General features: G+C 40.5%; 6 protein-coding genes and 1 long non-coding RNA gene across 14 annotated transcripts; 4 read left to right on the top strand and 3 right to left on the bottom strand.

Moving 5' to 3' along the window:
• Positions 1-15769: 15769 nt before the first annotated feature.
• CKAP4 (cytoskeleton associated protein 4) lies at positions 15770-23715 on the bottom strand. Its single transcript, XM_051784389.1, has 2 exons — positions 23276-23715; positions 15770-18784 (listed from the first exon to the last, which is right to left on the bottom strand). Exons 1-2 carry the CDS (start codon positions 23618-23620, stop codon positions 17453-17455), a joined length of 1677 nt encoding a protein of 558 aa, XP_051640349.1. The 5' UTR covers positions 23621-23715; the 3' UTR covers positions 15770-17452.
• A 7656-nt stretch (positions 23716-31371) lies between these two features.
• Positions 31372-46855, top strand: TCP11L2 (t-complex 11 like 2). Of its 8 annotated transcripts, none has more exons than XM_051784385.1 (12): positions 31536-31619; positions 32323-32551; positions 34287-34403; positions 36373-36542; positions 37811-37946; positions 38162-38282; positions 38972-39192; positions 40050-40186; positions 41184-41371; positions 42754-42935; positions 43639-43811; positions 44249-46855. In XM_051784385.1, the coding sequence occupies exons 4-12, from the start codon at positions 36407-36409 to the stop codon at positions 44491-44493; spliced, it is 1539 nt and encodes a 512-aa protein (XP_051640345.1). In that variant the 5' UTR covers positions 31536-31619; positions 32323-32551; positions 34287-34403; positions 36373-36406; the 3' UTR covers positions 44494-46855. The 8 variants fall into 8 exon arrangements, with proteins under 8 accessions (XP_051640341.1, XP_051640340.1, XP_051640344.1 ...); XM_051784382.1 differs by lacking the exon at positions 32323-32551 and adding an exon at positions 32748-32794 and having other exon boundaries at positions 31547-31619; XM_051784384.1 differs by lacking the exon at positions 32323-32551 and having other exon boundaries at positions 31482-31619; positions 34284-34403.
• A 963-nt stretch (positions 46856-47818) lies between these two features.
• On the top strand, positions 47819-124594 carry POLR3B (RNA polymerase III subunit B). Its single transcript, XM_051784361.1, has 28 exons — positions 47819-48039; positions 49209-49241; positions 49792-49848; positions 49933-49997; positions 50496-50571; positions 53649-53749; positions 56365-56456; positions 57607-57724; positions 58740-58848; positions 66416-66538; positions 68057-68173; positions 68687-68821; positions 73520-73681; positions 76984-77184; positions 78129-78291; positions 80238-80391; positions 82326-82400; positions 83158-83256; positions 86762-86889; positions 93411-93620; positions 95390-95548; positions 96956-97073; positions 98362-98504; positions 109123-109226; positions 110136-110302; positions 112566-112679; positions 118243-118416; positions 123095-124594. The coding sequence occupies exons 1-28, from the start codon at positions 47974-47976 to the stop codon at positions 123222-123224; spliced, it is 3393 nt and encodes a 1130-aa protein (XP_051640321.1). The 5' UTR covers positions 47819-47973; the 3' UTR covers positions 123225-124594.
• Positions 124595-131276: 6682 nt separating this feature from the next.
• LOC127469842 (nuclear receptor subfamily 4 group A member 3-like) lies at positions 131277-132226 on the bottom strand. The gene is made up of 2 exons (XM_051784656.1): positions 131804-132226; positions 131277-131712 (listed from the first exon to the last, which is right to left on the bottom strand). The coding sequence occupies exons 1-2, from the start codon at positions 132224-132226 to the stop codon at positions 131323-131325; spliced, it is 813 nt and encodes a 270-aa protein (XP_051640616.1). The 3' UTR covers positions 131277-131322.
• A 1491-nt stretch (positions 132227-133717) lies between these two features.
• On the top strand, positions 133718-223701 carry RFX4 (regulatory factor X4). Its single transcript, XM_051784372.1, has 18 exons — positions 133718-134046; positions 153520-153606; positions 160273-160333; positions 165484-165607; positions 175962-176023; positions 180717-180930; positions 181770-181847; positions 183648-183811; positions 186172-186272; positions 188070-188128; positions 189704-189848; positions 194085-194179; positions 195826-195943; positions 201862-201981; positions 203246-203407; positions 210482-210644; positions 213042-213180; positions 222239-223701. The coding sequence occupies exons 1-18, from the start codon at positions 134004-134006 to the stop codon at positions 222509-222511; spliced, it is 2208 nt and encodes a 735-aa protein (XP_051640332.1). The 5' UTR covers positions 133718-134003; the 3' UTR covers positions 222512-223701.
• LOC127469733 (uncharacterized) lies at positions 196983-209567 on the bottom strand. The gene is made up of 3 exons (XR_007904045.1): positions 209301-209567; positions 199587-199798; positions 196983-197254 (listed from the first exon to the last, which is right to left on the bottom strand). It is a non-coding gene; the product is annotated as an uncharacterized LOC127469733 (long non-coding RNA).
• A 4550-nt stretch (positions 223702-228251) lies between the features above and the next one.
• On the top strand, positions 228252-262490 carry RIC8B (RIC8 guanine nucleotide exchange factor B). The gene is made up of 10 exons (XM_051784390.1): positions 228252-228399; positions 231686-231733; positions 241082-241690; positions 244282-244376; positions 248895-249048; positions 249363-249458; positions 251885-252029; positions 252176-252320; positions 254112-254231; positions 262081-262490. The coding sequence occupies exons 1-10, from the start codon at positions 228301-228303 to the stop codon at positions 262190-262192; spliced, it is 1623 nt and encodes a 540-aa protein (XP_051640350.1). The 5' UTR covers positions 228252-228300; the 3' UTR covers positions 262193-262490.
• The last annotated feature ends 25868 nt before the right edge of the window (positions 262491-288358 follow it).

The raw sequence follows: 288358 nt of genomic DNA, 5'->3' as shown, positions 1-288358 counted from the left end.
AGATCATGGATGTTGACAGCCCCTCTGACTCCAATGCTGTCCCCATTGCTGGGCCCGCAGAAGGGTGAGTGTCAGGCCTGGGGTGGAGGGCTTTAAGGGTGGGAAAGAGGTGTTCTTGCTGCACTGACAGGTCATTTTCTTTGGAGCTGATGCTAGCTGGTCCACATGATCACCACCCCTAGGCTTCTCCAGCCTGCACTGAAGCCACAGTCAAAGTTTAACAACCCCAAAAAGACAACACAGATCTTAAGATGCAGCCCCAATCCCCCAGGGAGAAGCAAGGCAACACATTAATGCCATCACCTTGCCTCTGTTAATGCAAAGTGCACAACACTTAGGGCAATGATGCCTGTAGGAAAGAGCCACCTTCCCCAGCAAGTCCAGAGAGGCTTGAGGAGATGCCTCCATCTCCTCCATGATCTATGGCCAATCAGAATATCTGGCCCAGGGCCTAAAAACACTTTTAAACTTGTGTCTCCTTATCTCTCCTGAAGAACTAGAGTACTCTTTCCTGCCTCCCAAGAATTATACAAAAATAAATCTTCTTGGATCTGCAGAATGCTTTGCTGACACTAATTGTGTTATAAGAAAGAAACAGATTTATTTTTAATGGAACAGGACACTCATTTCTGAAGAGCATGTTTGAAGGTCTGTTACTAAAGTGAAAAAAGTATTCAAATTTAATAAGAGGAGCAACATGACCTCTGCATACTTCCCATTGCTTTAGCAAGGCCAAATCCTTTTAACTTTACCTCAGCTTGTGCTAATCTCCATGAGGGCTCCATACACAGGAGCCTTTGCCAGCACTGGAGCTTATGAAGATGACACTAGTTAGACTGCCTAGAATCAACCACATGCTGCTGCAAAACAGCTGGAAATTACTATTCTTCTCCCTCCATATTCATGCCCCCTCACCATGATACTGTCTGAAGTCTTCTGCCTCATCCTTCTGCACTTCTGTTCCCTTCCCTCAGTCCTGAAGCCAATCATTTCTTGGGACAGATGCAAGGCTTGCTGGGGGCATTTTCTCCCTTAGGACATAGACAGTTTGCTCCATCAGGGTTTTCATCGCCTTTCTGCCCTGGCTAGATATAAAGGACAGTTTTCACCTTTCATTCCTGTGTGCCAGCTGGCATCTACAGAGTATGCCTGGGTATTTCAAGGAGGTGAAGGGGTGTCAGTGCCTGGATCTCGCTGGTTTTGCACCGAGTGACACACATTGTCTGCTCTGTGAGACATCCTCTACTCTGTGTCACTGCAGTGTGAATTCTTGAACCTGCAATCTGCTTGATTTCTGCCAGTAGTAATGCCAGAGAAAAAGAAAAATTACAGCTGGATCATCAAGAAAAGCAACCGCGGAGTGGGGCATTTTCAGATTGGTGAATTGTACCAGGACACCCCATCTCCTCCAGTTTTCAGCTCCATGGGAAATAGGTAGATCAAATATCCAACAGAGGGAAATTAATTGGCTGAGGTTGTAACTTTACACACACATTTGGTAGAGGAATACAATAGCTAGATTTCTAAGATTTCAGCCCGACCATTGCAATGATGATACTCAAAAGAGAAAAGAGAAAGGAAGAAAGGTGCTGCTTGCCACAGCTTTATATAATACGATCTCTGGTTACTACTGAGGAAAAAGAAACCTGTTTTGCTTTAGGAAGTGAAGCAGACCCTTTCTGCAGCACCACCAAGTGGTCGAGCATCTCTGGAAAAACCTGTCTGCAAAACAAACAGCAGTGCCTCACAGCAACATTTTCTAACTACTTTACAGTCTTTTAAGTGGTAAATATGATTTTTGGCCTGTAAAATGGATGTAAATTTGGATTAATGTCAGTGAAGCTGTGGGTGAAGACAGTATTAGATGTGTTGCACTCAAAGCTGTCAGGAGAAGACTGACAAAACCTTAATACTTATCTGGTTTTGGTGTGGGTCAGCAGATATCTTGATCTGTGAACCAGGACATGGATGTATTAGGAGTGCTATAGGCACAGAGTGAGAGATAGGTCTCTGCTTGACAAATTTTTTCACTGGTAAGTGGTATCAAGAATCAGTGGTAGGCAAGATCTTGAAATGCTTTTTTTTTAGCAGAATTTACTTTTTTCTGGGGAAAAAAAAAAGTGTTAATTTATAAATCAGATTTGAAGTGATTCATGAAAGGGTGATAGAAATTAAGACAGAGGCTGGTTCCTGGCACCATTAAAGGCTGCTGGTGTAAAATTGTCATGTGTCAGTGACATATGACCAGTGAAACTCTTTCGTATGACATGTTACAAGCTGTTGCCGTTCTATCTTCAGGGTTGCTATTCAAGGAGGGTTCCTTTACCTTGAGTCTTGTTACAATGGAGAGGAGCCTCTAACATCTTGGTTGCTCAAGCTCACCCCCACTACAAAGAGACTTCCAGGGAAAGGGATTGCCTGGGATGGCCTTTGTAAAGCTTGGGTCCCAACATGGTCCTCGGGAGCACGGAAGCATCCAGCTTAGGAGCCCAAGCCACTGGCATTGTCCTGTTCACAGCTTATTTGAACCCACAAATCTGACTCATGGAAAGACTAAAGTACTGCTCCTGGAACAGACCATCAGGATACATATGTGTAAAATGGATTTAAGCAGGTTTCAATGCAGGAGCAAAACCCTCGCATCTGGGGTAATTAGCCCTTAGAAAGGCATGTGGTGTAATATGCCTCTCAGCTATCATGTCCTCCTTTAATTGCTGCATTCATCAGCTGTAGGTATCATTAGGTCTCAGCCAATGACCCCTGCTTGTTTTCTGGCCAAAAAGCTGGACACTGAAGCTTGTGTTCATCACTGACCTTTTGCAGTGTCACAGCAGCATTAGCTCTCTTCTTCCTCCAGGAACAGCAGGGACCAAAGGCATCTCTACCCTTCACAGGAGCTGCTCAAGTGAAAAGAGCCCCAGGAGTAATAAAAGGCCATCTTCTTCTGTACCAGCTAATACTTCTGTAATTAAAAAAGCAGGTGTTCAGTGGCCATTCTGTTTGCCTGCCTGCAAACTTGCAACACAGCCAGAGATGCCCGAGGTGCTGCTGTTTGGAAAAGCAGCAGAAGGAGTCAGCATTCCTAATGACAGAGATATGTTTTCAAAAATACATTTCTTAGCATGACAGGCAAAGATGAAAGGGACCTGACATGAAGTCTGAGGTGAAGATTTTCAGATTCCCATTTCAAGAAGAGCAGCTGCCAGTTTTGTTGGTTGTTGGACTCATCCTCCAGTATGATACTGGAGACATATAATGGAAATATTTTTATTTGAAAAGAAGAAAAGCACCAACAGACCAGGACCCATCTTAAACAAGTTTCTGAGAGCTCAGTGTGATTTTCAGAGGAGGTGATTATGCATGGCTGCCACGGCATTGGATCAGAGCATGGCTATTCAGCACTCCTGACGGGAAGGCTAGATTGATCCTATGGGAGAGTAGATAAATTGAGTCAAAACACATGGCAGAATCTAATTTCCAAGGGATTATTATAATCAATAGTAACTCTATGCATTTGTGCATGTGTGTTCATGATATAACAAACAGCAGCATATATATATGAATATATATAAACAATAATATCTACATACATGTATGTATGTACACATGAAAGCTCATATTGCTCATATTGCTTGAACAGCTGTACTAGGGATCTTGTCAACATTAGCTACCAATATTAAAAGTCCTTTTATGTTTATGTCAACAAGGAGTTGAAATATTGTTCATCTGTAGCTTTAAAAATATAATCATAGCGAAGCGCAGCACTACATTCAAGCTGAAGTCAAGCTGACTGTTTTAGTACAAAGCTGGGCACCTCATTGTAGCTCTGGCCATCTGCATGCACACTATACTTAAAATGGAAAAAGGCCTCTGGGGAAAATGAACCAAATTCACCGTGTGTACAAGCAGCCATGGCTCCTTTGGGGTCTGTGGAATGCATTTGTTTACACCAGTAATGGACTTAATCCAGAGACTGTTGTTCTTTATGAGACCTCACTTTTCTTTGTGTTTATGCCAGTGTAATTCCAGTGTAATTCCACTTTGGTAGGAATAATACTAATTCATATAAGTGGTGAAAATTTTTATTTTTGCTTTTCAGCATAGATGCCAGATGACAACTTTCATAGCCTGTTTCCTTTCCTACTTTACTGTAGTTTTTCTGCTGGTGCTGTTCCTCTGATTTTTTACATTTACTTCAGATTTCTGTAGTCTCAAAGAGAAGGCAACCAGGCATTCAGTGCCCATATCCACTACCTACTCCTTAGAGTGGATGTTTTTCCCCATTTTTTTCTGATGCCAAGGATTGCCGTGTTGCCTTCACCAGCATTTCCCTCCTGCCACCGTCACAGCTGCCACCATTCCAACCAGGAAGGGCTGTGCTCTCCAGAAGTTCATTAATGCTACTTGTTAATTGCCCAAAGACTGGAGACAGAGGGGTTCTGTTTCATGTGTATGAGGCATCCCTTATCTTCCTTGTGGGCTGGCTGGGTAACCTGATTTTCCCTGGAGAAATAGCTTGTAGTTAATAACTAAGGTGATATCAATAAAACCAGGTAGAAAATAATAGTGTGGAGGTAGCAGGCAGCATTGTAGAGCATCAGAGCCAAACAAAATGGCTTAATATTTAGCAGCCAGGAGTGTAGACCACAAGGATAATCTCAACTCTCCCTATGATGCAATTATCAAAAGCACACATCTATCTCTGCTCTTTTACTGTCAGACTTTGTGTCTCTGGACTTAACTTTGCACCCAGTGCCACCAAAACAATTACCTTTTTCCCAAAGTTTTGCACTCCCGAAGGTCGGTGGCAAAATAGGTGAACAGATTTGGACTGCTGATTTCATACGGGCTACTTAAAAGAGACCAAGGCAGAAAAGGCTACCTAAGCACCACACCGAGGGTGTGGTAGGAGAGGTTAAAGTACAAGCTGCCTTTCCTGAAAGCCTGTCCTCTCACCAACTGATGTAATTTCCCCTGATAGCTCGAGCATTAGCCCTCTCTTCAGTTTAAAAATGAGTCCCCGAGGAGCCTAAATTAAAGATGCCCATACAAAAGTGCAGGGCCTGACCTCTCACAGCTGCACCGGGGCTAATAGTGATTCATTGTGCTGCTCCGTGTTACAGTCCAAGGGCAGAACAAGGGGGCAGGGGAGGGCTACGGAGGCATTTCAGGTTCCTGGTTAGCTCATTCATAGACATCTGGTGTCCCGCCTCCTCCTCACGCTTCGGTGCATCCCACCCCTATTGTAAAGAAAATCCACTTCTTTAGAGATCTGAGCTGCTTGGGCTGGACAAAGACCAAAATTAAATCCGCAGCTGCCCAGGAAGAGGCTTTCTCTGTCAGGGGCTATTATCGAGGATATCTGATGAGAGAGCGGAGCAGGGAACTCCCCTCACCTCTGTCAGTTCCAGTTACAGGTTTGGATGGATGCGTGCGCACATATTTGTCTTCCTTCACATAAATAACACGGGCCACTCTGCAGCTGATTTGGACTGTTGTGCCTCCACTGACCCAGTTTAGCTCCAGAGCTTTATGAGAGGTATGTGACCCACTGCACTCACCACGTTTGGCTGGACTCTGTTAGCAGCCTGCAGGAAACACTCAGTGTCACAGGGCAGTGAGGCCAAAGTACCCTCATGGCAGCTCCTTCGCCCTCAATGAAGCTGCATCAAGGGTAAATTTGAATTGACAAAGGCCAGGTCCTATTCTCAGTTACCCTAGAGAGAACCTGGAATTGCACCACTAGTTCCCAAGAAGTTATTTTGGATCTACAGGGGCACAAGCATGAGCAGAATCTGGCACTAAGTTTAAAGGAGCAAAACAAAGAGAGGTTTATGCAAAAAGGAACAGCAGCAGGTGGCACATATAGGTTATATAGCCAGGTTTTGAAAGGAAAAGAAACATAAAGTTAATAGAAAACCTTTGTGGCTACTAAATATGTTTTATTCTTGAATCCCCTGTAGAACTGATCAGTCCCACAACTTACAAAAATAGATGCAACAGGTGTTAGTTTGAAGTCTTTTGTGCTTCATATTAAGGGCACTCATGAAAAGTTTATTGTCACTGAAACCTGGAGGAGAAAGCAGGATTACTGTGGAAAAAAATCTGCTACACTAGAGCACATCTGAAGCCATTCAACCAGGGGAATTTTAATCTACATCTCAAAAGCTTTGCATATCTGATCACCATTCCTGCTATCTCTGTCTAAATAGCCTCATGCTAGCAACCTGACCTATTTAGTTGGTGGCTGCTCCTTCTGTTCTCTACATCTCATTTGGAAGAAGATGAGAGTTGTTATCTGATTTTCTCTTGATTTCATTCTTTAATCTGATGTGTTTCTTGTGTTTTCTTGGGCACATCAACTAAACTGCAGCTCTTTAAGGCAGCCAAAGACAAGTTGCCACCTTGGGACTGACTAGCCTGGCTGCAGCATGGGGGTGTGAACATTATGCAAAGAGCAAGATAGGGAGCTGAGAGTGGGATTTCACAGCTGCTGTGGGGAACTGGATGACTGAATCCCATTAGGGTTGCAGCAAGGTTTGGCAACCTTGCTCTTCCTGGCCTCCTTTGAAGAAGGCTCAACACAAAGCTGAAGTTTAAATTTTGCATGAAGCAAGAGGCACTGCTACTCCCACAGGAGTGAGTACTGCTCATTGCTATTGCAGTAGCTGTGGAAGGCTGTGGAAGGATCCCCAGGCACAACTCCCATTACCTTACATAAGGATATAAGGGACTATAAGGAAAAATAAGGAGAATTTCAAGCATTGTCAGAAGATATTATCAGTGTCGAAAATCTGTCCAAATCTGTCCAGGCAAATCAGCTAGAAAGGCAACTGCAATATATACCTGTACTTCGGAAGACTTGTACATGTTTATACTATATTTAAGAAATACTATAAATTATAAATTATACCATATTTATAAAAGTGATCAGTGTTCTTCAGAGATCCACAGGCACTTCAGCAAATGCTGTGTGAATTACTCATGTGATCTCTTCAGTCATCACAGAAAGCTTGGTCAGCAGAAGCTGGCTTCACTATGCATCGCTAGGGCAGCAAATGGGAAATTCTGCCCCAGTTTGAGAATACTATAGGATTTGGGACAGCAGTAGGCAGTTAATCATCATGTTTAGCCCAAAGATGGGCACTTCCAGACCTGTTCTACACAACATCTTCAGTAATAAAAGTTCTTGACCAATTATGGAATTGTTTTACCTTTAAACTACATTTACTTTGCCAGACCGATGAGAAAGGGCTCTGATGTCTCAACAGACCAAGCTGCAGAATTAGGGGCTTCAGCGTTATATCTTGTCCTAAGGGTGCCACAGTTGTGGCACCGTGTCCTAAGGTTGCCATCCGCTGCTGGAGCAGTGCAGGAGGGTGACCAGGCAGCAATGGAGCTCTGCACCCTGCTGAACCCAAGTGCCCTGGGCAGGTCTCCCACACAGCTGCTTACTCACATTTAGACACAGAACATTGTTAGAGCATCTCAACAACATGCTGTTTTCTTGTCATTTGTAAGCATACAAGAGTTTCTTTGATAAGTAAAAAACCTACTTTAAAATGGTTTAATCTTGACTTTGAAGAGAGAAAATTGAGTTGAACTGCCTTGAAATAGAGTGTTTGTTTTTACCAAATACTGCTATTGAAAGGAGCAGAAGAAAGCAGGGCAAGGACAGACCCCACAGATCCCTACTGAGTGTTAATATAAGGCAGAGCAATATTAAGATTCTCCACAAGACCAGGACTCATATTAAAGAAAACAGTTGTTTTAAATAAACTTACTGGTAGAACCTGCATTAGAGAACTGCCAAAACACCCAACCTTTTTTCTCAATAACTGCAAAGAAGACTCAAAAATACAGACAGACAGAGGTTTCATTGTCAGAAATGTGCAAATAAGATAAAAATGTACAAGAAGAATTTCAGCTACACCTAAAATGTTGCTATTTTTGAAAGCAGCTTAATTGGTGGTCTTTCACTGCACTTAAGATCTTTCCCTGGAGGGAATTTTCTTTAACTGCAAGGACTCACTCTGCCACACTGTACTGGAAACAATATGAGAAAAAGATTTCTTCCAGTGGTAAAAGCATTTCAGCAAGCACACTGATGAGGAATGTCTGGGATTTAAATACAGGGAAACCCAGAGCTGACAGCCTGGAACAGAGGGAGATGTAACAAGGCAACTAAAAAAAAAAAAAAAAAAAAAGAAAAAAAAAAAAGAAAAAAAAAAAGAGTTAATTACAAACATGTGTAAAGCATAAGGCAAGAAAAAGAAAACAGGGAAAGAATGGCAAGGATCCCGTGGCAAAGTGACCGGTGGTGAGCTGTCATGCCCGAAGCCACAGGATGAGGCCCGCAGCATTTATTGCTCACTGGAAGTAATTTTTCAAGTCAAGGAGCAATACTTCTTTAAGAAGGGTAACTGAAGGGTAACTGAAGCCCTCTTAAAACAAAAGTATCATTGAAGAGAGACTAATAAATCACCCAGTGACTAGATTTTTTTCATTTGTAGTGAAGAACTCCTGTCTCAAACCAGGTCGCTGTGTCAAGCCCGTCCCTGTGGTATTAACAAAGCACTTCAGGATGTGTTTATCTCTACTAAGTACAAACTGCAGAGGGACCTAAGCACTTCAAACTGGGTGTCAACATTTTGGCTAGGAGTTTTGACTTACTGCTGGGAGAGTTAGCTGCTAGCCTGAGCCTCCAGCCCCCCTTTGTCCATACAAACCCGTAGTAAACCCCTGCTTCTGCTTTCTGGATGCAGACTGGAAGAGAGGGAAAGAAAGAAGCTCCTCTGGGTTCTTCTGCCCAAATGCGTAGTTAACCCCACTCCCAAGCATAGGCTTTTGCCCAAATGCTTTAGGTATGGAGGAAGTTTGGGCTCACACTCAAGATACAGTAGAGCTGCACCCTCCAAAACTCTTCCTTTTTGCAGGCAGCAGTAATGAAGTTGGCAGGATTCATGTGGTGATGTACATTTGCTTGTTGCATTCTTGATTCCTTTTTGCAGGAATCAAGTGCAGATCTCTAGAGTCAGCCACCATCTCAAGACAAATTTACCTCTAGATTTTGTCCAGCAAATGTTGAAATCAAGGCTGCCTCTAAGTAATTCAGGCAAAAATGACAAACACTGAACTGCACTTGCTACAGTACATCTTTTCTCAGTTCTCTTTTGCCAACACAAGAAAGCACACCTAGTCTTGAATGTGGATTGTGCAGTGAAGACTGTAAGCACTTAGATTTATTTCAGTGCTCTTCAGGAGGAGGAGAACTTTTTGTTATGGTGACGTGAGAGAAATTGAAAGGAACAGTAAACAGCACTCCAAAAACTCTTCTTAATAGATGTGTTTCTTTTTATAGTTCAAATACTTTCACGAAGAGGGATTTAGCTCTGTGCAACCATTTGAAACGGAAGCTCTGTTACTGAATTAATTTTATAGGTAAAGTAGTAAATTATACTAGTTCTAATGACTGTGAAATAGTAAACCTAAGGAAACTGAAGAGCTCTGTGAAGGCAAGAGAAAGCAAATCAGGATCTGAACAAAGGACAAAGTAGTAGGACTTAGATTAAGCCTTTACTCTAACTGTTTGAGGTTTGGGGCAGACCTTCACATGTACAAGCGCTGCATCACTGAGCCTCAATAAGTAGAGAGTCAGTATGAGTTCTGCAAAGGGCAGGTCCCTAAGATGTCATATGAGATACACAGTTCTCTGCCGAAAGTATTTGCAGAGCATCCACTACAACAGCAAGATTACGTGTGAGTAGTGATCCCCCAGACCAGATGAACAAATAATGAAACCTGTATGCAACCCCTCACCCTACCCTTGGTTGTTCCTGTAGACTTTGGTGAAAGTACACCACTTCTAGAGAATTCAAACATGTGATTTCTGTTTTGCATTATGGAGCTGCCAGCACTTCTGGAGCACTTAGCTGCAATGCTTGAAGTCCTTGATCTTATTCCTTGACCTGAACCAAAAATTATTTTTAAGGGTTATATTTAACAAATAATACCACTATCTATTGCCAACTGCATTGTAAGTATTCCCTGTCCATACTGAAAGAATGGAGAGAAGAAATAGAAGATTCTTTGCCTTGGGAAGATTTATAAACCAATAAAGTTCCCAAAGCACTGGAAAATGTATCATGGGGCTGGAGGCTGGAAAGAAGTACAAATCTGTTCTAGTTGGTACTTGCAAATTTTGTTTTGTAACTGAATTCTTTACCTTCCCCTATCCCTGCCCCACACACAACCACTCCAATGACTAAGGAAATCAACAGAGAAAGACCAGTGTCCATGGACCTTGGATCTTATTGCATGAAAGATGCGATTCCACAGAAGACAGGGAGGGGAGGATGTAGAAACACCTAAAGTTAACATAAAAATGTAACAGGTGCTGTGGTTGCCACCAGCCACCTTGGACTGGTGGATCTCTCTGCTGTGCCTTACTGCTTTTGCACACCTTGTCTTTCTCCCTCTTCTTTCTTGATCAGCACCTTTGGGCAGGGCGGTTCATGTGTTTGGGCAGGGAGTTTACAGTGGACACAGGGAGCAGTGACACAAAGGACAACTGTAGCCTGCAGCTTCACTTCCTACAGCTCCACAGCTGAATCTTTCCCTGTGTTGTTACCAGATAACTCAAATGTGCATGTGTGATAATACACTCAGAATGGTGTACAATGTCTCGTGGCCTGACTTAATCAAAAGAGGTTCCTCTGAACCCAAAGGAAGCCATGAGGAGTCATCCCACTGTTTCTACAGCTGCTGCAGCTTTAAAACCCCAATGACTTAGGGAGGAGGTACAGGGCTGTTTCCAGTAGTGTCCCCAACCTTTAGTCACTGGGAGGCTGTGACATTCTTCTGGAATGCTGTAATGCAGTTTGATCACTGAACACATTCAACTACAGAGGTACTTTTCATGGCTCTAAGAGGTTATTATCACCTCAGTTAATTATCTGTAAGGATTCAGACTCTGGTAAACTTTAATTATCCTTCCATCAATCTCATGCTCACAAAAGCTTAGTAGGGCTATTTTTAGCAGTACAAATATCTCCTTCCTGAATGGAAAAGCTGCTCTTTTACTTGCATATCTTATTTTTAAATGTTAAACACATTAGACAGAACCAAGAGGGTTTTTTTCCTCTCTTAGAAACCATCCTAAGAATGTGTAATCCTTAATGGATGTGCTCAAAACAATACCATCTCCAGACCTGCATGTATGATGTTAGAAATCTGGTATGGGGACGAGGCAAAAATTATCAGAACGGGGTGCTTGAAGTCCACATTTAATCCTACAAAATATGTGACTGGGACAGTGGTTTGGTGCCCAGAGCATTCCAGTGGACAGGTGCCTAAATAAGTCTTCTCATCCAGCTCCTGTTAGGATAGGGTTTGAACCTCTGAGCACTGGCATTATATGCTTGATGTAGGAATAACAACAGCTTCATTCATTCAGAGCACTATGTTCATCATCCCTTTTGTTTCTAGCTCTGAGGGTTGTGATGGGATCACTCGAGGCATCAGCTGAACATGTACCAGCATAGCTACTCTGCCTGAAACTCCAGGGGGCTGGAAACAACATTATCAAGGAGGCTGTCCCTCAGTGAGGTGTTTACTCTGGAGCTTACTGATGAGCATTGGACTGTCTCAGTTGTTAGTCTTTTGAACAGAAATAGCCAGTAAACGTGCCCTGAGGCCCAGCCTGCCTCCCTGACACCATAAACCACATTTGTTTAAACCATAAACCATATAAGCCAGTACTATCGTCTCTGATAATGTTCTTATGCTTCTGTGTCCAGACCCTGAGAAGGGAACTTGAAACATGAAAGGCTTGCTCAGTACAGGAAGATCTGTTAGCTAGTAGGTATTCTGGTAAGCAATTCTGATGCACTCATAGGAAAGGAGACAATTTTTTGAGCTTGAGGTACTGGAAATCATTGCTGGGTATGTTACACATTTTTCTCTCTGCCTTTGGGTGAATTGCTTTGGCCTTCATTTTGTACCAGGAAAGAAAAGAGGAGTGTAGCTACTGACTTCAGTGGGATGTGGATCAGGACACTTGTCGCTCCGTAATTTTTAAGTTTCCCATCTGTGTGAAAATTTTCTTTTAAAACCTCACTGTTTCAATTTACAGACTTTGAGCACTCCACAGAGGTTGTCCAAGGGAAGCTTCCCAGGCTGCACAGATTGGAAGTATCCTGCTGCCCTTCCCAGGTCTCTGGCTCACAAGCACACCATCTTGCAGGTTTGATCTCACTCCCTTGCAAGAGCATTTTGAGTTTCCAGGGCAGGGAAGTACTCATCAGTAAGGCTTTTTAGCCTAACTGTCACCAAAGTGTGAACTATGCAAACACATTCTGGGAACTGCAACATTTTGGTTTTATGCCACTAACAAGGATGTCCATTATCTATGTTTAGATCATGTTTCTTGCAGTGCTCTCTCTAAACAAGTGGCTCTGCAGTGGCTCTCATCTCATCTGGTTTTGCTTGTGACTTCAAATTATTACTGCAAATCAGTTATAATGTAAGCATAATATTCTGCATCTCCACGCTATGTATATCCTGATGTGAAGTTTAGTGACAAGAGAGAAAAGAGGGGAAAAGAAAACATTATCAAAACTTTGTTTGAAAGTCAGAGCAATAAAAAAAACCCTGAAAGTTTCAAGGTAACCCTGATTCTTTCTCCACTTGTTATGTTTTCCATCCTTACTCATAACTCTAGGATTCCTTCCCAACCCCAACCTAAGCAATATTGACAGGAAGGGATTATCCGCTGGAATTTGACATATTTATATCTAGAGAGTGCCAAAGGAAAGTCTTTCTGAGTGGAACAAAGCCGGCCTTATTTGAACTAGCTTCTTCCTCTAGAATTGTAGATGGACATCAGGGTGAGGTCCAGGAGTTAATTGTGTGATAAGTATTTTCTCAAAACTATTTTTTTCTAAATAGTATACACAGTAAAATGAGAAATTGCTTCTTTGGCTTTTATTCCTCTCACAGTGAAACTGGAATTGCTTGAGAAAAGATTTATCCCCTTGATGCTAAGCACAGCATCAAGATAGCATCACGCTGGAAAATATTTTGAGATGTATTATTTGCATATCCATGGCAGCCAAGGGAACACCTGCTCCATAAGCTCCAATATAAAAAAAAAAAAAAAGCAGAGTTCAGGGGTCTCTTTGTCTGAGGTCTAGCAAGCTACAACTGTGATGCTGTATTAACTCTGAATAGCTCTGGGCTTTAGTATTTGCATTATAAATGCAGGAATTATCGAGCTCTGCTCACATAAAGAGATTTGCAAGTTCTTTCACTTTCTGAGTGCATGAGCAAGCACTGACTCCAGAGAAGTTACATTATATTGCAATAAATTGTATACTAGACACTCTGTAGAGGTTTTGATATGTGAGCAAGCAGAAAATACACTTCTTGCTTTGGTGTCCAAGACAGAATTGCCCTTTGAGCATCCCCAGTCAGTGTTAGACCAAGTGGGTTCTTGGGCTAAGGAATCGCTTTGTTTGCTGTTTGACCATCTCATGCCTGGATTTACAAATCATTGTGCACAAAGTCCTGAGAGTAAATATTCTAACTCTGATCTCTGGCATTGGTGCATTTCTGCTCATGGCTGGCAGATGGTGACAATGATTGAAATGCATGCAGAAAGGCCAGGGCAGCAGCAATGTGCAAGCACTCAGAGGACCAACTGGGATTATTATTATCTCACAGCGCCAAGTATCACATACAGCTGATATTAAACCCAAAACAGCTGCAGCTTCCCCTTACCTAAACATTTATAAACCAAGCAGGTGATGACACAATGGAGTAATAAAGCAGGAGAGCATTAAACACGGCACACGGGCGGGTGCCGCGGAAGGACCTGGGGAGGGAAGTGGAGGGGCACCTGGCGCCTGTCCTTTGCCAGCCGAAGGCGCCAGGCCGGGCATCCCAGAGGAGGAATTCCAGAGGCTCGGCCGGGCGGGAGCACAGCCCGCCCGCCGCCACCGGGGGGCGCCCGCCGCCCTGTGCGGGGCCGGAGGAGTTCGCCCTTCGCTTCATCCCCCTCTCCCTTCAATCCTCCCTCCACTTTTCCAAGGTCTAAATAGGCCCAGTTGTTCAGTCTCTTCTCTTGGAACATCTTACCTTCGATCATCTCCATTTTTCTCTTGGAGGGTCTCTCCAGCCCAACCACCCCTTTCCTGCAGCGCTTCAAACTGGACAGAGACTGCCCTGGGCAGTGCCAAGCCGGGCAGATGTTTTTGGGCTGCTGTGGTGTTTGTACATCTCAGACAGACTTTTTTCCCATGGTCATTAAACTTCTCGGCAGCTTTGTTTACAGTACTAGCTACGTCAAATAAGATGGTAAAAAGACTAAGTCACTAATCCATGTTTTAATGAAACCTCTAACACACACATTTAGGCCACCAGACCACCCTTCTTGGTTATTTCACTTGAGGCAGTGGTTGAAACCCCGCTGGCAGAAGTCTAGGCAGCAGCACAAGATTTATCTCCACCACATTTGCAAACATAGCTATTTGGGCAAGCCCTTTCAAGAGTGGTCAAGTCCACAGTGCCTCAGTGTAATGGTTCCTCCCTTCAGGAGAGATGAAAATGAAGGCAGACGTTAATGAACCGGCTCAATCAATACCTCATCAATCAGGTGGACAGTTTCAGTTGAAATTTGTTACTGAAACAGCACATTACTGATGAACTAATAATATAAAGGAACATTAGCAATGCATTGTCTTGCTTGAGACCTTCTCTACTGCTTTATTACAAAGTGTAAGAACAACAGGAAAGAGCAGCACTAGGACTGCATGTGCTCTGTGAGCATTTAGGAGGGAATTAGAAAATGTTTGTATTGGATGAAAATGTCAAACCAGATATAAAAGCTGAACTTCCAGCCTGCCAAGGGATCCTTGTCTCCGTGCCTGCCTCCAGACATGTCATTATTTATGGAGAATTATTATTAAGTAATTTCAATAGCTTGCCATAAAAATTAAGTTACTGGAAGTGTAAATATTAATTTTTTAATCTTTGAGATCAAATACAGCCCAGCTGCACTGCTGGCTTTACAGCCTAAGTTCCATTTTCATGCAGCTACTACCCTTTAAAGTCACTTTGTGCCCTTCGCCAGCTTGTTGTCAACATATTGTATCAAACACCTTTAGATGCAAGGGCATGGGTGCTCACCTGCCTTGTTGAGCATATGTATTTTAATAACAATTAGCTATTTCTGTGACTTCAGCCTAAGGAATTGCCAGGATATGATGATGCCCATACTCCTGAAAACACCCTTTCCCAAACTTTTGAAAGGCAGACATCCATCATGAACCTGGTATCAGTTTATGGGCCTTACAATCCAGCATTCAAAGCTAAGCAAAAGGAGCAGCTTTGGAAAGACTGCACAGGTTCTTGCTGTACATTGTTTCTGTTCTACATGCTTTGGGCATGGAGAAAGTCTTACCAAGGCCTTGCTGGTGGTGTCTGACATGGCACTCATTCTTTGCCTAGATCATGTATTTCACACCTCACAACCACCATCTTGGGCTTCCAAGCCCAGTAGTCAACATTGCCACGTTGATCTGACTCAAGTCCCGTTTTCAAGCCTAGGCTTGTAACCATAAGAGGTAAGAGCACCTCTACATTCCCCCATGGCAGCTGAGACCAAATATAGGGCTGCAGCACATCTGCTGCTTCCCCAAGCCCTTTCCTGTACCCCACTGGAAGCATCCTGGGAAACACAACAGTAAGTAAGCAGCGATCAAAAAAAAGGTGCAAAGAATATTCCAAATGTTTATTATGTATTAAAAATACTGCAAATAAGCCATACAGTTCATTTCACAGTAACCTAAACAACATTGTTCAAGAACTCGAGAAGTCAACAAAGAACAGTGCAGTTCCAACAGTGACAACAATGGTTACCTTAATGCCATGGGTCCCTCTTCCTTTTCTGTTCGCAGTGGGAACAACACTAGATATGGTTAAGTATCTTATTTACCTAGGAGAACTCCTTTTTACTGGTGCTGTTCCCACGAGCACATTACTTCTGGGAGATGCCATTTCTAGGAATTCTTCATCTAACACAGTCAAGGATCTATCTAGTGCAGGGTGAGGTGGGCACAATGCCCATGACCTATTTCCAAGGTATCCATGTGCACACTCCTTTACCAGTTCTTTGGAAAAGTTCAAAAGTAAACTTGAAATATTAGAAATGCTCTCCAAAAAGACAGAAACCCAAAAAACCTCCATGACAAAGGGGTTTTTAAAAGAGCATCTAGAGAATTATGACACTTTCTCCTCACTCTTGGCCATCTCCTAGAAGGATCCTTTGCTACCAATGCCCCAGCCTGATGACAAAAATGGTGACAAGAATCAGGCACCAAGTCCTGAATACGTAACAAGAGTTCAGGTCACTGTCAGCTGTGTGAAAACTTGGAAACGTATATGCCAGAGAAGCAATTCTGCTGATTTCATGGTGATTTTCCTTCTTGTGTGTTTTGGAGTGTATTATTATTGTTGTTAGCATGCTTGTTATATATGGAACACAACGGGTGGAATTTTGGTCCTTCTCACTCCTCATTCAAATTTGTGATCATTTTTACAGAGAAATTTTTACAGAGAAAGACCAAATTAGGCCTTCCCAGGAAAGACACCGTACCCTCTTGAAATTAATCCCATCCTTCAGATGTCCCTTCCAAGCACTGGTCTTCTGCACCAGCAGCTGAAGATGCTGGCAAAGAAGCCTGTTATCACAAAGAATCAACCTCTCCAGTCATGTGGTGGAACCCATCTCTTAGGCCTTAGCCCCAGGCAATGCCACTTACCTCAGACTTGTGTTAGCTCCTTGGTACAGATTAAGGATTCACAGAAATCTAGTACAGCTCAGCTGACACCTGGTAAACTGGACACATGGCTGAGTCCCCAACTCCAGAAACAGATGAGGTGCTTCAAACGTGCTCCCCACTTAAGTTTACCACAGTAAACAGTTAAAGACAGGGTGTAGTTTTGCTCATTTGTTTCTGAAGCCAAAACATACCAGTAAAATCCTCAGTGTGTACAGCAGTGTGTACAGAGCAGCTGTAGCCCTTCTGTATCTGGTGTCATAGTGTGAAACACCTTCATGCCATTAGATATGTGCCCATGCTAAAGAGGCTGTAAAGCCTTAGTTACACCATTACAGTTACAGCGGTACAACTTTATAGAGAAGACGAGCCCTTAGAAACTCAACCCCCAACTAACTCATGTTTTCTTAAAACAGAATTTAAGGAGCAAACAAACAAACAACAAAAACCCCCAAAACACTACACAGAAGAGATATAAAGGAAATAAGCAGAACTGTCTCTGTTATTATTCTCATTCTCTTTGGAGGTATCAAATTGCTTTTAAAAAGAGTAAAAAATGGGGCATACAAAAGCTATTTTCCTTAATCCATTATGTGCCCAAGAAGCACTGCTGCCTAAACTTTTTCATGTATTTTTTCTACTTTCACAAACAACCTTTCCAGATCATTCCTCAGGTCATCTATTGAGCTTTTCACAGACTCTAAGTTGTTCTCATTACTTTCTATTTTCACTGAGTAGGCAACTAAACTATCCACTGCAGTTCTTATCATTTTCAAATCAGAATCAACCTGGCTAACAGAAGATCTCAGTTCATCTACAGAGCCTTCCACAGAAGAAAACTTTTCAAGGTAGCCTTGAGAATGTGCTTGACCTGCCTGAAGATTTCCTTGATCCAACAAAGTACTAATTTGCTTCTGGACATCCTGGAGAGCACCAGAGGATGGCAGGTCACTGATACTTTTCCTTAAGTTTTCCACATCGTTGTACAGCGAGGTCTGTGCTTCACCGAGACTTTTCAGAACATCTGTGACTGAAGTTACATCCGTACTTGAGAGACCCTGAAGGGTACTAATGCTTTGTTGTAGGGTACTGAGTTTATTCTCATATTCTGCCTCCTTAGAAAAGAAAGATTGCAACTTTTCACTGCTTTGAGCAACAACAGAAGTTAGAGACTCCAGGCTGTCTTCTATATGCCTCAAGCGAGACTCCAGTCCTTCACTGTTCTTCCCAAAAGTTTCTAATGCTCTTCTGAAGAGTTCATTATCTTCCCATTTGTTGAGGTCAGCTTTAACTTGCAGTAAATCTTCATCAAGTCTTTTAATGTCACTAGGGAGCTGCATAATTGAATCCTCAGCTCTCAGAACTTTCTCTTGTAAAGCTTTTAATGAAAGGTGCTCAGTGTCCGCAGCCTCTTTGAACTTCTCATGTTCTTGTTTGAGGTTGACTAGCTCTTTCACTTCAGTATACACATCAGACTCCATGGAGTCTATTGTACTCTTCAAGGTCTCTATGTCCTTTTCTTTGATTTTCATGGATGCTTGCATCTCATCAAAAGCATCTTTTAGCACCTTAATTTCATGTTTATACACATCTGCCTGTTCTAGTGAACCAACCTTTGTTTTCATATTGTTGATTTCATCTTGGCTCCTTTGCTGGACTTCAGTGAATACAGCAATGTTATCATTTATAGACTTTGTTAGCTCTGTTAGTCTCTCTTCCACTGTGTTTTCTAGAGATGTGAAGTCTCGTTCCCTTGCATCCTTCACCATGTGGATGCCATCAGACAAGTCTTTCAAAATTTCATTTTGCAGCTTCTGAAGCACTTCACTGATACGGTTTATTTCACTCTCCCCTTGTTTAACAGCCTTCTCGGTAACCTCCTGCTTCTGCTGCACAATTTTCATCATGGATTCAAATTCTCCAAATGTGGTTTGAAGAGAATGTACCTAAAACACAAATACACCCAGTTAATACCTGTAATTTCATCCTTTCCCTTTTTGTCCAAGATCCTTATAGCCCTTGTTACCAAGTGAAATGATCAACTTGCAATCCTTCATGCTCCCTACCTGAAGTGACCCTATGGCATACAGGTATGGGAGGCATAACAACTACGGCTTCTAGAGCCTTACAGCTCTATCATAGATACATGTCTTCTTTTGAGGATCCCTGGCCTCACTGACCTGTCACAGATGATCCAGCAAATCCACGTCAGTGAAAAAGGAATTCAAGTCTCCAGACTTTGCATACAGACCACAAGTCCATAAGGGAGGAAGGGGGGGGGGGGGGGGGAAGCCAAAAGAACATCTGGCATCAGCTTCTGAATATAGAAAAGCTGGGATTACACTTTATCAGGCAATAATAGCAAAGTCCAATTCCTGATCATGAAAAAGGAGTTTCACAGTAGACAAGAAAGAGACAGGAAAAATTAGGGGGAAAAGGGAGCTGGGATGGACTGCAGAATGAGAGCAGTAATCATGACATTTTACTGCTCCTAGACACCAATGGCGACACAATAGATCTTTCTTGCTAAGTATTTTTTAAGATAAAAAAATTAGAAAGGCTTTAATGTTCTAAATACTTAGTACCTCATTATTCTCACTCCTGCATACACCCACATGCTCTCAGTGAACAGGGCTCATGCATGTACACAGGCAGAGAACAAAGGCGTAGCAGCTGCCAAGGGGCCTGCCTTGCATCTAGCTCAGGTTAACAGAAAGTTGCTACCACCGGATCAGGTAGGCTATTAAACTTCCCAATTACAAAAACTACCTTTACAAGTGGGTTTAGTAGCAGGAAGAGGGAGAACGTCAAGGGGTGAGTGGCCACCACATTCATTTCCTTTCACATTTAAAGGTAAGATCCAGGCCAGAGAAGGACACATTACTTTGTTTTGAGGCCAAGCAGAGTATCAGTCTTAAGACTGATGGGTGTGTGGGTTGTACCTTTTTCAACTTTGTAAAGCAACATAAGAACTCCCACTGGCTGCAACAGGAATCCATCACACAGAAGATACCTCGAGGCTTTGGCAGGATGGCAAGTGCTGAGTAATGCATGTTGCCTTGCCTCACGCTACTCCCTGTGTCTAAGGGGTATATTAATCAGTCATGCCACATGCACTGCCATGTTTACTGATTAGATACACAGCTGGAGGGGTGGTTTTATTTTATAAATAGAAGTAAGTATATTTTATATGGTCCTAGAAAGAAATATACAGAGCTGTCTTTTTTTTCTTTGCAACTGAAGGAAGCTCCAGCACTTCCCAGTCTGACTCTGAACCTAGAAATTATTTTCAAAAGACCTAACAGACTTCCTAACTAGAAATTAAGTTATTTTTATGTGTTTTTGCAAAGCCCTGGCCAAATCCTCTTTAGTTTTCATGGAAGTCTACACTGTGTAAGGATTGTAGAGTTTGCCATGAGATTTGCCCTTGCTTCAACAGATCACTCCAGTTTGAGGAATAGCCATAAAGGTGACTTCTTTTTTCCACACTCTTCTGTAAAAAGGTTTCTAACGATTTTACATTCCCCACACTGGTATTCTCTAGTGCTCCCATACCAAACTAGAAATGAGCTAAGGGGGAGGGGTGGAGAAGGTAGTACTGCTATACACATTGCAGCTGGGCACCAGCCATTAGACTGATTTACCAACCTCATTTTCATTACATCTTAGCTGTCATTCTGATTCTTTCCACAAAGAGGTTTTTCTGTATCACTATAAAGGGACTTTAGAAATCTTACAGGAGGGCACAGGAAAATTCTCCCCCTCGTATGACAGAATTTATTTTCTTTGATGCACTCCAACTAAATCACCAAATTTGTATTTGCAAGTAACTATCTTCAACTGTCAGTCTAAAAAAAGGCATCAGAAATAGCCAGAACACTCCACAGGGCCAGGTCTCTGCTGCTATATGACTGACAGAGACAGATCCCATCGCTCCACAGTGGAAGTACTTTATACCTGCTCCTCCACTGCCTTCAGGCAATGCTCATGGTGTAAAAGTTGAAGCTATTCTCCTACACTTCCAGCTGGACCAGCCATTTGGAGATCAGTGAGCTCTGATATAATTAAATTGGTCTTCAAATTAGACCAGCTTCTAATCTGACCTGTCCTAACCAAGAGCCACCAGGGCCCGAAGCAAACCCCTTGCACAAGAGGGGTAAAACTCACAACTCCAAAGCAGGAGTTCACATTCACTACGCAGTGGTTTGTGTGTGCACCCGCAGGTGAGTTTGCCTTTTTGCCACACCTGGCTGGTAAGGTTTGACGCCATAGCCCTTGAAATATTTAACATCGCAAATAAAACATAAAAATGTACCTACAGCTAATTACTCTGTCTTCTCTAACTGGTCATATTGTCTTGTGTTTAAACACAAAACGACCTTGGCCTCTCTGAGAATGGTGCTATGTTAAAGACTAAACTTCCACATGATTTCCTTTCTCCTCGATGTGTAAAGCAGATGAGTTTACATAATGCTTACTCCTGACAGGAGCTCCCTGCAGTCAAAGACTGAAGGGCAAAGCCACACAGCAGCCTGCACTGACCACATTCTGCAAGTACAACACAGGATTCTACACCTTTGTAAAGCAATGAAATACAGCCTGGTCTCCTCTCCTTCAAGTACATTCTTCTGTAAAGACAACACCAAACCACAGCAAGCAAAACTTTCAAGGTTACATCGAAACTCTTTCGCCCACCTTTAATTCTTGCACTACTGTATGTCTAACATCAGCCATCTGCTGTACATAGACAAGTAAGTTTCAGTTCTCTTTGAAACCAACTATTTATAAACTTCCTAGAATATAGGAAGTTTATAAATATACCTATATTGATAGTATACACTCTCCTAGAATATGTAACACGTACCTATGATTTCCTGCAATGACATGGAGATGGAAGGCAGCAAATTGTACCCATTCCTTTGCTTGGAAGGGCTTATATATTGCACATACATCTGGGTTCTATACTCACATATTATAGTTTTACATCTTGTAATCGCAATTTCTTCCTTCCTACTAACAGTCCATAAAAATGCCTTAAAAACTAGTAAAAAGCAACCTTTGCTAGTTCCAATCATGGCCCCGTCAGCAGCGAGTAAAACCCCCAGGATTTAAAATTAGCTTCAGAAACAGCACTATAGCCCTGAATTTTAAAACCCCTTTCCCCCCTTCACGCAAGTTTTCCTTTTCCTTCTTGTTGCACGGGAGAGGAAACACCAAGACTGACCCTACGGTCTCCACGTGAGCAGGCTGCTGTGCTTGTGGAAGTACTACCGAAGAGGATCTCTGCCAGTGCCTGCCCCCTCTCCCTGTCCCCCCATCACCAGCCCAGGCCCAAGCTCGCAGGGAACACAGGGAATCTGCATGGTTTGCCATGAAGAGAGCAGTCAAGCTGAGACAAGAATTTCCTTTTCTTTGGTCTGACTCAGTCATAACTTTACATACTGCCTTCCAACCAATTTAACTACTCCCTAGACAGGAACTTGGTTGCGTGTTGATGATATGCATTCATAGATGCCATTTTTAAAGGCTTTAGGCACCCTAAGATGTACTCAGATGGACAGTGCTATTTGTGAAACTCCAGCTGAGAGGCTAGTCAGGGCCTGAGTGAAAAAAAATGAGAAGGGAAATGAGCATTTATTTCACTTCACTTGAGCCACACCCTGTGCCAACAACTTCACAGCTCTTCCAGGATCCTGGACTGCCTTGGACTCTGCGTCTCACTCCCTTGGTCGGAGATAGCAGCAGGAACGTGGGAGGCAGGGTACAGCAGAAGCAGCGTTTCTGGCCTAGCCTCCGCTGTTCGGTGAACCTGACATGGGTTTTGTTTTCTAGAGAGTGTGGAGACATCGAGACAGGACCCTGCCACGTCTGACGGCGCTGCCACATCGGCACATACACCTGGCCGCTCGATGCGGCAGCTGGGTTAAATGATTTTCGGGCCTCGGAGATACAGAATTACGGCCCGCAGGCTCTCTCGGAACGGCAGGTCTGCACCGCTGCCAACACGTAAGCGTGCGGGCTGCATTCCATAAAATGGCTTCAGGCCCTGGAAAAGCGAGCTGGGGGTTGCGGCCACTGCCGCGGGGTCCCGTCCCGCCCCGTCCCGCCCAGCTCCGCCGCCTGGCAGGGATTCCTCGCTGCACTGAGGCCACGTTTGCAGGCACGGGGGAAAACGCGGCCCTGACTCCATCTGCCCCTCTGATGCCATGAGAGCATCTTTGAGGGAGCACAGAAGGCGAGAGGAGGGCGGGGGAGGGGGGGGGAAGCGGGACAGATTTGCTTTCCCGCAAGCCGAGCCATCCGACAGAGGCACAGCTCCTTGTAAGGGGCGAACCCCACGTCCTGCCCCCCGCCCCGTTGAGCAGCACCGAGCGCCCAGGCGGTGCCCGGCCTCCCTCCCGCCCGCCCGCCCCCGGCGGTGCCCGGCGCCGCGCTACCTTCTGCACCACGGCGTCCAGAGTGCCGGCCAGCTCCTGCCGCTGCCGGACCGAGGCCTCCATCTCCCGGGCGCTCCGCCCGACCTCTTCCCGCAGCTGCTGCACGTACCAGCCGGCGGGCAGAGCGGCTCCCAGCACCACCGCGGCGCCCAGCAGCAGCGCCCAACCGCGGCGGGGGCCGGCGCCGGAGCGGCCCCCCCCGCCGGCCCTGCCGCCCCGGCCGTGCCCCGCCGCCGCCGGCTTCTTCGCCGCCGGCTCCTCGGCGCCGCCGGGCTGCGCGCCCTTCTCGTTGGCGGCGGCGGGCGGGCTGCCCCCCTTCGCGCCCCGGTGCTTGGCGGCCGACATGGCGGGACGCTCTCCGCCGTCGTGCGGAGAGCGGGAGCAGCGGGAGCGGGCGAGGGAGGGAGGGAGGATGGAGGGAAGGCGGGGGCGCCGGCCCGGGCAGCGCCGCACTCCCCGCCCCGCCCCGGCCCCCGCCCCGGGGAGCCGCCACGCACACGGGGATGGGCTGCGGGCCGGGCTGGGGGGCGGACGTGGCGCACACGGGGCCCGGGGGAGGCAGCGGGACGGCGGAGCGGCGGGTGGATAGAGGGGCGGCCCCCGCCCCAGCCCGCAGTGACAGAGCCTCTGTCGGCCGCGACACCCGGCGCGGGGCTCTGGGAGCGGGGTGCTCCGGGAGCGGGGTGCTCCGGGAGCGGGGTGCTCCGGGAGCGGGGTGCTCCAAGGCCTCCACTCTCGCAGCCTCCGGCCCCCGGGTGTCCCCCAGCCCAGCTTGGTCCCGCTGCTAGTTTTTAGCCCTGCGTGTAGTGTTGGTTGCGTTCCGCCGACGCAACTTGTGTACTGCTGGGTTATGATTTGGGCTGCAATGACTGCAGCAACTCCGGAGTGACTTGAGATCAAGGCTTGGAGAAAAAGTTCTTTTCTCCATCCGCAACCCTTCCATCCCCCATCCTCCTTCTAGTGGCTGTAAAGCAGAGACTTGGCATCGGGCTGGTCCCTGGGGCTCCCAGCAGCTGCCCTGGCTGGCAGGACCGCTCCTGGCCCGACACCAGCGCCCATCGCTCACGGACGGCTTTGTCCGAAGGAGAGAAGAGGCTCAGCACCGCGAGTGCCCGCGGAGCCATTGCGCTCCGAGCGTGCTCCTTTTCCTTCCCACGCCTACAGGAGCCCGCTGCCTTCATCTTCCCGACGGAGCAAGTCCCGGCACAGGACAGGATGGGGAAGGCTGAGCAGGCCTTCTCCCTCAGCCGCTGGCTCCAGCTGGAGCCGCCCCGTGTGCGCAGCACGGGGCCCCGCTTATCTTCTTCGTGCTCTCCGTTTTTCTCCTGCGAATAAAGAGGCAGAGGGAGGTGAAAGCTGAGTGATTTGGACATGCCGGCAAGAAAAGGAGAGTAGGGAAGGAGAGAGTGGGGCAGAGCAGAGGGATAAGGTGTTGGTGCAGGAAACAGTTTATTGTGCGTTATATTAATCAGCAGTCAATCCGGGGGGGATGCATCTCATCATGTTGCTGAGGATCCTTATGCAAGGGAACTGGGTGGGCTTGAACCCCCAATTTTAGGGCACTGGTAACAGAGGTATGGGTATGGGTATTCTGCGTGGTGAAAAGGGGAGGAGAACGTGCACTACACCTCTCTTCAGGTGAAATGGAGATATCATATGGGAATTACTTTGAAACGTCTTTTGAAAATCCCACAGATTTTCCAGCATCACAAAGAGCTGCTTAAACCCTTTTGAGAAACTGAGTAGTTGTGTCTTAAACTGTTATCATAGACTTGCTTGATTGTGGAAACTTGAAAAATACAACCTAAGTCCCCTTCTGCTGTCTGTCTACTGCTTTGGACCAGACTATAAGACAGGTGTTAGCACAGAAAAACTTAACTGTTTCAAAATTACATCTTGAATTCATCAGTGTTGTCCTTTAGCCCAAACTGGCTAATGTAGTGACTATCGTCTAATAGGCATCTAACTGCTCTGCCAGATCACTGATGAGTTTTAGGATGTTTTGGGTCTAGACCCTTAATCACTGATGGCTTACAGGGAAAGATTTTTTTGTGACCTTTTCTGTAAAGTTGTCCACACATGCACAGTGCAGGGCCAAGGTGCGTCACTTCATCTGATTATTGTAACTGGGTTACAATTCTGTACGTGAGTCTTAATTTTTACAAGAAAGGACTGGGACATATTTTCCTTTAACCTTAATAGATAAATTGCAGGCAATAGCAATACAATTTTTTTAATATACTAGCTGATGGAGTAGATTGCACTTGTATTTGCTTGGCCTTCTTCAGTTCTTTAGTCCCTGTGCTGATGTCTCATTCACTGTTCTCTCTGAAACGGGAAACCAGATTTATCCTCCTGTTCAGAAACTCTGTCTCATAAAGTGCCTGAAAATTCAAAGGAAGATGCATATCGGAAGTTGCTATTTTAGAGTTAATAGAAGATGACTTGCAATTATGTGGAGTCTGCATGTTGCTGGAAGCTTCTGTGAAGCACACGAATCCAGGACTCTGGACCTAAAACAGTGCTGTAACAGCATCCAATGTAACAGAGTTTGTACTGGAGAATCCTAAAATTCTAAATCCTAAAAGCCTAAAAACATGCCAAAAATCTTCTCCGCTGATTGGTCCCCACACTTCCCCGTGTTTCAAACAGAAAATAGAGCAGAATAGAATAGAATAATCTGGGTTGGAAGGGACATACAACAATCATATAGTTGAACTGCCTGATCAAGGAGACCACTCAGTTTCTAGCATCTCCTTCCTCCTATCCGATAGACATGCTGAGTAGTAAGGGTGTCAGGATGGACTCTCAAGGACTTTTGAAAACTGGCTTTCATGGCATTACAGGACAATCACTCAACAAAGTATGCTGATCCCATATCATCCCTTTCTTTCATGATTATTAAGACCAGAGAGGCTTCTATAGCAGACTTCTATTACTGCCTCTGCCTCACTTTCTCTCAGGGGTTTCATGACTAGGATCATGCAAATCAATTTAGACCTGGGCTAAAAGCAAACAACTCCTAGACAAATAGTAGTAATGGTGATAGTTTCAAAAGGATTTGTTGTTTTTTTAAGAACAATGCAACAAAAAGGTTTTGGCAGTTGGTTTCTCCCTCAGACATGTTATCCTCTTCTGTATTTTAATATTTGTATCTAAAGCTAGCTTTTAAAAAGTCTGTATTCATGTTTGTATCTGTTAATATTTACCCATATTAAAGATTTGCTTTTGTGTGATACAAAAGCAAATTCTGTTCAAGACACAGGGCTAATGAATGAAAATAATGCTTTAAGGCTCTACTGGGCTTCTGGGCAAAGATCTTAGAAATGTAGCTTCAGTGTGTCTAAGTCATAAAAATCTCAGTAGCAACAAGCTCTTTCCAATCCTACACCTAGGCTGCTGAATTGTTAGTGCAAATTCAATTAATTTCCTTCTCATGCTTTTAACACTGAAATGTTTGGCCAAGAGGCATTCCACAAGTGGAAGTTCATTACATTAATATGTAAGCCATAACTCCTCACAAGATAAAAACTTGAGGCGCTAATGTATCTGTTTCTCTATTTGATTACAGCAAGAAATTAAATCAAGTTTTGTCTTGGAAGACTTTTTCTTGGTCTTTCCTTTAATTACAGTACATTCTTTATATAGAGAGATTGCATATAGATATATATATAAAACTTTAGGCTGAGTATTATTTAGAAACAGGAAGTCTTAAAGCTAGCAGGATGACAGCCCCTGATGGCAGCCTGGCCATGGAAATACAGTTCCATTCAGTACTTCTGCCAAGGCCTAGGGTGAACTGAACTGTTTGGTCTGTACATGGTGTTCTAATCAGTAACTACCAGAATGCGTTATAAGAGGAGAATTTATAGTGAATTGTCTCAGGTATTTTGTCAGCACAACTCTGTCAAATGCACAGACCTGAGACCAAAAGTCAGTAGCTGTAGAGGATGTTGGAGTGACTGCAGGTTATGGCCACTACAACAGAACTGGGTTAACTGATTGCCCTGACCCTTACAAGTAACAGAGAGCTTGCAAGGGGTCAGGAGTTGTCTTAAATACATCCCAGAGGTGGCTGGAGCTGATAAGAGGGGGCTTGCACTAAAATAGATGAGGACCCCTCAGAATACTTGTCTTGCTCAACAGCATGAGAGCAGAAATCTTCAGCAGCAAACAGAGCAGCCTGGGAGGGCTACAATAGCAGTTTCCACAGTAAAGATCTAGCCACAGCCTTAGTTGTTTCACACTTTATGAGAAGCTGGATATTGGATTTCTATTTAGAAAGGGCCTAGAAAGGCCAGGATTTGTAGCAGTACCCTAAGACCCAGGATTTTAGCTCTGAAGCCGTTTATTTCAGAGTTTACTATAAGAACTGAGCCATATGGACTGCATCAGAGACAATAATCAAGAGGATGACCAATGGTAAGTATCAAGGGATGTAAATCTCTTTCAGGTAGTAAGGCAGCGTAAGTAACTCATACCATTTCTCCTTCTCCCACTTGGCAGTGACAAGGAAGATGTTAGTGATGTACTACCCAAGGCTTTTCTCAACATGGAATCAATACAAACTATTTCTGACCAAGAATACCATTCTACAAATAGCTTCTCATTGTATTTGACACAGTTGGTAAAACTCTTTATTTCCTATGTACAGAAAGACCAACAACTAGTGCTGAGGGGAGTGTGCAGTAGGAATTTGCTGAGGTGGTAAAGTTGCTAGACACTGCAGGTTGGTGTGGTTGGGGAATTTACTGATATACCTTTTTCTCTCAAAAGTGCCAATATTCTGTTTTGCCTCTGTGTGAATTTAAAGCTAAATACTTCAGTGGGGAGAAGCAGCAATTCTGTTTACCTACAGTTATTTCTCCTTGGAATACAGGAAACTCCACAGAAGAACAAGCTGATAAAGCATCCTTACACCTGCCTTGTAGTCTTTTTGTCTTGTCCTTGAGCCTATTATCAAATCTGGGCCTGATGATCTCAGCCAACCCAGAGTCTTAACATCCATCTGTTAGCACTAAAGCCAGTCTGCCTGGCTCAGTTTTTAGGATTAGGGCAAAATATCTTGTGACTTCAAGTTATGTTCTCAACTTAGTTGTCATGGGACCTGGCATAAACAATAACATACCTTGCCCTTGCCCTTTCCTCCCACTCTAACCACCAGTTAGCCACATACTGGGACATTTCTGACCTGCAGGGCCAAATGCAGCTGCACATCTTACCCACTCAGTAGCTGCGTTGCTGTTTGCTGGACAAAGTGGTGCATTAATTGTAGGCTTTACTGTCTTTTAGTGGTGACAGTAAGAAAAGGTTATGAACCAACCTGCTGCAAAGCCTGAGCACAAACTAGTCCTTCATTTCAATTAACAGTGCTTCTGTAGTGAAAGGCCAAAATTAAAGTCAACTTGAGACACTAGTCAAAATTCCAAATTTGTACCTTTGTTGTGGTTTAATTCCATCTGGCAACAAAGCACCACACAGGTGCTCACTCTCACCCCCCAGTCCCCATCCAGTGGGATAAGGGAGAGAATCAGAAAGTGAGAAAGCTTGTGGGTTGAGATAAAAGCAGTTTAATAATGGAAATAAATTAAAATAATAATAAATTGTAATGAAAAGGAAAATAACAAAGAGAGAGAAACAAAACCCAAGAAAGGCAATTGATGCAAATGAAAACAGTTTCTCACCACCAACTGACCAGTGGCCAGCCAGTCCCCAAGCTGTGCCCCTCTGCCAGCCTTCCCCCTGGTTTTATTGCTGACCATGATGCCATATGGTACGGAATATCCCTTGGGTCAGTTGGGGTCAGCTGTCCTGGCTTTGTCCTCTCTCAACTTCTTGTGCACCCCCAGCCTCCTCGCTGGTGGGGTGTGGAGAGAGGCAGAAAAGGCCTTGACACTCTGGAAGCACCGCTCAGCAGTAACTAAAACATACCTGTGTTATCAATACTGTTTTCAGCACAAATCCAAAACACAGCCCCATACCAGCTACTGTGAAGAAAATTAACTACCCCAGCCAAATCCAGCACATACATGCATGTGCTATATAAGACACAAGGACATTAATCCTCTTAATTGAGCAGAACAAATTTAAAGGCTGTACAGTTATTTTCCTGCCTGACATTGTGGACACTCAGACAACGAGAAATGAGTGTCATTTCCCGGTGGAGAAAATCTCTACAGTAGATAATCTCCTTCAAGATCCATATACTGGCCTATAGCTTCAGTGCCTCTGGATCAAGAAGGAATTGAAACCAAAAAGGAGGTTAAGTGCTGAGTACTGCACTGTCTAACTTATTCTTGGCCTTTGGACTGGAATCTCAAAGCATGTCCTTGGTGCCTCTGCTATGCATGCAGATGTACCTCTCTGATAGCTAGATGGATAGAGAAAGAGAGAGATAGAGAGACAGAGAGATAGACAGAGCAAGCTATGCACTTAAGAGTGGGCTCCAAAACAGCTGATGTGCTGAGGGAGAAGGACACTGCTACAGTTGGAAAAAAAGAAGTTGTTTTAAAGCCATCTCTTTCTGTAATCCCATCTCTTATTCCATGATTTAGGTGGTATCCCTGATATACTTTTTCTTTAAAGTTACTCTTTCATATAAGAGGCTAGTTTACTTTGTGAGGCTGAGGCACCCCTTTCGTTTCTGTGCAAGCTAGGCCACTGAGCATCAGAGGTTTCCACAATTGCCAGTGCACACAGACAGCACACAAAACGGACCCTGAGTCACTGGCCGTGGTGTTTCTGCAAGTACTCTTTGTGAAGTTTTAATTTATAAATTAATTCATTTATAATTTAAGTTAATTAATAAAGCTGTTTCAGCAGCCATCACAGCAAGGACTTGAGGTTTCCCCATCTTTCAGATTGCATTTAAGCAAAAATGGTTGTAAAAAATAATAATAATATCCTTGGAAGTGATAACAGTCTTGTACAAGTAAGTCTTCATCACAGTCTTCTCCAAAGCCCTTTTGATCTTCTTTCAGGCTGTCGTTGCCATGTGACATCCACAAAGTGGGGCAAAGTGGGGCAAACACAGTTATTTAAAACATCGTCTTCTTTACAGAAGCTATCGGATTAGGCTGTTCGAGTTAATCCCATTTAACGTCTCTGGAGGCCCGGCTCAGAGCAGCAGGGCTGACAGGTGCTCTGCATCACTGGGAGCCAATGCTCCCACTCCAGCAGGGCACTTGGCACTTGCATAGCCAAACTCCATTCCCTGCTTTCAGCCCTTGCTTTTATACCCGAGGCGAATGGGATCTACAGGGGGCTTTGGTGTACAGTGAGTGAATACAACACCTATTCCATATAGGCCACTACGTGTGCTAAAGGTTATTTACAGGAAGGGGAGCTCTGTCTTCAGGATGAGCGAGGCTTGAGTTAGTGAGCTCTTGCCTCAGAGATAACTTCCAGTGTTTTGCCCTCGGTGCTTCCTGGTGGGTGAGGCAGTGGTGGCACGTAGCTCCTGTGACAGGAAGAGATGATGACCCTGACAGGTACTGCTGGCCCGGTGGGTACGTGAAGCTGCCCAGTGCATGAGGTCAGTGCAGCAGTGAGCAAAGTATTTATAATGACCGTGCTGTACTGCCCCAAGCTGCGTTCCTCAGCGGGCGCTCAGCAGGCCTCCAACATCGCAGCCATGAGCCAGGCGGGTGAGTAAACTCCTCCCGAGTGGCTCCTCTGAAACTGAGGGGGCGGGGGTGGCAGTGGGGGGCCAAGATGGCGGGGGGGGGCACCTCACAACGCCCCCATCGAGAGACTACGGAGACCAGGGCAGGAAAGCATACTTAACGCTTCTTCAGCAGTGCAGTGAACAGAGATGGGCACACTCGCCCCGAGGCTGCCCCGTTACCCGCCGAGCACAGGCGCCGTGCCCCCCACCGCCCGACTCCGCGGCTGTCCCCGTCCCTGAGGCGGCGCGGGGGGCGGGGCTGGCGCGGGAAGGGGCGGGGCCCTCCCCAGCCGACGGGGCCCTTCCGTAAACACCACCCAGCTCTTCCCCTGCCTCCCCCCGTGCGCCGGCACGGCCCATTGCCAGCGCGGGGGAGTCCGCGGGAGCGTCTTCTTGTGTCGCCTCATGTTTCTCCATGCTTAGTGCCTGGGCAGAACGAAGAGACGTGGATAGTTTCTGCCGGGATAGGCGGAGGTTGACCTACGTCCCTTAGGCTAGCTCACCGCTGGCAGGCAGGAAGAGGCGGCGCGCCTCCCCCCCGCCGCTGGCAGCGATGGGCGTGCCCGAGGAAGACACTAATAGTCCGGGCTGGGTCTTTAAACCCGGGGGGGCTGTTTGGGGCCCCGGCGAGCGCCGCGCAGGACGGCCAGGAGGGACGGCGGGCAGTGACCGACCGGGGTGAGCAGGGCATGGCAGGGCAGAGCTGCGCCGGCCGTGCCACGCGGTGGGGTGTCCGGGCACGCACGGGCGCTGAGCCGCGGGGTGAGCCCGGGTCAGGGCTGGCCCGGGGGCTGCCGCCCACCTGTGCGGTGCGGGAGACTGGGGGCGGCGGGCTGGCCACTCGCTCTGCTGCCCCTGTAGGGCACCCGCTGCAGCAGGTGGGTCCCGCAGTTCCTGCCCTGGGTCGGTAGTGCTCCTTTTGTCCCGTGTCTCATGGGCTTTCGCCGTCCGCTGGTGCCAGCCGGCACAGGGCACATCCGCGGGGTTCCCCTCGTGCAGCCCCGGTCCAAGGGGCAGGGGCCCCCGGCATCTCCCCGGGACACGGGACACTGAGGGGCGGGCGGCCGGGCTCGCCTTCGATGGGGCTGACGGAGAGTTCTCGCTCTCCGCTTCTGCCCTCCCCCCCACGGCCTGCCCTTGGAAACGTTGTTTGTTTTGGTCGGCGAGTGCCAAACTCCTGCCTCTGGTAACTATTAAAAACATGGGGCCGGGGGAGGAGACAGGCAGTGAAACAGATGGAGGAAGAGGAGGAGCCGCTGGCTCCCCTCGGTTCGCTCCCCCCGTCCCGCGCAGGGAGCGGAGCGGGCAGGGCGGACACGGGCTCCTCTCGGGGCTGCGGGCAGGGCTCGGGGACACGAACTGATCCCGCTCTTACCGACAGTTTGTAAGCCTTCCTGAAGAGAAGTCGCTGTTCAAAGGGAAGACCTGCGGAACTAAAAAACTAGAGGGGAGAAATGCTGGCTGTAAGCTGTGGAAAAACAAGCAAGTAACTCTTAACAAAGGCTCTTTTCTGCTCCTGTGCCGCAAGTGCTGGCAGAGGTGGAGTCAGTGAAAGGGAAACTCGAGCCCAGATGAGATTCAGTCGGTGCCAGGTTGAAGACAGTAAGAATGTAAGCCCAGTAGGATAAACAAAGTTAAGACCTTTATAGTGGTAAAACTAGACTGTGCACTCGTAAGTCCCTGCGTCCATTCACACTTTCTTTGAACAAAGCAGGGCTGTGGAAAACCTTTTCTTGAAGATAGCATCTGAAGGAAAAAACCCAAACTGTTCCAAACAGTCCTTTTTTTTTTTTTTCCTCCCCCTAGGTGCTTCATAAAGTAACTTCCAGTGCAATCCTTCAGGAATAAAAAGTGTATGTCCTCTAAAACTAATCTGATTTTGCAGTCTTGATTGGTTCTAAGTGATCAGTTGGGTGAAGTGGTGACCATATGAGAGCAGGATGCCTTCAAGCATCTACAATTTTGTATTCATTGTATTTTTAGTAAAAGAATAATTCACAACTGTCTAAACAGCAGCAGAAACATGAGAATTTAGTTCTTCATTGTTAACTAGAATCTTGGTGTTGCTACATTTAGAAGATACTTTTAGCTTGGTCTCCCATTTAGAGTTTATTGTTAAAAAACCTGCAATATAGTAATGAAGGCCTCTATGAAGATACCCAACCTAATAAGAGTGTAAACATCAGTAACTTTTAATGCAGAAGAGTAAAACAGGTTGAAAACACAGGCTGATCCTTTTAATAGAATAGGTAGGATATTAAGCTTTGCATTAAAACAACAACCTAATATGTAATACCTAATGAACTACTCAAAAAAAAAAGTATTGTCTATTCAAGATGGTGAGTTACAAAGAGATATTAAAAGGCTAAAGAGCTTTCTGAAGTATTTTACATGGCCATTATACTATTTTAAACTTAAAATTACTTATGAAGTTGGCCATTACTAATTCATGAGAAGCTCTGTGCTGCCTACAAAAGTATAAGGAAAATCAACCCTTCCAGTGTATGCTATAAAGAAAGGACTGACTCAGTTGTCTGTTGCTGTAACTAATTAGAAATGCCTTTTTTGGTTTGTACTTGCCTTTGATATGCTCAACAGCTCTATTTTGCCTAAGTGCTTTAGCTGTTGGGCAGCATATAGAAAAAAACTACAGTTGGCATGTCCAGATTCTGCTTGTATATTCATGTATGTTTAGTTTGGTGTGTTTATCTTTTAAGCTTAGAATTTAGCAATAATGTTCTGAATTTGCAGCATACACCCATTCTTCCTTCCCATTGTGTTTGAGGCATCCTCCTATGAAATGTATTTACTGTGGCAAAAGATTGCAATAATTTTTGTGTGTCATCCCCTATTGCAGTGTTGAAACTTCTTATTTAAGTTAATCCTTCTGAACTCTGTCAGCTCTGCTATCTGCATGTGTGTGTGTATTGTGTATATATATATACATATATACATATATATATATGCATATATTGTATATGCAGACATGGTCCTGTACATCAAGATATGTCTTGGGCCTCTTTGAAATGCAAGTATTTATTGCCAAAAAAAAATCCTTTTCTGGGACTAGTGTGTAAGGGCTTAATGTATGTAGACTTCTAATTTCTACCTTAACCATTTGCCCTTCTTGGGAATCAAGATTTGAGTGGAAGATGGCAATGCTGACTTGCCTTCGTGGCTGGTTTAGTACTTCTCTTAGGAGCACCTTGTAAATCTGAATATTTGTTAGCATTATTCCAGTTTTTAGGAAGTTCTTGGAATGCTAATGTATAAATTGTGTGAGAATTCGGAGGTTTTAATGGTCATTTAACTTCTTCCATGTACTTAGCACCGGGACTGAAGCAGTAGACTCATCTTGAAGTGCTCATACTAGGCGAGTGATTTACAAGACTGTGCTGGTTCACTGCTACCAACGTTAATCAAATCTTTCGATGGACCACATGCAACATTAACCTTTTGGAGGTTAGTTATTTATGTGTAAATAAAGGGGTGTTATACATGATTGAAACCTGGAAATATTGTGTTCTCATACTGATCCAGAAAAAAACAGTGGGAGGGTAGAGTGAACTTTGCAGGCTCTGTGGGGTTACTGAGTGATTCCACATCAAGAACCTGGAGTGTGTTCGACAGATGGGTTACTTGTCACAACTGGTCTCTGGTCAGCACTGGCTTTGAGATCTGTAACACACATTTTAATTGAAGAAATAGTCTCTCTTCTGTAGCATTAACTAGTGATGACTCATTTCTAATTGTACCATAATACAATTCACAAGCCAAAATATCTCAGCCTCCTGGGTTTTTTAGGTTCCCTCATAACTCTGTCTTGTTTGGTCAGTCCTGTTTTAAATATCTCCTTGTTTTCAGTTGCTTGGTAGAAATTACAGAATTGCTGTTCTAATAAGAGTTATGATGTTAAGGATCACAGGTAATGCTTCAAGTCTTGAATGCATGACCTCTGTGTCCTAGGCTGTCCTCTGTATCCTACTGGCTTCTCCAGCAGGATAATAAACTATTAGCTGTATTCTTGCTAACAGGATCAATTCTTTTCACAAGGAAACAGCAAGAAGTATGACATAAATAAGGGGCTCAAGTGCATCCTCTTTCCTCTTGGGAGAGGAGGATGAGTAAACATGCATTTAAGAATTGTTAATCATCTCAATTAACAGGGAAGTGCTCATCAGTGTAATAGCTTGTCAAGTTACAAAGGCCTGTTGAGGATGAGCTGGTACCCAAAAAGTCAAACGCTCTAAGCTGTAACTAGGTGCCAGCATAAAGAGATCTTCATTCTTACTACCTTTTTTCTATCCCAGGACCCCACAATATGTTGACTCACATAAGTACACACAAAGATCATCCTTTTATTGCCAAAAGTGGCTTTTTCCAAGTTCAGCAGATGCAGAGTGCAGTATTCTCTGCTACTGGAGTTGATGCAGTTTAATCATAAGTGAAATTATATTAGTTAAATTTGCTGGTGGAAGCCATTGTTGGCTATGTCTCTTCATAAAGTTTACTACAGAATGCTTCCTGGCCATAATTAGAGATGGACAGCTACTTTTGGTATCTGGGCCAAATTCCTTTGGTAGTAATTACATATGACAACCAACTTCTCATTTTAATAATATAATGAATATATTTTTCACTTCCTGTCATACAACTATTAATCATCTGTATGACACTGTGCAACTGTCCAAATTTTCTGCAATTGCAGATTATATACCTGAAAGGCAGTTTCTTTACATAGACAGAAGCACTATGAAGTGTTACACTTCACTGGTGGTTGTCTATGCTAAATATAACGTTAGAGGCTCAGAGTTGCCATTTGACTGAAAACAGAAAACTTATCCACCCTCACCCCTAGGAGGAGTGCTTTTTGTGTCTGTGCCGTTGTTGATCTTATTCTGAGCACAGACCCACCTAAAGCAGCAGGCCAGACCTTCAGCTACACCCTGTCAGAAATTTAGTATTCTAAATTACTTGAAAATTCTTCCCCTGCAACTTCTGTGTTTGCTTCACAAATGTTACACTCGGTGCTGTCTGTTTGTGGAAGGAAGCTCATTGCTAAACATCACTTGGTGAAGTCAGATGGGGGATGGTAACATCATGAGATGCCTTTATGGACATTGAAAACTTAGAAAATTCTTGCAACAAGCAGTTTCAGGGGTTACTGTGGGTAGTCTTTAATTTTTTTAAATATAACCAATTTACAGACTATCTCTAACATAATCATTAAGGTATGAAACAGCTGAAGGTACAAAACTTTCTTACAGAACAGGTACAGTTTGCTGATAGCTGTAGGACTGTGCATGTCAAGCCAGATCCTTCCTGTAACAGCTGTAACACATTCACAATATAGTGATGAGCCTCTGACTGTTTTGAAAAACAAACAAAAAATTAAGTGCTGGTTTTATGGGAATTGTATTTGTCTTTCCAGGTCTTGTTTACTGTTGCAGCTAAAGGGAATCAGAATGCCTCTCAATGACGACCAGAACAGTGATTCAGACTCTTCACGCCTCTCGGAAAGCACAGCAGCTTCCAGCGACTCGGAATATTCGAGGCAGAGCTTTAACAGTGATTCTTCCAGCAAACCCAGTTCCCCAGCGTGTAAGCCTATTTCAACCTTAGCTGCATTGTGCATAGACCAATAAGGCTAACTTATCTTGTTTCTCTTTGCTGTCGTGGGTAGAACCTGGGATTCTGAATCTGTTTAAGAGTATTAAGAGAAAGGCACGGCTTTCTCTCTGCTGTGAAGCAGTGCATCTCCTTGTGTGTGGAACACCACCAGCAGCAGTATCCATGGGGGTCTCCCTGGGCACTCCTACCCTTCAGAAAGTGTAAGAAAAGTGTGCCACCATGAACATCCTATTCTTGAGCTAACCTTGACTTTGATAGCAGTCTCCCACTCAAACAGATATTGCTTTGTGCAAAGGGTGGGTTTCCTCTGTTTGATCCCTGTGCTTAAAAATTAATTCTGTAACTTACAGATTTGTAATACTATATCAAATTATATGAATTAATCTCTAATTCACATTTTTCTTTCATAAATATTAGAATCAAATGGAAAACGTACATTTGCACAAAGAAGATAATTTGAGTAATGATAAATAAAACCTTGGTTAAGATGTGGTTCATGTTTGTGTCTGTAAGCATTCTCAGACCATGCAAACTTTTTACATCAGTGTAAGTGAATCTTACATTAAAACAAGTCTTGTTAGTGGAGCTGCAATTGGCAGCTGGCTCTTTGTTACCAGTCTTCCAAATACTAAAGTTAAGTGATAGAATTTTGGGGTTTAGAAACTTTGGGAATTTGCCCTTGCTTTCCAATGTAGTGTTTGTTTTGTTGTTACTGCTTGTTTGTAAAAAATGAGTGTAACTTAGGTTCCACAGAAGGTGAAAGATCTGCTGATCATAAGTGAGGGGTTCTAAGTCAGTAACTTCAGAACCTTCTCAACAGGCAATAAAACCTCAATATAGCCATTATGTGCTGAGGATTATAATGGACATCTGATATCTGTTATCGACCATTCTTTTGATCTGGTAGATTTTACACAGCAGTTAATAGGAAATTTGTGGAATGCAAGATCCTGTTTTAAAGGGGAAATAAAGATACCTTAGTTCAAATGTGTAAATACGAAATTGCTTCACAAAATGTTTTGAGGTTTTTGTGGTGTTACCCCTACACACACCCCTGATAAGCTGGGAGTTTCCTGAATTAGTGTTTTAAGAAGATATAAAGACCTGGTAATCTTAGGTTGTTTCTTCTAGAGTCCTAGATTTCAATTAGCAAGCAGTAAAATTTCTGTGTTTCAGTATTTTTCAATTGCACTTATCAACTACAGATACTTGGCTTGAATTGATCCTGTTTATTCCAGCAGCAAGCCCTCCCAAGGTTATTACATTTGATGAACTGATGGCAGCTACAAGAAATTTGTCAAACTGGACTCTAGCTCATGAAATTGCTGTAAATGCAAATTTTTGCATAAAACATGAAGACTTCCCACAAAACAGGTAGGAGCCTGAATTTTGCAAAAAGCAGCATTGGTATTGGGAAGAGAAATGAAGGGAACATGTTCTGGGAGCTGTGATCCACAGCCCAAGGAAGATGTGGTTGCAGGGCATAATATCTGGTGAGGTGTTTCCCAACAAGTGAAGCATCTAAAATAGTTACCAAGGATGAAAGCTAATTGGGAATCTTTTCTGTGTCTAATTGCCTTACCCCACAGCTTTGCAGGCACGGTGAAACAAATTGTACACAAGGCATTTTGGGATCATTTGGAATCAGAACTGAACGAAGATCCTCCAGAATATGAACATGCTATCAAGCTCTTTGAGGAAATTAAGGAGGTAATCCTCCTTCTCCATGTTGTTTTGTCAGCTTAGGTCTGAGATCTCTTAGTTCACTGAAGGGTCTGCTTAACTTAGTCAAGCCAACACCTTCAAGTTCTTCCTTTTAAGATAAGCCATGGCTTGCATTTGATAGTATATTTATATTAACCAGGAATATGTCCACAAACACACAGTGGCATGTTCACTCAGCTTTCACTGCGTGATGAGGAGTTGAAAATGATCTCTTTTCACAAAGCTTCACATCTCTGCTAGCCTATTTCCAGAAACATACTGTGAGCTTAGGGCATGAACAGAAGTATAAACGTGACTGCACCTGCCTACTTAGACTTCATTGTTTGATTATCACACAGGTGAGCATACAAACCTTCAATCCTGGCACAATGCTAAATCTTCCAGAATTTTAAGTTAGTAAATGTTTGTTTTACAGGGCAGCCTCCCAGCTTTTGAAGGAGTCTAGTTGTGCACTTGCTTTCTGTTTTACTGACTGAGCATTTTTGGAGAACTGTACTGTGATCCTTTTAACAGTCCTTTTACCCCTGCTACCTTAGATAATGTTCAGTCTTAAAATGTGGGGTTATAGTCTACATATACTTGACATTAGTATTAAAATCCCACTTTCGTGTGTTTACTAAGTGGTTTGGTTTTTATTAATAAGCTTTTCCTTTTTCTTTCCCCCTCTAATTTAGATTCTTCTCTCCTTCCTGACTCCTGGAGCAAACAGGATTCACAATCAAATTTGTGAAGTTCTAGATACGGATCTTATAAGACAGCAGGCAGAACATAATTCTGTTGATATTCCTGGTCTAGCCAACTATATCATCAACACTATGGGAAAGTTGTGTGCTCCAGTAAGAGACAACGATATAAAACAGTTAAAGGCAACTGACAATATCGTAGAATTACTGAGGTTGGTATTGGGGTGAGGTTTGAGGGCTTTTTAGAGGAAAAACCTCTTCCCTGAAAGAGTTCTGGGCAGTGGAAATGGGGGGTAAAGCCTTAACAAGTGTTAAATTGTGTCAGTTTACATAACACCTGTTCTGACACCATGGCCAGATTGTGTATCTTACTTTGTAATGAAATGGGTAGGATACCTCTATGAAATTAGGCAGCTCTGAATATCTAAGCCAACAACTCTTGCAATAATCTGTGTTTCAGAAACTGTTTTTTTCTGTCTTGTTCATCCTTACAAAATGAAAGCAGCACATTTGTACTGTTCCTTCTTGAAGTGGTTGTTGCATTCTTTCTCTGGCAGGCCAAACTTCAGATTAAAAGCTCTTTAGTTAAGATCTTATTACTTGAATTTGAGTAAAACATTTGCATAGAAGGGCATAAACCACTGTACTGCTCCTTAGGTACACGGAAATATTAAGAGTAAATGCTGGTTGTTCTTCTGTGGATGTATAAGGATCAGGGCAACTGGTTCAGAAGGATTATTTATCTCGGTGCAATCAGGGTGACTAAAAGGTTAAAATCTCTTCGTTTGGACTGAAATTGATGTAGTTCCTGAAAACCTTTCTCTTACAGTTACAGGGTTGTAGCACTTAGAGATGCTACATGTGTCCTGTCTCTGTAACTTAGACCAATCCCTATATACACTGCTCCTTCATGTATTCCAGATGATAGGTAACATCTGTTACTCTGAAATACCAATGAAGGAGTTTACTTCTCTCAGAAGTTAAAGTGCCAATGTACACATACTTCACATGTGCTGGTTAAAATCAATAGACTAAATTAAACTCTGAGATTTTAAATTCTTCCTTTCAGACAAATATTCCATGTTTTGGATCTGATGAAAGTGGATATGGCAAACTACACAATTAAAAGCCTTAGGCCATACCTCTGGCATAATTTGGTGGACTACGAAAGAACAAAATTCCAGGAAATTCTTGAAGAAACACCAAGTATGTATCGTGCTATATTTAATTCAAACTTTTCTCTAAAAAGAGGACCATTTAAAGACATGCTGTGGAAATCTATAAGTTGCAGTTAACTTAGAGGAAAACTTCACTTTCTTGTCTCTAAGTAATGCAAAAATTTTTTGACAAGCAAGCTACCACTAGGTGATTGCTTAACTTGCTATAACGTTTATTTATCTGTAGTCTGAGGCACTTTCAGACAAACTTATATTTGCCAAACTGGTTGATATCTGAAAAACAGTGACTCTTGCTGTCTGGATGCAGAAGCCCTACATAAGGATGAGACCTTTCTCTCTTTCATGCGCAGCAATTTTGTTGTTAGTCTGAAGTAAACATATAAAACCAGTTAGCATGTCTGAAAATTGGATGGGGTAAGATCAAGTTTTTTTAATAAACAAAAGGCAGGCTCTGAATGAAACTTCTTGGATGATGCAAAGTCAACTTGATCCACTATTGTAGGTTTTGTGTCATATGGTTAAATAGTGTTCAGAAATACATTTCCAAGAAGAATAAGTAAGCTTGCTAAAATCTGGAGCAGGGGCTTCTAAAATGCACTGAGCCACTGATGGGGCCTGTAGTGTTTGTATACACAGCCTGAGGAAAAACTCTATTAATAGCAAATTAAATGCTTTAAAGAGTTCTATTTCCCTTCACCTCTACTTTTCTGTCCTATGTCCCAACTTAAGTGGCCTCTGAAAAACAGTGCTTTGGGACCTCAAACTTTGACACTTTTTCTACCTAAAAATCTTGTTTGAAATCTAATATATTATTGCTGGGTTTCTACAAACTAGCTACAGTATTGAGGTGACCAGTGGAACATGATCAGTGGAAAAAAAGTGAGGGAGGGAATTGACTCAGCTGTCGACTATATTTGAGTCTTCAGAAGTTCAATTCTCTTATGTGTACAACTCTCTTTTTTTCTCAAGGTAGTGCTTATTTTGATGAAGGCATGCAGTAAATCTGTGCTATTTGCAATACTTAGGTGCCCTGAATCTCACAACAGAATGGATAAAGGAATCTATAGAAGATGAATTGTCATCTATTTCTGATGAATCTTCATCATCCCCTGGTGCTGACAGTAGTTCAAAACCAATTATTAGTCCTACACTGGTGCTAAACAACGGCTACTTGAAACTGTTACAATGGGATTATTGCAAAACAATTCCAGAGGTAAGTGTATTTTGGTGTCTACAGATTTCCAGCTACATGAAATAATTGGTGTAAATAATAATCCCACTATTAAGTGACAATAAGTGGATGTTCTCTTGCACTCCTTAAATTTCTGCACAGTAAATTTGAAATTTGGAGATTATGTACTAGTCCAGTTTCTGAAATTTGAGACAGGAAGTCAACAACTAGAAAAAAACAAGGTAAAGGTCGTTTTCCCTCTCTCCAATCATAGCTCACCAGCTCCAACCTAAGAGCAGTCTTGGCTGTGGTCAAAGGCCGGGCCTTATAGTCATGGTACTTGGCTCTCCGTATCTTTAAAAGAACTGACTGTAGCATCCTGTTTTCCTAACAGCAGCAGGAATTCGTGGGATTGCTCTTTAGAATAGAATAAGTAAAAAACTTGAAGCCCTCTAAAGCAGATATTTATCCTTTCTCAGTGCATGTTTCAAGAACCAGTGTTCAGTTTTTCCCTCCAAGTCCTGATTACTGACCTCTGCAACTTTCCATAACTTTCCATAAAGCCAATGTGAAATTTGCCATCAGTCAGGGCTAAAATTTGCATTTGCAGGGAGGGCTTTAGCTACACTTAGGATGGCCTGGCAGAGAATTTACTAAATACATGGGGATGCTCTTGATGCTCTCAGTCCATGGATAGAAGGGAAGCCACCTTATTCTTACCTTTCTGTGAACAGTTTTGCATAAGAGATGCACACAGGTGTCCTCTGGTGGATCTAATTTGACAGACTATGAAGTTGCTACCAACTACAGTTGGATGTTAATGTCCTTGCTGCTCAGTGGAGGCATATGATTAGAATGAACTTTTTTTAACCTAAAATAAGTCACTCCAGCCACATCTCGCTGTGGGAATTACTTCTGTTCTTGGTATGATTAACTGGCTTTTTGCCTGTAGCAGGTTATAATATCATTTGCAGAACCTGCTCTGGTGGTTGTCAAGCACAGTTGTTCATCATTATCTGTCTGTTACAAATCCTGGCATTTTTCAAAGGACAGAAATCCAGAAGACTATTCTGTTTGTAACCCTGGTCACTGCAATGTCCTCTGGATCCTCTGAGCAGTCCACATTATGGGCTGAATTGCTGGTTTCAGGCTTATCAGCAGTGGTGAGGAGTGAGATGCAATGGCCTCAGTTTCCTCTGCACTGAAGGCATTACTTTTCTTCCCACCACAGGGTTACTTCTGGTATTGTATATAATGCCACTTCATACTATACTACATATTTAGGGTATCTCACCTGCTGTCTCTTCTGGCTTTGCATATTTGTGATTAAAAAGAGTAATGCTTCATGACTGCATCCTAGATATGTCTTATTCCTGTCTCTCTCCCTCATTGTTCCTAAATGAGTATTATTGTTTCAATTCCAGACTCTAATAACAGATGAAGTTCGTCTTCAGGAGTTGAGAGAAAAGCTCAATCAATTAAAAATCATAGCCTGTATTTCTCTCATAACAAACAATATGGTGGGTGCAGCAATTGTAGATGTGCCTGATTTTGCAGACCAACTGAAAAGGATCTCTGTTCCTCTTCTTGAAGGCATGAACAAGAAGTAAGGCCTTGTTTTTATCACTCTTATTTTTTGAACAGGAAATAGTTGGAAACAATTCTGATGTCATAGCTTGTTATTAGTAGGAAGATACCAAATTTTAATAATTTATGTATTCCCTTTATAAGTCCACTGTATGTTAGACACGTGTTTTCAAAGTTAGATTTTAATAATCTTAATCTTGATGTTGGTGTACAGAATTTGGAGCCTAGTAATAAAGTTCATTCATACACTCCTAATATTGGAGAGACTGTGGCAATACATTCACTAAATTGTCTTGCCAATTGCTTCAAACTTGTAGATAGTTCAAGTTACTTGGTTGCCTATTTCTGCTGCTGCTTGCACTACAAGCAAGTCTGATGTTATAAAATAGTTTTCCACTCTGCTTTTTCTCATGAAATGCTATGCACGTGGCCCAGAAAAACACCCAGGCACAAGGGCAAAGTGAACTGGTGCCACTGCCTGCACATTTGGTATTATTTTTCCCCACCATTTGAATCACAATTGGGTCCTTATTTTATTTTCCACATAGAGATTTTCCTGTATCTGTAGATGTACATAAATCTGCAACAGTAAAAGATAACTTTTCAAAATTCTCTCATTGCAGAGAGCAAGTTGAAAACAAAATGCAAAGGAGACAATTGAGGTCACCTTACAAGCTATGCCACAGAAACTGCAGAAGTTAATGCTTTTCTGTTTCTTCCAGATCTTTTGATTTGAAGGAGGCTCTGAATGCTATTGGTGTCCAGATTTGCAGCAAAGTGAACAAGTCTCTAACTGAAAGAGGTCTTCCCACTCTTAGTGAGGAAATGCAGAGTAATTTAATGGGTCAAATCGCTCATATTGTTGAGAAGAATAATCCTGTCTGTTCCTTGATTGGTTAGTAAGATACTACATAACTGTGTGTTAACTTACTCCCAGCAAGCTTAATCAGCTGTCTAGCTATCTTTTAAAAGCACTTTCTTACTGCAGTAAAATACTGGCTCAACTAAGACTAAGGAAATGTTGTTCACCTATAGATGCTGTTCTTGGTGTGCTGCAGAGCATTTCTAGTCGCAGCTAGAAATAATTCTAAGAGTGCTTGTACAGACAAGCCTAGACAGCCTGGTATTTTGGAGAAGAATTTGGGAAAATGAATGCTATTCAGTATCCTTTCTGTCTGTTCTGGATTTACCTAATATGGAATAGACTCAAAGGAAAAAAAGTTATTGCTTACATAGTTGGATTTTTTTTACTGTGTTGATATGCTTACAAATCAACTCTGGCTTCATCTTGCGTTTACATTTGTTCTGAGCATACTTTCTATTCCATTTCAGACAAACGAATCCAGCTCTTCTTGAGAAGCTTGCTTGCTCTTCCAGGTGTCCAGAAGTGTATGCCTACTATGCCAGGAGGCCTTTCTGTAATTCAGACAGAGATGGAGTTTGTTGGATCTCAGTATGCAAGCATTGTAAACTTCAATAAAAAAGTGTATGGACCATTCTATGCAAACATACTTAGAAAACTACTTTTTCCTGAGGCACCAATAGAGAAAGCAGAAGCAGAAACAGCTGGCAATTAAAAAATGTACCCTTTTTTTATTTTCCAAGACAGTGGGGAAGTCAGATCTCTAAGAACAGCCTACGCCGGTGACTGTTGATGAAAAAGGTCTTGTAAAATGTATACAGATAGTTTCTGAGATTCACTGTAAAAAAATTAATTTCAAGGTCATATATATATATATTTTAAGAGAAAAAAGTTTGTTTAATGGATTGTCACTTGTAATAACCAGCGAATTATTAATTTTCATGGCAAACATTTATTAGGATTTGCAGTGGGAAAAAGCTGGCAAAGTACTTACTGTTTTGCCACCAATAAAACAATGTTATTTTTCAACTCAAATATATTTACATATAGCAGTGCATATTATGCAATGACAAAACAACTGTAGATAAAATGTACTGTGCTTACATTGTATTTTTGTAGAGTAACATCAAAGACAACAATTATGTTTCTGAAAATACTTCAAAGAAGAAAGTATAGCATAACTGCTTCAACCAAACCCAGGTTCATACTAGGGCAAGTTTGGGTACTCCTGCAGTTACTGGAACCAGAACTTTGCCTCTGTTACATTGAGGAATGCCAGTGTTATAAGCTGTTTGCAGTATAGCAGTTACAGAAGCAGCATTCACCACTTCAAGTAGGAATCATTGAGAACTTCTCAACTGTAATTGAGGTTAATGATAAACACATAAGAAACATGATGTTGGGGAGTGGAGTAAATTTCTGTATATAATGTTTATAAGCATTTTGTTTATTCAGTGGAGGTCATACAGATCTTTAATATGTGTATGTACTGACCTTTGATCTTAATGGATGGGTATTAAGTATTTTTAAGTTAGGTCTTTCTGACCTTTATTCCCAGAAGCACTTAAGGCTGACCTTACAATGTACCACAGAGCACCTCCCCCTTTTATGCCCTCATCCAACAGAATATTAGTCTTTCACAACAGATTCTTAGGTCTGAAAGCAAGAACCCAAATAAATAGTCATTCTTGAAAATGTGATTAGATTCACTTTTATGGAGTCTCTGAGAAATGCTGCTGTTTTCTTCAAATTCCTTTGGAATAGGCCCCAAAACTTAGTTCCCATTTAAGGCATTGGGAATCTTGCATACAGAAAATTAATAGGCTTGAATTCGAGAAATGTGGAAGTGAACTTCTCCAAGTTTACACAGGCTTTATTTTGCATATTTCAGATTACTGGGATTAGACACTGCTGGAATACATAATATAGACATGTTCTTGTCTATGAAATTGAATAATTTACTTGAAAATGATATTTTAATATATTACCATATAATAGTCCTTTTAAGATGTCATATATAAAAAACCTCAGTGTGGTACAGGTTATAGCTTGTTTTTAATATTTTATATTACAATCTATTTTTTATGAAGAGACAAAAAAATAACCTGTAAAAGCTTAATGTGTCACACAGATTGTATGTGTACATTACTATGTCTATCATAGAGGTCTAAAAAAAACTGGGCATTATTAGCACTGTGGTTTTGTAGTCTGTTTTTACAGGATTCTGTACCCTTTATAGTAAGGGAAATTAATTCTAGTCAGTTGTTTCTCAGTGTCCAGGGACTTTGGTCACATGTACATGATATGGAAAACTTTCTTCAAAATGCCTTTTTAGAAAAATTTCACTAGTGCACTTCTGTTCTAACCCTTGTAATAACATTGCACAAAATAAAGATGAATACATATTTTAAAGGGAACTGTCTCCTGGAAAACCTGAGAGAAAGGAACTCTTAGAATATAATAATTGTGCCACTAGTTAAGTCAGGCTTGCTCACATGAATATGGAATTTTGATATGCAATTCATGATCACCAAGAGAAAAATGCATTTCAAAAGCAGTTAGGGGGAATTAAATCTTAGCGATTTGCTACATCTTGAGAAATACCTAAATGATTCTGAGCTTAGTCAAAAGAGGGTTTTGTAACATTTGAAGATGATTGCTAATGTGATTATGAACTTTTTATCATAATACTTCATATACATTGTATTGTACAAATTAATATCAAACTATAGATCTTTAAGGAACTGGAAAAGCTGTCGTACTAGTTTTTACCAGTAAATACTCAAAAAGTAGGGTTCATCTGTGGGTTTTGGTGATTAAGATAACTTGCAAAGGGCATTTTTTATAGCATGGCCTATGTTTCAAGTGATTGTTTAATGTTTTTTAATGTTTCAAACATGGACATTGCATCTGTTTAATGTCATATGTTGCATGCTGTTTACGCTGCTGTGGCTGAAATGCACTTGCCTCTGCTCTGAAGTTGTTCTTGTGAAACAAGATGCCATTCTGTAGCAGCTTTCTTTGTTAAAAAAAACAAATATTTGAGGGTTTGGATGCATTAAATTTTGTTTGTGATACCATCAGTGGTGAAAAGTTATTTATATAAACTTTCTTAAATGCTGTGGATTTTTAAATGCCAAAGGTAAATGACTGCACTAATAATATGTTGTGACCCTTTTTCTGTAGCTTCTCAGGAGTGGCTCAGAGGTAGAGGAGTGACTTTAATCCAGCTGCACAAATAACATTCAAAACAGCTGCTTGCTTAAATCTGACTAATTGGAAGAAGAATGTATTTGGTTTGCATGGCAAAGATGGAGGGGTTGGGCTACAGGGGTGGCTTCTGTGAGAAGCTACTAGAAGCTTTGCCTGTGCCTGACAGAAGACTTGCCACGTACTAAACAAATTTTCCAGACTGACTGTGCACTTTAGGCAGGAAACCAAATAGAATTGGTCTGAAATACTGCCTTTATGTTTAACCTGCGCCTTTATGTCCGAGATGCACGGAGTGCAGACCCCACTCCGTAAATGTTACTCACGTGGAAACTGAGCCAGAGCAGACTTGTGTAAGCAATGTTTTCACACTGCTTTTAAAGCATACTTAGCAATTACTATATGTGAACTGGCAAAAACTTACTGCCACGGGAACCTGCAGAAATCACTGATGTTTCTCGTTAATCTTAAACTGGGAAAGATGAGTAGTCCCCTATCTGGGATTTTGGTTTCTCTATAGCACTGGAGAGAGAAAGCAAAAGAGCTTGTAGGTGATCCAGCTACAGCATTCAACATTAAGATCAGAAAAAAGGCAATAACAATGATGATTATAATAATAGTAATAATAATGATGCTAAAAGCTTATGCCTCCTGTTGCTTTACATGATAAAAATTGCAAGAAATGAGTTTGTACCCCAACTGCTCTGTGTTCCCTCCGGCCCTGCCGCCTCCTGGATCCCCGGCTGCGGCGCCGGGGGGGGCGGTGGCTGGCTCAGGGATTCAGGGAGGACCCCTCCCAACACTGCCAGGCACTAAAGCCCCGCGGGAGGAGCCCGGGCACTGGGAAGGGGGGTCTGGAGAGTCCTCACTGCTTTCAGGCATCGCCCTGCCCGGGCTCCGCGGGCCCGGAACCTTCGGGCGCGGCGCCGGTGCGCGGGGGGACGCACTGAGGAGGAGCGCCGCGGTCCGTGGGTGGCGGGCGGCGATGGAGGCGCTGGGTCTGGGGGCGCTCAGCCCGGAGCAGGCGGCGGCCCCGGTCAACACGGTGGAGGTCAGCGCGGGGGGGCGAGGGAAGGGGCGGCGGGCGCTCCCGGAGCGTGGCTGGGCCGGGCCGGGGTGAGGTGGGGTGAGGGGGAAGGAGCCCGCCTGCCCGCGGTGCGGGACCTGCGCTCGGGTGCTGAGGTGCCGCCCCGTCCTCAGCCTCTGCCCGGCCCGTGTCCTGCAAACGCGGGCACGGAGGTTTCAGCCCTTTAAATCCAGCTGATTGCCTCACGTCGGCACGGAGAGGAGATGAGGGTCGAATTTCGAGTCCCTTTGGTTCCACGGGGCTTTTCCTGTAGGAAGAGCACTCCAGGCGTGGAGCCTCCGTGTCCAGGGTGCCTGGCGCTGTGTTTTGCCATGAATTCCTCTACGTGCTCCTGCACCGTGAGCTACAGTGTCACACCACAGCCACGCCGCGTGCTCCCAAATGCTGAGTGTCGGAATTATGAGGTGTTGGTGCTCTGTGGATATTACTCTCTGCAGGAGCGGAGTGATGCGACCTCAGTCTATGCTGTCTGGGTATCTCTCCTCCCAAATCTGGCATGGGCTCCCCATGCCGTGGTGAGAGAAGATGGGGCTGATTTAAAGAGATGTTCCCTGTGATCATTAAAGAATAGAAATAGGGGAAAGTTTGTAGGAACCTTGATATGCTTAGCACTCGTCAGCCTTGCTGAGTCTTTGTAGGAGTCAGGGTTCTGGTGGGTTTTACAGAGACTTGTGTCTACGAGTGCTGCTCCCAGGACTGAGGTTCTTGCTTGTATTTTGTAAAGTAAAAGTCATAGGAAGTCTTCCCTTCCTAGGAATATAATTTACAGTGTTGACAAAAAAAATGCTAGTTGATCTTAAATGAGGACATAGTAGTAAGGAATTTTCTAAGAAATATATATTCTCACAGAAGTTGCCCTTGGAAAAGGCAGTGTGCTGAATAAATATTACTCAGTGCATCCTGAGTAAATATTGCATAGCACATATGGCTTACTAAAATAATCCAGGTCATTTTTATCCATCTATGTTGGCTTTAGAGAGTCTTTTTTTTTTTTCCTCAATAGATCTGATTTGAAATAATGTTAGTGACTAAAACCCAACAATAATAATAAAACAAACAGATAAAAAAGCTCAAGCATCTGAGGTGTTTGGTTACTCTTTGGAAAGATATTTCAAACTGTTTTTTGTTTTCAGGAAAAATGGAGACTTCTTCCAGCATTTCTAAAGGTTAGTGATACACACGTTTTGTGGCATGAGTGCTTCACCTCCATTCTAACTTTACATTTCCCTCTTCTAGCTTTTGCTGTTTTTTGCTATTCCCAGAATATCTGTTCTCACCTTTTTTGTGAATTTCACAATTATTATTTTTTTTTAGTTCTCTGCAGTTATGGATAAACTCATTCCGTAGATCGGTTTCCTTGTTAATTTACTGATTATTTTGTGGATGCATCCTCTTAGAGCTTTGCATATTTATGTGGCTGTTCTCAATGAACAGTGTATATGTGTAATGGTTCCAGATTATTTTACTGTTTTACTGGCACTCAGAGACCCTATTCATGGTCTTTACACAGGACTGTGGTGTCCAGTTCATGGCTGTGTTTGTCATAGGCAGTGTATAGCCACAGATGTGGATTCTGCAAGGCTCGAACATGTTTGTCATCTGAAAGAATTTAGCACAGATCCAAAAGTACCTATAAATGCTTATATCTTAATTTCTGCCCTGTACGATTAACGTTATTGAAGCTAATTTTATTTGCTGCATGCATGTGTTTTTCAGGTGAAAGGTCTGGTAAAACAGCACATAGACTCATTCAACTATTTCATCAACGTAGAGGTATGTGCTTACCTGGTGGGAAGAGAGGAGCTTGCAGTACTCAGAAAAGGCACATGGTTCTATTTTATTTTTTTTCCCCTCCAGATAAAGAAAATCATGAAGGCCAATGAAAAAGTTACAAGTGATGCTGACCCAATGTGGTACCTGAAGTAAGCATGAAATGATTTCCATATGAGTAGCAGCCTGCGTACTATCTCCTGGGTTTGTTGTTGGCTATAAAATGTTTGTAGGCACTTGTGTAGGTATAAATCAGAGAGTATATTCCATGGCTTATCTCTTATTTGATGCAATGAACAATGAGAGACTTAAAGAAGACTCTTGAAACAGACTTAATAACCAGCTGTTAACAATACCTTATGTCACCATTATTCTGTAGTTCAGTAATCTCAGATGACAGATTGGAGTTTCTCTTTGTCTATTTGCAAAGGTAATTTGGGGTTTATTGCATATGCAGGTTAAATTTTAACTAAGTAGACCACAACTCAAATACAGTGAGTTACTTTGGGAAGAATCATTGCTCATGATTAATCAGCCTGTACATCAGAAGTTACATCAAAGTAACTTCATTTTTCAGTATATGTAAAATTTTGCTCCCTTCAGGTTGCCTGAAAAACATTTGGCTCATATTGAAACTGTGTGTATTACAGGTACCTCAATATCTACGTAGGTACTCCAGATGTAGAAGAAAGCTTCAATGTGACACGACCTGTATCACCTCATGAGGTATTAATGTTTACATCTGTCTTGTTTGTTTATTTGATCTTGGGAATGTCTTGGATAGTAGCTGCATATCATTTTATTTTGAGTACATGCATGCTATGTTAGGTGATACAGTGCCTGCCACCATCACTGTAGAAAGAAGCCTCAGCAATTTAAACATCATGTAATAAAGTTTTTTGATTTAATTTTTTAATTGTATTTTTTTATGACAGGTGAATATAGCTGTGTTCTGTAGTTCATAGTAGGTGAATTTGAGTGGGTTTCCATGAAAGTAATGAAAAGTACTTCGCTTGCTTAATCTTGTGGCACTCCTTATGGCAAAGCTTAAGTCCACACGCTACAATGTAGTGTTCTTTGATATATTTATTAACTTCTTTTTAATATTAGCCTTGCTGCTGTCTACACTGTAAGTCACTTCAGTCTCCCTTTCCCTTGTGGTCTTCTTTGGGAACATATATCTGATTTTTTTGCTCATATTTTTTAAGTCTGGGTCAGAAAACAAATGTGGAAACTTTGAGCAGAAACAGATGAAAGTTGATAAAATTATAAGAAGCTGCAGAAAAACATTAGCCTTATGGGGAGTATATTTAATTTCTTTGCACTGCTGTAAGCATGTAGGTTAGCAAATGGAATAAAGATGCATGTTGGAGAACAAATGCTGCTCTGACTGAAATCAGAAAGTCTGTTGGTTTTGACTAGCAGGATATAAGGTAGCTTCTGTATGTGCAAGAAAACCATAAACTAACATAAACTTTGGACCTTTTAGGATTGTTTTCAGGTATCTAGAGCCTTTCAGTTCTCTTGAGAGATTGCTCAGGAACACAGTATTTCTCTCCAGATACTGTGCTTTGAGATTTATACCACTGCAACAGAGGTGGTGACAACCTCTTTTTGGCCTCAAAATGGGAACTGAGCTTGGAACTTGCTCTCATTTACCAGCATACAGCCCATTGTTAACCTCATAAATCAGCTCATGTATCAGATGCTTTTTTCCTTGCTATATCCACTTGATACCTGAAGGTGAATTGTTTGGGGCTTTTTTTAATGTGATCTCAACTACCATGGAATGCATTCTGTACTTTGGAGGAGTTCTGTAAAAACAAGTTGTTTAGTGGCTGCTGCAGGATCTGTCTCCAGTGACCTGACTCAGATCTGGTTGGTTCAATGGGAAGCTTTTAGGGCCAGTAACTCAGCCATTGACAGTGCAGTCAGATGTAACACATGACAGTTCATGCATCTCACAAATGTGTAGCTAATGTTAAATCAGTAGATATGAATGTGCACAAAATGCAGTGGGGAAGATTTGTATGAATGAAATTGCATGCAAAATTTGATTTGTGGCCAACAACTCATATCCAAGAACCCAGGTATTACAATGCTTGGTTACTTTAGAACTAAAGTGACTGTACATGCAGAAGAAGGCAAAATAAATGCTTCATAGATCAGATTGACCTTGAGTTTAGAATAACCTACTCTTGCATCTCAGATACGTCCTCATTGATACCTAATGTAGTGCATCTTTTCTCTTTATTTTTCAGAGTACTATCCACACATGAAGACCATAGTTATTTTCTTAAATAGGATGCTGTTTAGGTCAGGTCAGAGGTACAATTTAAAAAAAAAAGAGCATTGGATACGTATGAGTGCGCCTTTACATTTTTCTTTTGAAGGCTTTTAAAATTCCTTCCCAAAGACACCTAAAATGATCAGATTTTCATAAGGGTCTGAGTCTGTATCAAGTCAGGCCTATCTTTTACCTTGAGGTGTCTGTAGTAAGAAGGAAGGTGATACAAAAATGCAAGTGGTGGAATATTACATTGTAGTTCATAGTTCATATTTTATATCTATGTCTTGTGTTAAAAAAACCCACACAGAATCCCAAGGCCTTTTTTTTTCCCCCTAAGTAGTACTAATGAGGCTGTCTAACTCTCCCTCTCTTGCAGTCCTTATGGGAGTTTCATGAACTATTCATGCAGATGAATTTAAAGTAATTGGAAAATGGAAATATTCTCAGTTACTTTTAAATTTGATGAAGTTGCTGTGAGTGCAGTGGGACTTAGTTTCTTGCAAGTCACAGTTTGAAAACTGCTGGTGTGCTCAGTATTTTATTACTAGAGAAGTGGTTTACTTCTTAATATGGAGAGAAGGAGCATCCAGTTTGCGATGATTCTTGGGGCATATTTTTCCATACAGTTGCATCTTCAATGCACAGCACAGTCTTAGTTGCCTTTTATTACTGCATAATCAACACACTGAAGGACTACAGAACCATAAATGTGCAAGTCTGAACACTGATAAACCTATAATCCTGGAGCTGAAAGGTATAAAATACGCAGTGAGGTCATGAATGACCTGCTGTGAGTGCTCTGTTGTGTTCAGCAAATGCAATAAGGCTGGTCTTGCATGAAAATACACAATACCTTAAGGGCTGAAAACAGAGTCTTAGAGTGAGACTGGGGATCAGAAAGATCAGATTAGAAATGACTGAGCCTTGAGCTATATAATGTCCTAGATATGTATATCCTGCTTCTCTTGCTCTCTGAGGAATTTGCAAACAGATTCTGCCAATCTTTGCAGGAAGTGATTCTCTACTGAGCCTTCTGTAAGTCATCTTTAGAAATGGTACTATATAGTGACATTTGCTCATTCCATGGTGTCTCTCTTACTCTTCCATTCTGTCAAAATTCATATGACAGCACAATTCTTCACCTGTTGAGAGTCTTCACATAGAGATGTCCCTGAGCTGAGCACTGTTCAGACACAGTATGGTTTTTGTGCTGATTAGACCTGTTTGTTTAATTAAGCAGTTTGGAAGTCATGCTCTGCAGTGCTGTCTTCTGCAGACACAGATCTACTGGCTGCTTTTGGAACATCATACTAGTCGTGTTTGGATTTTCTTGGGTTTTGTTTTAAATAAGAGAGTCTGTCAAACACAGTTCAGGTTCATGATCTTGGTCAAGCTTTGCTTTGCTTGATTTCTTTGTGAGGACTTAGAGGACACAGGACAAACACGGGATGTTTTAAAAGAGATTCTTCAGCTTGTAAGTCAACAAATACCAATATGACTGTTCTCCTTTTAGTGCCGCCTGAGAGACATGACCTATTCTGCCCCCATTACCGTGGATATTGAATATACACGAGGTAGCCAGAGGATCATCCGCAATGCGTTACCCATTGGCAGGTAAGATACCATATACTGAGCTTCTGGTATTAGTTTTCCTTTTGTGCCATGCTGGGAAGAGTTTTTACTGCAAAATACATGTAGGCTAACCTTACTTCCTTGTTAAAAGAGTCACTGAGCAGGCAAATCTTGATAAACAGCTGTAGAGGATGTGATTTTTAGGTTCTAAGATTTTGTTTTGCAGAAGTGTCTGATAGTCTGTCTCCTTCCAAAGATGTTGTCTATGATTCTATTGATATAAAACCAAGGAGGGAAGTACCTGAAAGAGTACTGGAGGTGCAAGTTGCATTATTGTAAAATGAAATCAAGCATGTTTGCTTTATAGGCAAATTACTCAGTCTTCCATACTTAATGTGTAGAGTTACATCTGTGGAAGTTGGATGGTAAAATCAGTAAAGCAAGCATTAGCCCTGCTCTACAACGTTAAGCTCTCATTTAAAATTGGTTTAGTTAAAAACTACAGTTATGTCGTCGGAGTGGTTTTAAGGGCATACATGCAAGAAGTCTTTTTGCTGTTAAAAACTGTTAATACCCAGTTATTATTTCCATGGGAAATAATTTTCCTCATCTGTCCCTAGTATTATGCTGGTTTCCTTTTGCCAGGTGAGTATATACAATGCTTGTTTGACATACAGTTCACACTGGGACAGGAAAGCTGTATGTTCTTTACACTCTTCTTTCCATTGTTTGGCAGAGTCACTGATAACCTGTGTGTTTTAGAAACAAAACAAATTTAAAAAAGAAAGCAAAAAAGGCAGTATCTTTGGACCTTTGTGCCTTTAAAAAGGAAAATTTCATTTGAATGCTTAGTAGCATTCCAAATTTTCTGTGCTTTTATGCACAGTAACTCCATAACTTTATTTTCCTTTTTTTAGTTTTCTTCCTGATAACTTCTGGTATTTAAAAAAAATAAAAATATCCCCATAAAGAGAATAAATTGCTATTCTCTGTAATGTAGCAGCAAAATATTTTATTGTGTGCAAGTGAAATAAATAAGATACTTTAAGACATCTGTTTCATTGGAGTTTTCAGTAATGGCATGTAAGTACTCCGTTTTGCAGTACCTTGTACTAACTGGTTCCTGCTTCTGATATAAGTAGCCAATGCACTGTGTGTGACAAAAGATTTTGCTTGTTATATGAAACTTCTTATCTCTAGGAAATACTTTCTCAGTGAAATGATTGGAGCAAGTAGGTTGTCTGCATAGAGCACTGTAGTGACAAGATAGATTTTTATATTCTGCAAAAAATAAAAAAATTGAGTTCATCAATTTTTTTTAATGTATAAGAATATGAATATAGCAAAGAAATTAAAATAATTTATAAGATTTGAGTACAAGAAATGTAGCCTAATCTTTTATTGAAGTAAAATTGAATTAATTATCTCAGAGATTGTAAATAGTAGAGCTCATGAGTAAATTTTGTCAACATATGTCTTAGAAAAAAACACCTGGAACATAGATCTTATAAAGGCTGTCTAAGGAGTGAAATTCTGTAAGGTGGAATGAAAGTCAGCTTTTTTGTAGAAGAGACTAAAGGGCATAGAGGTCTTTTGGTAGACGTAGTGATAAACTGTTTTTATCTTTTACAAAATGCAGCTTTCTCTTTGGAAGTATACTATGATCTCTTTCAAAAGTTTTAATGAAAATCTGAGAGTGGAAAGGTATGTTATGAAGCTGGCTATAAAAGTACACTTTTTAATAATAATGGCAAAATCATTGCTAGTTAGTTGTTGAATAAGCCAAATTGAAAGTGAACATTCCCAATTCCCTGATTTATCTCAGGGTGATAGAATAATTTGGGTTGAAAGAGACCTCTAGTACAGGCTCCTGCTCAGAAGGGGGTCAGCTCTGTGATCAAACTGGGTTGCTCAGTGCTTTATCCTGTCAGGTCTTCATGACCTCCATGAATAGAGACTTCCCAGCTTCCCTGTGCTAGGGAGAAGCTTTTCCACTGCTTGACTGCCCTCATGGTGAAGTTTTGCCTCATATCCAGTCTGTGCATCTTTAGTTTCTCTTCTTTTTTAATTCCCTAAGCATTGAATTAGTTTTTCATTTCTTGGAATATTTTTCCACTATATGTTGCATCACAAAATGCTTGCTGCGGACTTCTGTGCTAAGACACCAGAGAAATCAAAGCTACTACTGGGGAAACTTCATGCTTAGGTTATGTATTAGAGGCACTATCTGTCTGCAGCCAGAAGGTGTCATTCCTATATGGGAAATAAGATATGAACTGGCTTTATCTAATTAAAGCTGGATCTGCAGGGGCACGTTCTTCACTGCAGCCTGTTTTCGGAGACCAGGAGTTTTTGCATGAGTTATAATTGGCCTTGGTGACTCTGCTTGTCACAATGCCTGTAGTAGCTGCATAACCTTTAAGTAGGAAGAAGTCTGTGGTTTCTGTTAGTTGGTGTCCAGTTTCAGGTCTCTTTTCAATTACATGTTCAATGAAATAAGGTGGGTTTAAAGGAAAAACCTGTTGGTTATACCATGCATGTGTTCTAATTACCTTAAACATGTTTTCTCCAGTTTGTTCAGCGTGGTTTTTGTTCTGAATTTGACTCTTCTCTTTTACTCTGAATCTAGAGTAAAATTGTAACTGGTTTTCTTGCAGAATGCCTATAATGCTGCGTAGCTCCAATTGTGTTCTTACTGGGAAAACTCCAGCAGAATTTGCCAAACTTAATGAATGTCCTTTAGATCCAGGTACATTTTCACTCATGTTCTTTTTTTTTTGCTGTCTGTGTTTTTAGTTTTAAATTATTTTCAGCAAACAAATACCTCTTTAGTATATTTCCTACCACCATGAAGTCATTGCAGAAACTTCTCAAGTGTACACTTGTAACGAACAGAAATCATCAGGCTTTTGAAAACAGTAAGACATGGTTGAGAACATGGATAGTTTGTATTTGTAGATCAAGTTTTCAACCACAAAAACAATATACAAAAACTTTTAATATTGTATTTTGAATTTTGTATATAGTATTGTATAGTGATTTGTGATATGGGAACAGAGATGGAGTTCATTCATGAAATCTAAGTGGATCAGGGAAGAGTGGAGTATAATGGTGACCTCCAGAGGGGGAACTCTTCATTTGCTGCCTTTTGTAAATCAAGAATAAAGTGTTACATGGTAATATTTGATATGTACAGAGGAGATGAAGGTTTGATTTTTATCTGCTACTTTTGAAGCATGCACTGGACCTGTGCTGGGTTTGCTTGTGGTGCTAAGGTACAGTGATGTGTGCTTGAGGAGCGTTAATAGATACAGTTTAAGAGAGGAATCTAACATGGCTCATGTGCAGATTCCTTATATTGTCTTAGATACAACAAGGGTATTAAAATACATTTTTAAAAATAATACAAAAGAAGTTTCTCCCTGGAGTGCTGAAGAGAGCAAGTCAATAATTATGGAAGACTTATTCTCCTTATTTGATGTACTTATGATATACTCTTCTGACAGGCAGTATTTTTACCTAATTTATCAAACTAACAATTCTGTTATGTCTTTTAATAATTATGATTACGTTACAGTTTGGAGGTTTTTTACAGCTCTACTGTTTCTGTGCCTGTGGGTTCTTTTTGTCTGAGTACTTCCCAAATGAAGTCTTAGATCTCAAATACTATGTATGAGCCTACCAAAAGTCCTGTTTTGTCTAGTGAAAGGTATTTGTAGTAATCATAAGTTCCACACTAAGCTTGTTCATTACTCTTTTAAAGGAGAATTTACTCTTCTGTTTTGCACTTCGTGTATTTATGGTTTACTTTTTAATAAATTATATCCAAAGACATATTGAAAGAGGCAAGTAAGGCACAATGGTACTGACATGTCAAGTCTTTCTTTTCTGTTGCTTAGGTGGCTATTTCATTGTTAAAGGTGTAGAGAAAGTCATTCTTATTCAAGAACAGTTATCCAAAAACAGGATCATTGTGGAAGCTGATAGAAAGGGCACAGTTGGCGCTTCTGTTACCAGGTATGGTAAATGCCTGCAATTACATAAAGGAGGTAAACTCAAAGCTTTAGAACTTCATTGTTGTAGTTGAAATAGCTGTGTAGGTTTCTTCCATGTATAGTTGAACAGGAAAAAGATGCAGATATTCAATGTCCCCCTTTTGCTACTGTCATTTTGTATGCTAAACATCAATCCCAAAATCACTTAGTGCAGTATTCCCACAAAAATCAGTGAGAGTTGCTTATGTGCTTCAGGATTCACCCCAGATTAGGAAAAGCAAGTTTGAATTTTTAACATAAAGTGCACTTCCTAATTGATGGTGTTTGGTCTCATTTTGCAGCAAGTAACATGAAGTTGCTGCAGTGGAAATTGGATGTAACCTTTTGTCTGCCTCTGCATCAAATTGACATAAAAACTTTTAAAGGCAAAGGCAGTGGATAAGGAAACAAATATTTTTGTACTGCAAAAATTACTGAAAATAGCAAGTTAGTTTAAATTTGGCCTTTTCTCAATGATTAAGTTTTATATTTTATTTGCCTTCTGGTTGGTTTCTTTTTAAGCTGCATCTAGTATAATAATAATTGTCACTCGAATGTGAGGGCTGTTTTTTCTTCTCCAGAGGCCTCTCACACATCTCTCCTAATTACTTTACTGTTTCACAGTAAGCCTAGATGAGGTTAACATACAACAAAGTACTGTTACCTCATTACTGTTGTTGCAGCAGTACTTGTGCACAGTTTGACCTTGCTGGTTACATCAAAATTGATGATAAAAGCATGCAAGGATGATTTTGAAAAGTGCAGGCTTCTACTTACCTAAGTCAGATATTCCAAATAGTCCCCATCACAGGTGATAATACTCTATTTCTTTGGAAATACTGGCTGATGTCTGGCTGTTTTAATATAATTTTTTAAAGAGGAGAGAGTGGGATTAATTCAGCTGAAAGATTGTTCAAGCCTGCTAAGTTTTCTATAAAAGATTTTAGGAGTCAGTGCAAACATTCTGTTGGACATAATACTATTTTTTTTAACTTCAGTTCCACTCACGAGAAGAAGAGCAGAACAAATATGATTGTGAAACAAGGAAGATTTTATCTGAGGCATAACACTCTCTCTGAAGATATTCCCATTGCTATCATATTTAAGGTAATACAGCTGTTAGTTTGGGGGGAAAAAAAAGAAAAGGCAGAAAAAAGCTGTGCCGCAGCTCAAGAAGGAAGATCGGCAGCAGCTCTCAAGTTAACATGTACAGAAGGACTTGGCAGGGCTTAGAGATTGGAATTTTTTTCCCCTGGAAAGTCATCTTTATTGTACAGCAAAAAGGAGAAAAAGTGCTGCGTTTTTCTGCGAGGAGAGCACTGCTGTGCCAAGACAAACGCCTGCCACCCCCTCACTGCCTTGTAAGGTGCCTCTGTTGCTGCAGAAGGTCAGAAGGGGTTTGGTTTGTTACGATTTATGTTGCAAGCTCATGTTAAGGGTCTTTGGTTTTGGTCCCAGCCTGTTCCCAGCTGTGACTTGTGTAGTGGTGAGTAGTTAAACACCCTTTGATTCGGATTCAGGGATATGGCATAGCCATGAGCTCATTTATATGTGACTCCCAGTCATAACTGTAAACAAAACTGATAGCCTGTGGGGCAGTCCTACAATTCTTAGACCTATTTCTAAATCCAATAAGATGACTAGAGTGGCTGCATTTCCTGAGCAGTTTACTTCACCTGTGAATGAGTCCTGCCTCGATTCCAATACCTCAGAATCCCTACCTTTTCAGGGAGACTCACCAGTATCTTCAGGGCAGTGAATGCATGGACAGGCATTGTAGCTTTGAGGTGGTTTCTGGTGGGACTGACAAAGGGCTGTGAGAGGCATCCTCTTCTAATTCTGGGCAAGAACTGGGGAGTATTGCCCCTCCAGCTGAGCTGGTGACAAGGCTGTGCCTTGACCCTGATTGCCTGTGAAACGGCCAGAACTGCTTTCTTTCACTCTCTGCTTCTCCCTTTCATTTTAATTCACTCAAGGGTGCACACACTGAATGTGTGATCAGTGTGACATAACGATGACTGTTCCCTAGCTGCCCAGCAGGACCAGGAGCAGGCTGGTAACTCATCTGTCTGTGGAATCAAATGCACAGACTGCAGCCATGGAGGTTTTGGGTGGACATGTGCTGTCCGGCTGCTGGAGAAAACAGGAGGGCATGGCCCATGGGACTTGTCCTGCCAACAGCTGGGAACTCCTTCCTGTCCTATGATGCTCTGCTACTGCCTGTGGGTTTGCAGCCTGATACACTGTGTGTGCAGAAGGAAATTGGGCAGCAGCCTTAGTGTCACTGTTCGCAGGGAAGGTGGCTTAGGGCACAAAAATGCTGCTGCTTGGATCTAGTAAAAGCCCTCTTTTTGTCTTCACTGTAGTGTTTCACAGCACAGGTTTGTAGAGGTAGTATCAGCTCGAAAAAATGATTTGCCAGGAGAGGGCAGTACGTGCTCACGGCATCCGAACAGTCTGTGCCCGCAGCGCTGATACGTTGGCGTCGGCAAGTACAGGCTTGTGAATGTGACCACAGCTCTTGGGCTGGGTGAGAGTTGTAAGAATCGGTTTTCATGTAGGAAGTGCTTTGGTACTAGAAAATAGTTTAATAATTGAGTTTAGACTTGAGAAATAAATATCTGTTATCTCTGATGAAGCAAATCTCTTCAAGTTGGAGGATGTTTTAGTGACAGTGTTAAAGGAGGTTGAGAAGTTATTTATGGGCATAAATGCATGTAAAAGTGCCAGAATTAAGTTAAAAACTTTTGTGTTTCATCGAAGTGTTAATGTGGCTCTTAATCCATTTGCTTCAGTACCAAGCAACTGGATTCCACCTTCACTTACAGACTTTTATTATATTTTGTCGCCCTGTGCTGGTACAGACAAATACCTGCTCACATAGAGTAACTGGTCCGGGTTATTAAGTCTGAGGAGATTGTTGTTGGGTTATTTTTCTAAAGCAGGATTTTTCTGACTATTTGATCACCTTCTGACAGTGCTTGCTATAATTATCTAAATAGGTATATTTTACATTTTGAATAATCTTGCATAGTTTTTCATTTATTGAATAAGAGGTTACAGTTTTTAGGAGCTCTTGGCTGTACTGCTTTTTAATTGTTTATGTTGATTTAATGAAGTAGCAAATTAGCTGAGTGTTCCATTCTTGACTGGTACTTAACTGTTCTCATGAGCAGTCATTTTCCTTACCTTTCCTTTAATGACACGAAATTCATGGATCTTCTATCCACTTTCTGTGAGTCTCCAGCTGGAACCTTTAGCAGTCACCAGTCTCTGATCTTTTTTTCTTGGGCATTGCTGTGTTGTGGTATTGCTTTGTTCTATTTAACTACTAAAAGCAAGGTTACAAACACAATAGCCCTGAAACTGGAGAATCCCTAAGTTAGGGATCCCCATCCAACCTTAGCTCTCTCTTATTGGCAGTTTTGTAAACAAGAGATTTGTTGGAAAACCTAGGAAAATAATTCCTTTCTGCTGACACCAAGCCTTGGGCATAAAGCATGTGTCTTGTTTTACTAGTAGATGTTCTGCTTCTTGTCATGTAGAGATCCACATCTGCAAGGGGCAGAGTTAAGCTGCACAGACAATCTCAAGTGCTGAAGTTTTGATTACCTTTGAATCCTTGCCTTTTACTGTAGCCAGCTGCATGTGTAATTTCTAATTAAAAATAAACTAAGAAAGCAGTGGTAAATACTTACTGCTCTGCATTTCTTCCCAGACCAGCATCCGGGCTCCAAACAAGTTCCACAGACCTCGTGGTTTGACTAAGGAAACAAATAGTTATTGGTAGAGGGCTGCTATGCAGTGCACGGGCCACCTAGAGGGGACAGTGTTGTCAGGGACTCCCTGAGAGTCAATGGGAGAAAACTGAGCAATTTTGAATTGTCTTTCTAGTCCCAATAGCTTTAATTGACGTGGTGTTCCTGCAAATCGCTTAAGAAATAGATCAGGTGAAGAAAACCATTGTAATATTAGAGAAAAGAAAGCAAGTATTGGAGATCTGTCATCTACTGTGGATTTAAAGCTACTGCAACTGTAAAGTTAGACATATTTGTCAAAAACAAGGACTGTGAAATACAGAGCATTAGAAACACCACCTACTGACAGAGCTGACACCTAAAATTCCTAAAGAGCTCCCTAGGCTGCAGCATAAGATCACCCTCATGCTCCAGACATAAAGTCAGGGAAGACTTAAGGCAAAACCTGAACATATTATTCCCTGGCCTTTCTTTTGGTGAGGAAGCTGTGGGGAGGGGTGGAAATAGAGTGGATCTAAAGGTCCCTTGATCTGGATAGGTAGGGAGACTGGATCATGTAGGGTCACCCTGAAGGAGACGTCTGCCTTGCAGTTCCTCTTTATCCGTAACTGCAAACCCGAATGACCTTGTTCTGCTGCTTTGATTTTCTGCCATCCAGACCTGTAAGGATCTTTGGGTTTGGCACATTTAAATGTTATACAGCCAGTTGTGCCAAACACATATAAGTTGTGGTTTTGTGAAGTTTAGCACATTGACCACAACTGACTGAAATTTGATAGGCTACAAAAGGCATAGTGTCTGTTCTAGGACAGACTTGGAGTATCTGCTCTTCACATGTGGAGTTGTTAGAGATTTGTAGCTGTGCTAGCTTAAACAATCTTCCTTAACCTTTCTTCTTAGAAGTGACAAAAGCATTTGTGCAGTCCCTATATATGTAAATGCAGTCTTTGGTTTGAAGTAGTGATATAAATTGGAAAATTTTGTCCCCAAAGTATGTATTCATTGAGGTTTGAAAGGGCTGTTAACTGCCTTGTAATGGAAAACAGACACAGCTAATTTGCTTCCTGCTTACTTTGTAACACTTCTTCATTAGTTAATATAAATACACAACTGCAGTGCTATTTAGGATGTCCTGAGTTGACTTGCAACCCGGGGAGACCTTTGTTTTAGCCGTGCCAGTTGTGCACAGCTCCTGGGGCTGTGTGAACTGTGCATAGTGGCTTTTTGAATATGTCAGGCTGTGAGGTACACATGCTTTACCTGGGGGGCTTGAGCAGTTTTAGGTAGCAGTGAGCATTAGGGGACATGTGGAATATTTGTGTAGTATGTAAGGGTGTTTCTGTCCTGAAAAACGTCAGGCTTACAGGTGAGATGGTTTTGCAGGGAGCTCACTACATTGCAGCGAGTTAGAGCTTTTTGAAGGTAAGGACTGTTTTTCTTTTGTGTTCATGATCTTGATTTGGTAGACTTGAGTGAGTCCTGGGAGCTGAAGTAAGTGAAGGTTGCATGCTGCACCAAAACTGGTGAGAGAAGGAAGAGAATTATAAGTAACCTAAGGGACTTGAATGTTGAATTTTACAACCTGAGTCACTAGATGAAGAATCTTTGGTTCATGTTGGAGCTATAAGGAGCTGCTCTAGGACCTGCGGCAAAAGATTTGAATAGCAGGTCAAGTTTCATTTTTACAAACCTGTGTTAGTCTTGGAGCTGTTTAGTTGCAGCTCTAGAGGAACAGCTGAATGGTGGTCTTACTGGATCTGCAGGATTATGAGTTCCCATGGCTGTAGTTTCATAGCTCGTATCTTCTGAATTATGAAAGCTCCAGACCAATTCTGTCTGTGATTTCAACCTTGAACTTCCCTGACATCTTTTTAATCCAGTCATCTGCCTGTCTCCATTCTGTAATTTAGCCTGATGGACTGCAGAACTACATTCTAGGGAAGTGCCATGGAAACGCCTAGACATCATCATTAAGACACCAGCTGGGGGAGGAAGAGCTGGGCTCACACTCTCTCATGCACACTCTCCTGTGTACGTGTGTGTGCACACACAAATATTGATGTGCACACGTTTTGGTCAGTGGGAAGCTCTCTAGTCCTAGGAAGTGATTGGCCCCATTTGGACCACTTTCCCACTTGAACTCAGGATGATCTGAATATTCTGAGTCCTTGCTTTGACCTGTCTGGTTTATGTCCATTGATGACTAGCCTTCAACCATGCTCTTCAGCAGCCTGATACCATCTCCCTCCTCATCCTTTAGCTGCCACTGTCAACTTATCCCTTTACAATGACTCCTTCTCCTCTCCCCTGTAAAATTATCCCTTTGTGGCATTGCCTTCCAATCAAAAAGAAACAAGACATCTTGTCTCCTGGTTTGCTTTTATGTTAATTCCCTTTCCCTCAGCTTTGTCCTGGGACCATAAGTGCTTTAAGCTTAGGGCCCATTCCTACATTGCACATCCTCAGTGTTTCTGTAACACAAGCAACAACCAAGGAATATTTTGTTGCTGACCTAATGAGGTTACAGGCTAGTTCTGAAGTACCTTTTTTGGTTTAGTTTGGTTTTTTAGTTGTTGGGTTTTTTGGGTTTGGTTGGGTTTTTTTTTAGAAGTGTAACATCAGGGCCAAATTTACTGAAAAACTAAGTGTTAACATTACAAACTGTCTGATAGCAGCATGGGCCTGTTGCTTGCTCCGTTAGTTTTGCAAGTAGGTGTATTTTTGCATGCAAGTTTGCTCAGGATTGTTGAGATTACAGAGGAGAATAAATAGGTTTACTTTTGGGCTGTCGTATCAGCACATCATCTTCAATCATTTGCCTAAGTTTTTAGTCATTACTCATAAATTAATTTCTCCCCATTTGCACATATCTAACAATACAACATATATTGTTTGGTGGCAGATCTTAGCCTTTCCCACTCAGAAATTCAGAATTCTCAAGTGAATTTGCTGCTACAAAGTTCAGCTAGAAAGTCTATGCTGGTATAATGAAACATCCTATTCTCATCTTTTGATCAGCGAATCATGAAGTTAGAAAAAATTATCAATCCTCTTTAATTTACTGTGGCTTTCTGGTTTTTTAGTGGACAAAAGAGCATAGTAAAAATGAAGATTGACTTTTTTTTCCACTTGTTTTTTTCACTTATTTTATGGCACGATCTGGTTGCCATCCCATAATTAACCTGATGGACAGAAATAGGGTGATGTCGGCTTGCAGCTGATGTGCTTTAGATAAATACATTCGTGGTATATGTGCCTAGAATGGCACAAGAATTTTGTTTTTCTGTAGGCTAAGTGCAATAATTTTATGAATCCAGTTGTCATTCCTAAACTAGTTTGCTGGTCAGCTATTAAGTCCTAGACACATGGAAAAACTACTGTTGTGAAGCTTCCATGCTTTTGTAGACTTTCTTACGAGTCTAGCTCTTGGGCAATGAGGGATTTTGTTAACTTCTCTGCTGAGGTTTTTTAACTACTGTGTGACCTTATTTAAAGGGGTGAGGAAGTGTAATAATACTTGAAAAACAGAGATCTCAACTGCAGTAATATCACATGGGCAAATGCTGGTTCTGAAAAGAGCCTTGAGATCAGAGGGGTAACTACTCAGTGGGAACAAACTGTGATGAAACACGCTTACCCAGTGAAGTAATGGTGTCTTGATTTGGCACTCAACTCTGTCTGAGATGGTGGAATTGTGATCTGTGCTTTGCACTAAAAGAGGAGTGTCCTTACCCTGTTATGAGCGTATGGTATTTTTTCACTCCTTTTAATTTCTAATAAACCACAAGGTGAAAAGACAAAGTTTGAGTTTAAAGGAACTTCAGCCAATCACTTCTTTGTTGAAAAAGAAAGAAGTGAAAGAAAAAAAGAAAAAAAGGAAGCTGGATACTTCACAATTAGAGCAACAGTTTTACAAGGGAATAGCATTAGCTAGGTGTTAAGCAAAGTGACACTCAATGAAGGCAAAAAGAAGAGAAGGTATTTCTGCGTTTTTGAGGAGAATGTGACTTTTTGGGATACTGCCAGTTTTTAATGAGAACCAGAATACTAGGATCTACATAGGCCATTATTTACAATGGTCTTTGTGGCAGGCAGTTTGGAGAATAATGTGAATGCAAACGTAACTTCCTCACAAAGTTCTGAGAAACATATTATAACTCAGCCAGAAGAGGTTTAGTGAGATTATTCCATTTCTTGGTATGGCAGTGCTCCAGGCAAATGTGTGAAGGGGGGAGCTTTAGCACCATCTGGAATCCACAAAAGCCTTCACTGCTGGCTGCCACCTTGAAACACTTACTGATAGAGAGATTTTTCTAAACCTGTTAAGAGCTTTCTTAGTTTATTAAGCTCTTTTCCGCGGTATAAAGTCTAACAAGGTGTCCAAGGATCAGTGAAATAACAGAATGTCTTTCAAGTGGAATTGTGAAGTCATCTTCTAAATGCAGAGAGCTGCAAAGGAGGTAAATTGTAAACGTTTCTCAAATATGATGTGCTACATCACAGTCAGCTGAGTTTGCAAAATTGCTTGTGGTAAGAGACTGTGTGTACTCTTTCAACAAATTTCATCTTCCTTTTTTTATTCTGACTTGGTTTTCATTGTTACACACATTGGGTTGTTATTACCTAGTTTGTTTTTTTTCTTAACTAAAAAACCTAGAATAGAATTTAACTCCTATCAGTGAAGGAAAAAAATGGCTCCTCAAAAAGTCTGTGTGTTCCTGCTGCTTATCAAGATTTCCATTTAACTTTCTTCCATAGCTAGAATATGTGCTGCCAGTGCCAGATGGCACAGTTTCTTAGAGAAGAGCTAGCTCTTGCTTAGTAGTAATGCAGACAAACAATACCAAATTAGCATAAGCAAATGTCAGTGAGTTAACATAAAGCCTTGTTATTTCTGTCTTTTCTTCTTTTCCTAGGCCATGGGTGTTGAGAGTGACCAGGAGATTGTACAAATGATTGGCACAGAGGAACATGTGATGGCTGCATTTGCTCCTAGCCTGGAAGAATGCCAAAAAGCTCAGATCTTTACACAGATGCAGGTGTGTCTTTTCACATGGCCAGAGGCCATAAAAATCCAAAGACAGTGGGTATTGACCACTTTGCTGTGTCAGCAGTGGACATACACTTTTGTTTTAAGGTTTGTTTTGGGGGGTTATTTTAAGCTGTGGCTTTTTAAGGGGTCAGGACTTGTCAAACATGAGACTTTACTCTCATTACTTAACTGGGGAAAAAAAAGTCAAAGTCAAGAAAGGCTTTGTTTTCAGAAGCTTGGTGTTATGTTTTAATGACCTAAGCCTATATATGACAAGTAGCAATATCCATAAAATTAGGGGTTTTTTTCTGAGGACTATGCCCATTTTTAAATAGGAATTGCACACCCCATTTCTCAGAAACCCTATTAATGTGGGTATGACCATTTCATTATGAGTAGATGTTCTCCTCCAATTCTAATCTCTTGTATGAAGCCCATAATAGTAACCACCCTCTGTCCTGCTAAAGACTTACCAGAGTTCTCTTAGCTTGTGTACTTTTTTAAGTAGCTGGAACATGGGCCATTTTTCTGGGAGTGTTTCCATCATGTACATACTAATCTGCTAGAAGAAGCTTTTGAAGATTAATCTTACTTTGCTCTTTTGTTGTAAACTTTGTCAAATCTTTCCCTGTGTGATGCTGAGTGTTGTAAAGTGAACATCTTTCTGGTTTTCGTCTTCTGGGGCTTTTGAGGGTTAGAGGTAGCTTAAAGAGCTCCTAATTCAGAGTCAGAAGAGTGAAATGCTGATGCTGGAGGAACACAGATGAATGTGAAGCATCCAGGAGGGTAGAAAAACAGAAATACAGAAGTTACTCTGTGCCAGAAATGTCAGATGAAATTAATAGAGAGTTAGCTATTTGCGGAGGAAGATAAGAGATGGAAAGGATAGTCTGTCATTTAGTAGAGAGGGTAATTCTTTTGCACAGCTTCATGGCTTCATTTCCAGGCAGGAACTTCCTGTGTGGGCTTGGATAGTTTCTTGACTCTGAATTCTGCAGACTGATTGACAACTGGTAAGAGTAAGAATCCATTAATCACTGTAGAGTACTCCAGAGACAGACGTGGATGCCACACAGTAGCTTTTGTGGATAATAAACAGTGAGTGCTACCTCATGGTTTAATATCTGAATGAAACTTAGCAAGTACACAAAAGAACCAGAGGTTAAAATTCTAATAAATTCACTAGATGTCTTTTGCATTTATAGAATTCTTTTTTCTGTGTTTCTACAATATTCTTTCTTTAATATTGTAGTATTTATGTATTTTCACCACTTTCCATTCCAAATGTCATCAACCTATGATAAACATGTTGTCTGTTTAATTATAGTAAATTGTGTGAATTTTCAAGAGGTTTTTTTTATTAGCATCACTTACATCTTTGTTGGTTTGCAGGTTGCTCGGAGTTTGTATCATCTGTGGCTGGTGGGATTGCACATGTTGAGGAATACATACAGATCTCCATATGTGTATATTTGTGTAGGTTACAATTCTGATATTAACTCAGGTTAATTCTGTTTCTTGACAGGCATTGAAGTACATTGGAAACAAAGTAAGAAGGCAAAGGATGTGGGGAGGCCCAAAGAAAACAAAGATGGAAGAAGCCCGAGAGCTGTTGGCTTCAACTATTCTGACCCATGTTCTTGTATGTAACGTTCTAGTTTTTTTCTAAACTGGGATACGGTTGTGTGATTATTTATGCTGTGAGCTTTGTTGGCAGAGAAAAATGTCTTTGATGTCTTTGTAGCTGAGATAAAGTAAATCATCCTCAAAATAAAGGGGAAGACTTGGATTGAGTCAAAGAAATCTTTATGAAATCCTGTACCATTGAACTACTTATCATACTGTGAATTTTTTTTTCTGCACTGCCAGGCAGTATCAGCTGTTAGTTCAGGACCTTCATGTCATGACCTATACCTTTATTCTGATTTACTTTCATTTGCTATCTGTTTCAAAGTCACTAATGTTTTTGGTTTTTTGCATTTTTTAAGAAAATAAAGCCTCACAAATCCCTTTTGTAACTCCTCAATCAGCCCAGATTACCAGTGATTTAAATGGATGTGTTTGTCTGAATAAGAACTAAGGAATTGATCCTGAAGCATTGGTATATTTTTGTTTTGTTGGGGGCTTTTTTGATTTTTTTTTTTTTTGTTTACAGGTGAAAGAATTCAATTTTCGTGCCAAGTGCATATACACAGCAGTGATGGTACGCAGAGTAATTTTGGCTCAAGGAGAAAATAAAGTAGATGACAGAGACTACTATGGAAATAAACGTTTGGAGTTAGCAGGGCAGGTGAGTTTTTACTTCAGAGCAAAGTGTTGTTTTGGGGTTTTGTTATTATCTGCTTTTAAAAATGCAGGATAGGGAGCATTTGTGTCTTCTCAGTTGAAGTGTTTTTCCTCTCATTTTATTTTTGTTGGCTTTTCTGTGTTGACTCACAGATATGCTTCCCCGATTGAGACTAATAAATTATATCCTTGCTTCTGTATTGCCTCTTTATACCAGATAAAAGGACAGAGCAGTGCAAACAAGGCATCACTTCTAGTTCTGTTGTAACACTGTTAGTGCTAAGAAGACAGCATTAAGATCCATCTTCCAGTGTTCCCCTCTAAGCAACTGGGTAAGGGAATAAACTGGGAACAAGGAGGTGCCTGCATGTCAGGTCCAGGCTGTCCCATTGTGGAGAACCCAGCTTGTGTAGCAGCTCACAGAACAGCCACTCAAGCCTCCTGTAATTTGGAGCCCATAAGATTGCTTATTTGTTGTCAGCTGCTTTTCTGGCCTCTAGAGTAGCATGAATTAACAAAGTAAGTGGTTCAAGGTTAACTGGAGCAACTGATGGAAGTGGATTGTGTGGACTTCTCTGCTTGCAGAATTTTGGCACTGGAAGTGGTGGAATCAGTAACAAATGGCTGTGAAGGAGGGGAGTGGTTTGAGGTCTCTGACTGGCACCATTCTTCTGCAGAGAGGGTGGCAGTTCTCAGCTATTGGCCAAACTACATTCCCCTAATGCAGTGGGAATTTGCTTATCAGATGAAGGAACTGCATGAATTTTTCCTTGCCATGTGTGGTTATTTGGTTAAATAGTTTGTATTAGGACTGGACTTACTTGCTGTGCTCGGTGTTAATGTAAGTTGGAGTTTTGGTATCATCCCTAGTTGTTGATCATGGTCAGAAATTCAGACCATATACTAAATGCACCAGATTTCAGAAACTCTGCATCTCTGCTGCCCACACCATTTGTATTGGGTTTTCTGTTGCAGCACATGTAAGAATATCTGTTCCTTTTTGTTCATATCCCATGAAAATTCTCATTTTATTGTACTTTTTAAGATGTGTGCTTGCATGTTGTCTCACACTCTTCCTTCCCCCCCTGCCCTGTCTTCCATGCACACATGTGAACACACACACAGAGAGCGTGCAGTCATTCTAGAGTAAGAAACATGTGCTTTGCTTCCTAGTTTTCTGAAGAAACTAAGATGACACTCTTGAATGCTTTCAAAGCACAAATATAAGGGAAAAAAGTCTTCCTAAGCTGTTAGGAAAAGAAATTCATTCTTCAAATTAGTATGTTTACTGTAAATCAAATTTTTAATCTTCTGCTAAGGCAGAATATATTTCTAAAGTGTAAGGAGTAGTAAGTGGATATTAGGGCAATATTCTAATGGGATAAATATTTTAAGCTGTAATGGATTTATTTGGTTTCAGGTGTAATGTTGTTGCTGTAGTTCAGTATGACTTCAATCAATAAAATTAGTTGTTGCTTTGTCATTGTATTGTTCTTACTTAACTGGATTAAAGGATTAAAGGAGTTTTTCCCTGAGATTTTTAGAGGCAGAAAGTAGAGCAGGTAAAAAAGTTTTCTGCAAGCTGTAAGAAGAATGCCTCTGCTCACACAGGTGTTAACAACCAAAACAGTTTTAAATTAAATGGGAAGAGGTTTTAAATGTAGAGGGTCATCATAACAAAACCAATATGTTTCTTTTCTACATCGAGGGGAACTATTCAGGGGTTGTAGCACTTGATTAAGAGTAGTTTTTTTCTCTCTTGTAGTATTTTAAATTCTCGTTTCAAGCTGAACACTTGAATTCCTCTTTGCCACGTTATTGGTGAAATATTAATTTGATTGGATTACAGACTAAAAAGTGTGGAGATTTTTCGCCAGTTTCTAGATGTTTATGTTTAGCTAAAGTTTCTGTGGATAAAATGGTTGGTGGTGGTTTGTTTGTTTTGGGCTTTTTTTTTTTTTTTTTAATGCCAACATGTTCCTGGCATAAAAATCCTGTTGATTTACAATTTGAATAAAGAAAAAAAAAAAAAAAAAAGAAAGTATTCCCATGCGAGAAGAAAAACATAGCGGTCTAAACAATGTAAAGACATAAAAGGCATTGTGTTTATAAAAATGTGTGAAAACAATAGCTGCTAATTTCACACCCCATGGGACAAGAGAATACGAAATGTGCTTTAGCTTTAGATAACAGAGTTGTATCCACTCGCCAAGCTGGTTTACAGAGCTTTCTCTTAGTCTTTCTGCCACTAGAGGCTCAGTAGGCCAGGTGCCAGCTGAGGTGTTAGCAAAACCTACCGATTTCAGGCTTAATCTTTTCACCTACCTTTTCTCTTTCCTTAATGTGTTCATTATTTGCTAAGCATTACTCTGTTCTTTGTCCTCGTTTTTTTTTGTTTCTAATGCAGCTTGCTTTGTATGGGTGAGATATGGAACAGCACCAAAATCCGGCACCCTGGAAAGCAAGGGATTTCTACCCTGTGACAAAAGAATACCGCCTTGACTTCAGAGATTGCCTAATCCCAGCTGTTCTGATAATATAATTAAGGCTGCCTAATGTCTTTAATTTTGCAACCAGTTTGTGTGAAAGGGAGAATTTGGCACTCTAAAGGCTTAAACGCTAAATAGCAATCTCAAGGCGCCTAATTAGAATTCTCTGACATTAAGCTAATTGCTGAAACTGTATTTCAGCAGCTTAACTTCTTTATTAATTTTTCTCAGGATTTTCAATGAAAATCAATTGATGAGCTGTCAGTATTTTTTTTCCTTAAATATAATTTGCTCTTTCGTGCTCCTTTCTGAAGCAGGCTGAAAGGCCTTGGACTAACTATGAAATCCACTGAATATTATCAGTGGCATTCCATCCTTTTTCTTTAATCTCTTGCTCTTGACCTAGATAATGTGGTTATTGTGAGATTCTTCTTTGCCAGATAGTCAGAGCTCTTACAGAGCAAGAATCTGTGAGTGAAATTGGCAAAGTATGACACTTTTCAGACTAGCAAATAGTAGCAAGTTGCTGTACTTGGGGTGTAACTCACGTTATTAGTTCAGGGAACGGGAAGGATAGTGTGGCTTTATAATCCTGATGGCATACGGAATTATGACATTTTTGCAATTTTGTGATCAAGGACTCAAATATTTAGACATTTTCTGAGTGATTTTTAAGTGTTCCATTAAATGTTTTGTCAAATGTTTAAAGCTTGCTCAAACTTGTGGAGATCAAATGGATGCCATGGTTTATTTCAAAGGAGTCTAGTTCTTATTTAACAAGACTAACAGACATCTTAAAACTGTGCAGGTTCCTTCCTTTTACTTTTTCCTTACTTTTGAAATGCTTCCCTCATAGTCTAGTTTTTGGAGACTTCAGTGAGTTCTCCTTCCTAATACAATGCTTCATAAAAGATGCTTTTATTTCTGATGGAAATCTTACTTAAATTAACTGTGATATCGCAGATGAGTTGCAAGTGACTGGATTTATTTTGACAGTGGTGACAGTATAACTTTGTAACTGTTAAGGGTATTATAAACATCAGAAGGGAAAGAAGGTCTGGGACAACTTCCTTTCATGCCAAGATCAGCACTAAAACACTCATTTTCCAAGCAAAATGGCTCTGTTCAGAGTGGCAATAGAATTCCATTTTTGTCAAGGGTTAGTGTACGGTGTGTATTGTCATTGTTTTTACAATTTAAGTGTTTCTTGTGTCTTAAAAAGTAGACTGTCAAAGATAATCCAGTCCTGCTCTCTGAGAAGGCCAGTGGGAGCGTTTTGTTGCAAATCAAGGGTCTGTCTTGAGCTTCCCGGTGTTATTTGCTGCACTTATATTCTTAACTGCATTTGTGATGCCAGTGAGGTAGCTTGTAATTTAAGTTAGCTGCTTTACAGTGTCATTTGCCAAATGCTTTGGCCAGCCCAGCTGGGGAATGTAGGTAGAGGAAAGCAAATGAAAGCTAGTGGACAATCCCAATGATAGAGGAATGAGTGGTTTGCTTCCTTGTCTCCAAAAGGTGAGGAACGGTGGTGACTATGTCTGACAGAGACAGTTACAATTCAGTTTAATTCTGCATATACAGAAATTAAATGGTACAATTGATTCCAGAATGTCTTAGCTGTGATGGATGAATACATGGATTGTTCAAGGCTACGATGTATTTGTATGCTGGGAACTACCCTTTCTGGCTTTGGTAGCTACTGCATTTTTAGTTCTTCTGGCACTTGGGGCTGCTGCAGAGTTGAGTCCCAGGACAGGACTGCCAGGCTTTCGAATTTACCCTGTTTGTTTGCAAAGCTAAGCATTGTGAATACTTAAAATGTATCATGTAATGCAGATTTAAGTGTTTTGAAAAGCTGTTAGTGTCTGCAAGGAGAGGCTGAGCAAACTGAAGAAGCAAAGCAAATTGGAGAGTGAAAAAAGTCAGATCAAAAACTTCGGTAGCCTTGCCTTTTCATGGCTATTTTAACAACTAAAAGTTATTAATATACATATACAGGAAATAATTGGTTTTAAAAGCAGCACTTTTGAATGGTTCTCTTGCTGGGTTGTTTTATTTTAACTGACAAGAAGGATAAAGGCAGAAGTATTAAATGTGTTTCCCCTCCCTGGGTTGTTTTATTTTAACTGACAAGAAGGATAAAGGCAGAAGTATTAAATGTGTTTCCCCTCCCTTTCTCCATTTCCCTTAATCCAGCTGTTTTGTATTTCCAGCTTCTTTCTCTTCTGTTTGAAGATTTGTTCAAAAAATTTAACTCTGAACTGAAGAAGATTGCTGACCAGGTAATCCCCAAGCAACGTGCAGCTCAGTTTGATGTCGTGAAGCATATGCGTCAAGACCAGATCACCAATGGCATGGTCAATGCCATCTCCACAGTAAGTGATTTTGTTCTCATTTTGGTATGGGGAGTTTTTTCACCCTAGTGAAAAACATTATGGGAATGTGCAAATTCTCTTCTGATGAATCTACTGTTTTTTGTTTGAAGAGGGCATCTATTTAACATCCTTTATAGATTAAAGTTACAAAACTCTGTGACGGGCAGGGCTTTTGGAATTCACTGAAGAATAAATAATCATGAAGCCACTTTTATTTCAAAGTGATGTTTTTGTGTTTGTGAAGGAATGGTAGAAACAAGCAAATTTAGAATAATGATCATTGTATTTATCCAACGTGCTGTCTTCTAGGTTCTACTTGACTATGGTGTGTTTTTTTTATTATTTTATGGATTTAGCTAGAGTCTGGTTACATCATTTGTCCACAAGATGGTTGGAAAACTGTGAAAACAAACGGAACCAACCAACCAACCAAAAACAAATAAACAAAATAAAAACCCAAACAACACCAAAACTCAAACCCAAAAAAACCCCACACCAAACAAACCAACAATCACTACCTTAAATTTAAGCTCTTTAAGGGCAGTACCTTTTCATTTTAAAGTTGCTACTATGAACAAATTTTCAACTTACAAGTTAGTACTTCTCTGCTAATGATACTGAACTATTTAACAGGGAAATCTGCTGCATGCCATAGTATTGAAAAAAAACCCCTGATAATTAGCCTTTAAATATTTTTCTTAGTTGGATTTTAGCCTGTGTCTGCCTTCTGCTGGAATGGATATTTTCGTTCATACCAGTGGACAAGAACAATAATAGTTACTAACTTTGTATTTTACCTCAGACATCTGCTAGAGCAATTTGTGAGATTGTTCCTGAAACCTGTCTACTCGCTTGTAAATTACTTTGAAATCCATGATTTTTTAAAAGAAATTAGATTAGACTTAAGTATTTTAAGAGCTGGTAAAAATTGTGGAACCTAATTTTTAATCTTTGGAGCTCTTGAGAGGGCTTTTCTGCCTAGCATGAAATTAAAGTTTTTCTTTTTTGGTTCTTGTGAACAAAATTAACTCCACGAATTGCATCCAAAGCCACCAGCAGTCTGTAACTTACAAATCCTGGTGTTAAAGCTTATCACTGTTTAATTTTATGAGTGCCCCAAATGTAGTTAAATCTCTACAGTGCACGTAACCAAAACAATTGACAGATTTGTTTCTCTAAATGCTGGGGCTTTCTTCTAGCTGGTGCCAGTTTTTCCATTTGGACTGACAGAGATAAATCTGCAAATATTCAGTACATATTCAGTAAAGTCTTCCTTCTTCCACTGTCTTTGGACTTTTTTTTACTGCCACATAGGCAGTTAAACACCATCTGCTCTTAAGCATTGAAAAATAATTTATCAGGAACAATGCCCAGTGCACACTATTCAAGAGATTAAGCAAATACCGTAAAAATCATTCTTGGAAGTGACAATCTCCAATCTCACCAGAATGCTTCAATGATATTCTCCAAGAGCATGAAATAACTCGGCGGATTCATAATTACACCAGTAGCATGCAAAAGAATTCATAGCCCTGCTGCATCAACTACAGTGGTGTTCAGTGATATTTCCTGCAGGTTGTCTTCTTACCCTGGAAAATACCTATCCTGATAGAAATTTCAGCATCTGAAGAATCACCTGATGCTACTGAGGGAGCAACTTCCTGTTCACAGGAGTTCTTGATAGGGAGTTCTCAACTGAGGGTAGTCTCACAACTGCCCTGGGCCCATTTTGGTTTGGGATTTTTGGCAACTTTTGAAGGATTCAGCACAAAGAATTTTTTGTAATGTTTCTTCAGGCACCATTTTTACCTCCTTTTTCCTCCAGTCTTTTTGATTTCAGATTCTTATAGGCAGTGAAGAAGAAATCACATGCTAATTGAAACTATAGATGCAATAATTTCTAGTGTGAGGAAAAAAATACTCATTTATTTTGGTCTTCCATAATTCTTCCATAATTCTCATAATTCCTAGTCTTTAAAGAATGAAATGGTCAGTGAGTGAACCCTTCCCAAGAATGCTGAGGAGATGAACAGGTTTCTTTTGACTGCCTTACCGTTGGGCATTTTGTCTTCCCATTTTCTATTACAAATTTGAGACTATTTGATAGTCTCTTCAGTAGAAGAAAATAGCAAAATCAGTTGTATCAGTGGTGGTTTCTTGCTGTTCATCACTAAATGGGATTGTGCTGTTAATGTGTGAATAAAGAAGCCAAGCAAATCACCCTCTAAAAGGCTTTTGGTGTAGTATAGCAAGCAAGCTTCAAATTATTTGTTAGTATTGGGTAGCTGGGTTTGTCAAAAAGGCTACAGGAATTAGCAGAAGGCAATCTCTGGGGAAATGTTATCTTTGGACTGGCCAGTAACATGGTGCCTGGAGTAAGTAGTTATATTTCAGACAGAAACTTTCTGTACCAAATGACTCAGGTGCTGAGAACTGTATCTGATGTAGATGTCATGAAGGCAAAAATTGTAGTGCCAAATTTCAAGATTACAGTAGAGATTATTAAATCTGCTTGGCATTGAAACATATTTGTGTCCTAGAACATTGTCTGAACTTTCTTTTCCTAATTAAAACCACAAGTGGTAGTACTTGTGACAGTCCTGAAACATGAAAACTCTGGTATATGCATGGATCTTGCATTTCATACTTGGTGTAATCCTACCAGGGAAGTTGGATAGACCTACTCCACACACACACACACACACACACACACACACACACACAAACTCTTCTGTGAGAAGACACATCAGTGAGTCTTTTTTCTCTGGATTCTAAAAACAAAAGGCTTCAAGAAAGTACAGAGGGCTTTGATGTCAGACTTCTCTAGCATAAATGGCTGTGCTTCCTACAAAAATAACAAATCACGAAAAAGGCAAAAGTGGAAGCTGGTGGGATCTATTGTAAAAGTGTTACTTCACTCAAAAGACCTTTTTTTACAAAAAAAAACCCCAACAAACTATAAAACGAGAACAGAAAATAATTCAATTTAGCTAAATTTGAATATGGATTTATCTATAAGGGACAGATGAAGAAGAATCTGTGTGTGATTGACTATATAATAGCAAAAGTATCTTCTCATCTGAAACAGCAGTTCTTTTGTTTCAACTTTTTTTTAATACTTAGTACAGATACACTGTGACTAGGAGTTTATATGCAGAAAGGTAATTAGAAAGTTGTTTTATATAAATGGGCAACATCTGCTTTGCAAAGCTCCTCAGATATCACTCTGTCTAGATACTGGAAAAATTCAAGACAGGGATAAACTGAAATAATTTTTTTAAAACACAAATTTTATTCTACAGGGAAATTGGTCTCTAAAGAGATTCAAAATGGACCGCCAGGGTGTGACGCAAGTATTGTCCCGCTTGTCTTATATATCTGCTCTGGGAATGATGACTAGAATCTCTTCTCAGTTTGAAAAGACAAGGAAAGTGAGTGGTCCTCGATCATTACAACCATCTCAGTGGGGGATGCTCTGCCCTTCTGACACTCCTGAAGGAGAGGTGAGGAATTGCTCTTTTGCTTTCTGTGTTTCTTATCCTGAGGAATGGAGACACCTGTTTATTTTGAAGCAGGTGATCCTCCATCAGAGGAAGAATTCTGATGGGGAGGTTTCTGGAGGGGTAGATTATCCTCAGCCTGAAAATACAACTTGTCTATCTTCTGACAACCCTCTTTACATCCTGGTCTTCCTTACTATACTGCCTTCTTTCTCCAGAGTGGGTTGTCTGGAAACAGTTCTGAAATCATTTAGCTATATGAGAACAACATGAGGACCCCCACAATTTTGCTACAGAACTACTTGTTCTCTTTTGATCAGAGCAGAAGGAGGGGAGTCCTAAACTCCTGTCCCTCTGTTCTGTAATAAAAGTTCTGTTTTGAAGTTGCAGCATCAACCTGCAATTTTTCTAGAAACATGTACCATTATTTCTTTAGCCATTAGCTTGAGGAACAAAACCACCTTTGTATATTTTACATTAAAGATATCATCCAGTTATTTGAGCCAAACAATTGATGCTGACAGTCTTTGGTTTGTTTTCCTTTTTTTCTCTTTTTTTTTTTTTTTGAATATACTGGAGAGGGGGGAACTCTGAACTTTCTATGTTAGTATGTAGTCAATATGAGCTAGTCTCATTAAGCAGCTGAAATATAATTGCACTGTATAACATATTTGGATCTTTTTTTGTTTAAAAGCATCAATGTTTGTGTCAGAACTTACAGAGTATTTGGGAAATTGATAGATAGACTGATTTTGTATTTCCATTATGCTGCTGAGTAGCTGTTGCTTTGAAGAGAGAAATACAGCATTATACATGTTTGGATAAATTAAGAACTACAACTTCAGTGCCTATATTTTTTATTATTTTTGTTATTTTGTAAATGCTAGAACACTGGAATAGAAGGAATAAAATATGTGTGATGTGTTGCTTTTTTCTTTTTTTTTTAGGCTTGTGGTCTGGTTAAAAATCTTGCCCTCATGACTCATATTACTACAGATATGGAAGATGGCCCAATTATTAAATTAGCCAGTAATCTTGGAGTTGAAGATGTCAACTTGCTCTGTGGTGAAGAACTTTCATATCCAAATGTGTTCCTTGTTTTCCTTAATGGTATGTTACTTCTCAGCAGTGTTGACTCTGATTTGTTGCTGACGGAGAGTCAGGCTTCGGAAACCCTCCAGCAATTTTTGGAACACCGTAGATGCCATTTAACACGTGTGAATAATTTCCTCTAAATATTTTGATAGGGTTGGGCAAAGTAGACAGGCCAGATCATGACACTTAGTTGCATGAAGTTGGGTCTTCAGAACTCTGGCTGCAGATGTCTGTAGCTGAGAAATTGAAACTTTTTTCAAATTTCAGCCCTGTTTGTAAGCCCACTTGCAGAAATATGTACATTTGACTACAGATTTTTTTGTTTCTTCAGGCATTGACCAAGGGTGGTGCCATTCTTAAGGTACTTTTAAAAGAAAATAACTGCTAAATTTGTAATACATTTATAAATTCAGAGCTTCATTTACAGAAAGTGTTTAGTAATCTGTAGTCTCTATTTGTTTTTATATATATTCATGCACTTTAAAGTGCCTTTAAGAACAGAAGCTTCTATTGTTTGCAAAGTTTAGCAATGCTATTCTCTTTAAAATCACCTTTTAAGGGACATGTTGCTTTGTGAATGATTAGAAAAAATTAGACTTTGGAAAACAGGCCTCTCTTCTTTGTTAAAGTGATGATTTGGCACATGTGCTTTGCGTCTGCACATTTGTGTTTCTTTTACAACTGATCTTGTAGTGTTTCAAAACCAACAGGTACTATGATATTAGATTTCAAAGTACTGACATTTTTATAACTACAACTGTGATTTAAAAATAGCCTTTTGTCAACAGCATCACTTCCAGGGACTAATATGTAATGTCTGTCACCACGAATAAGTTCTCCACTTACCTTTGAATTAAGCAGAATTTGTTCTTCAATCCTGCCTTTTTCAATAACATAAAAGCAGCACTTGACCAAACTGCATTCCTTTGCTCTGCTTTTCTATAGCAGTATGTTAAAGATAAGATTCAGTCAAACCACATGTACCCTCTTCTGTCTTGTTTTATGGTCCAAAGGAGAGTGCAGAGCCAAAATATTGTACTCTTCCTTTACAAGCTCAGTCTGTGGTATGGAACAAGATAGTGTTTTGTCAAATGTAGATGAACTAATACTAAGTGAGGCAAAACAAGTTACTGTTCAATCTACTAGTTTGTGAGTTTAATCCATAATAAAATTTCAGACTTGTGAATGGATTACTTGATTCTGATTTAAACCTGTGACCTAAGAGGGCAGAAAATCTGTTAAGTACAAATCCTTTAAGCTACAGAGACTTTTGTATTGTCTTATAAACTCCCCGAACTATCATCCTTTGTCTTCTCTTTTGAAGTTTTGTTTAAAATGTGACCATGCTTATGTTTATATATTGAGATTACTTTGGTCAGGTGACTCTCTAACTGAATTTTACTCTCTTGTTTGTTCATCATGCATCAAAATACTTAAGTATGAGCTAGAGTGCCCTGCTAAGATAGCTAAGTTGAGCAAAGTACCTGAAGGAGAAATTATGGTGATGTTGTGAGTGATCATATATATCAAAAATACCAGGACTTTCTAAAATTTCTAACAAGGCAGCAGGACAGTTCCTTGGTCTGTTCTTGGAGACTTTGGATCTGTCTCAGTACAGGTGAAATTGCAGACTTCAGAATTGTTGTTTACTTGTATGCCAACTGGTGAATGGCCACCGGAGCAGAAACATATTTGAAGAAAACTGGATGAAGCACATCATTTGGTTTCTCAGGCTATTTGGAGATGTGCAGGTAGATGACTTGTGAAATTCTGACAATTTTTTACTTACAGGAAAAAAGAGCCAATTCTTACACACGTAAGCAAAGAGAAATTTTACGACAACTCTTATTATTTGCAATAAGCAGGAAGTACTTCTGTGCATGCTACACGTGATCAGAATTTGTCAATAGAGTTTTAGATATGCAAAGGATGCACCAGGTATTTATTCTCTTTCTGAATAGGTAACATCCTTGGTGTCATACGTGATCATCAGAAATTAGTCAACACATTTCGGATAATGCGTCGAGCGGGTTATATCAATGAATTCGTTTCCATCTCTACCAATCTGTCTGACAGATGTGTCTACATTTCCTCTGATGGGGGCAGATTGTGCAGGTAAACATCCCGTCAGAATTATCTCACTACTGAACTTACTGTAAGCACTGTTTTATGCACTGTACAGATACAAGCAAATTCAGTAAGACTTGAGCATCTTTTTTCTCCTTAAATAGCCCTCTTTCAAAACAGACAGGTCTGAAAACGTGCTATATAGTCAAGCAACTTATAAAACAACAAAGTCCAAATATATCCATTTTACCTGTAAACAAAAGTCAAACCAAAATGTTTCTTCTGTCTTCTAAAAAAAAAAAAAAAGAAAAGAGGGGAAGTAAAATCAGTCTGACTGACAACTCCTGTAATGTTCAGTGTCCTTGGAGGAACATTTTGTAACTTCCTGTAAAGTGAAAAACAAGCAGCCACTCGTCTGATATACCATGAATGTCATATCACATTTTAGACTGAGAAGCTGCTCTTTGTCTTCAAGGGCAAAACTTCTGGTGCAAAACTTCCTCAGGCATGTATACTTGTTTGCTGTAATACGAAAAAGTATGTCTCACAATTTTGGGTTATTTCATTGCTTACCCTTAAGTAGGTAGGGAATTCAGTAAGCTTGTAAGAAAGGTTACCACCTTGAGATGCTTGTGGTCTTTATTAGATAGAAAGAGTACCTGAGTAACAGTCGTGTCACAGAGGAAAGCAAAAAGGAATTGGCTGGCTAAAATGAGAAGGAGGCAGAAGATCATGTTGATTTATAGTAGCAGCTAGAGCCCCCAGTCAGATTATGACAGCACTGTGCTAGGTTATTTACAAGTAAAACATCTCCAGGCCCAAGTAATCAGCCTAAAGAACAAGGCATAAAAGTTGAACAAAGCAGAGATTGGGAGAGGCAGAATGAGTTAATGAATATATACATATTTTAACATGGACTAGCTGTGTGCATATTTTGTGTGTACTTTAACAAAGCAGTAGTCACAACTGCAGGTGACATTCCACCTTATCCATTAATTGAATCTCAGAGCATGCTGAATACAGTTTGAGGCATGCTAGAGGCTCTGAACTAATAAATGTACAAACCATCAATTTATCATACCGGGTCAAGAGATCCAGAGTAGGGGCGTATTCAGTGGCAGAGAAGTCATTTTCCAGTCAGGGTTCATATCAGCCATTCTGTAGTTTTGGAGATGCAGCAAAGCTTACAATGTGTAATATAAAGATAAGGGAAATCATGTAGATTTTCAGGAGTTTACCAAGTTTACTTTGTGGCACCCCTCACCCTGCAATTGTTCAAATACCCCTATTAACCATTTTAAAGTGCTTATGAGTCTTCTAACCTTATTTAGACTTTAGAGGGGACTCCACAAGTATCTTGTAGCTATTTGCTGCTCTTTATAAAAGCAACTTGTCCAAATAGCAACAGCCCTTGACGTTTCATTCTTGCATGCCATCCTTTGTGTCAATGTTTTTGTTTGGTAAAGAAGCCTTCAGAGATCCATGTGCTGTTGAAATTTATGGATTCACCCTTAGTAAATGCCTGTGCTTTACACCATGTAGGTAACCACAAAATGCATTCTCACATGTGGACACTTGAGCACTAACTGTTCACTCAGTGTTCTGTAAAGTCTGTGCAATAGCCACAGTACTTAATGCCATTCTTAGCTTTGTAGATTTGGAAATCTCTAGTCTTTAAAGCTGTCATCATCTGTAGATAAAACTTAAAGAAAGGTTAGTTTAAAGATTTAAAGGGGAAAAAACCAGCTTCTACCTCAACATTGAAATCTTAATTTTTTTGGTACTCTTTTTAAGTACTTCATAGACAATATGTCAAACCAAGGTCTGAATAAATACTGATTGTATTTATGTGGATTTATGAGTCAAAGATGAATAAATTTTAAAAGTAATTTATATAATAGGTTGTGCATAGGTTTTTAATAGAAGTGTAAATTAAGTTACTTGCCTAAGTATTTGCAATGACAATCTTTTTTTATTTGCAGACCTTACATAATTGTCAAGAAGCAAAAACCTGCAGTTACAAACAAGCATATGGAAGAACTGGCTCAGGGATACAGGTACACAACTCAAGTAGACCATATTCATCTTCAATAAGTAAATACTGTGTGGAAATACTTCAGCCAGACAATATTTCACAATCTTAGGGTTAGCTATGAAGAGAACAAGTCTACTCTCCTCTATATTAATCATTGCTGTAATGGAGATTTTCTGTTTAAGTCAAATTAAGTCTGCTCTTCTTATTTTGTTACTGCTATGAAATTTGGTGATTATACAGAATAAACACTTTTGACAGCCTCATCTGTCTGGAAGTGGAAGGCCTGAGGCAGTGTCATCCTTCTCCTGACTGAAAAATCAAATACCTGGAGGGAATATCAACTTGACCATCCTAAAACAGGCACATTTAGAATTAGTTTTAGAAGTTCTTTAAAATTCTTAGTTTGTGTGTTTGAAAAAAACCACACACAAAAGTATTTAAATTTAGCTCTAAATTTCATGAAACCATCACAAAAACTTGCATGATTACCCCTATATTTTCTTATATTTATAGAGATGATGAGTACATACAGGAAGATTTCATTGCTTGTTCAAATAAGTAACATTCGTCAGTCAGACTGTGTGAAGCAGTGAATGGGCAACAGGATTACTTTAAAAATACATTTTTCTTTTAATATGTAATATGCACAGAAATTTTCCTGTAGAAGTATTTATCTGGTTTAACTTTACATATTACATTTCTTTAATGTCTTTACTATGATTTTATGTTTGCAGAAATATAAGATAGTACTTCTAGTGTAATTTTTAATTTATCTGTAGGAATTTTGAAGACTTCTTGCACGAAGGCCTCGTTGAATATTTGGATGTGAATGAAGAAAATGATTGTAACATTGCACTATATGAAAATACAATTAATAAGTAAGTATGCATTCAGACACTGAGACAGGAAAAACTTTCATAGGGTGACCCTCTGAAATGCAAGCATATAAATAATGTTACTGTTTTCACATGTACACACTGCTCCCTGTGAGTGGTTGAAACCACTCCAGGTGAAAGCTAAAGAAAGTCTGTTCACACACATCCTAAATTATCCACAGGATAGTTACAATAAATGATTTTGGTTTTGGGAGATCTGCTCCTGCCAGTAACTCCTAAAACTGTGGAATAGTTCAAGGTTTATCCTTTTTTTCTCTGAATATGGCTTCTTTTTTTTTTCATTCTAATCATTGGGCTGCTCATCGTAAGTAATTTTTTACAAGAGGTACCCAGAAAGCAAATGGTTCCACACGTTAAATGATTATCTTAGCATGCCACAATCATTGTTTGGAAATTTCTGTTATGTCTGTACAGCAACTCTAGACAGCCACCTTACAAGAAAAGAGATAAGGGAATGAGACCTTCCCTTTGACTGTTGGATGTATAATAGGCCCTGATAAAAATGTCTGTATCATTCTGTGTATTCTTTACCACGTGTTAAAAACATTTTTGGTATGTGATTTTCATTCAGAAAGATTTCCAGATTTGTTGTGTTTTCCACATACCTGAAGGACCTGGTGCTTTTTTTCCCCCTCTGATTGTGTTTAAAGAGCCCACATTAAAGGAAGAATTTTTAAAGAATTTTTAGGTCCTATCTTTTTAATTATTTTTTTAATGTTTCTCTGACAATATCCTGTAAACTGAAGGCTGTGTATGAGATGTTAGAACTTATCTCCTGAAATATTTGATCAGTAGATTTATGCAGAAAATGTATTTTTCAAATTATCTGTCCTGGTCAAGTACTCCTGGAAGCCAATAGGAATATATCATTGATTTCAGTGGAGGTGGATGAGACCTTCAATTATCTTTAACCTTTACCAGATGAAATGCATTAATTCTGCTAATTAAATTGCATTGCTCCTGCCCAGGCTTATGAAGACTTTATCACTTTAAGAACTTACTCTTGCATGCTCATGACTGACTGCTATAAACAGTTCTAAAGACACATGAATAAAGCACAATTACTGTCGTTTGTGCCAAAATTAAATAATTTCCACAGAGCACCAGAGCAGAAAAATTTAAGTTACGGGACACCTGACTCAGCTTGGAAGGTTAATGGGAGTGTATCCCCTGAAATCACTGCTTAGGCAAAAATAAGAGAAGACAGTGAACTCCAGTGGACTAGTGTGAGGAAATGACTCCAAAACAACTGGCAAAAAATTGGGAGATTCTTGTATTGTCCATTTTGAGTTTTGCTTCAATGCTTGTGGCTAATGTGCCATAAATATCTGAGCTTGCATCTTATGAGCACATTGCTCCTTGTGTTTGGTAGTGATATTCCCTACATCCCGAGTAGCTGATTTGTCCTCCCTTTCCCCAGATGACCATCTTGCATTTGAAATGGCAGGGCCATGTCAGTACAACTTGTCTCCACTATTGTGAAGTATCCCGTTAACATTCCTGCTTTTGTAATGTAGGCTTTTTTTAGCTACAGTATCCTCTCTTTACTTTTCCAATCTAATTAGGGGGATTTTCTTTGAAGGATTTGACTCTATTTAATGCATTCAATTTCTTCCTTACACATCTGTAACTCTGATTTTCAAACTCACAAGGTAGCCTTTCTTTCTTGGACCCATTTCCGGCAGTGGCATTTTTGTCCTGCAGAAATTCAACTGCTCTGTAAAGTTTGAAGGTCTCTCATTACCACTGTGGAATACTTCATAAGATACCAGAGTCTGCATGTGTTGCATCATCTTTGGTTGAAATAGGATTGACCTCAATGGAAAAAGACTTATGTTGAATATCCTGTCTGAAATATGTAGTTCCATGCACTTGTACTTTCTGAAGAGATTGTTGAACTTCACTATCAGTAAGTCTTAATTAAACTTCTTGTTTTATTGTTCGAGAAGTGTCAGCAGGTCTGTGAAGTTCTACAGAATGGGGGAGCAGTCCCTGCTTTTAAGTTTGCTACTGGCTTTTGAGACCATTTTACTATTACTTGACTGCAGTTGGGATTCTACCATTTGTATTTTCTTAAGACAGGCTTTAGTTAACATGGCTGCTTTTTATCAAGTGAAAGAAAATAGTGGCTATTCTCTGCCTAGCAGGTGATTTTTAGGTTGCTCAGACATATTTGTGATTTATAAAGATTTCTAGGACTGATGGAGGGTTTCGTTGGCTTACTTCTCAGGGTTTCCAGATTTTTTTTTTTTCACTTTTCAGATGGCATTTTTTTTCCAGTAGTACATACATTGTTTATGTAAGTTCCTGCTGGCACTTGTCTTAGGCCTGCATGCACTTGTGGGTAATTCCTCAGCCTTTGTGAGCTTATAGTGCTGTTATAATAAAGATTTTGCCGGTCATTTCCTTTGCAAGGTTTCAAAGTTTAGTAAAAAAATGAATGTGTTTAAATAATTAAAAGAAAGTCTTCCAAAAATCTTCCAAGAGAAGTCAAACATTAAAGATGGGATTTTCAGAATGCACTGGGTTTAGATCTGTGGGAGAAGCAATGTATGCCTAAACCCAAGCTCTGTGTAATAAATCCAGGACATGAAAGATAGGCTTTGAATAGGTTTGGTTATAATTATCTGTGTTTCATAATTCCCCATTTCCTAGTTACTTATCTTGATTTAAATTCATATCTGCTGCAGCCAAGTTTTATTGTACACTTCATCCTTAGTTATTAGTCACTCCACTTGCATCCCAATGCTTGCTATGATTTAATTGTCTTTATTGAGCATGGACTTTCTCCCATGAACCTCATGCCAGATAGAACAAATTTTGTCATCTCTCAGTCTTTACTTCTTTACCCTTGTCTTTTTACTTCTCATCTCTACTGTCTTTTAACAATACAATCACTTCCAAAACATTTGCAGAGCTTTTCAAATAGTGTTTCATTATGCCGTATCAGCTGTGGCACTCAGTCTGGTTTGGACACAGATGTTTTCCCTTTAACTGATGCTATATAACTAACCTTGGAAAACCAAAACTACACTTCTAGTGTTTTTCAATACCTCACTCTGTCTTGCTCTTCATTCCTCCATCTCCCCAGCGGATTTCTGGATCTCTGAGGTTAGTAATCTAACAGGGAAGACTCTCATTACACGAGGAGACATTCCTTAAGGCATTTTAGGTCTTACTGGGTAAACTGATGTTTTATTGTCTTACTGAGCTCTCTCAGATTGTTGTTATCTGGAGGCTTTTTTTCTATGATGGAATAAACCCTCAATTATTTGTCCTTCATTTCTTTTCATATGGAAACACTTAAAGTCAGAAGAAAGTTGCTGTTGGTTTTTTTTAAAAATAAAAATCCTATAGTGAATCCATATCTTAAGGTCCTACTGACTTACATGTTCCTGAACAGAATTGGAAGTATTATGAGATTAAATTAAATAAATTCTACTTGTTTGTTCACAAGCCTGCCATAATTAGTACTCTTTCTTTTAAGAGATACAACGCATTTGGAGATTGAGCCTTTCACACTTCTTGGTGTCTGTGCTGGGCTGATTCCATATCCTCACCACAACCAGTCCCCGAGAAACACTTATCAATGTGCCATGGGGAAACAAGCCATGGGTAAGACTTTATTTTTTATTCCTTTTTGAAGTGTTATATAGTTTTTGAAGCTATGTAGCAAAAGTGACAAACAGAGAAACTGTTAACGTAAAAGCTATGCTAGAAAAAGTAAAAGAGCACTTCTTTAGCTTTGAGGAAAAAAGAGTTTACCTCTGAAAGTTGGAAAAATTAAAATGAAAAAAATGCCAGTCAGTTTTACTTATTGAAGACCATATCTGCAGGTCTTAAGACTTAAAAGAAAAATTGGATAAACTGGGACACTTCTGCTTTTTTTGTTGGATTTTATTGATGATCATCATGACTTTAGAGTTTTTGGCATAGCTGCAGGATTGGAATTTTTTCTCTTTATGCTGTGATGTACTGTGTGTTTCCAGACAAAAAGATTTAAAAAGTGTACTCACAAAGAGAGACAGAGCAGAGATTGAGGAGCATTTCCCTGAATAGTTGAGTAGGTGACCTAAAAATAAATATATAAATAGTTAATATTGACATCAGAGAATAAGAAGAATTGAAATGTGAAAGAGAGTGATTAGTTACTTGAGCACTTTCTGCAGCTGTGATTTAGATTTTGGACTTTTTCTGTTTTGCATGAAGAGGGCAACTAATGCCTCAGCAAAGTGACTGAAACAAAATTAATTTCCTCTCCTGTAATCTGACAGTGTCGTATCTGGTCACTCAAACCCAACTGTTCTGTAAATTTGCTGTTGTGGGTAATTGACACCAGGTAAGTTCTAATCCTTCCTTTAAAACACAGCTAAAGTAGCATTAAAGTGTCCAAGTAGTACAGCCCATAATCAAGCCAGAGCAAGTCCCACAAAGGACCTGAGCAGTCCTACATCGTTCACAGAGCTGTACTCAGACTAGTGCTGTACTTGCCACTTTCATGTCTCCTATTGATGGCTTGCTTGCAAGTTGAGAGCTACAGTAGCACAACTTTGTGTCATGAAGAAACTAACACTTCAGTTGGGTTTACTAAACCTTTTGTTTTGTTCTGTGTGCTCAAAACTGAAGCACTGCACCTTTTGTGAGGCTTCTTCAACATAATTAATAGCAAAGTAACTGCCTTATGCCAAACTGTCATGTTCAGCGCATCAAAACAGCAGAAAATAGCAACAGATGTATGTTCTCCCTTTAAATTAAAAAAAAAAAAGGGAGGAGGGGGGGAAGAGGAGCAGTGCAATCCTTTTCCTTACAGTTCTCCCCTGTCCCATTATCTTTCCCCCACCCCCGAGTCTCTATTTTATGACTATTAGTCTCAGAAGGTTTGGTTAGTTACCACACACAGTTAAGCAGGATCAGTGTGTACAGAAAGCCAATTCAGTATCTGTGGAGTTCTTTTGTAGTTTTCTGTGTGAAGGTTTTTTTCCCCGTTTTGTTTTGAGTGTCATTTGCAATTCATTGTCTGTGTTTTCTGAGGTTGGTGTATTCAGCTGCTTTGACCCTAGGTCTTGCACATTTAGCTCCTTGGATACAATCCTCTGACGTTCCTGCTGACGCGAGGAACACAAAAGCCATTGAATATCTTGAGCAATAAAAAAAGCCTTTGTTTCAGTTTGTTATGACAAAACACCTGACTGAAAGAATAAGCAGCTAGATAAAAATACATTTTAAAAGTTGGCACATGACTTGAGCTATATTTTGCTCTGTCTGAAGTATCTGCAAACACCTGAAGCTTTTTTAATAACTGTTTTAATAAAAGCCACCATAAGTGGCAATATATAGGGGCAGAAAAGATTTTCTCTACACTTACTGACCAAATGAGATCTAGGGGATATTCCTGAAACATTGCACATGCTTTTTTCTCTTATTTTTATGAAGAGATGCTTCAAACCCTCACCTTTAAGTAACCATCCACCTTTTGTGCTTTCTTTCCCCACACTGAAATTGCAGAGCAGGTCTTGGTCCAACATGTGGAAATTGATATGTGAGACCTCTGTGTCACTCCCTCAGCTGTCAAAACCTGGGGGAATGGAAGGAACCCTGGGGTTCAGACTGGGAAAAGAGAGCCTTGAGCTTCTCAACACTGACCCACCCCCTCTGACTACATCACAGGGCTGTGCCAGCAGCTTTGAACAGTCTTTGCTATTTTTTAAGCAACATTAAGCCAGGGAAAGGTGTGAAAGCACAAGTAAATGGAGAGTGGACATCAGAGCTTGCAATAGGGTCTGAAATCTGGTATCCCTGACAAGTCCTAAAATATTAATGTTTCTTTAGGGTAGCATTAAATGTCCTGAAAAATACCTCCCTTTCATGGGTAGATGAGTGATCGTCTTGGATGCGCTTAGTGAGAAAACTGGATTTCAGAAATATTAAATTGAAATTAAATCCCTCACTTATAGCATAGATAATTTATCATATGTTGCAGGTTGAACTATAAAACTGAGGGGAAGTTAGGTGGCAAATACAACAGCAGCTTCAAGGACCTCAGTTGAGTGTTGACATTTCAGTACAAGGTTAACAGCTGTAGCTTAAAATCTCAGAAGTATTTAAGATTAAAATACAAGATGCTGTACTGTTTGCATTCCACGTGCTGCTAAAATAATGCTTAAGAGAATCAAGGGCTTCTACAGTTAGGGAAATAGTTTTAAATTGATATTTTTAATTCCATAGAAAAATAGAAGGTTTTACACACTACCTCTGTGACTGTGAAGTGTTGTGATATTACAAAAAAACCCAAAACCTCTTACTGTATCATGTACATGCTTTGCTTCTGTGAAGTAGTAGAGCCCTTTATATATGGCTTTGCCTTATGCAGAATGTGTTAAAATTGAGTGGAGAAGAATAATGTGCTTCAAGGAACTGAGGGCAGGTGGTTTTTTGGTCTTTGACACTTGTGAAAGGTTTGTTGATGGACTGAGAGCCAGAGTCCTCCCAAATTTTGTATGGCTATCCTATAGGCAGAGAATCTAAACAACCTCAAAGCAAAAACAGCTGTTGCTGGTCATCACAGCTGGATCTGGGTGCATTGTGGCTGCAGCTCTGTTCTGCCACTGCTCTTTGAGGAGTGTTTGTGCTCTGTGACAGTCTCATTTTGACATCTCTCCCTGGTAGCAGGCACAGACGTGCTGAGGCAGAAATCAGCCAAACTACTTCCCCCCATTTACCCGTAATCTTTTTAACTTACTTCTTAATTTTTATACAGTGAAAGGAGAATTACTAATGTTTAACATCCAGATCATTTAATACATGTACTGTGAAAATCTTTCTGAGCAGAGTTGGAGCTCCCTCCACAAGGTTTACTACAGCATTTAAAAACTGTACTTCTTCCTCTCTTGGTTTGTGCTCATATAAAAGGACAGAATAGTAGAAAATCCATGGTGAAAACAGGGAAAATACAGAAATACAGCAATTCTTTTCTTGGCATGTGCAGTAATAACCCTTTTGGCTCAAGTAGGTTGATTTCTGTATCCTTGTTAATTGTGACTGTACAGTTTAATGTTGCTGTAAGTAATACACCAGAGAATTGGATTAACACTCATTTTAGCTGGCTGTTTGTTCTGGTGTGTTCCCAAAACTTTCTGCATCAGAATAACAATGCCTCATTTATGCTAAATATCAGTAGATAGCATTTTTATAGTGATTACTTCACACTGAAGAATGATCAAACGATACTTTAAAAGAAAGAAAAAATCTGACAGGAAATGGAAAAAAAGGAAGGAATGCACACGTGCATTCAGAATATATCAAGTACTGAGAAAAGCAAGAAAATTATCTTTGTTGTATTCAGGTCAACCTTGTGTGTTTTGCTTTAACCAGGGCTAATTACCAATGAAAAAAATTGGTTCTTGCTGTTGGGATAATTATAAATGCAAGTCATTGTGAGCAGGGTTTGTTATGGTGAACTTTAATTATACTTTACTTTTCCTTGGCTGTTTGGCTGGAGCAAACAAGGGCTCTGTTCTTTCAGAGAGAAAACAGAAATAAAGCTGGTGACTTCCTTCGTTTCAGTGCCCACACAGAGGTCTCGTCCCAACACACCAGTCCTCAGAAGAGAGCTGCTGCTTTATTTTAAATAAGCAGATTGTGGTTTAAGGCTGTGGTTTGTTAGCCCAGTTTAGAGAGAACATTATTTGTATAACCATTAAATCCTAGCAATTAGGAATAATATATAGCATGCTTTTTTGGCTAATTTATTTCGCTTGTACTCTTGAATCACTCTCTAACTAGTTTCTTTCCTGCTAGGATATCTGTCATAGATATATATGTTTATGTTTTCCATTTGATATGGTATTTGACTCCTAAAGAATTGCCTGAATACAGTTTATTACTGAGTCTCAGAATCTCAGTAATGTCAGTCTCTCCTGTCTCCTGAACAGTAGCAGTTCTCTTAGACTTACCTGAACCTCTGATAAAAATACAGGCTTTGAAATATGTGACACATCTGAAGAGAAATCATTTGCATTACCTGAAATATGTAAAGGTGTCATCTGAAATCCTTGGTTTGTAGGAGACTTACACAGATTGTTACTGGGCTGTAAAGGACAAGTTTAGCTATCTGGTGCTCCAGACTTCATCATGTCGTAGCATCCCCAACCAGTGAACCATAGCAGGTGCCACATATAACCATCTCAAAGGAGAGAAGAATTGCAGGAATTTCAAAAGTGAGGTTTGGCATGACTTGCTCTGGAAAAGATTTTTCTCAACATCAGGAAAACATACCTATCTTTGAAACATTTAAGATGAGCTTTACAGTAGACAACCTATACTGAAAGCACACAAATTATTCATTCTAGATGCAGAGGGGAAAATGGTTTAAACCTTTAAGTTCTTAATTTGGAAGTAGATTTTCCTATCTGTATACTGGGGAAACCAGGGTTTTTTAATCAAAGTACAATGAAAACAATGTCTAATTGAATTCTAAGAGAATATTAGAAATAGTAGAGCCTTCAGATAGTGGGGTGACTGCAAAGGTCTTCAGTGTTGATGAATCCAGGCCCTACTAACTTGTGTCTTACTGGAGACAAAAAATACTGTTTAAGGATGATTAATTTTCTTATCCAAGGCAAAGACAGAAAAGCAACTGCTGAAAAGCAAGAAACAAGTAAAGCCTGTCAACTCTACCAAATTTTTCTTGTCATTTGAAAAAGCTGTTCCCGTGGCTTCAAATCTACTTTCCAGAACTAAAAAAAAGCCAGGTGTGGAAGAGCCTGCTGTAACAGTTCATTTTCAAAGAGTATCTGTTGAGCTGTCTCTCCATTCTTATCCTTGGGAAGGATAGACCTGTTGTGGTTTAGGAGAGAGAGCTTAGTAGCAAGGATAGATAAGTCTTTGGAAATGCCCATAATGCTGCCTGGTTTTAGAGATTTGATTTTCTAGACATTTTATGTAAATACAGGCATTTGGAAATTGCAAGTAGATGCATATGAAATGTGAAGCTGACCTCCCCTATGGGCAGATTTGTGTTCAGATGTGCTCTTCTTCAGATGTGAAGTCTTCGTTATACGCTGACTACTTTGACCTTTCCAAGAAAGCAGCCAGACTCTGAAATTGCAGGAGAAAATAGAAAAGCCTTTGAAAGACTTACATCCTAAGCACAAGTACTGCAGAATATTTGGCACTTAAAACTTAAAAACAACTTTTCAGACTATAATTTCTTAATTGCTCAGAGACATAACATAGTCGTGGTACAGCAAACTCTAATAACATAAGATTGCCTTAACTTTTGTTCTGCTACACAACGGTTTATGTTTCCCTGCTGGGTGTTAATTATTTTTTCCTCAGATTTCAGAAGATGTTTTGGCAGTCTGATGGGACAGGGCCAAAAATTTCTGTCTCAAGCTGGGAGGTCTATACAAAGGGTTGAATTCTGAACTGTAAATTTAAAATTAATTTCATGTAAAAAGACAAATATATTATGAGTGAACGTCTACTGTAGTCCCTTTAGCTTCTAACTTCAGAAAGTAAATCAGTCTTGGCTACTGCTAATGGTATGCTTTGTTCATGCTTTGTCACATTCTAACACAGGCTACTGTTGAACTAACTATTGCCCAGAAAAAGGAAGGAAATATGATGTGGAAGATGCAGAACTTGATCTACAGTTTCTCTTGAACTCAGTGATAGTCTTTCTATTGATTCTCATGAAATTTTGGATCAGGTCTCTGAAACACAAGTTCAACTCCACAAAAAAAACCCCACTTGTGCATATGAGAACAATAAAAGCAAACTTCCTACTTGCAGTATTTGGTGTCTTGATTAAAAAAAAGTCTTATTTGCATTCAGTCAAATGGCTTTTATTTTTTTTTGTTGTTGTTCTTTCTGTATTGATGCTTAGGTTTTTCCCTTTTCAAGAAAAACTAAATAATTCTTTCTGGAAGCTTAAATGAAGAAACTACTTACATGTTTATTTAAATATAATAATGTAAAGTTGTTTTGATTGGTCTCTTTTATAAATTTTTTCCCCTTCTTTTCTTGAAGATTTTCTGTGTGATTTTAGTTAATTTGCATCTGGGTAATTTTTTGGCCAAAACATTTCTAGAAAACTCACTAATGTTCACATACTCTTGTTTTTCTCTTACATGCAGGTACTATTGGATACAATCAAAGAAACAGGATAGATACTCTTATGTATCTCCTAGCCTATCCACAAAAGCCAATGGTAAAAACAAAAACGATAGAACTGATAGATTTTGAGAAACTGCCTGCTGGACAGAATGCCACAGTGGCTGTGATGAGCTACAGTGGTTACGATATTGAAGATGCTCTTGTCTTAAATAAGGCCTCTTTGGACAGAGGTAAGAACCATCACTTCTTTCCCACTTCTCTAGTGTGTGCTCTAATACATATTCTAATAAACTTGTTGTCTTGTAGTGCTATCCTGTAATAACTCTTATTGCAGTTCTAAGCATTAGATTTCCAGTTCAGAAACTGAATTCCAAAACTCTTTCAAATGCTTTTGTTTGTTTTCTGTGTGAATAGTGATTGTAATTCCACGCTTGCAGTAGCGTGGTGAAATTGCCAATACTCAAATAGACTTCTGAGCCCAGATATTATAAGAAAAAAATTACTAACTTCTGACCTCAAATAAAAAAGTGTAAATACTTAGCTTACAAAAAACATAAGGTATTAGTTAGTCTGTTCTGTTGGGCTTGCTTTTTAGATGGTTACCTGAACCTTTGTTCTTTACTAACAGAGAGGTCTCATTATTTTCTCCAGTAACAGAAGCAATAGATGAAATTAGACTTGTGAATATATTTAGGAAAGGAATAGAACCCGAGGCAGTTTGTGGTGTTATGAGCTTGGTGCTCTGAAGGAGCAATTGCAGTATTGCCTACTTTCTGAGAGAAAATAATAGTATTGTCCAAAGCAAAGTAATTCAGCATTTATTCAGAGTTAATCTAATGACCCACTTCCTTAAAAAAATATCAACTCTGCAGCACAGTGTATTTTAAGTAAATGTACATAAGCACCAAAGAGAAGGTTAACTGAAACCCATGTGTGCTCTCTCTCCGCACTTTTTCAGGGCTTTATGTTAATGCTGCTGGGGGTTGGAGAAGAGTTGCCTGAAAACTTAGTCTCTCTCCTCTCTCTTTTCTAAATAAATTCCTTTGAGAGCAGACCCAGTGCAGTGATCAAATTGGTTTTAGTTTCGGGTGGCCAAAATCAGATTCTTCCATCACTTCATTCCCCCCCCCTTCAGCTCCCTTCCTCCTAGTTGCTAGGCAGCAATAATAGTATTCCTAGACATGTATCTTTGGCATTAATGTCTGCTGCATTTAATTTATGCCTTCTTTTCTAAAACAACAACAGGCATGATTTAAAACTGAATGTTTTCTGGTAGACTGGTAACATTTACAGGGAGAGCTGTGGTGCTTGTCAGGAGTTGCTTGACATAATCTAAAAATATAGATGTACTGTACGTGGCCATAACCATCTTTCCAATAAGCTGAATTAACACAGAATTACTAGAAAGCCTTGCTCTTGGTTGTCTGTAATTCTAAATGTGATTAAAGTCTTTGGTATCATAATTAGTTGCTGTACTTGGAGAGAAATTCCAGAGATGCTACTTTTCTCATCTGAAGCCAAAACCCCCTTATTTTATAACAATATATGTAATACAGAATTCTTTCACTTGGGGAAAAAAACAAGTGAGTAATGGGATGATTATGTTAAACACTCAATCAGTACTTTCCTGGTAGACTAGCTTGTGTCAGCCACAAACATGAGTAGAAGTTCAAGTTTCTTAGAACTCATGAAAGGAAGAGGTGCTATTCTTGTCCTGTTACAGTCTCTTCTCCTATGTTTGGTCTCACTGGGGGCCGCCAAAGGTAAGAGAAATGATGTGTGCATGTGTGTGCAGAGATATAGAAGCAGATGAGCACAATTCAGTCCAGTGTCTAAAAAAAGTAGCATGTGTGGTCTGATGTTTAAATTGTGAACCACTAGGTATCCAGGTACAATGTTATGCATATTCAAGCCAATGAATAATCTAACTAATTAAAAAATATTTTATATTCTGTAGCTCAGTAGGTGGATCAACCTTCTTGTTTGTGTTACATTTTAGGTTTTGGAAGGTGTCTTGTATACAAGAATGCCAAGTGTACGCTGAAGCGCTACACAAACCAGACATTTGACAAAGTTATGGGGCCAATGTTGGATGCAGCTACCCGGAAACCAATCTGGCGCCACGAAATTCTAGATGCTGATGGTATCTGCTCTCCAGGTATGTCAAACTGCATGTTCATTCATGGCATGTTCAGAATCTTAGTAGAAATTAATGCTCTGTTACTATTTCTTGTGCAGCTGGTTTTACACTTAGTGTTTTGGGGTTTTGTTGTGAAGGTTGACAGTATTGTAATGGAAAATAAGAAAAAGGTCCTGAAAGCAGTGTGGTACCAGTCATTGGGGGGGGGGGGTTCTGCATTAGAAAAGGAAGCTTTATATTTAAGTAGAAGAGTGAGTCTTTAACAGTGAGAATCTGTTGAAGCATTAGAGCTTGTATGCTTCTTATATCCCCAAACTGGCAAACTTTTAGTACTGTAGTTTTTTGCAAGTTGTCTCTCATGTTCTGTTGTTTTTTTAAGGATATAAATAGATTCCTTGCTACTTTGATTTCATGCATCAAAATTTCCTAGCATACTGTCGGTTAATGAAGTTGTTTGAGGAATTAAAACCGTGTGGTTTTAACACTTTAGAAAGATGTTTGGAGAGAGATAAGAAAATAAATACAACTACATTTACGTAGGAGGATAGGTGTATAACTTTCCAATGGTAATGGATTTGAGAAGGAATCCTCCCATACTGTCATCCTTCAGTTAGAAAATGGCTTAATAGATCTGCTGAGATCCAATAAGAAAGGTGTTGTAAAAGGCACTAAACTTAATTCCATTATAGCTACACTATTGGGTCAATTTTGCTCTTTAGCACATCACAATGGAGCTTTCAAAGTTAATTAAGAAAAAAAAAGGCAAGAATCTTCTGAAGTATTAGGGTAGATAGGACTGGGTTGGACTCCAGACTGAGACTGTTGTCAGCATGTGGGTAAAAACCTATTTGAGATGTTTCATGTGGACAGAAGAGGCACATACTGAAGCTTAGTGTAATTTTGTGAAGAAAATGGGAGGTAGGTAAGTACTTGGTGTGAAGTTGTATCACTGGGCATGTTACTGATTTGTTTTCTATGTGAGGGGCAGGATAAGGGAATGGAGTGGGAAATAGCTATGTATGACACCAGAATGAATAGAAATATGTAAATGCAGGGAGAGATTGATGTCAGAAATTTAGATGTGAATTTCTAAAATTTGTTCGTTGAAGTGTTGCTTGTTAATATTCTCCATACTTAAAACAGATGACTTCAGGTATTTTTTGTGCAGTCTTTTGACCAGGGTATGTTGAATAACTGTTCTCTCAGTGCACCCAGCATGCAAGCTGTTCTGTTTTGGTTTACTAAAGAAAGCTAGTTTAATGATTCCCTTACCATACAATATTTAGTAAAATAACATGGCATACTTCCTGGGCATGTTCCTCCCAGTTTGTTTTGCAACTTACCTTTTTTTTAAAGCTTAAAATGTATTTCTAACACAGGTAGCCATATAGGGTTTCATGGTGCTTTCTTTCTTGATCTTTGTAGGTGAAAAAGTAGAAAATAAGCAAGTCCTTGTGAACAAGTCTATGCCAACTGTGACCCAGACACCTCTGGAAGGAAGTGGTGTGCCTCAGCAGCCGCAGTACAAAGATGTGCCAGTAACGTATGTTGCAACATAACTTTATAGTTGGGGAAGGTACATGGGGGAAAAGTATCTGGGAAAATACTAACTTCTAGAAAACTCAAAGGAATAAACTTCCCTCTGCAAATGAGATCGAGTTCTCTAGGCCTTGATTTTTCAGGGCCTTGGTTATTCTCAGAAGTGTGTGGCCACTTACTTACTCACTGATAAGTTAGATTCTGACACTTGGAACACTGGAATTGGGAAGAGAGGGAGGAACTCTCCTGAAGATGGATGCACAAAGAGAGGTATCCCTGAGTAGGTTTGCAGGAGAAAGTGAGGAGAGAGGTAAAATAGTGGAAGAGGGGAGAGATGTCACTCATGATGAAATGATGGAGAAACGGGAGAAAAGTAGGATGAGTGGGAGGACAGAGAACATGTGTGTACTTAGGGTGGTGGCACATGTCCTCCATACTGGCTCCCACAGAAAATGGCCAGTGCTGACTGGTGCTCAACCTTTGCCTTGCCAGGCAGGAGGCCAGGAGATGGAAGTCTTCCTATCTCAAGGGCTGGAATGGTCAGCTCATTATGACCATTCCAATTGGAAAGACACCAGTGGATGGAAAAGAACAATCAGTAAGAGGTTTTTCCATCTTGTCCTGAAAGAACCAGAAAGGGCTTCTGAGGTTGAGATTAAAATTTTGCATTAAATGTAAAAATAAATAAATAATGAAGGGCTTGTCACTGTTTTGTCAGGAATAGCCTTGACAGTTTGGTAAATTAGCAGAGAGAAAGGCAAGCAAGTGGTGCCCAGATCAGAAAGGCAGAAATCGCTTTGCTGTACATTTTTGTGTTTCATAAACAATAGAAAGCTCTAGGTTTACTGCACAAGCTTATTACTAAGAAGTGAGGCAACAATATAATTTTGTTCTTAAATATTCAAGGTATATTTCTTAAACTCCCTTCTTCAATTATAACTCTATATTTAGCATTTTTTTGTTTAACTGAAGATCAAGAAATTTAAAATATATAAGGAAGCTTCTGCTGTCAAGAAGTGTCCATGTGACAAAAAAATATACCTTGTTCTTTACAGGCTCAGCTTAATTCTTCCTAGTTTCTGTTGTATCTCTTGAACCTTTTATTTTACAGAAACATACTGTACTCTGGAACTTACATGTAAACTTATGTATGGGTAGCAAAGATTTTATATATATATATAAAAGTTCCAAGATTACAGTTTGACCAGAAGCTTACCAATACACAGATAGTTGTTTGCAACTTGTGTTTGGTTCATTGAAGTAAAACTAATGTTTTTGGCTTCTTCTACTAGCTACAAAGGTGCCACTGACTCTTACATTGAAAAAGTAATGATTTCATCAAATGCAGAGGATGCTTTCTTGATCAAAATGTTGCTGAGGCAAACTAGACGTCCAGAAATTGGAGATAAATTTAGCAGTCGTCATGGGCAGAAAGGTAAGCTACACATTTAATAAAAATAAATTCATGTTGTGTATGCCCACTATACATACACAATATCATCATCGATGTTTTCATTGATTGGTTCAGATCTTTTATGAATACAGTGACAGAAAACCATATTCCTTTTTTTGGTCGAGTTCACCTAATTTAGCAATGATGTTTTTGAAACTGAGGACAGGTATGGACAAACACAACTCTCAGTGGACTTATGAATCTGGAAAATAGAAAAAATACAAAAAAACAAAAACAAAAAAAAAGGGGGTTGAGGTTTGGTTGTTTTGTTTTTTTTTCCAAGGTGAGAATCTGGGTTTGGGTGATAGGTTTGTCAATAGGTTATCGAGAGAGAGAGACTGGAGAAAAAAGTAAAAGGGCCTATTCTGAACAGACAGAAAAGACCAGAGATTAAATGGAAGGTTTGCAGTCGTCTGTGCAGACATACTGCTCTAAAGACTGAAGATAGATAGCTCAGAGCAATGGTGTGAAAGGGAAGCAAATCAGGAACACAACTAGGAGTGTATCAGCAGAGACTGCAAAGAAAAGGAAAATGTTTTCAAAAATACACCTGGGACATGATCTGGAGCACCTCTGGATCTTCAAACCAAAAACTGAAAATGGGTACCTGCTAGGAAGCTGCTTGGTGACATGTAGTTCTCAAATTTAATGTTAGTAGTAAGATGAAAATCAGTAACCTGTTTTCTTATCTACATTGGACTCCCTTTGACCCTAATGTCAGAAAAAATGTTTCAGATCATCTCTCTGAATCTCAAAGGGTTGAGAGGTGTGAGAGGGGTGTTAAGAAAGAAATGACTGAAAACAATCTGACTATGACTGATTTAAAAACATGCTTTAATCTGATTGGTCTTAGTGTGAGGATAGGTTTTGAAATGTTCTCATCTCTCTGTACACTTGGAAAATCTAGATATTTAGTATTTGCAGCATGACTTTCTGCCTTACAGTATGTGCTGTGCTCTTACCTGAATGTTCTAATCTTGTTACATTTTTAGGTCTTATTTTGGTTTGAGAAGATTGATTGGTCTCTTGTCAAATGTGGTGGGGAGGCAAAGAGTTTGATATTACCAAATCCTTTTCACTGCAGCACATACACCCTTTGTGATCCTGCCTTAATAACTACTGCAATAAAAACTTACTTCCTTGCTTTGACTTCTGAGGAACTGGAAGCAGAACATTGAGTGTGAAGCACACTAGCCTCTGACATTTAGTGACATAAGTATCTTCTAGGCCTGTGTGGAGAGCAGAGGGAGGGAACTGAGGAAATAACGGGACATTGTTTAGATTTGAAACTCTAATACTTAAAACTAGTTGTAGGTAATGAACTTTGCAGAAATACATCAAATTGCAGTACTAGCTAAGGGGCGTCTTGCAAACCAGCTGGCCTTTTGTGAGCAGTGTTCTCTTTGTCAGAAGACACATGGGAGAGAGTGTTTTTTGTTAGGAGGAACTCCCCGAAAGCATCCCTTTCAGCACCTTGTGACACAGTCCCACTCCTCCCAGCATCATGTTGGGTTTGATCTTGTGCTGATTCACCAATTCATTTGTTATGATCCTGTATTCTTGGAGCAGAACCAAAGAACTGTGTGAGCAAATATGCCCTGGAGTCAGCAGAGATCTGGTACTTGACAGCATCCATATGTAGATCTGAGGCAATGATAAGAGATGAAACTGCAGCATATGTCACTTGTAGACAGGCAGTATGCAGCTCTGGAGCTCTCTTAAATGAAGCTTAAACAGAATCACCTCCAGCATATTTAGTGCTTGCGTGATTGAAAGAGGTATGAAGAGTGGTTGCTTACAACTGACCCCAGGCACAAGCAATAAGTGATTCCTATGGAATGTGACATTTTTATAATGTTCCATGCCCCTGTTCACTTCTTTACTCATGTCTGTAGCCTGAAGTCAAACTTGAACTCCTTTATGACTTTCCAGGGCTATGGAAGTACATAAGCATCAGTGGCAATGAGATGGCCAGGTGTAACTGAAGTGAGAGACTGTATCTCTGTCATGAGATGCAGAGCTAACCACAGTAATCCACATTTCTGCAGTCTCCAGGTTAGGTGATCAGGACATCTACCCAGAGCAAACTTGTCAATTAGAAGATATAAAATGGGTGCAGAAGGCAGTAGTTGATCACAATGTCAGCTGTTACCAGGTGTTGCCTCAAGTTTCTGTGTTATCTATGAGACTAGTGAACACAGTTTTTCTCCACCTCTCTCCAAGGTCACCGGTACTTCACAGTGTCTTTCCACAGACCCACAAAACTGGTTCTTGAAACTCTGTATTCTCAAGAAATACTTCCGTTGTTTCTGTTGTCGTTAAGAAATAGAAACTCTTCTGATGCACATTGAAACATTTCTCCTGATTGTATTTTTAAGATGGCTTTTGATCTAAAAGTAGGAAGTTATTCTCACTGAGTGCCCAAGCGATTTGGAAACCAGTACTGTTGAAGGTTTCAAAAAATTAAAGAAGCAGCAGTACATTCTTGACTTTCTTTATAAAATCCAGTCTAGTTCTTAGCCTTATAGGATAGTTTCAGTAGGTGAGGAGAGAAAGATCATTAGCTTCAGAGGCAAACAGAAAGAGCTGAACAGTTGCAATGATTCAACTGCCCTATTCCTTCCTTTTCTCAGGGACAGTCCTCCTTCAGGAAGATTTTGTGTAGAGTCTCTTTTAAGTACTTCTTTAGTCTGATGCACAGTGCAGTGCTTAAAAGCCTATGACTGCTGTTAGAGCAAAGCCTATTTCTTGATATATTTTGAGCTTCACCTATTTAGACCTTTCTCCTTAGAAGTGATAAGCAGCATTTTAGCAGCAAGTTATTATATAACAATACAGTTGGTACTCTGCAGGACAATTTTTCTTACTGGAATTAAAAAAATACCAAAACCCTACAAATTATATTAAAGAAGCTGCTTGGTTAATCATGATAAATATGTATGGGGATTTGCATGAAAAAATTAAGCAGGTTAGGTTTTTCTCCTCGTTTGGGCTATTGATGTGCACCTATTGAAAGAGTTAGTTGAACAGAATTTAAATGGAACTGATTTTCATATCTCTTAAAAAATTAAGAGAAAGGATGCTCCACAAATCTAGAACCATCAGAGAAGAGAAAGTGGAAGAATGACAGAAGGAAACAGGATTGTGTCAGGCGGGCTGCAGTATTTCTTTAGGGTGCAGAGGGCCTTCCATACCACTAAATGTACATAAGGCATTTCACAGTCTAGAGCAAACCAATACCTGTGGAAATCCCATGGTCATGAAAAACAATATCCTAAATGCTGTAGGGAACTTTGAGAGCACCCATGATTAGTCTGACATTGCATCAGGAACATTGCAGCTGTTGTGTTACAGAGTTTGCAGGCATGTGCTTGTAGCTGTGCAGTACATCAGTCTGTAGTAATCCCGTGTGAGCAGGGGAGTGATCATATTCTAAATTATTGCATTCTACTAGGACACATAGCCTTCCTGGTAGTAAACCTCCCAGTTCACTGGCTTGTATTGTGTTATGGGAAAAGATGTTACAGTAAATGGGAGAAAGGAGAAATAAAGATAAGATACCTTTGATAGATACTAAGAAAAAATACTGACAAGAACGGTTCCCTGTTTTGCGACTTAAGTATACAACAAAGAACCAAATACTGACAATGACAAAACTGGAGAAAAGGTATGAAAAGGAAAGAAAAAAATCTCCTTTGAGGTGTTTAAAATTATATCTAGTATCAACCTTCTCTGACATCAAACCGGGGAAGGATCAGTCATAACAGAAGAATATAGACAATCATGAAACAGAAATCATAGTATTAACAGTTTAACTTTTTCCATTGAGAGAATTTTTAATTAGCCCTGAATTCTTCTCTCATCTTTGTCTGAATGCAGGTGATTACCACTCCAAGTTTAATTTGTGACTGTTAGCTTTAAGCCTGTTATAGGGCCATTTAAACCCATGATGAGCTTAAACTAACAAGTACCATGGTTCAGTGAGAAGGAGAGAAAGCATATTTCTATCTGTATTGTCAATCTTTTTTGTGAAATATTTTTATTTTCTAGAAGGAATGCATGAAGATGATATTTGATTTTATGCAATCATAGTAGTAGTAGTTTGAAAATAATTAAATATTTGCAAAACAAGAGATTGCACAAACCATCTCTCAAGTTTTTTTTATGGTATTTTTCCTGTATTCCAAATTGATTTGTATTTCAAAGCTGTGCTTTGTCACTGGGGCAGAAGGAAGCAGAGTAAGGGAATTAGAAGGTGTCTGGGATACAACAGATTAAATCTCGCAAACCAGCTTTAGCCTTTTGTTACAGAAAAACCTTTCGTTAAATATGTAGGTAGATTTTGTAGGCCTCTGTAATAATACAGATCTATGTCACTGCCTCTGTGTTTGCTGCCTTCTTTGTGTCCTCTCACATGCCAACATGGTATTGGCAAGGGTCACCACTTCTGGCATGTCCACCACACCCTCTTTTCGCACGAGTCCATGCTTTAAGTACACGCCTTCCAAACTGCCTGTAAAAGGTTGCCTTTCCTTCAAGGCCTGTCAAGAAAGAAGTGTATGGGGAGAAGGAAAAAAAAACCCAAAACAAATGAGGCCACCATGTTGTGTTCTGAAATGCAAATATTTTGCTCTATTTCAATATTCATCTTCAAACTGGTTGTTGCTGGAAGATCTTTGGGACTGGGACTGTCCCTGTAGTCTGTAAAGTCTTTAAGCTTCTGCCATCTCACAAATAAACAGCTACCTACCAGAGACGATTTATCCTGAGCTGCAGGACTTTGTTTTAACTATATTGCATCACATATTTTCCAGAAGGATAAAGAAACCTGTTTTGTTAATTATTTTGTTGTTTTAATCTTGTATTCTTCAAGCAAAGTCACTTTTCAAAGCACAGAAGCCTAAAGAGTTGTTAAGCTAAAGAAGCTTCATCTGAGTTCCATACAAACTAAATTATTATATTTCCAGATTTCCTCTTGCTTTGCTACAAGTCACAATGAGGAAAAAGTTGGGCTCCTTTGATGTGAAAAAAGCAATATAACACTTCTCTGAAAGAACATTTCTCAGTCTCTCATGTGAAAAAGGATTAACACCTCCAACAAAGGTCCTGTAGATCACAGAACTAAGCAGCAATACTGAACAGTATTCCTGAGGAGTGGAAAAACTGTATTTAAGCAAGAGATTGTTTGAACTGGCAAACAGAAGCTTTTTAATAGCTGAAGATCTAAGATAAAGGATTAAACCTTTCTGAAGTATCTGCACTTAAACAACTCTAAAGACAAGGAAGCAAGTTTAAATTCATGAAAGATGGTCTTTGTTTTCCTAAATGAACCATGTTCTTTAGTGTCAAAACAAAATCCATTCACAGCATTGTCAACTACATAAACTTCATGACAATACTACTTATCTAACAAAGTCGGACCTTGCTTACTTTCTGAAATTTTTTGCTAGTTTAGCATCTGCCTTCTGCCTGCCCAATTTCATAGTTGAGAACAACTTATCTTTCTCCTTTTAATGGGCACTTGTGCAGTGTGTATAAGCAGAACATGTAAAATAAGATGTTAGTTTTAAATGGCTACTTGTGTCATTTTCCCCCATGTTACAAGTCAGACTTAGTACTTTATCTCTAATAGAACATCAGTGGGTTTATAGTAATTAAATGGTTGAAGTGGCATTAAGAAGAATTTGCTGTTATCGACTGCAGGAATGTGTGATGATTAGTAGTTATTAGGCATCAGGAAAGGAAGGGATTTCTTAGCTTATTTTTATCTTCAGAAGTTGAATATGAGAAAATTTAAGAATGCTATTAAAACTTCTCATGCCGTTTTTTCTATTTATTTTTAACAAAACCACTGCTTGGCTTGCTGTCTTAAGAAGAAAATCACAGCATTTTTTTATCTCAAGCAGCAAACAGGTAACCTTCTGACCTTTTCAGTAAATCCTCAACTGAACCTCTGAAATTAGGGTGATTTAGCGTTTTATGGCACAGAATAAAAATCTCTAATTCTGTTTCCAAATAGTGTATCCTGAACACACATTTTATTAAGCTCCTGACTCATTCAGCCATGTGTATTTTGTAAAGTTCCTATGGTTATTGTTTTACAATAGCTGCTTCCAGAAGCATTGTAAGGGTTTCAATTAATCAGCTCTTTGTGTGCTTCAGACTATGCAAATTTATCACATCAGACCATTCAGCAGCTCATGGGAAAGCAGTGTACAAACTGTATTGTCTTCTAGCACCTCCTCTCATTTAGAGTGATGTTTTTAATAAGGAAACTAATCAAGTTTACTTATGCATTATTTATCTGTTAATTTTAATTCTGTTCTTTACCTCTTATGTCAAATGGGATGTAGCAAGTGATATGATAGATCAGTGAATGATTCAATATTGAACAAAGCTGATGCGATGCAGCACTTTTTTCTTCTAGACTTGTTTTATGCTTAGTTAGCCAACACAGTATGTAATTAGAGAGTTTTGAAGCAGCTGTACATTTTTTGTTTAGCCTTACTAATTTTTGCAGATCTGTTTGTCACTTGTCCATAATATACAGCGCTGTGTTACAGCTACAACTTCACTTAATTATGTGACGTAGTCTGATTTCTCAGGAGTATTCCCAAATTCTGGCAGATCTGGTAAACCAAAAATAGATGCTTTTCAAGTTAGTTTTAGTTCTTTTGACACCATGTCATTAGAATAAGTAAACAAGTGCATTTAGTAATGCTCTTCTTTTTATCTTGCTGATAGAAGCTGGTATTACTGCTGCTTCTATTCACTTGGTCTCCTTTGCTCTCTAATGTCCCTCCTGCTGGTAGTAATTAGTTTTCTATATTAGGTTGTTTTGACTTATTTGATGATTTTTTTTTCATTTGGCATGTGTGTGTATAGAAGGCATCTTATCATAGCCCGGTGAAAAACTTTCCCATACTGTTGTGTTTTGTCCCTGCCCCCTTCCATCCACCCCCCTTCCCCCTCTGCTAAACTGGGGTTTTACAAGTCTGGGTATGTTCGTGGCTGTCAGCAAACTGTAAAACCAACCACATGAAAGGTAGCAATTCTGGAAACCCAAGTTTCTCCTGATTAGGAAAAGAAACTCTTAAAGGACAAAAGTACAGGGGTGAGGGGATCTTTATGCTCTGTCAGGGCCTTGTGGAGGTACATGGGTTTGAGATGCTGTCGGCATTGATGCTGATAACATGTGTGGGGCTGGGGGCCATCATGCATAGTCAGGGGGCTGTCATTTACTGGCTGGCATACAATAGCATTGAAAAACGCTGCCAATGGCTGTTTTATACTTGCGTGTTAAACCACTGTAGATGTCTGATTTAGGTTTATTCTAATTTAAACTGTTACCCTTGCATTAAGCTGCCATACTTATTAATGCAATTTTTTTTCTTTTTGATGTTGTAAAAATTTCGTAGCATTTTCACTGATTTTCCCTCTTAAGGTGACATTATGAAATTGATGTGCAAAGTTTTTTTCTAGAATTTAATTTGTTTTTCTGTTGAAAAGAAATGAGATGTTGCAAGCTGCTAGATGCTTTTTTGCTCAAACATATAACCTCCTAGTTAATCCACATTAAAAAAAAAATTTTGTTTTTTTGCTTTGTCTACAGCCTTTTCTGGTTGTTAATATTTGATTCTTGTACTAGATGAGTCTCCAGAATGTATAGGTGAGAGGCAATTCAGGCCCACTGCAGTATAGCACTTAGTCTCAAATTGTATTGCTCGATTTCAGATGCAGCGTATAAAAACTGTGAGAGGAAGGGAAGTAAATGACAGTCAATTATTTTGTATGTTCTCTGTGAATGCTGGGGATCAATTTTCATGTGATGTCTAAATCAGTAACAGTTAAGAAATACTAGCCTGTAGTAAAGCCACAGAGCAAAATTGCTACTAGTTTTAGTGTGCCCTATTTATGAATGTTGTATGAGGAGTACTTGGGCATCTCAGTTGTGAAATGCAGTTCATACTTGAACAGGGCAATATTAGGAACTTGAGGCTGTCTTAAATCCAACCTCTTCTTTTCTCTTTACTGTTTTATTAGCCAGTTGCAAGTGATAATTCCACTTACGTGGATTAATTCACTTGATCGCTTTTTTTGCAGCTGTTGGCTTGCCTGGTACTCCCCTGCTGCAAACCCGGCTCAGTGATCAGGCATGAAAAAGAGTAGCAAATTCAGGAGCTTAAAGTGCAGACCTGCAAACATTAGCCTCTCAAAGAGCTTCTGAAGGCAAGCGATCACAAAATAAAACCAGGTTTACATTTTAAAATGAATTGAAGTTATTTGCTTCTAGAAGTAGTGTTGTGCATAGGAAAGGTACCTTTCAGCTTTTTTTAACAGTTTTTTATGAGTAAAAATGAACTTTCTTAAAACATAGGGGAGAAAGAAGCTTCTCTCTGTCCTCTAAATACACATAGACATGCTATAGATCTGTTAAAAACTCAGCGATTTCTTAAAATACAGAAGCTTAGAATTGAGGCTTTTTAGCTTTCCCTTTTCTCTTTCTTCTTTTTTTTTTTCTCCCTCTGTAAAACAGAAAACTTTATAAATGGCCTAGTGAGCTTCACATTGCTGGATTCTGTCTAAATATTTTGTTTTTAACTTCTAAGCTCATTATGCCGTCTTTGTGTTAACTTGTATTAAAATCTGTCAGCTATGACTGGTCTCATAACCACAGTCAGCGGACCAGAATAAGTTAATTATTTACTTGTGTCACTAGTGCTCTTCATCTAATGAAATGCACAGCTGTGTTAGATCTGCAGTTGGGTGTGTAGGTCCTATTGTTACACAAGTCAGCGGAGGGTAGAAGCCGCTATGATGGAGAGCCCTCAGTTCTTTCTGCTGTTCTGCCTTTCTGTGTCGATTTCATGGATCTTTTATCATTCACTTTCACACAAAACAAACAACACAGTGGCTGTCTGCTATGGGAACCAGCTTGGCATATAAAAGGTTTTCAGAGCCTAAAGTAATTTTAAGTTAGCTAAGATTTAATTTTTGGCTTACAGGTGCCATGAGGTCCAGATGCAACCTAATGCTTTCTTAGAAGTAAATGCAAATAAGACAAAATGTATGCACCATATTACATATACAAGAAAGTATGTATAAAATTTTAGGACAAAACAAAAAGCTGTGCACACAAGAGATTGGGTGTTGGTGTGTTGTTTTGAGTTGGTTTGCTTTTTTTTTTTTTTTCATTTTCAACAAATGATTGCTGCTTGGCAAGGGCGGGATGGAAGGATGTTATTGATTTATCACAGTAGAACAATGAAAATTAGTTTCAGTAGGTTTAAAAACTAAATACAACAGCACGCACACACACCCCTTTGCCCCAGACTTTCCAATCCTTTTTTTTTCTGCTCCCTTCCCCCACACTTACCATTCTCATTCCATTAACTACTGTCCCATACACCTATCCCTGTCTTGCTTGGACAGTGGAAGAGGAGCTCCCTCCTGAGCAGACGCCAATATCCCCCTGTGAACTGGCTGGTCGGGGGATGCCTTTTTAGGGATGTAACCAGTACCCTCAGTCTTCCAGGAGCCCCCTCCACTCCAGGACTGTTCCCAAAGTGTGCTCTGGCACAGTTGCAGTAGGCTGATCTCAAATAGCTTGCAGACTTTTTCAGCTCTAAGGGCTTCTGGAAGAAATTGTCCAGCTGAAACAGTAGCTTTGGTTCAAAGGAGTATGGGCTTAAGCAGCTGCATTTTAGCACCTGAATTTGAATGTCAAATCTCTTGATCATTTATAATTGCAATGCACTGATCTGTAGAATTCACTGTAGAAACAGTTGTAAGGGTTGTAAGGAAAATCTTAGGATGCATGATAGACCATTTTAAATGAGTTTGTGTGTTTCTGTTTACTCTTTCCTCAATAGTTCTAGAGTATGGAGGATTTTCTTTGTTTTACATCCAATACTGATAGAGACTAAAAAAAGCTTCCAAAACTTTTAAAGGAACAATTTGTGTTCACGGACTGACAAAATCAAAACAGTCTGTGGAGTGGATTGTACTTTGTAATTCTCACAAGCAGTCTTTACTCAGCAAATGAATGCTACCTGAAAAAATCTTTGTTAGTTTTTTTATGTGTTTTCCCCTGCTTATCTCTTCTCAGTCATTGTCAAAGTCCCAACTTGATATGTTTTTATTGACAGAATTTAACAAAGATACATCTGATAAACAAATTTCAAATCAATAATAATTTTGTATGTCCAAAGACATATTGTAAGAGGCCACCTTTCGTAATTTTTTTCCCAGGAAATTATAGCATCAGCTTTAAAAAACAGATCTCCCTTGAGGTGTTCCAGTCCAACTGGACAGAAGTTTCTGATTGCCTCTGAAAGCTGGACCTAAACTTTCTTTCCTAATTTACCAACTCGCAAATCACTGAGAGCTTTATGTAAGCATATGCTAATTTTGCGATTCCTGTGACAAGGGCTCTCTTCTAGTCTGCAGGTTGGGAGCACTGGTCATGGTAATGAATCTGGGTAAAAAGTGATCCATGAGAAAGAGAGGAGGAGGAAAACACTAAAGAAAATCTGGTGATGAGCGTCAGCCCTGCTGGTGGTTTGCTGTTTTGTGAATTGAAATGTTTTCTCTTCTGCAGGGGTGTGTGGACTGATTGTTCCTCAGGAAGACATGCCATTTTGTGATACAGGAATCTGTCCAGATATCATAATGAACCCTCATGGCTTCCCATCGCGTATGACGGTCAGTGGTTATGTTACAATTAAAGAGACAGTGTCGCCCAATAGGGAAAGAGAAGGAGGTTAGCCAGAAGAGACAAAAAAGCTTGAAGCATGATTTCACTGAGAGTATTCTCCAGTCATCATGCCACACGCTTGCTCTCCTATAAGTATCCAACCCTCTGTTTTCACGTTTTGAAACATCCGACTGTAAAAGGAGTAGGGATGCAGGCTGTTTGTGCATCATTCTCATTTGGTTCTGTATCAAGCTAAGAGGAGTGCAACTGAATACTTCACTTGCACCCTTTCTGTTTGAAAATTTCTTCCTCTCCCTCTTCCTTCCCTATTGCCTGTGCCCACTAAGTTGGCTGGGTCTGACTGTGAGGTGAAGGTTGAAGAGGAGTTTCGATTACAGTTCTAGACCTATATATCTATATATCTAGACTTATTACATTATACCTGCCTCACTGGAACTGATGCAAGTCTTGCACCTGTGCTGCAGGGTCACACTAAATACCTCACCACCTGGCCTTTATAGGGGACCTCACTGATTACTTGATACAGCCTCTGATCTTTATTCCTTTGTTGGCATCTTCCCTTCTGCTCCCCCTGCTGCACTGCAGCGTGTCAGTCTCTAAGGCCGTTTCCTACAGCAGACGGCCACGCTGGAGGATGCCCATTTTCCAGACAACTGAAAAAAGTGGAACTGCCTGACTCTGGATCTTAAGAGGTGTTCCCAGACCCTGCCATGAGTCCAGTTTTCCCCCTTCACACAAGTTCTTCCTTGTTCTTGCGTTTCTTCCACTCCTCTTGTTGCCTGTAGTAACCCAGGCTGCCATGTCGGTCACTTTGCATGACAAACTCATGCTGTGACCTGTCCAGCATTGTGCCCATACTAATGACCAGGCTGTTAACTCTGCTTTTCTTTGCACAGGTAGGAAAGTTAATTGAACTCCTAGCTGGAAAGGCTGGGGTCCTCGATGGCAGATTTCACTATGGAACAGCTTTTGGCGGCAGTAAAGTTAAGGATGTGTGTGAAGATCTTATTCGCCATGGTTATAACTACCTAGGGAAGGACTACGTAACATCTGGTATCACTGGGTAAGAATCTGCTCTATAGATTTAGATTTTTCAGGAGAGGTGGGAAATCCTGTTGGGACACATCTGAAAAATCTTCTTATGTCTCAGAGCAGGCACTTTCTCTTACTTGCAAACTGCTCTGTGAGATGGAGAAAAGAGGATGAAGAATGGCATGAGTTTATTTTTTCTTAGAAGTGTTTTGTGGTTCTGCGTTTTAAGAATTACTAGTGTATGTGTTGCATAATGGGAATGGCCCTTGTGGTACATATGAAAATTTCCCAGCTTTTACTGCCTGACAAAAAAGCTAAAATCAAGGTTTTCTTTCTGACAGATTGTAAGAAATTTCAGGTTTCTGTTGGCAGAAAGTCTTATATGCTTGGAATGAGATAAGTATTTTCATGTTGACTTTAATAATGCTGTAAATATGGATTTGGAGGCAAGCATCTGTTCCTTGGGAATATTTTGTGTGCACTCTTTTTTTTTCTTTCTTTTTTTTTCTTTTTCTTCTTTCAATTATACAATGTTTCAGTCTGGCATAATACTCTAGTCTGGAAACTTCCTGCTGTGTTGATCAGACTGGCTTCTGAGAACAGAGTTCAAAGAACGTAAGATAGTTTAGGAACAGGAAAAGGCCATATGGCTTCACATGCCTGCCCTTCCAAAATGTATCTTAATCCTACCTTCCTGCTATTTTTATTATCCTTTCAGTCCCCTTCTTCTCAAGGAAGGAGTTTAGGTCTCTTTTGCAAGTTTTTTTTATATACTTTTTATTTTAATTGCCTTTCCTACCAACTTATTCCATATGTTGCTTCTCTTTTTGTTTCAAAGATATGATTTTGTTTCCCTTATTCACTCCATATTCCATAAATTGTATATTGAATATTCTGCTGTTGAAACACTTTCTATTGATGTATCATGGTAACTTTTAAAAAAATCTGACTAATCATGTTTCCTAGGGAGAATAAAATCATTTAGCTCTAAAAATCCCCCATCCTAAAACTTCAACTTTGTAGTGCCCTATTTAGAGACTTTGCTTAAGGATACTGATATTTTTTTCCAAGGAAATTTCACAGGCTTAATCTGTTTGTTATGAAATTTGAAGGCAGATTTCATAACAATGCGAAAGTTTGCAAATTTCAGATGTCTAGTTAACTTTTATTATTTTCTTCAATAATCAGCTTTTGGAATAACACTGCGTAATGTCAGTAATGACTCTGGAAGGGAGGTGCAATACTGTTGTCTCCTGCTTGTTTTTACATTGTACAGACATTTATTTCTTTTTTTAATTGAACCAGTGGCCAAACTGAGTCTGTCTGTGTTAAATCATTCCTAGTTCTGAAGGTGGTAGTTGGGCTGAATGTGGTAGCTGGGAAATGACTGAGTGCTTTTCACTGTTGCTTTCTGATCTTTAGGTGCTTACACAGTTCTTACAGTTGGGGGTGTTTTTAACACAGAAATCTTTAGCCATTACTCCATCTCATAGAATGGAGTAACACCCTCTATTGCTTACAGATGTTCCCAAGGTGCTGCAAGTGCCTAAACACGATCCTCAAGAGCCCTTTACTCGGCTCATCTGAGCCCCCAGTGCCAGCCAGGGCAGCGGTTTTTGTCCTGTGGGTGCTGAGCAGGGCTGAAGGGGCAGCTGTGCTTATGCACAGCCACTCCAGGAGGGCTTTCACCCGTCTGGATCTTTGGTTGTGCAAGGGGTGGAGTGCAGGGAGAATTAGTGGATGAGCACTGTCAGGCTCATAGTGCACCAGTGCTAAGCTATTCTTGCAAATGCAAATTTCTTAAAGTATTCCCACGAAAAGGGTGTTTTGAGCATTTATGCTGCATATATTTGTTTACATATATGCTTACCTTTGTGAAGGAGTGTAAATAGAAATACCCTAAGTCACTCTTCAGGGTCTGATACATTTACAGCCCATGTTAGTTACTGATGACACTGTTGAAACAGTCTTGTACAGGGAGAGGAGGGACTTACCATGGTACAGCTGAGACAGGCACCTGCAGCTGTACAGCATGTCTGCCCAGCACAGGACCAGAGTTCAGGAGCTTGTTCCTCTCTGGAGAGGATACAGCAGCATATGGTTTTGGAAGTGTTCAGAAGGGTTCCCTAGGAGTGGGGTTCAGACTAATTGCCCAAAAAGCCCAAACACATTTTTGTAGGACTCATGATTTCCAAATTGTTTTGAATTTCTCCTATGCACGACACTCTTGTCTCTCTTAAGTTGATGTGTGATAACTGTGAATATTGGTTTTCTTTTGATTTTTATTCTTTCAGGGAACCTTTGGAAGCATATATCTATTTTGGCCCTGTGTATTACCAGAAACTAAAGCACATGGTGTTGGATAAAATGCATGCAAGAGCTCGAGGACCCAGAGCAGTGCTCACCAGGTATTGTTACAGGCTAAGCAAAAAATTCTTGTGTACATTCAGAAGTGTGCCCAGCTGACTGAAGCATATAAAAAAGTTTGTTTACCTTCTCATACTTGACACAAAATGCTATGACCTGTTATTACACTGTTGCAGACTAAAAACTTTCATAGTAGTCTGTGTTTGTTCTGAATGTCCAGAATGTGTCGTCCAAAACTAAGTCTGCTTCTCAAACTTGTTAGCAGTTGTTAAAAATACCACCTGCTGAATCACAGTACACACTGTGGCCCCTTCCTGTCAGATTGCCTGTATCACAGGTATCTTAGAAGGTTTGTTTTTTCTTTAATTTTGTACTTTTACAAAATCAGTTATGAGTAGAAGGAAGAAATTTTTTTTCTAATATTTCAGCACCCTTTGGTAAACAGCAGGTTAGTATTGATGCAGCCCCTGTCTTCACCTGTCAAGACAAAGTAAATGGATTGGCCCTAGTGTAGTGCAAGCAAGCATTAGAATAATGTGCAGCCCTGGTGTACTGCACTTTGCCTTGCAGACTCTTCCATTCAATTCTAAAACTGAATTTAGACTCGTATGTGCCAGTTCGCCGTTATCCCTGCTGGAGAATAGCACTTTCACACAAGTAAATGGCAAAAGTTACAGAGATTCCAATAGTGAACCTCCATTTTTATTTGCCCAGTTAGAGACATGTCCTCAGTTCCTTTGCACTAAGCCTGAACTTGGTTTTCTCTCCAGCAAAATGATTACTTACCATGTTGGTGTCTTCTGGTGTCAAATTTTGAAGTCAAGCAGGTATACTCTGAGTAATAGGTAATATAAGCTCCTGAAGGTGGAGTGGAACCTTTGGGGAATTTGAAGCCTCCTGCTTTTACTGGTACTACTTACTTTTTCTTCTGAAAACCAAGTTCTGTGGCTGCTTGCACTCATGTTCTAAATTGTTGATACTCCTTACTCACAAAAAAGAATTTAGTGGCACAGGCTTTGGGGATGCTTCTAGAGGGTCATTTAGTTCACCTCTCTTCATCACAGTAGGATTACTTGCCAGAACTTGCCAGAAAATTTATTTCCAGCTAATCTTGAATATTCTAGCAAAGACTATTCCAAATGTCCTTTGCCATTCTTTCTATACTATTATGTACACCGTTATACCTCACCTGCTTGCATGGTGGTACTCTTTGACCAGTCAAAATTTGTACTGATTCTGACAGTAGAAATCTTTGTACTGTTTTTAAGATGTAAGCACAGCCGTGTCTGTCCTGCCTTTACTCTTCCCTATAACAATCATCATTCGTATTCTTTAATTCTTAATTTATTTTTATGCCTCTTATCATATGCATGGATCCACTTCTCTTGCTCTGTCTGTCTGCACAATAAGTTAGCAAGTCTGTCCTCTTAATGGGTGCGGCTTCCACCTGTTGATGTGCTATTAGAGAATGGAGGTGCAGGCCTCTGCTGTATTTGATACAGAGGTGTCTTTCTCTTTTGCTTTTCATTGCATATTTCCTATACCTTTTTGCTTTCCAACCTCACACTGTCTGTAGGACAAACTGAAGTTGTCTCGCATTTTCCGTGGAAGTAAATATCAGGGAAAGAAATCGTGACAAGTGTTCATAATTCTTGTCTGAACTTTTCTATCAATCACACTGAGAAAAGCAAGTGTAGCACAACCATTATTTCCTACCACAACTGCTTACTTATATGAACATAAATGATATTCCCAAATAATAGGCTATCTGCCCCATTTTCTCTTCTTCAGCGTGTTAGGCATCTTATTGGTGCTTCACATGAAAATTAAAACTGTCTGTCTTAGCTAACAGTGCACAGGGTTTACTGGACCTCCTGGCTTACCCAAATCCCTTGATCTGCTTTTGTACTGTTTCCCCAACTTGTCAGCTGTTTAGAGGTACTGAATTTAAATGAAACCTAAATTCCAAGTCAGCATAATGTTTATATATAAAGATGAAAGTGGTGTTATTTCCCCCACCCCTTACTTTCTCCAAATTCTTTGTTCCAGTCAGTAGCATCATACTGTGTAACTCCAGCTCTTTATCTGACTTTCAGGAAAGCTAATGGATGCTCAATTTATGCTGCCTCTTGACTAGTCTTTTAGGAATTTTCTTTTTTCTCCTCAACTAATTAAACATTTGTTATTGCTACTGCCTCTGCGGAGAAAGTCTGCTTTGCCAGCTTTCATACTCACTATTGTTTTATCATCCATTGCACTTCCTGGAGAGTAGATTGCATCTAACATTCTTTTTTGATTTCAGAAGTAATCCTGTAACAGCTTCCAATGTGGAATTTGGCTGTCACTGTCTTGAAAAGGATTTTATTATATATCAAATGTACCTTAACTGACAGAGCAAAGCTATATTTCCATCTGGAATAAGGCAGAAGACTTGAGCTTCTTGAATATCACTGATTCTAGCTATTGTCCTGATTAAAACAAGACTTTGTAGAATTGCAAAGCAACACTTTTTGTCAACACAGTCAAAACCCACAAGGATGTTACCCCTGAATTGGTACTTGTTAAATGAACTGCAATACTTAATTTCAATGCCATGAGTAGTTTATAATTAATTTATAACATAGTTCTATATATGGTGTTGCCCACATACCCAGTCCTGATAAATCTTTTTAATAGATAAGCTGCTTTTAGTTTTTCTTACAAGAGAGCAATATAAGCTTTCTACATGTATGGTTGTTCTGATGGGCATTGTCAGAGCCAGTTCCTGTCATACTGCAGGGAAGCAATGTGATGACACTGGTCAGGGCTCCTCTCTGTGCTCTGGGGCTGGGAGAGGACAGTACTCCCTCCTGCTTCAGGCAGTGTTTTTCAGGTAATACTCCTCTTCTTGGACATCAGTGTTTCAGCCAACTACTCCATTTCGAATTAGCCACTGGTTTTCCCTAACAGGCACAAGGGAGATCTGCTGAGACCTACAAGGCCTACTTTTATTCATGGGAGTAGACTTATTTCTCCCCACTGGCCCATGAAATAAGGAATAAGACCATTAAGCTGAACCCACTGTTCTTGCAGAAAATCCAGAATTAGTGCAAATGAATTCTAAATGTGCTTAAAAATACTGAAGTTAATTGTTTTATGCTTTTTTCTAAAGGCAGCAGTTAAGCAGAATGAAGATCAGTTGGCCTTATTTTTTATTTAAAGAGTCACTGTGTTTTATTTAGCATTTAAGGATTTTAAGAACTTACCCTTTTTTCTTAATATTAAAAATACCTCTTTTTAATTATATTCCCAATTTTGTTTTCAAGAGTCTGCTTTGTTTTCTGATGTTATATTTAGAATAAAGAAAGAAGTTAGTTGCCCAGGGCAACAGCTGCAGTGTACGTTTGTATAGAGGGAAAGAGGAAGCTCAAATGCTTTATAAATACTGTTTAAACATAATCAACAACTTTTGGTTGTGAGGAATTTTCAAACTCATGTGAGCTGGAACAAGAATCTAATAGACTTAGGAAGAAGAAGATAGACTTCTTTCAAAGGCCCAGTCTCAATATTGAAATTTTTGATACTTTAGAAAAAATATTTTTTAGGTAGGAAGGCTTTTTGTTTTCTTTTCTTTTAATGAGGTCATACTGACAGTGGGAGTGAAACATAAAAAAGCTTAAGGTTCAAGTTGGTTTTTTGGGGGGGACCTTTTTGTATTTTTTTAATGGGATTTTATCAGCCTTAGAAATCTTCATCCTGTATCTGTTGGAAAACCCACGGCATATCAACCCATGGAGCTGAGGCACCATAGTTTTTCAAGAGGTTTTATCCTCCCACAGTTGGATTGAGGCTTTATTTGGGCTCACGTTTATAAAGCTATTTTGCCATTTTGTCCTGTGGAACAGCACCTGGTGAAACTTCTAAAAGTAGGCTTATGCATTAAATAATATTATAAAAATCAGTTTGTAAAAGAAGTCGGGCACTTCTAGCACTGTAGCAAATGCCTGTATCATTGGAGATCCAAACTGCTTTTAAAATCTGCCTCTTGGGACTTCAGAAGAGAAACTGCATTCACCACAGGGTTAGTCCTTTAAAACACATCTGAACAGTGATGGTGCCATCCTCTGGGGAGGGGGCCCTGCAGAGTTTAATCAGGATGTAAACAACTTCTATCCATTCTCCCAACAGTGGGAAAAACAGAAGGTTATATGAATGAAAAGGATGATTTGAATTACAAGCAGATTAGTTTTAAAGTTCCAGTGTGGTCAAAGTAAGAGAAACTACTTCTCCCTAAAAACAAATACAACTTATATCTTTAGAAGATATTTTTGTCTGGTAATTAGATGTATTTTTTACTTGTTACAAAAAATTATTAGATATTGAAAACTTTTATAAATCCATTTCTCTGAGTTGCAATCCTTTTTTTTAGTGTCTTCAAAAATTCAGTTGTTTGAAATAATATTAACAAAATATACTCCAAAAGTTACAGACCAGATCTGTCATTGAATATTCTGGGTGAAGTGCAGTGCTACAGGCATCAGAAACAGCCCGGAAACAGGAGCTTTCATTGAGCAGTTAAACCTCAGTAACATTTTTTTAATCTTCTTCTCCTTGCTGTCATGTTTCAGGAAATATATGAAGATTGAAATATTAAGTAAATATATAATAAATGTGTTTAATATAATAGTACTTCAGGAATTTAGGATTGGTTTTGCCTCATAGTCTGCTCTGATATTTACAACTTAAGTGTCACAGCATTGTGCTAGTACATGAGAGTAGAACTGATACTGTACAAAATTGCAGTATGACAAACAAGGTGTTAAAAGTTTTGACTGTGTCCAACAAAAAGTGCTTAAGCAGTCTTAATGTTAAATAATATATTGTACCTTACCTTTTTACCTCAACATCTTTAGTGTGTACTTACATTGCTTTGTTAAAACTTTCCTCTAGCACTATAAGGACAGGGAATCTTCCCAAACAATAAATAAGAGTTTGACTTGTGTTGAGGAACTAGAAAACCAGGAACCTATACAATACAAAAATCAGTCTATTAGCCATCAGACATGAAAAAAAAAAAAACAAACTAGATAAATGTTACTTAAAAAATAAAAAGAGTAGGATATCATAATGAGTTAACAATATGTGTACTACTTGTTTGCTGATTTATTTTGGTATTCTCTCCCAGATCAGAAACATTTTTATTTTAAGAATTTAGGTTTAGCTGTAGTTCAGCTGAAACATTAGGTTGATGATTGATTTATTAGCTGGTGAATATTGATTCATTATTCAGCTACGAACTGTAATGAATATCTCATCAAAAAAGAATGCCAGATCCATGTCCTGATTGTCTTGGCTACTGTTCTCTCTCTTGTTCTCACTGACTCAGCTGCATTCTGTGAGGTGAAGAGTTGAGGCCTGATGCTGCAGTTGCTGTTCACAGAACTAAACTACATCATATTGGTAGTGCGGGAGCAACACATTTGTGAGATCAGCAACTCTGGTTTGTAGACCTCAGTTGTCCATTGATCTTGTGCTCTTCCTGCAGTTTGAAGACAGTCATTCCTAGAGTGATAGAATGTATGTTCTGGAATACTTACTATGTTTTTTCAAATATTTATTTCAAAGGCAACCCACTGAAGGTCGATCCCGTGATGGTGGTTTACGTCTTGGGGAGATGGAACGGGATTGTTTGATAGGTTATGGAGCCAGCATGCTTCTATTGGAGAGACTGATGATTTCAAGTGATGCCTTTGAAGTGGATGTTTGTGGACAGTGTGGCTTGCTGGGGTACTCTGGCTGGTAAGTTGTCAAGTGCTACACAGTAAATATGCCTCTGTGCAACAGAACTTTCTCCTTGGTCATAGTGCTTCTCCGTTTTCAAGTGCTCACATACACCAATTAACAGTCCTATGCATCTTAATCCCAGGAGTGTCAATGTTCTAAATTGGTATTTGGAAGATTGTTGACAGGGGATGGTTCTTTGTTGTGGTCTGATTGAAGTTAGTACTAGTTTGAGTGTGTAATCAATGGCCCAGGGATCTCTTCTGTTGTGGGAGCACAGGTATTCCCATCCACAGCCGTGGATCCAGCTGTGCTTGTGGGAAATATTCCTTTCAGTCTGTCTGCTGACTTCCATCCCATCCTTGCAAGGGATTATCAAATGCCCAATTATATCATCTGTTTTTCGTAAAGGGGAAAATCACTGTGTCAATGTACTTGACATTTCTGCCATCAGAAATGAGGTGACTAGCTAGGCTGGTTGCACACCTTCTTGGTACAATCACTTGTCAAACCTCACGAGGCTGAAGAGAGACGGTGGGCACACAAGAATAGGAGAAGAAAGCAACATCCCCTTCTTTCTTGTTCTCTAGCTGTGGAGTTCATCATACCATGCATGTGCTCTGTCCCTCCCAAATGCCTTTTGCTTTGTAGTCTTGTAAAACAAGGAGTTCCTCTTCGAAGCATCAGACAAGTGCACCAATCCCATGTTGGAACTTGAGAGACAAGCATCTGTTTGAAAATTCAGATGGCTTTGCCCACCAGCATTGTCCCTAAGCAGCTTCTCTCTAGACTAGCTAATGGTTTTGCTGTCTTAATCTGAGACCTAAACCAGTACTGAGTTTGTCTCCAGCAATCAAACTTTTTTCATGTAAGGGAAGCATAAAACTGGATGTCAAAGCTGTGTGGAGCTCATGATTTGTAGCACTGTGTGCTTTGCTTTAGCCATCTTTTCTCTTCAGGAGTTTTGAGATGCTAGATTTAAAGTTGCCCTGTAGCATGCTGAAAATACACCACTATTATGAGAAGATAGGCAGACTTCTGGTTATGTTCTTTAGAGGTGAGGGAAACATTTTGCTTTAGGTTGGTTTTGTTTTAGACAGGCAGAAAAACAGACTTAGGAGACTGATGGGAATTTGAGATACAACGTTCTTGCAAGCTTTGTGAAAACAGGTGACCTGGAATCCCATGACTAAGGGAGGAAAAAATAAATGGTGCGAGTTCAATTTACAAGTTACTCTAATATTTAGGACAGGGAAAGATGGAGAGTTTGAAAGAGCAGGAGAAAGATTGATTTCTAAACACCTCAAAAGAACATTGTTGGAAACTTGCCACATCTTGGATATCAATATCAATCTATTGGGAGAGGCAGGAAATTGGACTTTATTCACTTTAGTGCTTCAAGAGTGATTTTTCCATGATATAATGAAGTAGGAGAGTAAGGTGTGTTCTCAGTTTGTAGGTGTGTAAAAGTGACAGCTACTGTTTCTGCCCTTGATCAGACCGTTCTTCTAAGCGTGTGGCTTCTGGCCAGAAATCAAGCACCATATTTGTCTGCTAACAGCAGCAGTTCTGCTCCTTGTGGAGCAGAAGTTCAGACAGAGGTGGGAAAACACGTGTAATCCAGAGGCGAGATGGGGCCTACTCTGTGCATCCTGTTGTGGTTGGTGATTTTTGGTTGGGCGTGGCCCTGCTGGCTTTTGTGCAGTAACTCTTTTTGAGAGTCCTGTTTTGCTTGAGTGTGTGTTCACTGCATCTAAGAACTGAGGCCTTTTTCTGATCCAGGTCTCTTAAAACTACTACAATGCAAATAATAGTTGAAGGAAATTGTGTGAAAGGAGGGACATGCCATAAGTCAAACAACCAACCACTTCTAACAGTGTAAAGTGCTGCCTTAAAAAGAAACTTGCGTGCAGATACAGCTCAATTTTTTTTTTAATAAGACCTTGACTTTCAGAGCAGTCCTTGAAGATTTTCAGAGCCCACAGGAAGTGAGGGTGCCTTGAAGAAAATTAGGAATTTGAACTTAAGGAGTAATATTACATTTTATTTTTAAGGTGTTGTCAATACATTTTATTTTTTTTGAAGTTTGTAGCAAAGCTTAGTAACTCCTTCAATAACTGTGAAAGAAACTACTGTCTCAGACAGAGCCAGACATTCTTGCAATCTGATTCTGTGAAAAGCTGTCTGATGTGTGAGACTAATCAATAAGAGAAAGTTTCTGCTAAATTATATGCTGTGTCTACCCGTAGCTGAAGCAAGTGGCCCTATAATGAGCATCACAGTAGAGACCAAGTCATTAAGAGAAACTTCCAAACAGGCCTTTTCAGTGACTCTGGCATTAATAAGACATTGCTGCAAGAAACCTTTAGAAACATTGTTTGGTGGCTAGCATTGAGTGCATATCTTAAGGAAGATGAGCCTTTCCTCTCAGACAAGGACTAGCCACTGGTTATGTTTTTCTGCAAGACAGTAACAGCAGATCAGTGTTGGGGCCTGAACTGGTATTTTTGCAGAGGAAGGAGGCTGTTGTGGCAGTGACAGAATTTGTCCCTGTAGAAAATGCAGTTGAAACTTACTATGATGTACTGGTTTCATGCAAATTTTCCAACTTTGCTGTTGTACAGATGCTCGGGGGCAGAACTCCACTGAATGCAATGAGCAGAATTTGGTCCTTTTTTGATGATACTTTGAGGAGTTACTCTGACTGTGAGCATTTTAACAAATACATGAAGAAAAATTTTGTTCCTGGTTCAGATTCAGCCTTGATACAGTTGCCTTTTCCTAACCAGTTTAGTATCAATTCTAGTACCAAATGGTCTTTCAAGTACTTGTTTCTGTGATCTCTGTTTGACAGAGTTTTGTGCTTACTGCACCTTAAACTTTCTGGGTGGTTCCCATCAAAGTACAACGCAGGCCCAGAATGGTGTAGTGAGTAGTCTGTGCTCCTCAGTCTCTAGGAGCTCTAATCAGATGCCAAACATCTCACAGCAGAAGAGTTGTATCTCGTCAGGCTCCCAGAGCTTGCAAAGCTGTTCCTATTGAGAACAACTGCTTGCTTGTTGTCATTGGAGAACAGCTCCTGTTTAGATCACTTCCTCCCACCATAAAAATATACCTATCCCTATAAATATGGACTGGAAGAACAGTCCAGCAATAAACCTGCAGTTGAGGTCTATTCTGTTTTAAAGGCCTGCTAACATTTCCCTTACCTAACAGTGTCTACAGGAGAGAGCATGTTCCAGGGAAACACCTAATTCAGTCTATTACCTTCTTACTGCCTATAGTCAGATTTAGACAAAGCTAAAGCAATTACTGGGAATAAATAAAGCTTAATTCCTCATCACAAACTGCAGAAATGTAATTTAGACTTCTGTACCATTGGTTAAAAGTTTTCTTGGTTTAAAAAAGAAGAAAAAAAAACATGTGAAAGTCAAGGTAACTACAGTTTTCTTGGAAAATAACCATCTCTTTGACATGCTCTTAAAGTCTGTTTGTACAAGAACTAGCAGACTTTGAAAAAGTAACTGGAAGACTAATGCCAACCCTCATAACCAAGAACTTTACCATTGGACCTGACCCCACTGACTTCCACATGCTCTAGGTCAGGTTGTTCACTGGTAACAGAAACAAGACTAAGCACTGACTTTGTTGTAGATGCTGACTCTCAGCCTCATTCTGTACCTCAGAAGCTTGTAGAAGTTTTGCTAATTCTTCCTTAATTGGATCTTCAGACTATTATGACTTTATACCAGGAATATGAATTTGAAACACAGGAACAAAAGAAGAGCTTTTTTAGACCATTAGGAAGTACTTAGTCACTCTCCCTTCCCAAAGAACTGGGTTTTGCAACTCTCCAAAACCAAAAGATGGAATACACAGAAGAATGAGGAACTAGGGAGGTTGGAAAATTATATTTATAAGGAATATATTTAATTTTCTTTGTGTATACACAGAGTAAGAAATTAAATGGTTTAAACAGTTTCTACCACCACTGAACTTGAGTCCCAATACTGGAAAGATGGCTGAGTGACTAGCCTATATATTCCTTATGTAGTCAAGTTTATATGACAAAACATCCCTTTCCTCCAGAATTTTAAGATCATTATTTGAGCAAAGAGCACAAAGAATGTGTGTTAAAGCAGTTATACTGGTTTTCTAACTTGACTAAAGCTTTGGCTGTTCACACAGATGTAAGATGAGAGGTGCCTCTTTTCTGGAAAGTGAAATTATTTGAGATATTATAGGGTGAAATTGCTTATAAAGAACCTTCTTTCTTCCTGCATCTTCTTTTTGTGACCTATATATGACAGAAACCAGACCATTAACCATTTTTTCAGAAACACTTAGCTTTGTTCACCTCCTTTCTGTTGTTAAGCAGTGCTGAATTTGTGTTGACAGTTATGTGAGTGGTGAAGAAGTAGAAGTCAGTCCTGCTCAGCTCCTGAGCATTGTGATTGTCCTCCAAGAAAAGTGCAAGTTTAACACTAAGATCCCCTTGGCTTCAGTCAGATTATTTAAGGGCTTAAAGTTATGACTTACTTAAGTGCTAAAATGTGTCTCAAGCACTTTGCGCTTCCTAGGACTGAGGCCACTGTTTAAATGCAGGTGGACAAAGAAACCAGTGGCTAATGGCAATTGTTTCCTGCAGAAATTCATTCATGGACCAACTCTGACTTTCTTTTTATTTGTTTCCTAGGTGCCACTACTGCAAATCGTCGTGTCATGTGTCTTCCCTGCGCATACCTTATGCCTGTAAACTTTTATTCCAAGAACTGCAGTCAATGAACATCATACCTAGGCTAAAACTAGCTAAGTATAATGAATGAACAAGATGAAAAAGATAGAGAAACGTACCTTAAGAATTGAAATCCAGCATATACAACTGGGAGGTTTTTTGGTGAACAGGAATAACTCTAAAACCTGAGTGGGTAGAAGGGAGGTGCAAGACAGTAAGAAATCTTTCTTACATATCCTCCCCATTTTTAAATTGACATGAAAGAGTCTGTCAGCAAAATACACTAGGAGCAGTTCCAAAAGCCTTGATTAGTCGTGAACAGGACATGTGGGAATTGTGGAATAAGACCATGATCCAGCACAGCATTTGGATTACTTCAGACAATCCCATGCTTGCTTTTGAAAAGTTCTTTGCTGGACTAGGGCTCAAGCTGAGCTAAATACACATCTTATTCATAGAGGTTAAAAATGTTTTCCAGACCAGTGTAATATGAAAGATTAATAAACGTTTTAAATAATACTGGCTGAATATGTTGATAGTTGTGTGAGGATGGTAAAGCCTTGTAATGTCTAAACCACTTTCCTCTTCCTATATTGTTTTGTTAAAGCGTTGAAATTTTCTTAAGTAGTGTCAAGCTTAGAGAAATTAAACTGCTTTCTCAAGAACTTGATATCAGACATTTTGAGTGAAATTTCAATGTGCGGGTGCATTTCTGTGCAAGCAATGGTGTGATTGTGCAGGTAATCTGCTTTCAGCTGAATGTACTCAGTTTGCATGAAGTTCAAGGGAGGAGGTGACTGCACACATAGCAAGTGCATAATACAGCTTACAGATACCCATTCAGTTTCTACTGAGTGTAGTAGATTTGATAATACACTGGCTCAAAGCCCTGAAAAGATGGGCTGCAAACACTAGCAATGATGTATGCTGTCATAGGACTGTAGAACTTTTTAAATATATGGGCATAACTACTTCTTAAGAATAAAACTAAGCATACGAAGAACAAGAAATCCTTCACTGACAGTGAAGCAGGTTTGAATGACCTGAAAGGATTTAGAAAGGGAACAGCTGAATTTTTTCATGAGATCTAAGGCCTAGAACTAAAGCAGTGGATGAACTAAGAGTAACTTAGTACCCTAAACTCACTTGAGCCCTTACTCAGCAAAGCATGCTGTTAACTCTTTAAGCAAAGGAGTAGTCCCACTGAAGTCCACATGAGGTCTGTGCATGTTCACGTGCTTCGGTGCAAAGCAGCACCCTGGATCAGTGAGGATACAGAACACTGCCTGTCATCTGAAAGTCCTGAGTTGCTCTTTTTCTCCTCATATGGCTGAATTGTGCGTGCTGATCCTGCTGATCCTGTTGATCCTGACACTGTTCATGCAGTCATGTTGCTGCTGTTCTCTTAGCTGCTTAAGGAGCACAGATGAGCATCAGCCTGAGTAGGCTTGCTTTTTAAGCTTCCACCAAAATGCTTGAAATAGTAGTTTTGTGTTTCGGCTTAAAAATCAAGTCTGAAGAAATAGATTCTACTTTTCTTCTCTTTTTTCCTTTTTTTTTTCCTTTTTATTTGCAATTGGACTAATGACGACACAGATGTCAACACAGCACATTTGGATTGGAAAAGCTCTTGAAGCACTTCTACCAGAATCTGAATAGCTCAGGGTTATTTACAAAGAGTTGTAAAAGAGTGACTGCTTCGAACTGGAGGAAGAGGTTAACCAAAAGCCCCAACCAAACGAACAACCTGTGCTTTGGTGCCTGAGATGGCCCAGCTGCCGCTCGGGAGCACCAGCAGAGGGAGTGAGCCTCTAAGGCTACGTGCTGGCCTGCACCAGGAAACCTCACTGAGGATTCTTGCTTGCTGGTCCTCTCTTAAGTGGTCTCCCACGTTGGGTGGCTGGAGCTACAGGACATGAAAGACTGTGCGATGTGAACAATTACACCTGTAAAAATTTAAGCAGATACAGCAGAGATAGAGGAGGAGCAAAGGAGTGTGCTCATGAGTAACCCCTTTGAGAGAACAGATCTGTGTGTGGACTTGAGGGGGAACCTTGCAGCTGGTTTACCTCAAGCCGGTGAAAGCATGGGAATGAATGGTTTTGTGAGGCTGAAGGAAATCTCTGTAATAGCTGAAGTTTAGGAAGAAAGGGACAACTTTAAGAATGATGGATCCAGTAGAACGTAGAAATGAGACATGTCTGGCAATAAATGGGGATCACCCACTATCAAATAATCTTATAATAACTACATCAGTTCAATTTACACATCACTGCTGCCTAACCTAAGCCTGTACATACACAGGAGGCTTATTTGAGTGCAAATTTGAGTTGAAACTCTGATTTTTAAGTTTCATCTTTCTCTAAGACGTTGCCTAAGTTCCCTCATAATAGACACCTGCAAATAATCTCTTGGCAGTGGAATAAGCATTACAAAACCAGCAGCAGAAACAGAACAAACCACTATGGATTCCTAGAATATGGTTGGTCAAAGTGGCAACTGAAGGAAGGAATCTTACTGCAGTCAGGAAAAATCACATTGCATGGACTGATGAGGTAAAATACATTCTCAGAACCCCAGAGCTGTCACACTACTTTCCTCTGGTGAGCCTCATCTTTGCAGCCCTTTGAATTATCTTCCCAGACAATCTCCCCTCCCCCCCTTTTTATGCCGTGAATGCCTTCACAAAGAGGTCTTATGTCAGCTCGGGGCTGTACGGCCGTAGCTACACTTGCCCAAATCAACCCTGCCATGACTCTGTCTAACTGCTGAATTACATACAATATTCTGAACAACACTTGACAAAATCTGAAGGCTCTAGCATAAGGAGCTGTGGCCAGAAAACTACCATGAAGTTTTAATTCCATTGCAACTTCTTTATTCCCTGTATGTAGTGTCCAGGACAGGCTTTCTAGAAATGCTATTCGGCATGAAGGTCACGAGCGTTGGTCCCAGCTGAAATGCTGAATACAGTCCACTTTCTGATATGAGCTAGAGGTGTGTGCTGCGATAGAAAAGATACCTAACTCCATATGGTATGTTTAATTGCCATTTACTTTGCAGATAAAGGATTAGAAGCTGTGTACCCTGTTGAATACTGTGCAGGTCCAGCCCTACTGTTTGGCTGTGAGAAACAGAATGAAGCTGAGGCTGGGCTGCAGGATGCAATGGGGCAGAGCAAAGTACAGGGCTTTAGGCCTGTTCTGGAACTGTGAGCAAGGTAGGTCATTTGTTTAGGGTTCAGGAAAACAGCTTCACTTCAAATCATTTACATAACCCTTACTAGTTTTTTACTTTTTTTTTTCTTTAAGGTAAATGTATCTAAACATAGAAACTAGAAAGACAAACTATAAAGAAAAATGAAACCAGACTGGGCAATTTTGGCTTTCAAAGAGGATATAATATGAAATTTGGGCATACTGAGATGTAATAATTTTAAGGTGTGGAAAGTAAAGAGCTCCCACTAAGCATAATTGGGTTTGTTTGCAATGTCCATATCTTCATTACAAAGAAGCTTCAGTGTGCAGCAAAGAGAGCTTTTAATTCTTTGGACTTCTGACTTGTTGCTTAAACAGAGAGGAAAACCAAAGAAAAATACAGACCCATGATGATGAGAAATCACTGTCTTTTCTCATGTTTTCTAATGGTAAATAGAAAAATATCTGGTTTATAGCAAAATGGGAGTACATCATAATTAAAAGCCTATGAAGACTGGAGCGTATTTCACTGGTTAGTGATAACAATGTAATGAATAGTGCTGTGTGTCTGAAAATGGATTTGGAAGCCCTGCTCAGACCACACCTGTAAAGCCTGATGGCAAGAATAGCTGGCATCACACAGCTGTAAAACCAAACTACAGGGGCTGAAAATGTATCTGTACTTTCTCTGCCTTGAGGCTCCTGAGGACAAGGATGGCCCTAATGTGATGGAGCACAAGCCTTGAAACAACCTACCTGGCTTGCAGCCCTGCCACGTGACCCACAGGACCCTCCTCAGCCGTGTCCCAGCACAGGCACCTCTGGAGCTGTGGCACTGAGCTGGCTGAACGCTGCTGAGAGCCCCCTCCAGCCAGGCCTCTCCTCCCATTGGAGCTGAGGATTGTTTTACAGCCCGTTGCCATTTCAGCAGGGCCACGGGGCACTTGATGAATTCCCGCCTTTGAAGAGGACGTGACTTGCCCAGGGCCACAGAAAGACTGTGCCAGAACTGGGATCAGGGCTCCACGGTCCCCAGGTGCCAGACACGTGCTTGCCTTAAAACTGAGCACTTCATCAAACCGTAAAATCCAGCCAGATGGTGACTCTTTGCTATTATCTGGATCAGTGCTGGGAGGCTTAACGTGTGCAAGGCACGGTGAGGATGCGGATTCCAGTTTCTGTGTCTAAGGCTCAGAAGCCCAGAAAACGGATCCATTATTTAGACCTAAATCGTGCTAGAAACTTGAACATATTTGAACACAAGTTCTGACTTCAGTCCATTCTCCTCATGAAGTGTTTCCATCTCAACATGGACCCACCAGTTTCAGTGGGTGAGCTCTTTCTCTGGAAAGTTCTTTCAGTGGAGTTCTTTCTTTGGGAAGGGGTAGAGAAGTGCAGGAATAAGGACAACTGCTTTGTTGGTCTTACTCTGTCCTGGATATGTGGCCCCAGTCAGACTCTGTGCTTTCAGGTAGCAATTCAGTTTTGCGTCTCAGCAGTTATTGAAGAACTCACCATGTGAGTCTAGGAGGCAAAATACACCCTCCTTGCCTTCCATACATATGAAAATACATCCCAGAACACGAGAACTCTCAGTTAAACGCTCCAAACCAAGGTCAGAGCCAATACAGAGAATTTTTAAAGATCCAGTTTTTAAAAAGCAGTTTATATGGCTTTATTCCTGTCTCAAAATCAACAGCAAAGATTTTGTGGTCCACCCAGCAAATGGACTTAGGTCTTTGTTCCGTCTTACAAAAAATCCTTCCAAGCTCACAAGCTGCCCATTACTCTTTGCATATCGCTGCTAGGGGAAAAAAAGGAAAAAAAACCCAACAGCTATATATTTCTCCTAATTGCAGTTACCCCTTTACTTGTTTATGTCCTGGGGCAGGTACCTCTAAGGTGGTTCCAGTGACCATGTGTTTTTTCCAATAACTTGGTTGTGCATGTCCTTGTCCCCTCCTCCCAGTCAGTATATAAGCAGAACATTAGTTCCAAATCAAAAGCAATTCCCTGCTGGTAACTGCAGCAGAGCCTTTGTCTTTTGCTAGCATGAGTTTTGGGGAGCTCCTGTGACCTATGCATATGCTTTACCATCCCAGACGGTGCATGGTAGTTATTGTCTACTTGACAATAAAACATTATGAACAGAAAAATAACTCAAAAACTAAGAAAGGAATCGGTGTGCTAAATAGCAAAGTTCTAATTTCTTGCTAAAATTGTGTTCTAATAATGGAAACAGTTTTCCCTTGAACTCCTAGTGAATTGCAGACAAACTGCATTCAGGCCTCCCCCTGCCAGTCAGAGGCAGGCACTGAAGGTAATTCTCCGTGCTCCAGGCGGATCAAAAGAAGCTTATTATCAGTCTATCATCTAAAAGGATATGACAGCTTCACATCCAGTTGTTCGGCAGCTGAGATGCAGTCTGGAATGGATCTTTTCTGTATCTGTTGTCTGTAACAGCTTTTAGAGCTGGCTCTTCTTCCAACACACAGTACAAATCCTCTGGTAACTGGTACCAGCCACACACAACAAAAGCCTGCTAAATCTGGTGCAAGCTCGGAAATCGATGACTGCTTGCCCTTTTCTTATACTGAAGTCAGCAAGTGTCTCCCAGACTGAGCATTCTGGGCAGCAGCCCTTGGGACAGGGGTTCTCAACTCCCCTGGATACTGATACTACCCAGAAGAGTGAATTCCCTTCCTCCATGCAGACTGACCAGTGACCAGTGTGAACAAGATATTTCCACTGATTCATTTTGGCAACACTGGCACTGCACTGCTTCATAAACCTGAGAAAACTCAGGCTGAGCAAAGTTCCTTTCACAAGCATTAATAAGAGGAGATCATTTAAGGTTGACCTTGGCTCATCTTCAACAAAACTTGGCTTCAGACATGTCTACAGTTACAGCAAGCCAGCCACAATTCAGGTTACTTTTCTTTCAAGCTAAAAGGAAGGTGCCCCCTGCCCAGTGCATGTGCAATCCATCATTTGCATGCCTCTGCTCTTCTGCTGCTTTTCTCCCACATACCTGCATCTGTGCCTGCCTTAGCCACTTTCGTGTGGTGCTTGTGTCAGTTAAAGCCTTTTGAAGGAATCGGTGCACGTGTTTACATAGGCAGCCTTTTGATGTTCCTCTTCCAGTTCCTGCATCTGTCAGCATCATGTTCCCCAAGCACATACACAGAGTTGATTCCAGAAGTCATCTGTCAGCTTACTCCGTATCCTGTCCTTCACCTATACGAATAGCTTCCTCAGGGGTGTTAATATATGTAAAATAAAGTTAACATTTCCTGTTCTGGTAATAAAGATGAGTAAGTGGGAAAGAGAAGCCAACACAGAAACAAGATCCTTCTCTGTTTCTTCCACGGGATTTGCCCAGTAGATGAAGATAGCAGAAACAGAGGAATAGGGCTGGGAAGGAGGATGGACAGAAGAATGGGTTCATACTGAGAGGAGGCTGCTGGCTCAGGCAAGAAAATATGGAAGCATTCACAGACCACAACCGCTGCTAAAATAATGAAGTGTCACTGTGTGTTTGGCTGTTGCCAGCAATCTTACAGCCTGTGCAGAGATACATTGGATCCAGAGGGATCCCCTGAGTCACTGAAGTCAGATCCCTGGTATTGCAGAGAACCATTTTACATGACTCCTTTCACAAGCAATTTACATCCGTTCCTAAAATTAATGCAGGCTCTTGTCCCTGATAGTCTATGGAAAAACTTCTGTAGAACTTCAGCCTAAAGTTGCCTTTAAATAGAATTAGCTAAATTAATAGATAACAGTTTATACTTTTTTGTTCCTGTGCCAGTAGTTTTCTTCTGTTGAAAATGTTTTTCTTGGGTTTTTCCCACAAAATATTTGTTACAGTTTCATACAGGTATTCAGAGTCTAGTACCAGCATAAGAGGCTTTTTATGGCAAAAAAAGTTTGTGTGGTTACAGCCTACTGGCACAGTCAGCTGCAGAGTGGGAGACAAGAAACGTGCTTTTCTGAAAGATCTCAAATTATCTGGTCGATAAATTGATATGAACTGTCATACTTCCACTCTGCTCTGCTTTGCTAAACCATCAAAAGAAACTCACTATCAGTTGGTCACCTAAAAGAGTATGTCAGCTTTGCCTCCAGTTGTTCAGTAACCTGTAATGTATCTTCTGTTCCCTTGATGACCCTGCTCTTCCCTCCATGCACCAGGACAAGTTTGTATTCTTCTCAGAGTCCCTCTCCACTAAAAATACATCATCTGATGCAGTGTAGGGTTAATGTCTGTATATTTTATGGCTTGTAGATGATCTATGTAGGCAAGAACTTGGAGTGAAAATTCCCAGTTGTGTACTTTTTCCATCCTTGCTGAGACCTGCCCATTGTATCAAATCGAATCCTGCAGCATATATGTTAAAAAAAAAAAAAAAAATTAAAAAAAAAAAAAAAAAAAAAAAAAAAAAAAACAAACTGGTGACTTGCAGTGCTTCCATCTGAAAACCACCAGCCTGCAGCACAGGAGATGCTCCATGCTTTCAGAAGAATCAAGCATGTGATTCTTTTTAAACAGGTAAGCAAAGCCCAAACAAGAAACAATAATGGAGATGTGGAAGTGCACCGAGGCGATCTGAGACACCGAGGGGGAATTAGGTAAGCAGGAAGGCAACATCATCGACATATTCCACAAGAATGTGGGGACAGGAACTAACCTGGAAAGGCAGGGGGTAAACACATTGCAACAGTACCTCTGGTCTAACAGAAGTGCTACTGCCCACACATCATCCCCTATAGCAAACATGGCAAAGAACAACCCAAGCCTCTAGATATCCAGGCTGCACTAAATCCCACCCTTCTCATCACCCCCAGAAAGAACATAACCCTGTGTTCACAAATCCTGTATTTTTATTTTGCTCATTCCTGGAACATCAACAACACGGGAGCAGCTCTCTGAAAGTTTACAGTGAAGGCCGAATTTCCACATGCAGGTGTTCCATGCTCCCAGTAGCCAGGTCACTGCCTGCCGCTGCCCTCCTGCAGCGGGAGCGGGCACCTCCGCGTGCCCAGGAGCGATGGCGAGTGCCCTCGGGCTCCTGCCGGCCCAGGGCTGGGAGCCTCAGCCCCCGGGGCTGCCGAGGGCTGTGACCACCCCTTGGAAGCTGTGCAGGCACCAGGTAACTCCCCGCGTACCGGCAGCGCCGGCAGCATCTCCTGGTTTTTAAAGCTAACGCTAGTTTCAAAACTCCTCCGAGACGAGCCCTGCTCAAAGACAAAAATGTCCCTCACGTTTTCGTGGGGCTTCTGCCTCCCCACATGGCCCGGGGCTCTCCCAGAAAGGGCAGGCCCCTCACCCACAGACTTCCCTCGGGCTCCCCTCAGGGCTTGCACCATCCACGGTAAAGCCTTGGGAGAAAGAGAAAAGGGGAAAAACCATAAAAAGGTGGGGAAATGTCCCTGTTTTGACGGTGGCAATTCAAAATATCCTCACCCACACCGTAAGGCCCACAGGGCGTTTAGCGGTGGGGCTGAGCGTGTCCCCCCGCTGTGCGAGTGGGATACCGGTCCCGATGCCGGCGGGTGTGGGGGAGGCGAGCGGGTCAGGGCCCCGCGGGGGCGGCAGCAGGTGGCCGAGAAGCCCCGAGGAGGCCGGGGTGGGGGCGATGGGACCCGGCGGAGAAGGCCGGAGCAGCAGCAGGAGCCGCGGGCCGCACCGTCGAGGGGAGGCGGCGGCACAGGGCCCGTCGTGCCCGTCCCGTCTGGGCCCGGTGCGGTGCCATCTGGGACAGGGCCAGCCCGGCGGCACACGGGTGGTGGAGGGAAGGGAGGTATGGAAATCCACCGTCGAGAAAGCACAGAACCCTTTCTTTGGGTTGGAGTTGGGTTTTGGCAGAGAAGGGGACAGAGGGAGGAGAAACATCAGCCTCCCCACGCCTTGCTCCCGCCTCGCCCGACAAATGTCCGCGGCGGGCAAAGCCAGCCGGCCACCCCTCCGCCACCGCGAGAGCTTCTCCGCTGGCCCTGTACTCGGTTTTTGCACTGTGTCTCTCCGGTATTATTTTTACCGGCTTCCTCTCCGTGCACACTGGGCTCCCCGCGCCAAAACTCGACCAGGGGGTGCGCACCGGCCGCCCCCCGCTGCCCGCCCGCCTGCCTCGCCGGGGCCGAGGTGCCCCGCGTCTCCCTCGCCGCCGGCCCGCCTGGGGATGAGAAGGCACTGCGGAGCGCCAGGCTTCCCCTTTAACAACCTCGCCGCTTGTTTTGCTGTGTGGGGTTGGTGGTTTTGTTGTTTTTCTTTTTTTTTTTCCCCCGAAGGGGAGAGGGAAGGGGGGTAGTCTGGGTGTAGGGAGGGGAGAGGGGGAGAAGAGTGGAAAACGTTGGCTCTGTCCATGGTCAAAGTAATTCAGCTATAATCCCCCTTTCTCTTCCTCTCCTGGAGCTCTATTCATATTCTAATCACAGCTTTTCCTTCCCTAAACCAGCCACTTTTATCAGAGCCCTAGCTTTGCACTTTTACTTCCACTTCCAGCACATACAACCGCATGCAGAATAAGCAACTTTTTCCAGTCTCTGTCCTGCCTGCCTCTCCCCCCGCAATCCTCTAACCCGAAATGGGATCTTCGCATCCTCGGACTAAAGCTGGGAGGCAACACCAGTTTGAAAACGCACCCGTTCGGTTCTTCATTTCTCTTGGCTGTCGGGATCACCCACCCCCTGCTTTCCGCCGGGTCTCACGGAAAGCTCTCCGGGCCAGCCGCTCTCCGCTGCCAGACAAGCCGGTGGCAGGCGACCCCCACCCCGTCTTGCCCTCGCTCCCCGAGGCCCGGGGAACGCATGGGAGTCCCTGCCGCAGGACTGCAGTGCCAGCATCACTTGCCGAGACACTGGCTACTTCCCTCTCCCCTCACACCCCCCTTTCCTACCCACACACATCGCCCTTTATAAATTTTTATTATTCTACAATAAACTAAGCTTACAAGATACTTGGGAAGCTGTGCAGCTTCCAATGCCATGTGCCCGCTAAGGATCCCAACTCAGAGCCCATCGGGAGGAGGAGAATGAGGAGGAGGAGGGGAGCTCGGCCGCGCTGCACGCACACTCGGCAGCCCCAAAGAACACAACCCCAAACCTACTGCCCGTTTGAAGATCTAAGCCAATTTTGATCTCGGGCTGTAATGAGCCAAGGACCTTGGGTGGGGGCTGGGGGAGGGAAGGGAGGAGTGGAAAGACCGCTGGAACTTTAAATAAGAAAAACGTTTCTAATGCTCTAATAGAAGAGGGAAGTCGAAGTGTTGGGATTGCGTAGATCTAAGGCCCCCCTTTTTGGAGGAAAGCTTTTCTTATTCAAAACAGCATCACAATGGGCTTCACATTGAGCCTTGCCACATCCCCATCTGAGTAGCAGCCATTCATCAGGCTGGCTGGCCTATCAATGACATTTCTCCCATCAGGGCTTCTATAAAATGATGCTTTTTCCCATGAAACATCCGCAAACATTTTGACGGGTCTGGCTTTGCCCTGCTGGATTACGGAGTGTCCCTCTCTCCCGCTCTACACCCCCCTCCCCAACTATCTGCCTCTGCCCTCCCTCCCCACCCCCTCGCCGCCACCCTGCTCCCTCTCCCCCGCGCATCTCTGAGATAGGGGCTCTCCACACCCCGGGACCTTGGGGCTCCCGTCCCGTCCATGGGAAGAGCATGCATTGCGGGTTGCTGGAGGAACCCGATATGGACTCCACAGGTAAGTCCCCCCCCGCAGGCAGCGGGCTCCTCTCGCCCCTCAGGGAGGACTTTTTAACTTGACCGTGGCGGCGGGGGCAGCGCGGGCGGCAGCGGGGGGAGCTGCCCGTCGCACCGACCTCGCAGGCAAATGAGCCCGGGTGTGTGCGGGGGAGTGAGGTGCGGGGGCCGCGGAGGGGGAGCTCTCGCTCCTGGGCTGGAGGAGCCCTGCGGTTCCACTTGCAGTTACGATGGAGCACGGGGTGGTTTTTCCTTTTTTTTTTTTTTTTTCTTCATACACTGCCGGCCGGCAAACTAATTGCCCATCCTCTTCTAGTTTTAGACGCTCGCTTAGGTTTGAGTAGAGCCTTCCAGAGGGGAGAGAAAACGAGGTTTATTAAGGAAGATGGTTGGTGGGCTAGGGCGAGCCCAGCACCGAGGTCGTCTTGTCCCGCGGGCAGAGCCGGGACTGGGTCGATTTGGAGGGAAGGCAGTTTGGGGAAGGGCAGGGTGGGTCTCTCTCCCCGCACCCCCAAACGATGCCCTGGTCGATCCGGCAAGCGGACGGGAGAAGGGCGGCTGGAGTCCCACCAGCGAGCGCCGCCAAAGGGGAGAAGCCCCGGCGGGAGGCTGCGGGGACGGCCTTAGCGGAGAGGCCGCCGGCCTCGAGGGCCGCAGTCCGCGCCCCGCCATCCGACGGCCGCCTCTGCCGCCCGGCCCGGCCCGGGGGCGGCGGCGGGGGACGTGGGGCGGCGGGTGCCGGCTCTGCCCGGGGCAGGGCCCAGGCCTAGGTCTATCCCACGGCGGCTGTCAGCCGGCAGCCTCCCGAAACCGCGGGCCCAGCTCTCCCGCTCCCTGCCGCCGCCCTGCCCGTTCTCCCGCGGTTTCCAGCGGCCGCAAACGCTGCGCTCTGCCCGGGGCGCAGCCCAAGCGCTCCCGCGTGCAGCGGAGGGCAGGCGGCCGCCACGGTAACCTTTGAGATTTGCCTTTATTTTATTAGCACAGGAAAACACCCCCTCGTCCCCTTACTCCATCCCTCCCTCCATCTCTGCCTGCCTGCCTGCCCTCCCAGGCGTTTCCCAGGCGGACAGCTTGCACTTTAGGGACGGCCCCCGCTCTGCCCGCTCCTGATCTGCCCCGTCCCCTCCTGCAGCCGCTGCGCCGGCTATGACTGCCGTGCTGGGGGCAAGGTGGCCGGGGAAGTGGAGAGCTGAGCTGTCCCAGCCCCGCAGCGGGATCAGGTCCCCTCTGCCCTTCCCCGACGGCCTCGGCGGGCCACGTTCCGCCGGTCTTTGGGGCTCCGCAGCTCCGTCCCGGCTCCTCCGGTGTTGCCGGCGCCGTGCTGGTGCAGCTGGTGCGGGTGGGGACGGGCCAAGGGGCGATGGGGCAGGGCAGACCCGGCCTCGGAACCGCTTCGCTCCCTGCCATCACGAACCCGTCAAGGGCTCTCCCATCCCTCGTTTCCAAAGCAGCCCGATGGGCATTTTGTATAATTTAAATATTGATTAAAAAAAAAAAAAAAAAAAAACAAAAAGGGAAAAAGGAGAGAAAGGGAGGGCGAGTTGCCCGACCCCGCTCGGCTGTTCTTGCAGCGGTCCCGGCGCGGGGCGCTCAACGCACCGGGTGGGCTCGGCCCCTCTCCGGCCACCGGCGACACCAGCCGGGTTTGGGCCACGTTTATTGCGGGGCCCCCGGGACTGTAAAAACCCTGGCGGGCTGTTCCTGGGAGAAAGCGTTCGGAGGGGAAGGAATCGTTGTGTTGGGGTCAGAGCGTATGCAGGAGTTAGTAGGGCGTTAGAGAAAGTTGCTCTCCTGTCCGGCGGCACTGCCGAGGTGGGGTTAAGGGAATGGACGGCATCATCTCGTTGTCGAGTGGAAAGGGTTTTTACGAAAAGAAAAAATCAAACATAACAAAAAAAAAAAAAAAGCCCCGCGTTTTCTACTCCTCCTTTAAGAATTGTACATCCTCCGGCAGAGCCTCCGTACTATTCGTTCCTTAATTTCAGTATAGTTATAATAAATGGCAGTATGATTGATTAAGATAATATTAATCAAAAAACACTTTAGTCGTGCTAAACAGATGGCAAGAAAAGTGGAGCTTTGCAGTTGTCTCATTCAGACACCTTAACCTCCCTTTCAGAGGACTTAATCCAATTAGCTTTTCTCCTGAGTTTCAGTTGTTATGTAAAGATCCTTTTGCATTGTGGAGAAATATGGCTTCATTGAAAAAAATCGGTCATGTTTTAATTTATCCTCAACAGTTTTTCCCTAAACCAGCGGGATAAAAAAAAAAAAAAATCACCCGCGATTCTAATTTTGAAGTAGGGGAATGGTTTCGTTCCTTCGCCTTCCCCCAGCAGTGCCGTGTGCTTCCATCGAGTTTGGTTCCCGTTTCCCTAACCTGTAGAGTGACCCATGGGAGCTGTCACCAAGGCCGAAGTGATTTCTGGCCGCCCGGGGTCCCGGGGAGCCCCCAGCCCATCCCGGGGGCCGGACAGCGGCAGCGCTCCCGCAGCAGCGCCCGGCCCCGACGGCCCGGCCTGGGCACGGCGCGGCGGCGCTGGCGAGGAGCTACCCTCGGAGCTCTCCCGCTGCCCTCAGGCCCGGCCCGCGGCCGGGGAGTGGGACACCCACCCCGGAGGGCCACACGCCCTTCTCGGTGGGTTTGCGGCATCTTTCCTCTCACCGTTTTGCCGCCGCCTCTGCGTCAGGCGCCCGCCCGCCCCCAGGGGTAGTTTCTCGGATTCGTACCTGCCCCCGGCCAGGCCGGGAGCCGTCGAGCCGCCGGGGGAAGTGTGCGGCCCCCTCTGGGGCTCCCCCGCCCCTCCGCTGTGGGGCACAAAGGGCTCATCCCGGGAGGGCTGTGTCTGGGTTTTGGGCTTGCTCCGCCTGCCCTGCGCTCGGCCCGGCTCTCACCCCGCAGCCCCGTCGGCAACCCGACACCTCTGTGCCCGGAGCCTGCCGGGGAACCGGGGCTGCCGCACCAGGACCCCATCACCGCCCCCGGCAAAGCTCACCGGCGGGCTGGGTGCTCGGAGCCAGCGCCCAAGGGCGCCCCGAGGGGCGGCTGGGCCGGGGAAGGAGGCTTTGCGGGCTACCCCGAGCGTTAATAGCGGGTTTCCACAGCCGCAGCCCCCCCTAGTGACATCGGCACGGTGAGTGCGGGGCGCTGCCGGCGGGGCAGAGCTCTGGCCCCGCTGCTCAGCCCCCCCCGCCGCCCCAAGGGAGCTCTCCCACGCAGGACGCCCCGCCGGGCTCTCGGGGGCGCCGCCCGGTCGGGAGCGGCGTGCGGGGCCGCGGGGCGGTGTGGGTTTCCCGGGGGGCCGCCAACTTCCCTTCCCCGCGGCATCCGCGGGACAGCGCTCGCCGCCCCTCTCAGGGAGCAGGAGCCGAAGGAAACAGAGGCACGTTCTTGGAGCGCAACTTTTCTGCACAACTCAATAAATATCCCTCGTTATTTCAGTATTGGAGCCAGGCAAAACCTCCACTGGTTTCCAGGCGCTAGATGGATGAGGTCCTTGGGACGTGAAGCTGAGACTTAGGAGCTGATCCAAAGCCCATTAAAACGAGCAGAAAGCTTTTCAGTGCGGTCAAGGACATTGGGATTAGGCCCTTAAAGCAGTTTGTTTGAACCGCGAAAAGCTGGTTCCGCCGCCTGGGTTGAAAACTTTGTGGCAGTGGCCAGATTTCAGTCTGTCTTCTTATCAACATAGGCAGGTGTTGCGGCAGTGGTGGGTGACCTTTGAGACGAGCCTGCCATATAAAACGATCTAGCATATAAGCATCGATTGAAGGGAATTAATGGCTTTCATATCTTGGTTCAATTAATAAAATTGCCAATAGAGGTAATAAGTACTTGAATGCTAGTTGGGAATGGAGCTGTGACGTTTCAGAATGTATGTGTGATGCTGAGTTGTGGGATCCTACATTCTAATTTGTTTAATCCAAACGAATGGTTGATTTTGCTTCTGAAAACTTATTGCAACATATGAAGAGGAAACTTGCTATTGGCTTTTTTTCCACTTACTTTTCTGGAGTACTTTTCAGACTTAAAAAAAAGGTGACTTACTTTTATTGGAATAAGTAAAAAAAAAAAAGTTCGTTACTGTTCTAGAATTTGTGTTTATAAAAGCTCTTATCTGCTGTGCAGTTAAGATGATCCAATGATTCTTTAGAATTCTAAATTTGATATGATACTGAGATGCAAAAGAAATACCACTGGTCCTTTGTATAGTTGAACCTGAGTATTTGTCCTATGTCATTTTGTATCTCATAAGCTTTCACACATGAAAGAAATGGAGCAGGGAAAAAAAATCAACCCAATATAAAGTTTCTTCTTTCCTGCTGCCTGTGGAGATCCTGCAGGAAACGTTTGTGCTGAAGGGCCTGATCCTTGGCAACTCCCTTTGCCTTCAGCAGCAGCAGAAGTGGGATCTAAATGCAAGTCCCATCCCCGGATTAGGTCTTCATTCCTGAGGGGGTTTTATTAACTTTGTAAAATCTGTAGGGACTTTTTTAGAGGTTTGTAATTTGATCAAAATATCTTCTGACTCAGAGAAAAGAACAATTTTATGATATATTTGTCTGCTAATGAATTAATTCTAAAATTCTTAGGGAGGGGGAATTGTGATACTTTTCACTGCTCTGCAATCTGTTATTTACCTGCAGTAGAGAAAAGGTCTTTAAAAGGATGGAGAGAAAAAAGAGCTAAAACAAATGTTTGCATGAGAATAGCCAGAGAACTATAGGAAACTATTTAATTTATTTAAGGTGCAGTTTAGGGTTTATAGTCCTCAAGATTTTATTTGAGTTGAACTCTTATTACAGAAGGGACTCTGGATTCAGACAAATAAAACTTTTGGGTTTGAGACTGTAAAGAAACCCGTAGACTCAGTTGGCCTATCACTGTTACACCTTTGCTATAGCAAACATACATTGAGCAAAAGATCTTCTTGAAATTAGAAGAGACCATTTTGTGCTAAGATACTTGTGATGTTGCTAGAACTGTCCCACATAAAACCATTGAAATAGTATCCTGCTTCCATCAGGGTTGTTGGCTTGTTTGCTTTTAGAAAATAAGTCTGGGTTTCAGCCAGTGAAGCAGTGAGTGTGCAGGCAAGGAAGAAGGTTAGAGTAGCTGTAAAATCTGCAGCATCTCCAAATGTAAACACCTTTGCCTTCTTCCACCTTAATTTGCAACTGATCTGCAAGTTAGGACAGCCACAAGGAAGTGCATCCCCTGGGATATGATTTCCATACATAGGATTTCACCGCAGCAAACTAAAGATCAAATCATGGGATCACTGAAATCCGCGTGGTGATGAAATGATAGTACCTCTTCAGATCAAGACTTTTGAAGAGGTGGCCTTAAATGCAGCTGGGGCTTGATGGTTCATAACAATGCCTTGAGAGCAGTGGTGGGCTGTCATGTAACTAATACAAATATAAGGTCAGTTCTTTGGGGATACTTGATGTGACATTGGAGTCCAAATAATTAGCTCACAATTCTGTGAGCACTGAGGTTTGTGAATTTTTTAAGTTCACCCACTTGTCTGTTTCCCTGCATCTGGGCTGGATTTTCTATTTGTTTCATTGTGTCTGAAAATGAATACCCAGTGTGATCCGACCCTGCTGGAGCCCAGCACTCCAGCAGCCAGGGGATTTGATTGCTAACATACTAGTTAGGAAGATGGATAGCATAAAGGATATTTGATGGCTGAGCGATTCCATAGATAACAAGTGTAGGAAGGAAGGGTATGTGGTGATGATTAAGACAGTGGAGGCCCGCATAGGTTTTTTAATATGTCTGTACTACAGGCATGTTTACACACATCTTTCAGGTCCTATAGAATTATATATGTGTACCAAAGAGTTTCTGTGAGCTTTTAAAACTGTGGTGCAATCTGCTGCTGGAGATGGGTCCTGATCCTGCAATGGCTTCACAAGGGAAACACCTGTTGAAGTCCATGTGTGTGCCTGGGAGGCGGCAGGTGCCCAGGGTTAGCACGTAATGATCCCTCCCCACAGCTGGGAATGTGTAATAACTTAATTGTAGCTATTTTACATACATAACTAGCAGTACTAGGCTGTCTTAATTTACATTTATTTTTTCTCGGGAGATTTGCAGCAAGAACAGTTTGTTAGATATAAAATATTAGCCAGTCTTAGAAACTGTGCATTAAGTCGGCGTCAGAATCTCTCTTGCTTGTTGCAAGAGCTGTGGTTTCATTCTCTGTATATAAATAAGTGTTGGTTAAATACTTCTGTCCATTCTTCCCTTTCTGATAAATTTGAAATTAGGAAAAAGTGGAGAGGGTTAAATATAGCTTTAGCTCTCACTGCACCCAGGAGGAGACGGCTCATTTGCAGCTCAAATTGCCCCAAGGTCGAAAAGCAGGACTCAGCACTGTCTATTTTCCTTCACTTCAGCTACAGTTAAGCACTTTGTTTTCTTTTATTGGTAATTGAACTTAATTTCTCTGAGATAGGAACCAAGGAGTTCATTCACACCTATGAATGATGTGTTCACAATTAATTAGCAGCTTATCCTGAGCATTTTTGTGCAGGATACCAAATATTATTGTAATGGCAAACAGTATATCTTAGATAGCTGGCACATTCTCTGAATGAGTGATTCCCTGAACCTTACAGCCCTGGGGATTAGAGGCATCATTTCAGAGCAGTAGACTGGGTACATATGCTGGGATTTCATCAGTTTTCTGGTCTTGCTGTAGTCAGATGCTGTGATCATCGCTCTGACAAACTTTGTGCTGAAGCTTTCAGTGCTCATGAACCCCATGGCAGGGATTCAAACACTTAGAAACACAAAATCCTCTTCTCTAGGAGCTTTGATTTGCTTACTGAGATCATATCTAGAAAAAAAAAAAAGGATATTTGCCTAGAATTAACGACTACAAGTTTTGAGTGTTAGAAATTACTGCCTTTTTTTTTTAAAGAATACAGTGTCTAGAAATAGAACTACTTGCTGCTCACCTTCTCTATTTTCTCTTTTTAAACTTGCACTCCTTAGAATTATACTCTCAGACTCTCCTGGTTCCTTCAATGCAGCCATTTTTACTAGTTTGGCTACTTGGGGCAAAACTTACAGATGCTTGTATTAAGTCAGGTAAAATTCATTATATGAAATATCTTACATGCAAATACAAGTTTGCAAGGGAGATCTCCAAGTCAACAAAATAGACATGAGCTTTCTGTTCTGGTATAGATCTGTAAATTTAGATATAGCTTGTGCTACACTTGTAAAGCAATAAAATACCAGAAATGCAGTGACAAACGTAATTAAAACTAGCAGGAAAAGCAAAAAGTAGAGGTAAATACAGATAGAACTGAATGTTAGAAGGGTTAACATATTTCCCCCCCCCCCCTACAACCCTCAACTATTTTAATTGCTGAACTATTTCAGAAATGTTTAAACTACCTCAGCTACAGCTGGAGGGAGATCCTAATTCACTAGTCAGATCTCATGAGAGGTCATCTAGTGCTGGGAGAAACCACCTGTGTCCCAGAGGTAGGTCCCCTATGGTGACAGCAATGCATACCTGATTGAAAAGACCCCACAGAACATCCTTTTCTACAACCAACCACACTTTTCAGCACTCTATAACAAAGGTGCAATCTGTTGCAAAAGACCAAAAGTTCCTGTGTGGCAGAGGAAAAGCAAGAAAGGCTGTATCTTTTCCTAATATTCTCAGATCTTACAGAAGTAGACCATTTGTTTATTATGATTCATGGATGGTTGTAGGAAGTAGGAAAAATCCTATCCTTCAAAGGGGAAAAAAAATTCTCAACCACCTGAGTTGTGTGATTACCACTCTCATCTGACATTCTTTTTAACCATCAGCATGGGTCAGGATGTCCTAATTAAGCAAATGAGTATTTAAGGCTGTTAACTACTAGCTACCCTACTCCTGACTGTTGTTATCTCTGATGCTGTGAGGAAAGTAAAATACTTTCTGTGTCTTTATCCCTTAAAAAACTTAAGCGACATGGGGAAGTAAATATTCCTGGCTGGTCCTTAAGGTTGCAGTGGCCTGATAGACCCTTTAAAAAAATGTGGTGCAAGAAAATATGGAAGCTGAGTACTGCTCCCTGAATGCCCTGTGTTTGGGTGCAGCAGTATCATGCTGTTCCATGATGAGAGCTGCCTGCTCCTGTGATGGGCGTTCCTGGGTGCGTGGGCTCATGTCATGGCTGGAGGGAATGGGCTTCCATGAAGAGACTCACCCACCTCCCAGCACAGCCGTTCATCTCCATGTTTCTCTCTGTTGGACTGGGCCAAGCAGTGGGCCAGAGATTTTCTGGCTAACACTGTTGGCACCCTGGGGGCAGCAGGAGAGGAGCTGTGCCGTGTGTGAGACAGAGACCCCATCGGGGAAGACGTGGTGCAAGAGCCAGACCAGGAATTCTCGGCACGACAGGTCTGCAATGTGTGCCTTGTGTAAGTAAAAGGCTGCTTCTTTTGGGTCTCTTGGGATCAAGGGTAGAATCAGCTATTTTTAGTCATCAAGGAAAATTTGGCCTTAGGAGAGAAAGAGTGCAAATGACACATTTGCTAAACGGGGTGTTGTGTTTGCACGCCAGCCTGTGTCCCAGATGGGCCTCCTGGGTGCTCACTGTGTGACACCATAATGTCCTAACTCAAAGGAGGAGCGCTTAAGAGACTTACGAGATCCATGGCAGACCAAGGCAGCAGCCAGGTAAGATTCACTCTGTGCCCTTTGCAGGCTGAGAGCAGGGACTGCTCCCAGAAAGGTGCCCTGTTCCTTTCTCCCAAGCAGTGGCATCCTGCATCCTGCTGGTTGGACTGACTGGCTAGCACAGGTTTCCCAAAGTTTCTCTCTCCTAAGTGTAGAGTCACAGGAACAATACTGGTGCAGGGGCCCCTCTAATGCAAACATTTTTTTAAAATCAGTTGTAGTAGGGGTAGCAAATGGCCTCCATTGTAACGAAGTGGGGAGGACTGCATTTACAGAGTGGTTTAATCACATGGATGGAGCAGTGTGTTCACCTCTCCTTCTTGCTGGGTCATTTCCACTTTGAGCTCTGCAAACAGACCGTCTATTGAGCAGTTAGTATTCAGTCCTGAATATTCAATACTAGACTCTTGTTTTGGTGAGTCTTCAGCAAAAAAAGAAGGAGGAAAGAAGACTTCTCTTTTTTCTCATGTTCCCTCCCTGAGTTTGTTTTGCATATTGTTCAGCGGAGACTGGAGACTTCTCAGAAAAGCCAGGCTCTTGGTTTTAAAAGCACTGGTCTACTTTCATAATACTTTCTAAGGGGAGGGAAGACGCAGTGTGGAAGGGACTAAACTCATACAAGGTTTACAAATCCGTGAGTCTAGGCACACTGGGACCCGGCAAAGAGTTTTTGTCAACTCCATTTAGACTATAAAATTAATAGCATGAAATGCTTGTTCAGTATGCACAGAATACTTCGAAGAGGTACCAATCTTTGCAGGGGTATGTTATGATGATTTGTTGATGTCCCTTCTGCTAGTTTTGGTAGGCAGATATTCTCTGGGTGCAGCCTGAGAGCTAAAACTGTTCATTTGTTTCTGTCTGCTGTGCCATATTTGTCCACAAAATGGTTGTGAATAATGTGATGGCTGCATCCTTTGACAGTAGTGAGCAACAGCAAGATCTGGAATAGAGATCCATAAAGTGAGGAAAGGTGGCCACCATCTGAGTAAATGTAGTGTCTCTTTCCTTTAATTCATGTTCTTTTTCGGTCAAGTGATTGTCTCTTTCTTACTGCTATGATTATGTCCTGACAATTGAGGGTTTTTGTACATATGTGTCTATCTTCTTATGTTCTTTCTATCTGCCTTACTGGATGCTGTTTCTAATGAGAAATATTTACTGTAGCCCCATTCCTTCAGGAGCTCACTTCTTTTCTCCCAATTTAAAAAAAAAAATCTCCTCTCTAGTTACTTTATTTTCTTCTATCCTTTATTTCTGACCATGCCCTTTTCTTTCTCATTCATTCTTTTGTTTCTTTTCCTTTTCTTTTTCATCTCCTTTCCAACAGCCAGACTTCTCCCTCTTCTCTTGTCTCTCTGAGCCCCACATCCAGGGTTTTGTGTATCCTCCACCCATATCTCACATCTTTTCATTTTGTCATCTTTGTGGGCCTGTCTTACTGATGTACTGCTGCCTCTGTGCCAAATTGGCCTGTCTGCTGGATTCATCAGATCCTGAGGCAGAGGGGAAATGTTTCATGGCTACTTGATGCAAATTCTGTTTCTTGTTGAGTCACAGCCTTCCTGTTCAGCCAAATGACTCCAGCCTTGTGCACTGGTGAAGAAGAGCTGAATTAAGGACTTGAGGACTTTATGTCCTCTGATACACACTGATGAACTGAGGGGCAGTGGTAGCAGCTGGGAATGTTTAACCCAAAAGCTAATGAGCCGAGACTGCTGCAAGGTGTGAGTAAGACATGTTGTGCAAGGTACCCAGAAATTAAGGCCCTATGAGCTCTCTTGTGGGTCTCACATTAATTCTATAGCATAAGAAGTTAGTGGTATCTGGGGCACAAAGGGTATCAAGAAATGCTGAGCTTTTTTCTGGGAAAGAATAGGTCTGGCAATGATCAAGAGGCATGTTTGCATTTCCTTGGAAGGAAACATTGCAGCTAAATCAGAGACAATGGTAGCATTTACACTGATTCGTGCAGCAGACCCTGAAGGACTGAGGAGCTATAACACATCATGTTGTGGAAGCATGAGGGTACACTTTACTGCGTGCAGAGTTGGTACTTGGAAGGTACTTGTGTGTGATGATCTTTACCGATAAAAAGATTGGCTGCATGTTGCACAGCAAGTTAAAGTTCAGCTCTGGGAGAGCTGAATTGGTCAGATACTGGTGTCACTAGCTTAAATGATCCTAGGGGAACGTGAGGAAATGTCACTGCACTGAAGTCAGACCAAGTGAGGTTCACTTTGCTGTTAAATTAGTAATGGCCTTGATGAAGCAAAAGCCAAGTGACCATTTACTGGTCTGGTGAAGCTTTCTTTTCAAAATAAAACAATAGATAGCATCTGTGTGTGACTGGGAGAGGAAAAGGGCTACTCCCTAATTATCATGCATATTGAGTTGGAAATGCAGTAGCAATATGTTATATGATTCCAGAGAGGGGAACAGGTAGGACTTCACAAGTCTTGTCTGATGCATGCTCGAGGCTGCCCAAAACACCAGAATCAATGTGCAAAGAAATCTTGTATTCTAGGGTTATTGAGGGTGCAGTTTCTTAACAAGGAGCATTGTTGGTAGAGTACTTAAATGAAAGTATCACATTTAAATGAACTTCTGCACAGTGCAAAGGGTAAGCAGAATGCAACATCTCATAAATTCCAGTTTTCCTGCTGAAGTATTCTGGAGGAGTTAAATTATGAACTGTGGTGCTTTTTATTAACAGTTTAAACATGGCATGCCAATTTTATATACTTTATCAAACAGTTTAGTAGAAAATCAGTACTAGGACCAAAGACCTGGCTAAAAGAAGAAAAAAAAAGAGCTCTCTCACATTTGAGAGAATCATACTTTGCATTCTTATGATATCAAGGCGAATCTTCACAATGCTTTACCACAATCACAAGTCAAAGAAAAAGAACAAAACCATTCCTGCCAACATCCAGTAAGTGCCCTGGGCCAATGTCCATTAACCCTGAAATAGTTCCAATAGAATTGTATGCCAAGAAATAAGAACAAAAGAAAGGACTGAAACAAGAGTGCCTGACATTTTGCCCTGCTGGAAATGAAATAAAAAGTTAGATTAGCAAACAAAACACCAAGGTATCTGGCAGCTTGTCAGGGAAGCGGCTCTGCCATCTGCACCAAGGCCATGTGTCACTGTCATCCCTGAGGAGAAGGTCTCTTGGAAGAACAGAAGATGGCTATCCGGGACCAAGGAGGACACTGGCATGATTTCCTGTGGAGCTTGAAGAGGTTCCTGACAGCTCACACACACTGACTGAAGGGAGTGTGCCTTGCTGGCCGATAGCACCAAATGACACACCGAGGAGCAAAACTAGGCTCTGTATGGCAGGTCCTCCTCAAGGTCAGAGAGGAGCTGGTTTGTGAACTAGGAGTGTCTGTGTGCTGAGGGAATCAGAGGGAACAGCAGCTGGATGATGGCCCTGATATGGTCTCGCAAACCTTTCGTTTGACAGTGGAGAGGAGGGAGATTTTGATTACATCACCTGTGAAAACATATGTCTTAGAAAATTCCTGTGTGCGTGATTGGCTTTCCCAAATAGCTTGTTCTGCTTGATTTTGGTTTACAGGGGGTTTAATGCCCTCGATGGGAGCCAGTGGCTGCCAAGCCCTGTCATGTTACAGGCACACAGTTGTTCATTACATTGTGCAGAGAGTAAGCCACAAGATCTTGTTCAGGTCCTGCTTTTGCAGTAGATTGAGGTTTTGGAGATAAAGTGATTCTTGTTTGTTTTCTTTCAAGCAGTATAGTTCTTTAAAAGCTTTAAATGTGCTGCTGCAACCAACCTGAAGAGAACTCCAGCAGCATTACACTTCTCAGGTGGCAGATGTGCCCGTAACCAAGAGTGCTGTGCTGCAAGGTGTGAGAGAGACAGAACAGGAATCCTGCTTCTATTCAGACTAAATGTTATGTACAGCAGGTAGTAGAATAGGCTTTTAATAGTTTGAGGGTCAGACTTCAGGTTTATCTCATAATCGTTACTCCTGAGAGAAAGGGATCATCTCTTTTGCCTTTAAGGGACTTTTAAACTAGTGGTTTGTCTTCTAAGGTGATACGACAAATTGATCCAAGACACTGAAGTGCTAAAAGGTGTAGTCTCCACTTGCATCAGACAAAATATTAGACGTACTGGCTCAGTTTTTCTTTACTTTCATATAGCATTTAGAAATTAGATTTGCAGCCCACTAAGGGATGGCCAAAAACAGGCAGACTGCTCAGACAATATGAATTTAACAGCTGTAGAGGTTAGAAGTTCTCTGTCTACAGCAACGGTGCAACACAGCAGGAACAGTGTCTGTGGGGTGCTGGCATATCTCAGACCATGTTCAGCAAGATCAGCTCTGAAGAGAAAAGCTTGAGGAATCATGCAGACCTCAGCACTTACTCTGAGACAGACAAAAGAAGAAATTCTTAGGGTAGTGATGGCTTCCTTAATAAGAAAAGATACAGAGTATCATCCTATCAACTCCAATGAAAAATATTATATTAACTTAGTACCATGGGCTATCAAACTGGAAATGAGTGGTTCTACAATCTTCAGTCAGCCTCTTGAGCTTTTGAGTTACTGCTTTTACCTGCTAAACCTGCTGTCTGCAACCACTTTCTCTTGGTCTAACAGATCAGATGAGCAGCAAGGCAGTATTGCTGGCCAGCTCAGTACTGAGACACTTGGCAAAGAGATGCTGTGGGAAGAGATGAGTAACTCTTCCCTCTGAGAACAACGAACAAATAACTCAGAGGGGTGCTAAGACTCTGTATGCATGAGAGGAGTTCCTCCTCTGTCACTGGAACTGTAAAATTAAGCCTGTCGTCACTTCTGAGTATTCATTTTTCCAACATGTCCTCTTGTAAATCCACTAAAATTTGGTTGTCCCTTTGTATTTTATATACCTTTGCTCGCAGCTACTTACCGGTGGGTTTTTTTCTACATTTGCCTTGAAAAACTGGGGAAAAAATTACAAGAGCAACCACGAATGCAAATAAGGAACTGGACTGTGGCAGCTGTGCAATTCAAGTTGGTATATGGCTAAGGCAGTGGTCCTAACAAATCTTTTATTCTTATTCCAGTGATAACTACTTCAGTGACAAGCAAACTTATGTGAAAGAAATGCTGGTCCATGTGCAGCACCCTAAGTAATTGTGTCATGCTTATTTGTGAATTGGTTTAAAATTTGGAATAGGAGAGCCAATTTAGAGCTGAAGGCATCTGAGAGGGATTTTCGTGCCATTGCTAGGGCTGTGGTGAAATAAATGATTGTGCAAACTGATACTGTGATTACAAAAAGCCTTGACTATCTCTCTAGGACATGGGAATTCTCATACAATTTCAGAAAAAATAGCAATTCACAGTTAAGCCAGTGATACGACCACATTCAGATCAGAGTATATGGCATGACTGGGGAAAACCAGTACTGCTTACACCACTGTAGGGAATGAGGTGAGCAAAATGCAGCTCAGATTAGGAGACCACAGAGTCTCATTCTGCCTGTAAAACCTCTTGATCTCCTTTCAGGGTGCACACACGTGCCCTCAGGGCTGCAGCCAGTGGCTCTGGGTACACTTGCCTACCAGCCATGTGGCACAGCCCCTCGAGTAGGTTTTGGCATCCTGTTTGGATGCTGAGCAGGACACAGTGTCTCACAAAGGCCAGAGGAGAATCTGCTTACAGGTTGTGCTATTACTGAGCAATGCTTAGCCCTCCTGGCAGGACAGGAGCAGCAGAAGCCACTGCCAACTGCAATCAGGCCCACCTCCTCTTCTCCTCCACAGAGCCTGAGTGGCTCTTGCACTGCTCCTGTTATGGTCATGCACATGAGGGAGCAATGGGTGCTTTCTGTTCTGGGCTGCAAATATGCTAAGCCAATAACCACTACAAACGAGGGAGTAATTATCTCATTTAATGTACTGGCATTACACAGGCACCTCTGCTGTATTTCTCTCACCTCAACTGAGGCTCTGTAGGGAGAAGCCTTTTAAAGGTGTCTTCTAGGAGCAAACCCTTCCTTCTGAAGAAGATAGTATGTCAAAATAACCTGTCAAAGTTATATTTGAAAAACATTTGTGCTTCTCATTTCTGAAAGTTCATGTAAGCTCCTCCCACTGAGCAGCTCTTGTGTGTTTCCATCTGTTTTGGGAAACACTGGGTGTGCCTTCCCAGCTCAGTGTTTGAAACACCATACAAATAAAAATATGCTTGTTGGTGTGAAGAGCAGAGCCTTGGTAGGGACAGGGCAAAGCTACACAGGCCTCTGTTCTGCCTGCTTTTGAAAACAAGTTCAATTTAAACTGTTGTTAAAAGTGTGGTGGGCACATTTAATGGAGGCGAAATACTCTTGTGCTTGAGGCTCAGTGGATGTGTCAGTCTTAGCAAGATAAGGATCAAAAAGAGAAGAGGCAAAATGAGGGCCAGAAGTAGTTCCATACTTCTTTTTTAATCCATTTTTTCAGCATTTTATTTGGAACAATTTATGTTATTTGTTTGTGTCACAGTAAGTTATTCTGCCAGAAAATTGACACTGGAAAAATTATTGTAATTTGAATAACCATTTCCTTTCCCTTGCATAAGAATCCTGCAGAAGACACAATGTGTTTGTATTCAGTAATGTACAAAATTATATAGCAAAAGTTTGAAGGCTGAGGAACATAGTTGTCTGTTTCACTATAATTCGCTCTTGATCTTTGGGAAATTAAATAGTTGACCTTATATTTAAAGATGCAGCTTCAAAATGCCATTAAAAACACTATTTGCTTTCTTTGCTAATAGGATTGTGATAGTTTCCATACTGTATCACAGTCCAGAATTATCAGCATGTGACTATACTACATTTTACTACTAGATACTAATAAATATATTTACTTCGCCTTGATGTTTTTTGACTAGTGTTGACCCTTGCTCTGTTGTACTGTCCCAGTATAGCTGAGGGTACAATATGCTGGGGCTTAGGATGGGAAGGAGTCCCTGAGAACAGAGAGAGGAAATGCCTTAATGCTTGATACACTGAAAATGCAGTGAGTGGAAATACAGCCTGTATTAGATGGGATATATTTTCTTTTGCTCTCACAAGCATCTCCCACTAGAAATTTTGAGTTTCTCATGTTGTGTTAATGATTCACCACTTTATGAAGCCTGATATGCACTTCTGCTCCGTTGATGCCTGAACTCTCCATTACTCTGTGACTGTTTCTGATGTGAAAACCTGTCTGTGAGAAGTTTATAAGGTCCAAGTGCAATAATTTAGGCTTTAATCACATTGAAGCTTCCATACCACGTGACTCAATGTGTGTTTAGAACAGTGGAGTAATATGATCGGTGTCAGCCTTGGGAGCAAGTGATGGAACCTCAGCCTAGTGACACCAGGGGTTTACTGTGGGTCTTTTCCTGCAGCTCTGCAGCCAGACTGCCGGGGACAGGCCCCAGTGTGGCCCAGTTGTACATCCATGTGTCGTGAGGGAAAGAGAATTCGACGTATAGAGGGCTTTACCCAGCATGTTTGTTATGCTGGAACAGGATCTAATGCTATTAACTCTTACAGAGCTTCTAAAAGTTAGATTTAGCTTTGACTTTAGATTTTGTTTGCTCTGCCTCTTTCTCCTATTTTTTTTTTCTTTTCTTTTTTCTTGCTTGGTTCTATTTTCGGCAGATGCTATCGTATCTGGAATCTGCAGGCTGCTGAAGGGAATACTTAAAATTTTAGCAAAACTGTGGTTGTATTTTTATTTTCTTTTGATACCTGAAGACATTGTTAATAATATGGGGAGTTTAAAGCCCTGTAAAAATGTTTTTCATTATACAAACCGTAAAAAATTGCTACTTATAAAATGAAGATATTTATTAGAACATGTATTTATTTATCGATACTTAAATAATTTGGTTTATGAGTTAATACAACCTTTACATGGTTAGTCGGTGTTGTCACGTTTTGTCATCTGCCAAATAATTTGACAAATTTGCCATAAACTCCCTGACATTTTTGCTCAAAGAGTTAGTTTTCTTCTTTCTTTGGTGCTAGACAGGTCATGTATCTTTTCAGGCTTGAAGAATTTCTGTCAGCTATTTAAATGCAAGGCCACAAAGAGAAAGCCAGACTCAGGCTGCAGCAAGCTCAGCCGGGGTGATTCAGGACCAAAGGAGTTGCAGCACATACTTAAACAGCAAATGTGCCCTACTCCAGAGACTATATCTGTCAGTGTAAACCGTGTTCTTTGCCAATGGGAAAGGTGGATGTGTGCAGTTATCAGAGACAGTAAGTGAACCAGGATGGTGAAAATTGTCATCAAGTGACACTTAAAAAGTTTTTTTCCCCTACTACTTAGACAGGGAATGTGACTAAAAATGGCTGCTGCCAGTTCCCTGCCGCCGAGGGAAGAGGATGCGTTCCAGCTTCCCAGCTCTCGGTGCCGGGAGGAAAAGAAAGGGCAGAGCTGGGCATCGGTCTCTCCTTGGTGCTAATGGCAGCTGCCTTTGCTTTTACTCCCTGCAGCTGGGCTCAGAGCCAGGGGAATTATATACAGCCATGGCTGTGTGCTGAAAGGAGGAGGAGGAGGAAGGGTAATCTTTCTCAAGGCTTCTTGCACCTCTCTCTGATGTTGCCCTCGGCAGCAGGTTTCTCTCCACCTTGCAGGGATCTGGGAGGATCCAAGCTCCTGCCCTCCAGCCTGTGGTACTAAAATGGGACAGGAGAGATACCGTTTGCTCCGTTTTGGGGCAGCAAAAGAAATCTGGCACAAAGCAGCCATATCGTTGTGTTGGCCCTCAGACAAGGAGGTGATACACCCCCACCCGAGGCAGCCCAGCAACATGGGCAGGGAAAGCCTCGAAGTTGAGAGTCACCACAGGCTTGTGGGTTAATAACAGGGCAGGGGCTGATCAGACAGCCCAGGCATCACTGGCAAGTTTTACATTGTGGTGTCGGCAACATTAAAGTGATTTTTATACAAAGCTGTGTTGAATTTGACGGGAGGAGAAATACCCTTTAAAAAAATCTATTGACAACACATATTATTTTTGCTCATTTTTAAGGGAGGTGCCTCAAAGGAGCAGGCTGTAGGGAAGAGGCAGTGTGGTTGTGAGGGACCTTAGGCACAAGGCAGTTTGATGGTGAATGAGTAAGATGTACACAGGGACATGCTTGCACTGACGAAGGCAGAACCACGTAGGCAAAGAGGCACAGGGAAGGGAATAGCCTGGAGCTGCCACAACACTGCCTGAAAACCAGAAGTGCACAAAGTAACAGTACCTGAAGTCTTGTGGCAGGGCCTGGAACCCAACCTTGAAGGGTTCTCAGCAGATGCTTTCTGATGTCCCTTTTGATTGTCTCTGTGGCAGTGGAGAGTGTGTGTACAGAGCAATACGTACAAATTCGTGCAACTGTCTGGGTTTAAAAAGCATTTTTTCTGTAGGATGTATTTGGTCATGACTATTCGTCTATTTGTTTATTGGCATCCAGTGCCAAAATGAAGTCATACCAACTTTTATCTTCTATAAACCAGATGGGCAGCTTTCCCAAGACACTGGGTTCCTGCTTCCCCTTCAAGTCTGCTGCTGTGATGGGCTTTGCTGGCTGGCAGATTGCTGCCTGCGCTGTGCAGGTATCCTGATGTGTCTGGAGTGGGGGGCTCATGGAATGGAATCCAAAGCCATTTCCATGTCTTTGAAGGTGTTTCTGGCTCTGGCAGTTTGCTGACAGCGAGGTCTGTTTCCCTTTATTTCTTGTGCATCTCTTCACTCAGCGGGGTTGTTTCCTGTTGTAACTTGCGGGGTTCCCTTGCTGCCTTCTCACCTATCCCTACTTTTTCGTGCTTTGTCTGCAGGGAGCTCTATGAACATAAGCTCATTTCTGACCATGTTCACGCCCTTGAAAAATAGCCTTCTGAGGGAAGTCAGTTTATTGTAGCAATACCCAGGGATTCCAGACAAACTCAAGGACTCATATTTCATACTTTGTCCAAGGAAACACATAAGAAGGTGTAACTTTTGCCCTGAAGACCTGCAAATTCTGCTGAGTCTGGTGCATCCTCCAAAGTCATCAGGGGATGTAAGTTATAGCTTCCAGAAAGAACAGCAGAGTCAAATCAGTGTAATGCTATAGGTAACTCATCTGACTGATGGAAAGAAACTGAAAGTGGGAACAGTGGGAGGACAGAAGTGGTTGAATTTGCACTGTGGATTGACAGAGGTTTGGGCAGCTCAGTGGCTGCTGACTTGCTGTGTTGGACTTGTACCAGTGAGGAAAAGGTCTTGGTAGGGCCTGGGACTCCACCAGTGTGAGTGGGGTCGTAGGACTGGACTTCAAAGAACACAGTTTGATCCTCACTCTAACCAGCAATCACATCGATGATTAATTACACACGTTAGGATTTGTTTTCAAAACCAGTAGAAATACTTGAGGATATGCATCTTTGCCAGGCTAAGACTTGGAAATTATTGCAACTTCTGTGTTTCAATTGATTTATTTTTTTTTTTAATGTATCATATCATGGGGAGGGGAGAGAATATCCTGAGAACCTTTGTTTTGTACACAGAAGCGTTTCAGCCTCTGTAGTTTAAAAACAAACAAAAAATGAAATTGAAAAGGAACAGCTAAGTTTGAAAGCAAGAAAGGATTTTCTTGCTAAATAATGTCAGACAGAGCATGTTTTTACAGAAATGTTACAGAACACCATCTGTTGAAAAATGGTACTTTATTTAGATTTATCTGTTGCCAGTTTATTTTTTATGCAAAGAAAAACACACAAAAAAAGATCATTTTCGGTTTTTTTGCAGAGAGTTGGATTGAAAGATGCCTCAATGAAAGTGAAAACAAACGTTACTCCAGTCACACCTCTCTGGGGAATGTTTCAAACGATGAAAGTAAGTAACTTGTCATTCGCTTAAAATGACTGTGAACATGTCCAAGTGCTCATTTCCTGCTATATAAGTTGCTACATCTGGGTGATGTTTTTAGTACTGCACAATTTGAAAAGTCAACTCACTTGACATAACCAATAGTTTTATTATTTTTTTTAATATTTGCATTTTTTAAAAAAAAGGAAATAACATATCTATTGCTTAAAACAGCTAGAAGAATTTGTATGTCACTGAATAAAGGTTGGATGACCTCTAAAATGTGCTGTTAGTATCAGCTTATGAGTAAAACCACCTGTTTTGCTTTTCACTGGTGAACAACACGTGGCTGAAATAGAGTAAAAAATGTGCTGCTTGTAAATTCTACTGAATCAAAGCAGACATAGGAAATCTTTCCTTTAAGAATTAAACAATCATAGCATTAAAACATCATATACTAAACCATGATATTGATTCCTTTTCAGTCACAGAGAGGAAACAATTATCAATCTAGCTGATTTTAAAATAGCTATTTTTTCTTATCTTTTCTAATTATCATAATTTCAGATCTTGATTTTTAACAACAGCAGGTAATCAAAAAGACTCCAAAATAGTTTAAATTAACCAAATAATTTCTTTTTAAAATTGCAAGACAATTCTATCTTACCATTAGTTTTCCCTGTTTATGCAATTTCTATTCTGATTAATTTGCCTAAAGCAAAATACTCTTCATGTTAGTTTTCCTCTCAGGATTTCATACATTTGTTCATGTTATAAGACATCAATGCAGACTGAATTATTTAATTCAGTAGCTCACGTTTCCTAAATAGAAGTTTAGAAAGTGTATTTTAAATAACTTCTTAGTTGCTGAATGTCCCATTTACATTTTTTATATTTTAAGAGAATTACTTTATTTTGATATCAGGGTAAAATTACGTGCCTTGCAGCACAATGTTGTAATGGAACATGAAATTTGCTGTAGCTGGGCCTTACTCTTGTTTGTCTGGAGATATCTTTGGAGGCAATATCTCTTCTGAAGGAGAAGGGTGGTGTTAGTAGAAAAATGGTATTTATTTATGACTCCCAAATGGGCAAGGATCCTTAAAGACAGACAATAAAACTAGGAGAGGTTTGGGTTTTTCTATTTTTAAAAAGTAAGGGATTAGAAATTAATTTATCTTTAAAAATTGTAGTGAATGTACAAACATCAGCTTGTTAATTTGCATTTTATGAGAACCTATGAGAGATATGAATTTGATTTCACTCTGATTCTACTGAGAAAGTGATGAAAGAAATCTGTAATGAATGAGATGTGACTTCAGACTCTTAATAGGGCCAGAATTCAGGACTCAACTCTACTGACTTTAGTGAACTTTCCTTAGACTCACAGTTCAAGACAGTATTGTCAAGGAAATTATTTAGCAGCATTAGCTACATTAATAGTAAAATTATAATTTCACTATTACAGGTATCCTTCTAGGTTTTGTTCTAGATTTGTTACCTTAAACAGGTTGTGACCAAACTTGCAGTAGTTTGTTATATGTGCTTTAAATGGGAACATGAGAAACTTCCACCTACCTTGGACCTGCATGGTTTAGCAAGAGCCCATATTTCAGACAGTGGCATTGAGAAGATAGGACAGTGATTCCTTCTGTTTTCTAGGACTGGAATTAAGGGGCAGGCAATGCTAATGAAAGGAGGTGAATTCAGAACTGATGGAACAAGTACAGAAATGAATTTGTCCCACTATTCATGTGCAGAAGACATTATTGTCACAGTATATTATGGAAACCCAAATGAGAGTGAGAGTTGATTTTATCTGGCTTCCTTCTTAATAGCCGGTTCTACCAGATGCTTCCTTTGCACTGATTACCAGCATTTCTGCAGTGCAGATAAGAGAATTAATCCACCTGAAAAGTCATCCTTGTTTTGAGGGGGAGGTGAGAGAGAGAAGAAGGTGAAGAGGAAGGAGTAGGAAAGCAAAATAAGCCACTTGTCCATCAGCAAGACCAATAATCCGTGAAATTCAGAACAAACTAGAAGTTTCACCTTAGAAATCATTGTACTGTGTGCTCCATTACAGCCCTGGAGTTCTTTCCAACATTTCTCTAACAGTGCCCACACACCAACCAAGAAATTTCCAAACTACTGTGTCACTTTTTGTCCATCCTCTCTCATACACTTGCAAACAGCAGGAGGCAAAATGTTTTGAGAAAACCTACGTAACTCTATTTGAATTCTTCAGAATGGTGGTCAAATTGCTGTTGTCAGTGTAGCTCCAATTTTCATCTGGAGCCAAAAGAAGGCATCATCCATCCTTCCCTTGACTAGTTTTTTGTCTCTAAATACACTAGGTAGCAGTTGGCTGGATTCTACCAGAAAAAAAATGTGGGTTTGGTGTTTGGTTAGGATTTTTTTGGCCTTGTATCCACTGGAGATTATAAGAACTTGTGCTGTGAACTGATAATGTTCTTACTGACCATCATGCTTGCTCTTGTGACTGTTTTTTCCTGGATGATTTTTAGAGTTCATAGGGTTTTAGGACAGGAGTAATAGTTTTTCTGGTCTCCTTTTCTACTGATGAAGTATGCTACAGAGCCATACGTCAGGCCACAGAGGCCCTTTGCAATCTTCTATTCTCATCCAGATACCTCCAGGCCTCTTAAACCTGCATTAAATTGTGAAAGGAAGCAATGACTCACAGCTGAGGATTCCCATGATTGCTATGCTTCTTGAGGTGTTTCTTACCCTTTTAAAACATTTTATGACCTCTTCCAAAAAAACCTTTTGTATTCTAATATAAAAATTACCAGTAAATTTTATTTCACTTTCCAGTTTTTTAAACACTTTCCCTCCTACCACTTCTACATTCCACATATTAGTCAAAAGACTCAAGGAAAAGGGAATGGTACAACCTTGCATTCAATAATTAAAAGAAAAACACCCTCACATTATTTTATGTGTACTGTGCACTGAGCCAGATTAGCCAAATTGAAATAGGGATCTGGAAAAATACAAATAAAGGCTTATGAAAGTTTCACTTTCAATTCCATTGGAAAGAAGTCATGGTGCTACTTGGTGAAGTGGAAGGATTGCTTCTCCAAATTTTCTTGCTTAGTTAGAAATGTGAATGTAGAGAGTTCATATGAGATAAAAGAAAATATTCACACTAGTTTTTGTACTTCAAAAGCAGTGTTCAAAATCCACAATCTCACCAGCTGAAACGGACTTATCCAGTAACTCCTTTTCTTATTTGAACTAAACTTCTTACTCTTCCGTTAAAAAAAAAAAAACAACAAACTTTTTAAAAAAGAGCTACTTGTTTTCATTGAAATTTTCCTTGGGGAAAATTCTTGCTTTTTCAGTCATACCTGCTCAGTGAGAACTCTGCTCCTATGTTTCTCAGAGGGTTTTAAAAAATCCCACTGTTTAAAAAACACAGAATACATGCTAATGAGCCTGAATCTCATTTATAGCTACATGTAAGAAAGAGACAAGATAGCTTCTGACTATAATTAAATTCTAGCTAAGGCCACTTTTGAGAATAGTCAGAATGTGGCCTGCAAGGGCTACCGAGGAGGAGGCTATTTCTCTGAAAAGTGTGGAGCTAACTGAACAAAGGGAATTGTTTTATCCATATAAAGCTACTAATAGCAGGTTAGCTGCTTTTGAGATGCATGCAGGCAGCACTGGAAAGTAGAGAGTTCTTCAACTACCTCCACAGTGGAAAGAAGAACTTTACTCCATTTTAGTTATGACAAACAGACTAACATACTTCACAAAAAGGTGTGCTAATGCAGGGGCTTCACTTTGGGTTGTTCCACACACAGTGTTTAAGGCAGGATGCTCAAAGAGGTGCTGAGCATAGCTCCTATTGTCTCCATGTCTTGCCCCAAGAAGTCCCTCAAGCTGTACCTAAAATCAGGCCACTGAAGTTAGACGATGCCACTGAGAGCTCAGGGAAAGCCACAAAGACACAAAGAGAACTCTACTCTGGTGGCTTTGAAACAGAATTTTGAAAATAGAAAGATGGAGCTGTTATCAAAGAAACTTACATGGAGTTTGGGAAGAAAAAGATTTGTTGATATCTCTGGGAGCCAACAAATATTGTTTTTCTATGATGATCCTTGGTTTTAGTATCTTTGAAGGCCCCTTCTGTGTTGAGAGTTTTACCCATTTGAATTTTAAGAGTATTGAATTTTAAAAGGTATGAGTTCATTTTAATCTACAGTGTTGGTCTGATGGGGACTGATAACTGAACAGGCCAAAAAGTAAGAAGTGCTATTTTCCCTTTCCTTTTCCATGTTGTGCAAAGAGTTCTGGGGTCAGACTCGAGTCAAGAGTTACAGAAAACATTCCTTGCTCAGTATGGAAGCCATCAAGTGCTTCTACCAATCAAAATATAAAGAATAGGGATATTTATTATTTTCTGCTAGTCAATTATCTGATAAGATTATATAGTTAAAATGTACAAGGTAGAATTATGTGTAATGCTGAAAGTTTGTATTTCTAGATCCCCTCTATTCCTATACCATGCACAATTCTTTCCATCTAATAGAAAAGAGAAAGTTTTCAGAAAATAAATACTTCAGACAACACCGGGTGAAAATGAGAAATATATTGGCTGACAGTTGGTCCACTACCAAAAAACAAAGTAGCTCTGTGTTCTTGTACAGAGAATTGGTTTGGGGGGAGAAAAGCACTAAACCTGTGAAAAATTTAGTTTTGTTGAAAATCCACCTTTCAATGGGAAATACTTTATGGGAAATGATGCTTAAATGTTTTTTTTGAGTAAATTCATCATTCTCCTACTTTGTACTGAGAGACAGTTCATGGAGGATGTTGGAGAGCCTTGAAGGATCTCCAGGAAAAAAACATACCTGAGGAGGAAGATATAAATTGCAGCTTATTATCTAATTGTTAGTTTGTGTTATTAAAACAAATCCTTACATGGGAGGAGCTGAGTAAGGCTGGCTTGAAGTGTGTCTTAGGGCAGGTAAAGCCCCTGCTCAGGGGTGCTCGCTCTTAATGCAAGCAAAAAGCAGCTGGAGGAGAGATGGAAGGGGTGTGGAGACCCTAATATTGTGTGATTTAGATATAATGTCTGAGGGAGTGTCACATATCCAGGGGGGAATTCGGTCTGGTTAGCACAGGTGAAAGCCGCCCGGTAACAGGTCCTTGAGCTGAGGAGCGGCAGCCGCGGCCGCTCGGCATTCAGGCCCCGTGTGCCGGGGGTCTGTTGCACGCCGACCGTTTGTTTGGGAAAAACAAATGAAAAACACAATTTAAAAGTGATTTGAGATGTGTGTGTTGGTCCTGTGCGCTGAATAAAAGCGGTCCCTGAAAGGCAGGGAGGGAGTGTGCGGCCCAATAATTAGGGGTCCATTGTCATGCAGATGCAGAAGGGGGGCAGCGCTGGGGGTCCGCGGGAGCTGCAAAACGGGATTTCCTGACACTCCGGGGAGCGGCCGAGCGGGATAAAGGATGTTCGGTTAGCACAGCTTCCCTGTGTGCAATGGGAGAAATGCTGTGGCGCGGAGGCTGGAGACAGGGCGTTCCGAAGTGGGGTGTTATTTGTGTGCCTGGGTTCGCGAACAGCACAAAAGGCCTCCCGACGGGGTCTCGTGTTCAGAGGAGGTCGCTCGTAAGATCGGCTCTCTTAAGATTCAGCATCCTAAAGGCCCGCTTAAAATAACTTCAAAAAGTTGATTGCATGAAGAAATTAAACTTGCAGGGTGGTGTACAGGCATAGTGATTTGTCTCGTTGTTTAGGTATCAAAGTCTTCTATGCTGAAAGCTTTCATCAGGGACAAAGTTGTGAAAATATCAGACTGTGTTTAATACAACAGTGTTTCCCGAAGAATATCCTTCTGTAGCTGCTAATTGTGCTTTACTCCAGCTTTCACCTAGGAATGTTTTGTATGTTTCACAAAACACAGTTTAATAGGAATTATTCTATACATACTTTTAAATTGTTTCAAAAGAACTAACACAAACTAGGAAGAATCCAGTATTTGGAATTTTATTTTAATTATCTTTTTCTTTGTTCATCTTTTATTTAAATTTTTGTAAAGTCAGAAAATCAGAGTTACCTTGAAAACAGTTAATGAGGAATACTATCAGATAAATTATCTGAAAAGAAATAAAGTACATTACAGAACATACACTTCTCATTCAGAATCGATCTTTGTAAATGTATAAACAGCTAGTACCTATCATATGTTAGGATTAAACAGTGGATGAACCCCATTAGTTTAAATGCCTTATCTAATATAAAACTAAGGTAAAACAACAGTTCCCTTAAAGCAGGTCAAAGTGTTTATATGTCCTCACATGCTGCTAGAGATCTAAGAGCTGCTTTTGCTCCATATAAATTTATCCTTTTTGGTATCATTCTTCCTGGGCACCACTCTGCTCCTGCTATCAGTGATGTTTGCAAGGTTTATTGCCTCAAGCAATATCTACAGATGGTAGTTTAGAGAACATCATTATTTACATTTCCACAATTTAGCCGATATTTTGAGAGAGCTTTAATACTTGAGAACATTTTAATAATATTTTTTAATTATTTTAATTTTTTTTAATGAATTCCTTACCATTCATAAATGACTTTTTAAAAAATTACTTATCAGTTCACAAATGCCTGGGAAATTCCCACTGAAATTACATAGCATTTCTTTTGTTTCTTAACAGATGAGGAAAAAGAAAATAATAGAGCATCGAAACCTCACTCGACTCCAGCTACACTGCAATGGTAAGATGCCTTTTAAAAAAATCAAGAAAACCTGTTAGTGTTGTTTCTTATGTATTTTCCAGAGGAGGAGAATAGAGCTCTTAGACACCTTATACAGTTCTAAAGAAACTTTCACTGTGTTTAATGTGCTATTAGTGTCCTGTACAGCATTTCTCAACAAATGTCCTACTCTTAAGGGATTTGTTTGAATAGAGGAAACTTCTGGTATAGTTTAGAAGATCTACTTGGCATATTTGTTTGTCACCTTGCCAGCTGGTGATTTGTGGTTTGCCATCATTGTTATATTTATTACAAAAAGAAAACTAGTACTGAGAGGTTTTTTCAAGATTCACATTTGTTTCAGTGTCTGATGAAGCCCACCCTTACCAGCTATTTTACCAAAATGGGATCTATGTAATAAGATGAGCAAACATAAATAAAGGCATTTCATTGGGAACTATTGTTTCTTTACACCTATTTGTATCACAAAAGTCTCATTTTTCAGAAGTTCAAGAAAAGTGACTTTCCTTGAACAGACACTCAAGAAAAGGAGTGATTACAAACAGAGAGAAAATTATTAAAATCATAGTGAAATGTCATAACGATATATTTTTTTCATTACTCACTCCCACAACTTCCACACAGTTAAATTGGATAATAAAGAATAAAGAATTATCTAGGTAAAATAAAAGAGTAAGCAGGGCTTACCAGACCCAAATTCAGAACAGTGTTTATTTTGCAGTGAAGTCAGTTAAGAGTCTTTTCCACAGGAGCAAACAATGTTGTAGCCAAGAAGCCAGCATTAATTAGAACGTGCCAACGATACTGTTCCCAACAGAAAACATGCAAATACTGTAAACAGTCTTTTGCCAAGTACTTTCAAGCTTCCTCAGTCATAAAGGTTAGTAAATCCCTAAACTCCTGGGATATTGAGCCCTGCTGGAATGTACTGTGCTCACTTAATGCTCATTCAGCAGTGTTTGCAATAAAATCCTAAAATTTTGATTCTGAAAAGGCTGCTTACATCTTCTTCCCTTCTCTCTAGCTAGTGTAATGGCTTACTACCTCTCTGTTGCACTAGGTTTCTTACATGTTGAGGTAGGTCAAACATTCTCCCCTTTGACTCTTCTGGAATATCTGCAATTTCCTCTATTTATTTTCCACCCAACATTCCACAAGGGAACAGAAAGCAAAGAAGTTTTAGCATTTAAAATCTTTAGCTGCCATCAAACTGAATTATACAATTGGCTAATTTATTAATAGGCCTGTAGGTAAAAAGATTCCCAGCTTAGTAGCCATACCATCAAACAGTTTTCTGATGGTTTCCATGTGCTTTTCAACATATGTACTGCAGCTTTGAATTTGTATTTCCTGGAGGATTTTATATTCTAAACAAAATCACAAGCTCAAAGTTTAGGGTCAAATTGCTGAGTAGTAAGCTTACTTTGTGTGAAGATGTGGAGTTTTCACTGTTCTGGAGTATCAGACACATTAGCATCCAGTTATTTGTACGGCAGAAACACCTAGCAACACATGGGTCAGTAAACTGTTGAAACAGCACTGCAAAAGTGCTTCCTGTAGGTTTAGCTTTATGTGTTTGACAGTTTGGCCTGCTCAGGTGCTGTGGTTTAACCTCAGCCAACAACTAAGTATCACACAGCCACTCGCTTACTCTTTCCCCTTCCTGCTCCCATTGGGATGGGGAGGAGAGCTGGAAAAAGATGAGACCCCATGTGTTGAGATAAGAACAGATTAATGATTAAAATAAAAGTAAGATAATAATAATAGTAATAGTAGTGGTAATGAAAAAGAGAGTAATAAAACCAAGAAAAAACAAAAACCAAGAAAAAACAAGTGAGGCACAATGCAATTGCTCACTGCCCACTGACCATTGCCCAGACTGTCCCTGAGCAGTGATCGGCACCTCACAGCCAACTCCCCCTGGTTTATGTACTGGGCATGATATTCCATGGTTTGGCTAGTTCAGATCAGCTGTCCTGGTTATGTGTGCAGCTCTTCACTTGCAGAACCTGGGAGACTGAAAAGTCCTTGACTTAGGGTAAGCACTACTTAGCAACAACTAAAACATCACTGTGTTATCAACATTATTCTCATACTAAACCCAAAGCACAGCACAGTGCCAGCTACTTGGAAAAAAGCTATGCCAGCTGAAAGTAGGATCAGGCCTCACACTAAGTATTTGCACAGTCAGGAAAGACAAAAAAATTTAACTGGATGTGCTTTAGGCAAACATGCATCCTACCTTCTTACAAGAATCTCTGGGCCAGATTCAAGAGGTAGAAGTGGTGGGGTAAATTACTGACCAGATTTCAGGACAGAGTATCAAACTGCCCTTGTTCTGGCAAATGGAAGCTTCACAATCATCTGCAGCATCTGGTGTCTGCCAAGTTAAAGCTGGTCATGTTTTTCTGTTAGATGCTTCTATCACTGACAGCTAATGAAGGCTATAGAGTGTCAGAGAACAGAAACAGAGGAAATGCCAGTTCCAAGGAAAAAGAAGAGGAAGAAAGCAGTAGGGAAAGTGTAGCAAGACATAAGGGAAATAAGTACATTTTGTCACATGGTTCACATTGCCATCAACTTCATTAGTTATTTCTTGTCTGGCATCTGGCCGAAAGGGGCAAACAATATCAACCCCATGAGGATCTATCCTTAATTCTTGTGCCTCTCCAAAGGCGAAGTATGTTGAACATTTTAAATGTGGAGGAGGAAGAACAGCTGAAGAAGCCAAGATGTCTGGATGGCTGTCAGCCTGGCTAAATATCCTTTTCCTGGAAACAGGAATGATGCTTTTGTTTTGTTTTGTTGATGACACAAAATGAAGTGAAAGGCTTGGTAAATGTAGCACTACTGCCAAATACATCATAATTGGGGAAAATACGCAAGCTTGAATTTAAAGGTTAAGGCATGAATACAGCAATATCTAGTATCATGTGCTTATTCCACATTCCTGTGTTCATTATCATCTCTAAAGCTATGGCTTGGCTCTAAAATGTTCATGATTATTTCATTGGTAAACTGGTTAACCAAAGTGCAAGTATGGAACTTTATTTTACTTAATTTTGGTGTGTGTGTATGTCCACTTCTCCACACACAGAATTATTTGAAGTACAGTCAACCTAATTCCATGCAGTTTTGTGGCTTACAGTGTACTTAACAGTATTGTGAAGCTAAAATCAGCAAACCTATTCTATTTTCTGCAACAATTATAAAAGGAATTTAAAAAGAGGAAGGTAAAGCACTGTAAGGTAATGGGTTCTCCCCAGGTTCCTACTTCCTCAGAAATTGTTATACTGCATCAAAATTAATCGGTTCTGGAATCTTTTATGTGATTAGCAGTGATTAACATCACAGTTGTTCTGTGGTCTTGATATAAATAAATAAATCTGGAACAAAACTACAGACCTGATTTTGCTATAGAATAATCTCATTTAATCTCGAACTATATGAGTGTATAAGGAGGGAAGCAGTAATAGGGACAGATAAAATTGTCATTCCTGTGGAAGTATTAGGGGCTTTATTCCTACACTGTAGTGGCACAAAAGGTCTCATTGTGAACTACTGGATTTCATGTAGCTTTATTACAACATTCAAAGTGTTTATATATATATATATGTATATATATATATTCTTTCTGGTAATGATTTGTTAGGTAGAAGATTGCGTTCATTATCTTCCTACAATACTGTAGAATGAAGCTGGATTCAAAATATGATAAAGTTGTTAAATAAAAGACAGGAAAATAAAAGAAGTGGAGCAAGATGGGTTTTTGATCATTAAAAAAAAGTTCAGGTATAATGGGGCATTGTTCAGTGTCAGACTAATGACTCTCTGTGAAAGAGAGGAGAAAAAGAGAAAAATTCATCAGATATGAAGAGAAATAATTAACTGCTTTTCTTTCTGTCCTGTCTTGGTCACGGAAGCTGACATTCCAATTAGCAGCTATAGTATACAAACGAACTCTCCAGGTTTTGAAAGGAGGTTTTGTTAAAGCGCTATGAATTTGAGGAAAGATGCCATGATGATATTTCTGTAGAAACCAAGGAAGAATAGATGTTTCCCATACAAACGGAGTCCATTCATCTGGCCGGATATCTTATTAAAATAGTTTGCAGTCACAAATGGTCACGATAACTGAAATGGAAGGTAGGTAGGTCCTGAAAAAGGCAATGAAGGAGAGAAACCAGATATTTGGAAGGTGTTCTACAGCTACAAAATGATAGGGGATCATCTGCTGTAAAATTGGAGTTTTTTGAGAATATGTATTAATTTTTTAATACATTTAAGGGGAAGTTACACCTAAGTTCTTCTCTTGCCCAGAAAGGCAGAAAAGCACAAAAGCACACATGTTTGCATATGATTGACACTATGGATGACAAGATGAATTATGGTTTAAAGTTAAGTGTGTATGTAAATATCTCTTGAATATTTTTGGATAAGCAATAATAAAAATTTCATTTCAAAGGAATGTTTCTTTAATCTATGGATTTATAATGAGACCAGTTTCAAATTTTAAAGATTAAGCATGTACCTACTCTTATATTTGACGCATAATATAAAATTTCATAGTTTCATATTTGCATGTGCAAATAAATAATAACTTCTAAAAGGCTGAGGAGGATGTTATTTCACTAGTTTTTTTTCAGCATTGTGTTCAGATCATGGATTCTTTTTTTTTTCCACTTTATCACAAATAATAGCAAGAAAATATTTTACAGTAAGATTTTGTGCACACTCTTGAGTATTTGCCAATAACTTGCTTTAGCTGCATCTGCTTCCTCAAGGTAAACAATTTTGCAGCTGGACAGGAGTGAAAAGAGTGTCATGAACCAAAGGTGACCTGTTCTGTAAAGGAGGAGAAAATGCTTCCCCTCAGGGAACTTTTACTGTTTCGTAGTTGTACATATATTTGTTTACTGCAGGATGCACTGAGAACTCACAGCCTATAGTTTTGATAGCAAGTATGAACCAAATGAAGCAAGCAAGTTTTATGGAAATGAATTGGAAGGAACACTCAGGAACAAAGCAAATTTAGTAGACAAGAGGAAGTCAGAATGTTTGGTCGTAAAAGATGCAGCTTTGTGTACTTTTTACCATACAGGACATCCAACATACTTGCAGTTCTCTCTGTTTGATATTTCCTTTTTAAGGTTGGAGGAGAACTATGAGATAGCTGAAGGTGTTTGCATTCCTCGAAGTGCTCTCTACATGCATTACTTGGATTTCTGTGAGAAAAACGACACACAACCTGTTAATGCTGCCAGCTTTGGAAAGGTAAGTCTAAAGCAGCATGATGACACCTTAAGCTCTCACCTGGTTCGTGTGCATTTGTATTATTGAAAATAATTAAATCTTCCCTTTGAGATTGAATGAAAATATTTTGAATGAAATATGTGTTCAAGTTATTGGACAAAGGCTAAGATTTTAAGTATTTTGATGGTTGGAATAATTTGTAATCATGGCTAAGCTCCAAAATACTTCAGTCCCAGCCTAGCTGACAGTGACATGGTATACAATATTGGCAGTTAAAGCTGAGTTGGAAGTTGAATACAAGCCAGTGTAAATACATTTACATTGTGACCTGCACTGCTTAAACAAATATATAACTTTTAAAAACAAAAGGGTAAAACATCAGTCATTGAATTTTGGAGCATGTCTAGCCCATTCTTGTAAGCATGATATGGAGATCCCTGAATTAATAATATCAAATGATATGGCAAATTCACATGGTGGAGTACAATGCCTCCAGATGTGAAAGTCTAGAAAGCGTCTAGCTGCCTTTTTGTGGCGTTGCAGGTACAGGCTGCCAAGTTATCTTTGCACTGTGATTCCTGCTCTAGTAAGAGCCACTGTGGTTAATTCCAGATTCACAGTGGAGGTGCATTCCTACCGCAGACACACCTCTGCATCATCCAGTAAAGATCTTATGCTCTACACCACTAGCAGATGTTAATAGCTGGCTAGAAGGTTACATAAAGTTCATATTTTGGATTTTCTGGCCAGCTGAGGTTTTCCTCTCAGTGAAAAATAGGGTGACATTTAAAACTGAACTTCTAATATAGAATGTGTCTCAGGTCTTTAAAACTTGTAGGCTGTGAGAAAAACAAAGTGTAGAATTTGCCACTGTTTTTGAAATGCTTGCAAGCATGAGTCTGAAGCCAATTGTCCTGCAAGATATTCTCTTTTAGTTTTTGCAGCATTTGTTCTGTAGAAGTGCTGGGTATTCAGAGGAGGAAAAATGTTCCTCGGGTAAGTGCCTGTGTAAAGAGCAGGTGAAGGAGAAGAATGTATTTAATGAGGTGACATTTGCTGTAGTGCATATTTAGGTAGGTAGTCTAGTAAGGAAAGTAAAGTGTACCATGTTGTAACATTACTATGTCTGTTGTGTCTTGAAGACCTGCACAGCTCAGTAGAACCTGTGTTAGTTTTCTGTTTAAAGACAACGTGTGTGAATGAAATTGCTTGTTGTACGTATTCTTGCTACCAAGTGTTAAGTGTAGTGGCAACATTTAATTTAGGCACAGTGAGAACAATAAACAGATTTCGTGTAGACTAACACATTTGGAACATAGCTCAAGTCTACACAATGTTAATTTTGCTGCTGCTAAGAACTTCTGTAAATTGTAAGGTGTAAATATTCTGAAATGATTTCATCAGAACATAAATTTACCGGGGACTTACTCCACAATTTTTTGGTATGTGGCAGTTTTGTTACACTGTTTAATACTTCATCCTCCTCTTCTCCTGCCCCTCACACACACACCCCTGTTCATTGGCAGGAGTATCTTGACCTAGCAGGACAGGTACAATGACTTCCATCCAAAAATCATGGCATTCCAATGTGTTCTTCGTATGCCGTCCAAGTGTTTCCCACTCGATTGCAATAAGGTTCTGAAGCAGTGATACATGAAACCTCTTTTACCTTGTTGTGAAGAGGAAGGAAGCCACACAGAGTCATCATAATACTGTCTCATACTAGTACTTCATGTGGCCATTACTTCTGCATCTGGGAACTGATGCTTCTGCACTGATGTGTCCAGGAACCTCAGACAACATTGGGACAAATATTGAGGTGAAACAGGCTTCTGCATCTTCAGAACCTGGAGCAGACCCCAGTGGTCTTTTCCAATCTATTACTCCTAAGAAAATGTACTGCACAATTATGAAGATCTGTAAGGCACACTTCCACTTCGTTCCATCAGCTTCTCCTTTGGAGCAGGTACATGGATGCAGTTTTAGCCAACAGAGTTGTTATTATGTGACTTAAATACCATCTTGGAAATGTGCATTGCATAAATGCCTTGGAGGCAGTAGAAGCAGTGCAGTAAAATAGGTGCTATTTAAGGGCTTCTGCATTTAGCTGCTGAAGCAGAGACCCCAGACATGTTTGTCCTCGTTGGGAAACATCAAGAGCCCTGCAGCTGTCATGTCCTCCAGAAAAAGGAGTTAGTTGTTCTGTGAAATTGTAGACAGTTCGCCTTTCAGTAGACCACATTGAATTTATGATTCATCTTTGAACTTTAGCTCTGTGGCCAATGTTAAATATTTAGGCTTTTTCTTTAACAGACTGGCAATTTTTAGAAAGAGAGAGAGAGTTCAGCACATTAAAACAAACTGTAATAAGTAACATCCTATGTATTGTTACATACTCAGTTACATCTCACTTAACAGAACAGTGTTGATTTCACTTTTAAAGATACCACAGGAGACATATGAAGCTTATCTGAAAGTGTTGCCTCCAGATTAAGGTTTTGTAGACAGCACTTCAGCCCATGTGGTCTTCTTAAGCCTGATATAAGTCAAATATATCCACAACAGAGCATGGCAAAGAGAAGAGACAACTTGTTCATGAACTGCTGCACTGATGAGATTTCCCTACCATCTCCTATGTTCCCTAAATCCATAGCTTTACCTAAATCTTACGTAATATCTCCATGTTTCCCTGAAGTACATTCAATCATTTCCAGGTACCAGTCCCTACATCAAGATCTTGTTTCTTTCAGTTTTCTCACACATCTGTTGCACCTTCTTTCTACATTATTTTTGAGTCCCTCGTGTCTGCCTGTCTATTTGTCTGTCTTATTTGTTCTCCCCCCTCCATGCAGACAGCTGGGCAAGAAGCAGCACACAGGGTGGCTGATTCAGAGCAATAGAAGTGTTGACTGGTTGTCTCATGCTCATGGTTGTCCAGACAGGCAGGGCCAAATGGATCAGCTAAAACCTGAGATTTTCTTCCCTGTCTTGTCCTCAGCATTAACATCAGTATGTTCTCCCCACTCTCCAGCCATAATAGTATTTTCTATTATACTGCTGGGACATTTACACCAGGCACTTGTAATATTTCATTAGTGAAACCAAAATTGGTCCAGGGGGTGGAGAGATTAACAAAGAGACAGTAATATTTTGTAGCTTGATTTCTGAGGAAATCAGGCTAGTAGCAATTAAAGGAATAAGAAGAGCAAAGAACAGAATTACTGTATAAATAAACACCTTTAAAAAAGCAACCTGTACTCCTAAGCCACATAAAGTACATATAAAATTAAGAATACTCTAGTATGGTATGGTTATTAATGTGATATATTCTTATATGACAAAGTAGTTGTAACTTTAACTTGTTAGCCAAGATTTTAGTGTTTTACTCACCCAATTAACATGTGAAAATTACAGGCAGTTTTATTTATACTGGCATTTACCAATCTGCTATGCTATCTAGCCTGCCATAATAGTACTTGTCTGTAAAAGGCAGGACCAAGGATTCTTTTATATACCTTAGCTAAATAGTGACTAGGGAGGGCCCTGTAATTTGCTGGTTACAGCTCAGCATCAAGTTAAGACTCCAGTGTTAAGCTTCTGCTCTTACTGTAGACAGCAAAGTGTATTATATGCAACAGGATCATGATTTCACGTAAAAGTGAAGCAGAGTAAGTAAAAATGTTCCATGCAAGCAGTGAAAAGACAGGGAGGTACAGTGAGGCAGGGCAGGTATGTCACTGAGTTATTAACAATTAAATGTTGCATATGAGAACAAGCTCTCTCACAGAGAACGTGTTTAGACTGTGAATTAGTCTTCAGGCAGAAGGAGTGAAAGCCCCGTTGCTGAGGTCACTTAAAAAGGACGGCAGCCTTGTGCCCCTCAGCCCTGTGCTGCAAATGCCTTGGGCTCTGCTCCGGGATCTTGTGGATTTGGAGAGCGGTTTAAGATGTTTCCAACTGAAAGTTCCGCTGCTGCCTGCAGCAGGGAGTGCAAATGTATGGTTTGTAGGGTTTTTTTTCTGAGGAAAAAGTTAACATAAAACACCAGTGATAAGTACAGTGAGCTAAAAATTACAGTGAGGGGTGATGACTCTGACATGCCATTCTTACTGGGTTTAATTGCGAAAGCTAAATCATTCTGTTTCTGGGCCTTCAGTGAATCAAATAAAAGGCAGGAATGTTTTGAGCATTTCCAAGCCCCTCAGTAGCTATAGTGTATGGATGGGTGCCATAAGGCTCTCCTGGCTGTACCATACCGCCCAGCTGTTCACTGGCAGGTTTTTGAGCTTCTCTGTCACTTTTATTTCCAACTCCGATTTTTGTTCTTATTTCTTTTTTGACCCTGTATGTACATTGTTTCCTTAATCAAGACCCCTGAAGATGTAATCTTCCTCATCTTCAGCGACTTCTCATATCCTATGTCTCCTCAGTTCCCTGCTTTAAATTTACTGTGCAGTGCTAAGTCCTCTGCCTGGCCCTGCCATACCTCGCACACAGAACAGTAAATATCTCCTGGTGAAACTTCCTTTGCATCCTCATAAAGCATTCTTCCCACAACTCCCATATGCCCCCTGGAGGTTAAATACTTTCCTCTTCGGTTTTTCTTTTTTTCTTTTGGGGCTTTCCTGATATGTCTTTTGACAAGCAATAATAAATTAATATTTGAAAGGGAAAACGAAGAACCCTGACACTTTTCAGGGTGGTTCTCCCCCAGCCTGAGGTTCCTTTACATCTCTCCAGTAGCATAAAGAGGTTTAACGTGGATGCATGCTCACATGAATTTTGTGCTTCCTGACTGTCTTTGCTGTAAGTGAAAATTAGATTCCAATAAATGCATTTCACTAAATAGAGGGCGAAGTCCACAACCGATTTGTAAGAATGGTTAGGAAAGAACTTTTTTTTCTCAATAGTTTCCTTTGCTCTGGCGAAGTACAAGCTGTACCAGCCAGATTCTCTTTTTATCATGATGCACTGTCCCTACACCCAGAAGTTTTGCCAGCAGGACTTCTGCTCCAAGCATGATTAATATTAATAGGATTTACACTTTCATGCTATCATACCATATGATTTTAATGTTATAAAAGGACAGACAAGTCTTTTATTGACACCTCTTTGATAATGACATTGTGATGGGGTTATGTTCTGATTTGTCTTTGTATTGAAATGTACACCCCAGGAAATTGCCTGTTGTTCATAAGGAGGTACTTTCCTGAAGATGTATTTTTTTTTTCTTTACTCTCAATTTGCTCCTAAGTAGCCTCAATAGTAACTGGTTTAGCAAAGCCAAGTTTATTCCTAGTATTCTCTTCTGATAGACTAAAGTAGCACTTGCTTTATTATGAACAATTTCTACAATATTGAATACAAAAATAGAACTGAGGAAAAATCAATCTAAATCTGAGAATGTGCTTTCTGTTACTGAATTGAATGACTGCATCAGTCTGTCAGTGCTATCTGAGCAGTGCCTGCTTTTCCTTCATCTCTTTTTAATAGCTGAGGTTCCTGACTGAAGGACAGTTGACAGCAGTGTGGCTTTTCTTCCCAAGTCAGAATCTTTTAGGCCAAGCTCCTCTGATGAGACCATAGTAACACGAGCACTGCACAAGCAAACAGTCATGCTGGTGTGGGGAATGATGATCCTACAGTGTAGTTGGAAAGGTATTTGGTCCCTTGGCTCCGCTTCACTGATCCCTTGTATTATTGCAGGTTGCTGACTATTGTCATGTTTTCCACAAGCTTGGAAAGTAAGGAAACCAGCAAACACACCTCAGTTTCTCTGGAGTGACTTTTCCTTTCTCAATGCCCTATAGGAAGGGGATTTTTAGTGGCTTTGCAAACTCAGGCATCTGGCTTCCAGTTAGGCTTTGAGCATGAAGTTGAGTGGCCTGGGCTGCTTTACCTCATGCCTTGTCAACAGGACCCCGAGGCTGTGCTTACAGCACCGGGTCTGCCAGAGTGCAGGGATCCTGGCGCTCAGCCTTTTCCCACAGATACGTTGGGTGATGGCAGCGAGCGGGCTGGCACCAGTACAGAGCAAGGGGAGCTGTGCAAGGCTTTAGGTCTGCTTGGCTTCAGCAAGTCAGCAGCAAAAGGGGCTGCAGCTCAGCTGAGGATCTGAGTCAGAGCATTTGATGTCTGCAGTTTTATTGGGATGCAGTAAACTGTTTGATCATGCCTTAGGCTGAGTTCCATCTGGCCAGAGGAACTGCTGAAGGAGGATAGTGTTGTACATAGATGAATCTGAGGAGAGATCTCACAAGCTTCACTAAAGGGTCCAGTTCAGTCAGAGTTCCTCACAAAATCTGATCTCCATAACAGGCAGAACTGGGCACAGGCATTAGAGAAAGTGCCAGCAGGCTTTTCTGCCTTGCTTTGCAGTATCAGTTGAGATGTATCAGTGATAGAAACAAGTTCTTATCCTACAGCTAGACTGTGCCCTAACTCAAAAATTGTGAAAGTGAGTGAAGAGAAATGGGAAGGTTATTGAATCTAAACAGGCAACAGATCTGTGATCAAGAGTACATTACAGTCTTCCCTCCTGGCCATGCAAATAAGTAAGCAAGAAGTAGAGAGGGTATAGACACAGTCACAGCTCTTCTCCTTTTCTTTACATGGTTTGGTGGATTTGAGAGATATGAATTGTATTTTGTAATGGACTACTTTGATCTTTCCTTTCTCATTCTGGCAGAGTGCAGTTATTGGGTTGCAAATTAGTTTGATTTTATTTCATTACTCTATTAAGTTCTAGAAGCATGAGTAGAATTATTTCAAATAGAAAGGAACAAGTGTCATGAAGAATAATGTCCCTGTAGATCAGGTGCATTGACAAAATGATTATGCCCTTTGAAAAGCAAAAATTTAAATTATTTCAGAGAAAAGCCTTTTAAAAGCCATCCTCTGCCTATTGCCCCCAGAGCAAAATTTAGTATTTTGACATAGGAGGGAAGAAAAGATGTCCCCTTCTGTTCTTACCTGCACAGACATTCTGAAAATCACATTTCAGGATTGTCTGCAAAAGGGCTAAACAAATCACCTGGTTATACCAGTCCCCTGAAAAGGTGTAAACTATATATATATATCTATGTGTTGTTCTATAATGTAATGAATTCTATCTGGCTCTTATGTGTGCAGTAGGCACTCACCAGAAGAACCGTAGAGCTGGGAAAAGATAAGACTGTTCTTAATATTATTGTTTTTATTTGAGAAAGGCATAAAAGGTCTTCTGTAGACAGAAGGTAAGATCAGGTCTTAAGCAGAGCACAGAGAAAAGAGAGGGAGAACACATTAAAGTTTAGTAACTGAGAAAAATTGCAGGAGCATTGGCTTCTGAGGCTAATATAGTAGGGATAGCAGTTACTTCCATCTGAAACTCCTGATCTACATCTGTCTCAAAACCAAAAAGCCAGGTAACATAAAATAATGCCTAACAGTCAAAACTGCAATGTAATTTAGGTGAAATTTCACTTGGAAAATGTAAAACCTGTGCCTTTTTACTCAGCAGATCTTATAGGGCAGCTGGAATTTTGGTCACTTTGGAGAAGTGTGAAATGAAATTTCAGTTCCACTGAAGGACAATGGTAAAAAGGTCCGTTCACTCCAAAATTCCCTTGGATACCACCCATGAGATCTTTTTACCACTGCTTCTGTTGAGAAGCCAGAGCTTCTGTGAGAAAAGGGACTGGGCTCCATTCAGAAAGCAGCTCAGACTGTATGATCTGGTCTTGATTCATTTGCTTGTTCAACTTCACTGCAGTGATGAAAGGAAAATGACCCAACTTGGTTTCAGATCCAAACCTGAATTTTCATGTCTGACAATTAGGATCCCCTTCCCTCCCCATAAGATTGAAAACTTAACTCATTTCCTCTGTAGGTCTTTAAAAATCAATAAACATTAAACCTATGATGACATATTTTATAGAGTGACTTTTCAGGCTGAAAATGATTTAAAAATCAACATTTTGGACCCTTTGCTTTTTCTGTTGATTTCAGCACACAGTGAACTCCACTTTGTCTTGCCTTTACCAGTATCGTTGCACAGGGATTTGCATAAACATAGCTTAATATAAACATCTGTATGAACAGATAGTTCTCTTAGTACTTGACTTGTTTTATTCAGAACACAAACATTAATACCCATGCATTTTGTACAAGCAGCTAGGTATGAGTATGCCATGTTATACATATTTTACATATTCAGCATTACATAAAAAAAGTCCTGACTTTTTTTTTTCAGAGGTTTGCTAGATTATTCTCTCTTTTTTTTTAATTATTGATAAATGATATTTTAAATGATGCATACTTTTTAGATGTATTCTGAAAGGTGTATCTCATTTAAAATTAACTGGATTTAAAAAAGAAACAAACAAAGAAAAGAAAAAGAGATCATCTGATCAACTACTTCATTATTCTTCTCTTTTCCTTATCACCTCTGCTCTGGTATGTAGAAATTGGCTGATTTATTTAAATCCCAGGAACTCACATGACATATGGTTCATGAAGTAGCATTTACAGTGTGCATTGTAACACTTCATTGCCACTAGAAAGACTTGAAAGTAATATGGGTTCATCCCGTTCAGAAAGAAAAGATAGAGTTAATATTAACTAATATTCAGTTAAATGCTGAAAAATCAATTTTTGGAGAGGAATAGTATTTTCTGAATGGCAATTGCCACCAAAAAAAAACCCTACCCAAAAAAACCTAAACCAACCCTAAAAAAATCCCCTAGCCCAAAAAAACCATCCTCAGAAAGTAGTTCTTCAACACTGCCTTTTTTCCCACAGCCTTGTGGAGCCCCCAACCCTGTCTGCAGAAAATGAAAGAGAGAGGGGTGGGATTAATGTGTAATTAAAGGGAATTTGGAAGGCTGAGATGTTGCGGAATGTTAGATCAGTAGCTGGAACAGCATGTGGTGTTCTTTAGGCAGGCTTCATTGAATCCATACAAAAAAAGAAAGAAGGGCTGCTTGCCTGTCTGCTCATTTATCAAACAGCTAGGCTGAACTTTCACAGCTCCACAAAAGTGTTTTACTGTTTGCTGAAGTTTTGCTCCAGAAATTAAAGCTGAACAACCTAGTGACTCCGAGTCTATGCTGCATTTTTGACATCAGCCATGTCTTGAAAAGCTCTTGGAAACCAACACAGGTCAATTTTTACATGATACAAAGGGAAGATGATTATACCCTTTGCTAAAAAAAAATAAAAATTACTGAAGAAATGGTCAAATATGTGACATTGTAATGTCTTTATTTATGTAGCACCTTTTGATCCAAATACGTGTTCCAACGCTTTCAGTCATCAATCAGGATTAAATATTTATCACTGTGGTAAAATGGTTAATGGAGAAAAAAAATCTGTATTATCTAATCAATATAAATTGATTTTTTCTAGTTGAGCAGTTATATTCCATCTTGTGTGTTTGTTTTTCTTTAATCTTAGTTGGTGTTCCCACTCAAAGAGGAAGCATTTAGCAATTTAAATAATGAAAGCACAATTAAAATGGATTACAAATTTTAAAAGGAAGAAATTCCTTTGCAAGTGATTCTTCAAAGCTTGTTGCAGTCTTTCTTGCATGACTGTTCTCGCAGAAAAATTTTTCTCCTACTTCAGACCACACTGAGAATCAGGTTCAATCCTGTGAGGTGCTGAGCACCTCCTTTCCAGCAGCTACAGTAAAGCTTTTTCATCAGGATTAGCCTGGTTGATAGAGGCTCTGATGACTGAAGGCACAATCTACATTCATTAATCTATTTCCTTAAATGCAACTGACACTAAAGTTTTGTTTTACAGTAGCAATGTTCTTTTAATATCTGCTGACAGACTAGAGTCTGGATTCTTGATAGTACCCTGCTGTTTTTGAGATGCACTTGTTTTCCATAGAAGATTAATTGATTACAAGTATCTTTACAAATGTCACTGAGAATCTTTCTTGGTAGAAATGGTGCCCCTGTCAAATAACAAAATCTTTTCGGAGAATCATCTGTCAGAAAAAGAAGAGTTTAATGGCAGGTTTGTGAAGGTCCATAGAGAACTTTGTTGATCCTGCAAGCTGACAAATAAAGAGTAGGCCAATTCTCATTACAATCCTCCTTATTTTAGAGGCAGAACCGATCTGAGAGTTTTAAGGAAATACGTTCTATTCCTGTAACATCTGAAAGTATTTAAATTAATGGGAGTTAATGGAGTTATATTGAAGTTTAAAGTCTCTTTCCCCTCTTTCAGTAATGGAAAAAATAAAAAGCTTTATTTCTGATTTCTCCTGCCATGTATTTTGCTGACATTGCTGTACAGTTTTTCTGCTTTCGTGTCTTAAAAGTCCATATTAAATTAATAAATGTGCTTTTCCATTTTTCTTAATATCAGTTCTATTTATTTGCAGATAATAAGACAACAGTTTCCACAGCTAACAACAAGAAGACTTGGAACCAGAGGCCAATCAAAGTAAGCAGTGTATGGTATCATTTTCACCTTGCACAGGGCCCTATCTGGCTCTTGCTTTACTGAATAGAATAGTAAAAGAACAGGGAATAATTTGTCCAGTTGGGGACTTAAAATCAACTTTGATGGAGGTTTCATTGTAATCTTTACACTGTCTTATTGATTCAGCAGTGATCCTGCAAAGGTGGTCTAATGGAGGCCTTTTACTGATTTCATCAGCGATATTTTCCATGTTGTTCCTATACTGTTTTTCATCTCAACTCACTTTACACAACGTAAAGAACATTTACATCCAGGAGTACTGGAACTACTGTTGGAGGCTGGGAAATGACAGCAGGTTAGCATCATGCTTCTGTTTAGAGGACCAGTGTCAGAATGCTGTCTAGAATGTAGGTAGGAACATGCATTGGCCTAAAATGGAATTGTCCACACACCTGTATTTAACCTCCATTTTGTCTGTGTAATGAAATCCAGCATACCTTTGAGTGATCAAGGAATTAAACTTATTGCCTTACTCAAAAGATTATACTTCCTGAAAACAGTTCATCCTAATTCCAGAATGAGAAACTGATTCTGAATGAAGCATGCACTACCTTGACTCTTTCCAATTGTTGACAAGATGTGATTCTATCAATTTATGAAGATGATACAGTGATGTTTTTATACTGTTTTTCTGCTTGTGGACTCCATGAATTTTTTCTAGCAGAGCTCTGAATATTTTTTTGGCAAATGTAAGGCCTGAAAAATAATAATAACTACTTTTCTTGATTAACCTTCACAGAATCCTACAGGGTAGCATAAGAGCAGCATCTGTAGTTCACAAGCAGAAAACTGTGGAGAAGAAAATGAAAATCTGAGATGGTGTGTTTGCAAAATTTGGTTGCTAAAGTTTCCCTTTCATGACAGAGCCTATAAATATAATATTCCTAAATGCTGAGAAAGAAATATGCTATTAGAATTGAACTTATATACTCAAGTTAGAATGACCCACTCTTTAAAGGAAAATAAAAACTAAGATGCTAAAAGAAATGTCATTAAAAATAGCTCTACTCTGCTCTTCTAATAAGTTATCCCTGCCAAGATGTATCTCTTTGATGGGACAAAATGTCCTTTCCCCCAGCTTGATATTTTCTTACTTTTTATAACTAAGCTTTCTTTCTCTAGAGCAGACATATTAAAGCAGCCAATTGAAGATCTGAAATCCATTCCCAAATGCAAATTCAGAGTTAGTGTAACATCAGTCATAAAAGCCACCAAAAATCTCTCAGGTGGAAATTCTGGGTTAGTGCAACAGTATATTAGGAAAACATGATAGGTCCAGAATCAGAGGATTAGGGTTTAGCACTGAATATAAGTTTCATGGAGGTTCATAGTGACAGAGTGACAGTGTGCACAAGTTGCTTTATGGATTCATATGAAAGTACCCACTGTCAGTCTTCATATCCCTCTGACATCAGCTACAACTTTGTTATTTGTCTTCCCATTTAATGAAAGGAGTGAGCACTGCTGTATTTCCAAACTGGAGCTCCACCTGCAGCTCCAGGAGTTCCTCAGAGGAGCAAAACACTCCTGATCTGCTGACTGAAGGTGTCTTGCACCTCCAAAAGCTGTCTCTTTACTCTCAATGAGGCTAAAAATCAATGAGACTTAATATCTCTTGCATAATTTCCCCCTAATCTGTCTGCCTGTCAGAGCAGCTTTCAGGTCACATACTCTTTTCATACCGCTTTTGCAACTGCTCTGCTCCCTATATAGCAAATAAGAAGAGGTTTCTGTTACACAGAGAAACTACATGCGTGCTGTACTTCTTTAGGATAAATACACTCTGTGGTAGACCCAGCACAGCTGTAACTGAGCTCTGGTTTTGTTTTCAGAAACATCTGACTACTTTCCAATTAAGTGTTATGTAAAGAAATTACTTTAGACATTAACACTTCAGTTCCTTTATCACCAACTGTGCTGACCGATTGCTGCCAGTATGACTTTCATACTACTTCCCTGCTACTGCCAAAGGAAGTTCTGCCATAGAAGTGGTTAAGATTATCTTGACTTCACACTGTTCTGCCTTCAGTCTTTTTATAGCACGGCTGCCTTGTAACATTACAAAGTTCAGAGCTACAATGGTGCTATACTCCTGGCCATCAGTTGTGAGCCTTTCTTCCTTGCAGCTGGGTTTATTGATGTAAGCATGCAGCTGTTCTCTATCTTGCTGAGCTTAAATACAGTTCCACCACAGGTGAGCCATGAGAAGGCAGCTAAACATAAAAGCCAATTTCTTTCTGTACTGCAGTCTGAAACTCTTCCATTACGCACACGAGATGTTAGTTAAACCTATGGAAGCTACATGGTTTGAAGGGAATTTTGCTTCTTTCTTTAAAGGAGTACTGCATGAGGGGAAAAAGCATTCCACAAAAAAGATTGTGTTGTCTCCATGTTATTATTCTGCATACCAAAGTTTCAAGCCCTGTTTATTGGATTAAGTTGTTTTGGGTTTTTTTTGTTGGTTTTGTTTTTCTGATAGAAATACACAAAAGTGCTTGAAAAAGACTCTGTGTAAACTACTCCAGTGAGCTTTGGTCATTTGGGATGGTAAAATTACTGAAGGAAGAATCTATCTAGAAAACTTTTGGAGTAAATTTGGCTATTGCTGTCTATATGATTTTGAAGCCACACAGAAAACTTGGCAGTAGTTTACTGCCAAGTGCAATATATCAGGAATTAAATAATGCACAGTGAAACTTTACTACATTTTTCAGACTTTTTTTTTGACTGATTTAAGACCAAACTTGATATGAGACTGACCTCTGTTTAAATTATACAAACCTCTCAGTCAGTCTAGAAATTTAGCAGTCCTGTTTGCTCTCACTTCTTCCCTCTGCCCCCCCTTCCCTCAGCAATTTTTTGGTGCTACCTCCCTGTAGCATTTCCTTCTGGCTTCCCCTACCCCAGGTGTAGCATGCAGGACATACAGAAGTTTTATGGCTCTTATGTGCAGTGTATGCATGGCAGCTCCAGGGACTAAACTGGGGTGTTACTGTTCAAGCTAAAAAGCCAAACTTCTCTAGCTGCTGTCATAACCCCAGTGTTAGCACAAACTTGCCATTAGTTATCTATGACAGGTCACAAGCAGTCTGGAGCCTGGTTTCTGGTGTAGGATACATGTTTTGACCTAACCTCTGATGGCCATATTTGGAGCCAATAGTGTGGCTTTCTAAGGTATTGAAGTCAGGAAGTCCCTCTCACAGCACGTCAATTTAATGTTTTAATAAATTTCACTTGGATTATTCGATACTGAGTTCAAAATAGCTTTTATTTTTAAAGGAAAATATGGAATGTCCTCAGTGAGCATGGCAAGGGCATCATGTACTAGAAGTTTGCTACAACTACCCGGGCCTCCCCTCAGCCTGTCTGTGCTGGTAGACAAGACTAGATTTCTAGCTCTTTGCCACCATTTTCTGATGGGTTTTGTGACATGCACTGATCTGTGGGTGAGTGACTGTGGCTGAAAAAAGGAAAAAAAGTCACCCGAGTTAGTTTAAACCACCGTCACTTAGATGTTACTCTTTCATTAGTTTAATTGATGAGCTTTGTAGAGGCAGCCAATTTGCCCAAAGCAAATTTGTGTCTATTGAAGTGAACAGGTCTGGTGGCAGAACTCCGAAAAAGAAACTGACTGGAGAGTAACAAAAATCCAGAGATTATAACTTCTGGTGCCATCATAGTGGGATCCAGAAGACAATGTCTTATTGTGATCTGATAGGTATAAGGAGAAAAGCAGAGGATCATTGAAAATTCTGTCTAGGAAATTAGGCTGATGCAAAAGTATACCAGCAATACAATCTTGTGATGCCTTTTGCAATCATTACAAATCTAACTGATGGGTTAGTGGTTCCTGAAGCTGAGAAGCTGAAATAAATTTAGGAAATTATGGAATGACTAAGATTACCTTTGATGCTTTGATGCAAGAGTTTTACTTGATAATCACTACTTCCATCAGCACCTATAATAAAGCTGAGTTGTAGCATAAACTTGTGCCATAAGACTACCAATCCATTTTTGTTGCACAGCCATACTGTGTAATTCCCACTATGGTCTGCTGAGACAGTTAGTGTTGTATAGCTACTCACCTAAGCCTAGTGCTGATGTAGGGTATGAAGGAAATAATTTGAACTGTACATTTCCTACCATCCATTGCTTTCCAGCACAAGCCTTTCTCCTCCTCTTTTCTTTGAGGTGTTTTCAATTTTTGAAATACGTGTGATCAACTCATTTGCAATAAAGACTCACACTTTTCAGGGACCAAAACAGCCCTCAACAGTCTGAGAATCAGGGAACTGAAATAACAACAGAAGGGCCAGTCCAGAGGGTCTGTACTTCTGCTTATTGCTGAACTAAAGGAGCAGCTGCACAACAGAGCTCTGCCAACAAGCAACTTTAAGACATTTTTTTTTTTAACTAAGAAGAAAAAAATGGAATTTCTTTCTTTCTTGCCCTGCAACAGAATCACAAAGAATGAAAATAAGTAAGCTCAATATATTACCACAATGTTCTGCTGCTGCATCAATAATTGTTAATAATATGTAAACTATTGCCCATTCTGTTTTGCTGTAGAAATTATCAATTTCTCTTGTCTCCATTTATTTTTTTCAAACTTTCAAACAATCCACTTTATAAAATATACATCTCTATGTATCAGGTACCATTATTACGGAATTGCAGTGAAAGAAAACTCCCAGTATTATGATGTGATGTATTCTAAAAAAGGAGCAGCTTGGGTCAACGAAACAGGAAAAAAAGAAGTAACCAAACAGACAGTGGCGTATTCACCACGATCCAAACTGGGAACATTACTGCCAGAGTTTCCAAATGTCAAAGATCTAAATCTGCCAGCCAGTCTGCCAGAGGAGAAGGTAACACTTTGGAAATCTTTTCTCAGCTTGTCTTGAGTTTTTTTTCTCTGCTCTGGATGAAAGCTTTGTCTACTATATAAAGACTTTAAATTAGAGTAAGTTTAATAATGCTTTGACTTGATTTATGGAGGACTGAATTACTTCATCTAATAGGAAGAAATATCTTCCCTTCAAATAGGCAGCCGACACTACCAGCTGTACAATATTTCTAAAGCCCATGCACACTCTTTTAAAACTTACATTACATACAGCAGGTGAGGTTTGAGGGCAACTTCTTAAATACATTATAGCTCTCTAATTTGTGAACACATTTGGTGGCAAACTGAACAACAGTTCTGATGCTTTCTTGAGCAGAGAGAGACTTAGTGCATTTCTTATCCTTCTAGACTAGAAATTAGGAGAATCCTATCTGCACACATGACAAAAATGCTCTGGCTTCTCTTGGCTGAGCTTGCTAGTTTTCTGGTTCTATTCACATGTGTAGTATCAATGTAAAGTGGACAAAAGAATAGGGTTTTATAGTTCTTTATGTCCTAATTAGAGCCACATTCTCGTCTTTGATCTCACTGAGGCTTTTTGCTCCTCTTACATTTGAAGAATCCCCATTGACATAGAAAAATTCATGAATTCAAAGGGAGAATTTACTTTTAAGAAGAAAACTCATTTTACAGCTAATATAACTAATCTAACCAGACGCTAACTGATTTCATTACTTTTGCAGTTGTGCATAGGTAAGATAAGAAAAAACTTACTTTTTCTGTGCTCTGTATTCTGATTTTTTAAAAGCAGATTTCCTAAAATAGAATGATCTTTTGTGTGTCTCCCTCATTCTTTTTCAGGTTTCTACCTTTATTATGATGTATAGGACTCACTGTCAGAGGATACTAGACACTGTAATAAGAGCAAACTTTGATGAGGTATGGTTACAGTTGTAGTTTAATGATTACACATAAGGTATTAATGGATCTGAGACTTTCGTGTGTGATATTACAGACTTACAGTTCTGTGCTGGTTGATCCTTTTTATGAGAAATGCACAATAGCTATACTTGAGTATATACTCTGTGAGCGATAGCACTAAATCTCACTTTTAAAGCTGTGTGAGTTGGAGGAACAAAAGCAATGGAAATGTTTTTGTCCCTTTGTTCTCCAGCAGGATTAAGGTAGCAATATCCCCTTACAAGACATGGGACAATCCACAACTCAAGAACTGTGCCCACCACAGCTTTTCGAAGCATTTTGTTGGGACTGAGCAGTTTGAAGGAATTCCTCTCAATGTTCAGTACAGACCCAGGTCAGGTGTCACAGCCAAAACAGTGGGCTCTGCTGGTCTGTTAACAATGATACAGAGTGGTGGGGGGCTTACAGCCTCCCAGGTATCCCAGAAAGCTATAGCTGATGTGTCCAGTTGCTCAGCTGTACTGCAGCGCAGCTAGGAACGCACACACTGCTCAGCAGCTGATACCATCTGTTAGAGGTGGATAAGGTTTGTACCTATTGCATATCTGACTTAATCTGAGGGGTTTCTGGCAGTTCATGCAGACAACTTTATAATTAGAGCTGAAAAAATCAAATGTTAATGGGATACAAGCAGTTTTATATTACGTGGGAAGAAGGCTTCTAAGCCAGGAAAGCAAATCTGACTGTAGAGATGCTGAGGACCTGATTTAAATATGACATTCAGGTCCTGGAAGAAAATATCAAAGGAAATAGGTCTTTTGACTTTGTCTTCTGAACAACAGGAAGAAATTCCCTGCTTTTCTTCCTCTCATTGTTTAATTCTCACAATCTTCTGGTTTAAATCTGTTTTTGCCCTGTTGTACCTAGTCTAGAAGTTCCCTGTGAGAAAAATATGTGATACATATTCAGGAAATTTGGCTGGGTGAGTCTCAGAATACTTTCTTAAGAGTAGGATGCTGTATTTTGTTAGGGAATCTGTTTATCAGGATCAGTGGTGGGGAAGGGGCTGAGCAGCAACAATACATAAATGGCAAATATTCTTTACTGTACCTGGTGTGGTTATTTACTTCACTACAGATTGCACGCAGGTTATCATTCATGAATGCTGGTGTTCTGACCCCTGTGGAACTGATCCTATCATTCTCTGAATAACACCTTTATTTCCTAAATTAAATTTTTCAAAGGTTTATTTTGTTGCGTCCTAGATCTCCTCCCTATTTTTTTTGCCTTTCTCCATTTTTATTTCTCTTTCCTTCATATTGGAGGAAAGGAGAAATCCAGAAGTGTAGTGCTTCTTTCCAAAATAAAGAAAATGGTGTATTGACCCCTTTAAGCCATGTGCTATCCTCCTCTCCCTCACTACACCAAACCGTAGATTGCATTCCTTTGTATACAGGGTCAGAGAGCAAAGAGAGAGAAAAAGGCTTGACATGTGGAAGCCAAAGAGTTACACTCACCAGCCACTGATGGAAGGTAAAAATATGGTGGTTCCCATGGGTCTCTCTGCTGTAGTAACACAAAGACACCCAGTAACCAACTCAGAGTGTCTCCTCACCCTTTGGTTGATTCTTCCACTGAGTGCTGTGTTACAGTATGAGCCTGTCTAGCTAAGAAATATGCCTTACCTGTGTGGCAGACTATCATACCAGCTCTGGGGCTAAAACAAATGCTATGTAAGCAGGATCATTTCAAGAGAGGGGTATTTGTGGCCTTTGGTTATTTTAATTTAAACATCCCTGCTTCTTCTCATGATTGCAGGTTCAAAGTTTTCTTCTGCACTTTTGGCAAGGGATGCCTCCTCATATGCTGCCTGTATTGGGTTCTTCAACTGTAGTGAATATAGTGGGAGTTTGTGATTCAATTCTGTACAAGGCAATTTCTGGAGTTTTGATGCCAACAGTACTACAAGCCTTACCTGACAGGTCAGTATAGCTCACAGCACTGACCCCTTCTAGCTCAGCTGTCTTTGTTGCATGTGTTTTCTTCAGGAATGACACCAGTTCTCAGAAAGCTGCTTGCTGCCACCCATTTTCTGAGTTTAAATCACAGTGTCAATTGAAAGAAGTTGAAGAGCTTACATGTTCCTCAAGAAATGTTCAGATTTTAACAAGGCTTGTATTATAAAAAGCTTGGAGGGTTGGGAGTTTTTATGGGATGAAGGATACCATCTTCTTGGTTTCTTAACATTCAACTGATAGTTTTGTCCCAGCTTTCAGGGAATGTCGGAAGTCTGCAGGTTGCAGAGTACCACAATGTCTTCTGAAAATTTCTGACACTTTTCTTCTAGTCTGTGAAAACAACATAACTGTTCTGGATCATCATGACAAGAGAAGGTGGCCTGACCACTCTGTAAATATTCACATGCATTTTCAGGCACTGCAACCTAAGCATTTGTCTCAGTATACAGTCTAGAAACCCAACTGTTATTCTGCTTGCCAGGAATATAAAACATTAAGACCATACTTGTGAAACCTTGAAGAAGCTGATTTAATTTTAATACTATTCTATGAAGAACAGAAGCATTATTTGCTTAGGATCACCTCTGATTTGCCTCTGTTGGTTCAAAGCTAAATTCACTTTTCCAATCCATGCAATAGATTTCAGCTGTTCGCTTCCTACCAGGAATTCACATGAGTCCAAGAAGTCTTGTTTATATAGGTGAAGCAGGACAGAGATCAACAGTCCACAGCAAAAAGTATAGTCATTGAGTGCAATCAATATGTCTCTCCCTTTGTTTTTCCTAATATGAGTATCAGGAAGCTATTTTTCTAGATATATCTGTACATCTTTAGTATTGTTTGACTGATGCGGTCCTGGTGCGGAGCAATTTGTTAAGAATATTGCTCTAGGAGTTTCTTATTGATGCTGTGTATTTAGCCCCCAAGATTTTAAAGTGTCTCTAATCACGGAAAATGTTTTCAGGATGTTGTTCTGCTCCCCTGTGTGCCTTTCATGACTGCTAAAGTACAGAATTACAGGCAAGGTATTTTTTACACAAGAAATCTCTTATAAGCATGGGCTTTTTTTGATAAGACATGTACATTTTTAAAGGCTTTCCTTCCCTCCAGCCCCCCCCCCAATCTATTTCACTGGAAGGATTAAACAGAACAGCAGTCCTTTTCTCAAGCTGCTTAGTTCTTTCATAGCAAATAAGGAGAGACTTGAGTGTGAATATAGACTTTTGTAATGCATATAAAGGGCCAGATTGTGGCTATTAAGCCATAGCCTGCACTGGAGGGGGTGAAGAAGGGTCTCATTGCAATGGAAGCTCCTGAAGGAAATCTTGCTGACTCAGCCAGAATCCTCTGAGATACTTCCTGGGAACAAATTCTGGCTATCCAGAAAAGCCACTTTTTAGTGAGCACAGCAGTTGTCATCCATCCCTTTTCCTCTTTAGCTGTCTTTGTGGAGCAGAGCAGGCCTATGGCCATGTTTATTTTACCACATCTCAGTGCAGTGTGTTAGGAGTACAAACAGAAAAAGCTTCCTAGTTGAAAGAGGAAAGTTCCTTGTACCTGTCCTCTCTCTCATTTGTGTATCTCTGCAGTTCAGCTTTGTCTGTCAGATCCAGCTGTTAGGGTTCCCTGCACAACACTGCAGCTCTTCCTGGAAACAGACATTTTATACTGAGGATTCCAAGAAGAAGCGCAGAATGGATCTCCTACCAAGTTTAACAGGAAATGATGGAACCATCAGGAGTGGGTAGCAAGGGAGAAGAGAGAAATCTCACTTGTCTGGGAAAGTTCCAGTCCTGCGCAGAGCTAAGCAGGCAGTCCTGCTCCACCCCCATTTCCCCCACCTGTGTGGGCTTGGCCTGAAAATTCCTCCCCTCCATCATCATCCCCACTCACTGGTTCTGACCTGCAGCATAGCTGATTGTTGCTCCACTTGAACATCCCTGTATACATCTGTATAAATCTGGGCACAGCTGAGCAGAAACCCAAAGCTTGATTTATTGTCTTCTTTAAATGGTTGTGATTTTATATTTGTACAGAGTATGAATGATTGTATTTGAAATAGGAATACTGTTTGTAAGTATCAAAGTGGTGCCACACAGAGACTTTCATTCTTTGTGAGGTTTTGAACATGGTGGTATGTTTTGCTTTTGCTGCAAAGTTTTCAACAGTTTCAGAAGTTTTTCTTCATGCCTACAAACTAAGATATGTTAACAACTCTGCATAATAATGAGTTGCAAATAAATGACTCATGGTCCCACACATTCAGATTTTATAGTATAATGCACAGAGTAAATGTGTTCTGATGCAGTGATTCCTTTTTGCAGTTTGACGCAGGTGATCCGAAAGTTTGCAAAGCAACTGGATGAGTGGCTGAAAGTAGCTCTCCATGATTTGCCAGAAAACCTACGAAATATCAAATTTGAATGTATGTATTGCTCAATCTCTCTCCTTTTAAACTAGGATGTACAGTGTTTATTGATTACAAATTAATTGCAAGTGAGACTAGTGCTCTTTTAGGAACCTGTCATCATTATAAATCTTGCATTCATTTACACTCTTCACTTGTTCATGAGAACCAATCTCATTTAGCGAAAGAAGACACTGCTCAAAATGAGAATTTCTTTTCCTTTCTTGTGGATTCTGATAAGAAATTAATTTTGTTTATAGTAAGCAAACATTAGGGATGATATTAGGCAAAGAAAATTATTAAACAAACCTTTAGGCAAGCGGAATTTGAATACAGCTTGAGGCCCTTACTCGAAAAAGTGCCAGAGTTAAAAATGAAGGAGATCAAATTACCCTGTCACCACAGGAAAGGGCACTAGTCCTTTTCAGACGTGCTTTGTAGATGCCTGCAGTGCACATCACCTATTGATAAAGCCTGCTTTATTTCACGGCTCTCAATTCTTTGCCTTTCATGAGCACTAAATTCCACACCACAAAGTTAAAAGAAAAAAAAAACTAATTTAGGAGAAGGATTAACTATTTTGATCAGCGTGGAAAATTAGGTGTATATTTTACTGAGAACAGTCAGAATGAAAGTTGGAACAACTGATTTTAGGGGGTTTTGGATTGTTTACTGATTTGTTTAAAAATTAAACAAAATCGGAGCTGAGAATATGCTTTACCACATCTTTACCAGTTCAAAAATGTTGAGAATCTTCAGCAACAAAATCTTTTGCAATCTTATAGGTAAAGAGAAAGAGTTGGACGATGTACTCTCTAGTCATTCTCAGTCTCTGTTCTTTAACTGCCTCTTTGTACAGTACAGAGGGAAAATACTCTGTGGCCACATCTAATATCTCTTTGGATATACCTGAAAGTCTGGTGATTTTGATATAAGGAAAATATTGTGTGCATCCTGCCTTTTACATGAGTCTTTGTTGCTTCTGCAATTGTTTCCTCCTCATCAGAATTGGTGATAGTGTACACAGCCAATGGAGGTACTGAAAGGAGTGACTGCAAGCTTTGGTAATGTTTGCAGTTCCAGAGTCAGAGATTACAGACAAAATATGCACAAACCAACATTTTATAAGTTCATTTTCCAAGTATAGAAAATATTGTAATACAAGGTCTATACTGCTTGCAAAGAGCTAAAATAGGAGCAGAGGACTGGCAAGTACCTCCTGAGGCATTTTAGTCCATAATGTATTAGCATATCATGCAACCACTTTCAGAAACTTTGATCAAATTCTACCTGAAACTGTATCAGAGTTTAGCTCCTACTACTTCAGTCAAAAGACTCCTCCAAAACTTGTTTGCATTAAGATTTAGCAACCTTTTCTCATTTCCACACATAAGGTAGCTATTGATATTTTATGCCCACTTCTTGCACCAACATTTGTCTTCCCATTAAATAGTTCTTTCTGGTCTTCAGTTCCTTTGTGTAGCAAGAGAAAATTTGCCATGCTGAAAAAGCAAAGCACTCCTATTGTCCTCTATGTTTCTCTTGTCACCTCATTATTCACAGCATCTATAAATCATGGCTTGCAATATGCCTCTGTAAAACTGATTGAGCATCCAGATTTAAGGTTTTAGGTCAAGGTTTAAATTAAGTGAAAACTGGGTTATTTGAGTGAATTTTATATGGCCACAATTTTATATAGGAAACTGGATCTTGTTTTGTTTTATTTTATTTTGTTCTCATTTTAATTTAATACTTTCAGGAATAATTTTCTTTATTTAGCACAGTATGTAAATATGCATCTCTTCTTTCCTGCAGTGTCCAGAAGATTCTCACAAATACTCCGGCGACAGACTTCACTAAATCATCTCTGCCAAGTAAATATTTCAGTTACCCAAGTTTGATGAATGCCATTTTTACTGACTTTTCAAATAATTTTATGAATTGACAGGTTGGACTTTACTCAAAGAGGAGAAGATCATGTTAGCAGTTTGTGTCCAATATTTATTGTGACCATCTTTACAAAACCAAAAAGTAATCAGTGAAAAATGCTTTTCTAGACAACTGGCAACTCTTGATTATTAAATCCAGCAGGGCATTTTCATGAAAAAAAATTATTATTTGATTTGAAGAGATGGTTCATTTCCAGTAAGTAAATATGAGACATGTCATTGCTTTCAGAGCAGTGTGTATTAGGCCAATTGCAAAGCAAGAAAAATTTCTACCTGCCCAACAATAAACTTCAAGTCTAATTGTGATTACAAATCAAATGCAAATTGGGAAAAACAAAACAGCTGAACCACTGGGCTTTTAAATAGACAGGGTCATGTAACCATAGCAAGTGAATATAGAAACTGCTCTGAAGTGTTTGGTTTCCACCAGTTCACCTATCAATTACCTATCAAAAAGTCAGGAGGCCAAATTCTGCGTAGTATAAAAAGGGAGGGAATGCATGGAGCTAATTAACATTTCATCCAGGTATTGGAGGGGATAGTTTGTTTTCAATGTCACACTGAAAGCTCCATTATTGGAAGGTGTATCCAACACCTCTGGTTAAATCTGTGAGAGGTGAAGCCCACAGGAAGAATCTGGGGGAAAAAAACCCACTCCTGCAAGGAATTCTTTGTAGCTTTCTTCCTCCGTTATTTTAATGGTGGAGGCAGAGAAACCAGTGTTACCCTTCCCCAAATATGGTGGATCATCCCCAAACCTTGGAGGTCCATAGGAATTCAGAGGAAATCAAGATAAAGAGACCACAACCTTCTGCATCAGACCTGTGATCAAGCAGTTTACCTATGTGAAGGACTCTTCCAAGTGCACCACTTCCTTGGGGAAGCTGATAACTTTAGTGCGGGTTATCATCCCTGCTTAACTTACAGAGATCCATGGTACTTTATATGACCATGACCTTGTGTCACTTCCTTTCCTCTCAGTCCATCCTCCCCATTAGCAACAGCAGGTCCCTGTCTCAGTCAACCAAGACATATATCTGATGAGGAGGCAAAGGAGGTTTGACTTTTTCATGTGGCTGAGGGAACAATGAGAGTCTTCCAAGTTTGGGAGAGGGGAGGGTGCAAACCTGAGTGGGGTTTGTTTGGTTGTGTCTTGACTTTTCTTGTTGCTTTTTTGTTTTGAGCTGAAGCTTGCCATAAAAACAAACAGAGCTGTTAGAGACTGAGGGGTCTAGCAATGGCAGCATCAGATTAGTGTTGCTCCTTAGGGTTTGGGGTGGATGCTAGCAAAATACTTGTGGTTGATTAAAGTAGGCAAAATTACTTGAGAAGTCTCTTGTTTGAGGGCCCTGTAATATCCATAAGACATCAAGCTGGTGGGTGGGGGTCCATGAGGAGGATCAACTTAGTGAGCCTAGCTAAGGAAGCGTAAAAGGGGATAAAGCCTATTTTTTAACCTAATAAAGCATGAACTAATGAATAGATTGGATTGGATTACAGGCATCAAGAACAGTGATCCACAGTGCAGACATCACATTTCAAATGCTGGAGGACTGGAGGAATGTGGATCTGAATAGCATTACCAAACAAACCCTCTATACTATGGAGGACTCACGGGAGGAACACAGAAAGCTCATCATACAATGTAAGAGCAGAACCTTCAAATAAAGCCAGGTGAACTTGGTTTCCTGCTGCAAACAAAGCTCAGAGAAAGTAGCACTATTTTTGCAGCCATTGGTTTGCTTGCAGGCTTAAGATAAATACAGAGACATCTACCAAAATGTAAGGCAAGACCCTGCCAAGGCCTTATGTTTTGCGACATAGATCTGGGCACTCTTCCATTAATGAGTTCCTTTCTAGTACCCAGAACAGTCAATTGCACAAAACTTTCACCCAAATTCAGGAGGATTTTTCCATGAAAAACTAAATTTATGAGTGAACCACTGAATATGTGAAACTCCATTCTTTCCTGCCGTAGAATTGCAGGAAAATTGTCTTTTGAAGGCCTTGAACACTCAAGTGGCTGTGTATTTGAGTCCCTTATAAACTTGTTTATAAAAAGCTTCTTTTCACACTGTGTTTTCATAAACAAGATCACCTGATGGGGTAAGCTTTCACCGTGAACTTTCATGAGTAAGTGGAAGTCCTATATCAAACAAGTTCATTGGCTAATTTAGCTTCTGTCTGGTATAGTGAAGGACATGGACTTAAAAGTGACTTTGGAGATACTGGCAAATTGGTTTTAGAATCAAAGATCTTTTGCAGATATAAAATATACCTTCCATAATCCAGCAAGTGTTTTGTGGTTGCAAACTTAGGTGTAACATGAAGCACATTGAGTTTCGTTGATCTGAGGCAGCAGAGCTTTGCCTCTAGCATGGTTCATAACCTCACTTCTCTGGGAACACACCTGTTGTATTGCCATCTCTCTCCTGAGAACACCAGTCATCTTTTATCCAGATCTAGCCTTAATGGAGTGCAAGCTGGGCAACCACTTGTGGGAGCCCAGCAAGGGTAGGTTTGCTAGTGAGGTAACTCTTCCACTGAGTGGCTGGGAAGAGGAGGGGTGACACCTTCACAGGTAAACCGGACCCTACAAGGTTGACTTTGACAGTCATTCCACTGTGTTAATACTAGAAGCCTTCTCCTCTGTTCAGGGATGGGCCGTGCATTCCCTGTTAGCTCTGTTTTCCAGTGAGAGGTGCTTGGTACTCTTTCCTTTCCTTCTTAACCCTTTATTCATTTCCTAACAGGGCCCTCTTCCCTTTTGAGGAGATAGAAGCTTGACATGGCAGCAGAGGAGGTAGCATATAGTGAGACTGAAGTCCAGAAGCTGAGTGCATCCTTCTGTTATCTGTTCTGTTTTCATTATCTAGCCAACATCCTTGCATTGCCTCAAAAAGAGAGTTCCCAAAGTTACATTCCCTAGCAGCAGGAAAAGTTTTGGCTGCCATTCAGAAAATCCTTAATGTTCAGGAAAGCTTCTTGTACATGCGCTAACTACTTAAATACAAACTTTCGTGTAATAAAATCAAACTGAATTTTCCTGAATGCTAATGGATTTGAGCAAGTTTTTCCATATTTTAGGTCCATACTGCAGCATTTAACATCCTGCTTTGCAGAGGCTGCTGAGCTTTTTGGGCTGGAAGTCAGCTTAAAGAAGACAGAAGTTCTTTATCAACCGGCACCTCAGGAAGTCTTCCATCATCTCCATGTAACCATTGGCAAATCAGAGCTCAAATCAGTCCAGCAGTTTAATTACCTAGGCAGCCTCATCTCCTCGGATGGTAAGATTGATGGAGAGATAGACAACAGGTTAGCAAAGGCATACAGTGCTTTTGGAAAGCTTCATAAAAGAGTTTGGCAAAGTAAACACCTCAAGAAAAGCACAAAGATCAGTGTTTACAGAGCCATAGTGCTGTCTACTCTCTTATATGTATCCGAATCATGGATCATCTACCGCCACCACCTGCGTCTCCTAGAACGCTTCCATCAGCGCTGCCTCTGAACAATCCTAAACGTCCACTGGTCAGATTATGTGACCAATACATCTGTTCTAGAGCAAGCAGCAGTCACAAGTATTGAGGCTGTGTTGCTGAGAACACAGCTGTGCTGGGCAGGGCACATCTCAAGGATGAAGGACCACCGCCTCCCTAAGATCTTGCTTTATGGTGAACCTGCCACTGGCTGCCTCGAAGAAAAGATACAAGGACTCCCTGAAACAACATCTCAGCCTTGGCCATATTGATCACCATAACTGGTCTACTCTGGCCTCCAATCGTGAGGCCTGGAGACACACCATCTATAACGCTGCTGCTTCCTTTGAGATCACACGCAGGGTCACTCTTGAGGAGAAAAGACAACACAGAAAGAATTGTGTCTTGCTGATACCACCTAAGGAGTCTTTCTGCTGTGCCTTTTGCAACTGGACATGTCTGTCTCGTATTGGCCTCATGAGCCACCAGCATGCCTGTAACAAAGGTGGGCAGAGCCCTTCCCAAATCTTCATTTGTGAAGCCCAACCATGAATGAAGTCCAATAAGTAGTTACTTGGAAATAGTAGCTTATTATGAATGTTCATCATGAGATGGGATTCCACTGAGATGTTCTTATATGCAGCAAGAGTATTCTAGAACTTACATTTTTTTTTTCCATCTTTGATGTTTATTCCACTTGACTAAAGTTCTTTTTAAAGGCTACATTCTGTGTGACTTATATGACATGAACTTAAGGCCTGCTTTCACATTGTGGTACTACTAATCAAGAAAGTACAATTGCCAGCTTCCGTAACTAGAAAAAAGTAAACATGTTTATAAGCCTTTAAACAAACTTAGAGAGAAACAGAAAAATCACTGGGCATAAGAGAACCTCTTTCCCGCTCTCCTCTGGTAGCTATCTCTGACATGATTTCTACTTTATTCCCTCTTTCTCAGATCCTGTTGAGGTATTTTTTACAGGCACTGAAGGCTAAAAGTTTACTTTTCTCAAATAGGTTGTTGTGCACAGTTGTATTGCTCCAGCAGCAAAGGAAGCAACTGATTTGTTTTTCCACTCTTGCTCCCCTCTTTGCACAGCATATGAATTACTTCATCTGTTGTATCAGGCAGTTTTTGTCCAGCCAAATATTCAGGTAAGGAGACATTTAGATTCCTCTGTGATCTTGTTCTGAATAAAAGGAGGTTGTCCATCCAATAAAAAAATGAAAGAAGATGAGGGTGGCCCAAATATCCCTTCTTCCCTGACTAATGTTGCTGACAAGTCAGCCTTTGCAAGTCTAAGTTAAACAAAGTTGTAGTCAGGTGTGAAACAAATGCATTCCTGGTGATCTTGCTGATTCAACTTAAGAGACCAGGGAGGTTTTCTTTGCTTTATTGTCTGATAGCCTCCCTGGTTCGTATCTCTAGCTGTCATCTCTAAGCTTTGCCTCCTTCACTATCTTTTCTACGGTAGGGAATTCCTTCCTCCTGTTATTTATAACTAAGCAGAAATGGAAACGCATAGCACATTGAAATCATCCTGCAACACAGCAGGTAGAAAGTATCTTTCTTGACTTACTATGCCTTTTATTTTAGCTGAGTTGAAGAATAGTTTGTTAAGGTGTCAAAATACATGATTCTTTGTCTTCCAGCCATTGGTTCTCATAAATAAACGAGACGCAGTTTTAAGGGCAGCACTCCAATGACTTGTTTTTACTTTTTGTGTTAAAATATTAATATTGGGAAAAGTGTGTTTGGAAAAGCTTATAAAGTATACAGGTTGCTTTTTGCAACTCTTCATAATAAGTATAACATTTCTGCAATGACAGCAATTTGCTTTGAAGAAGTAGAAGTTTATGGAAATTGTGTGTGTGTGTGTGTGTGTGTGTGTCTGGCATTGCAAACAGATGATTTACAGCAGTTAATTCATGTTTTTGCAACTAAAGTGTTATACAGATGAGTGTCCTACCAACAATACTCATCCACTTGGTGCCTAGAAGATTCTTTATGCATTTCTAAACCAATATTATGCATGACATTTTTTCATCACTAGGGTCCATGCTGACTTTCTCACTCTTTGTAGGGAACGCCACAAACATTTCACTTCCAGGCACACCTGACAGCAGAAGCTTAAATCAAAATATTAATTTTAAGAAATAGGTTCTAATTTGCCCACATGAAAATACCGCTTCCAATGATTGCATCACTTCCATAGAAACAACATAGGAGACTGAGCAAACTTTTTGGGTCAGCACCAAGATGAATTTATTAGACTTATGCAATCTATTACAAAAAAAACACAGCGAACTTGTGATGCTACTGGTAGCCTTTTTTTATTTGTTTTTCTTTTGTTCCAAATGTAATCCAAGTACTGAGGTGGGCTGTTGTTTTGTTTTGTCTGCCAGTATATCAGGAGTTTGATCACCTTTTGGAGGAGCAGTCCCCCATTGAGTCGTACATCGAGTGGCTGGATTCCATGGTGGACAGATGTGTTGTAAAGGTTGGTAAGCAGGAGCAAGGAGCTGAGCCACTGATGTGCATTATGAGCTCTATTGAGGTCATAGATTTTTAGAAAAAATAAAAATAATTTTTTAAAAGAAAAAGAAAGGCATTGGTAATAAGCAGGAATAAAGCAGCAGTGGGCAAAATCTCACCAGTTTTCACGGAGAATTGCTCACGTTCAGGATTCTGCTTTATTCTGCACTTGTTTATTTTATCCCAAAAGACAGTATTCAAGAATGAACAGAGCTGAGATTTCCAATCAAATCAATATTTCAAGAACATGGAGAAATAGATTGAGAGTCAGAGTTGTCCTAATGACATAGTACAAATAAAAGCATAATCTAGCCTTCTGAGATTTTTATGAAAAGGATATTTAAGCTAGTTAATTCATTTATATATAATCAAATGTAAGGATGAAAGCCTGTATTACCATTCAATGAAGGGCATATTTATGTTGACTTTTGAGCTGATTTGGATACCAAGGACTTTTATTTTAATTTAAGTGCATGCAGAAACCTACTAACAAAGCTTTAAAACATATTTTCAAAAGCAATCAGTCATCGCCATAATTTTACATAGAGTATGAAAATATATGATTGACTATTTTAATTTCTGTCACTAACCATATTTCGTATTAGGATGTTCTATTAGAATTTCAACTCTTCATTCCAGTTCACAGAATCACAGAACATGCTGAGTTGGAAAGGACCCACAAGGATCATTGAGTCCAACTCCTAGCCTAGTTGTGAAAGCTCAGAAGCAAAAACAAAACAAAATACACTGCCTCTCTCTCTGCTGCAAAAGGGCCATACAGAAAAGAACAGATATTTCCCTGGATTACTTGAAATATTTTGATTGTTTTGGGGAACTTTTGCAATTTGAAATTCAGACCATGACTGTTAATTTTAATGAAGAACCTGAATGAATTCTAATAGCTGATAGGATAGACCTAATTCTTTAACTCACGTATGGCTATAATAAATCAATTTTTGAAGAGTTAATGCCTGAAATGTGCTTTCTGGAAAGTATTTTTCCTAGTTAAAGGACTAAGTGAATTCACAAAAATAAAAACATGAAGGAACAAAAAACTTTATGGACAATACTCTCGGACACATGATGTGACTCTTGGGTATGGTCCTGTACAGGCCCAGGAGTTGGACTCAATAATCCATGTGGGTGCCTTCCAACTCGGCACGTTCTGTGATTCTGAGTTCAAGAAGCATTTATACTCAATATTAAACCTTACTTGAAATATCAATATAAATTTTCAGTGTAGATCAAGCATTATAGATTATAAATTTCTTCCTTGACTAGGAAGCAAGAATGAACATGTAAGTAATTAGGTTAAGATGAAGATCACAGCAATTTTTTTGCAGTCCTTTCATCATTTATGAAGGAGATCCAGTCTTGAATAATACTTTATTAATTCATCTTTCTGAAGGTTGTGTGTGGTTATATGATGGTTTTCTGTCTAAGGCCATTTGGAGTTTGGGTTTTAGTAATTTATAATGTATATTTTAACATGAATATGACAGTAAGAAGTTTTTCAGTATAAAAAAAAGAAGATGGATATGTGCATCATTTAGCTGTATTGCTGGTAGAAATGTAAGTTTCTTCATGTCAGACATATCTGTCTTCTTGCAGGTAGCTGCCAAGAGACAAGGCTCTTTGAAGAAAGTAGCTCAGCAGTTCCTCCTGATGTGGTCCTGTTTTGGCACTCGAGTGATTCGGGACATGACTTTGCACAGTGCACCCAGCTTTGGTACTTTGATTTTGTTGTAATAATTGCATGTCACAGTCAAAAAAATCTGTATCTTAGCTTGTAATGTACAGTTTAAGTGAAAACATAAGCAGTTTTCACATGTCCAGGCACCATTAAAAAATAAACTGGGGCTTCTGACATTTGGGAATAATGCTCAGACAGATGTCTGTCTTCAAGATCTAGCCAGGTGAGCTGAAAACTTTACTGCTTGCTTCTGTTTGCTGTTAGCCAGTAGCTGGAGAGATCAGTCCCTGGGTAGCTGGAGGAGTCGGTTACAGGAGCATTCCCTAGAGCACTTCAGCACAAAGTGAGCCTGGTTACCCAAACCACTCTGACCACGTGTTGTGCCAAGAGAGATGACTTTGTGCTGAAGTGGATGAAAAGCTCTCCAGTGAACCACTTTGCCAGCTCTCCTTTTAAAGGGCACAGCATTTGAAACCAGTCTTTGCAAAACAAGTGCGCTTCCATAACCTGGACAGATTCTCTTACAATTTTTAAGGTGTCAGTCAGGATGGAAAAATAGATTTTTACTTTTTAAATGAAAAAGCATCTTGCTTTTCTACAGAGCTTTAAATGGGGCTTTGTCCTGGGATACAAACAGTTCAGATTAAAATCAGTTAAAAGCAAGAATGTTTAGACTGCTGTGTCATGGATGTGAACATTCACAGTCGATTGGGACTAGATTTTATGTGAGGGATGGTTTTTGTGGTACATTTATCTGAATATGTTAGTAGAAGATCAGTAGAGAATGATTTTATATGGGCACTGAATTGAACAAGTGCAAGGATTTCTGCCAGCTGAGCTTTGAAGTCCTTGATGCTTTTAGGACCACCTAACAGAAATTCAGATACTGTCAGATAGCACAATATGATATTTGTATTATATATTTATATATTTATAATATATATTTATGGTATATATACTATATATTTGTATATAAATTATTTATATTTTAACCTGAAACTGCTTTCATTCCCATTGCAGAAGACTTTTCCAAGCAGATATTAGTGAGTCATCATTAGACATTAGGATAGGGGGTGTTCCCAAGGTGATTACAATTTCCATCTGCTAACTTGTGTTTTCAGCACCAATATCCTATCACATCTATTTTCCACCTCCTTTAGGACTCATTTGCTCCTTAAGTCACTGCGTCTTTTCTTTTATTGTGGGCATAAAAATAGCTGGTACTGCTTGACAGTATACTTTCTCCTAGTGTTCAAAAATCTCTTTGCATGAGTACTGAATAAATGCTGAATCTCCTTTTCTAGAACCTTGGGTTGCAGCACTTCTCTGGGCAGGCACAGTCCCGACCTGTGAAAGACACCGGTAGACAACAAATGAAAAAACATTCTGTGTTAGTGCAGTGTTGAGATTATATTGTTGCTCATGAAATGCTGACTTTAAACTGCTCCTAAGGATTCATTATTGCTACTGATTGCACATTACAACATTATTTTTGTTTGTGTTCAGGAGATGTTTGTAACCTAATCAAGCATCCTCTTGTTTCAGAGTAACATTCACCAAAACATCTTTAATCAAATGGGGATTATCTAAATAGTCATTAGACCACTAGTTGTCTTGACGGTCTGTACAGTGATCTTCAGCTGTGACTTCTTACTTATTAGTGGAAATATTTATGAACTTGCTATATAGTGAGAAAATGAGAAGAAAATTTGTTGTTTCAAGTTTGAGATGCACCACAGTATAATATATCATATTTACCAAAATAACTTACCTGTTGTCTCCTTAAAACTTTGGCATTTGAATTTGTCTCTTTTTTTTGAGATCTTTAACTGTTCAGCTGAGTTTGTAGGGTTTGGGGTTTTGTTTGTGTTTTGGGTTCACTGGGTATATTTGTGTGTACAAATGCATGAGTCGTCTTCTTGTATGGACACACACCTTTGAACATTATTTTGATATGTTTGTATGTAACTACAGTCTGGAAAAGAATGGATTGGCCATAGCCGACATGTTATTCGTGGGCATGTGATTATAATTAGAACAGGATCAATAACTGCTTTTCAATTTGGCAGCCGACTCAAGAGTTTGAAGAAACCAAATTATCATGCTCAGTGTGAAGCTGAGATAGTTTGTGATTTTCGTCAAATTCAGAAATCTTTTCAAAAATAAAATCAAAGATAATTCTTTTTCACCTGTCAGATTTCGGTGCTTAGACCACCAAGGGAGTTGGAATATCTGGCACTGGAGTGACTGGCACAGACATTTGATTCTGCAGAGCTTTTAAGAGCGGTGGCATGGGCAGGTTGAAACAATCCCTGGCAGAAGAAAAAAGCTTCTCTCTCTTGCTCCCTCTCTCTTTTTCTCTCTGCCTGCCTCCCTCCCTCCCTTCTTCCTGCCTATGCATATCAAAGGCACAGTTGGTGGCACTGTTTGGGTAATGCATCCAGTGTATAAAGTAACTAATTAGTAATAGAAGCTCCATGATTTTGCCCTGGAAATCTCACTGTTGTTTTGCTAGTTACATGTAATTGCTGTGTCCCTTAATAGTTGCTGATGCTTACTATGCCTTAGCTGGGTAATCACTGCCATAGTTTCTGTTAACTCCTGAAAATCAGAGCCAAATACTATTTATCATTGTAACTACAATCTCTTGAATAACTTCTTACCTTTTCCTAAAGAAGTAATTGGTTTGCCAGCCACAGCTGGATCTATTTCAGTATTTAAAGATACACTTGAAAGAACTAGAGTTCCACAGGAGAAACAGTAGATTGCAAACACAGAATAAACTATGGTACATCGTGCTGAATAGCCATTCACTGTGAGGCTGAAATGCATGCCCTGATATTGGTTTCAGTCTATAGCTTATATTTAATTCAACCCATTTAAAAATGTAAAAATATTGCATTCATTCAGTAGGAAAAACTTGTTTGTTTGGTGTCTTTCACACAAACTCCGGGCTCAAAAACTCTCTGCAGAGTTTAAAAATACACAGTGGGAGAAATAATAGGAGAGGAAGAGAGAAATTCAAAAGAGTGACAAGGGCACTGGAGTGTTTTTAAGTGCTGCATTCAGTATTGCCAACATCGAGTCTTCAAAATAAAGCATTAGACCCCCCGAAAGCAAACACATTTTTTAAAATAGCAGATCTTGGGTTCCTGTCATTTGCTTGCTATCATCACAGTGGTTTAGGGTTCACACTTCAAAGTGTTTTTATGAAACTACAAGCAGGTTTCCTTACTTTATTTTTATTTTTAATTAAAGCTGAGTAAGGAGTTTGACAGAAAATACTAAACACCTTGAGTTTTATATCACCACATGAAGTTTGCCAGCATTTTGTCCTGTTTTGGTTTTTTTTGTTTGTTTGTTTGTTTGTTTTGCCTTGAAAATACCTGTTGGTAGTAATTGCACTAGAGTAAACAGAAACTTTCAGCTGAAAAACTCTATTCAGAAGAAGACTGAGCATTTTGTGGAGATTCTTGATAATCTAGGTTTCCACTGGGGAAATTCTAGGTCAATAACAAGGTGATCAGCCATGTCTACTGTCTTTATTGCGCTGCTTAATTGAATAGTATTTTATTTAACAAGACTTTGAGCTAAAAAAATTTCTAAAAACATGTTCTCTGCAGTAGTTAAGTGCAGATCCCCCGCTATTTACCCTTGAAAGGCTGGGAAAACTTGTTACCATTTTGATTTGTGTAGTCACATGAAACAAATGAAGAACTGGATGCTTCAGGTTCACCAGCAGCCAAAGATTTCCTGCTCATTGCAAAGGTGTTGCAGTGACTGTGTCCTTTTTCTGTGCTGCCTTGCCCAAGAGCACAGAGGCCCAGTGGCAACCTCCCAGGGTGTGTGCTCAGCTCATACCAGTGACGACAGAAGCCACACAGGCCTGGACTGAGAGAATGAAACACAAAGACCATCCAAGTGACAAAGAAAAAGTCTGTACTCAGTGCCTTGAAAGCTGAATTGCCAGTTAGATTTAAATAAGGATATAGGGTCTTTCAAGCCACTTCTGCCCTTCAACAGTATGTTTGAGTACAGAAGTCAGAGTAGGAGCAGCTATGCTTCGTTGTGATGAAAGCTGGTGTATCGAGATAAACCTTTGCTGTGAAGAAACCAGTCACTATGAAATTTGATTGTATTTGGAACTTGTTTGATCTTTTTCTCATGGAAGTATTTCTTCTCTAATGTAGTAATGGAATTTCCAAAGGAATACATCCAGATGAGGGGTTTCTTTTGGGGTTTTTTTGTCTGGCAGTAGTTGATCGCTGTTTCCAGCTCTGCTGATGATCTTTCTCTTAGTTTAAGCTAGCAGCCAGACAGGCTGTTATGTTAACCTGACTGTATCTGCACTTGTCAGAGTTATTTAGTAACTTAGATGAACATATAATAATCCATGCAAGTATAAAACCCCATTGGATGAGAAAGTTCTGTTTGGAGCCATTACAGGTACTTCACATCATGGCATCTATTGCACAAACTGACTCAACTCCAACTTGATACTTGTCAGTCCTCTCCTGCAGATGGGTGTTGGTCTGTTCAGGAGGGCACCACACAATATCTCAGCTCTGATGCTTTGCTCCTCTTACTTTTCCCTGAAATGTATCTATGCTCTCTTCTTACATATCCTTTTTTTCCTGTGGCTATTTGTGCTCTAGGGCAAACATTTCTTCACCATACCTGATATGCACCCTTCTTTATAAATTATGGGAAGCAACTCACTTCCTCTCTGCAAAATAAAGCCAACTGTGCATTTTTGTCATTTAAAATCTATTATTTGTTGATCACACCCTTCTGGTAACCTTCTCCATACCAGTTTCTACTTGTACTAATTTCTCTTGAACATGGGTGACTAGAGTTATATGCAATGTTCTAAGTGAGGTTCACCAGTGCCTTGTGCAACAGTATTAATACTTCTGTTTCTATAAGGAATTATATAAACCAGGGGATGATATAAATCTCCAAGTGCAGGACTTCTTACGGCATGCTATTAAACTTCATTTCCATTACTCTAGTCCATAGTATCACCCAGTCCTTCCTCCTAACAACATTAGCAAGTTCTCCATCTGTATTCAAATCTTACTTGAGGATTTGTGGCAGATAGCTATCCATATAATCTCCTTTCACTATGGATTTTCAAAGTACTTTTTTGACTCCATACCCCGCATATTCTTTTGCCCATACTCTTCCCTTAATTTCTTAAGTTTTTAAGTTTTTCACATTCCCGTAATGGCAGTTAAGAGGCAGTATCAAGGGCATCTCCATAGTTAAGCACAGAAACAGGCCAGATGTTATGCTGCTATGATTCAAACTGATAATTAGGAAATGGTAGCGTAGCACTTCTTCAGTAGAAGAACTATGACAGAGCAAAGCTTTGGCACAAATCTTTTCCTTTGAGACATCTGCAGTTGCTGCTATTGTCTCCATGCTTGGCAGATACTGCACTGGGGAGATACCATCAAGAGATTTGGAAGGTTGCTTCTACCTTCCTATTGATTAGTCTCTCATTTCTTTGGCACAGGTAGTTCAGAAAATTCATACCAGGGTGTGTTGCTAAGGCAGCCAGTTTGGGATTCTACTTCTGACAAATAATTATAATATCTGATCCTTTAGATAAAACAAAACCATTTCACTGTAGTGCAAGTGTCAAAATTGTCATTCAATGCTAATGTAGGAGAAGAAAAATCTGTCAAGTTCCAGCTTTCAGTTAGGTGACTTTCTTGCACCCTAGACCACAATTGGTTGTAGAAGCCTGTATAAATCCAGGAATGAACAGGGTTTACTACTCACCAGTTTTATTTTGACCTCTCCTGCCTCCAGTAAGAGAGATACTTCAGTGGCAGTAACATATGGAGGCAGTCCTACCCAGTACTGTTTGTGTTGAGCACGGTAATAATTGGTTTAATGAGTGTATTGAGACAGTCAATGGCTTTTTTGTTTTTTCACTTTATTACCAGGGTCGTTTCACCTTATTCACTTGATGTTTGATGACTACGTATTGTACCTGCTAGAATCACTCCATTGTCAGGAGAAAGCTAATGAGCTAATGAGGGCAATGAAAGGAGAAGGAAGCACAGGTGAGTTTGTTCTTTTATTAATCATGTTGTTTTATTCCATTGGTTTCTCTATTTTCTATATGGGGGTATTTCTTTATCCTTGTCTAACCCACTGAGGCTTATATAGGAGCAAGGTGGTTTTCAGTTCGATCGTGATGTGAAATAAATCATTTGGGAGGCATCCCTGGTTAACACATTCTGGAAGAGATCTGCCTGTCTCCCAATGTCACTCTGGATGTCTGAAATCCCATTCCTAAGCACTCAGTCAGTGTTTCACTAAGAAGTTTTTGTACTGAAACTTTTACCTCAGTTATTCTGTCTAATTGATTACTGCATTTCAGTGGACCCAGTGTTAATAAATTCACTGATATCAGTGGATTTTTACCAGTCTAAATAAGAGGAAGAGATATCAGAAGTGAGAAAAGACAAACCCCAGAGCTATTGTTTCTGGTACACTTATGTTCTGAGTGCCTGTATGGAAGGAGATTCTGAGTCCTGCTCCACTCTACACTGCCTTGCCAGAACAGAAGCAAGCAGAGATTTCCTTTAGTCTTTCTACTCTGGGCAATCCCTTGTGATGAGGGGTCCTCAGTGATCTTCCCTCCTTGAATCTCCCATTAATTTTGTCAAGTTAAACCTCTCTGTCACCTTTGGAAAGCTTCATTTTCCATTTTAGCTGTGGCTTAATTTGTCAGCTTGTAGATTTATGGGAAGAGGAACATTTCAGTGATTAGAGTAATATCTTCTATGTGGTGAAAGACTTGAATTTAATTCACTGCTCTACCATAGCCTCTTGGATTTTTAACAAACAAGTTGCTTATCCTTGCATATTTTCCACATGCCTTTAGCAGTTAAACCATTCAGGATGTCATCCTCTTTAGTCAACAAAGAAAGAGGATTGTGACAAAAACCACTGGAATCCCCTGGAGATTCCTGTTTCTTTCCCATGTCACTAGAAGGTGTAGGAGCACCTAACTCAGAGTGGACTCCTAATTTCAGATATGTAATAGTACAATACAGGAATATAAGCCTTAAGCTGTCCATGCATGAGTTTCCTATCCATACAATAGCAAAAATGGTACTTTCCTTTAAGAAGTCTTATGTACATTGAAGGTTGTAATGCTGAATGTTACAGAAGTACTTCTTTCAAAGATTTGTGGTTTCTGCTATGTATTTCTTACACTCTATGGAACTTAACTGCTTGAATTAATATTTCTTTTTAGTTTCTCAGTGTTCCCTGAGTCTACCTTTAGCTATGTTTTATGATTTCTCTCTCATTCTGCAGCAGAAATACGAGAAGAAATTATTCTGAGTGAAGCAGCTCCTCCAACTCCCTCCCCGGCGCCGTTCTCCCCCGCTAAATCTGCCACCTCAGTGGAAGTGCCCTCTGCCCCATCACCCATCAGCAATCAGTCCCCAGAGTATGGTGGCATAACAGCTACTACAGGTAGGTAAGCTTAGGCAACTAAATCTACTTGAAGGTGGCTTTTGCACTTGGTGACCTGATATTGAGCTCGAGAAGATGATGTGCTGGCTTGCAAGATATGAGAACCCTTCCTAAACCAGAAATCTGTTCTCACTGTATCCAAACATGATGTACAGTCTATCAGGAAAAAGATATGGTGTTTGGATATTTTATGCATTTGAAGGAAATGTGCCATGTATTAGGTTTTGTGAGATTTTCAAAATCCTAATTCAATACTGACTCAGGAATTCCTACAGGGTAAAGTGACAGATGGGTATCTTTCAATGCATTTCACACCCAAATATGTTTAAATAGCTGTGCAAGTTTCTCTTGGGAATGTTTTACATATCGCTGATGAATTTCATCTGTCAATGTTAGAGACTAGAAATTACATGTTTGAAGCCTATTTTCAGTTTTATACTCTATTATGGCAATTCATGACGTTGTTGTATTCTGGTGGGCCCACAGATTTAAAAAATCTGCACTTAAAGGATGGCTTGACAGAAAACAATAAGCATAAAACTAGCTTCTTCTTTGGGTTGTATAAATGGCCATCATCCTCTTTACTCTAATGTAAAACTCATTACCTTTTGGATGTGGGCAGGACAGTCTGATCGTATGAACAAAAGAGTGTGTTTTCTTAATTCATGGAAAGAAACTTTCAGAAAGCATTTCAGGCAGTGAAATTCCAGCTTTGCTGCTCCTCAGTGAAAAGGGTGTATAACCAGAATGTGGAAACTCTCGCTTTTGTGATGTACTGGAAAAGTTACAAAATCTTCTAGAAAAATGTCATAAAATGATGATTTACCACACTAGAGAATTTGGCAGTGGCTGGACAACTAATAAATCTTTCTGAAAAATATTTTTCATGTTTTCAAAGGCGCCACAGGGAAACACAATGCATAATTGTGGTGGAAAGAGATTTAAAAACATTTGTCCCTACATCACAACTTAAGGTTTTCTCACTGCTGAAGATAATACATTTGTAGGAGGGAAATAGGATGGTATTACGCCCAGGACAGTTAGATGAGAGACAAATGATTCCCAGACATGGCAGGTGATCACATAGGTTTAGATCAGTCAACAGTGGAGGTGGTGTATATCTGTGACTTTTGTTGAAACATTGATTTTGCAGGTAATTTGGTCTGTAGGCATTGTGGTCCAGTGAGATCGTTGTGTAGAACCAGAAGTTAGTATGACACAGGGCTGTCATCATCATCATGGCTAGGATTCGTGAACTAAGATTTGGGAAGGGCTCTACCCACATTTGCTACAAGTGTGCTGGTGGCTGAAAAGGCCAATGTGAGATAGACACGTCTGGTTGCAAAAGGCACAGCAGAAAGGCTCCTTAGATGGTATTGGCAAGACATGGTTCTTTCTGCGCTGTCTTTTCTCCTCAAGAGTGATCCTGCGTGTGTTCTCAAAGGAAGCAGCAGCGTTATAGATGGTGTGTCTGCAGACCTCCCGATTGGAGACCAGAGTAAACCCGTGATGATGGCCAGATATGGCCAGATATGGCCAAGGCTGAGATGTTGTTTCAGGGAGTCCTTGTATCTCCTCTTCGGGGCTCCTCTCTTGCGGTAGCCAGTGGCAAGTTCACCATAGAGCACAATTAGGTTACCCTGAAGCCTTCTCTTTTCCAGGCTGAACAAACCCAGTTCTCTCAACCTTTCCTCACTGGAGAGGTGCTCCATCCCTCTAGTCGTCTTGGTGACCTTCCTCTGGACTTGCTCCAACAGGCCGATGTCCTTCCTGTGCTGGGGACCCCACAGCTGAATGCAAGGCTCCAGGTGGGGTCTCACCAGAGCAGAGCAGAGGTGCAGAATCACCTACCTTGCCCTGCTGGTTGTGCTGTTTTTCATACAGCCCAGGATGCAATTGGCTTTCTGGGCTGTGAGCACACATCGCCAGCTCAAGTCCAGCCTCTCATTTACCAGCAACTCCAAGTCCTTCTCAGCAGAGCTGCTCTCCATCCGTTCATCCCCCAGCCTATGTTGATACTGTTGATACTGATGGAGATGTTTGCCCCAACCCAGGTGCAGCACCTTGTGCTTGGTCTTGTTAAACCTCATGAGAATCCCATGGTCCCATTTCTCGAGCTTGTCCAGGTCCTCTGGATGGCATCCCATCTTTCAGGTGTGTCAACTGCACCATTTAGCTTGGAGTCATCTGCGAATTTGCTGAGGGTGCACTCAATCCCTTTATCTGTGTCATTAAGATATTAAAGAACACTGATCCCAGTAAGGACCCCTGAGGGACACCACTTGTCACTGATGTGCATCGGGACTCAGAGCTGTTGACCACTACTCTCTAGATGCAATTGTCCAACCACTTTCTTATCCACATAGCAGTCCACTTATCAAATCCATCTCTCTCCAATTTAGAGAAAAGGATGTAGTGGGAGACTATGCCAAAGGCTTTACAGAAAGATAAATGACAGATAAATGACATCTGTAACCTTTCCCTTCTCCAGTGATACAATCACTTCATCATAGAAGGCCATTAGATTGGTCATGCAGGGCTTGCCCTTGGTGAAGTTGTGCTGGTTGTCCCAAATTACCTCCTTGTCCTCCATGTGTCTTAGCATAGCTCCCAGGAGGATGTGTTCCATGATCTTCCCAGGCACAGAGGTAAGGCTGACAGGTCAGTAGTTCTCAGGGTCCTCCTTTCTACCCTTTTTAAAGATCAGTACAATGTTTCCCCTTTTCCAGTCACCTGGGACTTCCCCTGACTGCCATGACTTTTCAAACATCATGGAGAGTGCCTTGGCAACTACATCAGCCAAGGAGACTGGGATGCCTCTCATTTGGGTCCCATATGACATAAATGTCCCATTTATGCACATACAGGTTGCTCAGAGGGTTTTGAACCTGATCTTTACTTATGGATTTAAGTATGTTAGTATGTCCTGCTAAGGCCAAGGTCTGCTAGTGTGAAGTCTCAAGCCAGAAACAAGATGGTTTGGGGACAATTGTGGAAGAACCTACTCCCACAGTACAGCAGTAGAACTTGATGTAGTTTTTCCCACATCAGAACTTTTTAGGCAAGAAAACTATTTCTGATTATTTTTACATTGTTTTAAAAAATTTTATTGGGTTGAATTGGGTTTTACTCTTGCCGTCTGGTGCAGTCTCACTTCTGTGAGTGTAAAAATTTTTGCCTAGCACAAACCAAACTTGTCGATGCAAGTAGTGGTCTGGTTGAGATTAAATATGAGTAGGCAGCTATTTCTTGTTCATAATTTGGGCAATGGATAATACCTCTGTTTCCCATGTTCATCATGTAGATGAACTGATCACCTTTTTAGTTTGCTAACCATTACACCATGGAATGCACTGTTCATTCACATAAAACAATATGGAATAACAACTGTGTCTCAGATATAGGAAATTGCTATACTTTAAAATAGGAGTGCTGAAGATGCATTGCATATGCTAAACCTATTTTATATATAGATCTGTGGCATTAATACAAAGAATATTTTGGAACAGGAACCTCTGTTCTGGAAAGGTGTATTTAAAGTATTGGTTTTCATCCCTGTCTTTTATGAGGTAAATGTAAAACTCTGCAAATGCTTTGCACATCTTGAGAACTAGTTCCATTGGTTACCATTAGCTTTCAGTCCCCCAGTTTAAGGTATCATTAACTCTTTCTTGTTTTTGGAATTAGCAATAAAAGTTAACTATTAAACTTGCATTTTAACCTCTTTACCTTCAGTCAGTGGTCAGTGCAAAACCAAATTAAACTGTTGCAATTACATGATACTGAGCAAAAGAAAGGTAAATGCTCTGTATCACATTCTGTGGCAGAGCATCTGGCATGGCATTGCTAACATTTTATTTAAAACTTTTTGTTAGGTTACTAGACATTTAAAAGGCTAATTAGTCTTCATCCTTTCTAAATCACAAAGGCCAGATTAATGATTATTCAAACTGCAACAATATTGTAATAAAATTGATAATGGTATGGCTGACTATGCTGCTCTCTCTTAAAGCCCCTCTTAAAGCTTTTATTACTCATTTACCAATGTAATCATTTTTAGATGGCACAGAATTAACTCTGAATAGTAAGTAGTTCCTAATGTGTTATTAAACTATGGAGTTTACTGTTCAGTTTCAAAAAATATATGCTTAAAATCAGTCTTCAGGTCAGCAATGGTCATTAAGGGTCACTGTTTTTCCAAGTCCAGGCTAGGTGTTAAAGATCTGGGAGTGCTACAAGAAGCTACCACTTCTTGTATTTGTGTGTATGAGTAGAACAAATTTCTGGGTTTTTTTCGTAAAGCTTTAGCTCCTGGACTTATACAAGTATTTGAGAACATCAGCTCTTCTCCAACAATCAGTTCAATTCTAATAGCTGCAGAGTGTAAAAGTCAAGGGTTCCAACTTCAAAAGGCAATTCTCCCCTTCAAATGGAAGGGCTTGTGTTTTTCTAAAGCTGATAGGTAAGGTAATCTGTTCATTGTGGGAGGACAGAAGGGGGGTCTGACTCTGGATTTCTGATTGCTTGAGGTTGACAGTACTGCTTACTACGAGACATAGTACACAGTGCTGTGAGTTCTCACTTGTACTTTCATGGTCATTTACTCCAGCATAAAGCAGATAAAAAATGCAGCACCATGAAGCAACTTTTGGGGGTTTTGTGCACTGGTGTACATGATGGCACCAATAACAACAGGGCCATTGTTGGACTAAGAGCAGTTCCATTTATATTTGGCTCCCCTGCAGGTCAGATGACCTCTTGGTTAGTATCCCCAAAATCACTCTTTTTTTTTTTTTTTTTCAAAGAGAAAAGAAAAAGGAGTGATAATAAATGAATTTCCCTATTTTAATCAAATCCTGCATGTTCAGAACACAAAGCAGAGCAAATTGTTGCTCAATCGCTATTGTTTTTGCTTATTTCAAAAAAGCAGTTCAGTTGGGTTCAGTCATATCTAAAAGAGACTTCATCTCCTGGAGTTCAATTCTGTGACTAGCTGAGGAAATTAATCATCAAGGACTGGGACACAGGCATATTGAATACAATATTAGATAAAATGCAAAGGATCTTTTGGCCCTTTTATTACTCTTTGTGTTAGAGGTAGGAAGGTCATGAGATTTTTGGATTAATGGTCAATTTCTTTCTGGGGAAAAAATAAAATCCGGTCAAAGTAAATTTGTGTTTTATGGTAAAGTGAAAAAAAAAGTAAAAAAAACCGTCCCCAAAAATAATGTTACCTAAAAATAAGTATCTGGGTTTTTTTCACCATCTTCATTCTCCTTCTTTCTTTTCTCTTTGTTTTGCCTTTTGAATTTAGGTCTGTTTTGAAAAAAGTTTCAGATTTTCTTCTGGAAGATAACACCCGAAAAATATGTTGACCTTTTGAAATTGGAATGTTTCATAAAAATATTCTGTAGACAAGTTGTTGATAATTTCAAAACAGTTTTTCTCTTGTTTTCAAATGAGGATATTTGGTGACCACATAAGAAGTTGTGGCCCCTTCCACATAAACTTTTTTAGCAAAGGCAGGCTTCCTTAAATAATTTCCTCAACTCAAGGAACCATGACTGCTTATACCCCCAGCAACAGTGATGGGCTGGATTATCTTTGGTCTCAGGGATCTCAATGGTCCTCTGCAACAGGAGGACATGAAAGACTGAAAATACAAGTCTGTGGCAGAAAATGCAAGCATGTGAAAACAGACCTATCACAAACACTCTTGGCCATAGTACATCCAAGGATGTCTATTATAAGAGCAACAAATCACACCCTGCTGAAATATTTCAAGCTGGACTTACCTTGTGGAGCTCAAAATGCCTTCATTCAGTCCCAGAATTAAGCATTTCCCATTTAAAAAAAATATTTGCCTGATTTTGCCAAATAAAATCACACATACCTGAGGAAAATTATGCACAGCTAAGATAGGCTTTTCATTCCCCAAAGCCATGGAGTGGGCACAGACCTGGTAGTATAATCACTTCCCCCTCTGAATTACGCCCTTTGATACTACAGGAAGTCCTAGAATCCATACTGAAAAAAAAACTAGTCACCTCCTGCAATTCCTTTTAGCTGATGAAAAAGAGTCAAGAGTGCCCAGAGACCCCCAAACTTGTGTTCACATTGGGCTAAATTCAGTGTTCTGGTAGTCATTTACAGGGTAATCTCAGCCAGTATGGTCATGACCTCCAGCGAGAGCTATGTTATACTGGAACAATGGATCTGTCAACCTCCTGAGTGAAAGGGGTGTGTGCAAAGGACAAAGGTTTCTCAGCAGCTGGCTCGTGAAACTGGAGTTCCTGCCTGGAAGGGATCAGGATGATTAAAAAACTCAGCACCTTCTAAGCAAAATGGAAAACCCACTTCTTTGCTCTTTGCTCTTCCCACAAACACTCTACATGAAAAAAGAAATTAACTCCAGTCCCTGCTGCCACAAAAAAAAAAGAAGGAAAAAAAAAAGAAATATTATTTGCAGGAAGGAAAAGGCCAGGCAATTTCTGTCTATATACTTGTTATAATTTGGAGATCTTTTTAGTGTTGCCACTACAAGGGCTGGTACAGGTGGTTCCACTACAAGGGCTGGTACAGGTGGTTCCTCTACAAGGGTGGAACAGGTACAAACTGCAAAAGGAATCAAGACATTTATTTGCGCAACACCCATTTTTTTCTAATCCTTCACTGTTCTGATCATACCTCCTGCCTCAGTCCAGGAGGTATGAAAGAGACCTCAGGGTTTGGTGTATCATGCCTGAGAAATCTTAACACTGGTGTTTTTCTGAGTTCCATCCAGGTTTGTTTTGGTTTTTTTTTTTTCTGAAGAATTATTTCAACACCATACTGAAAGTTCACAGTGTGAGCCATCCCATATATGTTTCACACTTCTGGATCTTTGCACACTCCAAATGATTGAAATGTATTTTTACTTATGCCTAAGATATGACTGGTTTGTTCACTTTGGTTGATGCCCTTTCCATCATTATTGCCTGTTAACTTGTTTTCCTGTCATCCTCTCAAAGAATGACACCTCTGTGGATGGCAGCCAATGTTAACTCTGTTCCTTTAATATTTGTTTGTCTACAGGGGCTATGCAATCCTACACATGGTCACTCACCTACACTGTGACAACAGCTGCTGGGTCACCTGCTGAAAATTCCCAGCAGCTGCCCTGCATGCGAAGTCCACATGTACCCTCTTCATCTGTCACACACCGGATACCTGTTTATCCCCACAGAGAAGAACACGGGTAAGTCACTTCCCAGTGGCTTGGGGTTTGTTTTGTTTTGGGGTTTTTTTGTAGGTTTTGGATGAACTTAGGCATTTTTTTGAAATACAATGGAAAGCTATTTCTTGATGCAGTGAGTCTGTACTGCAGAGATATTGGTATCATAATTCTTTGGCTGTTGTTGCTGTTGTATAATTATATTATGTCTTAGTTTTATAATCTCATTTAATTCTATTTAAAACCACAGTAGGCCTAGAGGATATTTTCTAAAACAGAAGGTTTCAATAGATTTCTTCTGATTTCTGTTTTCCTATGCCATGTTTTATCCCAAAAGCTAGATGTGCCAAAAGAACAACCCTACTATACCATGTCTCAGGAGAGGTGATCCTTCTCCTCTGGTCAGCACTCCTGAGACTACATCTGGATCCAATTCTGTGCTCTCCAGTACAAGACAGACATAGGTATACTGGAGTAAGTCCAGAAAAGGGCCACTTGATGATTATGGGAATGAACTATCTGCCATAGCAGAGAGGCTGAGAAAGCTGAGACTATTTAGCATCAGACACAGAAGGCTCAAGGAGGGTCTTATCAATGTGTATAAATACCTTCTGGGGGATGTAAGGAAGATGGAGACAGATTCTCCTTAGTGGTATTTAGTGACAGGCCAAGAGGCAACAGCCACAACTAGAAATACAAGAAATTCTGTTTAAACATAAACAAAAACCCTCCTTGTTTTACTGTGTGATCAAACATTGGAGCAGGTTGCTCTGGACACAATCCTGGGCAGCCTGCTCTAGCTGACCCTGCTTTGAGCAGAGGGGTTAGACTAAACAAATTCTACAAGTCCCTTCCAACCTTAATGATTCAATGACTACTGTTAACCTGTGGACAAAAAACCATCAAAGACTGGAGAAATGGGCACATTTTCACTATAATATTCTAATCCTGTCTCCATCACCAAAATTTGCTCAAGGCTCTCAATTAAAATAATTACAGATTTAAAATTAAAACAACTATATATATTAAAATAATTATAAATATATGTAACATTATTTGATCTTGAAATACTTCAGACACTCAGACTAAGTCTCTCAGTGCTTTTTTCATCAAGCAACACTTCTGTGCCATCCACATCTGAGTTTATAACTCGTAGTTATCCATAACTAAAAAGAAACAATCACAAAATAATAGGTGGAAAAGGGCCAGGCATACAGCAAGATTAGCAAATGCCCAAGTGCTGCTATGATGCAAGAGGTTCAAAAGGCTTCACTGAGTTCCTCAGTCTCACTGCATACTCCTTAACTTTGTAGAAGTGCTTTCCCAGGGTGGAAGATTCTATACTGTTTGGAAGGTAGCAGTAGATTAATTTGAACTGTACATCTTCTTCCCTCTTGGATGTGATTAGGTTTAGATATCTGTTTGAAAGTCACTGCTAAGTCCTTACTGGTAAAAAACTGAATATGGAGTTATGGAACACTTCTCTTATCCAGCAATTTGACTGTTTGGTGGAGACAGAAATAGAGCAGCAGGGAGGTTCAGGAGATAACAGGATGCAAGAATTGGAACAGACTACAGTAAGGCAGTACAAATGTGTGTATATGTGTGAGAATTCATTGTTCCTAAAGGAATCTCTTGCCTCTGGTGTTTGACTGATTATGGTGATTTAAGGAAACATTTTAATCTAGGTGAATCAACTTTTCCAAAAGTCAGCAAAGATCAAATGTTCACATGGCTACACAAAGATGGGGAAATTGCAGAAAGTGTCCACACACCTTCTGCTAGTGAATGGTCTAAATAATGGTGGTCAACAAACACTGACCCTGCAGTTTTCTATAACTACAGAAACTGCTCCTTCCTTTTCCCTGGCTGTTCCTAGACAGGAGGTTGAGAATCAAAAAAGAAAGTAGACAAGTTCTCCAGCCTCACATCCCACTCTGTTACTGAGCTGGCTGTGCTAAAGCTGTATGTTGTACGTTTCAGATTCAAACTAATACACCCCTCTGCCTCCCAAAAAAGGAACATCTGACCACGGTGCAAGGAGATAGCTGAACTCAGTACAGTTCTTTAAGTCAAAGCTTACTATACTTCCTCAGCCTGGATAGCAATTTACTAGGAACATGGCACTAAAATAACAATAAAAGGGAAAGATGCTTCCTCCTTAGAAAGTGCACAACTGAGTCTACAGTTTAAAATTAGTCACAGAAACATACTGAGTCTCTCTGTTGTTGTGTTAGACACGTAGTTTCACTAAGTGGCATCTGCTTCCCATCTGACCTGGGAAATATCTTTTTAAAAAAGATTTAAAAAATCATTCTCTTATTCCAAAAAACTGCAACTGTATGTTTCATAAAAGTTCTGGAATTATTAGTTGGAATACAATTATTGTGCACATAAGAAGTCTTTTTTAATGTATTTTAGATACACAGGAAGTTACAACTATGGTAGCTATAGCAACCAGCATCCCCATCCAATGCAGAGTCAGTATCCATCCTTACCACATGATTCTGCTATTTCTGGACCACTTCACTACTCAGCTTACCACAGAAGCTCTTCACAGGTAAGTTGCAATTATTATTTGTTGATATTTATAACATTTGAAGTAAATTTCTGTTTGTAAATTTATCAACCTATAGGCTATCTGAATCAATAAGCTGTCATCAGTCTAATCATTAAAGGCTCCTAATTTTTTTATTTTCTTATATTACCTAGATATTTTTTTTCGTTTTGGTGGAGATCAGAAGTAGCCTTAGATTGTGAATATAAAGTACTAACCCTAAAATCCAGCAGACTGGATCATGGAAAGTGTTTCTGTTTTAAGGAGTAGCTAAAGCAAAAATGAGTATAACTAGTTGCATGATTCTTAGATGTTGGGAGCAGCAAGAGATTCTTAAAAAGAAATGAAAGTATTTGCGTACAGCTGAAGACGTAGAGGATGTAGTAGAATCTTCTGGAGTCTCTGCTTTTGAGAATACTCATGTTTAGGAATTTGCCAAATTAGTGAGTTCTGCAAATAGTTTGAACAACTTCAGGACACCACTGCAGAGGTTTTGTTTAATCTCTATGCTATAGTCTCCTGCTATAATGCTGAGAAATTATGTCAGTAACTCTTTCACTTCACAAAACTGAGCCAGTAGGAACCAGCACAGATTAAGACTGAAGATGAGATCTGGCAATAGTTCAAAAGTAGTGCCACTGTAGGAGGGCTTTAGTACCTCATGCAGCTGGTGCTTCCACGGTGTAGGCAGCTGCTCTCTGGGCTCTCTGCTGGAAGATTTGCAAAAGGTGGATACAGGGAGGGGGTGAAGGCATTAGGATACTCCACCCACATGGCACCACTTACCCTGTATCTACTGGAAATTTATACAAGTATATTAGGGACTGCCAGGCTCAGCTATCATCACCGGACTGGAACAGTTTCATACCAGATGCAAAGATATGAATTTGGTAATGCTTTGAACTAGAGCACATGAAGCCTGCCTCTCATTCAGGTCTTTGTTATTGGTCTGCCACATGATCTTAGAGTAGTCAGATCTCCTTTTTATGCTTCATTTTCCCTAGCTGTAAGATAAGAATAATGGTATTGATCTCCTTAAAGCTTTATAAGATCTGCTGGTAAGATTGTCTGTAAGAACCCAACATGCTCATTTGGACCAGCTCAGCAATGGCTGCTTAGTTTATGGAAAGGATAAGCTACAACTTCTCACCCATGTGTAGTACCTAGTCTATTGGACTGTATGAAGAGTAGTTGTTTAAGGGGTTTTGCAGCTTCTGAATCTTCAATAAGAACAGTGAGTGGTCATTTAAGTACAGAGTCCTATGATAGGTTTGTATTCCTTCTTTTTTCAGTACAGGCCTTACCCTGTTATCTCAAGAAATAAGTAAAGCAAATCAAGATCAACACATTTTTAATTTACTCATATCCTGGTTAACATGTTGTATGCAAACAGTAACATACACTGAAATCAGGCAAATATTTTTCATATTGTAGTAGGCTGTCTCTACAAGTGCAGATGTCAGATCATAGATCATTTTTTCCTCTCTTGCTAGTCCTTGAACTGTCCTGAACATATGAAGAACAGATATGCTTTAATGATCACACTCGAGAGGAAAGTGATTTCAGTTTGTATTTAGCATATTCTTTCTCATGCTGCTTGTAAACTGAGATGGAATTGCACAGCAGGACACAGCTACCAAACCCCTATCAATGTGCTTGTTCTGCACTGACAGGAGATACAAGCTGAAACCTTACTTTCAAAAAATGATCTAAAAGTCTAATGGTTTGATATAGAATTTGCTGACAGTCTTTTTAAAGCTAAATTATCTTCTATAAGATTCCTGCTCTGATAATAAATCCTTTATTAGCTACTTTTTACCAAAAAAAGTTCATAAGATGTTCCTAATAAGCTGTTAGGGAACTACACTTTTTCTAGCAGTCTTTCTGAAGGGAATATGGTGCAAGGAATTGCAGTAGGACTTGTGATGTTGCAAAATAAAAATACAGGAAGCCAAATTTACAATGAATATATCAAGAGTTGCCCCTATACTGAAGCCAGAGGAGTTGCAATGTGTATAGCTGGTGGTAGTATAATCAGTTGAGAAGAGGAGGCATTGACCATGACTCTTAAAAAGAACTCTTTGTTATAATCTACATTCAGGCCAAATATAGAACTCTGGCTCAACTTTAGTCTATCATTCTCTTTAGGACAGTGTCTAGGGGTTAACCCCTAAGAAAAAAAATAAATGTATGCGGAGGGTGTAAATTCTCCTCTGCAAACATGGATTCAGGGAGAGACCTTGTCCCAGAAGGGGGCTGAGCCAAAACAGGCAACATGTAATTGAGGTGGATTGTAGACTGCCACTATAAACTACTCATTTGGTCTTGAAGAGCACCATGTCCAAGCTCTTTCTGTGGAAGAGAGTGACATACTCCAGGTTTTATCAGCTACTTCGAGGTTTTTGGGTTTGTTGTTGGAATCTTTAGAGTGAGGCTGTGTTGGGGAAGAAGTCACACATCTTTTACTATGTATGGCTCTCAAAAAATGCAGGTGGGGGTCTGGAAGTATAGGCTGACTAATTTCCACTGATGGCTAAGACTCTTTTTGTGACAGAAACAGTCTGTTCAAACCTTGGTCTTAATCTGAATTTTTTTTTCTTTCATCAGCATCTGTGAATAGTTCTCAGAACAGTTCCTTCCTTGTAATTCCAGGCCTGATTGTTCATTTCTTGACTTGGCTTACTGGCCAGGAGCCCGACACACAAATGAAAACAGTTTACAGATTGATCTGTTACTGCCTAGTTCTCTAAGCCATAGTGCAGAAGTGCATACAATACTCTGATGATACTCCATCATCATATAGAAGGGGACCATTTCATGTCTGCACACAAACACATCTATACCAACACCATATTTCATCAATTCTCTGTCTCTGCAGTTTTAGGTACCAGGTGCCAGGGTAAAAAACAGGCAAAAACTCTGTCTAAAAGCCACTGAGCGGTCTAATCAACCTATCTTGACCTTAGCAGAGAGGTACATCCTTCAAAGGTAACCCCTTCCCAATGTCACTACCTAATCCACCTCCACGATGTAGGCTCGACTGGCTTCTGAGTACAGCTTTGTCTGCGAGGTTCACACTGGTTAGACAGGTCTTAATCCTCTATCAGATGATCCACAAATATTTCAATTCGTATCATTCTACCTTTTCCTTTAACACAACAGTCATTTTTCTTTGTAGATTTCAAGGCTAGCACTTTTAGTCTGAAGGATAACTAGAGAGATCTGCATCAGTGTACATTTTAATATATCTGGTAATATATACAGATGCACATCGTATGAATGTGCATCACTGTGCATGCAGTATGAAAAACAGCAAACATACAGTATCTTTTTTGAGTACTCTAATGTGTAGCTGTAGTGAAACATACTGGGGTCCATTTATCCACGTCTTCTCTCTAGCATTTACTAGAATGTGTGGAGGAAAAGTCTTAGAAGCAGGGTAAGTAGAAATTGGTCCTTTCACTGGCACAGCTATGCTGTGTTTGGCAAGAGCTGGCCTAGGGACATCCTGAGTAGGAAGCAGCAGCTGGACTGATGTATTTTGTAGCAAACCACTCTACATTACCCTGTCTTTGAGCGATTTTGTACATAGAGACTTCGCAATGGGTTGCACGAAACGTACATTCTCTTGTTAATTTTAAGTCTGTTATGACTGCATTGGGTGCCCTAAGGATTTTTGGTGTGACGAGAAATAGGGAATACTCATTCCCTATTTATCTACTCTTGCCATTCAAGACATTATAGATCTGCATCACTGCTCTCACGTCCTTCCTGTCACCTCTTTTCCAGAGTTAAGTGTTGCCATCTGTTTAGTTTCTGTTGTGACAGATACTCTGGAGATACACAGGAGTTATGCAAGGGCTCCATGTGCACTGCAGGGCAGGCGTAGTCTGAGGAGCGTGCAAACATCCCGTTCCCTCAGTTGTGTTGAGCAGGGAGCCTGATGGAGCTGGAGCTCCCATCCACCCTTTCTGTGCAAACCTGAGAGTAGATAGGAGGGACTCAGTCAAGAAGCAGCCACATCGGCCACCTAGATCTGAGAATCACTCCTAGATGCCGCACTAAACACAGCCTCATTTTACCTTTTCTCCTTTGCCACTTCCAAAAATGGGACAACCACCTCCAAATGGTCTATCTCAGGTGCAGGAACTCAACAGAGTAGCATAGTAATGTTTCTTGTTTTGTTCCTTGTGATGCAGTTCCTACTTAAAGACAAGCTGCTTGTTTGTTTGTTTGTTTGTTTGTTTGTTTTTTGCCTGTATTTATGAAGACCATAGTTTACTTCCACAGTCTGGAAAATGCTGCAGTAGTACAGACTGGTGTTATGCAGTAGATTGGGTCTGTACTACTCAGAGGCCCAGAACACAGTATTTGGACCATAGTTAAAGGGACTTTAGCTGTATTTGTACTCTGACTCTCCTAAACTGCTCTGTAGACTGCAGTGGTCTCACATAACTTCCCAGGGGTGCAGCAGCTCCATTTCTCTGTAAAACATTGTATGCCAAAATTCTACTCAGTCATGTCTTCATTTCCCTTCATATGCCTCTGCAGCAGGATTTACATGAGAGCAGTACTGGAAGACAGTAGTAACTGGTTTTTGTTACCGTGGGGAAGCCAAAGAAATCCTCTCCCAGACAGAGTCAACACTTTAGTGTCCATTCGTGTTGTTCTGGCCCATCTACTTCAGAAAAAAAAAAAAGAGGGCAAAAAGTTCTTAACTCCCCAGCACATACACATTATAAACCCATGACTATAGCAATGCAGTAAGAATAATAAACCCTTCCCAATAACCACTTTGTCAACAAACAGCTGGTAATGACAGAAAGACAAAAACACTGTCCAAATCTCACCCATGCAACAAGAGTCATTGTTCCAAACTGTAAAGCTTCATAACGGACTTGAGATTGCTAGCATGTAATTGAAGTAATTATGTATTGAATGCAACAGGAAACAGATGTCTTAACTTCTCTTTAAATAATTACAAATAGCATTTTTTTTAGGGCTCCAAATGCCACTCCCAAAAGCAACAAAATCACTCAGATGGACTTGGAAGTTTCGCCTAACCTATTTAAGAGATTCAATAAGGTTCAATTTATGGAGAAAAGGGTCAAATTAAGGGTTATAAAGACACAGTCAATAGTTTAGATTATGTCATTTAATGAGATTTTAAACATATTTTTTGAACATAATTTATAGCCGGCTCTTCACAACTGGTGCAGCTTCTGGTATGAGTTATTTTCAAGCCCGAAAGTAGTGGCTAACATACAACATTAATTTACAGCATTCAGCAAAAGTGTGAGCTAATGCAATGTAAAGTCAGAGACACATTCATAAGGAAAATATTTTGCTCTTTGGACAGAGACACCTTTCACCTCCACTCATAAATTGTTGGTGAGTTGAGGATAAGGATAAAGAGATTATTCTCCATTCACACACTGCAGAAACTCAGCCTTCAGTATATGGGAGGACATATTTATCATCATATTTTCTAAAATAATACTAAAAGAAATTGAATTAATTTTACTTTTTTGGGAAAGGCCTTAACAATAATCTGCTCAAAGTCTCCCAGACTTAAAGGGCTTCTTGTCTGTCTAACAGCAGCAGTAGCAACAAGTGTGAGTTAACCCAGAAAATGGTAATTTCCTGTCAAGAGCCCTCCAACAAATGTCGCTTTTATATCTGGCAAAGATCACTAGGCCCCAGTGTTTTGAGTTCAGCATGCTTAAGCACTCTTCATTAAACCGGATGTAGAGTGTGAAAGGTGATTCAGGCAGCATGGGCAGGCATCCGCCCAGATGGCTATGCTTTGGACACTCCAACAAGGCTGAATAGATGCTTCATTGGGTGAGTTAATAGTCAGGCAGGGGCAAATGAGTACTTTAAAAATATTGTCTTTCAATAGTCTCTTCACTGTAGGGAAAAAGAAGTCACTGACTCATTTGCGATTAGCTGACCTACCATTACAAAACTTTCCATCTTGCATTCAGTCATAACAGAATTTATTGTAAAATACTAGATATTTAGAGTCCATGTTATTTTCAAGCAATTATTCTTTTTACATTCATGACACATTCATAAACACAGCTGCGTCGGGTGCGCGGGATGAAAAGGAAAAGCAGCACACTGTATCCTGTCCCCTCATGCACAGCCACTGCCCTGCGTTCTTAGCAAGCCTTAGCATGGCCTATTGGCTGCAGATAGGAGGAGGAATGTCTTTCTTTTTCAGTGCATCCTGAAGTTCATTCTGGGAGCCAAGATTTCATTTCACCAATGGTACAGGTTTTGTGGTTCCAAACTACCAAAGAGACATGATGTGGCTTACCCACACAGTGCCGTGTACAGCAAGGAGGCCCACCTCAATATTCCCAGAGTTCATTTTCTTCCTCTTACCCATAGATTTTGCAGTCTACAAATTATCAATTAGCAAATTATCCCAGCTGAAGACAGAGTTTCTCTTGGCATTTGTAAGGGATATGAAAGCGAGTAATTCCCCTGTTGTAAGTCATGACCTCAGTTTCACAGCCTCAAAGGAAAATTGCGCTGAGTTGGGATGGCAAGGGCTTCTGTTATGGTTAACAACAAAGTAGATCAATTACCTCACTGGAAAGAAAAGAGATAATTGTTGGTGTATTATGGCAGAAGTCTAGGTTAATATTGTTATAAGTATATTTTTTAATACAAGAATCTACAGTGACTTCAGGTATAGATCAACAGGTAATAAAGGCAAAGACCACAATAATTGGTATCAAGTAAAGTACTACTGAAGAAAAAGAAAAAAGTTTTTAGCTTTGCCCACATCTTGCATCTCCACAGGTAACATACAGAAAACAGAAAATTAAAAATATTTAAATTTATGTGGTGTGATTTTTGTCCCACTCATCTATCCTAGTCCTGACTCTTACCATCTCAAAGATGACACAGTCATTAGTGGGACATTTCAGATCAGCCAGAAAAAACAATTTATGGATTTGACAACTATGCAAAGGGGACTTTTCTTCAAAGAACTTAACCAGTGGATTATATCATGTAGCAAGAGGAGGCAAAGAGCCATCCTCTGAGGACTGTTCACCTTCTGTCTCAAATATTTATCTTGAGAATTGATAAATTCTTCCAGTTGCTGTAGACAGTGCATAAGTGACTCACTTTTACTAGATGGCTGACTTTTTGATAACTAAAGTTATGGGAGATGAATTCACCTCTGAAGCTATAGTGAATCAAAAAACAACTTGTTTCCTCTATATTCGTTATGGTAAGAGCTTTCTTTAGGCAAAGGCAGTCAGCAGGCACTGGCAGTAGGGTGACTTCTGTGTATTGCCAGTGCAGACCAGGAAAGCAGCATCCTAAATCTGTTAGCTAATCTCCCAAACATTAAAAGTATGAAAATTGTTCAACTTTTTCTGGAACCTCTCGTATCAGCAGCATCAGAGTTGAAGTGTTGACATTTCAGTATGATGCTGCTGTTTAACGCTGTTTCATCAGCTGATTGCACAGGTAAATCCAGCCTCTGTGGTGATGAGAAGTACATGGTAAATAATGCATCATACAGCTTTGATGTCTTCCCTCTCATTTGCCAAATGGCCTGTCTCCCCAGGACACGGAGGAATATGCTAAATCACTATGTTGGTCAAAAATAGTCTTCCTTTTTCTCCTCTCTAATTAGGAGTGGCCAGCATGTGGCTTTGAGCTGCCTGAGGCTTGTGAACTGTTTGAATAGGTTTGCCAAGGCAGGGCTGCCTTCCTGGCTGCGGGCTGAAGGGAGACAGCACAAACTCCTCAGGGGACATTGCTGTAATTGCCTGGGGCTTATGCAACAGTTGCTTATGCAACTGATAAACCCCGGGCCCATTCAGCACTGGAGTAATGTAATGAGACCCTTAGGGAATCACTGACACCTCCCTCCTAGGAACAACCACAGCAGCTCTTCTCTCCGTGAGCCTCAAAAAGATGGGCAAGAGGTTTTACAGTCCTCAGCCTTATAAAGCTTTGGCGTGCAGCTTGAAAGGTTTGTAAGCAACAGGAAAGGTGATAGTCCTACTATAGTTCTGTTTTGATGACAGCTTTCTAGTTAAAAAATAATACAATGTCAAACAACCTAAGACAACGAAATTTTAAATTATGACACTTTTTGCAGAAAAGGCATAAAGAGGTAAAATGTAGAAGCTCTGAAGATACATGGCTGGTCAAGGGGAACAGGGATCCTAACCATCTCTCTGATGCAGATGGGGGACAAAACAGGGAAAGCCATTTCTTAGACACAGAACACAAATGATCTGCTCCTGCAGCACCAGCAATAAGATAAATACATGTTAAGCAAGCACTCATAAGTACAATTTACTTTCAGTTGCTGTGGCTATAAAGGGCAAAAGCTGTTCTCTGTTTTCCTGTCTATCTTCTCCTCAGCACATCTTCTGCTTAGTTGAAGCCATTTGTCAAACTTCTTTGATTTCTAGTTTCCAACTGTTACTGCGAATGGCTGGGGAATAGAGAGATTATTCTTCTTCTGCCTGCCTCTTTTCATAAGTTCTCCAATTAGCTGCTCACTCTGAGGCCAGACCATACTGTTTTTCTGCAGGAACTGGGAGGATGCCTTGTGAACATTCTAAGTGGCAGGCCCCTTCCCAGTAATAAAGATTCTTTTGCTCCTCTCCCTTGAAACTGAGTTGAATGAGCAAGAGTTGGGACATCTTATACTCTGATTTTTAGTAAATAACAAGTTTTCAAGTAAAAGTGGGAGAAAAAGATTAAATTAATTTATTTTTCTGCTCCCAGATATAGCTGCCAGTGCCTAGCACTTTGATAAATTAATTCAATATTTAAAAGCAGTGACTCTTTTGCAAGGCTTTCCCTGAAACTTCGTTTTACTGCAGACACTAGTTATCTGATATTCCACCTTCAGTATGACGTCTTGTTGTTGGAGAGCTGCTAATTCATATGATTTTGGCTTTGTTAAACATAGAATTGTGACACCACCAGCCCATATTTTAAAATTAAGTATATGGCAAATAATTATTTCATTAGTTTTTATTTGTTTGTTTGTTGGTTTGGTTTTTTTTAATTGTAGTACCCTTTCAATGGCCCAACATCAAGAATGGAGCCCTGTTTGATGAGCAGTACTCCCAGGCTGCATCCCACACCGGTGACTCCTCGCTGGCCGGAGGTCCCAGCTGCAAACTCCTGCTACACAAGCTCGTCCATGCACTCCACAAGATATGGAAATTCTAGTGACATGTACACCCCCTTGACGACACGCAGAAATTCTGAATATGAGCACATGCAACACTTTCCTGGCTTTGCCTACATCAATGGGGAGGCCACCACAGGCTGGGCTAAATGAAAATGACTGCTATCAACTAAGCACACGTACTTAAAAAACCTTCATGTTATGTGGGACTTTTCATGGATGTTCTTCAAGAGAGGTGAAGATGGAAAAGATCCCAGGCATATAAACGTAGTTCATAATGTGGGCAGATTGCAGACTGGTATGACTGAACGTTCCTGTAGCTGAGAAAGACTTTTGTGCTGTTCTAGACCAGTTTTTGGGCCAACCTGTGCCTTTTTTAATTCTGGCATGTGGGCCAACCCTGTGTGCTGTCAGTTTGAGTGAGCCATTTTTGCCCCCCTCTCTTATTGACAAATGTTAATGAGTCTTATAAAAAGAGTACTGGAACAAGACCTATTTATAACTTGAATTAAAGACAGGAAATTCACCCTCAGCAAAACTCTGTCACCTGTTCTTCTTTTAAGCTATTAATGCATTCCTTAAAAACCATTCTGCAGAGTCCTCACTTATTCATATCAGTTTCTCTATCTGGTTCCTTAAAAAGACACTTGTTGCTGTAGATTTCAGTTTACACCTAACTTTGTGTATTGATGCACCTTTCTGTTGATCCAGTAAGTTTGATCTTTACAAAAGAGAAGACATGTAGCATTGAATTATACACTGCCTTAAGTTGACTATTGTTCTTATTATATATGTATTTGTGTTAAGTTTGCACAATCTGGAAAAATCTAACTTCTCTGGTCAGTAATGACAAGGTAAGAAGGGACTTGGGACTGGGAAGATTTTGGATTCAGAGCCACATATGTTAAATATGATGATATGAAGCAATTATATAAAGAAAATGACAATGCAAACATGATTATTCACTTAATTACCTATTGACAGGTATGAAAATGTTCTCTCAATTCCTTCACGTGGTGATAATTCTATATACGTCTACAAAAGCAAAATTCAAAGCTGTGCCTTTGAACTTATTCTGTACTGTGTATGTGTGGAAAAATGTATTGTATTTTGGGGAGAATTTTTCTTAGACATTTTCTGTCAGATTTGTAGCTATTTGTGAGTTTTTGTTAGTTTTTATTAACATAGCTTTTTCTTCTGTATTATAAAATGCACCAAGCAATTATGGTGGACCTATTACCCTATGGGTAAGAAAAAAATAAATGGAAATATGACAACAGGCATTTTAGTAATTGTTTTGTAAATAAAATCTTTGATAGCACCCAGTGTAATGATAACCACGTCTATGCCTAAAATGGACATAAGTGTTATTTGTACAGTTGTGCAAGATATATGAGGGATTTTCGCACCCAAATAAAGCTCTTGAAATTGAATAGATGCTATTAAATTCACTTAAATACAAAAACTTCTATAAGATGCAAACCTTCAAGAAATCTTAAATGTAATCGTTCATGTTTTTATCCAATGAAGGACTTGAGAACAGATACAGCCCATAACAAATGAGTAGTCCTACACCTATGCTTGCAGCTACAGACTGCTGAAAGGCTATGACAGGAGAGATGACTCCATATGGCTTAGTTTAAGCCCTGCTGTTGTTGTTCACCCAAGGCATTGTATTCCCTAAGGCAGGTAAGATGTGCTGTCTTCTTTACAGTACCTTGTAAGAAACATGTCGTCATGGGAACACTGGAAATGGAAAAGTCATTTTTCCTCAGGTAAGTAATAAAGGGGGCAAAATTCTCAGATCTTGCATATTTAACTAATGGGAAAACTGGCGAGAGTTTGGGGTCTAAAGAGGAACGTGCTGGAAGTCTGCAAGGACGGAGGGAGAAAGGCTGCTCCAGGCCATGTTTGGCAAATGTCCAGGCTCTTAAATACTTAGCCAAGGTGGGACTTTCAGAAACACACCAGGAGCCAATCTCCACCTTCAGGTACCTGATGAAAATCTTGTACTCTCAGTTAGTGTCACAGACCTTCTGAAATTTTGCCCCTGTCAGCTTGTGTTATTATGCAATATACTTTTACTTTTATTAATGACAGGGATGATCAGGCTTAGGCTAACTCATTTGTTTTATTCTTATTCAAGTTCCCTTCAGGCAAAATTGGCTACATTGTGAAGAAAGATTCCCATGAGGAAGTTTTTTCAATTGCCAGTCTCTAGCAACTACAGTTTTGATGTGTTTGAGACCAAATCCTATATTGTTATTGAAGATGTTTAAATCAAAGCATCGATTCTTGTCTATTAATTTTTAACAGGCATAGAAATATCTGCTTCCTCAAGACTGTGTGAAATTAGGATGAGAAAGACAGTGACACTAGAATATAAAAATACACTTTATTTTCTTCAATGAATTCCAAATCTCTGCATTGCTTTGCATCTGACAAGAGCTCACTGTGACCCAAATCACTCAAGTCATTATCACTGGAATGTTGATCCATCTCCACTTACCTGATGGACTGTTGGTCATGACCTGTCATGGTCCCTCCAAGGAACAGATGCATTGTTAAAATGTTTGTGGGCAGAACTGACCAGGAAGGATCAGGATGGAGGTGAACCCAAGCACCAGTCAAGAGAAGCCAGAAGCACTTCCTATGTTTTTCATAGTAACTTGTTGAACCAAATGAAGTCTAATCTCCATTGACTGAAAGAGAGGAGAAAATGAGACTATTTTACTATATAAACATACCATATCCTTCAACATGTTTGGGGACAACTCCATTACCCTGATTTCAAGAGCTAAGGCAGACTGTTCAGGAAGGAAGATGGATATTGGACACAGAAATAATAAAAACTTTCTGAGCAGAGAGCTGCAACACCGTGCACAAAGGCCTAGGAGACTTTGTTCTAACCAACAGCAGCACCACAAAGCTGCTCATAAAAACAGAGCCAAGAACATCATCAGTCAGATAGGGGTTAGAAACTCTTTTGCAAAAGAATGTCCACAATCATTCTGGTTTTTTTAAATTAATTTAGAATCTTGTGTTGATGCTACAGGAATCTGAATGTGTGCTTCCAACTACCTTTGAACTGCTTCCTGATGAGGGCTTTGAAATTTAAACTGGACACTCATGGGGAGCAATATATTGATTGCCAAATGCAGCTCTACAGAGGTCACCATCACCACCTGCATCAGAAGTGCTGCAAGGGAAATCAGGCCCCCTCCCTGACCACCACAGGTCAGAGCCCACTGTAGTAACACAAACCACTGGAACTTTCGGGTCACACGAGTGTACACCAGGTTGGGAAGTGCAGCTTCTGAGGGGATGATAACCTCTGGGTAGAATGGCTGGTTTGGGGCAAAAATCTCTTAAGTCATCCCAGTACAAATTGCCAAACCTCTTGAGTTAGATTCTGCAGCCTTTCCCTTGACCATGGAAACCAAAAACTGCTCTTTCTTGCCTAGATATGTATTTATCTGAATATAAAGTAAGTGTGTGACTACAGAAACGTTTCTGAAGAAGCTTTTATACCACATGCTGAAATATTCAATCTATTTCACTTTCTCTTCTGTTATTATTTTCCTTTTTTTTCTTATTTCTCTTTTCTTTCTCCTTTTTCTTCTTTTTCTTTTTCTTTTTTTTTCTTTTTCTTTTTCTTTTTCTTTTTCTTTTTCTTTTTCTTTTTCTTTTTCTTTTTCTTTTTCTTTTTCTTTTTCTTTTTCTTTTTCTTTTTCTTTTTCTTTTTCTTTTTCTTTTTCTTTTTCTTTTTCTTCTTTTTTCTTTTTCTTTTTCTTCTTTTTTCTTTTTTCTTTTTCTTTTTTTCTTTTTTCTTTCTTTTTCTTCTTCTTTTTCTTTTTCTTTCTTTTCCTTTTTCTTTCTTGCTCATGTTCTGTCTTTTTTTCTTAAACAAATACACTTTTTATTAAAAATGTGAACTTTTTATGGCCTAAAACATAGGAAAATAAATTATAGATATTGGTAACATACACAATAGAATATAAGTTAATATTATATATTACAGCATAACTTACATAACACATATAATATTTTTAAATAGATGTATATGCACACATAAATGTATATGTATGCATGCGTATAAAAATCCATTACAATTCTTCAAGATTTTTCATTACCAGGTAGAAAAAAGACTCAGCGGGGGAAGAGCAGTGAGAACACCATTCAGTGGCATGAATCCTGTTTTTGTCAGGCTACCTCTTGCTGTTAAGGTCACTACCCTTTGACAAAAATGGCCTCTGACCTCCCCAGCCCCACAATTCTGTTGTGACTGACCCTGAAACCCATGAAATTCAGGGGCAGACATTGCTTTGGAAGGTTTAGATAAAGCTGACTAACATGGGAAGGGCGCATGGTATGCACCCATCTGAAAAGGTCTGGCAGTTCTTTGGTAGAGGATGCAATTTATTCTGTCCCCCTCTTTCATTGAAATCCTAATCCTTCATATGCTACATAAAGTGGAAACTAAAATGGACTGATGATGAATAACAATGTGCCTTTAAAGGGTAGTAACAGTTTCTTAATCTTAATCTTTATTTTTTAGGTTTTGTACTTAAAAAGAAAATAATTTGCTATGTACAATTAAAATGAGTATTTTGCTGTGCTATATAGTAAATCTAAGCAGGCTTATGACTTCTATAGAGTTGTAAATCCGACAAGGAAAGGATTATTTTCATTGGGTTTCTCTCAAAATCTGCATTAGTACAGACGTGGATCTAACTCAGAAGATAAGGCTGGATTTTGTTACTCCTTGCAGTCCAGTGACCGTGCTGTTCTGGTTTTATATCTCAGTTCAACCCGGTGTGGCAAGAAACCCCTACCCAGAAAATTCAGATCCTATTTTGGGTCTGCATCTTAAACACACGCAGGGATGCAGCAACAAGTCTCAACACCTTCAGTGCTTGTAGGAGCCACTATCCATCTGCAGGTGCAACCCTGTTCCAGTGGTATTTCCCACCATGGAGCCAGTCACTTGTGAGACTAAAGGTTTCTCTTGTGACCATAATTCGAGGACAGACCGACCACACCTCCCTTTGAACATGTTGTTTTGTTAACTTCAGTATATCGTTCTCTTCTCTCTGGACACTTAATTTCGATTATAGGGTGCCTTGAATATGGAAATACTATGTGTCTTCTTGCTGTAATTTAAACCCACGGTCTTGCAAAACTCTTTAAGGAGGCATCGTTCACCTTGCCCGGCTCTGCCCTCCTGCCACCCACCCATGCTGCCACTTCCTCAACGAAACAGGGAGACTTTTTCCACCACTGCTCTGGGACGTTGGACTTGAGCGAAAGGGGTTTGTTTTGCAGCCAGACATTGTGGCAAAGCCCCACTTCAGGGAACAGACACAGACTTCGCCCGTGGTGGGGGCCCAGTGCTCAAAAAGTTTGAGGAAAGGTGGCCAGCCCTGGTTTTGGCAGCCTTTAGCCTTCTGATAGCTATGGTATACGCAGGGCAGGTCGTAGAGAGCAGACAAGCCTAAGAAGGAGGGATGCGCCATTGGGCATCCCCACGGCGCATTCCCGGCCTGCCGCGCCCGCCCGGGACTCGAACCGGCGGCCTTCAGCCCGCTCCGCCGCCCTTCTCGGCGGGAACACCCGGGGCTGCCCGGCACGGACTGCAGCACCCATCGTGCCCCGCGGCACCACAACCCCGGGCACCCCGCCGCGCGCCCCGGCGCCGCGCCGCTCGGCATGCTGGGAGTCGTAGTCCTCTCTCAACAGCGGCCTGCCGGAGGCGCGGCAGCCAATAGGAGGGCTCGCGGACGCGCGCCGCCGGCCCCTGCAGCCAATGGCGCGGGAGCGCTGCCCGTCAGTCGGGGCGGTTCCCGAAGACAGCGCCAGCCGCGTCAAGGGGCGCGGCGCGGGAGGTCGGGGCGCAGCGGGGCGCGGCCGCTGCCGGCGGCGCGGAGCGGGGCAGGGCGGGCATGGAGCCGGGCGCGGAGCTGGGCGCGGTGCTGGAGGCCGTGGAGGGGCGCGGCGGCGCCGAGGCAGTGGAGCGGGTCCTTGCGCGGTACAACGAGGAGGTAACGGGTCCCCTCCCCCGCCCCTCTGCGCCGCTCCCCCGGCGGTGTCGCCACCCCGCCCGCCCTCGGCGGTGCCGCCGGCATCGTCCTGCTCCCCCGGCCGGGGCTGCACCCTCGGCCCCCCGGGCTCGGCTCGGCGGCGGGTCCCCAGCGCTCACCGCTTCTGCCGCCGTGCCCCCAGACAGCGACTCCGGGGCGGCCCGGCCCTGCCCTGCCCTGCCCTGCCCGGCTCGGCACGGCACAGCTCGGCACGGCACGGCACGGTACAGCCTCCCGGCCCTTCCCTGTGCGCTCCCGCCCGCAGGCCGTGCAGGGCACCGCGGCACTGCGGTGGTGAGCCAGGGCATTGCCCAGGGGAAGTCAGACTTTCACGGGAGCACAAAGCCAGGGTTGTCGCGGGGAGATCAAGCCCGTGGTCGGGCTCGGCCCGGACACCTTCGGTCTTTTGGTCGGGCAGTGTTGTGGGTTATCGGTGATGGGGCTGTAAAAAGAGCTATTCCACAGCCTACATCTGCCGCACAAGTCTTTTAACCGGCATATACCGCCGAGAAGAGGCTGGACAGAATAACACCGGAGTCTCTTGGCTGCTTGCCCACCTGCCACAGCACCGTGCACCTGCCCACCTGCCCGAGGTGCTGCCCTTTGTCACCGGCTCTGGAGAGGCCTTCCTTCCACCGCCTGGGCAGTGACCGTGTCCACATGCACTGGGAGGGAGTCTGTGTAAAATGGGCCGCCAAATCTCACCTCATTTTTCTGTGTTTCCGGTCAAGCAAAGCAAAAAGGGAGGAGGCAGCTCCGAGCAGGTTGAGCTTTTAGTGCTGACAGGTGTGAAAGAGTACCAAGTGTCGTCTACTGCCCTTGCAGCGTGATACATGTGTGCTCAGTCAAGAAGTGAAGGGATTTCCTGGTAATGCAGGAAAATACAAATCTGAGTGACAATACGTGTTAGGTGGATTTAATTTGCCCTCCCCCCATCCTCCCTCTTCTGATAGGGACATTTTGACACCTAGATTTTAGTACAGCAGTATAGTCCCTTTTGAGAGATTACCTCTCAGCCCATCAGGTGTCTGTCCTTTGTGTAGATGCTTGTGTGACTGGTGCACAAGTCTCTAAAGCTGGTACTGACTCAGAGTTTGGCTTTGGATGTAATTTAAATGCAGTTGTGTTGAACTAACTATCAGCTGAAATTTAGGAATCTGTTACAGGAACAAACATTCAGATTCATAGCCAAATGAATGTGGATTGGTGTATAGTTATTCTTCAGCCTCCAAGAGGTGTCTTGAAATTTGCTGCCTTAAGTGCAATATGTTTTAAGACTAACGATAGCAGTAACTGGTTTCTTAACTTAAACTTGAGCTTTTGTGCACATGAAATTCAAATGTAGAGATAGATGCAGCTGCAGGGCACTTTTTCTGAGGGATTGGTAGACCAAGGGTTTGTTAGACACATCTGTTTTAACTTAATGGCCTCTGAGGTACAGAGGAAGAGTTCTGATTGAGGAGAATTTTATGTCTGCTCTTACTTTTCAAAATGACCCTGTGTTAAATGTTAAAAAGCATGCACAAACATAATTTCTTAATTTTGCTGTATTTGGTTTTATGCCTTCTCAGTAGCTTTCTGAGATTATTTAGACTTGAGTTGTCAAGGACAGAGTGAGAGCTGGTGCAGTTTCTATTCTGGCATTTCAAGTCTTTGAATGAAGTCTTGGAGTTACATGTGTAGCTAAATACTGCTTTTGAAGTGGGATGGGAAACTTTTAATACTGTCTCAATATAACATTACTCTTACTGTGTTTGTTACAAGTTTTCCATCGTGTTTCCTACCTCTCTTTTTCTCTACGAGGTGTTATTAACTCACATATTACCTGTGGGCCAATGATGACTGGGTAGAGCACTCCAGTTTCCAGACCTTTACCCATACCTCTTCTGGGCTTTAGGTTTCCTTAGGTTTTTTTCCAAATAAGAAACTTAATATGCTTTAGTTGAAAAGAAAGGATGGATCAAGATGCAGGTGGCTGTAGAATAACTATAATAAGAGAAATCAATAGGTCTGTTGTTGCTCCTCTGTGGTGTTCCATTTGCAATGATTATTGCAAATCTCTGTTCCTCCAGCACTTGGACTTGTTGCTGTCACTACATTTCTTTTGTAAAATTTTCAAAAATATTCATGTGCAAACACAAGGGTTGCATTCTCTTGGTTAATTACTCATCATTTAATGTTCACCTGCTTTTGACTGGCATGTTACTAAACTTGTGCAGTTCAATCAGGAGCCTTGTAAGAGAGAGGAAGGCAATTGTTTTCCTGCTGTTGAGAGAGGAAGGGAATTACTTTCCTACCATCCTCCAGGCTCTAGCTGATGTTGGTAAATTTTGATGGTAGGGTAGATGTCCAAGGTCTTTCTGTGTAACTGCAAGCTTGGGTCATGAAAGGTAAGAAGTCCATGAATGTGCTATGGAAGGTCACTTTTGTTTTCCAATCACTTGCATGATGCAGCAAATTGTATATTAGAAACAGAAATTGAGATTTTTATTTTTTTTCTAGCCTTTCATTATGCTTAATCATTTAGCTTGGAAGTTGTAAAATGTTAAAATAACTGTCCGATGTTACTGCTGTTTTCTTTGGCTGTCAGAATAAACTTTGTCACATGAGTAATATTTCACTAATAACATACTTCAGGATACTAACATAGAATTAGACTCAGCTGCTGTTTGAAGTGTTTAATAAGTACTTGTTGTTAGACCATGTCTATCTTGTGTTTAATTGTGCCAGAGAAACAAATACCTTGGTAATGTGGTTTGGAAATTGCCAGAATACAGAAAGTGGTAGTTTTTGTAGCAAGACTTATTTGATTTATACTACTTGTTTTCTGGGCAAGATGGTACTGTGGTTGTTCTGCTTTGGAACAGTCAGTGCAGTTAAAAGCTTGTAAACAAGGTCTGCTTGGGAAGGAATCTGAGGAATAAGGTATTTGTAAAACACAAGGCTCTAGTTTATGTTTTTTTCACTCTATCAATGCCACATGTGACGTGGTTAATGCTCATCAGAAGTGCAACCTGTAGATAAAGGCTTACTCTGCACCAGTAATAGTTGTAAAACTGTTCAATGAAGCCACTCACTGGAGCTCTCACTGTTGGGTAGGATGGGAAAAGGACATGAACTGACATGGTTATGGACTCACTATCTGAGGCTGGTTTTAACCAGACTACTGAAATTTTATGATAATTTTGCAGGCATTACATACTTAGCAGCTGATGTGCATGTAACAAACTCTTGTCTTTATTTACAGAATCGATCCACTTTCAGATTTGATCCAGCAGATGAAGACAAAAGAAAGGTAAGTAAAAGAGGGTATTGAGCTGCATACCTCAATGTAGAAATATCAAAGCAGTCTCTTAACTTAGTTGCTGTTGTAAAATGGTGCAAGCAGTGATTATAAAGTTATGTTTTAATTTTTGTTTCTTCAGTGCAAGAGACATGACAACTACACATTCCCTTTTTTTCTGAAAGAGAAGACCAAATTTCCTTAGCAAAACCCCCAGTCTTGAATGAAAGTAGTAACAGAAAAGCCCATAAATAATTTCACTGGGTATAGATTTGGGATGAGATGGAGGAATAAGGGTAAAGATAACTCTCTGTATCTGCTGAGATAAAATTTTGCAATAGATTTGCCCATTTTCTCTCTTCTCAGCATGTAGCAATATGAAAGATGTATTTCTTGTCTGTGTTAGATACTTAAATAATGCTAGAGGCTAAGAAGAAGTAATAGGTAGAGAGGACAGCTATGAAGCTGTAAGGGAGGCAGAGCTACAGAAGGCTGTTAATTCAAAGGTAGAGGTAATCAGTGGTATGTGCATGTTGGGTTTCAAAGATGGGAAATGTTTGTGTGTTGCAGTATTGAGCTGTGCAGGTGTGTCAGGGCTTAACAGATCCCCCGACTCCCACCCACAGCCTCGTATTTAAAGCTTGGACGTGGCTTTTTTTATTTTTTTTCCAGTTGTTATTTTTAGGGTGTACTATGTAACAACAAGACTCTTTCTGTTCTGTAATTAATTTTTGGGCTGATTTGCATATTTATTCAGAAAATGTTCATCAGTGAATGAGGCTGCATGTTTCTGCTATTTCTGGAATAAACTCAAAGCTTAAAATCAGAATTGCAAGGTTCCTGCAAGGGTAGCTTGTTTGAAATTGGACACACATAGATTCATTCCATGATTTTGTGCAAAATCTAAATATTTTAAGGTATTAAGTCTTTTTCTGGTAGAAATGGGCAGGATGATAAATCTGTCCTTTGCATTTGCAAACCCATCAGCTGTGTAATCCTAAGTTACAATTCTTTATTTACACAGATGGCTTGAAGACCTCTTAGCTGGACTTTACCTATGGCTTTACTGGAAGCTGACGTTCAGTAGTGCGGTGATGGACTGTCTGTGTCCTTTTTGATCTGTAGAATAACTCAGCCAGGATCTTGATTTAGTTTTCTTAATGTGTTTGTGTTCGCACATCTCCTTCCTCGCCATCCCTTCCATCTCTTTTCACATTGCGAGTGAACAAGTGTCTAATCTGAAAAACAGATTGCCAGTTAGAGAACATGGGGAAGGCTACTCAACTGCACATGCTCAATATCTTTAGCGTCTGTAAAACACTGAGCATTCTCTTTTCACCATTCAGTTAAGATAAAAAATAAAAATGTTTAAATTGAAAGGGAACATAGTACATATTCTTCTAAGAGCAAATTGCTGAAGTTGTCAATAAAATTGATGAGAATTTCTTGAAAACAACATGATGCAGCCTCAGGTTCTGTTTTCTGTTTAGTTAATGTAATTGAGTTGATAGTATTTGCAGTTCTGCTGCTATTAACTTAGAATGATTGGAGTGAAAGGGAGTTTAGACAAAGGGTCACAGTCCATTATGAAGTCGTATGGTAGACTTGATGTTCAGCTACGGGGGCAAATACAGAGGGACTTCATGATTTTGCCGTTGGTTTCTGGTGCTATTGAAAGTTTGCATTATAAGCTGATGAATGCAACACTTAGTTCTTACCAGTCTCTTGCTGCACATTGGGTTTGTTCATGGCCTAGGAGTAAATTTGCTTATTTACTGCAGCAAGCCTGACAGACTTTGTTGTAAGGCATTAATGTCTATGCAAGAGTGCAAGTAAAAGATCAATTATAGCAATGCAAGTTTTTTCTCTGCCTCATCACGCAGGTTCAGCCGTGACCTTAGGATTACATCAAGGTTGTGTCAGTGGTGTGATTGTGTTCTGATGTAGGTGTAACTATGCTTTAAGCTTTTCTGCATTGGATACTGTCTGTTAGGGAGAGGACAACCCATACACAACAGTGACATGCTGTAAAATATGAAAGATAGAAGGGCAAAACTATGGCTTGACTGGAAGCTGGGTGAATTGGACAGAATAAGTTGCTCTGCAATGATATGGCTATCAAAGCATGATGCTTTAGGCTATAACCTAACTAAATCAGCACTGACTTTGTAATATTGAATTCCAGGAGGAAAGTAGGTTGTGTCCTCTAGAAGGCAGGAAAATGCTGTCAAGCATGTCTATCTGGACATAGCCACAGGACTTTAATACATCACAGGGTGATAAAACACAGGATTGTAATGTGAGGTGTCCTTCTATTTGTTCTGCTTTGCTTAATGATGTATGTGTCTGCATTGCCCTGTATGGTGGATGCTATCTGTGGATATAAATCAGGTGGCAACCTGTGTTGTACTGTAAGATCTGCTCAGATACCAGCCATATCAAGTTGGTGCCATTCCTTCTTAACTTTTTATATTCTAATAAAAAACTATGAATTTCTGAAAGCCCATTTTCAGTTTCTGTGTGTAAACTGTATAGAAATTGCCAACCAGAAGTAAATGTGTTCTGGAATAGCAGCTGAAATTAAGGCAGCAAGGTTGCTTCTGAGGGCCTTAGCCAGCTCTTAGAAATCTAAAATATTTGTCTCAACCAGTCAAGAAGCTGTTAACAGTGTTTTACTGGAAAAGTTGAGTCTTCAGAACTGTGTCATGGTTGATACACAGTTGGTTCTTTAGGTCTGTGCTGGAAGCAACTCCAGAATATTAATATCTATTCACTTGACCGGGCAGTCACCTTGGAGAGAGGTGTCAGGTGTAGTGTCTCCCTCTCTGTGTGGCACAGTGGGTACTTCAGCTCAAGCCTCACATGTCATAATACAAAAAGGGAAGGCTTTTTAGGACCACTTTATTTAATAGCTTTGCTCTCTGTTATTTATACCTTGTCAGGGCCAAACACTGCTGCTGAAGTAGCAACACAGTTGTGCTGTTTACAGACTTAAAATTTTAAGCAAGTTATAGCACTGTTTTTGCCCTGGAAATGTCTGTCAGCACTGATTGCCTAGTTAGCCATAGCATTCCACAGCTAGAAGTTGCTACAGCACCATTTTTTGAGGTGATATAACAGAAAAAGTACATCTGTCTGTGGTAGCAAGCAAGACTTTTTAAAATTGGATGGAGATGCTGAATTCGGGGGAGGAAAGCTTAAAAAAGGGAGCAGCAGCCAAATGTTAGAATATTACTCGTATTCTTACCAGAAGTGGTAAGATATTTATGATTCACATATTTCCTCTTCCACTCTGTACCTTTCATCTGCTCCACCTCTTGTAGTACTTGCAACATCTGGTTTCTGCTGTATTAGCTCCAGCTTACTGTGTTGGGTCAGTTCTGTAATACAGATCTTTAGAGTTTTAGATCAGTTTTCTTGAATTACTGTTCAGGTTCAGTTTGAACAGGATGGGTCTAAAATTCAGTGGGAAGAAAATCACCCAAACAGTCTTTTCCTATGTTGCTGAATGTTTTCAAGATGTTGAAATAGCTGGTGGTAAATCATACCCAAATGTATTGTGGGCCTTTCTCTCCCAATTAAATTCATGATGTGGGCCGTGGACAGTACCATATTTGAACTTTGGAAGGATGGAAGCAGTGAAGTATGTTGATGGAGCAAGATGCTGTCACGCTCTAAATCTCAGAAGACCCTCATTCTTAGATAGTGCTGTTGACGCTGATGCTTCAGGGAGGTCTGAAGGTTCCTGCAGCCACCAAGGCACAGGGCTTTTCTTGTCCCAGTAACTTTGTTGCAAACTTTTAAAGTCTGTTAGTGAGTGTCCTGTAAAAATATTAAGTTCAAGTGCTCCTGTGGGCACACTGTGTGGTGTCTTAGTTGTTATTGTTCTGACTTTACTGAAACCCCTTGAGGGATTACCAGTCTGTAAGAGAAAAAAAGTTACTAAGTATCCCTCATTAATACTAAGCTATTCCCCTCTGGTCCTGCCAATTCCCATCCAGCATTTTTCAGTTTTTTACATCTCTTAAGGTTTGTGACAAGCCAGTGAAACCCGTCTCTCCTTTTAACACCCTTCTTTCACCGCTGGGTTACAGAGGGTAAAAGGGTTCTCCCTCTCTGTGTCCAGTGGGGAGGGCAAGAAGGGCTACTGTGAGTGCAGCTACACAGGATTTCACCTTTCTGTGACTCTGAAGTTTATTCCCCCAGTTGTGAGAACAGGGATTACTGTGCCTGCTCCTCACCTCACCTGCAGAGTTTTATCTGCAAATGCTCTCACCTGTTCAAATGTGCAATTTGGGCCTCTGCCATGTCAGAGCTGGCAGGCTCCTGCCAAACAGGCCAACCTCTTGCTGTCAGTACCAGCTGAACAATGAAGTTTTGAAGTGAAGCAGACTGAATCCTCAAGGAATACAACTATACACCTTCCCTCCTCACCCACATCAGTCCACAAAGACTAGGCAAAAATTTGGCATGGCCTTTCCAGAGGAGGTTATCTAATTGTCCTATTATTCAGCACAGGTGATGATACGTGTTATATAAACGTTGTCTTGAGTTCCAGAGAAAATGAAAGTTTAAACTAACATTTCAAATACTCTGGGGCTTACCTTCTCACTGCCTTGGATGCTTGCTTAGCTCTGCAATCTAATAGAAACTTAAACGCAGAAACTAAAGACTTGTGCTCCCCTTTCCTTCCTCCTCCTCTCCCCAGTCTAATTAGCCTACAAACAAAGGTGATGGAAGAAAATGCAAGTAAAGAAATAATACCTTTTTGCCCAAAGCTGCACACAATAGGTCTGTGGCTGAGCAAGGAAGAAAACACAGGTCTCTTGTGTCTCAGGAGAGGACTTTTTCTATTGGGCTGTGTTGCTTCTTAGCATCAAGGGTTTATGTTGTCAGGATAAAGGACCAAAATGGATTGATGTTTTATTCATTAAAACAAGACAAGAAATGGATTTTTCTGGGCTTCCTGTTTTAACACACAATAAAATTTTATACTACAGCACAGACAAAAAGAATGGTGTGTATTGCTCTGTGTTAATCTTAGTATTAGCACAAAAGCTGAAAAATCATGAATTTTAGAGAAATTAATGGATTTTACAATAAAAAAAAGTTTAAAAATACTAGAAACTGCCTTGAGTCTATGGAAAAGTATATGAAAAACATTTCTTGCATGCCTGATGAAAGTCCATATCTCATCTGAATTTTGAAAGGATAGAACTCAAAGGAATGTTAAAATCTTAGTGACTTAGAGGTTAGCAATAAAACCTGTGAAACTAGGGCAATCATTATATATGTTGTGGAAGGGGACATACCTTGCTGTCTGAATTTTCACTTTCTGTTGTTTCAAACCAAATAAATGAAATCTGTGTCCCTGAGTTTATGTGATGCTAATGGCATACAAGGTGGTGGAAGGAGCACCACCTAAAGAAAATGAAAACCATAATAATGGTTTGGTAGTCACATCCCTTCCTGTTTCTCCTCTCTCTGCATCATTTCTGTTGCACTGTCAGGGCGAAAACAGAAAATGTGAAATTGTGCTGTATGGCATTTGGTTTTAGTTGTCTCCAAGGCAGTTTTCTAATAGGATGACTTTTGTTTCTTCAAAACTTTCCATGAGTAGTTCTTCAATTACAATCAGATGCTGTAGCTTTTCCTTGAGCTGCTATTGGCACTTGGGATCAGCCAGCGATGATTCCCTGTCATGGATATTGTAACTGAATGTTGATTTCCCTAAAGTCACTCTTGATGGCTCACTGGAGTCTAACTCCAGAGAACTTTGTCAGCAGTTCCTGTGTGTTTTTCACATATGTGAGTCTTGTATCTTCAAAAAATAGTGTGTGTGTATATATATATAATGGCTAGGAAGCTTAGTGACCTGTTCTTAAGTTTGTAATGGCCAAGCTTTTAATCTAGTATGCAAAAGACTATAACTGATGCTTTTGAAAATAAATACTAACCTTGCTTATATTGTGAAATATAAGCAGCCAAGTCTTCAGGAACATGTAGGAAATAAAGTACCTTACAAGCACGGTGATGGTTTGGGGTTTTCTAAGTTGTAAGCAGGTAGCTAAATATCAAAAAAAAATCTATTTAGTATCTATCTTTAGTACAGCTGTTCAGAGTTAATCCTCTTCTGTTGCTGCATTTCAGTAAGATTTGAAGTCAGGAGATGATTTTATAATCTTTAATTAAATTGCAAGGATAGCCTTTAAATGTATAGAGGGAGGGTTACACTTCCACTGGCAAGTCAGCCAGCAGCAGGAGTTTGATACCCTTTGTGATGCCTCCTGCAGTGCTTTTGACATTTTGCAGTGACACTTCTGTAGCAGCAGGTGGGTGCAACTTATGGGAAAAAAAAAAAACCTAAAAAATCAATCTGAGGTTTGAGAGGCCTGGTCTCTTTGTAGTCAAACGAGTGTTCAGGTTTTATCTGATTGAGGTTAAAAACCAGAGCACCAGATGCAAGATTTTTGTAGACAGTGCTGCTCACCAAAATGTGGTGTCCTGCTCCTAAGAGGAAGGAAGCACCCAAGATTTGTAGATGGTCAAAAAGGAAGGACAAAAGTCAGATGGTCTGCAAAAACTTAAAAGGTTTTATTAGCAAGTTATACACTTGGCATGGAAATTGGTATAAGTTAATCCCTTATCTTCTGGTATAAACACAAGTGTGGTGGATTTTGAGTAAGGGGTGGGGCGAAAGAGAGAGAAAGATCACCAGTCCTGGCTCCAGCATGAATCCAGCTGATGGAGTGTCCAGGGTCCTGGTGCACATGCACACTCAAGCTTTGTGGGGGTACCTTTTTATAGATAAGTTTTCCCCCCAGTGCACCTAAGTTTTTTGCTTTCTATGCAAATTAATTATTACACACAGTTCTTCTAGACTTTTCTGGAAATAGGTCGAGAGCTTTGAGGGTCTTTGGTGGTCTTGATTCCCACCCACTGCGTCAGCCTTTGGTCAACATTCCACTTCTCGACCTCGTTCCTGCCCTTGTGCTGTACTGTGTTGTGCCTAACTCCAGGAGCCAGAACAGGGACGTTTGTCCCAGAAAAATGCTGCCCTACCTCTGTATGGCCTCCTTCTCCAGCCACATGCTGTTCTTTCTCACAGTGTGTTACTGCCAACAGTCCTTGCTTGTCTGCACAGCTATCCAGCTATCAGGGTTTGAGACATACACAGTAGCCCCTTAGCTGCTCAACTTCTACACAAAAATGAGGGGAAGTTCCCTTTTATTTCAGTGGTATTGATCAGATCAGATAATTTATTAAGTGATCCTTGGTATTCAAATGCCTAGAAGAAACCTTCAGCACTGTTAATGAGAAATCAGATCTGGTTTTGTGCTGTGTGTATTTACTGATAATGCAGTCTGTCTGGCTCAGTATGTCTTTGAAATGTCCATTCAGCACCTTGGTGTTGGGAAGGCCGGTAACTTGGCTTCTAGTGTTGTTAGTATGGTTCTGCCTACACAGTATCTGAAGAGAAGGAGAGTCCAGTTGGTGAACCAGCAGTTGAATTTGAGTCAATTGTTACAGACCACCTTGTTGCAGCTGATATAAACAAGGAAGAAAATAGCTGCTAAGTCTAATAGAAATGTACTTAAACAGAGAACAGAGTAAACTGGCATTTTCCTGGAGTTCTGTGAACTGTCCATTCAGTTCTGTGTTAGTCCTCAAAACCAAACAGGCTTCAGGGCTGTTGCTTCAGCTTGCAAAGCACAGTTAATTGTATGGAAATCTCTCTTAGCAATAGAAACAAAATTCTTTTAAGAAGTTGAGCTGTGACTAAGTAATTGACTGTGGCAGTTGTTTCCTAGGCATTTTTAAAAACACTTCAAAGATGCCACCTTCAGAAACACTTAGTGCAGATCTAGCATACCATGCTTAAGTCAGGGGGTTGTATAGATCTGTGTGAGATCTTATGTTAATGTTGAAGCACTCTTTATGTTTGAGTATCTTTTTCCAGCCACGGTAAGTACCTCTGTGCCTGTACAGGTGGTCAAATGTGGTTTTTATACTATTGCCATGTCTTTAATATTCTGATAAAGATTTCTCCTGTTGCCTCTGCGATAGTAAGAGGTAGAGCTCATTCCTTGTTTTCAAACTTTCTACTGGATTAATCTAGTCAGAGCTGTGGAGATGCAGTCAAGGTCTTGGTTGTCTGGGTGGTGCTTTTGGGTGGGCTTAACCCCAGGACAAGCATACTAGAAATCATATTGAGAGTTCCTACTGTCTGACTTTGTTTACAGATTGTCTTTTAACATTGTTGAAGACTTGTGTTGTTTTCTCCCTTATTCTTCTGGAGTGTCTGTTCTAGATTTGCTGTAGACTTAATGTTTGTTGTTGATTTTGTTAATTTTTTTATTTTGGCTTTAGTTGTAAGCGATCACAGTAACAAAACTTGCTTGGATGTCCTAAGTGGAACCTTTGTTTTGAACTTTGAGTCAGGCTGATGGGCTTCTGTGCTCCTCACCTTTTCGTTATGGTGGTGATGGTGAAAAATGAAATTCCAGAGACCATTCCCCAAGAACTGTTTTATACTTTACTATGATTCCTATGCTTTTTGTAATTACTTACATGACACAGACTGCTTGAGACCACAATGTGAATTTCAGGTTTTAAGCAGACTTCTGCACTAGGGCTGTTCAACTCAGTTGCTACTCTGGCTTCTTTGGTAATTTTTTCATGTTGATGGTCAAGACACAAAACCTGGGAGGTGAGAAGTGTGGAGGAACAGTGTTCTGTGTGGTACAATGCAGTTTGTATTGTATTGGGAACTTCTTTGTAACTGTACTTCTGACTCTAGTACCCCAGAGTAGTAGTAATGTTGTCCTGAGCTTAAGGCATAAAAATCCTATGGAGTCCTCTCACATCAAGCAATCTCTTCTGTCCTGTCTTTTCTGCCCATTAGTTGATCATCTAATTGTCCATTTCTGTCTTATAAAAGGTAATTCTTCTGTAATTCAGATGCTACAGTTCTGACCTGCAGGTTGTTGGGGTGTTGTATTTTTCTCATGCTGCATTTAAATGATTAATGTTTACCCCTGCAATCTTGTGGGTATAAAGTATCAGTGAAGTATTTTGACAATAGTGGCAATTTTGACAATAGAGAATAGCATCTGCCATTTTGCTTAATGCTTTTGCAAATGTTGATGTATTTGGATTGTATCCATGAGGAAAACTGCTTTTGGTGCTCTCTGGAGGCCTTTTGTAACAGTTTATATTTTGAAGAGCTAATATGGAATACCTAGTTTCTCAAGTCAGCTGGAAACTCAGAAGTTATATGGAAGCTTAGCAAAAGTAGTTTCTTATTACCATCGATATTTTGACACTAAAACTATTCCTTTTTTGTTTGTGTTTGCCTAGAAACTGTGTGAGGGAATTCTAAACATCCTTGAAAAAGACACAAAAACGTCATGTCAAGTTGCCTGCCTGGAGGCCCTCCGGATTCTCTCCAGGGACAAGAAGGTTTTAGTGCCTGTAACCACAAAGAGGAACATGCAGATCCTTATGAGGCTAGCAAAGCTGGACAATGTGGAAGATCCTTTGGAGACAGTGTCTGAATTTCCTGTTATAGTAGAAGCTTTAAAATGCCTCTGTAACATAATTTTTAATAGTTCAGTTGCACAGCAGCTCAGTTTTGAACTGAATCTTGCAGCAACGCTCTGCAATCTTCTGCAAAAATGTAAGGACCAGCAGTGCGTTGATGACATTAAATGCTTTGATTTGCGTCTGCTCTTCCTCTTGTCACTTCTGCACACAGATATTAGATCACAGTTGCGTCAGGAACTACAAGGGGTGCAAGTTTTGACTCAGGCTTTGGAAAGTTCCCTGAGTGTAAGATGGACAGAAGAATATAAAGCAGCGGAAGATCGTGACAGGCCTCCTCTATCTTTGCAAGAGACAGATTGTGCCATTGAGGCACTAAAGGCTCTATTTAATGTAACACTTGACAGTTGGAATGTCCACAGCAAGGTAAGGCTTAGCTGAAGTGTTTTTTTCAATTGATTTTGTTTAGCCTGGGAGAACCAGAACCAGCAGGTAGATACAGAAGAGGCAGTTGTTGTCCAGGCCCCAGGGCAAGGATTTTAGTGCTTAACTTTTCTCTACTCTAATTTTGATGGAATATAGTTGCATTTTTCAAAATAGTAGCTAAGGTACTCTTCAAATTTTGCATCGTAATTTCTCTGTGTGTAAAACCAATCCGAGAAAATTTGTCTGTCTGAATTCTGAATGTGTCAAGAATTGATGATCTTGGTATTTCAAGAGGTTTTGAGTCTTTAGTGCTCATTGCTTTGAATACCAAAATAACATTTTTGTTCTTGTTACTACTTAGGCAAAAAATCTAATCCATATGTTTTCTATGTAATGGAAGAATAACTTGGATTATATGATGCGAGGTAAAACAGTACGTTTTTGAATAAAACATGCAAAAAATACTGTTTTGTAAAAGCCTGAGGTTTACAAAAGAAAATAAATGTTGTTCACTAATGGCTAGGAAAAGCTATGTAATCTAAAAGTATCAGATGGCTATATCTCTGGATGTATAGCAATAGGGTAATAGAACTGGGAAGACTCCCTTGTTTTCATCTGTTTTTCTGAGCATGACAGTAGGTACATGAACTCTAATTTTGAATATCCCAAATCTGTGCTACAGTAAGAGAATTATATAGGGAATCTTTCTTTTTAGTCCACATCATATTGTCTCTAAAACGTTGTTGTTAACTTTTCACTGGCCATTGTAAATATGCAGAGTATAAAGCTGATCAAAATCCACAGTAGTTAAAACTGACAAATAATTGTTCTCTTTAGTGCATTGGACTACACAGCAAATAAGACATTAATCATAACTTTAAGGAATATAAAACTTGAGAAAAGTCTGAAGTTTGTTCTTTGATTTAATGTCTCAAGGATATGCTGAATAAGAAATCCTGAAATTTAAGATTGAGTGATGGGGGAATCAGAGAAGCTAATACTTTGAGTTTCAGGGAAATATAAACAAAGTGAGGTTTCTTTCTTCTGTTAATATTCCTGGTTTAGATCTTTATTAAAAGTATCTTTAACTTTGTCAAAGTTCTTTGTATAGAGAGGGTAAAAAAGAATGTAACACAGCTTTATGGAAAACTGGGAAAAGAAACTGTATTACACGTTCACCTCTTTAAAAGCTAGCTCTTGAAATCTGGATCTTGACATTGGTTTACTTTTACAAAATACTGAATCTGTAGAGAAGTAAAGCCCAGCTCACTGCAGACAGGCAGGCAGGAGATGGCACTCAGTTGTGGTGTTACCTGATGAGGTTTCATGTGGCTGCTGTCTGTGGGATGAGGGAGGTTTTGTCCCACAAATCTTTTCCTCCTTGAAAAGTCCGAGCATGCAGCTTTTTTTTTTTTTTAATGAGAGTTTAAGACATCCCGGGGCAGGAGAAGTTTATTTTGTGTTTTGAGATAAAGCTTATATAATAACTCTTTACTAGAAGTTCCTAAAAGCAGGGAACCTTTAAATTAAAGAGCTTTTTAGTAGTTGATAACTGTTAGCCAGATATGTTGGTTGACATTCTACTGAGTGAATGTCCCAGTGGCAGTTTTAATGATCTGTAAGAAGAGTAAACAGCGTGTTAATGAGGTGGGCTGAAGATACAGAATTTCAAGAGGTTCCAAGCAGTAGACAGGTTGGAAAATAAAAGGAGAGCAGAGAAGTTAGGCGTGAGGGTAGAAAGCTGAACGAGATCCATCCTAAGGGGGACAGAACCATTTGAAACACCAATATTTAATGACTGGAGACGGTTTCAAAGTAGCAAAGCCAGACAAGAGCTGCAGGTGGTATAGCTGGCAGATTTGGATGCTGATGCTACAAAAAATGCATTGGGGCGCTTTGTGCTCAATCAAACACACCAGAACATATGATGGATGCCAAGAAGACCTATTGAAAAAGGGTGAGGACAAGGTTACACACAGTTAAATGATTGCAGTTACTGGTGCACTTTTGTGGGGCTGCTGTCTGGTGGGAGGTTGGAAGGGGGAATTGCTTGGAGAGAGCAAAAGTAAGGCAAATAAGATTGCTGAGAAGTTACTAATGAAATGGAGGAAAGGTATCAAGGGAACAAAAGCAAGTGAATTAGGAAAAGAAACAGACTGAGTGGAGGGAATGAAACTGTTGGCAGAAAAAGGCCTAAATGAGGAGAAGGCAAATTAAATGAAAAAGGTGTGTAATCTAAATCAAGAGGTGGTCTGATGTAAATACAAGAAGGAAAATAGCAGTGGTATATTAAGAATAATGTTATGGGATTGAGCAAACACTTGTAGTTGGTTTTTCTGGTAGTGAAGGCTCATTTAACTGGAAAATACTCCCTAGTGACTTTTACAAGGCCTAGTTTGAAGTCAGCTTATGACAGTTATGTCGAATTAAGCATTTAGTGAACTCTAAGGTACAGTCCTTTTATTGATAGGGATGGATGTTATGATCTAATAGGTATTTCCCATCTTTAATTTTTATTATTCTAGTGACCTGAAACCCTCACTTGCAATCTTCAAAATGAAAAAATATCTTCATAATTTATATTTATATAGAATGAATCTCATCAATTTCGTTACATGGCTGCCATCCTTCGACACTGCTTATTAACCACGGGCCCTACTGAAGACAAAACTGAAGAGTTGCACAGGTTGGTGGAACTGCAGAACCAGTCCATGTTAAAAGATTTTTGTTTGGTTTTTTAAGTAGAAATTACTTTGACTAAAATCTAAAATGGAAATCTGAGAAACAACAAAAACTATTCATTTTGAGTAAAGTATTATTAATCTTTTTTTGATGAAAGCTATTTGCCTCAAATATTGTTTAGGCATGTCCTCTGTTCCAGACAGAAAGTGACTGACAAGGTTGTTATTTTCTACCAATGATTATGAAGCTCACCTTTTTATAATTTCTTTATGTGCATATGTGTGTATCTGAGGATGAAAATACATATGGAAGTTCTAGAAGTAGTGTAAACTGGAGTGGAATGCAACTTCTGTTGTTTTGCACAGAAGCTGATGGAAAAACTACATTTTGAGATTTTCATATGTAAGTTTTGCAGTTCTGATGGATTGGAAGTAACAAGTTGATATTTAATCTCCAGTAGTTCTAGGCTGCTTCATTAAAGGTACAAACATTTTTTCTTTTTTTTTTCTTTCAAAAATGAGTGAATCATCTTGCGGTTTTAGGTATGTGGGCGGGGGGGGTTTCCTCAGTCCTGCACCCAACTGTTAGGTATTTGCAGCAAAAAATTCAATCAAAAATCAGATTATTTTTAGTGAGGTGGTGGTTTTCTGTTCAGTGTTATTGTTCTTTTTCTGTGAAACTCTTACTTTTATCCAAGTAGGTCAGCTGTTCACAGGGCCTGACAGTACAGTAGCTTCAAACACAATTCCCTGTTATCTCTCAGCAGTGAAAGAGTGTTGCCATTTTCTTCTTCAGGGATGTCCATAAATCTAAGTGTAGGATCTTTTTAAGATCTTCTAAACCAGCAGTCTCTAGGAAGAAGGATACACAGTTTTTCACATCCAGCAATCTTGAAAGTGTTAAATGAACTTGATTAAAATCTTGGAAATCTCTCAGAGATCAACAGTCTTAGTAGGTGAACCCTAAAATCCTACATCAGAGCCCTGCTCAGCTGGTGCAGACTAGCTTGGAATAATTTAGTGTTCTGTGGCAGTAGTTACCATGACTAAAGTTGGTGCTGTGTCCTAAAAGGCAGTCAGTGCTGCTGCTTATGGTGGGCATTTTGAGCTCTCATCTTCCTTGAAGGGAGGGACTGGTGGGAATAAATTCCCCACTGCTGGGAGAATTTAACAGTTGTGGATAAATTCAACAACTACAAGAGAGAGCCCAATATTCTGATGAATTATGATACAGCTGATGCTCTTCCCAAGTTCTGTGTCATTGTCCAGAAATCCAGCTAGTCTAATCACCTCGTTAACTACATTGCCCTGTAAAATTCAGTTATCTTGTGCTATTGCAGAAGGGTGCATGTTATGCAGGTCCTTTTGGCTTTAGCTTTTGCAAACACTTGCAGATGAGATCTAAAAAGGCCTTTACATAAAGAAGTAGGAAGCTGTGAGGAATATGTAGTATAGGTGTGATTTCTGTCCTTGTTCTTTTCAGTCAGAAGGGATATTTTGTGTAGTGATGCTGCCCGTGTGGACCTTTTGGAGACAGCATGTCAAGGCAAAGGTTCTCCGTAATTTTGAGAGGGTGAAACAGAAAAGAAATGAGGACAAACATCACTGCTTTGTGTCACTTCAGTTGTTTCCCCTTCTCCATCAGACTCAGTGTAGCACTGCATCACTTTCTGTTATGCTGAGAAAACAACTTTCTCCCTCTGTTAGCAAACTGTAGCCAGTTTACTTAGCTCGAGTTCATAAAGAGTGCAAGTATAGCATTGTCGAATGTAGTATTTGATCTTGATTCACGTGCTAGAAGAGCTCTGTGCAGGTTTTGACTTTTGCAATTCAAATATTTCAGCCCATTTGCAGAACTTGAGTTTTGTCTTTGAATGCTACAAGGATGTAATGAAAGCTGAATAATTGAATATGCTTTTCTACCAAGGCTATTCATCACAAGGCAACTCTGGGATAGAAAACCTATAGTCAGAAGTAATGCCCCTGCAAATCCTCAGAGGGATTGGGGCCTGGATCAAGGGCCCCACTTCAGTCCGCTGATGTATTTGGACAAGCAAAACTTTAATTCCTGATAGGAGCTTCACTAAGGAATGAGTAAACTCTTGTTAGGAGTCTGTAGCTAAAAAAGAGAGGCTGTGTCATCATTTAGGCTGTTCAACATGCTGGACTCTGACCATGCAGTCTTTATTGCTAGAGATGAGGTGTGAGTCAGAGAGCAGAGCATAACTTCCAGCTCTGCTTTCCACTTGGAGCCTATCAGTAAGGCAATTAGGAAAAATCTGTCAAAAGTAAAATAAAATACAAACGGTGTTGAATGCAGAATAAACTTTATGAAGCGTCAGGGAGACGTGTGTATTTCTTAGGATTGCTGATGACTTGCACTTCCCTAAGTTTATTAATGTGCAGAACCCAAGATGCTTAAATGAAGGGTTTAGGCAGCCTGTTAAAGCCCATCATTTGAATGCTTGTGCTCTCAATATGTAAGTTGAGGATTTATTTTATGTGAACATCAGTGTTGGACACATGCCCTGTGCTATGATGTACTGATTGTCAATGTGACTCTATTTCTAATAAATAAGCAGAAGTTACCTGTAAGAATATCTTAACTAATTTAGTACCTAGTATTGTTGTCATTATTCTGTCATGTCATTGCTTAATGTTTGAATATGAACAGCTTAAAGTACCACATATTAGAGTGAGTGCCATTTTTGCCACTAACAAGGTTTTAATCAAGGCATTCAGCAGCTCTAAATAGGCCTTTGCTTTTAAATTTGCATATCAGGAGGGGGCTGGGAGCATGAGTGGGTGGATGTCATGTCCCAGTGATTAATGATCTCTAGGAAGCCGAGAAGGAGAGAGTAATATACGCAGTATTTCTACCCCCTGGAGTAGGAATGCAAACACTATTGTGCAGATCTGTGCATAGTCACTGACTTCCTGGTAGCTGGAGAATTTCATACACTCCTCTACCACAAATAAAACTGTCAGTGGAGTGACAAAGATCAGAAAGCCGGGCTTCATTTATTGAAAAGAATAGCTCAGACACAGTGATCCAGAAAATTAATTTTGTAGGTGTTTGGGAACTTGGTTGTTTAATAAGAAACTGGTAAAAAGAGAACTTTTGATGAAAGGCCTGAAGGCACCAAATATTTGTTGAATTTCAGTCTATTTTGTTTCTGACTATTCCTGAATTGTTGGAGAGGAATAACTTCCGTGATATAAAAGACATATCTTGAACAGGAATTAGAAACAAAACAAAGAGAACAAGCATTCCCAAAAGTAATAGTTGTCTGAATTTCAATTGCTAAAAGAGCAAAAGGGAGATGGCACAGTGTGGAACAGCCACCCACTCTGATCAAACCAGAACCAGCACATTTGTTAGAAATCCTGTCTTGTCTGATTGCTGTGATTTTCTTTCTCTTTTACTAATTCTTTGTTAGAATTGTATTAATAACTTAAAAACAGAGGGCAGCTTCTAAGTAGATATTATTAAAAGTCTTAAATGAAGTTGTTTGAGAAGTTTTCTCTATTCTTGTAACACTTCACTGATTGTTGAAACAACAGTGCTCATTGCTTCATTGATAGCTTTGAAGTCTGCCTATGTAAACCTGGATAGTTCTGTAGTATTTCTAAATACATCCATTTATAAGTTTAGTTGGACATGAGCAAGTAAATAATGACAGAATTCTAATTTTTGCAGCATCTGTGTAATTGAGCCCAATATTCAGCAACAGTGCAAACACAAGTCAATGTTGACAATGAGAACAGGATAGATAGCAAACTCGAGGGATGTGTACCTTGCAAAGTAAGTTCCGTCCTACTCCATTAAAGAGGAGGGAGGAATCTTATGGTCTAATTTAAATCACTTAATGGCTCTTTGGGAAGCACTCCTCTTTGTGTGTTGCAAAATGTGAAGATGCTGGTTACTGAAAGGTAGTGCTTGGTAAATAAACCTGAATCTTTTTTTAATGTCTTAAAAACCTTCTGTATTTCATTTACACTGCAAACTAAATAAAAGTGAAAATATTTCAGAGGACCTAAGAAATTACCACCATGCCCTACAGCAGGGGGAAATGTTTTCTATGGTGTACTTTGTCACATTAATGATGGTAATGCAGATATGTGGTAAAATGTTTTAAGTTTCAAGGAGGAAAAAACTGACCACTGCAAATCAATGTGAGAGTTCCCCCTACTGTCCTTTGAGATCAGCTGCTGTAGCTCACTGCTGGAAGCTGTGCCTTATCCATGGAATGGGGAACTGTGGGGGCTGGAAGTATTACTGCACTGCTGCAGTATTGCTTTTGGAGCTTTTTGTCTTTCTTTTCCCTTGTTTGTCCCAAGAGCTGACACTCAGGCGATAATGCGTGCCACCTTCTTTAAAACCCAGAGAGCACAAAATAAAGCATTGTTTGAGTTGTAGGGCCTCTTTTTGATTGTAGTTGTACAAGCAGTTTATGGGGAGTTGTACTCTGTTTTTAATTCTTTCTTCCAAATGAATAATGAATTTTTAAAATCTATTTCAGCAATGCAATCAACCTCTTAAGCAATGTTCCCGTTTCTTGCTTGGATGTTCTTATTAATCCATCATCCCAAGAAGAAACAGATATAAAATACAATGGTATGAATATGGGAGCAATTCAAATTTTACTGGATTTCATGGAGAAGAGAATAGACAAGGTATGGGCTGGAGGGGTTCCTTGCAAAAGGGACCTCTTTCATTAAAGTAAAAAGTGCACATATGTAAAGCTTGTTCCAAACCTTCCAGCCAGTATTAGCACAAATATGGATGTTCTTCTAGATTGTGAAACACCTCAAAGTTTAGAATAAATTCCTGTGAATATCTGAAGCTACTTGCTCATGCGTGTGTGTTTGTGTGTGACTATGTAAAGTTCATATTTTGACTGTCATATAGAACATCATTTAAGTGTTCATAGAATTTGTAAAGGAAAATCTGTTACAAAATGTTTTATTAGTATTTGGTTTTATTTTAGGGAAGCAGCTATAGAGAAGGTCTGACTCCAGTTCTCAGTTTATTAACTGAATGCTGCCGAACTCATAGGAATATCAGGAAGTTTATCAAAGCTCAGGTAAGTAAAATATTCATCAAAATTTGAATATAAAGCTATTGATAAACTTTGAGATTTGTACATTAGTGCAAGACAGTACTATAGAAATAATTTTTCAGTCATATAAATCAGTAGATATTATGGCCTAAGTTCCATGATACATTTTGTAGTGCTGTTAAGTGATAATATCAGGGATATTGTAAAGCTGTGTTATTGTGAGTCACCATGGAACATATGAGATGGGGCAAAGAACTCAGTGAGGTCTGTCCTCTTAAAACTGGTATATAAAAACATTTCCGTGCAATTGATAAAACTTTGCAGAACTGTGTGGTAGCATGTGAGAATACAGGTGTTTTGATGGGCTCTACTTGAGCTTTAATTTGACCTCAGCAGGCAGGAATCATTGGGGTTGAAACTTGTGTGCCAGTGTGTACAAGCTGTCCTGGCAGAGTAAAACTCTGTTCCTGAACAGAGGCACACTTCATCCCTCGGTCTTTTAAAGGAACAGTTTAATACAGTATGGACTGTGCATTGGCTTTTTACAGGAGAAAAGATTTCCATGCCATGGTTAAAGATCTAAAGGGTCTGTATAGTTTGGTGGTTAGGTGTGGTGTTTTCTATTTGTTTTGCTGGTTTTCCTCAAGTCAAGTGGAGAGAAATTAAAGGATGAGCAAGGGAAAGACAGCTGAAAGCAGCTGAAAAATGTTCTTTTTCCTAAGCTGCAGTGGTTCTTGGGTTGCATCCTAGATGCTGCTCCCAGATCAAAGCTGTGCCTGAATTCATAAATGGAGTTTAAAACGGAAAAGAGCATATATATCATGCCTGTTTTATCTATACTAGAAAAGTAGTTTTGAGGAATTTAAGAAAATTGTTCTTGTTTTTTATTGTTTTTGTTTGCAGCAGTTCTTTCTCAGGATAATCTGCTGATCTGTTAACTAAAAAAAAAGTTGCAGAGCCAAATGTTCAGAAGCTAGAAAATGAAGTTGTCTGCATGTTTTTACGACATCTCGGCATCTAGATGTCAGGATATAATTGCATGCTGACTCCTACCACAGGACCACTGCCTCATATAGTGCAGAGAATGGATGGATACTGTTAACTGCATGACTGGATATTTGATATTTTGAATTACCCTCATTGTTAAGTGTTGGCCTTAGGCTTTATTTATTGTGCACTATTCAAATTGTGATCTGAAGACAGTATGATTAATTTCCTCATGGACTGTCCTATGGCACTCATCACTGTATTAGTATTAGAGTACTCTAAAAACATTAATTCATTCTTACAACACACTGTGAAATGACAGTCATGGTACTATCCCCATTGGGGAGAGTAAGCAGGGACAAAGTAAAATGTTTTTGCTAATTGTTTGAATACTTAGTTTGAAAAAGAGGGGTCTGTTTTTTTCAAAGTAGTCAATACTGTAGCATTCATTTGTTTAAGTATCAATTCCCAGTGAGTCTGATTTCAGTAGTAATTGTGCAGTAATTTAGCACAGGACATGACATTTTACATTAGACACCTAGAAGACAAAGGACCTGCAATTTCTTATGACAATTATTGGCATCTTTTTTTCATTCCCAAGTAAACCATTGAAGATCCATAATTCTTATTAGAGTCTTCAGATCATTAAATATTCCATATTATGGCCCAGATTTGTTTGCAGATCATATCATATATTCTGTGAATGTGAAAAAATTAGTGTAGTTTTTGACTCTGAAGGCATACACACAGGGAGGCAGGACTTAGTTTGCCAAACAAGCCATTATTCATCCTGCCTTTCCTGAGGGTTGAAGTTAACAATATTAATGACACTTATTGAGAAAATAGTGTTGAGGAAATGTTAAATAGTGTTTTCTCCAAAATATTTCTGAAATTTAGCTTGAACTTTTAGAAAAGTGTTTTCTGGGAGAAGTATGCATTTTCTCTATACATGTAGAGCCCATTTTTGAAATTCAGCAGTAGAAATTTGAAGTAGAGCTTGCAATATAACTCATTTTCCTGCTTTTTCATTATAAGCATATAGTTTTTCTATATAAACTACACATCATGTTAATATTGTGAGATTCCTTAGGATGGTATTTATAATACTTTTACCAGATACACGAGCAAAACAGAAGACACAGAGAACATGAGGTTACTGCTGCCTGTTGACCAGCTGTTTTGGTACACCCATTTGTGCTCATAAATTCCTGATAATTGTATTTTCAAAGTCTATATTTGAGACTGAGTGCTTTTCTGCCCTGAATGACAGATCAGAAGACTTAAATATATTAAGAAGCAAGAGTCATTACTAAAGCATGTAGGCATAGTTGACTGATTTTATTGCCTTTTTTTTTTGAAGAACAGAGCTTACAGTATTTCCTTGTTCTGTTGACTGTAGGGGTTTTCCAAGTATTGGATAGATATTGCTGTGCACTCTATGCCATTTTTTTTTGTGCTGCCAGGTACTGCCTCCATTAAGAGATGTATCAAATCGTCCAGAAGTTGGCACAACAGTGAGAAACAAACTCGTGCGCCTTATGACACATGTTGACCTTGGAGTAAAGCAAATTGCAGCAGAATTTCTTTTTGTTCTTTGTAAAGAGAGAGGTAAAAATTACTTTTCCTTCTCCCTTCTGTATAAGGTCTTGCTGTAATTTGTACATTTGCCTCTTGCTATAACTCTCAATTCTGGTAGCACTATGGTGTTTTGTAGCTGATTATAGCTGAATAATTTTCTGTGTGGCTCTTTGCAGTCGATAGCCTGTTGAAATACACGGGCTATGGTAACGCCGCAGGATTGCTGGCAGCAAGGGGCCTGTTGGCAGGAGGAAGAGGAGATCATTGGTACTCAGATGATGAAGATACAGATACAGAAGAATACAAATCTGCAAAGCCAAAGTATAGTAGTGTTTTCAATTCTACATATGCTGTTGTAGTTTAGATTATTTTTTTTGATGTAATTTTTTTGTTTCACCTTTTCCAGAGAAGCCAGTTTTGGAATTACATGTGCTTATACTAACTACTGTCTTCTACTTAATTCATGGTCTAATTATTGAGAAACCAGCCTCCAGTACCGACCGTCATATAGTCATATGGCTCCAGAGGGGAAAAAAAAATCACAATGACAATGATTTAAAATCAACCTGAATAACTATTTAAAATTCAAGTGTGGAAAGAGATTTTTAATCAAATTTTAGAAAAAAGTTATAGTAACAAACTTAGCAAGGATGGCTTTTGCCCCAGATTTTCCAGGAACTCACATAAAGTTACCAAACTGCAACTATTCTTTGTGGGATATATCCCTGTAATGGAGAAACCAGAAGTGTCAGATATGGCTTAAGATTTTAATTGGAATTTTGTTGAAAAAGAACAAACCAGTAGGTCTAGTTTCAGTTTTGGTCTAGCTTCAGAATGGTGGTTACTAAAATTTTCCTAAGGAATCAAGTGGGTCACATGTAAATATGGAAGGAGGAAAACAATTTCTATAGAAGTTATGCATCAGGAATCCAATTTATTTGAAGGATTCAGTGATCATATAGAAGCTGTCTGTTGCTTTTTATTAATTGTAATTGATTGGGTGTTAGAGGTTTCAGTTTGTCATGTTACATCTAAGATTTGATGCCATTTTTAGTAGGTTCTGAAATTGTTGATAGTGGAGATCTGAAGGATGTTATTTTTCTGTTTTACTGTGTTTTCCTTGAATTACACATATATGGTAATATGATATGATGGAGAGTTGTGGTTTATTGAAAGATTCTTATTAAGGTACGTGAATGAAACACAGGATTAAACGTATGAGAAGTTATAGGAATTACATTGCTTCTCTGTGAAGAAATTAACTTTAAACCAGGAAGTTTCTTTTTATTTCTGTACTTCAGGAATTTTTTTCTTGCTGTTTTCTCTCTGCTCTTCTTTGAAAAACCTGACATCCAGTTATATGCATATAAGTGAAACTATAACATCTATTTAGTTAAAAACTGACACTTAAATGAAATATTCAAGACAACTGTCAGCTGATTTATGCATCTGTTTTTCTGTATGGCTGTTAAATGTTTGTGATTAAAGTGTTTGAAAGGATAATTTGCCCTGAAAGTGTTCTTTAAAACTACTTGTCTGCTCGTTACCACTTCCGTAACACTGTTGACTTGTTTTAACACTGAAAATAAAACTGGCATTGTAAATTCTCAAAGTAAAGTAACTTAATTTGGTTTGAGCAAAAAATCATTATCATGGGAGGGCTAGAGTAAACTAATACAACAGTTCTTCATGAATAAGGAAATTAACTGGAACCTGTCTATAGTTTTAACATTAAACCTGTACAGAATTAGTTTCAAACATGTATCTGTCATTCAGTTCCCTATTTATGTCATTATTGCTCATGACGTCATTGCACTATCATTACTCCCCTGTGTGTGGGTTATAACATAACAATTACTGAGGGGCTGTGCATTTCTGGGTAGCTAACAAGAAATTAATACAGTGAATCAACAAGAAGATAGAATTACATTTCACGAGAAAAGGCTAAAAAGGATATAAATATGAAGGTTGGCTATTTATAACAAACTTTCATGTGCAGTTCAGACAGTTTTAGTCTTGGTGGTTTCTGTTAGTTCCTTCCTCGCTATTAAGAAGATAGAAAATGTACATATTTCTACAGAAATGTAAACTGTATTGTTTTTCCATTTCCAGCATTAACCTTATCACTGGTCACTTAGAAGAACCAATGCCCAATCCAATGGATGAAATGACAGAGGAGCAAAAAGAATATGAAGCTATGAAGCTTGTCAACATGTTTGATAAACTTTCCAGGTATTGTACTCTAGCTGCTTTTGAGAAAGGCAGCTTGTATCCTGGCTCTTTGCTAAGGTCTGGTGCTTCAAAACGGTGCTAGAATCAACTTCTTTGGAGGATTAGGACCACTTTAACTGCAGAGAAAAATGTTTAAATGACCACTTCAAAGAAAAGAGTGGTATGTTGCAGGACTTCAGAGGAAACCTCTTTAGGAAACGAAAGGACAGAATAAGAAAGATGTGGTGGTGAGGGGACCTGCCTCCTGAATAGATAGGCTGATGTTAATGGAGAGAATTTCTTCTTTTAAAGTATGGGACATGATCCAAGCCCAAGGCAAATGTACTCATTTTTCCCCGAGTCAATCAGCAGCATCTCATTGTAACTACTTACCTCTGCTACTTATATGAAGAACAAATACAGTATGAAAATAGTTGTAATCAGAAACAATAAATTGTATAATGGAGCAATTAAAATGGAATTTACATTTAAGACTTATTGCAGATTTATTAGATTAAGCGTGGACTGGATTACAAATCAGTCTTTGTAATTTGTTTTATGTGACTAAGGTAATGCAATGAAAGAAAATGGTACTTAGTGTGACATACAGGTGTACAGTATTGATACAGAAAGTTGATCTTTGTTTTATAACTTTCTACATACAAAACGGGTACAAAGCTGTTATCTGTAACTTTTTTGCTTGGATTCAATACACCTAGAATTTACTGATTTTTATTTCCACATACTTGTAGATTACCTGTAGTTTGTTTTCTGTGTAAGCAGAGTTCTATGTTCTTGAGGAACACTTGATGTAATACCAATTTACCATTAGCTGTAGGAGATAAATATATAAGTGGATCGCACTTCAAATGTGGGAAAACTCAGCAGCTAGAAAGGGGTTTGTTTTGTGAGAGTGTAAATATTCAAATAATAAGATCTCTTGAGAGAAATTCAGCAAAACAAGTATTTTGCTGTATTCCTAATCTTTATTAGAGATGTAAAAATACTTATTTTGCTGAATATCTCTAATAAAGATTAGGAATACAGCAAAATATGCAGGAGAATCTGAATTTTACATTAGCTATCAAAGACTGAATTGCAAGCAGGATTGAAAGCAGGGAAGAAACTTGGAACAACTGGTCTGAGACTGTCAGTGAAGTAATTGAATACTTTCTCACATTATTTGCATGGAAAGCAAATGCAGTATGTCATAGTCTTTTTAGTAAAGAGAAGAAAATGCAATGCTCATATAATCTCAATTGACCTACTTTTTAAATTGGAATCATTGCTATGTAAGCTAAAGAATTAAGATGCTGAGCATCAAGGGTACCACAATAAAATGACTTAATGGTCTAAAATGTTTTTTAAAAAGAAAGATTGAGACCAGAGATGAACTAAGACTGCAGACAAGTCAGTTGCTATCACTACAGCAGTTACACAAGAACTCCCAATGGCACTACTGTAGCATAAGAGCCTTTTCAGTTTGGAGGATTGAGACACCTGCTGTGGTGCCTGCTACAAACTGACAATGACTGAGCAGCTGCTGCCCTGTGCCGACACTTACCCTCTTGGCTGGTAGCACTACTGTCACCTTGGGCTTTCTGTGTCACTTACTTCCACCTGCAGCTTCTTCTATAGTACTTAGACTGCAAACACTTCAGGGCTGGGACTCTTTGTGGTAAGGTTTTTGTTTGTTTAGTGCAGTGATTACTGTGGGGCAGCGTTGTTGATGTGACCACTTTAGGGGCTGTGATAACATGAATAAAATCATTTGACTGTTCTTCCCACACTTTTTGTTTTACTAAAAATCAGGGAGGAGGGAAATGCTGGCAGGAAGGAAAAAGAAAGTAAGACTTGGTCTGGGAGGCTGTAGGACATTTTTCGTGAATGTAATTGAGTGGGCAACCGGGGGCTTTGAAGATGTTAAAATGGGAAGCTGCCAGTCTTGTATACAATAAGGAGTTAGTAACACACTGATCATACTCAGAGTCCCTATCTGGTTTTGGAATAGAACACTTGTGCTGCCTCAAGCTTGAGCCCTTCAGTGCTGGGAGCTTTCAGATGCTTAAATCTGTGTTGAATGCATTTTTTTGCCTTGATTTGCACCCCACAAATGCAAACCAGAGGTTGCTTTGGTAGGAGTCTTTGGTTGATTCTGGGGTTTGAATCTTGCTTTGAGGTAGACTGCTCGTGGCAGGTGTCCTTACTTCTGCTGGTCTTTGTTGTTGTCATCGTAGGAAGGGAAATACGCCACGAACAGTTTCAGTTTGGTGCAGTGTTATAAGTACTTACAAGAGCAGTGTTATAAATACAGTGTTATAAATGTTGTAAGTGCTTATAAGAGGGGGAGGAAGTTGAACAGGAACAAAGAGCTGGTTCTCATCTTGAACGACTTTATGTAAATTTATCTGTGTAACTTGAGCAAGAGCTTAGAGTAAACTTGTGTGATGTGCAGCAAAACTGGTTTAGTGCACTGGTATTGTCCCAGTAATGGAAACTAAGCTTTGAAAAGCTGACACACTTTTACTGGAGAAAGATATGAAAGAAAACATTGAAGGACTGACAAACTTGCTTCTGCTCCCTGACTGATGAGGTTAATCAGGCCACTCTGTCACTGGAGTATTCTAGATATGGCTTTGACTGCCTGAGTATCATTTTTGAAAGCTACCTGATGACACAAATTGAACTCAGAAAACAAGTTTGCAGAACAGTGCTGCTTCATTGAAAATTTATAGCCTTCATTAGTGCTGCTGTTTACACTGTACCCTGTGTACAGGTTTATGGAAGCCATGAGTAATAAAAGGACACTTTTTCTCTTGTTTCATAATAGGCCAGTGGATTTTTGCTTTTCGGATTTCTCTTTATTTTCACCATTGACAATGAAAAATTTAAAATTTTTGAGGTGATGTAAAACTGATTCATGCATTTGGTCATTTCAGGTCATACTTCCAAAGTTTTTTAGTTCTATTAGGTTGTTGGTGTTTAGGCCTGTTCATGGGGTAATTGACAATTGATGAGGCTAAATTAAAATTAATCACCCAGTTTTGATTTATCCAGATACAGGTAGGAAAGCTAAATATTGTTTCTGAACCCATTTCCCTTACCCCAATATTTTACCATAGACTTTGGTTCTACAGAAGCTTTTATAGAAATTAGTATTTTGCTCAGATTTGGCTGGACCAGATATTTTTTTAAAAATAATTAAATGTATACAAATTATAGGTATAAATGAACATGAAAAACCTTGATTACTGCAGCTCTTGAGAGATGTATATATTACTTAGGTTGATTTCTGGATGCCTGAACTTGGCCCTGATGTGACTCTATGGGTATTGTCTGCATTAAGTGTCTTGTTGATTCTTCAAGAATTGTTTGGTGACTGTAAACCAGTGTTCTCTGCACGTGATGCACATCTTTGAGCTTTGAAAAACTCCCCAAATTTGCAAAAATATTTAACTCAGTCTTCCATTTTTTGCAAAATATCAAGTTAGCCACCTTGAGTCAGTGTTATATGATATTCTTTCTATACAATGGATTATTGGAAATACTCTGTGTTAATTAAAATGTCTGGAAAAAACACTAACATTTTTTTCTATTATAAATGGCAGGTAGGACTGTATATTAATTGACTAATTTAAAATGTCAGGATGCTTTTTCCAAGCCAACCTTGTATTAATAGCAAGAATCCTTTTGCTGATGAAATGGTCTCCAATTATCACAGCTTGGGTTTTGTTGTACATTGAACAGAAGTCAGCAAAATGAGTATGGAAGAGAACCTGTCTAAATAAGCCACCATACTCATTAAAAACACAAAATTAATCATAGGATCAATGAAGAAGGCAACGTTACATGGATCTTTTTTTTCTTCCCCTTTCTAATCATAGAACAAAATAATGTTACATGAAAGGATCAGAACTATTATGTAGTACTCAATTATGAGGAGGTGAATAGGTCCCCAACATACTATTTTATGAAAGGAACAGACTGGTGTTTACATGACGGCTGTTTGATTACAGACACCATCATTAATTCCCTATGTCAGCACTGCCCTGTGGCAGAGAGCAGACAAGAAAGTCACCCTTCAAAACAAGGGAATGATTTTTAAGTCGTTATCAAGCTAAATGGCAAGCAGGAAGCCAAAACTTGTATAGATATATTTGAAGGGACTCTTGGGAGACCTGGAAGTGGAAGAAGAGAATGCATTTTACCAACTGTTTAATTATGGTGTGTTTCTAAGTACACTTGAATAGAATGCTTTGTCTGCATTAGAAAAAGAATGTTGCAAGGTGCATTTGAGTGTGTGGGAGGTCACATAAGGATGTTCAAACATGCATAAATACACACATTGTGTGCTGGTATAGATCTTCATGGATACAGAAGAATTCTCGCTGCCGTCTACTAGGCTGAAGCCTTCAGTGTTCTACTCTATAGTGTACTATAAACATCCAGTTTCTGGATAGTAAACTGTCTGCTGAACTGGCAGTTTTTGGCACTTCCCTTGCCACCTTCTATCTCACCGTAAACAGTAAGTTCATCCTCAGTTAGCCCAGGGTATCAAAGCACAGTTGAGGTCTCTAAGCAGCCAGTGCTAAGTGTGCAAATTGCTGAGGCTGGCAGGGCTGAGACTGTTCATGCCAGGTAAGGATAAGCTATGTGGGCTCTTGCATGGTCCTTCAGTTTAGCTGAGTGATGCCTCTTGCAATCTTTTTGTTATTTAGCAGAGAATTGTTCCAAACTTCAGAAACTGGCTTTGTAGGCAGCCCAAATCTTTTCATCTGTTTGTCTCTCTCTGTAATTTTCCTCTTTGGAAACCGGGAGTAAGCTAGTGTGGTGTTCAGAGCTGGCAGTCAAATCTTCACTGATGAAAGGATGCCATGTTTTACATGGGTTTAGGACTAGATTATGGTTAGAAGCAAAATAGGCTGATCCCTTCTTCTCCTCTTTCTTCTTCTTTTGGTGGCCTAGCATATTTCTGTGTTCACACAGTTCAGTTTTACTGTGTAACATTTGCCTAAGGAAGGATGTATGGAGTTCAGCCTTCTAATACAGAGAGAACAACAAACTGTAACAGCCATCTTTCATCCTGCTCAAGGGTTTGCAAAGCAGGAAGCTTATGCAGGGGCAGAAATGTACTTGATAAACCTCCTTGCTCTTTCAGTGCAATGCAAGCTCAGCCTAGGTCAAATTGTTAAAGCCTAGAGAGGAGGAAATGCATTGGGAATAATCCTCAAATGCAGTACCAGCACAGTTGGCTATGGTGCACTTGGAAATGAGCAAAGTGAGCTAAGAAATGAGCTGTTGAGCATCATGAAAGAAAATACAAGTTCACATCCATGACTCAGAGTTCTGCATTGCATTGTCACGCAAAACTTGGTGCATTTATCCCCAAAAGACTCCCACACAAATCACAGACCAAGCCTTGAGCATAAGGATGTGTCTGGTCTCCTGCATCTGATGTTCAGTGTCTCTGCAGGTGACCCACAGGAGAGAAAACATTCGTGTCAAGTTCTGGAGTGTGTGTAGTGGGATGTGAAAGTGAAGCTTGAGAAGGGCAGTCTCAGAGAAAGAGCTCTTTCTTTATAATTGACAAGTGACGAGATAGGACTTCTTGACTATTTACAGATATAAGTATCTTTGGGAGGAGAGGGAGGTCCCCACATAAATGGACCTTGCGCCCTTGTTTTCCTGTGTTTCTCTTTCCTTTTTCTTGAACGATTTCTTTATGCCTCAGTAATTATCATTTATTTATTACCAATATTAAATGGTAAATGACTAGAAAATTATGTGTTTCTATGACTTTTGGCTGCAACATTAAATATTGCAATATAAGAATGTGCATTGGGATTTTTGAAACAAAAATCTAGGATCCTCTCAGCTTAGAGGACAAGCAAAGGTGATTTGGCTCTTTGTGGCCATTTTTTTACTTTTAGGACTTAAATATGAGCAAGGACTTTACTCTTCAGATTACTCTTCTTCAGAAATAAGTGTAATAGATCACTATTGAGGCTTGAACTTCAGTAAGTGGCACTGAAGAGTTCTTGCAAGATGGCGAAGGACAGTTGTTTTGTTATTATGGTGTTTAAAGTTTGAAAGCCAAAAAGACCTTAGATGTATAGGGTTTTTTTCATGTGAAAAAAAGGTCTTTGCTATTGGACACAACTCCAAAGCACTCCAGCTTTGCCTTTTGTGGGACCCCTACAGCAGGCAGGCAGAGTTCTGGTCCTGTTTGGACTCTGTATCTGTAATCTTCATGTTTTGAGCCCTTTCAAATCTGATTTCAAGTATTCTTTTGATGTCTTGTCCACACATCTCCAACAGATTCTTGAAAATTTAAGAGTGCTGTCATTTGGGCAGAATCTGCATGCTACAGATTGCATTGCCTGAAGCAAGAGGACTTGCTGTCAGTCCTTAAATAATGGCAAGCCCTCTCCGGTCTATTTAAAGGTAGCTCTTACTCTTCCACACACACTGAGGGAGAGTCTGGCCTGTGCTCTTTGAATATGGTCTTGCAAACCTCCTTCCCTGGCCTGCAGCTTCCCACCAGACCTGGTTTAGCCAAGCCACAGCAGGTTCTTCACGTCCAGTTTCTCCTGTGGCATTTTTGATCTTAACCACTGTAGTATCTGATTGTCACATCTGCACAAACAGCTGCATTTATCTCGCTGGTCTCTGCTCTTCCTGAGCAAAAGGACTCTTTGAGACTTAATTTGACTGCTTCTTGCCTGTACAATAATCTAGCAGATGCCTGCCATGTAATTCAGAGGTTGCCTTTCTTGCTGTTCCTGATGTGTTAAGGTTGAATCACGAGCTGTGTGCAAGGAATTTTTGTCCCTTTTTTCAGCCAAGGGAGAAGTGCTGCCCAGACAGAGAGCTGGTGGGATGCCTTTGCTTCGCCATTGAGTGATGCAGTTTTACTGTCTGTGACTCAGGAGGGTGGTAGATGTGTGTTAAATTGACAGTTTTACTGGGCTGCCTTTCAAGTAAGGGATAAATTGACATCAAACCTCCACTCCTTTATTTAAGGTGACTCCTGAATATTTAGAGGTATTTTCCTTTTTTTTTTTTCTTTCCCAGCAGAAAATCAAAATGTTATCTTTGCCCTTACAGCTTCTGCCATAATCCACCTACAAATGAGGTGATAAAAAGTAAGGATTAAATAAATCTTTGCTAATACTTTTTGATTGGCTTAATCAATAATTAATCATCTCTTAGATGAGGCTGTAGCTTGTGGAGTAGATATAATTGGATTAACTGCTGAGCAGCCTTTGGAGCCTTGAAGAGATTAAAATGGCTGTAAATCCTGTAATTAAACTGCCACAAACAAAAGCAATAGTATTAGAATCAGTCAGCTTTTTTAAAATGAATCAACAAGTACTCAAGACACCCCTAGTAGTGGTATAGGCAGAGTCTGTTCTCTTAACTGATTTATTTCCTTCAACAAGATGAATATGTATCAAATCACTGTTTAAATTGCTTGGGCATATATTAACCAGAATGGCAGGTGAAATTTTAGGAAGAATTGGCTCTCAGAGAGCTTTTTGAAGAAAAGCTAGTTTGTGTATCCAAAACAGTGAACCTGCTCCTTGTCTTGAGCCTATTAGGCACTGACTTTTCATGGTGTCTTTAATTGGCTAAGTAAGTTTGGCCTAAATGAATGAAGTCTTTATCTGTCCTGCTCTTCCCCTTCCACCTATTTGGGAAGGGTTTTTTTATGCCTTTTTCTTAAAAACGGAGGGCTTTAGCAGAAATAACTTCCTTTTAAAGGTTCATTATGTACTAAAGCATATACTGTATGTGCCTGCATTATATACATGTGAATTGATATGTGTGCCTATGCTAATATATGTTCTTTTTTTTAAATCTCCTACAGAGATGAGCTTATAAAACCAATGGGAGTGCGGCCGGATGGCACAATGGCTCCTTTGGAAGAAACAGTCAGCCAGTACCATACCAACAAGCAAGAGAGTTCAGATTCAGACTAAAGCATCACCTGCTTCACTCGCAATTCACCTCTAATCCACACTTTTCCTTAGAGCCACATCTTTTATCTAGGCATTTTATCCTCAAGTTAGCCAGCATAACTTTAACTGTTCTATTATTGGAATATTTAAATGATGGATCCTGTGCTGTAATGTCTGAATTTTTATTATGTCTCTTTAGAGAACATATCAATTTATTAGTTTATGATCTTTAATAATTTAAAACTAAACGTATTTCAAAGGGATAAAAAGTGAAAGCCTATAATGTAAAATAAAATATGAACACTTTCATTTTCCAGAATCCTGTTTTCTGAACTCTGTAGGTTTTCTCACTCTTGATAATTTTTTGTATTGTCTTGCCAGTCTTCCTCTTTATGTAATTGTAATTAATGAAGCGTGTTTAATTGATGGCATTAGGAGCAGAGGGTGTTTAAACTTAGAAGTCTGATTGACCTTGTGAGGCTGCTTCAACTGGCATTGAGCAGTGATTTCAAAGCTACCCTTTTTAAAGTGTCATGGGGTTTCTTACTGCTATACACTTCTCGGGTTAAGCTGCTGCTTAAGATTTTAGCAATGTGTCAGTCACTGCTGCTAAAAACTACCTTTAAATTGGGAACAAGATCATGTACCTTGTATGTCTTCACTCCCCCCCCTCCCTGGTTAAGACCACACAAATATACCTCCCTTCCTCCCCTCTTTGGTTAAGTAAAAACATCCCTACTCAAAACGGTGTTCAAGTATGTACACTTAAATGAATGGGAGTGGACTGAAGTGCATGTGCCAGTGTTTTACTGAGTTGGGGCCTACTTTTGGAGATTAGCGGGTATGCCTCACTTGAAGGGAAGTCAAACTAATCAACAAAGAAATATTTCCCTTTACAGAGAACTTAGAAAGCAGTGGGATTGAGAGTGGGAAGGTGGGAAGGAGAAGTGTCACTTTCGATTCTGTACTCTTTGAAAACAAAGATTAAAGTTTTAGGCGTGCTGCACTGCTGTTCTTGCCTCTTTGCCTGCTTGGTTTCTTTCTCTGTTTCTCCCAGCATGACTTACATGAAGAATGTCCTCGTTTCTAATTCCCATTTTTGCGCAGAAGCATGCACATGCCATTCCTATTTCAGAGGTTGGTGATGGTTCTCCAGTTTGTTTTTCTTTCCTGTGACTTGACACTGGTTCCCTGAACTAAGGAGGTTGGTGTTCAAAGACCTCGTAAATGGGGGGATTTGGTATGAAGTTGTGCTGTGGTTGCCTATGCGAGGAGCTTCCACAGATCTCCTTAGTCTTCCAAAAGAACTGAAAAGAAAAAAAACCAATGTACTGCTCAACAGTGCATCTTGTGTTTCCAAAGGACAGTGTCCAGCCACATCAATGTCCTTCCCACCCCCTGCCCCCCAAAAAAGTGAGAGCTTAGAGAAATTTATACAATTAATGTCCCTATGCTGAAACCTTTCTGAATGTTGATGATATTTTGGGTTGTGACTTGGCTCAGTCTATATTTGCTGCATCCACATGGATGCAATTTGCTGAGGGGGAAAAGGAAGCCACCTTTCCCACACAGCAGTAGCTAAAGAAAAACAATGTACTGATAATACTGTAATTGTACCTATTCCTCCTCTGAAAGAGGGAGGGAGAAGTTGTCCAGGAGCAAGAAGTATGCTTGGCTGCCTCTAAGCTGGGTCTCAAAAATGGAATTCTGGATTTAGTATCATCCAGTGACTGCTCTGAGTCCATCACAGGCAAGTATAAACTGCCCTGCAGGTGCAAAGAATTTGTGAACTTTCCCTGAGGAGCAAAACTGAACTAGCTCTGCTAATGAGGAACTGAGCACTGTCTTAGTATCAGCTGAGGCTGATTCTTGGGACTGGGGAATCTGTTATTTCAGTAATGGGCCTCTAAGTGGATTGCTATAGAGGGCAAAGTACAGAGCATGAAAAAGGGGGAAATCTCAGTTTGTTGTTTTACAAGCTGTAGAATGTGCTCCTAACAATCTGGTTAAAGAGATTAATAAAACAATAATGGCTCCAGGGATCTTGTTACAAATGGTATAGCATGAGGCTTTTGGGGTCTGTCTCCTGTCATTTGCCACAGGGCAGCAATATTTGAAATAAACAGTTCTTCTCTTTAGTTTATCTTGGAAAACAGATGCTCTTAGGTTCTACACACATGAGATGCTGCTTCAAGTAAAAAGAAATGAAGACCAAGCATAGAAGGTTCTGCCTGAATCCTCTAGCTCGAGCAATTGTCATAACTGGGTTCCTGTAGTGCAGGCTCATGTTGTCAAATTAATAACTTGTACTACTGCAATGCCCCAAAGTTGTTCCAGGGTGATAGGCTGCAAGATTTTTGTCTTATCTTTGAAATGTGACATAGGTCCAAACTTAGCTGCACTGGCTGGAGATCTGGGAATATCTTGGGACCAAGGTCCTTCAACTCAACAGTGCATGTGCTTCCTTTTGTGGTGTATGGTATTTTCTCTTCAAAGGAACTGTGCATGTGGTAAGATTTCTCTTGGAGGGAGTCCGGAGAAAAGTGAGTATTTGGAGGTTAAAAAAACCCAAAACCCAAAAGAGCTCCCTGGAATTTTTTGTTTACTGTGAAATTAGGATTTGCTTCTGGCTTTATTTTCAAAGTTGAACCTCCAAAATTGGAGGCTTGGGCACCTGAGCCTTACTTAAACTGGCAAACTGGGCAATGAGTCTGACTGGTTTGGGGAATGCTCTCTTTTCCCTCCCCAGCAGGGTACAGAGGTGCTGCATCTGCATTTGAGTCAGTGTCAGATGTTCCTGGCCAGTGTGACCATGAAATCTGCTGCAGTCAACAGTGCTGTAATACCTGGTAGTCTCAGACCTGGAGAGCGATAGAAGGTTTGCTGCCTCAGCAGGTCTGATAAGGTCATCATATATGTATCTGATTCTATTATTTCATTCAATTATATGAAACAAAGATATTTGATGATATAAATGCATACTTTCATACTGTAATCAGGAAAAGGATCCCTTCTGAGTAAAATGTCAATAGATTTTTCTAGCAGTGACTGTAAAGGTGTTAGGTAGTGGGTTTCAGATACATGTACTTTCATTCCCAAAAAGCCTTTCCCAGTCAGTCCCAAAAACAAAAACTTGTGTTTCAATCTTTATTTTGGCATCAACAATCCAAAGCAACATAGTTCTCATTAAAGCTCGTCAATGATTTGGAAGCTTTGCTTTTCTTTGTTTCCCATTACAGTTATGAAACAAAAGATGATGGGATATTGCTGAAATTTGACAGAATACTTTGTTCTTTTGCAAAATAATGCAGATGCATTTGTTTAAATGTTCATGAAAACTTCCTGGCAGGTATTCTCAAATGCTAATTGAAACTTTATGTGCCCCAAAAGTGGTTTTCAGGAAAAAGGGACATTTACAATCTGTTAAAAATGTTGTTGTGAGAAAATTACCAGAACTTTAAAGAAAGTTGCCAAAGAGGAAAACCACATTAGCTTCAATGTTTTGAATATGCAACATTGCTGTATATGTGCGTGGCCAAAGTAGATTTTTCACCCTATATCTGGAGTTTTTTCAAATACCTGAAAACCTGCAATGGCTTTAAAATACCAAAAAAACCCAAAACAAACCCCCAAAAAAACCAACCAGGCAATTTCTCTTACAGTTCTCTAAGTAATAATTTTCCCCTACCTGGGTGAAAAATCAATTGTCGAAGGTGGCTTTAAGGAAGAGAATATTACAATGAAGCTGTAGAATTAGTGGGTTGCCAAGCACCCAAGTCTGAAAGAAGAAAGTAAACCCCAAAGTATACAAGATCCCAAATCTCCTGAAGGAGCATTCCACAACATTGTACTGCACCTTATTACCACAAAACAGCTAATAAAATCCTGTGCTTTAATAAGACTGGCTGTAAAAAGACTGTTCCACTGTTCAAACAGTTGAAAGCCAGACTTTGCTGGTCTTTGATGAGCAGCAAGTTAAACAGCTGCCCAGGTCAGATTCTTTTCTGGTCAAGCATGGAAAAGCGATGATTTAGTAGCAGTGCAAAGATGCAGCTCACTTTCAGATGAAAAGAAAGAAAGAGGCACAATTTAATCCTGCAAATTAAAATCTTTGTTGCATTTACATCTTAGTTACTTGGATGGCTCTGGCCCTTATGAAAAGTGATAGGGAACATTTCCTAGTCTCTTCGTGCAAAAGAGTTTGCTCATCCTGAAGTTGGTTCTCTCCGAAATACAGGTTGTCGCTCTGGTGATGCAATATTTAGACCAGGAATTTTGGGGGGAAGTGATGTCCTTTTAGTTTTTCCATGTATTCTCCAGCTGGCTGTACCCGAGAAGCAGCTCTCAGCAGTGGCAGAGGAGCAGGCAGAAGATCCTGGAAAGGTATGCTGGAACTCCTTCCTGACCTCTTCTGCCAGCCGGCTGCTTGGAGGTGACCTGAGTGAGGGCAGCAGAGGCCCTGCCTGGCAGAGGTGTGACCTGGGAGGCCACACTGCCCATCTCCTGCTGAGGGCCTGTGGGAAACCACAGCAGACACGTGGCTGCAGGGCAGATGGGGAGATACAGGTGGATATGTGGTGTGGGAAAAGGTGGTGATTGCCCACTTGTAGTAAACCTGGGTATTTTTCAGGGCTCCTCCTCTCACCACCAGCAACACTGTCTGCAGGTGAGTCCTGTTAATCCTCTGCTTTTACCTGTTACTTGGCCTAGTGGAAGGCTGTGCCTTCCTTAGGTTATTGCCTTTGGTTTGGAGACCTAGTGATGCTTTGGCTGTTGCTTGTCTGTCCCTCATTTGGGAGGTGTGCCATGCCTCCATGGCTTGCTTTCCTTCTTGAGAACAAGCACATCTTCCTTGCTCTGTACAAGTGAGGAGGAGGGGGTCCCTCAAGAAGAGATCAAACTCATTTGTTGGGAAGGAGGTAGGAGCAGCTCTGTCTTCTGTCTATGCAGCACCAGAGCCACTTTCAATTCCACCATGAGACAGCTCTGAGGGCCAGGCTAACCTACAGCTACTCCCATCTCAGAGGCTTCTGTCTGGGCTTGAGGACAGCAGATAGAGTCTGACAGGTACGGGAAAAAAAAGCAAAACCCAAACATGACCATTGCCACAGCATCAGTCCAACAGCATCATCTGACAACACATGGTCAGCTGCCTGTCCTGGCTGGGAGCTACAGGGTCCAACAGGATTGAGTAAGTTCCTCGAGCATCCCAGCTTTCTCTAGAGCAGGCATGAGCACAGATTACTGAACTGCTGATGTGCTTGGGAATCGATCCCTCCGACAGCATGCCAATCTCTGTGGGGTACCTAGGAAGGCTTTTAGAGGTTGGTGGGGAAGGAATTATTCAGACCACCCATCCTAGCTGGCTAAATTACCCGGATAGTCTCTTCTAACTCCTTTTCCAGTCACGGATGAGAGAGAGGACAATTCAGAGTAAGGCTAATTTGGGTGCACTGAATGACCCTCTGCAGGAGCTTTGCTTTCCCTCCCTCGACTACAGAGGGAGCCTGGGGAGACCAGCTGGTTACATTTAACTGCTAAATTGATTGCCAAAAGATGGGTGGTGAGAATTCCTTCCAGTTTCCACTTTGCCATGGACCACACTCTTCCCACAGCAGGATGCTCGCTTGCTCTCTCCTGCAAATTTGGAGACTGCTCAGTGCAGTGGGATACAGGCCCCCAGGAGCCACCACAAGACAAAAGCTGCATTACACAGTTGGCAGGTACTGTACAGCACTGTGTGCAGGGTTTCATGGACTTTAAAGCAGCTTTGCTTTTGGGAGCCTGTTTAACAACTTGAATTCGTATAAGCCAAGTTTTATGTATGTTCTGAAATTTAAAAAACAAAGTGAAACCTCAAGCAAAAATTGTCACTAGGGAGGGACAGACAACAGAAAAGACTTTTAAGTTCATTCCAGATGTTACAAATGGAAAGGAAGGTGAAGCCATTCAAAATAAATGCTGCTGAGGTTGCCCTTTCCTCTTTGCCTGATAAACCCATTACAAATTAAAACAAAAGCAGCCAAGATCCAAAGGCTTCAGGGCATCCATTAGCCCTCTTTTACCTTTTAGAGCTCATAACACATACTGACTGTGGGCGTTAGTACTTTTCTAATCAAAAAGGCCAGTTCTCATTCTGGAAGCTTAAAATAAAAATTTCTGCTGTATAAAAGCCAGCAAGTGTAAGAATTCAAACCTAAACCTAAACTATGATAATTCTCAGGCTTCAGGATTATTTTATGCTCAAGAAGTGATCTTGCTTGGTAAATCACAGTGCTGTGGCATATCACACTTCCAAGGGCATTTGAAAAAAGCCAGTAGTTTATTAGAGTTTTTTTCCTTTTTGAGAAGAGAGTAGTAACTCTCTGGATTCCTTCCTGTTTTCTCAGTCCCTAAATGTTCATAACACCCTGTTGGGGAGGAATAATTCCCATCCAAGTTGTAAAACACACTTATAAGTAGATGGGAAAAGCATGAACAGAGCTGTACGGAAAACAAAACCGCCAGGAACAAGATCTTATTTTGCATGCTTCTCACTGTTGTATTTTTGCCCCAATTAGCATATTTTAAAGACAAGGCTTTTAAAAAAAAAAATTCTGCTATCTGCCTGAACTGTTCTCAAGCTTTGAACTTTTCCATCCTTTCTATTGATTATGGCCAAGTGACCCATATTTAAAAAGCATTTACAATAAAATTATAGCACTTTCTTTTGTGCTGCTGGCTTTCCCAGTGAAAAGCTAAAATGTTTTAAAATTGTCACTTTTTGACAGAGGTAATGGCTGTAATATATTTAGTCTCTTCCCCCTTGTTGTGCTTAAAATGGCTATGCTAATAAAGGGCACAGCTGTCGATACTTTATGGCCTGCTGGGGGGAAGAGGGGGAACGAAGGCAAAAAACAGATTGACTGTGTGTCAACAAATGCAGCTGGGAAAGAAAAAAAGAAGCCCCTTGAAGGCCCCTGCAACCTAAAGTCCAAGATAAATGATGTCCCTATGCTTAAAAAAAAAAAAATGGTGGTTGGAATTCAATAAAGGGGAACTGAAAAGGAAACTGCTTAAAACTGAAAGCCTTTTCTCTGCCTCTAGACAGCTTACAAGAGAAATGAGCAAAACTGACCACAGAAAGAGGGTGAGCAGCCAAGAAAGAAAACAAAAGCCTATCCTGGAAAATATATTGCGTCAACGAATTATCTGAAGTGCATTACCGCCAGCGGGCGGAGTGCGTACAGTTTAATGGAGATGCGACAACTTTTACATGCCGCTGCCTTTTGGGGACCAGGCTGCTTTGTGCACAGCAGAGGGAAAAGGGGAGCTGGAATTATTCATAACAAAGCAATAGGACTGGGACAAAACGGCCAGCGGGGTGATGGTGAATGTCGCTCCTTGGGGATCTGGGCTAGGCTGCCCCCAGGACTTCTGCCCGTCTCAGCAGTGCCTGGCAGCTTCGCTCCCTGTGCACCCCGCTTTAATGGTTTTTTTACCCCAGGGCTGCTCTGGTACAAGCTTCTCTGGACTTTGGGAGGCACCATGAAAAGAAAAAAGTAATGCTTCTCCCCTTCCTGGGGACAGCAGCCATAGGAGGGAATGCCATTTTACGTCCTGGCAGCCCTGTCAGGCCTCATTCCATTACGCGCAGTGAGCCGGGCCCACACGACATGGCAGGCACGGCCCTTCATGCCCACCTGCACCTGGCCTGGGAGGCCAGCAGAGACCGGCCACTCTTCCCAAGCCCTGCAGTGGGGACAGCTGGCGGGAGCTGTGCCTCAATAGGCTGGGGAGGGCAGAGGGAGAGGCACCATTGCCGTCGGGAAGCCCTGCAGATCATGGTGGGCCTGTCCTTGCCACTCCGGCTGTGCTGCAGCTGGGTTGATTCCAGAGATGGCAGACCCCAAGGATGTACACAACTGGGATCCTGGTGCTTTTGCTACTTGTTAACTAATGGTCTGTCTTCTTATTTTCACAGCAATGTATGCTAGGACCCAGTACAACACTTCAGATAGAGATGGCTCCTTAAATGCCCAGCTCAGAGGCAGAAACCCCTGGACTGTCCCTGTGAGGGGCTGCAGCAGGTCCTGCCTGGCTGGTCATGGGGAACCTGGGCACACCATGGAATGGCTTGGGGCCATTCCTGAGGTACAGTGAGAGGAGCAATAGGGTCGTAAGGGGTGTAGGGATGAACAGCTTGAATTAATGCAGTGAGGAAATGGCAGTATTTGGTGCAAACCTGCAACAATCAGGCGGTTTTCATGCCCCAGGTCATGAGACAGCTTGTTTGCATGGAAGCAAACTCATAATAAAATAACAAGTGACAGGGAGCCATTTGTTCATTGTCATTTCTTGGACAATTATGGAAGATGAGGACAGTTTTTCCCAGCCTTAGGCTGGGAAAATGACTTTGTAAGTAGTCTTGTCTCCTAGAGGTATGCTGAGAGTATGGGTAAGGCTGTGTCAGTGCCACCAAAGCTCCTGTATCCCCTGGTAAGAACCAGGACCCAGACACTCCTGCTACCTGTTTTGGGTCTGGAAAGAGGCTTTCTGGGAAATAAAGGTTTGACAGCAGGTGAGGCCAGGAGAGCTGGTCAGCCTGCATATAATCTCTGCTTCTGCATTTGGCGGGTGAGGAGACACAGTCTGAGGTGGGATGTCCTGCTTTCAGGAATCATTCTGAAGGTCTTCTCTTTCATTTTCCCACTTCTGTCATTCTTGACTTGCACCACCTTTTTTTTTTTTATTTATTTTTCACTCAAGGCCTTTTTTGCCTAATTATTTGCTCCTATTCAAGAATATCTGGAAAAGTTTGTCAGATGGAAAAAAGAGTTATCTGTTTTCTCAGTTTCCCAATTTTTGCGTATGTGTATTCTTTTTAACCTCTGCAAATTCTCTAAGAATAGGAGGAAGGAAAAAATGAAGTAACCAAAGACAAGGCAAAATCAGAAAATCAAAAAAAATTCTGAAATTAAATGAAACTGTCATACCAAATTTTTACTAAAACAGTGGGTTGTTAAAATGGCACAGAAAGTGCTCATTTCCATTTGTAATTATTCAAAAGAGTTTTAAAAGGCCATAGTTTTTACTATTTCTGCTAGATTTCATTTGGTAAAACCCTTGTACCAGTAGAGTTCAATACCTCCCAGTGATTCTGTGTCTGTGGGATGAACAGTTTGGGTTTGGTTTTCTTTAGAAAAGAGTGGAATTTGGTATGGCTGATGTGCAAGAGGAAAAACTGAAATATAGCTGTGCCCAAGGACAGAAGAGTTAAGAGATTCCCCACCCACACTTGGGACTTTGGGAAGCAAAACTCCTTGCCTGTGACTGTGACTCATTGTGTGAGTCCCACTAGCTCTTTGTAGGTGATAGTTGGAAAAAAATGGGTAAAAACAAGAGAAAAATATGTGTACTCTGTGTGTGTGATACAAATTATATGTTCACTTGTGTGGCCAGGCAAAAGTTCTCCTGAAGCTGGGTTAAAGGTGGAAAGACATGGTCCCTGTTAAAAGTAAGAAGTAATGCTATGAGAAAAAGCAAAGCTGAAGTTGGTGTGGTGCATGTAGCATGACTGTAAGAAGCTCAGCAGTATCTGAGCTGTAACTGCTGTTGGAGAACATTGTCCTATGGAAAACGTTCAACAGGTTCCTGGAAGGTCTGTGGCCCTGGGGAGACTCAGTGTCTATATTCGTGATTTGGAAAACAACCTGAAAGGGCTGGAGATAGCACAAAGATGGTGTGTGACAGTCAAAGCCAATGAGTTACACAGTGGCTGCATAATCTCTGCAAAAGTACCATTAGCCATAAGGAGCTGATCCCTTCCATACAGTGCTGGTGAGACCATGACTGTGGGCAGCTTCCACGCCCATAACCCACGTATCTGCAGGGGCCTCAAAAACCCGGTGAGGTGATTTATGATTGTGCTGCTTAGCACACTCAGTGGAAGGCTGAGAGAAGGCTGTGTGGGAGCCACAGCAGATTGTTTTTGTAATTTTTGCTTTGCAGACCACCACAATTTTCCGGGGGAGATGCAAGTCTGGGATAGTGGCTGTTGAGCTCATAGACTTGCTTTGTTTAATTATCATTCACAGACTGTTTAACAGGGGCCTGGAGACCCTAGAAACTGCCAAGAGCCAGAGGTTGGCAACCACCAATATCTCTGTAGGAAGAAGGTATGTAAAACCTCTATTTATTTAATGGAGCTGCAAAACAGCCTGAAATGGTATTTTATGTACATAATTGGGCATTGAAGTGACAGATTGAGAGCTCTGGTGGGCTTGCTGTCACCAGTTGGTCAACTCATTTTTGAATCTGGACAGCCATGCTTGCTGCTGCCATTGGTGTTTCATGGGCTGTGGGGGATCTGAAGGCTCTCAAAACATCTGTGCTTTGTACCAGTTACTTGTAATGCCAGTCTTCATGTCAAAGCCTTTCAGGTATGGTGTCTCCCACAGTCCTTTTAAACAAAAAATTCCAGCAAGGAACTGATCAAATTTTGCCTCCTGTTGTTAATATTTATTTTTAGTTTCAGGCACTTTTGGATGTGGTCCTCATTGCTTGGTCTACCAGTTTTAATGGATAAAGTTTTAAATATATTGTGTTTCAGCCAGAATCCTTTAGGACTGGTGTTAATTCTCTTATTTTCAACTCACAAAGTGTGGGGGTGCCTCTGCCTTCTCCCAGGCTCTTGTGCTCTCTGACTGGTCTCCTTCCACTGCATGTGGGTGATGGGTTCTCAGAGATATCAAGTCACCTGAAATTTAACTAAAGGAGGGAGGGAGAGGGGAGGGAAAGGTTCAAGTGTGCCCTTTGCCTTTATAAAACATGACAAATGGTTTGCGGTCAAGCTGATATCTTCCTGTGTGCTATCAGGACCTGGGCACAGATTTGTAGGAAATGGGTTTTGCTGGTTCTTATGTGCATGAGCAGAGAGTCTTTCTCAACAGTTTCTTTGATAATTGTTTCATCCTGCTAATAACATTGTCGCTGTGTGGAGGTTCACGTGTGTTTCTGTCCTTTCCCTGTGCCCCCTCCGGTAGCTTTAAACCTGATGTCCAGTTTAAAACACACCTGTCAGCACAGTAAAGGTGTCAGAGACACAACACTCCCACGTTTAATGAAAATCTGTACCCTCGAAGAAAAGAGAGGTGCAAAATAGGCCCCCTTGAAGGAAAAGGCTCCAGTACGTGCTTGCAGTTTGCTGGAGAATTTCCCATGTAAATACCCCAGCTCAGCCAGCCCCCAGGTTCCCATCAGACAAACATCTGCAGGAGGCCAGATGTTAACCCTTCCAACACACTGCAGTAGTTTTGCCATGCTTCCTTCCTGCTGTTTTCCTCTCCCTCTCCCTTCTCTCCCACAAAGCCCCCAGCTTTACCTTGCCAGATGATGTTTAGAGGTGAGTTTAGGGATGCTTATAGGACATTTAGGGGATGTGCTAGAGCTCAGAGATGTATCTAAGGTAGGTGTCTCCCTGCTTCTCCACTCTAGAGAGCAGGTCATCCCACCTGTGAGACCCATCTTGGGAGGCATCACTCATTCTCCAGGAGTGCCTGTCTCTACAGTGACTCCAGAGAAACTGCAGTGGATCAGACATCTATTTTCCAGACAATTAAATCTTTGAGTTTAATTTTAATATTGCCTTTAATGCAGGTAGTTAAATCCTGAGACCTGCTCTCAGCAGATGTGTTTTTCCAGGTGAAAAGGGAGGGCCATTTTGTCTCCCTGCTACCCCAGAGCTACCTTGTGAGGTGAGACATGCTACAGTTAAGGAGCCTGGAATGACTGTGCCACCCTTGCCCACACCATGACCATGGCCATTCCATGTTTCCGACTGGGAAGGGAGCTTCCATGCAGCACAGCAAGTCGCCACCTGAGTGATACGTGCTCACACATGTGGGTGCCTCTGTGTATTTTTGGTTCTGCTGCCAACACTTTGGAGAGAGTTATGAGATGGATGAGAGAGATTTGGTCCAGACTTGTGTCTCTATCACAAAATCAGGCTGTGGTTCAGCACCGGGCAGGCTCTTCTGCCCTCAACTTACCCTTAGATGGGGACAGAGCAGCTGCAGGAACAATTTGTGGTGTGGATAACTGAAGAATGCATCTGCAAAATACCTTCTGCTTGTAGACCCTTACATTGCCCTAAAGGAATCAGTCGATTTGCAGGGGAGGATGCTACAGTGCAGGATCCCAGAACTGTTAAAGGATTTAATCCAAACATTCAAGAGTCAGAAAGCCAGTTGGATCCTGACAGGAGGGACATTGGTGCAAAGTCCTTGCTGGGTTTCTGATGCTCAGAAATCTTCCTAACAACCCCCATGTCATGAGTGCTTTGGTGAAGAACTATATAAAAATACCAGAAGTATGTTATGCAATAAGGTGTTTGGGATTACAAGGGAGACCTTGCAAATCTAGCCATGAAGCATCTGCATGGAAAAAAAAAAATTAATTCGCATCTTCTTTCAGCTGCAACCTAAACTTTGTGCTAAGTTAAATCTCCCCAGCCCTGGGCTGATCCCTGTAGCCCCTCCAGGGTTTTCAATGCATCCAACAATGAAAGTGAAATCCAATCCCATCCAATTAGAGGAAAATGAATGGCTCATCTACAATAAATGGGCTCTGAATAACAATAAGCCAACAAGAGAGCAATGAACTGGAGACAGAGTACAATCTTCCTGAATGTTAATCGGCAACTAACTCCACAAGCTTCTTAGGGATGGAAAGAATTGGAGGAAAATAGATTAGGGAAGCTTTAGAGCACATTGCCTTTTAACTGCTTAGGCCTCACATTTTTACCTAAATACAAGAATGTTTCTAATGCTGCCTTTTGCAGAGTGGAGGGAGGGTGTGTGTGATGGGGGTGTTTGTTCTCAAAGTTAAATGTTTTCAGTTTATTTGTAATTTGTCGTGGTAGGTCCTACTATATAGCCTCTACTGTTATTTCATGGTTTTATTTATTCAAAAGTCCTTTTCTAAAATTAAAAATGGCAGAAGTCTTGGAAAACGCTTTCTGTAGATCTGAGAATTTGGGGAATGAGGCTGAATGAATTCAGGAGTTAGCCTGAGACTGAAGAGAAGCTGGAGAGGCAAAAAAAAAAGGATAAGGAAAACTGCAGTTCAGCTGCTGAAGTGCTGTCTGTACCAGCAAGGTCCCCCAATGCTGCCTGCTCTCTGGTTCCACCTAGATGCCTTTTCATGCTGTCAAGGCTAGTAATACCTGAAATACCTCAGCTCAGCTCAGCTGCCGCTTTCCACTGCCCTCAGCCTCACAGGTAATTTTTGTAAAGCCAGGGAAGATGCAAGCTTTCCTGACCCACCATTAAGAAGCCTCTGCAGCCATGCAGGCTCCATATTCAAGGCAACCAGGTCTCACCAAACTGAGCTGGGCTTTTTATCTTCTCTATTCAGCCTATTAATTCCCTAATAACCTTTGTGGTTTTATCCCCTCCAGACAAGCAGAGATCTTATTCAGCCAGACCAGCACTACCATCCCCAACTGCCTACCTTCATCCCCAGGAGCCAGCTCAGAGGCCATGAGCAGTGTCAACAGCTGGTGAGGCCTCACCAGGTGAGAGCAGGTTAACCTCACTGCAGCCTGAGTACATGCTTCGGCAAGCTGGTCCTCTGAGAAATGAAGTGCTCCTGCACTGGTGACATTTGAGGTCCAAGCCAAAAATGGAATGGAGTAACTTTTAAGTCAAATGATACAAAGTGCCTTTGTAATTTATTCTCCTAACAGGGTTTGTTGATGCAAATATGCTTTGTGTGTTGCATTCTTTATCACAAAGGTCTTCCCAGAAGCAGCTCCAAATTTGCTGTGTCATGGCCAAGAAAGCTGGCAAACAGGTCTGTAGAAAACTAAAGTATTCTTTCTTTGTATGGCAAGATGAAAATGGAGAGAGGAGCCATATCCCCCTTTCCCTCTCCTAATCTGCTGTACAAGCAAGGGGTCACTTGTATTCTTTCAGAGGAGCAAGAATTTGATAGATATGTAGATCAGCTGTTAAGTAATATACATGTGAAGTTTAAGAGGAATTGGAAGGGAGAATTATTAATTTGTTAAATTAGACAACATTTTTGTCTTGGCAGCACTAAAATAAATTTCCAAAGGCCATTGTTTGTTTGAACAAAGAAAGGAAAGGAGTTGTTAGAAGCAGTTTACACAGCTCAAATGTGAGGGGTTGTGCATTAACAAGACCAGCCCTGGTGCTCAGCATGTAGCACAGAGAACACATTTGCTGTAGTGTGCTGGACACGCTCTGTCCAGCACTTGGGAACAGCATCACACCCTGCCAAAACTTAACATTGAGAGCAAGAAATGCCAAGGGGAATTTCAAATTCAACATACATATTTTTTCTAAAAAGTGACTTAAACTGTTGGACAGGACAAGGCAGTGGCCAGTAGAAGCCCCTGGCTTTGACCATTTGGGGAAAAAATACTGGTCCTTTCCCTTTCAGCAGCCTCAAAGCACCATCATCCTTCCCCTATGTTCCTTCAAACACTCCGCAGTAAACACAGGCCATTTGCTAGAGTCTCCCACTTTGTTTTGTTTTTTGGCTTTGACCGTCACCAACCGCAAAAGCAATTCTTTGGTTAGTTGGGGATTTTCAATGCAAGAGGTTTGTTCTGCAAGTCCTGTGAAGAGTTAGGAGTGCTTTGCTCCCCAGATAAGGTGCAGCATAACATTTAGCCCAGGCCCAAGCATCTTAAAAAGCATAAAAAATCCTAGCCTTATTGTGCAAGAACTGCATGGCTTTATGCTCATCATATGACAAAAAGGGAATGGTACCAACAGGTTAAATCAGTGGTTCATAAAACCAGATTCTGGTAACTGTTTACCCCAAACAGCAGCACCTGTTCCTCATGTGTAACAAGTTGCTACTCATCATGGGTGTCACAGTGAAGGTACAAGGTAGGGTAAGGACAATTCTGATGAAAATAAACATTTTCTGTGAGAGCTTGAGAGTAGGCATTTTCATTTAGAAGAGCAATATCCCATGAAAACCAGTTCCTTTTTCATAGATGCTCATCATGTTTTCATTTTTTGACAGAAAAGGGAACCATCTCCACTTTTTTCTGTGACCATCATACATCCAAAGCACTGCAGCCCAAGGACTGACGTTCATTTTCTTTTGGCACTCTCTCATGAAGACCTGCACCAGGGGCTCCTACAAGGCTCCTGCCACTGCTTCACACAGTGGGCAGCAGAGATGCCCAATGGATGGATGATTTTCTCTCAGCCAGGAGTGCTTCCTCACCAGAAACTTCAACATCAACCCTGAGGTAAGGTGGCTGCATTTTGGAGACTTAGGGCTGCCCTCATTTCTCTCCCTCATCCCAGCTCCAGATCTCCCTGTGACCTCGCAGTGGCAGCCTGGCCTGCAGCAAGCTGGCTGCAACGCTGGCAGAAAAGAACTTAGAACTTGCTTACAGCATAAATCTTAGCCTTGCCAGGCTACAGGGAGAGCTTGCTGCTGAAATCTTTGCTCGTGGCAAAAATCTCAGTGCCTTGGACAAGGTGTGATCTTCCTGCTTCAGTGGCCATGGTGGGCTGCTCCAGGTCAAAAGTATTTTTGGCCTGGGGATCTTGTGTCTCCCCTCAGGTCACCTACCAAGCTGAGGACCTCCATGTCCATGCATGACCCAACCCTGGGTCATCCATATAAAATGCTTGAAAAATCTCTTTTAGGTGCCTCCATCAGCTGCATCTCTGTTTGGAAACTAAGAAACATAGACCTGTGCCTTTAACCTTGTTTGGTCTTAACCCCTTACTTTTAAATTCTTTACTAGGGATAGATGTTCCCTGTCATATTTTGTAATCCCAGCCTGCTGAAGAGGCTGATGCCCAGAGCAGAGCACAAGGCCAGCGCTGCCCTGGCACTCTCACAGGGCTGTTCCCACTGGAGCTGCTGGAACAAAGCACTGTTTGAGACTGGCTTTGGCGGCCCATGGCTCCCTATGGGGATCTCTTCCATTTCAGAAAAAAATCTGGCAAATTTTTGCCTTTTCTGTCCTGATGTTTGTGACTGTTCCCACGTCAGGAGGGGTAAGTCAGGAACAGAATGATTCGGGTCCTGCAGGCTCCCAGCAGAGCGCCAAAGACCAGACACCTTTCCCTCTACAAGTTTTATGAATGTTGCATAATTTGTGGGTTGATAATTAATAACTAACTCCTGCTATAATAATCTGCTTTTGCTCTCCTCTCTGGTATCTACTGGCTGGGAAATCAAGGTGGGTTAAACAGCATTATAAATAAGGTAAAATTTTTCCCCAGGTAGTTCTTAGAGGGGATGGATGCTCAGATGACATTTTTAATTACTGACATGAGCATCTTTACTGATACCAGGAGTATCAGTGGTCTGAAAGGGAGTGCTTATTGAGAAGCGTAAATTGTTTATTAAGTAATATTTTGAAAGGAAAACACCTGTTTTAGGAGGATATCTGTCTGGGTGGAGGCTTCCTGTGCTGAACTGCATTGTACATGTGGGACCCAAAGTGGCCTCGTGGGTGGGCAATACTGCTCTTCCATGAGACCAGCTGTACCTGTCATGGCACCCATGCCCAGGAGAGCGTGGGATATGACATAGCTTTCTCACTTCAGTTACCCCTCTTCAAAAACAGAAGCAGATTTCCATCTTTTGTAATTTCCAGAGGCTTTACAAAGGGAGTCAAGTCTCAGGCCAGAGCTGCAGGTGGCCCTTTGGGTGGAGGTGTACAACTTGAAGTACACAGCTCCTTTTCTAACTTTAGACAGTCACCATCTCCCACATTTATCATATAAACACATGCTGTTTACATTCAGATTTATCCCTGCTACTGTCTTTCAAAGTCTCTTGGTAACTCCTTCCACAATCAGCTTGCTTTTATTTGAGTGACTGACCCTATAGACAGCGGCAGATACTCTGTTCCCGTGGATCTCCTAGGGGAGCTCAGCTCTCTAGCCCAGTATCTACATCCAGTGTGTCCATCAAAATTCAGGAACTACCATAATGCTGTCACACTCCTACAGCCCAAACTCAGACCCAGCTTTTCCAATGCACAGCTCTCTGCCTCAGTTTTATTAGCTGTAGGACTGCAGGAAGGAACATCTCGGATCTTCATGTGCACCTTTGCTCTGCTCAGCTTGCCTGAAAAGAGAGATTTTAGAATATCTTTGTCCCGGGGCAGCCAGGATTTAGTCTGCAAGCTCTAGCTGCCCCCTCCACTTTCTGAGGGGTTGCAGGCCTGCCACAGCCTTAGAGGCTGCCAGAGTGTAGCACAGTTCATTTGAATTTGAATAAAGTACTGAACTTTATTTTGAGCCCTAAAATTCAAATCAAAATGCAATGAGCGCACGCCTGGAGGATGTGGATTTAAAAAAGAGCCACTGAGCTCTTTTTCAGAGCTACCCATGTTTCCCATCTCTCTGGTTTTATCATCTGGAGAGCAAACACTAAAAAAAAAAAAAAAAAAAAGCCTCTGCATCCCAAAACATGGACCTCACTGAAAGATTTTCACTGACATTTTTCCGGTGACAGGAAAAAAAATGACTCCTTAGGCAAGATATCCTTGTTTATTTCTCATCAGAATAAAACTCTGGTTAACACAGAGAGGCTACCCTAAATATCTTAGGAGGGCTTGTTTGTTTGTTTGTTTTTAAAAAAAGGGGGGAAAAAACCCTAAACCAGTAAAGTTTAATACCAACTCAGATTTTGACAATTTGGGCAGAGTTATGTTGTTTTGGAAACACAGTCAAAACTGAAAATTATCTCAAAGTTTGCTGTAGGAAAATGGCTGCCACATTAAGTGGGTCTAGCAAAAAATGCTCAGTATTTTGTCAGAGAGAGAGAAAAACAGCCACCCTGTCCCTGGAGTTACCAGGGCTCCAAACTGGGAAGAGTCACCAGGTAATCCTTTTTCAGCAGAGGCTTGCAGAGGAACTATCAAACCAGTGCAAGAATAATAAAAACGTTAATTATAGGCTTTCTCTCCCTACAGAACACATGGATTTTAATGCCTCTTGCAGGGATTTATCACACATGAGAATGTGGTATATTTTTTACTGCTACTTCTTGCTCTTTTACTCATGAAGTACTGGAGTTCTCCAAATATGATGTTCTCAAAGACTAAATCCTTAGCTGGTAGAAAATGGGATAATGCAGCTAATTCTCTCTGCAGCTATACTGATTTGCACCAACTGCAGATCAGCCCTGTTACATTACCTAGGCATAGAGTGGAGTTGCCTTAATTCTTTTTTCTTTTCTCGATTTCAGTTTCAAAAATTAAACTGTCTTACAAAGTACATGTTTACAAATGAGACAAAACCCATTACACTGAAACTATTTAACTGTAAGCAGGTTAGATCAGCTGTCCTATGATAACAGCTTCTCATATTGGTGTCTCTTTTTCGTGCAGGCTTAAAACTTTACTTGCAAAATCTCCTTGTATTCCTTTGAACTCCCTTGGGAGATTAAAAACAAACAAAAAAAAATACTCCAGTTAACACTCCCTCGTTTCATTTTTAAAGGTCATGCTTAAAGCTGGCAGTTGTTATAGGATCTGTCCTCTGTAAAGAAAAGTCTTAACTAGCCAGGCACAGACTTAACCTCACCATCGAAAAACTAACATTGTCACTAGGATATGGAGAAACCATGGTGAAGAACTAGCAACAGCCAGACCACGGCAGAATGAGCAGTCGGCATCTGCTCGGTGGGCCTTTATCATGCAGTGTTGTATGTACGATTCAAAATGCACAGAACGATTGTTGAAATGATGTAGACAAATTGACTCAAATTAGTTTAGCATGGGCCATGCAAAGTTTAAGCTTGTTGAGCCCAGACACATAGCAACAGCCTCCGCGCTTCGCGAGGCTCCGCGTTCGAAGCGCTAGCAGGAAAAGTGGTATTCCAGCCCACGTTCACGGGGCTTGCTTTTGTGCCTGCCTGCCTCTTTTCTTTTAATTTTGCCTGCCTCTAGAAAGTCTTGGCAGAAGCAAGCCCTGCTGAAGACTACACTAGCACTGATAATTTTATAGAAGTACTTGTGAGCTTTAATGTCATTTTATACTTCCTTAATCTTTTGACTGTTACTTAATGACAAACAAATCCCCAAAGAAGTGGGGAAGGGGGGAAGATTAAAAGGATTTCGAGATTGTATTCTCTGCTTTCAGTCAAACTGTCCCAAATCCTGCCAACACAATTCTCTAGTGCCCTATGACACCCCTCCCCAGACCACCAGGAGTGAGTTTCTTATTGTATTTACAGTAATCTAATTACAACAGTTCTTCAATTCACAGCCAGCTTTGGTATACAGACTTTAGCAAGAACTCTCCTCTCAGTGCAGATTGCAAACTTTAATCTTTTAAACTAACACAGAACATGCCCCTTCCCCCAAAAAAATTTCTGAAATGCCTGTGTAAGCTACTAAGATGTGTTCTCCCTCCCACGCCCGCCAACGCTTTGCTTATCTTTTTGTTAAGTTTTTCTTTGTGCCAATTTACTGCCTAAGGTAATGAGAGAGTTCCTGAGAGATAATATTCTGAAAGGTTATAAAATGATGGTAAAAACAGGTTGCCTGTCAGAAAATTTGTTTTAAAAATGTCTCTAAATATGTGTAGTTACCTTAATTTTTTTTAACTTCTTCCTGCATTTTCTAGTTGAAGAAGCAGCTATGTAGAAGAAATATAGTCTGAATGTTTTACTTAAAAATGAAATAGTCTTGGCATAAAATTGTCGTTGCTCAAAGTCATTTGATGCAAATCTTAAAGCCAATTAACTTTATTTAGAAGAATCAGATGACAAAAGCAGACGGAGTTTGTACCTAATAAAAATGTCAAGAAAATGAAGATAGAAATTATTGTTTTACATGAAGCAAAGTATAAAACAAAAGTAGCATCCACAGTGAATTAGCAAATCGGGACATTCTTCGTGCATCATTGCAGCCATCTAGCTCTATACACAAGTATTGCACCGTTCAGAGTCGGTTCCATCACAGGTTTTTCTCTTACAGCTTTTACAGTAACAATGGGTTTACCAATTAATATCTTCGGCAAGTTTGAGGGAGCTTTTATCTTCTTCCAGTCTGGCATTTGAATTTATCAACTCACATGCAGCCTAGTCTTGAACTCACTAAAGATAATAAAATCTTCACTCCTAAAGAGATTAGGAATAATTTCAGTCCAATATTACTGCAGAACTTGGGTCTTCCCCCGTACTGTGTTCTTTAGAAGATGCACAGAGGGCAGAAGTAATGTATGCTCATGTTACATTTATGAGTGTTCCAAATACTCAGTTTGTCCTTTGGTGTCTGGTTGGTTGGTTTCTGTGAGGCTTACCAATCATTTTGCTTTCTAGTAGGTTATCAGCAGTTCTTGTCATGTCAGAGTTGTTTTAATATTTAATTCCTCCTGTTGAGATACATTGCTGTGTAAGCTGAAATGAGTGGACAGTCAAACCTCAGCTATTTCCTAGTATTGTCTGTGAACCTTGAAAAACTGGGAACATAGTAGTGTCTTTCTGGTCTCTTGAAAAACTGCTTCTAATGTGCTTTGGTGCTGTTTTCCTCCAAGCAAACTGTCCATGGTAATCCTCAATAAATGCAGCAATTATTCAGTTTGTAAAATCTTTAGGTTTCTAGATAATGTGTATGCTCTGCTCAATCCAAGGAACTCAGAATAATTAAATAGCTTTGAAAAGTTCATATGAAAGAGATAGCAGCTGCTTGAAAACCTCCAAGCTTTCACCAAAGTGTTTTGGAAATGACAGATTGTACGTAGTAGTTAATTTCTGTGAAATTTGACTTCAATTTTAATCTCTGGGATAATAGATCTAATACTCACAGTCCAGTAATTTATCAAGTTGGACAAGGTACAGGAAATACTCCTAGCCTTATAAAAACAAAGTTCATTACCAGTTTGGGAGATATTCTCATATCAGGGACTCGGTCTCTATCGAGGGGGAAGATGCTGCATTGTGAAGTGCGGAGCAGGGAATCCCGAAGCGTATGAATGCCATCTGCTGGCACTAAAAAATATGACCATCCACCTACCTTGAAGGCGGGTATGGAGCGCCAGATCTCGATTCTCGGATTGGCATGAGCCAGTCACGTTATTCCATATATAAACTCACGTCAGTACAAGAAGAATTAAATTGCAATCATATAAACCCTCCTTTAATGGGTATCTCTGTGCCTGAGCATTAGGTTTGTTTAATGTTTTATGTCATTTGAGTTTAGCTAGATTAGGAATAAAAAGACATCTGTGCTTGCAGCTTTGCTAAATATCATGTTTAGATGGACTAATCCTCATGCAAGTTTATATCCATTACACTATGGTTTTATTGTTTTACATGCAATGCTGCACGGAAAGGGTTCTCCCAGCAAAGCCAGGTTTAGCCTGGGCGATTTCCTCTCTCTGGGTTCATAACCAGCTTTCCTTTTCAGGGCAAAAATCAGGCTTGCTCCAGAAGGGAGTCTTGGGAGAATGAACTGCCCAGGAGGACCTAGGGGTGAAACACAGAGCAACCCAACCAGATAGAAAGAAGCCCACACTTCTACAGGACCTCATAGCCTCTGTGAAATTCTTGGGGTTCAAAGTACAGAAAACAATAATTAAAAAAAAAAAAAAGGTGTATTTTTAAAGCAGAGTAGAGTCCAACAATTTTCACAGGTCAAATAATTATGAATTTTAGAAATATTTCATGAGTATTTTAAGGTCTATCCTCTCAGCACACTCCTTCAGGAACTGGTAGTTCAACCTGGAGTATGATGCTAAAAGGCAATCTCTTCCTGAATACAGTCAAGCCCATGCCTTGTATTGCTGCTGGCAGAGACCTGTAACCCATCTACCTTTATTGTGATGGGACAAAAAAATCAGGAAATAAAAACTAAGTATGAGCCCTCACCATGGCTTGTCCATCTCTTCTGGGCTGATCTCAGAGTCCAGATGGGGAGGTGAGGTTCCTAAGTTCACCCCTAGATTTTGACTGAGCCAGCTGAGTGTGGGCCCTGCTCTTTCTTAGCTGCTCATGTCTGGCAGGAAAGCTGGCAAGAAATAAACCCAACCTGTCCTCTCATTTCTTCTTTTTTGTGAGACTAAACCAGAGAAACAGCCGCTGATTAGGGACTTTCCAGCTCACACATCCAGTTCTTTGAGGAAACACCAGATCTCAGTTGAAATGCCCTTTATCACAGCAGTGCAAGGCACAACCTTTCCAAATTTGACACAGACCAACAAACACAGAGAAACTGAAAAATACAAAATGTCAAAGGGATTTGGCTCCTGAGCTGCTTAGATTTACGGACAATTCATTCTCTCTCTCCATAGCATTGTTCCAGACAATAAGAACTGTAAGATGTCCTGGATGGAACAGCTGTCATGGGAACTTCCACTTGGGGGGAAAGTATGTGACCAAGGTGTGTGATTTAATCTCTGTAGAAATGGGAATGATTCGAGTGGTTTTGCTTGGAAGTATTAGGCTGAATTTAGAGAGTATGTTTACAATTTTTAATCAGAATTATCACATTGTCATTTTGTAATCAATGAGTAGTCAGAACATTCCTTTGTACATGTTTGATTAATTGTCTTGGGTCTATCCATGAAGAAATGGCACCACCTCCCTCATACTCCCCATAATGTACAGTGGATATGATACACTATATTTTGTCCAAGAATGGTCCATTCTTGTGAGGCTTTACCCTTTCCATGATTCATCTCAGAAAGATGTCTTCTCTTATTTTTTACCTTTTTCTTCTAGGTACTTCATGTTGCTCAGAAATGATCCAAAGCTAAGCAAGCTGGGAAGGCTCTCATTATCTAATGCCTGAACGCTGAAACAGGGTCAGAACCAACAGTGCAGCTAATGATGGCAAGTGGTTAATGATGGGTCAACGAAGGGATATGACTAATGAAGGGAAAAGGATTGCAGAAATGCAAAGTCACTGAGTGCACTGTATGGCAGATAAAAACTCCCTAAGTCCTTGTAACCCCAAGCCTACAGTCGTGTTTTCACCCTCCCACTCCCTTTCCTGGTAGCACAGCAAGAATTTCCAAATCACCCATGGCAGGACCTGGCAAAGCTGCAACTCCCACTACACAAGTTCAGGCTGACCACACACCCCCCCAGCCTCTGTCTGCTCCATGGGATGTCAGAGAGTTGTACTGGCATGTCCTCTAAGCAAGGACAGCAATCCCAACAATTCTTTAAAACAAAAAGGAGTTCTGTGTCTTCTCCAGACTGTTAACTGCATTACAGGAGTGAGTCAGTGCTTTAAAATGCAAGTAATTAATAATTACTCTCATCATCACTGCTATTATTTTTATTCCTTTTCTTTAAGGGAAAAAGCAGTTGAAGGAGAGGGTTTGATTCAAAAATCAGGAGAAGGAAGGAAACTATACTCCACGTACTGAAGAAGGGTACAAAACCATTGTGCAGAATCTAGATGTGGTTGTATACAGGAGTCTAGGGTTTGTGAAACCATGTGATTTCCTTTACTTTTGAATGTTCCTTTCATTCACCCGATATGCCAACTGAAAGTATGGAGTGATCAGGCAGAGATCAGACACAACATTAGAAAGCTGTAGGATCACCAACTATTCACTCCTTAATAGTGTCAATAGGATCTTACTTTTTATTTAAAGTAGGTGACTTGTAGTTCAAAAGTGACACAAAGGTACTTTTTGTAACTTTTTCCACACCTATTTTACATCTCTGTGTCATATTTGTCTTTTCATTTGTAGGAATAAACACAATAACAGCAAAAATAATCTCTGGTATGTCACTACTGTGATAGGCACAACTTGAGAACAGGGCAAGCTGCTGGCTCTCTTGACTTAGAGCTAGCATTGATCAGACCATTTACTAGAACTTAAGACAGACCCTGGGGTGGTTTACTGTTATGCTGCTACCTCTGGAAGGTACCAAGAGTACCTGAAAGCACTTGCTTATCTATAATCTGATAATTAAATAGCTGTAACTAGTCTGGAGATCTCTGCCTGATTTTTCAAATGCTTGTGTGTCTCATCAGTCCACTGGGAAGAACAAGGAAGCAGAGCAGGGAGTTGAATGTCTAATTAAACAGGTGAAAGGCAGGTATCCAGCTCTGCAGAGACATCTTGGGAGAGAAAAGCAAGGAAAGAGGTGCTCAATGCCTTTACATGCCTGGGTTTTATCTTTGGTTAGTCGTAACCTCAAAAACATGGAAGAACTTCTTGCTGCATATATCTGTAAATCTGATAATGTTAATAATGTTAATAATGTTTTATTTCACAACAAAAATGGGGGCATGGTAGAGATAGACTTGAGGAGTGACTTCATGCTTGGCACAGCGTATTATTTTAAATGTCAACCTCTTGGGGAAGGTTCCCATGCCAACAATTTTCTTCAGAGGTTCGACACTATGAAAGTGGGTGAACACATACCCAACTGATAACTCATTCAACCTTCCACCTTCATAAAACAGAGCAAAAAGTCTTACAAAAACACACTAGTAAGTAGAGCACACAGCTGGGAAACAGCAAGAAGGACATTTTATTTAAAAATTAATAACAAAAACCAAAGCGTCACAAAAGAGCTGCTGCATTTCTATGCAGCATGCCACACCTAGGAGATTAAACAGAAATATTATCATCTATACCTATTTATTCAAGGCAGGGATCTGACCTTTCCAGGCTCATTTGTTTCAGCAAACTTTGCTCATGCTACTCATGACTGCTCGTATTCACAGGACTTGCAAGATTAGAACATCAAATAACTGCTGATAATACAAAGACAGTGTAAGACAGGAGGAACAATAGTGTTTCTTCTTATGTAATTATCTTTTTTGTTTCTTTAAGACTCTGAGAAACCACTTCAAATATTTTGATCAGTTTCCTGTCAAAGGTAAGTTCTTTAGTAGGCCACTGTACTTCTACAGATAGGAAGCTTTTCTGCGATTGTTGCGAATCTCAATTAATACATTAAACCAGGTACTGCAGTTCTACTAAATACTATTATTGTGATTATTTTATTCCATGTTTGTCAACGTCTACCCAATCATTTTCTCAGCTCTACAGAAGAAATGCCACCCTGCAGGTTGAGCAACAGATCCAGACTGCCTCAGGGGATGAGTGGCTTCAGTCTTGTCCCTTGACCCCAAAATGACACCGTGGCCTGACCTATAAAATGTGGACAATAGAATCTATTCACCTTTGTAAACACTAGGGCAACATATGGTTGAACAGTAGTATGTAAATTTAAAATCTTAATTAAACTGAGGCAGAGAGCCAAGTAATCACAAGACACACACTACTTGAAGCAAGCTCATTAATAGTCCTGCTGCTGGAACCAGTTTCTTAATGGCTCAGTAATGAGCTGACTACAATCTGCAAAACCACGGATCTTGATAATTTTTTAAGTAAATAATTAGATTGTAATAATGACTTGAACTTGTGTGTGCACATGTAACAAAAAAACCAATACCTCCAAGCACTTAACAGACTAAGACTTAAAATCTGTTCTTGCTTATTCCCAAATTGTATTGGTATAACTCTGAAGTTAGCTGTGTTACAGAAAGGAAGGAGGATACTCTGGCTTTTCTGTCAGTACTTGGCACTGTCATGGGACTTCAGTAGGATGTTTAATCTGTTACTTTCTGACCCCTCAATCAAAGATGTTGCACAACCAACCCACATCTTTGAGTTTCTTCCCTTGCATGCTCCAGTCACCCCGTACTCCAACCAGACAGACAGTTTCATATGCTATGAGATGAGATGCACCTGCAGGTAAGGTATCATGCTTAATCAAGCATGTCTCTTCATATGCAGTGACAACACTACATACATTTGAGTAGGGTATCCTGCTCTTTCATTCCACCCTGGTTTTGTTAGTAGGAACGTTGGCCAGCAGCCTTACTACCAACAAATGTTGGATATTAATCTCCCTCCTTCCCCTCCTTTCTTCTTTCCTTCCTTCCAGCACATTATTAACCTAGGTCATCTATTCAGGGAACTCATTTTTAAGCCTCAAGATAGATTTATATTTCTAATTTGCAAAAGCACAGTCCTTGCCTAATCTCTCTCCATTACATCACAGGTATGGATCTGCAATGGGGATGTATTCACATCCATGGCACACAACTTAGAAAATGACACCCCATAAGGTCCATCTCCAGCCTTGGCTGCTCCACTTCACAGTCTCTAGGAATAGATCAAACGAAACAGCACATGCAGTATCTCACATTGCCTT

The sequence above is a fragment of the Manacus candei genome, unplaced genomic scaffold (genome assembly GCF_025592945.1).
Source record: "Manacus candei isolate 608988 ecotype Guabito, Panama unplaced genomic scaffold, ASM2559294v1 h1tg000018l, whole genome shotgun sequence".
Lineage (NCBI taxonomy): Eukaryota > Metazoa > Chordata > Aves > Passeriformes > Pipridae > Manacus > Manacus candei.
The sequence above is the reverse complement of the archived record's forward strand: the minus strand, read 5'-3'. Positions and strand labels throughout refer to the sequence as shown.

Excerpts from the sequence above, each read along its gene's own strand:
- TCP11L2 (XM_051784380.1), top strand. The coding sequence starts at position 31,495 with ATGGGCGTGCCCGAGGAAGACACTAATAGTCCGGGCTGGGTCTTTAAA. Across the intron at positions 38,283-38,971 it reads TCTTTGAGGAAATTAAGGAG|ATTCTTCTCTCCTTCCTGAC; the intron begins GTAATCCTCCTT and ends CCTCTAATTTAG. Across the intron at positions 40,187-41,183 it reads AATTCTTGAAGAAACACCAA|GTGCCCTGAATCTCACAACA; the intron begins GTATGTATCGTG and ends TGCAATACTTAG.
- CKAP4 (XM_051784389.1), bottom strand. The coding sequence starts at position 23,620 with ATGTCGGCCGCCAAGCACCGGGGCGCGAAGGGGGGCAGCCCGCCCGCC. Across the intron at positions 18,785-23,275 it reads TGGACGCCGTGGTGCAGAAG|GTACATTCTCTTCAAACCAC; the intron begins GTAGCGCGGCGC and ends TTTGTGTTTTAG.
- POLR3B (XM_051784361.1), top strand. The coding sequence starts at position 47,974 with ATGGAGGCGCTGGGTCTGGGGGCGCTCAGCCCGGAGCAGGCGGCGGCC. Across the intron at positions 48,040-49,208 it reads CCCCGGTCAACACGGTGGAG|GAAAAATGGAGACTTCTTCC; the intron begins GTCAGCGCGGGG and ends TTTTGTTTTCAG. Across the intron at positions 49,242-49,791 it reads TTCTTCCAGCATTTCTAAAG|GTGAAAGGTCTGGTAAAACA; the intron begins GTTAGTGATACA and ends TGTGTTTTTCAG.
- LOC127469842 (XM_051784656.1), bottom strand. The coding sequence starts at position 132,226 with ATGTTTCTCCTCCCTCTGTCCCCTTCTCTGCCAAAACCCAACTCCAAC. Across the intron at positions 131,713-131,803 it reads AACGCCCTGTGGGCCTTACG|GCTTTACCGTGGATGGTGCA; the intron begins GTGTGGGTGAGG and ends CTTTCTCCCAAG.
- RIC8B (XM_051784390.1), top strand. The coding sequence starts at position 228,301 with ATGGAGCCGGGCGCGGAGCTGGGCGCGGTGCTGGAGGCCGTGGAGGGG. Across the intron at positions 231,734-241,081 it reads CAGATGAAGACAAAAGAAAG|AAACTGTGTGAGGGAATTCT; the intron begins GTAAGTAAAAGA and ends GTGTTTGCCTAG. Across the intron at positions 252,321-254,111 it reads TACAAATCTGCAAAGCCAAA|CATTAACCTTATCACTGGTC; the intron begins GTATAGTAGTGT and ends TTCCATTTCCAG.
- RFX4 (XM_051784372.1), top strand. The coding sequence starts at position 134,004 with ATGCATTGCGGGTTGCTGGAGGAACCCGATATGGACTCCACAG. Across the intron at positions 195,944-201,861 it reads GCACAGTGCACCCAGCTTTG|GGTCGTTTCACCTTATTCAC; the intron begins GTACTTTGATTT and ends CTTTATTACCAG. Across the intron at positions 210,645-213,041 it reads CCCCACAGAGAAGAACACGG|ATACACAGGAAGTTACAACT; the intron begins GTAAGTCACTTC and ends AATGTATTTTAG.